At 39.8% G+C, this 232,644-nt stretch overlaps 2 protein-coding genes across 7 annotated transcripts; one reads left to right on the forward strand and one right to left on the reverse strand.

Annotated features, from left to right (window-relative positions):
• Nucleotides 1–20,387: 20,387 nt before the first annotated feature.
• Nucleotides 20,388–52,061, reverse strand: LOC309443951 (C2 calcium-dependent domain-containing protein 4C-like). Of its 2 annotated transcripts, XM_082061360.1 has the most exons (3): nucleotides 51,922–52,061; nucleotides 44,494–44,632; nucleotides 20,388–21,812 (listed from the first exon to the last, which is right to left on the reverse strand). In XM_082061360.1, the coding sequence occupies exon 3, from the start codon at nucleotides 21,755–21,757 to the stop codon at nucleotides 20,462–20,464; it is 1,296 nt and encodes a 431-aa protein (XP_081917486.1). In that variant the 5' UTR covers nucleotides 21,758–21,812; nucleotides 44,494–44,632; nucleotides 51,922–52,061; the 3' UTR covers nucleotides 20,388–20,461. The 2 variants fall into 2 exon arrangements, with proteins under 2 accessions (XP_081917486.1, XP_081917487.1); XM_082061361.1 differs by lacking the exons at nucleotides 44,494–44,632; nucleotides 51,922–52,061 and adding an exon at nucleotides 22,095–22,275.
• A 227-nt stretch (nucleotides 52,062–52,288) lies between these two features.
• On the forward strand, nucleotides 52,289–213,829 carry TLN2 (talin 2). 5 transcript variants are annotated; one of them, XM_082061353.1, is made up of 59 exons: nucleotides 52,289–52,405; nucleotides 102,125–102,207; nucleotides 120,013–120,183; nucleotides 122,930–123,027; nucleotides 123,498–123,627; nucleotides 125,114–125,266; nucleotides 126,189–126,331; nucleotides 127,798–127,925; nucleotides 131,200–131,263; nucleotides 134,778–134,882; nucleotides 136,714–136,869; nucleotides 137,719–137,820; nucleotides 139,907–139,983; nucleotides 141,670–141,850; nucleotides 142,252–142,365; nucleotides 142,990–143,098; nucleotides 143,781–143,989; nucleotides 144,813–144,911; nucleotides 145,808–145,975; nucleotides 147,445–147,739; nucleotides 148,519–148,685; nucleotides 149,701–149,829; nucleotides 151,299–151,412; nucleotides 153,078–153,191; nucleotides 154,450–154,584; nucleotides 154,694–154,822; nucleotides 155,447–155,549; nucleotides 156,783–156,991; nucleotides 157,784–157,903; nucleotides 159,090–159,287; nucleotides 161,353–161,492; nucleotides 162,820–162,913; nucleotides 165,306–165,395; nucleotides 166,504–166,626; nucleotides 167,507–167,650; nucleotides 167,840–168,001; nucleotides 169,076–169,216; nucleotides 170,378–170,559; nucleotides 171,504–171,636; nucleotides 173,095–173,196; nucleotides 175,674–175,844; nucleotides 176,781–176,927; nucleotides 177,793–177,894; nucleotides 179,263–179,382; nucleotides 181,921–182,067; nucleotides 182,986–183,152; nucleotides 184,582–184,765; nucleotides 186,764–186,889; nucleotides 188,417–188,533; nucleotides 190,180–190,365; nucleotides 194,342–194,449; nucleotides 195,984–196,089; nucleotides 199,292–199,416; nucleotides 204,469–204,594; nucleotides 207,788–207,850; nucleotides 207,945–208,127; nucleotides 209,561–209,686; nucleotides 210,412–210,535; nucleotides 213,323–213,829. In XM_082061353.1, the coding sequence occupies exons 3-59, from the start codon at nucleotides 120,048–120,050 to the stop codon at nucleotides 213,478–213,480; spliced, it is 7,782 nt and encodes a 2,593-aa protein (XP_081917479.1). In that variant the 5' UTR covers nucleotides 52,289–52,405; nucleotides 102,125–102,207; nucleotides 120,013–120,047; the 3' UTR covers nucleotides 213,481–213,829. The 5 variants fall into 5 exon arrangements, with proteins under 5 accessions (XP_081917479.1, XP_081917478.1, XP_081917481.1 ...); XM_082061352.1 differs by lacking the exon at nucleotides 52,289–52,405 and adding an exon at nucleotides 52,640–52,755; XM_082061355.1 differs by lacking the exons at nucleotides 52,289–52,405; nucleotides 179,263–179,382 and adding an exon at nucleotides 52,640–52,755.
• The last annotated feature ends 18,815 nt before the right edge of the window (nucleotides 213,830–232,644 follow it).

Consider the following 232,644-nt stretch of genomic DNA (forward strand, 5'->3'; position numbering starts at 1 on the left):
TTTCCAGGCCTTCGGAGACAAGAATTAAAAACCAAGATCTCATTCCTGAACTTCATCCTTAAAGAAGGATGTGCCTTTTGATCAATGTTTCTCACTAAAATACAGCCTGAAGTTAATATTCAGGGTAGTAAACATGAGGTCAAATGCTTGTAAATTGACAAAGTTACAAATGACTGAAATCCAGCTCCAATGACAAGAAGTGTCAGGCAACCTGAATAACTGGTATTATGGGCTTCATTTATAATTAGCTGCCTGACTTTTCTGGTATCTATGCATTACCTGTACTGCTTTCGAGCCATTTTTCAACAAAAGTTATAAAAAGAATCTGATTTTGTAGGTTATTTTTATACAGCTGCTTAGACCATTAAACGTTCACTTGGTGAAAGGACATTAAATCAGCTTCACAAATATTTAATCAAGCTGCAGCACGACTTAAAGTTTACTCCCCCTCTTTCTGTAGAGAGCTAATAGCCATGCCTGCTGGTTGCTCTAGTTACCCCTTACTGGAAAACATCCAGGCTGTTCGTCCCTGTGGGTCTAAGACTTCCTTCCTGGAGCTCCCTGTCAACTCAAAAGCTAACTGTAGCTTTCTAGAGAGTAAATCTACTACAGCCAGGCTATTTCACTGGCTTTCTGAAAGGATGGGGTTGGTTTTGAGGGGGCGGAAAGGGGGGGTGTTGTGTTCGAGTTAGGATTTTGCTTCTTGGTTGGTTGGTTGGGGTTTTTTGTGGGTTTGGTTTTGGTTTGCTTTTTACAGAACACTATTCTCAAGTGCTGGAATAATAACTCTGTAAAGCTCACAGTTATTATAGCATATTCACTGAAATTAAAGCTTACAGACTTCATGTAATGGGAGATAGAGTTGTCCCTTTTATTCTTGTGTAAATTCTGTTAAAGCTAGTCAAAAACAAATTGGAAGAAATTTAAGCCCTGCGTATTGTTCCGGAAAGAGCTTTCCTAAGACTTTCCCAGAAGTGTTGTGGGTTTCTTTTTAATTCCAGCAATGACCATTCAAAGAAGGATGATTGGTTGTTTTTTAGGTTGTAGATATCAAGTTTCCCATCCAGGCTTAATTAGATTGTTGGATATGGCTGTCTGGGTATTTGCATTAGCGTGGCTGAAAACAAGCTCTCTCCTCCCCTAGACAGTGGTATTTGAGCACAGCGGCAGCATTTCACTGCCCTGCAGCACTGAACGTGCGCCAGACTTGGGAATAAAGGGAGCTTGTTCTGCTTCAATCTCAGCCTTGTCCAGCATCGTGCAGTGACACTGGGAGATCTTCCAGGAATGTGTGTCACAGGCCCTGCTGGACCAGATACCAAAGCAGCGTAACTACTCCACAGCTTGGTGCAGTGGCAAAGCTACTCCCATGGACGCCCATTTACAAAGTTGCTACTGAATAATGAAAGGACATTTGAAAACAACTCTGCCCAAAGCCACGTGAAATGCATGTTGTGGCGGTTCTTCCTACTACTAAATTTGAGTTAAGAATATAATAAAAGAAGTAGCAGAAGATGAAATGTACTTTAGGAGAGTACCAAGAAAGGAGGAAAAGGTAAGCACTATTTAATAGACATGGCATGCTTGTTAAACTGTTTTAAACAGCTACTCCACTAAGCCTAACCAAACCTGTTCTTCTGTGTCACTCCAGAAGCTACAAACAACATCCACAAAACAGGTCGCAGGGGGCTGGAGACCCTCTTTGCCCAAATGCAGCTATGAGACTCCAGCTTCAGGGCCAACTGCTGCAGAAGTTGTTCTGGAAATTACTATGATAGGTAAGCAAAATACTGATGAGGTAAGAGAGGAAAAAGGGATAAAGAAAGATAGAAAAACTCCTTCCATATCAGAAATAGCACAGAACTCCTCAGGCTGTAAAACACGTCAGATGATAGAATAGACTTACAAAATCACGGGTGACACAAAGACTGAATAGGGAACAACCATTCAGTGTTTCTTCCAATGCAAGACCTGCAGATCATTGAACTAACTTAGTAGCAAGAAGGCGAGGCAGTTTTTCACATAATACACAGCTAAGGTATAAAACACTTTGCAACAGGAATGTACATTTACATCATTTGCAAAAGCTCTGCAACAAAATCTTAGAGGAGAAACTTGTCAGGCACTATTAAACACAACAAAATGAGCTGCAGGTCAGGAAGCCCCAAGGCAGCCTCAGCTCTGTAGTGTGGGCTCTGTCACCCGAGCTGCTCTCACACTCCTTTGCCAGTCACCGTTGTGATGTCCTGCACTAACACAACGCTGCACTCAAGGAGTTTTGGCTTTCACCAGCTATGTGGCCATTCCTATTTTCCGGCACAGCTGCCTTGCCTGCAGGACCATAACCTGAGAGCGGCATTTGTGGGCCATGCAGCTGCTTGAGCGGGCAGCACGGTGAGCAGAGCACAGCACCACCATGCATTTGGGTTCCCTGAACGGTGGAAGTTAGCTTGCCCCTGCTGTGAGCCCACCACATCTATAGAGGCAGAGAGCCAAGTTTCACCCTACTGCTATGTTTATTTACAGTAATTTGCTCAAATGTGGACTTTCACCATTAAAATTCAACAGCATGAATATGCAAAGAGTAAATCCCAGTCAGAAAGTAAATTAGCAAGATGCCCAGTACCTTATCTCTCCTATTTGGTTCCATCGTGACTTATCACAGTTGACATTTCAGTAAGGCTGTAGTAGCAGATCTGAATTTGAACATTCATAAGGAGAAGATGCAATACACCAGCTTTGATGTCAATAGAATGTCAGTCTCTGTCTAGTTCGTTCAGACTGAACTTAATTGCAGGAACTGCATTAATAGTCAACATAAGCCATCTGTTTAAACATGTGTGTTTTGAAAAGAACTGCCACGTACAATAAACACACTCAGCTGTAATGACTCACATATCTGTTTACGTGAAATGAGGATTCGGCAATTTCCCCCACAAAAACACTAAATTACAGGTTAAAAGCAGTTGTATATCAACTTTATTCATTTATGTGGCAGGTCCAATGGTCCGACAGTTTTGCTGCAGTCTGGGAAGTCAACTGCAGAGCTGCTGAACCAAAGTGTTTTGCCAGCCTTCCCTCAAGAGCCTATTTGCTAAGTCAAAGCTGCACCAAGAAACATCAACAGTTCGTGGAGTTAAGTGGCTGACAGGCACATAGATACGGTTGCCAAGTGTTCTTGGACACCTTTGATCAGGGTGCATAGGGGACAGAATACTGCATCCCAGGTGTGATGCAATGGTTAAAATATCCCACGTAAGCCCGGTGGTGCTGGCAGTCTGGTCGGTGAGGTCTGTGCCACTGTGGGCTCACGAATGAGGTAAGCCTTCATCCTGATTACACATTAAACTGATCTTCAATCTCTGATCTTGCACAGGGCTGCGGGGAAGCTGTCACCCTCTCCTTTGCAGGCCAAAGCTTTTTCAAGCAGTTGACACAACACCTGAGCAATTATGTACCAATGTGGGAAAAGTCAGAAATATGCAACCTCCCATTTTATCTGTCAGACTGACTTGGAAAAACAGGCTTTTGCTCCTTTGTTCTTCCTTAAAAGTAACATCTATTATGCGCTTACAAGAGTGAAACAACATGCTATTAGCTATTACTTGTGGTGTCATTTCTAAGTACGCTTTGTTAAATTAATCATGACAATGCACTAGTTCCTGGACTTATTCAGCAGCAGCATCAATTATGAATCTGCTTCCATAGACACTGAGCAGGGATGCAGAGGCTGTGTGCTTCCCACTCACAGGTACAGAGGAGAATTCTGTTGGATTTATCAGTAATTAATATGCAAAACATTTATGGGTGCCAGTATAGAGAGGCTTGGAAAGTGGAGACGGGGGCAGGAGAGTGGGTAGAGGAGGGAAGAGAAAGGAAAAAACAGCACAAAACAACACCACCACATGCCACAAACAACCAACACCACAACACGTGATGAAGGCACATCGTTAGTCAGCCCCTCCAGCACCTTTCTTCTTTAAATTCAGGGGAGATGTAAGGAGACCTTATTTCATTTCCTCAACTTTTCTGGTGCACAGACCACTGGTTCCAATAAGGTACGATGTTTCATTAAATTAGGAGGTCAATAACTGTGGTTTAAGTTGTACTTTATTATCACCAGTTTTCCTCATTAGATGTTTTCTTCTTCATATACCTGAGCAAGTTCTGCTCAGTCAGTGGATTTTGTTACTGTTTTTATTTCTGTGACTTTGAAGTAGACATGGTGTAGAAGAAACCTGTAGGACTAGAGCTTTGTGGGATGTGCTGGATTTCTCTCTCCTTTTAATTTACATCTTATTATCTCTCCTCCTTTTGCATCTAACAGAAATTCTCATAGCACATGCCTGTGTTAGTTTAACCACATTTATGTATCCAACAAGTCTCCCAGCACCTACCACTACTCAATGCATAAGAGCATCACTAACAAGCCGAGCTGCAGTGTGTTGCCAGCTCTTTCCAAAGCAGAAAATTGTTGCTCACAGTTTCAACACCAGTCATCAGGGCAATGTGAGGCACTTAGGTGACAATTCTGTAGCTTTGTGTAGCCCAAATTGTTCATGTCATTAAACATGAATTCAAACTGGGGTTGATCCCCAGCTTTCCTTATGATGTATCCACTAGAAAACAATCTTTTTCTCATTAGCTGTTTTAAAAAATTGTTCCCAAGTATTTTACTTGGAGATATTTCATGTTTTGTTTCAATGCGCAAGCCTCCCTTCAATAGACCTAGATTTCTGTTGTTGTTGCTATTATACCTATATTTTCTTGGGACACCTATGGCATATACACATCACTTTCCCTTGTTCTTATATCTGACAATCGTACAACACGATAGATAAAAATAGCATAATTTTCAGGTTATTCAGCCGGATTTATCCACTTAAGTCCACAAACAGAGATGTCGGCTTCAGATTACTGTTTTTCTGCCTATAGCAAACATCTGAAGGGTCCCTCGAATAACTGTCACATAGTGAAATGGGGATGAAGAGGAGGGCACACAGCAGCAGGTGGAGAAGGCTGAACCGTATCAGAGGAAAGCAGAGAGAAGGGGATAAACTTCCTCTCCTGTTACACACAGGAGTATAGTTCTTAAAGCCGCTACCACTAATGCAGTTCTTTTCAAAAAAAGAAAAGTTACTTCCATGGTAGCTATAGGCCTCGTATATTTGAGAGCTTAATAAGAAGAATTTTCTCTTCTGATATCCAAAACCAGGACACCAGGGCAAAAGCTTCTCTTCAGACTTTGCTGTATCACATGTACAATATCATAATGTATGTTTATCTAGTAAATTGCTTTGAAATGAGGGTTCAGAGTCACTCTTCAGAAAACATTAAACAACTCCTGTCTTCACTTTTCAACTGCTGTCACTCTGGATTATACATTTCAAATTATCTTGAAGAAAGAAAATGAATTTAGGAAAGCGCTGGAGAAAATAAACCCAAGAGCTAAGTAACAGCAATGACTTTTCTGTGCTTGTATCTGACAGACAAGAACCTCATTACAGAACCCTCAAGCAAATCACAAAACATACTGACCTATTTAACAGGTTCTAGCTACCAAAGAGCTCAAAATCAAGAGACTACTTTTTTCTAAGTTGCTTCTCAAAGCCTTATTACAAATTAAATTAAATAACCAGGATCATAAACAGCACCACAATTACAAGAAAAACTGTTTCTTCTCTGCTATAACAAAACAAAGCAAATAAGAAAGAGAGACTTTTTTTAAAAGGGCGTTTATCCCCCTCAACCTTTCAAAGGACAGTTGGTTTTGGTGACTAGGGGAAAAACAAAAAAAGTGTATATATAAAGAATGGGATGAAAAACTGGAAGTATATGCCAGCATTTTTGTATCCTTTCTTGCTTTGAAACTAATTCTATTCTATTTAGACAGCAATAGTTTCCAAGTGCAGATGAAACATGAGTTTATTTTTTTATATAACCCACTTTAATTGACGTATGTTTTTATCGCATACTGCAAGTCTTTTCGTCCTTCAAGCCCTTAGTCCTGCAGCCTGTGCAATCAAAAATCTTGTTAATTTCAGTATAAGGAGCAGAGAAACAGACCATGGCTGAACCCCATGCTGTGCACGGTACGTTATCAGCGAGGCAAACCTTCCTGCAGCCTTGTCCACTTTCTTTTTTCATCAACGTACTTTAAAGAAGGGAGATGCCAGCCTTGGAGATGCTAAGGGTCAAAGGGTCCATCGGGAATGAGTCCATCTCTTATCTTTACAACTAAAACACAAAATAAGCTGTAACAAACATAATGCAGGAAATATTTGAATGGAGTCCATGCTGGCTGAAGGCAGAGGCGAAGCAGACAGGTGTCCGTGACAGCAGCCGCCGCCTGCTCGGGCAAAGAGTGGCCCAGGAGGGGAAAAAACAAAACCCAAGGCAGCTGTTGTGTGTTGTGTTGTTCCCAGGGAGGCTGGAGAGCCCAGGGGTAACAGCAGCACCCGAGGCAATTGCCTCTTCTCCATCAGCCAGCCCTTTCACTTTGCTCAGGGTCTGTGCAACAGTTTACGTGTCCAGAGATAATAATATATCAATATTTTAATATATATCTCAATATGTGTTATATTAATATATTAATATCTATACTAATTATATGTCATATTAGTATATTAATATACGTACTATATAATATACTAATAATAGCGTGAAACATTCGACATTAAGTATTACTTTTTCAGTTTGTGTGCACGTCAGTGCAACCATTAGTAAAAGGAATAACGTTTTGACTTTTGAGTCTGTCTTCAATGTAAAAAGCATGATGTTGCCAATAAAAGCACTAAAGTAACTAGGCTATGTTACGGTGTAGCAATATTACCCTTGACCTGTAGTTTTAGGTTTAAATAAAGCAACAAAGATCTGCAGTGAAGCTCACACTTTGGGTTTTACTGCAGGTGCTCAGATATTGCTCGTTGATTCTTTGGATTGAATCACCCACTGGAAACAGGAGATAAGTGATGTCAGTGCTAAGCTGTACCCCTTACAAGGCACAACATCAGCTCCATATCAGAATTGGAAATGACCCAGTTTTAGTAGTCCAAGTGGAAAAACACATTATCTAGAACTTTGTAGTTCTGGAGCAAAGACTGCTTGCCCAAGGTAAATAAAGCCCTTGCAAAGAGGCAGGAAACTTAGGAGAGGGCAGGGAGGTGGAGATGTGCAGAACAGTGAGGTAAAACAGGTGATCAGCTCTGTCCTTACCAGAAAAAGATTTTTGACAGAGGACACCCTAGGGAGAAAAGAAGGGTGTACTGTGTGCAAAGGAGGGAGATGGACAAAGACAATCATTTCCAGGAGAGAATAGCCAGAAAAAAAAACAAAACAGGAAAGTGATGTGCTAAAATTCTGAGACAAAGATTTAAGGGGACTTACCTTTGAAACACTGACAGCTAATAAAGAGCAATGTATCAGCTAATAATACATTAGGGAAGACTCTGCACTGCAACTCAGCTATATCATCACAGAATTTACCCTTGAAATAACTACCAGCTTCTCAACAGCACTTTCTGTTTATGATAAATAATTTAATTTAGTAGCCATTGCTTGTAAGCCTGCCTGCTAATCCTTCAAGAGCAGCTCCCATTACATCCTGAAGGACAACAACGGCCACACTTGGGAGCCACTCAGTGTCCCCTGGAGAGCACTGGGCTGGCCACCCACAGAGGGCTTGTCCCAGCTGCAGCACAGCCTGACCCCAGCCCAGCAGCACGGGCTGTTTGCCAAAAGGGGATTTTGCTCCCTAGAACTATCAAATGGATAAAATCGGTAACAAATTGAGCGGAGTTGATGGCACAAAATCGCCAAGATGCAAAATTAAAACAGTCAAGTCAACTTTAAAATGTAGATATATTAAACTATGCAGATAACGTTTTCCAAAAGGAGCAAGTTTCTCTCAGTAGCACAAATCAAAAGAACCTAAGCAGCAAGGAGCAAAGCAGAGAAACATTCACATATTTTAATAGCCTGCAGAAGATGTCACTTGATAACAGCCTGATGTACCAATACACCAGCTGGTTTTAGTAAATGGTCAAATGAAGCAATGTTATTCTGATCCGAAGTTTACTGGGTGATTTCAAGAGGTTAGGGTCACAATTCAGTGGGTTCCACAAAGGCAACACCTTGAGACTTAACTACTTAATTAATTTCCTCCTAAGTTTTTTGCATTAAAGCAGGAGCCTTTGCTAAGAATGGCCGTGCATTTTGCGCAGTTCCTAGGTGGCAGCACCTCTGGCAACACCCTCAGGTGAAGTTCTGCACTTTTCTCTGAAGTGAGTGCAAAGAAGAAATATGATTCTAGACTCTCACCTTGAATAAACTTTGCATGTGAAAGTTGAGTTTTAAGCAAGGTTCGGGGTTTCTTTTGATGTACAAACCATCAATTCTGAAATCTGCAATTGGTTTTCAAGTTTTTCAAGCAGATGATGCAACTTAAAGCCCCTTGCAGCAATCCCAATGCAGCTGTACTTCTCAGGTGAATATTCTTATTTTCCTAAATCAGGATTTTAAAAAAGAGGTTTATGGCCAGAACAGTAGTTAATTGTAGTTGTGTTACAAATTATTGTATTTCTCTCAGGAGCATTATTTGCAGCACAACTTTTGTCCCAAGGTACTCTCAAAAGAAACATCTTGCCTAGAACACCCAAAGATGACATGAAAGGGACAGGTAGGACTGAACACAGAGCTGTACCCTCACTCTCAAGCTTTCTGCTGTGATCACCCCCTACACTGATTTAATGACAGCATTTATCTACCTAATACAGAGATGGTCTGAATCAGATTAGATTTACTTGTTTCTGTCTCTCTTGGCAGTAATTGAGTGATAAGTGTCTGCAGGCTGCAGAACCAGAGCCAAAAACGGCACATGTAAGTGTCTTGCAGAGACACTTTATTGGGTTATTATAAGCAATGCAGTTGTTCTTTCCTCAAGTGACTCCCTCTTTGCCATGTAACCCTCACAGGCACACCAAGGAGCAGCCTGTGCAGTCTGGGCTTCCTTTCCTCTCCCCAGCCTCAGGGTGAGCTGTTGCTGCATGGCTCCTTTGCCATCTACAGAAACTCGTCTCTGGAGCAGTTCCCTCCTGAAACTGCCATTTGGGCCCCCCTAGCTGGGCTCTAAGATTAGATACAGACAGGACAATCCACCCCCCCCAGTAAGATTCTTGTGGGAAGCCTTACAAACGAGAGCAAAGTGTGGCTGCTTAGACTATTTCTGTCTTTAGCTTCCTGTGCTGTTTCCCCTCAAAGCCTCATTTGCAATTCAAAAAGAGAAGAGGCTGCAGATACCAGTATCTCATTTAGCAAATTAAGCAATATGTGGGCAAGACTCCCCTCAAGCAATGTATCGGTCCATTTATTTTCACTGTTAGGAAAGCAAGCAAGTAATTTGACTGGTACAGGTGAGAAATACCGGTCATACAGGAAGCTGGTTTTGTGTATTATTACCCTGAACTGAATGTTGCACATGTGTCTGAGGCAGGGAACATCCCCTCCTCCAGCTTGTCTAAAGGGTTATACTTCTGTTACAATCATACCAGTGCTGCGCCTGACCCAGTGACATTGTCTGCCCAAAGGGGAACACAGCCTGCAGTTACACTGCGCAAAGTGATTAAAAACCAACTTGCCAACAATGTGCACATTTGCTGTGGTGGCATGTGCAGGTACAGCTGCCCAACTCTCCCCACGTGAGCAGGTCACTTCTTGGTTACAAGTCAAATGAGGCAGTTGTGGAAAGGGGAGCTCTCGCTGGCCACTGCAGAAACCACTGAAATCCAACACAAATGTATTACCTGTTCAGCTTTAGCGGTTTGTATTATGAAACTTACTCAATTTAAGTGCCAGATGAATTGCTACTTATCTCCATCAGTTTCGTTTAAGGGCTTGTCAAAACTGGGCAAATCACCCTGAGAAGGCAGCTGCTGACCACCTGCAGATACCACGCACACAGTTATCACCAACAGTCAGCTTTCAGACACTATTTTAAGCTTAGTCAACAACGCTCCTTCTAGGCACATATTTTAGTGATCAGGGCTTTAGTTTCCTCATAGATAACATGAAGTATTTGAGAATCTAGCAACAAATATACTGCACTGGCCATTTTTGGAGGGTGGGTACTGGTTTAAGATCTTTCTTTTTAAAGTATTTTGTCCCTACTGGCTGCAAGCATATTATTTCCTAACAAAGCTTGATTCAAATTCTACAACCCACCCTTATTCTCTAGTCATATAGGACTTTTATTTCCATAGGAAACTGATAGTAAGTCTTCCAGTGCTGGGCATCACACATACTAAAAATTTATGCCTATCAGAAGTTCACAACTTGGAGAAATTTACATTTTTTTTTTTATTACATTTTATTCTTATTATACATTGCAGCTAATCACTGGAACCACCTGCCCTCGTAGCTCTGAATATTTTAACTCTCAGCAATCCACAGCCCAAATAGCTCAAGATCTTTCCTGACTTATCCATAGAATGCAAACAGACACCAGCAGTGATTTTTATAAGTGTATAGTGTGCCAGCCTGATTCATCTCTCTGATGTATTCCATCTGTGTACTTTTTTATTCTATAGACTTTCTAGTTCCCCATTGTTGGACGATGCCTCTTTTCAATAAGAAATGAGACCATTGGTTGCCTTGCACTCCTCTGGTGGGCCACACTTTACTAATTTTGGGTTTCAGTTGTAAACATTAAGTTCTGCATTACAGGCAAATAATGGAAGAGGAAGCTCTCATCAGCAAATTTGCTGATGACACCAAGTTGGGAAGGAGTATGGACCTGCTGGAAGGCAGGAGGGCTCTGCAGAGGGATCTGGATAGACTGGAAAAATGGGCTGATTCCAATGGGATGAAGTTCAATAAGGCCAAGTGCCAGGTGCTGCACTTTGGTCACAACAACCCCCTGCAGCGCTACAGGCTGGGCACAGAGTGGCTGGAGAGCAGTCAGACAGAAAGGGACCTGGGGGTACTAATTGACAGGAAGCTCAACATGAGCCATCAGTGTGCCCAGGTGGCCAAGAAGGCCAATGGTATCCTGTCCTGTATCAAAAATAGCGTGGTCAGCAGGACAAGGGAAGTGATCCTTCCCCTGTGCTCTGCATTGGTGAGGCCACACCTGGAGTATTGTGTTCAGTTCTGGGCCCCTCAGTTCAGGAAAGACATTGAAGTGCTGGAGCGAGTCCAGAGAAGAGCAACACGACTGGTGAAGGGACTTGAGCATAAGACCTATGGGGAGAGGCTGAGGGAGATGGGGTTGTTTAGTCTGGAGAAGAGGAGGCTTAGAGGTGACCTCATCACTCTCTAGAACTACCTGAAGGGAAGTTCTAGCCAGGTGGGGATTGGTCTCTTCTCCCAGGCATCAGCAATAGGACAAGGGGGCATGGGCTTCAACTCTGCTGGATATTAGAAAGAAATTCTTTACAGAGAGAGTGGTCAGGCATTGGAATAGCTGCCCAGGGAGGTGCTGGACTCGCTGTCCCTGGAGGTTTTTAAACTGAGATTGGACATGGCACTTAGTGCCATGATCTAATAAACGGACTAGAGTTGGACCAAGGGTTGGACTCGATGATCTCTGAGGTCTTTTCCAACCCAGTTGATTCTGTGATTCTGTGATTTCTTACAAGTCAATGTGTAAGGCTTTCAGCTTTTCAGGCTTTAAGCCTTGTCTTAGTTTTCCAACACTTGCATTTTATACTGACGACATTACATCTTGCATGGGTTTAAACGTTTTTAACTCGGCACTTAAGACACTCTTCTGAGATTCCCTTTGCATGTAGTGTAAGCAGGATCAAACCACAGATATTTACAGTAATTTAAGAACAACAAGGTGGGCAAGACATCTTATATTACATTTCTAGTATTAGCAAAACATATAAGCAAAATGCATCCAGGAATGTTGTCTCCTGCATCTGGAAGGTGAAACCAAACAAAAGGAACAAGGGAAGTGTGATTTGAGGAAGCAAAGACAACGGAGCCAGACTCTTGTCAGTGCTATCAGAACAGACAAGAGGAAATGGGCACAGACTGAAACACAGGAAATTCCATTTGAACATAAGACAGTACAAGAGGAGGAAGAGGAGAAAAACCTCACAACTTCTTACTCTGGGGGTGGTCAAGCACTAGGACATACAGAGCCTCCATCCTTTGGAGATACTCAAAATCCAAGTGGACGTGGTCCTGAGCAACCTGCTGTGGCTGATCCTGCTTTGAGCAGGATCTGATCTCTGGGTTCAACTACTCTGTGACTCTCATGTTGACAAAAATTCAGGGGTCAATGCCATAAAAAGGACTGTTTTCTTTAGAAAAAAAAGAAAGAGTTCTTATCCAGAAAAAAAGTGAACTGTGCGGTAAACAAATACTATTTGAAGCCTGGGTACAACACAAGCACCGAGTGGAAATACAAACAAATGGAGCAGATTAGCTCCATAGTGATACTCCTATAGCCACATTTTTGTTTTCTACTTTATCGGTTATTCTTGCAGTAACTTCCCTAAGAGTATGCAGCATTTTGACCTTTAAAAAGGTTCCCAGAGATTAAATAACCCCTTGTTTCCCTTTGTATTCATGCAATTCTCAAGTGTTCTGCTCCTGTGGGCCATTCAACATTAAAGCCTCTGTCAGGGCACAGGGATAATCACCCTGAGGAGAAATTTCTGGAGCCAGCTGCACCTGCTTGGATATTGTCCTTTACAGCTGCCCACCTGACAGCACCTCTGCTCCCAACCCAGCCATCCCTGGGCACTGATGGAGCACACATGGCAGACAAACACCACTTACCTCTGGATGTGCCAAGTACTTTGTTGTCTTAGCTGACAAGGTCAGCTACTGCTCCACAGCTCTTTCATAGGTACAAGCAAACAGGTTACCTCTGGGCAAGGGGAGAGGAAAGAGCTGTTTACCTGGAAACTTGGTAATTCGGAAGCACAATATAAGTTCTAGTGTATATACACTCCTTTATCAGTAATCCTACCCTTGCTTTATCAGCAATCTAAACCCTTGACATGCATGCACCTCCTCATAAATTTATGCTGTTTCCTAACATTGTTTCTAACCTTAGCCAGATTTTGACCTGCACTGTTAAGGTAAATTCATTTCAAAAAGTCAGCTAGACAATTCACACTAGTTCAGGAAATTACATCACTTGACCGATACAAGCAGGACAAACACAGCCACTGGGCAAACTCGCAGGATGTCAGAAACCTGTAAAGGCACCTTGCAGCTGGGTTATATTTCACTCTAACTCGGTTTTGAAAAAAATTATGGTTGGGTCTCATGTTTGGGAAAACTCAGGACACAAATCTCACAGGTGGCACCTTCTGAGCCCCTCAGAAAGGGTCACTCCCTGGTGGAGGTGACATTCATTTCCACCAGCCCTGTACCTTGAGAGCAGACAAGGGGCAGGTGTTCCAAGGACATCTCACTTGTGGCATCAAGCGCAACGGTCTTGCCCTGCTGAGCTACTCCTGCAGAAGCAGCTCTCCTTACACACAGCAATAAGTCAAGAGACCAACACTGAGCAGGTGTTATCACTGAATTTGAGGCTGCAGCCCACCGAGGGGCAGGGCACATCATACACACCCCGCTGGTTTGTGCCTCCTGCCTGCTCAGCTAGAGACATCCCTGCCCTGCTCTCCACAAGGGATGAGCTCAAAGCCTGTTGAGCTCTTTCAGGATCTGAGGCAGTGAATATCAAGTAGAGAGCTGGGCTAACCAAGCTTAGGTCCCATCTCTGAAAAGCCACAGCTATGATTGGAGATAACTTTAAAATAATCCATGGAAGCTTGACTCTCCTCCACCCCCCCATAGAACAGCCAATCCAAAACTGCACAGCTCAATTACTAGCTGGAATTGGCTTTGACAGCAAGCTAATTAGAGGTGTGAAAGCCAGCATTTACCATAGCCACTTGTTCATCATTGGTGACACTGCTTTTGCCAACACTCAGCATGAGCTATTTCCCTGTTTTATCAGGCGATTTCCACCCCCTCCCCCCAGCTTCAACTCCAGGGTTTAGTCTCAGCTTCAGCACAGCAGACCTTACAGGCCAGGCAGCAGGTCGTACTGAGCTGATCTTTAACACCAAACCTTTGTCACGCTGCTTAATACATGCAGGAGCAGTGCTGGGGCCTCCAGCTCAGCTGCAGCTCTGGCATCCAGCACTGCAAAAGCCAACTGTGCCCAGCGCCCAGCTCCTTCTGCAACCTTTAATGGTTGGGACCTCAGCAGAAAGCAATTCTGACAGGTACAGCTCTGCTACAGGCACTGGGCTGCCAGAAGGGGTCAAGTAATATATGCTTACAAACTATCTTCTAGAATCACAGTTACATAAACTAAATAATCTAGTCAAATCTGAGAAACCTCAGACAAGCTTATCTCTGGCTTTACAAGATAGCATTTGTTACTGCTGTCTATGGTAAGTTCAGGTTTATTGCTCACTGAAAATAGCTAATGGTTAGCACAGGAACATTTGACCAAAAACAAACAAACAAACAAACCACACACAAACCAACAAACAAAAAAACCCCAAACAAATGAACAAAAAAACACACCACCACACAAAAACAAACCAAAACCAACCAAACACACACACATCAAAACCAGAGCAAAGTCTGAAGTTAAATGGTTTCAGCTTCTGGAACTGCACACTTTATTAAAGGGAGGATAGAAATAACCATGAGAATTCATGCAGTGCCATTCTAAGCTACCTCTTCTCATCCTTTGCCTCTGGACATGAGAAAATGAGCACCTTTAATATCAGCCTCTTACCTGAGTGCTTTTCCCAATGTCTTTCTCACCTATTATGTCAAGACAGTGAAGAGCTCTTCCTTACAAGCAACTGAGGAATGGGCTGTAACTTGCTTCCCTGTATATAACACTTCAACAGAGCAATGTAATGAAGACCCACAACTTTGGTTGGCCCTCGCACTAACAAGAAGCAACTCGAAGGTTTTATCAGCCAGCTTTCTCCCTCACCTTGTGCTCCTTCAAATGCTTCCCAGTTTTGCACTGAACAGGCTTAGAAATGCAAGTAGATAAATCATTAAGATTTAACAGAAAGGAAGCAACCTGGAAAATCTTGTTCAGTGCTTTCCTGTCTAGTACGTGCAATGCTTGACAAGGTCAGGCTCTCACTGTACCACTGAGGATAGCTAATTTTGCAGCATTAGAACATTTACAGGCACAAATAGAAAAGTAATAGCAGAAGGAACAATTAAATCAGAATACAGAGCTGTCTGGTCACCTGTGGTGGTATCTAGGCAGAACAGGCTGATAATTCTTTCCACTCTTGTTTGTTGGACCCTTCCTCTCATCTCTGGGACTGTGCTCAGTTCCCAATACCTCACCCCAGTCACCATACACCACCAGCAACCTGGGCTGTAGCCATTTCTGTTCCTGACAGTCACAAAAAGCTACTGGAAGCTCTTTTCCTCTCATAAGAATGCCCTAAATGCAAACAACCAGCAGTACAAAACACACAACTTGCTCAGCAATCCTGATGGAGGCACGACAGGCCCATATACAGGAATGTCACCCTTTTCCCCACTCTGCAGGCAGCATGACACTGAGCACAGGCCAGGCTGAGTATAGAGTTCATAGACACTCTGCAACACTAAACTTCATTTTACTGTGAGGACAGGTTGTTCAGTATAATTTTAGTATTTTCTTCTATGACACTATTAATAATTATATTAGAATACATTGCAGTGACAGTGATCAGCACTAAGTCTGTACTGACACGCCACCTCATTTAAATAGACACATTAATCTTACATGCATTTTTTTGTTCAGAGCACACAGTGATGGAAAACAGATAGCATCTAATTATGCCATTCATTTTGTGAGCGTAAGTCTACTGTTTGTTTTAATCAAACATCCTGCTGCAAAAAGCTATCAATGGATGTGACTCATTACCTTTCCTACCTTGGCCAAATATCATGCCCAACATCTCAGCCACCTATGCAAGCCAGAAGGTCTCAAACCCAGATGCAGGGTAAGTGCCCATCTGTGAAGCGGGCAGCAGTTGCTGGAGATGGCCCAGGAGGCGCACGGCCGGCGGCGCGTCCTCGCCAGCGTCCTGCAGGGAGCTCCTTGTGCTGAGCAATCCAATTTACACGGATTTCTCCAGCCTGCGGGAGGTAGCTTAGCAACCCAAAGATAGGCTTTTAGCACATTTATATTTTCATCTAGCTGTTCTTTCTGCAGCTCCCCACAGCAATTAATAGTTACACTAAAAACTAGAAGAATGTTTCCCCCATTAGGCCCCATCATATGGTCGGTCTTTAACCACAGTCGCTGTGGCTGGCTGAAAAGCCAAGCTGCAGGAACAGAAGTACCAGTGCCTCCCCAGAGCCAGCCTGAGAAACTGGGAACAGCTTAGAACAAGTGGTGCAATAAATGGAATTTGATACAGCAAACACTGTGCTGCCTAATCCCCAGTCTACACGTCTGTGCTGTTAGGCTTTTTAGGTCATAGATATTTGCTTCCCTTGGTATTATTCCTGAACTTTACCTGAGAAGGAGCACAGTTATAGGAATTGCATTTTACCCCACAAACTGTATTTGAGTATAACCTGCATGGATTTCTGGAAAGGAAAAGGTAAGACTTGCTTTACAGTAATGTTTGTCCAGAATTAAAGGGGCATGGTTAAAGTAACTGGGTTTGAAAAGTCCAGCACAAGCAGTTACTTCCAGTGCAGCTGAAACAAATAATATTTGCTTAGCAAAACATGAGTCCAGGATCTTGGCAGGAAGACCTTCTTTCCCTCTGACAATTGTCAGGTTTTTTAAAAATGAAATTAAGATGTGATCTTCCAACCAGTGAGCACCACTGACCACCCTAAAACAGGAGTTTTGCTTGAGTCATTTACCACATCTTCATGGCATTTTAGAAGGTCAGAAAGCTTCTGAAGAGAGTATCTCTTGACTGTGACTAGCTGTTTGCTAATGCCAGGAGGTGGATTTTCTTGCTGTTGACTCTAATATGAGCATTGAGACATCATGAGTTTTTCCAGGCTGAAGTATCCAGTTGCCTTCTTGTTTGTTTATGCAGGTGTTTTACGTAATAGCCCCAATAAGGCTGACGCTTTCAGAAAGCAGCTGCTGCACAGGCAGCATTGTATGAGTTCACCACTTACAGCTTAGTTGACCTCTAAAAGCACAAGAAAACAAGTCCTACGCCCTCTAATACTCAAGTAAATTCAAGTGTTCAAATTATATTATGGCTTTGCATTCCTAATAAGAACAACACCCTGATAAGGGGCACCCCAAAGCTCAAAAGGCACCAAAACATAAAAACACATACTAAAATGGGGGGAGACACCAAAATTGTTTTCTCTCTAGTGCTACAGTCATAGTTAGTCCTGAGTGTGACTAATGTAGCTGAACAGGCACTTAATTCAAAGTTCTTATCGTAAAGAGCTAGATTACAAGAAAAACCTGAAGTTAGATTATTTACCAGAGAAACACAGGCAAAGTCCAGTTGTCTTTTCCAGGCTTAAACTCTGCCTTTGAATTAGATCTACAAGTTTTCTGCTGCCTTCAGCTGAATGACCAAATCACTTTTTAGCACACATCTGTCATCAAACTTCTGTAAGGAGGCTTCCACAGACAAAAATAAAAACAAAACATTGTTTAAACAGCCTTAAAAACAGCTTAGTTTTCTTCCAACCAACAATGAAGCCTTCAGTTCCTTAAATACCTGACTAGGTGAGCCCAGCTGTAACTTATTTTCCTATGACAAGAAGGGAGGTCTTTCTCCAATGACTGAACTCCTTCCCTGCCTGACGGAGGATGAGACTTTATGAGCACTTCTCTTTCATGCTAGTTACTACACTGTGCCCATTAGCCTGCAGAAAAGAAGGCTCAGGGAAGATCTCATTCATGTGTATGAATATCTGATGGGAGAGAGTGAAGAGAACAGAGCCAGGCTCTTCTCAGGGGTATCCAGTGACGGGACAAGGGGCAATGAGTGCAAACCTAAAATACAGGAAATTCTGCATATGTAGAAAGAAAACTTCTTTACCGTTAAGGTGGTAAAACACTGGAGCATGATTCCCAAGCAGATTGTGGGGTCTCCATCCTTAGAGGCACTCAAATACAACTGGACATGGTCCTGGGCAACCTGCTGGAGCGGGCCCTGCTTTCAGGGTGGCCGACACAGTCTCAACGGTTCCATCGTTCTGTCCTGCGGCACAGCACTGGCACAGCACGTGTCACAGGGCAGAGGGATACCTGCTGTAGTGTGACTGTACATGATTCTCTGACACATGTAACTTCTCTTCTGTATTATCTCAGCCTCTTTCTCCATGTGTATACCCGAGAAGAGACTGTAAGTCCTAAGAACTAAAAATGTGATGGTGGACAAGTGATGAGCCTGAAGAGGGAGCCCCTGCCTTCTTTTGGGAGACCCCATGCAATAAACAGTTAAATAGGCTTATTTTTTTCAGAATTACTGATTATTCCTCGAAGTCACCTTTCTCACTTCTTCACACTTCCTTTAGGTTTTCCCCTATAGTCAGTTTCCCCACATTCAAGGATACCAGTGCAGCGTATCACCTCCAGCTGTGCAGTGTGTCAGCACATTTCATTCTTTCTTTTAGCACAAAGGGATTACTATTCCATTCAATTTTAACCAGTTTCTGGGAATATACACAGCCATTCTCCTGTGCAAGTTGTCCTTTGTGTAAGGATTCTGTTTTTAGAAGCATCTCATGTGCACTGGATCAAGGATAAGCAGCAGGCATTTCTGAGCACTCGTGGTCACAGTTATCATCCTTTGGGCTTTTTCTGCTATTAGAAAGGGGGAAAAAAAAAAATCTTTCCTAGGGTTCTTAAATCTGAAACAGAATCAAGTGATTCAATGGCCAAGCAATGCCAGGACTTCACATGAACAGTCCCATGATTTGCAGGCAGTTACACTCTTGCCAGAATAGGGCAGGGGGAGGATCTGCTAGAAATCTTTTTGAAAGAGCGTTTAAGCTGTAGATTTGGCACAAGCAAGGCCCTGTTCCTACAGCCTTACAGGGAACAGAAGAAAACCTTCCTTTTCTGTGCCCCAGGCCTGTGTGGATTGCTCCTCCATTAAGGCTTATCTGCCTTCACATAATAAAGACTGCAACTCAATCAAGGGAGGCAGCAACAGGCCTGGACTTCCAAGACAGTTTCTGTCTCCTTCGACTTGCACAGCTGCAGTTTCTATGAGTTTGTGTTTTACTCAGCTCCCAGTCCACCTCAGCAGAAAAAAAAAAAAAAAAAAAAAAAGGAAAAGGAAAAGGAAAAGGAAAAGGAAAAGGAAAAGGAAAAGGAAAAGGAAAAGGAAAAGGAAAAGGAAAAGGAAAAGGAAAAGGAAAAGGAAGGTTGCCTCCAGCATGCAGGAGCTCTGCACCTTTGTGTTTCTCAAGGTGTCAAAACAAGTGCCTCAGCCACTCACTGTTTGCTGGTAGAGAACCAAGAAAGTTTATCCTAATTTTATCACAATGACTTGAACAAGGTATGCAGTAAGACATTAGCTGAAGCAAGAATTCAACCCAGAGATCCCAAACTATCCTTTGCTTTTGCCATATTGGTGTCATATCCTATCTGCCTGAGTTTTGGGAAGGATGTGATAGCTGAACTGCTGAGAGTTATAGCTCCAGGGTTCATTCCTGACTAAAAGACAATTACTTGCAACTTCCTTCTGACAGCTGTGAAATCAACCATGGCAAGGGAAGGTAAATGAAGATGCTAACTGTGCTACAGCATCACCCACTCCAGAGTGACTCCAGGCAGGAGCCACCTCTCTGTTGAGTGGTGTATAGTGTAGGTCTGTGGAGAGAGAGCCCGGCCTGCAGTGATTTCTAGCTGCTGCTTGGCAGCTGGTCACATTACCCTCAACACAAGCTTAAACCTGCTTTGGGAGTCCAAATCCTCCACCTCTTTTGTAGGAAAAGGGCTCATTCCCAACCTTTCTCTCTCTCCTCCTCCCTGAACACAGGAGGCACTAAACCATCCATTTCTGTATATACAACTGCTGTCAAAATGGTCTGTTTAACTGATGTAGTACCTGGGAGCTGCAAGAGTTCAGTGCCTATGGTGTGCATTGTGCTCTGTGTACCTGCTTGGGGACCAGAATGAGTGAAAAACAAGGCTTCCACACCCTGAAAGCCATAGACAACACCAGCTTTGACTTAGTAACTGCCTAATCCTTCATCCTAAAGGCAAACCTGTCCTTCTGCCCTCCTCTCCTAGACAGGCAGAAGGTTTGCTCAGCAGCCACCTGTTAAATTTAACAGCAAATATTCACAGAGTTTGAAGTGTTAAGCAGCAAAATAAGGCACAACAGCATGGGGGTAATACCAAACATCACAGTGCTTTAAAGTATTCTTAAAAAAAAAACAAAAAACAAAAAAAAACCCCAAACTTTATTTAGTAGAAAACTTTCAAAGACAAAATTAGTCTGTTTGAACATCTGAAGTGTTATATTGAAAACATACTTATTAGAGACAACTCCTGTTCTCCTAAGGTGTAATCCCGTTTCATACTGCACCCTTTATTCAATGCTTTCATCCTTATAGAGAGACTGTAAAGCTCTTCTTCTGCAATACCATCAAAAAAGAAGTCCTCGTTGAAGATGGGATTTCTGCTTCTCTTTATAACAGTGCTTCTCTGCTTCTGTGTTTTCCCTGGCACCAGGGCAAAGGTGATGCAGCAGTTTATGTTTTTGGGCTCTACAGAGTCATCGTATAAACCCTCTGCACTGATCAGGCGGATCCGCAGCCTTTCATTTTCTGAGCAGTACTCAGCTGACAGCCTCAGCGTGCCTCCCTTGCCCATCACCACAGCCCTCTCTCCCACTAGTCTCTCCCGGCTGCGAGTCAGGTCCAGGGGAAGGATGGGAGAACAGGACACGCTAAAGCTCCGCATGGCAAGCAGCCCCTCTGAGGCCCGCCTGGTGGCACAGGGACTGTTATCAGTGGAGCTGCTCTCCTCTGTAGAGAGAGAATTGTTCCTGGCCACACTGGATTTGTTCTTGGCTTTCAGCGCTCGGCAGAGCAATCCCTCCTGACTTTGTGTTTTGATCAGGGAGCAGGATCTGGGAGGTGACCTGCTGAGAAGCGGAGAGCTGAAAGGAGAGGAGTCGCTGGAGGAGGCAGTATCACTGTCACAGGCGCCTTGCCTGTGCAGAGAGAGATGCTTGGGAGGCAGCCTCACAGAAGCAAAGCTAATAGCAATGGGATTAGACTTAGTCCCTCTGCCACTGAATGTGTTTGCTCTGGATCGAGACAGCATCAAGCTGGGCAGAGCACCATGTGAATTACCATGGAAGATGGACTCTTTCCTCCTGGTGTGGGGACTCTCCAGCAAAGTGCAGAAGCCATAGGAAGTGGGGGCTCTGGGAAAGTGAGGCAGGGAGAGCGCTGCTTGGGACTGTGGGTCCGAGTTGGTGCTTTCTTCCTCCAGGGCTGGAATCTCCTCAGCACTTTCCACCTGAATGAGATGTGGCAAAATGCTGGGGCTGTAATCAGAAGAATTAAGATCTGCATCCTCTGAGCTGTCATCCTGGGAGCCAGTGCCCTTAACAGAGCCAGAGCTGGTCAGTCTGGGGGGAATGCAAAATTCAGGGATTCTGTCAGGGGTAAGCACATTAGGAAAAGCAGCAGCCCTCAGTCGAGCTTTTTCAGGCAGATTTTGGCCAGGTGGCAGTCCCAGAAAGGCAGAACTAGGAAGGTTTCCATTTTCATTTGATGCTCTGATCTTTTCCAAGAACCACATCACTGTAGCTTGGCAGGAGGTCCTCAAAGGGCAAAAGCTTGAAGTACAAATCCACCTGCAGACAGAGATGCAGAAGTAAATGATCACCCTTCTTGGACACACTAGAGCCGAGCAAGGCATGGAGGATGCTGTTCAAGGCAGGACTAGCACAAGCCCAGTCAGTCCTCAGGTTCAAAACAGCCTCTGCCCTCCACACTGTCTTTAGCAAAGTAGAATAGATTTTGCCACAAGAACAGAACTAAATCACTAAAGAGATAAAACAGCATCCAGTCCCTGCCGGGGAAAACGTCCCTCTCTGATAAACCCCACTGTCCTTCTCCCTTAGCAGAACACGTACCTTGTCAAGTGCAACGCACTCGTTCTTTCCAGCAGCCCCGCTCGCTCAGCCCAGCTTCGAGCACGCTCGGCGGCTGCAGGCGGGAGCCCGCACCCCGCCGGCCCTTTTCTAGCGGCGCCGGGCGCCTCCCACCCGCCACAACGGCGGAGGGAGGGAGGGAGGGGAAAAAGGAGGGAGCGGGCTGCCGGGGCGGTGGAAGGAGGGAGGAGGGAGTGGAGGGAGGAGGGAATGGAGGGGGCTGCCGGGCCGCGGCCGCGCCTCCCGCACTCTGCCCCGCAGCGCTCCCGCCGCCGGAGAGGGGAGGAGGAGGGACGTCGTCGCTACAGCTGTCCCTCACCAGAGGCCGCGCTGAGCACGGGGGACGTGTCTAGAGCAAAGGAGAGGGACCTTGCAAAATGAGCTTTCCACGGGAAAGCGCTTGTCGCTGATGGGCCCACGACCCCGCGGAGCCGCAGCTGCGCTCGGCAGCCGCCTCCGAGCCCGGCGGGACGGGGCTGCCCCCGCAGGGTGGCCAAAGCCACCCGTACAGCAAGCAGCCCCTCCTCCTCTGCTTCCAGTTTCTTTTTGATTAATTTCCATTTGCAGAGACGTCCCGAGGTGATTCGAGATTAACTAACAAACCCGGGACAAAGGCAGAATTGTCTCGGTGCTGCTTTTCTTCTCGAGATCCTGGCAGGTTTCCAGCATTAGAGCAGTAGAAAGTGGGGATTGCGGTTTTTCAAGCTCATTTGAAACGAGCTTTGCTGTTTTTCTGCATCTGGATGTGCGCCCACAGAGAACATGAGACAACCAAGCCTTGACCCAGTGTCCTACCACTGATACTGAACAACAGCAGAAACAGGAACGCAGATGCACTGAGAAGACAGACAAGGCAGAAAATGCTTTGAAATGGAGTATTTCAAAAGCACAGCCATGTGCAACACCTAACAGACAGCACGCAGAGCCAGGTGGGCTCTGTGAACTTTCTCACCACAGTTCTGCAACGCAGCAGAACTCGAATGGACCTCTGCAAACTCACTGGTTATTCTGCAAGCTACAAGTAGGAACCTTAACTGCAAAGTCACCAAGGCCTGCCAAGTAGGTTAGGTAAACACTCAGTTGAAGCTGTATGCCTGCAACACAGCAGTAGACTACATCATTTTCTGCCTTTCCTTTTCCTGCTGAAGAGCTAAAGCTCCTGTCTATTGAGTACCTGAGGTAGACAGGATGTGCTCAGAGCAAACAAACAAAATGGGTTACAGGGGCATGGAACATTTTGAACCTGCAGAAAGATTTAGCTGAGAACACACATGTTCTGGGGCTGAGCCTTGCCTCTCTCCTGCATGTTTTATACCAGTTAGTCTTCACTGTCATCATAATTCTCTAGTGATTCAAATGAGAGAAAATTCTTTCTGCCATGCTTTGTAAAAAGGTTCAGGACACCCCAAATGTGACAGTAACATTTCAGTTGTCAGTGCTTTTCCAGTGTACTTAAGTGGACTTGCTGTGGGTGCGATTCAAATAATCTCTGATCTAATTTAGAAGCTTCCAGAGAGGGTTTGCGCTCTCTCCAGCTAATGAGACACTTGAGCAGCACAGTGAGAGGCACTACTGGAGGCACTGGGATGCTCTCCTTTGGGAAGCAGAATGCGCACCACATAGCTCTTATCTGTTCAGACCAGGCAATACAGTACTATACATTATGCATTACATATCATGTAACTTCCAAAGAGTAAGTGAGCTTCATTCCAATATATACCCCTGTGCTTTTAATACCAAAGATTTGACTAAAAAAAATGAATAAAAATGCAGGAAATTGAGCTTTTTAATGGGAATCTTTTTATCTCCAGTAACAGTTCACAGAAGCAGTTCAGATATGGCAATCAGCCTCAGGTCTATTAAGTCCACAGCTAGCATCAGGCAGTGGTGAAATAGTTATCCTGTTTTAGGTACTTAATTTCCATTTAGTTTCTTTGGGCTTCCTCTGCAGTTAGTGAAAATAGCTAGGGGGTTTCCAAAGGGTTTCCAGAGTCTCCTGGTTGCGGTCGCCTCTCTCCTGCTGGTGACTGTGAAGAGAGAGCAGGTGCCTGACATTGGGTGGTATGTATCCTCCCTTTCCTAATAAAGCCTGCACTTTATAGCCATTTAACAGATTGCTGATGTGCTGAGAGTTCAGCAACACTTAAGTACTTGTACATCCTCCCCTGGAAATAGGCACTCGAATGTATGATTAGCTGTTTTGCTTCCTGTGTTCAAAATCGTTCCTCTTCCCTTGATTAGTTTCAGAGCATAATTAAAATACGCTGCCAACAAGACTTCCTGTTGCTATTAAAAAAAATAAAAGTGTCTGCAATAAACCACTTTTAAACCGGAAGGGATATAATATGTGGTAAGGCTTTATTACAACTCCAGTACCAAAGAACGGGTGAAACCCTGGGACCTGGCCAGGGGCTGGACAAGCTGTGACGAAAGGAAACCTCCTACCTGAGCAACACGAGGCGAAGCCTGGATTTTTCCTTCACGTGTTGCACTGACTGTATTTCTCCACGGTCGCTTTGCCGTCACTCGGCACCGTGACCCGGCTCGGGGGGGCGGAGCGGGGGCCGGGCACCCCCTGCCGGCCGCACGGAAGGGGCTTGTTTGGGTTCACACGTTTGAACCTGAGCCTGCCAGATCCCTCGAAAGCTTTCCGTTCTTGTTTGACTGAGCTGATTTTAAGTCTTTAATTCACTGTTTGGTTTATAAATTATTTCTTTCTCCTGCAAAGAACAGCAATGTCCTGGTAGTTCTACAAGCTCCTGAGCATGGAGGTGTTGCACATAAACACACTGCCATAGCAAATTTCTGTAAAGGGAGGAGAACATCATTAACCTGTACAACTGCAAAGCCTGTCCAGTGCAGCTATTATAGTAAAATATATCTCTACCTGGAATAATTCCACAAACTCAGAACCATTCTCCAGTTCTTCATTAATGGCACTGACTGGTTCGATGGCCTGGAATGGAAGTACGGGGGGAAACCTTTCATTCGTCAGCAGTTTGCGCTGGGCAGAGGCAGCTGAGAGCCTTTGGATGCTGTACACTGGAACTGGAGCCCTCTCCTCATCCAGCTGAGATGACTGGGAAGATAAAGAAAAACTTCTGGCCCTGCTGTGAAAGGGGGAGGTATGGAAGAGACAGCACAGAACAGCTCGGCGTTCTTAAAGCAACACAAAAGGCTGAGTGCATTATACTACCTAAAATATGCAGAATTTTCCACAGGCTGCTGTGGAAATATTCTGTGAAAATAAATAATCCTGTTTCATTTTATTTTTCCAAAGAAAGCAGTAGAAATTCAGCTGCAGTTTCTTGGAGAAAACAAACAAACAAACAAAACCCCCCAAAAAACAAAAACACAACACACAACAAAACCCCCAAAAACCAAACAACTGAGAAGCACTTCAGTGCCTTTTTTTTCATTAGAGATTGATATGATGAGCAAACTTATAGCACATTGTCAAAATGACAGGAATGAATCAAAGATCAAAGATATCTATTGGCAGTCTGCTCACCACTTCTGGCCTAAATAAAGTCATTCTGCATTGCTTGTATAGCAATACAAAGTAGTCACAGAGGTTCAGCAGATCTAATCTGAAAACTTAATCTTGGGTTGTTTTGTATCATATTCGATCTTATACCCCATCAGCAAAGGCACGTTTCTACATAGCTTTATGAGAAGTGTCCATGCTCCTTTAAAGGAACAAAGGAAAGAAGAGACACCCAAGTGCTTCTTGGCAGCAAGAGCACAGAGGTGGCTGGGCCCTTCGTGCAAAATATCTCAAGTACCTTGTGTCACAGCAGTACGAACTGTAAACATCTAAAGATATGAACTAGAGTATTTATTCTTTCTAGCATATTGCATGGCCATGTGATGAGAAGCTGACATTTGCCATGTAAAATCCAAGAAGATTAAGCTGTCCCTAATTCCACTGCCACTGAAGTCAGCAAAAAGAAATAAATAAATCTTCATCTGAGGTATAGGACTATACAGGGATCTTGACCACATTTAGCTTTGAATGCCTTTCCATGTTTACAATGGAAATACAACCAATTGCAGCATGTCTATTGCAAATCTGAAAAGGTTTTTTCATTGTTTTGCCTGCATGTTGCTGAATTTATTTTCCCTACTTGCTTTCTGCATTACTTTCCCTGCATGGTTTCCAGGATTTAAGACCCCATAATGCAAAACCCAACTTCCAGCATTAAATGTACTTCAGATAAAGCATGGTGTCCAGGGCCAATAAGATTCAGATGCTATTCATGGAAATGCCAATCTAGCATTTTAATTAAAGAAATATTTTCCCCTGAAAAAATGTGGTGCCCAGAGCAGATGAGCTCTGTCCCACATTGTGACGTGAAGGTAGAGTCTGACTTTCACTAACAGCAATTCCCATGCTCAGCTGTGTGAAGGAACCCTCTAAACAGACATGAATATGTATAAGCTGGAAGAAGAGAGATAATAGCTGCAATGAAAAGGGGAATTAAGTCTTTCTTGCATCTTCTGTGTTCAAGCAACCTAGTAATGACTAACATCCTTTCTGAAACTGCTCCTCTCCTTTAAAGTTTAAAGGACATCATATGGAGAACATTTACTCCATTCTCTCACACACAAGTAAGAGCTTGTCTATAAACATTCACAGGTAGATAACAGAAATTTCTGATTAGCCTCAATTCCTTATTTTCTGCCTAATCAGCTTGTTCGGTTACTTTGCTGCTAGTGTATGAGATTGTTTAGTACTGATTTCACCTCTAATGATTAAAAACTGGCAACACCTCCCCCAAAATATACCTGCCTCACTTTGCAATGATTATTAATTCTAAACATCCATCAGAAATGTTTTGCCTAGACTTTATTCTACTTGTGAAGCACAAAAAACCAATATACAATTTTATCGTGGAAGTTTAGTTTCTAGAACCATCAGTAACAAGAGAGCACACTCTTGGCACAAAGCAAGTTCTACTGGGAAAATAGAGCTCGTCACGAAGAAAAGCAGATCACTGGCTTTGATTGGATTAACTGAACAATTTCACTGGCTGATAAAATTAGTTCTTGCTTATCATTGCCCTTCCCCTTGGAAAAGATTTGGAAGTTTTGACTTAAATGTACATCATTGATTTAAGTGCCTACAGCCAAAGCCTGGGGAACACGGTGACTTTTGAGGGTGAATAGCTTTTTCAGTATTCCCTATGTATCTACAAAGTCAGAACAAATTCAAGCCAACAGGATAAGCAGATTCTGGATATGCATACTCTGCTGTGGGTCAGATGAGTTATGACACCCAAATCCAGGTAAAACACACAGAAATTGAAGGGTTGGGCATTATAGAGAACACACACACCATAGAAAGCATTGTACATATATAGCAGCTTCATGGATTTTACTCAGGAACAAATCAAAATGTAATGCCAAATATTCAATGAGCTGGAATGATATGCTTATTCAATATAGCAGGTTATAAGGCTTGTCTTTGTCCAGTGAAGGTAAAAAAAAAAGATGTGTCATAGGAAAATCTTTATGAAATATTCCTAGTGAGAGGCAGAAACACAGAATAGTCTTGTAAAGTGCCAATAAGAAACTGAAACTCATCAGCTTAGGGTGTACCAGTATTGATGGGAAAAAGCCTCAACATTTTTTTCTGGGAGATAATGCTGCAAATGTCTTCAGATCTACAGAATTACCTAGATTCAAATGGGTGTTTGTTGTTCAAGTCTCTTATTTGTAATGTTACAATTTTCCGTTGTTTTAATGACAACATTTCTAACTGGATTGATAGAATATTTTTCTGCCCACTCTTCAGCTGTAGTTACAATGCTGTGGCCAACATTATACTGATAAGCAGTACAACAAACTAGAGAGCTGTTACACACAAAGATTCCTTCAGACATTCATGGAAAAAGAGATGCATTTTCCGTGACAGTTGCATATCAAGAACTCAAGACTGCCAATAACACTACAGGAATGGATGAAGCCAGAAAAATACTTTAAAGGCTATCAGAATCTTGAAATATGTCACACAACAAGTAATTTATTTTCTACATTTCCCATGGTTGGAGTGAAATGAGCTCCACTGCTTAGTATAGCTAATTACGTGCAAAAGTAAGCTTCCGCACCCAGACAACCAGGACAAGATTCAACAGAAGAGTGGGTTTCCTAGCACCACAGGGTTTAACAGACACTCTATTAGCCTGGGCAGTTTTATACATTGTTTTATTCCCCTAAAAAAAGATTCTGTGAGTCAGCAAATGGATAATTAACCACTTCTACCACCTTAACCAGGCATTACAATATTACTAGTTATTCTTTGGAAGAATAACTCCTAGGGTTTACCTGCTTGTTATTTTCATTGAGGACACAAATCTAAAACTGTCAAGTTAAACACCATATGCTGCAGCCCCTGACTTGCACGGATAGCAACACTGAGAAGTTCCTCTACAACTGTGCCATATGATACTCCAATAATCATGCAGAAACCTGCAACAAGGTGATTATTTCCAAAAGTATGGCCAGGTTAACCTGTGCACTGCAAAACACTTAGTAGCAAGTTTCATTAAACAAGTAGTTCTTAATAAACTTAAGTTCTTAATAACCTTCCCCTGACACACACTGAAGAGAGCCCTCCCCAAAGAGCCCAGACACAGCCTTAAACTGAAATGAGAGGAAGGATGAGCTCTCTGGTGCACCTGAAATACTTGTTCTTGGGGCTTCCTCACTGGCTGCAGCATGTCCTGCAGGTACAGTATTATGAAGCTTAAATGCACCAGATGACATTGCTGTGTTGAAGCAGCAACCTGCTAGAACAAACAAGGCTCACAGGAATGAATGAGGCAGCAAGCCAAGGACATTTCAAAATGGATAGTTTACCTTGTCAAAACATGCTAGATCTTGATTCAGGGTGTTTAACACCTTATAAGCAGGTGTGTTAGCAGACACCACTTTCCTGTGTTTCCAATGCCATGGGCTACAAAGACTGAGGTGTCACTGAAGGAGAGTTTGTGTGTTCAGCCTTGATGACAATGGCAGTTACCTGCAGGCCATGCTGTTGGACCGTGATGAGCCCATGAGGTAACAGCTCCTGGGAGCTGTGTGGAGGCCCTCGGCTGTTCTCCCTTGGCCCCAGCCCAACTCCATTCCCAGGGGGAGCTGCTCCCCAGTTCTAGGTGGAGAATTCTGCTGCAGGAGCTGCCAGGCAGACAGATCCCATGCTGCTCCTGCAGGGCTGTGTGAAGACATTAGAACAGTGGCCTCCAGCCAACATCCTCTCCAGGATCATATACAATGAATCTCTAGTTGTTCTATCAGCTTTCATCTAGGCTTTGACTTAAGTTTTGACTAGGAAATATTCCTGCTTTGCAACAAGTTAAGACAGTCAGGAGTTCCGGCAGCTTCACCTAGTCCTTGCAGATAAAATATTGAAAAGACAGCTCATTAATAACAAGATACTATCCTCTGAGTAGAACGATTTAGCTGAACATTTCTCCTACCTGAAGGTGGCACACTGACAGGGTTGGCCTCAATGTTTTGATGGGTGGGACATGTAATCACAAGTTACATCTTTAAGCAGAACATATTTCAGAGTGGTTATCAGAATTGAGCAGCACCTCATTAGGAAAGATGTTGCTTTTGATACACTGAAGTACCACATCTGAAGCAAAGCTAGGCTCTTCATACTTTAACTCTGCCCTCAGCATTTCTGTGTACTGAGGGACAGGTCTTTCTAAAATTTCATTTTAGAAGAACCCAGCATTTCAGCCACTGGGCTGTAGTTTTCCGTCCACTACATTTTGTTTCTGCAGAAGTATTTTCTGAAATGCTGAAGTGTTGCATATTTTTACTTTCTATTTAAGAAGCAGGGCCTGGTATGGCCCTGACACCACAAAGCTTCATACAGATGATCTGTGATTACATCCCTTGTCTCAGAGCTCCTTATGCCCAAAGAATATTTGGAGAACAAAAGTTATTTGGAATATCAGAGGTGTGGGAAAAAGAAATCAATTAAAATAATACCAGTAAGAAGAACCTGATTCCAGGAGCCAGGGTAAAGAGCCCTGTAGACTTCAGGCAACTTTGGAAAAAGGCTCAGGATTTTGTGGAGGTGCTGGGTTTGGTCTTGGGGAGCAAAGAAAAAGGATGAAAACAGACAGTGAAAGTTTTGTTATGAGGAGGAAACTGATTGTCTGAAATTTCATTTAACAGAAAATTTGAAGTCACAGGATGCTGTAGTTATACCCTGGGATAAAGCAGCAGCTTTGGACAATTTTGTGGATCACTCCCCCAGCATTAAATGTCTGCTTTTAACCATTTACAACCAGAGAAGTGTAGCAAACTAGTTTAAAAATGCTTGGAGAACAACACTGGTTCACAGCAGCATGCAGGAGTGTGAGAACGGCAAGGATTTTGACAGAATTCCTTCCAAGTCAGATAATTCATAGGCATGAGAAAACAAACAATTTAACTATTGCTCCCAAGCACAAAGAGTTTAAACATATGGCCAGATATTACTACATAAAGAAAAACAATTGGAAGTTATTGCTGTCACATAGATAATCCCACTGGGAGAAGTAGAAATAGGCTCACATGATCATAACAGATTCTTTGGCAGTTTGTAAAAATTGTTACATGGTTAGGAGGCTTTGCTTAAGTGGGGAGGATTAAATTAAACTCTTTATTGTTAAGCTGTCTCATCCTCTTCCATTCCCTTTGGAGAGCTTTAAGCTTGAATCCAGCCTCAGCCTCCCTCACACCCCAGGGCCAGCAGCGTTCCCCTGGAGCAGGCAATGTGGAACACATGGCACTTGGGTGCTGTGAAACCCTCCTGCCCAAAAACATAACAGAAACCAGGCTGCAATTTCCTTGCAGCACATTTCACTTGGGGCTTTGCACTACCCCAATGCATGGCAGAACCCAATACTTCAGCTGTTGGGACACTTTTTTTTGCTCCCCATGCATGTAAAGTAAAAGATGCTTTCCTCTGCTTCCTAGCACTTAGTATCTTTTGCCACTTAATTAGTCTCATAATAACAAATACAATGAAAGCCCTGGAAAATGCTTCCTTTAGCACTAGTCATATAAGCAGCTGCATGGACAGGTCATTGAAAAGCACTAAGGGATATCAGGGAATAGACATTCCAGGCCACAGCTGTGGGACACACAGCTCTTCCTTCATGATCAGCAGCACCATCTTCAGACCCAAGTGTGAAACCAGCCAGGTGATCCAGCAGGTTCTGTATTCTCCTCCCACCTGAATAAGTAATGAAAGAAACTTCCTGGGCAGCCATCTTGTTCTATCCCTCCCCATTTATGTGCAGATGATCAGTCAGGTGGATCCAGAGAGGGCAGGGGCCAACCCTCCCAAGTGCCTCTGGGGCTAAAAACTCCTGAAAGCTGCTGTTCCACTTTGACAGAGAAAATCCCACCTCTGGCCTCCAGGATGGAAATTGCTTCTCACTTCTGTGCCAGAGCAGCAGCTGCCTCATCAGCACTCCTCAGACAGTAGGGGCAGGATCAGAAAGACATCAACTTGTTCCTGCTGCTTTTAATTAAGCAGAACCCATCAGCAAATGGCACAGGCACTAATAAGCACAGCACTCTTGCTTCCAATGTTCCTGGTGTAGAGCTACATAACAGCAGCACCCTCACTCTGTGGACTGATCGCTCTTTTTTTGCTGTTTACTGTGATCGCCTGAAGTTGGGAAGAACAACAGATCTCCAGTAATTAAAATATTATGCTCAGCAATTTGCTGCTCAGCAGCTTTCCTGAAGCAATAGCATTCGACAGCAGCTGAAGTAGCAGTCAGGCCCAAGGAGCATCAGCCCCCAAATACTTGACCCACATTGTCCATTCAAAGATTAACTGTTTCAGGCAGGGTCAAAGTCATTAACAACTGCCCCGTTTCAACCCTGTCAACAATTTGCCCTCTTCTAAGAATATAATTCAAATCTTGTCTCCCTTCTGTTAGATCCCAACCAAAGCCTCTTGGAAGTCGGATAGAGAAACCCAGCAGCCCTGGGTTTAGCTCATTCTTCTAAAGGAAATGTGCAAAAATTAATTACAAGTTTGCAGATTTTTTTTCCTCTTTTTAAAGTATTGCACTTGTGTCAGGGAGCTGTTATGACAGTTACAGTGATACAAGCCCTTCAAGGATGGATTCAGTGGTTCATGATCTTACTGGGACTATACAGGAGTACATTTCACGCACTGGGAAGAGTGGCAAACAAGGGAAAAGAGCACTCAGGCTTGTGCTATTACATTGCATGCTTTGATGTAAAATATTTTTGAAAAGTGTCTTCAGTGTGCTGCTGAGCGAAACCCTGGAAAGGCATTTCATAAATCAGTTTAACTTAGCATTTCATGTCCTCAAGGCAAAGAAATCCTTTATAGTTTATCTATATGGTAAGAGAGTATTTAAAGAAATAATTAACTGAGGATTGCTGTCAGTGAATGACTGACAATAAGATAGAAGATGGATTTGATCACAGGAAATGCAAACAAATTATATATTTATGGGGGTCAGTGAAGAGCTCAGCATAAAAATAAATCACCATCAGACTCTGGAGACAGAGCAGCTGAGAATGGGCTGGTGCTCCCTCCTCTCAGTCAAGCTGGCTTTACCTCCGTGTAATCCTGCTGACTTCAGACTTTCGCTGCACAGGAAGATAATCACATGCCAAATATCTGCCACACTAACTGGGACCCACCTTAGTAATTGTGACTCGAGAGTTTCCAATGTTAACATTCCTGTCCATCCTGAGCATCTTCTTCACTGTGACACTTGAGTGCCACACAAAACCAAAAATACAGTGCTTTAAGCAAGCTCTTTTATAAGGGAACTACTGGCATATTCTTGTTCATTTCTTTTTTATTTCTTTTGAATCAACATCTCACTTAAAATCTGTAATGTCAGGAACAGTAGCAATTTCATTCTTCAGAGCTCCCAACACAGATTTCATGTGTTCATTTTTACTAGATTCTTTTTTCAATACTGATCCTATTATAGAGCACAATTCCCATGCTACCCTTTTATTTCTCCATCTATACTGTTGCTAGTCAGAATATAAATCCATACATCATCATTCTTCTCACTCCCATTTCAATGCAACTGAAACACCATAAAAATAGTGGTCAAAGAAAGCTAATCTAGCAGACTTGGAACATTGCATCTCATAAAACATTATTACACCATTTAGTAGATAGCATTGCCTCATTCAGGCTTGTTTGATCTTTTATCTTTTCTCCTGCTGCAGATTACATTTTACTCCCAAACTCCCTTTTCCTCCTCTCTTAGAAGTCAAGTACCCATCAGGTTTCTGCTGCCCCCAAATCCACCTTGTCTTAAATTATCAAATCCATTTTCTAAACCCATTGTTGCAGATGTTTGAAGCAGAAGCAAAGTCAAGATAAGGCTTTGACTGGGCATGACTGATATAGAGATCCCTCTCCTGTTACCAGCAACTACTGTTGGTACTGGAGTTTCTCTCTGAAGCCTGGACTATTTAAACAAGGCAAGTCTGCACATTATGCCATTTTTGGACAAGGAATGCAGGGCTGGAAGAAGCCTCCTCAGTCTGTGAGGATGATCGCTCTCTATTGCAAACATTGCATTATCCAGTTCCCCATCATCTCATCCTGCTGCAGCATGAAATGAAGTCAGGTTTCAGCTGTATTTCTCCCAGAGGAAACCTGTTCTAGATCCCAGTCACTGCTGTGATCCTTCCAGGCTAAATCTATCCACAGCCAGACCAAACTCATCTGTCCCCATGCTGACCTTTGCCTGAACCTCTCCTAATTCTTTCCCTCCTTCTTCCTACCAGTGTTGACTGTCTGATGCTCTACAGAGGACAGTTATTTCAGCCTTTCTGCAGATACATAACAAGGTCTTTTAGTTTCCTCTTGTAGAGGACAATAGCCCCATCCTTCCCTGTGACAGGAAAACTCACTAGTGCTTTGTTTGGAATGTTCCCTGTATCACAGGGAAACAGATCTCCCAACACATCTTCCAGGACCGCTCAGGGTGATCTCTTTATTGACTGTTACACCAAAGGCACTCCCCCAAAACAGATTACTTTTTGGTGCAAAAAGTTTCGTTCTTGCTCCTAACCACAGGACCAAGCATTTTGCGGCTCTGAATTTCTTCTGGTTTCTATTACTTCAGACCTCAAGGAGTACAGTTATTTTTCCCTTGGCTTAAAGCAATAATATTTCTCCTCCCTCATCCAAATCATTACACACAGTGTGCTTAGAGCAAAAGTTTTCTTCATGTTAGAGGGGAGAGACAAAATATTTTGATTTTGATCACCAACAGAAACCCAAGTAAATTACATTTTCTAGACAGAGGCTGAAGAAAACTGTGTGGGAACACAGTCTGATCATACAATTGAAATATATTGCCATCAAGACTTTGCAAATGAAAAGGTATGTTCACATTACTGATGCTTCAAAGGATAAGTGTGAGCAGAGGTGTGGAGATGCCCTGTGGATGAAAGGAGCCCCAGAAACACACACACCACTGCTTTGTATGAGTCTCTAAACCATGAGCTGCACATCACCTGACAAAGTCCAACAGGTTTACTTATACTGAGCCATGTACTGGTCATGCCACCATTTCACCAGTATTCTTGACATCTGTAGTCAGTTTGAGAGAGTGATTAATCAAAAGGAAAACATTTCAAAAAATAAAGAATATCACGACTCACTGCTCCTGACTACACTCATTACTCTCTTCTATAAAGATGCTCATTTTTCCGAGCCAAAACTATTCTCTCACATTCCTATTCCCTCCACTCCCTTTGTCCAAATCATGACCAAATTCCTCACTATCTGGTAAGTGGCTAGCAGACTGTTAGATTGCTATTAGACATACTGGCATGGTACCACCTGCTACATGCTTTTTATTTCTTTTTGGCATTAGAACAGCTGTTGGTTTCAATTTTTGCAAATTTAGAATGAAGGAGAGGAAGAATGAAATGGTTTTTTTCAGATGCTTTAATTCCTCTGCAGGATATCAGCTGTAACAAACTCAAAAGGCAATTTAAGATCATAGATAATCATAATGTTATACTTAAGTTTTGTCAGTGAAACAGTAGACAATGAATTTACTTAAGGAGTCCCCAAAATTATATAGGGTCACAATCACATCTATTTTATCCCTAGGTTTTCTTTTTTAACCTTCTGATTTTAATGGTATGCACAGACACTGGCCCAGGCTGCCCAGGGAGGCTGTGGAGTCTCCTACTCTGGAGACATTCAAACCCGCCTGGACGCCTTCCTGTGTAACCTCATCTGGGTGTTCCTGCTCCGGCAGGGGGATTGGACTGGATGATCTTTTGAGGTCCCTTCCAATCCCTAACATTCCGTGATTCTGTGAAAGTAAGCCAAACTGTAAGTTTCATAAACTGATAGATAGGATATGAAATTATAAAGCAACCAACGCATCAAAAACCTGCCAAGAGGTAAGATGGAAAAATGTCATTGGTTTATTTTGAATACCTCATTTAAAAGTGAAAGAGACAAAGATAAGAAGTGCATAATTTCCCTGTTTTTCAATTCACTGGCCTATAAGTCAGTCCTTGAATTTATTAATAATAGGGCATAATTTTTTCAAAAGCATTGATACATGCCAACTTAATTTTAACATTTTGTCAAGTCAGCTGTAAAAATGCAGATAACATTAATAGCTTCCTACTACTTGATGTCTTAAACAGTACTGAGTTATCTGGGGGCAAATTAATGACACTATTGTGAAAGTGCAGAGCTGACCAGGCACACCAGGAATGGCTCTTTCCTCTTGGGAAACACTACAACATGCCGGCTTGTCTGAGGTGTATGAGCTGGGCTATGGGTGGCACAATCTACTCTGCACCACAGTATTAAAATCCCCACAAAAACCTGAGAGCTGTTCACTGGTGACATGGTTCCAATTAATAAGTGTAAACAATAAGCATCTCCATGGGATTTGTATGGTTTTATTTTGGGATTGTTTTCCCCTCAAGCATTCTACATTAAAACCATAGAACTGGTGATAAGCATAGCTCCCCTGCTGTGAGGGCTGTACTTCAGCCTAGAGGAGAATACTTACTATTCCCTCATTGAATTGCTGGCCAGAAGCAGTGTCTAAGCACACAAGCAACAGCTGTGAAACCTGTCCAAGAGCCAGAAAGGGATTTAGAGCTGTGAGACTGGTAGGTACTCTTGCCCTGTGGCCAAGTTCTCTGAAGCAGCATAAATTTCCTTGCAAAAGTATGAAGTTGTAACTGACTCCCTCCACAGTCACTAATGCACAGAAAATCTAATGCCATGCTCTACTTGCCTTTTTCCCCCCTTGTCTAATACCTTTGCTATTTCAAACTGTAACCAGTTCATAGCTATTCTCCCAGCACTCTCTGCTGTTGCACATCTCTGGTCACATACAACTGCAGAGCACCTCGTGGTGGGCTGGGCTGTACCTGTGCTACAGCATTGGACCTCTTCCCTGGTGTGGGACAAGCTGGCCAGCAACAGGGACAAGGTTTTGACACCTGAGTGTACTCTAAGCTGATTGAGATTTCTGCTTTGCCTCAGTAAGTCTTAAGCCATATAGCTCAATGAAAAGTGCTTATGGTTGTTTTCAAGGAAGCGAAGTACAAAGGTACTAAGTGTGTAGTGACAGAGTTGCAGGTGTATTTAGATGATCAGTGATATGAACAGACACTTGAGGGAGGCTCTGGAAATGAGGTTTTTAAACAACACTTAAATTACATGGTTGACACATACAGCTCAGGTGCTTTTACAGTCTGCACTACCCAAGTCTATCTACATAAACAAGTACAGAATTCAGCCCCTTAACAGCAGTTCAGCCGTCACCAAAATCTATAGCAAAACATACACTGCTTTCAGTCACACACTGTGCCCCCAGCTACATCTAGTCAAATAGCCAGCTACCTCCAACCTCTGACTTCTAGACAGAGATGCACCTCACCTGACCTCCTCTATCTCACATTGTAATGTGAACTTTAGTACTTACTAAAAAGACACCAAAATGTTCCACATCAGCTAGTGCCAATTCCAATATTGACTGGGAAGTATGGAAAGCCACAAGATCCTCAGCACTTCAGCCTTGGCCCCTTGCTATGAACAGCATCACCTTTGAGACCTCATGGTTTGGCTCTGTGTTCACATGCATGGGCTCTGGTGACTTAAGAGAATAAAAGGGGCAATCCCTGCCAAAGCTTTTTGTTTTACCACTGAAGTGACAAAGTGTTACAAGGTTGGATATTTTTTCCCTTAAATTCCAGTGGGAAAACCAGTACCTGACATGGAACATCACAGAGCTGAGCTAAAATTAAACATAAGGTGAAATTACAAAGTATTCTATTGATCAAGGCTAAACAATTTGTTTGTCATTTCAGTTCTCATTAATTCTAACATAGTACAACAGGATGGCATCTTGGAGTCCAACTTCCCTACTACCACTAGTCCTTTGCATCTTCAGAGGTATCTTGATTTTATTCAGGCACTTTAAGTCACTGCTGCATTTGCAGTTGGCCTTAATTTCCCATTTTCTTTTTTTTCCCCCACTGGAAGAAGCATGTTATCCCCCATCATCTGGGCTGAGCTTGAAATCTGACTTATTGACACTGTATTTTCACTTTATTTGATAACTGAAAATCAAGTCACATTGGAGGCCTGATGGGACTCCTGGGTCTGCAGGCTGGGGAATGAAGCAGTCTGCCATTTAGGATGGCTGTACTGGGGCATGCTACCTACCTTACGAACAGGAAGGCAATAGTGGTCCCTGCTAGTCTCATGAGGCAGGCTGCATCCTGGGATAACCCCTTGCTGCATGTCATTCTGAATTTTCTGACACTCCTTAAAACATTCAGTTGAGACCTGTGCATATGCCTCTCCTGTCTAAGGGCAGCATTATTTTGACACTTGAGAGTTATTCTCCCTATACCAAGCAGCACTTCAACACAAGGGCACTATGATCATACAAAACCCTCATTGCTCTTATTAGCTCACAACAGATTGCAGTCTCAGCTTTGGAAAGCTTTCAGCTCAGCAAATGGAAATCTGCCTCACCAAAGCACAGTGCATCAAAATAGGGGAAACAGGGTGAATATCAAGTGCAAGATGATTTCATATTGTAACTCTTAACACAAGGCTGCTCCTGCTTACAGCTGATGGGCTCAAGGACAAGGGACCAGGTTCTAGGAGGAGACATGGCCATATCAGCTTATGCCTGCAGTTACTCATATTAAATGGTAGAGCAAATATCAACTTCTATTCTTCTGGTTTTGGCAAATCCTCCGAGGCCAGTATGTTCCTCACCAAAGGAAATATAACTATTGCAAACACATGCTGCAGAAGCTGCTTAACCATGTCCAATTCATGGGGTGTCAGTGATGTCCCTTTTAACATCTCCTAGGCAAAGGAGCAGATGTCCCTTGTGCTGTGTGGCTGGGGCACAAAGGTCTGAGGTTACCACTATAGCACAGATGACCCCACATTGTAGCTTCAAAGCTGCATTGTACAGCCTTGCCCTTCTCCCTCCCTTGTTCAACCCCCTGTATCATATCAGTTTGTGCAACAGAAGCGTACAAGACTACATTATGTTAACAGGCCTGTGGAAAGTAACTACAGCGTCAAAATATTTACGAAATGGATTCCAGGTTCCTAAACCTGTCAATGAAGTGCAGTTACAATTACTTTCCTTGCATCTGTTATTCTCGGGCTGCAGCAGATAATGAAAAAGTTCAGTTCAAGCAGGTAACAAGTAGAGAAATCTCTCACATATTTAGTAAATCACCACCTTCCATAGGAGACTCAAGAATAATATCAGGTTTTTTTTTTTCCTTTCTACTTGCTCCCTACCCCAAAACATGCACAATACACAAGAAACTAAGTCTTGTTTCCTAGGGAAAGATTGAGATACCTGCAAAGCTTGCATGCCAGCCTCTGTGGGCAAAGGCTGGCACTGACAGTGGGCAGCACGCTGCAGAGCCCATTCTGTTGCTGCTTCCTCCTTAGGTGGTTAAGAAATATTTAACCATTTCAATTTTATGGGTATAAAGTAACACTAAGAAAAAGTTGAGTAGAATTACTAGGGTAAATTCATATTAGGATAGAATTGAATTAAATACTTAAGGGACAGAAAACATTCCTGTGCAAGCTGTGTTTCTAATTTGTACCATATCTCTGGTTTGGCTTTGTTAGATATTACTTAAGGAATGCTGAAATCATCTCCGCAGCAGAATGGTTACATTTAATAGTACTGTCTAATACCAGTTGCTGTAATATTGCAACTGCCTGACTCTATAGTGATCCCAGCAGCCTCAGCAGCAGTGAATGGAATAGCCCAGTACATTGTGTCACACAGGTTGCAGTTCTCTCTCCAAAAAATACCTGATAAAACAAACAATCCTGTGACATAGCTGTTGCTTCAGCACCATGCCAGCCATTTTTAAGATTCCCTAAACACTTGCACAGAGAAAGTTGATGTCTGGCAGGACAGAGGCCATATAATATCTTACAGCCTTAATTCAGCAGCACCTGCAAGTACCTGCTGAGCTGCAAAACAGGGCTCTGCTTCATTTCACTGTGTGCTTTCTCCTTGACAGGAAAGCAACAATGCTCATAAGCAAGCTCTGTTAGAGCCTAATCCTGCCCCATGGATTTGAACAGGACTCATGCCATCAGCTTCATACATGCAAGATCAATCAGTAAAAGACAGATTTTTTTTTTTTTTTCTTAGATAAGAGTGCAGATTAGCAGAACTAGTGCTGATTTTCAATGTTGCAACAAGGGTCTATCAGCCTTTTCAGGTGATAGGTACCTTTAGAAAACTTCATACACACTATGAAGCCAGATACAGACAGTGCCCCTTGAACTGGTTTTTTCCCTCAAAAAAAAAAAAGCGCCATTATATATCTATATCTAACTGATTTTACCTTTTCATTATTGCCATATTCGCAGCTTTCAATCCTGATGCTAGCTGCTGAATCTGAACATAAAAAAATAATCAATGACAGTGCTTTGTTGGAGTGGTAGAAAGAAGCAATGCAAAAAAAACATAAGAAGCAGGAAGGAGATCTAAGGGTACCAGAAGTTACTGAAACTCTGGGAGAAATACATTTAACAAAGCAGATTTTTTTTTTAAAGTATTGTAACACATAGATCAATTGACTACACATTTAATTGCATGGATGAGTTACCCTCAGTTACTGAGTGCTGTACATTGTGGCACTTCAGCGTCATTCCTCAAAGTGCAACAGCAAAGTACAACTCAACTTTGCCCCAACATGGCAACATTCCTGCCAAATCCATTAATATTTATCTCATGTAGTGGTGGCTGCACCTAAAGTTGTGCAAATAAATCTGTTGTATTTATTTAGATATTTGGAAGGATCTGCAGCCTGGACTCCTACACAGAAACTCAGATCTCTGGCCAGTTTAATGGCCACAGAGGAGATCACACTTCCAGGCAAGGGGAGAGTGTTCCATCTGATAGAGCTCAGAAGATAGAAATGGTTGGATGTGTGCCACTAGACAAACTTGGTCATCGCACTCAGCAACAATTGGAGGCATTATTACAGTTCTTTCTGGGTAGAATTGTGGAAAACTACAAGCACCACTTATTAATAAGTTGTTCATAGACTGCCTTTATCCCTTGCTTCCTCCACCCCTTCACAATCAGCTGCTTCTAGGTCTCTTCACAAAAGCTCACAGTAACACATGAGAACCTTCTCTCAACTTCAGTGTCTGGAACAACCCTCCTGTATTCTTCTATCTGGCCACTTCTGTCTTCAGACCTCCTAAGAGTCTACAGCTTGTTGCTCTGCTGGGAACAGCTGAGTTTTTCCTCAGTCCTGCTAATCTGCCGGATTTCATTTCATGTGGGCCTGAGTATTTCATCTGTCTGAAAATACTCATGGATGTCTGCCACCGGTCATGGAACAGTTTGAATCTGAAGGTTGCTAGTGTGTTTTTGTTTTGTGTGGGTTTTTTTTTTATGGTATCCATTTAATTTACGTAAAGTGGCTAATGAATAATTGTACACATTCTATTTGGAAGGCACAGTGGGTACAAGCCAGCCACCAGAGCTGGCTCAAGGCTTCTTAGCATAAACAAACTCGTATGTGCTACCCTGAGGATGAAGTGCCTTGGTTACACCCAGAACTGTCAGCTTCTGCCACAGAAAAGTGAAGAAGATGCAGAAAAGGCTCACATGCCCGTTTTCCCAAAGTAGCAGCTGTTTCATAAATTCTCATCCCCCGTCCTGGGTAGGGCTATGCCAGGGTCTGCTCTGCCATCCCTGTTGTTGCCTCCTTTGTGTGTCCCCAGATCTTGCCCTGCCCAGCACCAAGAGATTAGTCTCAGCCAAAAGTAAAGAAAAATCCCAACCTCAACTCTGCCTATGCTTTCTACCCACATATATACCTCCATCTCACTAGAAATTATTTATATATACATAGAGTTGACTGCAAGGTTGAAATAGAAAGTTACATGTATTTTTATGTATAGTATATGCCAGTTTCCACCTTGTCTGTGTTTTCACTTTTCAAGAAATCTCCACCATTAAGTTAAAACTCACCTCTGCCCAAATTGCCAAGGTTGCTACTACTAATTGCATCTTTCTCGTGAATAAATTAGGTAGGCATGCACACACACACTGTGTTTGCACAGATGCCTACTCCATTCAGAAAGGAATGCACTCATTTTGTGCTTTATTTGAATGACCAAATTGTTGCAAGAGAACTTGAAAAAATACACACTATGAAGCCAGATACAGACAATACAGGGTGTAGAATGTTATGTTTGGGCCTAAGTTTGTGCCAAGTTCCCATTAGGATACATGCCACAGTGAAGTCTGAGCTCATGCTTCACAATTAAGAAAGGTTTGCTGCACTTCAGAAATCCCACACCTCCTACTCCCTGAGCACAAGGCTGGACTGATATGAGAGACCTTGTACAGCTCCCCTGCTGTGAGATCTCTTTTCCTCAGCAACAGACCATGAAATGCATCATAGTTCACATTCATATGCAACATATTCCAGCAAGGAAACCATCAGAGATTTATCCACACAAGACTTGTGGAGCTGATGCTTTCACTGTGCTCTCATTCCCCCTTCCTGCAAGATAAGGAGGGAGAGCACATAATACAGTGAAGACTAACCCATTCAAAAAGGAATGCAAGTCTGCACTCAAACAGTGAATTTTGCCCTTGAGGTGATTAGCACATTAAGAACAAACCATTTTCCAGAATTCATTACATCTGTGGAAATTAATCCATGGGTCTGTTTTCCAGAGCTGGGACAAGCTGTGTCAGGTCCAGCCTTGCAAAGTGCTGGGTCAGCTCTGGAAAGGAAGGGGTGGCTTGGCAAAAATAGGAAGTACAGGAAAACTGCCAAATCCACAAGTCCTGATTACAATTAGCAGATTTAATAGACTCTTCTGTTGTGAGATCTTTAAAATGGAAAAAGATTAAAGAATGCATAGCCCTGTTCTAATGCATGTAGTTACACCCTCATACATGAACTGCCCCAGGGCACCCCACTTAATTTGCATTACACAGGCAGCAGAAAAGGGGGAAAATGGTCACTCTCAGGGACTAATGGCCAGAGAAAGCGTTTGATGTGCAGCACAGGGTGGGCAGCCTGGCTTCCTATGGAAATACAAGGGACTGGACATGTGCTGGAAACAAAAAGGACGGGAGATAGAGCAATGCCAACCATCCTTGGTTTCCTATCATCCAGCAGGAGGCAGGGCAGCTGAACATCAGTGAGGCCAACCCTGAACACTAAAATGTCCCCTAAAAACCAGTAAGTACAAGGGTCTCACCACTGAACATAAATTTGAGAGTCAGTGTGGTTACATTTATATTCCCTTCAGACCTCAGCCATGTCAAAAGTAGTTCAGTTCTCATTAATAACTGCTGTTATTTTAAAAAAGGCTGTTAAATCATTATTGACTTAATACATCAACAAGCGGCTACAACAGTCGAGAGATTTATCAATGAAGTCACAAAAGAGAGGTTACTTTTGAAGCAGCCTAAGACAAGGATACATGGGAAACAAAACAAAGGATGCACTGATCTATTTTTTTTTCCTGTGTAATTAATATTTTATAGTAATTATGTGCTGTCACTTATTGCATATGAAGAGTGTGGATGTTTCATTTTACTGAGGGAAAAATCTAATTTGCTATTCCCATGGGCGAAAAGCTGATTATGTATTAATTTGATAATCAGAAATGATTAATCAGTTGAGAATGTTAGCCTTATAAACCTGGTTGGGTACGCACAAACAATAAGAAATGCTCCGACTGGAGCAGGAAGCAGAAATAACTGCATGAGCACAAACATTTTTTGCAGAGGCATTCTATAGATATCACAAGATCTAGACATGCTTTAGAAAGTTAAATACAGGTCATCCTGTTATGAAGAACATGCACACAGGTAGAGGTTGCTTACTCAGCACTGATAGAAAAGGACTCCACTTGCATATTTACCCTTAATATAAATTATGCAGAAGTTATGAGGTATGTGTAATTATACTCTCCCACTTCATGTCAGGAGTGGCTCCTCCCACACAGTCCTTGCACAAACTGGTCTACTTCATCAGGTTGTTAAAATATCATATTCTTCACCTATTTGGCTAGAGTTGGATAAACTGACTTAAGACATTTTTGTAGAAGAAAGACTACGAAGAATCTACTGCTCTCTTTATAGTAACTCCTTTTTTCCCATCCCAATCACTGATTTAGTTCTATGCAGCCACTTTGTCCATGAAGCAAAATTCCAACCACATATTGGGATCTGTTTCAGAGCTCCTCAGCCTGTTTCAAAGCATTGGCACCAGCAATGAGGAATAACTTTATTACCTTCCACCCCACTTTTTTTCTTTTCCCTCAGACATTGAGTATCTGTCAGCAGCACAGTAAGATACTGTTGAGCAAATACACTAGCATATTTCTACCACACACACGCAAAAAAAAACCCAACAAAACACCCCAACACAAAAACAACAAGGACACAACAGGAATTCAAATATCTAGGAAGAAATCCAACTGGATTCTCACAGAGTACAGGAAGAGCTGTTTTTCAAGGCCAGCAACCTGGTACAGCACAAGTAAACACTCAGGAGGGCTTCCCTCCTGCAGTGGCAAAAGGCAGACTCTCAGGCCTTTGCAGCACATGCAAGTCCACCTGCCCATGCTCAGAGCTCCCCTCTGAAGCTCCAGCTGCTTGCAGCACCCACTCCCATTGCTGTGCATCATGTGAGCTACAAGGACGAGGAAAAGAAGCAGAAACCGGGAAGGGAGAAGTGGGCTGCAGAATGAAGGTGGGCATCTTCCCATCAGTCCAGATGACAGATGCCCTCCTGTGCTCCACCCCACCATGTGCCTTACCTGAGAGGTAGCCTTCCCAAGACACTGCTCCATTTTCCTGCTATTTCATTCCTTGGCTCTCCAGTGGAGATCGATAATTGCAGCAGTGCTGGCTGCCTGCAGAAGCCTGGGGCCGTGCCATGGAAATCCCTGTGTGGCCCTAAAGAGAACACAGCAATTGAACGGGAGGCACAGGAAGGAACAAAGCTTATCTAATACTTCAGCTCCACAAACCCAAAGTAGTGTTAAAACAGCACATAACCCCAAAGCTTATACTCCGGAATGTTTTTTCTCGAAAAGTTTGCAAATAAATATTGATTTTGAAGAGTTACACTGTTTGTGCACATGAAGTTTACCCAGTGGGCCCAGATGTTAGTGCTTTATTAAACACACACATTAGAGGAGACTCGCAATAAAGAGCAGTGTGACTGCTGCCAGTTTTTCTTTGGCAAACCTCCAGCAGGAAATAATCCTGTGTCAGCTATAGCTCTCTCCTTTGGTACCGCACAGACTCAGACAATGCATCTGTTGGATTCATTTAAATATGTCCAAGTCTGTGTTTCATTGTTTTAGAGTATTGAAGACTTTTGCTGTTATAAATCATAACAAATAATCAGAAATTCTGAACAATAAAACCACATGGTAAAAATGAGGCACAGCTGTTGTCATTCATTGAAGGAGATTGTAAAAAATAAAGAAAACAGAATTACATACAGTATAGTGCATGTTATCTAAATGACTTGTTTGAAGACAAGGTGCTAACAACATCTCATGAATATTTTTCTATAGCACTGAATCACCACAGTTAAAGAAACATAGTAAAAATTACTCTTTATTCCAGCAACAAATTTTATGTATTGTAATGCCTGGGGAGCCAGGGAAATAGCCACATATTTCTTCAAATACCTGGCATTGCTCCAGTGCTTTAGCAGCATCCTTAAAACACAGGCAATTGAAAAAACACCATCATTGCTTATGATATGAATTTCAGACAAAGCAAAAAGTTCAGCATGTAAGTCACATCTGATTTGGGTCACTCTGTTTCATACCCAAGCAGTTTAGAAGGCTAAATCATGTTTTCAAAACTATAATACAATATTTCCATGTGTAGCTTGTGCAGCAAACTTTTTTCTGTCTTTGGATACAGACAGGAAAAAAAATAGAGTCAAACTTAAAAAAAAATAAATGCTAATTTTGCAGAAGCTTTTAAAAACAACCAGGAAAAGTGTGTATATTTATAGTCAGGAGTATCTGGAATGCAAAGACTCTGTATTACACACTATTCATTCAGAGAATTGTCACTTCGCTAGACACATGTGCATTTGTGGACAACAGCCCTTGTGTTTACTTTCTGATTCTTCCCACAGCAGTTATGAAAACCCAGAAGTGTTCATCAGACCTGAAAGTAGTTCAGCTGCAAACACTGATGTTAAAACATATTTGTCAGAAAACACAGTGGGGGTTGTAATCAAAAGGCAACTTGGGTTACCATCTGAGGGACAGCATTACAGAAAACACTGCTGTTTGGGAGTTTGAATTTTTCTGGTGATACAAATACCATGCTTGAGGGCAGCAATGCTGATTGACTAGGGGATCAATTCATGACCCTTCCACTCTGGGTACTATATGGGATACAACTGAGAAGGATGTTTCTCTTGTTCCTCATCGCCTGACCTCCCACATTGCCAGATCTGTGTCCCATTAACTTTGCTGGAACTGATATTTTCTGTGTGAATCAGGTCTGAATTACAATCCTATCCTGCCTTCCCTAAGCTTTTGGAACTGCTGTTCCCTTTAAGATTAGGTACCAAAACATCTCCTTTGTTTCCTGTAGTCTTGGTCTTGAGTATTCCTTACCAAAAATGTTAAATCTGAACTCATTCTCTCTTTTAAAAGCTGCTGATTTTCGCAGAGATGACTACCACACAAGGAAATACAATCTCAAATTGCATTTTAAACTGTAATGCAACTACAGAGCTCAAAAGAATTTGACAAATGCTGATCCTGCATTGACAGATGTCGGCCAGTGCCTGGTCTTTTCGTCATGACTAAAGTTAGCAGAGCTGGGAAAAATTGGTATGATTACGACAAGATCGCTCCAACTCTGTGTATGACTTTCAATACTGTAAGCCTGCTGGTGTAACATGAGAGGGAGATGATTGCCTCAGTTACTTCATCTCTTTAAGCGTAGCAGTCCAAAGAGTTTTTTTTCCTAATAAATTTATTTCTAGAAGTTACTGTGGAAATCCAAAGAGAAAGATTCAGCAATGCTATAGTGCCTCTTTAGAACAGCTTATTTCCTTACTAAATTGGATCTCTTTATATGTTAAGTGAGACTAGTGAAAAGTTTACTGGACAGTCCTATTATTATGATGATAAAAAAGCCAATGCAAAATAAGAACACATGTTACAACGCCATAATGCTGGGCTTTTTGTATAGTGCAGTGGCACAGAATAGATAAGAAAGATGGATGCAGTCTAAATGAAAAACACAGGAGCAGTGTTTACACAAGGCAAGCAGTAATACTGTTACCCAAAATTTCACTTTCCCCTCACATACCTAAGATCTTCACTGAACATGTTTAACACACAACACAGCATATGCTGTCTTACACCCACTGGTGGATGCCTCTCATCTACAAGTTGGGTGAATAAAATGTGGAAGAAAATCAGAACCACCATGCTTCCCCTATGTCTTTTCCATCTCCAGCCTGTCAACTCAGGCATGTCTCAGGTTGTTACCCAAGGCAGGGAGAAAGTGGTGACTCTGATAACATCAAATGGCAACAACATGACCCAGGTAGTTGACACATTTCAGTGGCCTCTGTAAAGCCCATGAACTGCCCACACCACCATGCACTACGGTATCAAAAAGACACCCTTTGTCCATTCTCCAACCAGCAGAAGTAACCTCCACAGTTTAAAATACCCATGAGTACTCCTGGAGGACAGCCTTAAGAAGCCAGAATGATTGGAACAAACTGCCCAATGTCAAGAAACTCAGTAGAGAGAGGTTAAAATTTAAAAAAAAAAGCCCATGTTCAAGCACTAATCAGAAAATAATGAGCTTGGTATCAGAATAGCATAAATTATCTAGAGAACTAATTTGATTCACAAATGAAAGCTAAAAAGCCAATACAGAGGAGTGCCCAGATTTTGAAAGGCATACATAAAGTCATAACAATTCAAATGAGAGTGCAGGAATCCCAAAGAAGTTAGTCAACTTCTCAGGAACATGTTAGCGTTAGTCAAGCAGAAGACAGACCAAAAAAGTTCATTCTTCCAATTATAAAGCTATAATTTCAACAAATAAAGTCAGATATTTTTTTTTTTAAACCACAACTGAACAGAATAGTACAGTAAAAAAATCATCTGAGTTAGCATCACAAACCTGGACCAGGTCTTAAAAGGAACTCCCTAATAAAGCTAGTGGAAGTCTAGAACCAGTCTACATAGAGATGCTGCAGCAACTCCTAGCCTGTTGATTTTAACAAAGAAGTTAAACAAACAGCAGTCCTGGAATACCTACACAGCTCATTATTGTGTAGAAAGCTGTTTCTTAGATTTCTCTCAACCCTATATTTTTAGGACTACAAAAATAATTATTACCCTGTGCATTATGAAGAACACCTCATATCTCTGAAAGCATTTGCTTAGTATTCTTAATATTTCTTTTAAATTTTCCTTTACTAAAACACTTCAAATTAACAGTTAGCTCAAGCTGCTGATGCATGGAAACAGGATTACATGATGCTAGTTACTAACATGTTACTCATAGTCTCCATCTAGCTCATTCAGTCTGCTGTTCCCAACAGCATAGCTGGGTAGTAAACTCTTCACTGTGAGAAGTGAGATTTTATTCCACATTCATCTAACACCCTGCAAAACTAGATCTTCTTCTACATTGATAACACAAACAGTAATAGATTATTAGAACAATAGCAATTTGAGAAATCAATTTGTACCTTAACCTGTATCTGCCAAGGAACAGCAAAGACTGCCTTCCTACAACATGGGAAATTAGGAGGCACACACAATACAGCAAGCAGAGAAAAAGCCATCCTATAGTACCCAAGCAAAGTAACAAAGCAGGTATTGGGACAGCACACAGCTTCAACCAAGAGCCCAAATTATTAGAGAGACTTGCATCAATAAAGCAGATCCAAGGTGCAGTCAAGAAATTAATCCAGAGCTCAGGATGATACTGAATGAAGGTAAGGAGGACCAGAAACAGTCTAGTAGTCTCCACAGCAGGTCCATATACAGGGTAGAATCAAAGTCAGACCAATAACTCAGTAAGCAAATCAGAATCAAAACTGGCAGAACCCCAAAAAAAAGACAGACAGCCTCACAAGTCAGCCTACACAAAAACTCACAGCCCAGGAGCTGAACTTATATAGAGCTCCTGGACCTATGGGCAAAGGGTGTGGATAAAGGCCTCAGGTGAGGTTTGTGAGGTTCATCAGGGCAATTAAGGGCTATTAGTGCATTGAGAACCATTATAATATTATTGTCTGCTGATGTTAAAGTGATAATGACAGTGCAGACTTTGGCCTAACATTACTCATCAAGGATAAGTTTGATCCATTATAAATGTCAATTTTATAACTGTGTGTCTTACATTTATCTTTTAAAACCTTCTAATATAGTTATGAAAGCAGTCTGGTCACACACAAACACACAATCTAGTTCACATGCTTGTGTATAATTTATGCTGCATTTTAATGGACCTGTTCTGAGACAGTACATACATTTAAAATGTATTTGAAATGACAGATGAGAGAACTGTTTATAGCACACCTCATCTAAGGCACCTGCACACACACCTGACTAAGTTCCAGCTCACCTGAAACATCAGTAAATATGCCAGCATTGCTGTCATCCATGGGCTATTTTAAGTACCAGAGTCCTAAAATAATTTCAGTACAAGGATTAACAGAGGACTATGAACAAGCAGGACAGCACTTGTGAATAGTGCAGATGTTTCATGCTTCTGTTTTGGGGGATTGCTTAATATCTGCCTCCCGAGCTGAAGGAAAAAAAAAGGGTCCTCAACCTTCCTGTCCCACCTGGCAAACCACTAGAGAACATCCCTGTTGTTCACCTTCCAGTTCCATTTTACTGTGTAGAAGCACATAAGTTTGTTGAGCTTTTAAAAAGCATGCTTGCCCTGAAAGCTCTCAGGTTTAATAATTAGGAGATGGAAAGATCAAGTGTTAGAACAGCTGAGATGATGGAAGGAAAACATAACCTCAGAAGTGAAGTCAGATGCCCGATAGAATGTCTTAATTTTAAAATGCCATCGGAATACAAATAAAGCCTAGAAATGCTATATTTTTTAATGTTATTAGTATTTTTAATGTTATTTTTCTACTAAATCACAACAAATCATAAACATTACCTGTCACTGCTGGTAAATACAACTGAAGTTTTATCTAATCTCAAGAGGTTATTACACCATGAAGGTAATAATATCTCAAACTTCACAGCTGTGACTGGTAAAAAACATTTAACCATACTCCAGGAAAACAGTGGCAGACTGAGTAGAAAACAAACAAAAGGCTGAAACTTCTGTAGAAATGCTGAAGAAGTTTTGGATTATGCAAGCACATTGGCGTAAGTGATTTCAGTGTCATCGACTATATACTGTGACTATTTTTTTTCAAGAAAAATGCAGCAATCTGCAAATTTTGATAAGTTGAAAGGAACCAGGAAATTATATTTCTGTTCTCTGTCTCCACTGTACTGTGGCAAAAATATGTCTATTTCTCATTACTGAAATAACAAAAGCTGGATCCTCAAATGACAGATTGACAAGATACCTCATTTAATATTGTACCAGTATTATCATGGATTGTTCTGTAGGACCTAGGTGTGTGCCCAGACCCCCTTGCAAACAGAAAACAAAAAAAAGCTGGTTTGTGCCCCAAAGCAAGTCACTAGCTGGATAGAAAGGGACACAGTAAATGTGTCCACAAATGAACGCACTGGGAGTAGCAAGACACAGAAATGATACAGGGGAGCCTGGTCTCACCATTGCACTCCACATTGTATTAAAGTTTGGTTCTTTGGGGTCAGGGGATATTTTTGCTGACATCATGACAAAGAGATTTCAAAGGAGCTGTTCAGAGGGCAACGCAGTGCAGAGGTTTAAACAGCCTTCCTGTGAGCTGCAAGGAAACAACACAGGAACAAGAACAACAGACTGAAATTGAGGCCTTTCCTGTTAGTGAGAGAACACACAGGCTAGGAAAAGGTTAAAAAGTGAAGCTTATAAAACAGAAAAAGCCAGTGCAATGAAGTATAGCAATGGAGTGAAATAAGTGTCTTTTGAAGCAGTATTGCAGCCAGAAAATACGCTAATACTGCACAAAGAGAAGAATGAAGTGATCAGTATGTGTTTTGTAGGAAAGGAGTTTTAAGTTGTACGTTGAGTAGGGAAAGCCACGTTGTTAGAAGTTAATCATTATGGTGGGTAAAAAGCTAGGAAAAAAAAATCTGCTTTTTATGCAAAATGTTATAGCTGTTCACACGTAACTTGCACCTCCGAAACTACCTCCAAACCACAATAAATACTTTAGTTATCGCTTCCTTTAATAACGGGCATGATAGTATCTCTTTAGTGACAAATATGATAACAATAACTCATTTGTGAAACAGGTATTTTGTCAAGTACTTGCAAGTTGTAAAGCAAATCCTGTGCAGTCCTTATTCTAATGAACAGTCTGGACACTTCTTGTTCCTCTGCCGAAGCTGACACAAGCTGAGTGATTATTATGTGTGTTAACATTGTAATACTTTCATTCTGTAGTGTGGCTGTTAACCTGCTTGGTTATTGTAACTACAGCCTGTGTTAAACAAGCCCACCAAGACGTGTGTTGATACAAGTATAACTATGTTGGACTGTGGCACAGGGCAATGGAGTTCAGTGTCTCAATTTGTTGGAGCAGAATTACTCGAGGGCAACAGCAGCTGCAGAGGGATGCAGCTTCTTAATCTGGTTACAAATATTTACCAGTGGCTGTACTTCATCTCAATCAGACTCAGTTACTTTAATTCTATGGCATTTAACTGTCACAGTTTTATTGACAGAGGCCCCAGCATATATGAAACTAATTGATATAAAGGACTTAAGTTTCTGTAACTATTTATTTTGTCATATTGATGCAAATATGATGGAATGGAAACCATTTACACAGACGCAGTGGTTTTGGAACAGTTAAAACGACACAAGCTGTGTAAGGAAAGCCCTAAGGGTCCTTTTCCACTACACGAGCCGATTTCTTGCTGAGGTTACTTGTGAACATTTAACGCAACAACACCCCGGGGCAGTTTGGATGGCTCTAGCAGCCCCCTGCCTGTATCGAGGTGCTTTTGTTACTTTGAAACCATCTCTGCCCACAGAGTTTTGTTCGCGGCCTCTGGTGAGCAAGCAGGAGGAGCGAGTACCTGTGCAGGTGACAGGGCCCGGGCGGGCCCGGCGGGTGGCAGGTGCGGGGGGCGCAGGTGGTTCCGCCCACCGGGTCCGCTGCACGCGCCTTTATGAACCCGCTTCGCGCCGCCGCGCGCCCCTAGGCAGAGCGCGGCCCGTTGCGGCGCGAGGCTCCGCCGCGCGCTGCAGCCCCGCGCGCCTCCGCACGGCACCGGCACGAGCGGCGGTGGCGGGAGGCGCGAGGCCGCGCGCGTGCTGCCTCAGGGGCCGGGCGGGCGCCTCGCCGCCTCCACAGCGGCCCCTGCGCGGACAGTGGCGGCGGCCGCGGTCCCGACGGCTTCATCGTCCTGCTCGCGGCGAGAAATGCCGGGCTTCTCCGGCCTCCTGCCTCCTCTCCGTGAGAAGCCGCGGGGACGGCGGCTCTGAACGGGCAGAGAGGGAGCGACGCTACCTCATCGGCGAGGGCCGCAGCCGGCGGAGCTGCCGCTCCCTCGCGCTCAGGTAAGGCGGCCCCTTAAGCGCTCGGTCCGGCGAGCCGGCGGAGCCGGGGTTGCTCTGCCGCCGGTCCCCGGGCGCAGTGGAGGGCAGGGCGGGCGGGCGCCCCGTGCTGCCCGCGCCGTGGGCCGGGCGGTGGCGGAGCGGGCCGGGCAGGGGAGCGGTCCCGGAGTGATGACGCGTTTCCTGCCCTCCCCGGCGGGGCTGCGCCTGGAGTCCGCAGCGGCAGGAGCTGCGGGCGGCGGCGGAGCAGGCGGGAGCGGGCGGCAGGAGAGCGGGGGGGAAGGAAAGAAAGAAGGAAGCGAGAGAGCGGCGGGGCTTAGGCGCTTTGCAATGCTACAGTAACGCCTTTCCCGGTAGGAGCCCGCGAGGACCCTCTTGTCCTCCCCTGCCATTGCACGTTGCATGGAGTGTCTGGTCCGTGCGGAGCCGCCGAGAGGGGGAAGACTCCGCGCAGGGCTGAGCGGCAGGAGCGCGGAGCCGCTCCGTGCCTGCGGCCACTCGGTGCCGCTGGGTTTCGCACGTAGACGCCGCGTTGCCCCCAGCCAGGCAGGCGGGAGCTGCCGGTCGCCGGTCCCGCGGCGGGAAGCGGGAGCTGCGCCCCGTCCGGCACAGCCCGGCCCGCGCGGAGCGCTGCCCGCACAACAAGTTGCTGGTTCCAGGGAGGACAGCGATATCCCAGACCAGTGCCGTGCGGCGGCCGGGTTAGGGGCTGAGCCCTGGCAAGGGGAGAGCGTCCCCGGCTCACCTTCACTTCGTCAGGAGCCGGAGTGGGAAGGGAGCCGCGGTCCTTTGGAGTTCCTCCTTGGACCATATTGGGTTGGTACCCGACAGGCGCGGGGCTGGCCGGCTCCTCCCGGCCCCTCGCAGCCTGGCCGGGGGAGCTTCGCGTGGCCGGGTCGAGGGCTGGGTTTGCCCCAGGGACGAAGCTGTTCGCCGTTGGGCGCTACTGCCGACCGCGATGGAGAGGAAAAAACCTTTTCGCAACACGTTGCGAAGCGACGACCTCCCAAGGACGACCGTGCCGCGTGTGTATACGCGTGTATCTATATCCATCGCTCTGTATATGTCCGTCTCTCCCTACCAGACCCGTGGGACGGCCCGGCTTGGAAGCGGCTCGCAGGCCGGTCCCGCAGGGACACGCCGGTGGGAAGGGAGGGACGGACACACGCGTCCGCCCTTGCGCAGCGCACATAAGGGTGGGTGGGCGGGCGGGTGAGCCGCGCTGCTCCGCGGCCTCCCCCATTTCCCTGGGAGCGTGCGAGCGGCCAGAGGCTCTGGGCTGCCTGCCCCGGTGCATCAGGGCTTCGTGCCAAAGCCCAAAACCTCCCTGGGTGCGAGGCGGCGGTGTGTGCCTGCAGAGGGCCTGTCCCTGCTATGGGCGGGGATCCCCCTTCGTGTCTTGGTACTTTTTTTTTTTTCCTTCTATGCTACCTTAGCGGATAGCTGTGAAGTGCAGGGTACAGTTTTGCCTTCGGGTGACTAGAAGACCCCGACACAGTGCGTGGGAACACCTGTCTGGGAACTGGGGCCTCTGCTGTCTTTGTGCTCACCTTCTGTAGAGCTTTTGTTCTGCTGACCAGCCACTTAATTACTTTAGGCTCTACTTTTTGTGTGTTAAAATGCTGCTGGTAGTGTCTAGTTAGAAAGATTGTGGGAATGTTAATTGACTAAAATACCTGTCAGATTAAGAAACTTCCCTCCAGATTTTTTAGATGATTATTTTGCAGACCTATATTTTAGCGCCAAGTTTAAGCCATATTTACTTTCAAACCAGAAAGCCAGTTTTGAGTTAGAAAGTAGGTTATTTAAAGGTGTCAGTTCTGCATCGTCAGGATGGCCCAGTAACTATGGAAAAACGTCCATATGATGAAAAAACAGACAAGCAACATGTTTCTGAGACTGTTCTTGCTTATGTAAAATATCGCTTACTCATGTGCATGGCAATGTGTTGCAAGTATGGGTGCAAGCTGCCAGTGTTAGTTATAAATACCTTACAAATTGTAGTACATGAAAAGATTTTGTATCTGTTTGAGATAATGGTCAGCTATTCTTCCAACAGTACAGCTCTTTGCTAATTTAACTATAAATTAAGCTGGCTGAACTACCTTTTTTCTGCTTTAATTTTCAAAACATGATATTTTCAAGGCAATGCCTTGAGATTGAAGGTTACCACACTGCTGGGGGGTGGGAGGGAAATCTCTTACCCCTGGGAAGTGTGTTTCATTTGAGTTTCCTAATGTATCATTTAACTCACTGGTTACTGCAGAACTAAAGGGTAAAGTGGACATTTCATTTAGCTTATTTGTTGGTGGCAAAAATATTTAGCTTAAGTAAGATAAGAATACTTGTTTCTGGTTGCCAATCAAAGTCTCTGGATTAACTGTGACAAACTCGGGCAATATTTAAGTTCTGAATCTCAGTATAAAACTTGATAAAGACTACAGCAATTTCATATAGGGTACTCATTCATTTCACCATTCAGATTATAGCAGTTTACCCTGAATAATTGTCTTGTGTGTTCTTAGAGTAACATCTGTTGCATGATATCATGTAATGGAATGTAGTACAGCCTAATTTAAGTTGATTTGAAATGTTGCCATTGCACTGTAGTAGTGTCTGAGAGGGTAAGAGGTTTTTTGGGAGGCCTGTGTGTGATGGGTAGGTTGGTTAGGAGTAGATGATGAGAAATATGAACTTGCATTTGATCTGCAAAGGATTAAGTAATTTTGCTCTGAGCTTGGTTTGTTGTCCAGTTTTACTTAGACTTCTTTGATCGTTTGCCAGCTAATCTAATCACTGAATTCTACTTACATTCGGGAATGCATCTATAGTTATAAATATAACTGATTAGTATGAAACACCACTGCAGTAGATTCAGGTCTTTTATTTTGTAGGGGAAGGAGTGGCCTTGAAAGAATGTTCTGGCTGTGGCATAGCTTGAACTGCATAATCGTCATGAAGACTCACATTTTTTTTTCTGTGAAAACCTCTTATTTGGTATTGTTTCTACAAAGATTAAATTCTGCACAGCAAGGATGTTCTGAAATGTTAATATTTGGATTGTGTCACTTTATATGCTTAGCTATATAATATATATCTATTAAATCTGTGCAAATGCAAGGTCTAGGCAGCTTCCAAAAACACTAGTACTTAATTAGTCACCACAGCTAGACAGTAGTACAAACATCCACCTCCATTCCTTCTTGTGGCATTGTAGTGTCAGATAACTGTTGGGATATCAGTGTGGTCTGTTAATGAAATGTGAGCAATACCATTTGCTGAAGCATCATTCCAATCCATTATTTCAGCATTAAAGTATCAAAAACACCATTTGAAGTAATTCTCAGCTCCTAGTCCTATCTGAACCTCAGAGATTTCAATAAACTACCAAATGTGTAGGCATCCTGATTTTTTTTTTTTTTTTTTAGTGCGAAGACTTTCTTGCTAAGAAGTTCTTATCCAGATGCTGCCTTTGCAACAGGTCATAATTAGGAAAGAAGTGTGAATGTGTTTACAGACCACTGTATCCAGCTTTCAAAAATCCTTTTCCCCCCCCCTGCTCTCGATTCCTTAAAAGGTTTGGCAAATCTGCTTATGCATGTTTCTGCAGACAATAGAATGCTGATGCAAATTGAGAACAGCAAACAAAATGGTTGGGTGTTGTTGCAAATAGGGGGAGGCTGTCTTAATAGGCAGTGTTTTGCGTAGTAGGTTTCATTTGTTTACTTTTGGATTTTGGTGTGTCAGTTGGATGAATGTTACCAGTATATAGATGGAAATGGTAGTTTTGGATAGTCCTGCCTGTTGGTACCTGAAGGGGAATGCAGGCTTTGGTTTCTGGAGTTCTGCTTTTGACCACACAAGGTTACAGGAATATATATTAAATTGACCTGAAGAATTTTTGGGGGCAGGGGAGATGCAAATGATAAAGCAAAAGTTAGGTGGTTGGTTTTGTTTGTTTTTCAGAGCAGCCTGGCTCCTAAGTACCAGAGGCTATGTGAAGCAGAATAATCAGGGGTTTGCAACTTGGTGGAAGAGATTGTGCTGATTATGGACATTGTGTCTTAACCTCTTTTGTGTCTTATTTTTATTGTTGTGATTAAACAATCTATTCATTTTCAAAAAGAATGGTTACCTTGAAGGTAGCCTGAGCTATATAGATGTATAAATGTTCATCTGATCCACAGGAAGCTGAAATCGTGGGTCTGATTAATCTTTAGAGAATTGTGGCCATCTATCTATGGGTGCAGTAAAGGCATGACTTTTGAGTGAGACTGATACACTTGACGATGAGAAGGTAGTGAGGAGCCTGTGGTTAGTTTTGATACCAGACTTGTAATTGTGAACTCTAAGTTGTCTAGGTTTCTGTCCCTGCAACACTGCTGAAAACCCATTTCACGGTAGTGTCAGAGAGCCATTTCCCTGGGTGTGTTGCATGCACACGTGCTTATCTTGGGAAGGAGTTTGAATTAGCCTGTGTACTTGAAGCAATTGTGATAACATGTTTATATTTTCCACTTCCAGTTGCAAGCTGGGATTCCATCCCCAGAGATCCATCCTCTCAATTCTCAAGGCTCCAGTGCCTTTTTACCCAACAATCTTCATAAAGCTAGAAAACACAGACTGACTTCACAAGGTGAGGGTAACCATACAACAATAAGCCTGGTCTTAAAATATCTTTACAGTAGTACAGTGCTGACTTACTTGTAGTACCTTTACTTGGCAGGAACCAGTTGAATTTCTGCCAGGATGGGTCAGGCTGGCACTTGAAACTGCCTTCCTTGCATTCTCAGTAGGTAGCTCATCTTTCTGTGTTTGGGCAGCAGGAAGAAAGTTTGAACTGAATTGTAAATGAACCTTGTGTCTTTCTATCTGGCAACTTTTGTAAGGTTGAGATTTTTTATTTCCATGAAAAAGTGACATTTAACCTAGTAATAAGCTGGAGTCTCTCACTGTTTTAAATTGCAGCAAATAACACTTGAGGTGATAAAGAATCAATGGTACTACATGAGTTGCTTAGTTTTTGAAGTTGAATAACAATTTACATTTATCAGCTGTGGTAGAAAAATTTGTTACTATAGTTTATCAAAGTGTTTAGTGTTTTGCTGAAGTGTTTGGCATAGTGATATGAGAACCTCTTAAACAAGAGGATTGTCTTCAGCTTAGAAAGGCCTTCACAGTTGTGTATTGTTCTTATTACACATTCTTGTTTCTTATATAATGATCTCTTACCTTTCTTGGGTGTTGATATCTGTAACATGGTAAATAACCCATTCAGCTACCTTAAGTCTAGCTTATACTGTGGTGTATACTAGTTGGAAAATGGTGACTTTTCTGGAATTTGAAATTTAAAGTTCAGATATAGATGACATAAATATGTGAGCACAAAACAGTTTCAAAAACGTGCTGATAGTAAAAATCTGGCTTGAATTTGTACAGGTGGAAACATTAATTAGCTTTAAAGGCATTTATGGCAAGTACATTTTACCTTTGTTCAATTTAAATGTGTCAAATGCTGTGTAGGAGGAAACAGCAAGGTGGCACTTGGTGGAGAGAATGGAAACAGCAAAAGCAGGTTATGAATATTTGACATAAATTATAATCCTTGTTGAAGAAAAGACCTATGGTAATCTAACAGGAGGGCTTATGGCAGGAATGTGGTGGTGGTGTAGGACTGAAGCACATAATGCTTAGACACAATAAAAATGTTGAAGTACCAGAACAGAGTAAAAATTTAGCAATGGGGCTACAAAGGAATGTATGAATAAATGAGATCATGAAGCTCAACTTGGATGCTATGGTTCTTTGTAGCCTGCAAGTTCTGTATTTTTTTTTCTTGCGATTTTCCCTTTTTTGACTAAAAGTTTTTCCTAGATTAACTCTTGTTGCAGTCCAATTTCAGTTTAAAAAAGCAAAGGCTGTGGGAAATGAGATCACTCTGTTGTGACGTTTAAAGTACTCTTCAGAAATGTTACATGCAACAGCTGAGGATGTACAGACTGCAAATACAACATCTTGTAGTGTGTACCAAGCCTGATTTTTTTTTTTAATTTTAAACAAATTCAGTGTCTGTGTTTGCAGTTGTGATGAGGGTCCATATCAGTCTGATCATAGCTGGATTACCTGTTCAGCTGCACTGGGATTCTAACCAGAATTAAAAGCGGCTGAGGAGAAGAGAAGCATAACTGAATGTACGGAGGACTGCAACCTGTGAAGAAAGAGTAGTTAACTAAACTTTGCCTTGTGAGACTGGATAGATTGGACTATGGATTAAGTGCAGAACAAACCCAGACAGAGAGAAGCGAGGTTGCAGGGATCTAACAGGCCTTGTCCGAGGCCTTTGTATGTAGAGGATGTAGATGTGTAAGGTGGTAGTTCAAATGGGTTCTCAGGTGCTGTATGGGTGGTGACATTTTTGTCCTCTCTCTATCCTTACAGAGCCAATAAGGCAAAGGCCAGGCTAAATAAAATGAACTTTTCCAGGAAGCAGAAGGATAGTCTGTTAGTGATGCTACAGCACGAGTTGTGGGTGGTTGGAGGACCTAAGGCATTTGGTCTTTCTCTTCTTTTGTATGCTTCCCATTGTTTGTTTCAAAATGGCCAGCTCATTCAAGAGCATGTAGATACCTCTTACATGGAGATGCTTAGCCACTGCTGTGTGGCTGTTCCTGAAAGAAAATGGTCCAGCCTTGAAAAATCCACTTGTAGCAGTCACAGCAAACCATTCAACATCAACATGAAGCCTTCTAGTACCAGGGAAAATAGTTGTTTGATGCTTGACGATCTTGAGGAAAAGAACAGTTGTGTTCAGTAGATGATCACCTAGTGACATAGTACAGTTAGAAAGCCCCAAGTATGCAAATTTCTTGGTAGTATTTTGGAGGGGGAAGCAGTAAGTGTTACTTTTACTATCCTAACAACTTTTTTTGTTGCTGTTTGGTTTGCAGCACAGGGCCATCCATCCCAACAGCTGATGGTTGCCTGAGCTGTAATGCAAATATTTAATGAGTGAAATTGCTCCGTGAGAAGATTTAGGGAAGTGCTGATGGTTCTCAGGTGACTTCTCCTTGAAAAGTACAGTTAACATTATAGTTCCTCTTGTGTACTTATTGAAAACAAAAGCTTTCAGCAGCCTTTTTGTGTTAATTAGCATGGTGGTCAAGGTGCTAGGCAAATTCTAATCCATTCTGCCCAACAAAAAGCAAGAGATATGAACTGAGAAACCGTGGGGTGGAAGTCTCACAATTACTTTGCTTTCCTGTAAGGAATCCCACAAGATGAAGCATTAAAATATTTTGAAGGCCTGGGTAGAAAAGATTCTTAATGATTTTGTGTCAGAACTGTGGGCTGCCTTTGTAAGAATGCTCCAACAGAATGGCAGGGCTTTAGTGGCAAAGAGGTGAGACAGAAAAATACCTTGATTGTGGTGTAAGTGTGTGGTTAAGGTGAACTACTTATGCAGCAGTTGTTGGAGAATATTTAACAGATAAACGGAGCCTACAACCAGTTAGAAGGGTAGATGTGCCCTGAGGAACCAAGCAGACCACTACTGAAACAACTCTAGGGCAGGCTATGAAAGTGACTCAGTAATGATTGTGAATATATCTGCAGGAAAAATGTGTTCCTACACAATGTTATTATCATTCCTTTTCAAAGATAAATTGCAGTTTGAAGGGTTAAGAATGCCCTCTGCATACGAGGGCAAAAGCCCGGTTACTTTAGACCAAACCCTAAAAATTTAAAACACTGTGTTCCATGTAGATCTCATTACAGTCAGCAATGGCCTTAATGTTTTTGAAATAGTATTATCAGCTGACTAGGTCATTTAAGGCAGTTGTTTCCAAAGATTTTTTGGTATCACACCCTTATCAGTAAAACATTTGTGAACATGCACCCTGAAAATGTGTATTTACTTATAAATTATACATATACTACTCCACTAATATGATGAAAATTTTGAAACATACACTAAAACAGAAATTAAGAGAGTATGAAAAACTATTTAAAAATATATTTTTTAACAAAAGCCCTTCTTGCTTTCATTAAAAAAATATTTTAGGGAGAGCTGTGTGTTTGAATTTGCATCACTGTTTTAAAAAGAATCTTGGTTTAACGCTTTGATACATCTATTTGAAGATCTGGTTCTAAGTTTAGCTGATTTCAATATTTGGTTTTAATGGCTGTCATAGCTGAAAAAGACACTTCACAAAGATACATAGATCCAAATGGAAGAAGTGCATTGTTGGTTGTGCTTACTAAATCGTGATACTAATTTTCCATTCCAATACACTAATTATGTGAAAGTTTTTCTTGGAATTCATCTATTAAATTTTCATCTTCTCTGATGTCAATCAGTTGTTCTTGCAAACTAATGAGAAGTCGTTGCATTCTTCTATTTTTAGCAAATGTATTCAGAAACCCCTGAAACTATTATTTTGGAAGACCTTTAAACAGGTTAGCAAAGTCTGTTTCCAAGTCTTTTAAGTATACAGATTTGAGAGGTTTTTATAGGCGATGCATCACTTTCAGCAACAGAGTTACTTAATGGTGGAAACATTTCCAAACATCATTTTCAAAACAACCTTTGTAGAGTGAGGTTTTTTTTGAAAGATGTTTACTTTCTTACTCACTGTTAAAATGTCAGTTTTACCTTGAAGGGACACCTTAAGTGTATAATTTTTTTGAGAATATCTGCTAGGTAGCATACTACTGCCAGCTGCTTGTCATCACAGAAAAGGTCAGCAAATTTTGAAGTTGTCTTTCTCGAAAACAAAAATGCATAGTGCATCTTTAAGTTTGAGAGATTTTTTTAAGCACTTTGCCACAAGATAACTAGCAAACCTCAGTATGGGAATATTACTTTCTTGGCCACTCCTCATCTCATTACAAGGTATTGTGGAGATTCTACTATTTAAAGGTCTTATTTTTATAAAAATGAACCATATCAATGACATCCTGTAGCACTTTGTGCCCTTCTGGCTCCAACTTTGCTGCAATAGCTTGCTTGTTACACTGGTATCCTTTATTTTTAAAATTATTATTCCAGGTAAAGCAGCCATTCCATCAGGGATTACACTTGGAGACTTTTCCCGTAGAACATTGTTTCTATTGAAGAAATAATTTACTGCTGAGAGTATGTCGAGACTTCTGCAGTACAGCTTTCCCATAGTGACTTGCAAAAAAGTAGTTCCCAGTATATTTCATCACTGAAACAATCTAGCACATACTGTAAGATGAGACATGTTAGAAACACCGGTACTTTCAGCCAACAGTGTGGCAAACCTCCCACACCGCATAATTTGTTCTAATACTTGTTTCTTCAAATTTTCAGCTGTTTTCTATGTGTCTTCCAGCAGTATTTGCTGACAAAGGAATGCCATATTTTTTTTTCCATGTATTATTTCAACCATTTTTCACAGCAGCAGGAAAAACAAGTGCTTTCCCAATGCTATGTGGCTTTGTCTCTTTTGATATTAAATAAGAAACCTTAAAAGAGGCTTCTGAAGATCTATTGTTAAGTTCAGTGATATTTTTTTTTTTTTCTTTTTTAAGTATATTGAGTATTCATTACTTGAAACCAGTGCTGAAGAAATTGTAGAGATTTGTACTCGTATTCTGGGTGCTTAGTTTTTAAATGTCTTGCTAATCTTGATGGCCACCTACTATCATTAGCTAATTTCTCAAAGTACGGTGTACACTTAGGGAGAGGTTCATCATTAATTATAACAGACATAAATCCATATTTCAAATAGTAATCTTAATAATTTCAAATCTTTTGGGCCAACTTTGTGTCAGATCTGATTAGATTGTTGATTTTACCTCATAATGTGTCTGACAAGGAGCTTGTACTGGGGGTAGGAGATCAGATGATGCACAGGGATTTTGAAGCAAAAGTAAAATTTGTCATGCCATCTCTGTGTATCTGACATAACATAACACTTTAGAGTCTTCAGGGTCAGAGGTGATTTGAGCAAGATTGCAACTGTTGAGAGCTTTAAACGATTTGTGCATTTCCCTGGATAGAATCCCTTGTATTCACTTGCTTCTTGTTCTTGTACTTTAAAATACGGTATTTAGTAATTTGACCCATGTGTGCTGTGACAGCCTGCAAATTTTTATGGGCATGACTTCGTGAATTGTGGCCTTAAGTCATGCTAGTTAAACTTATAGAAATAACCATTCCGAAATGATTGAAGTTTTGGTTACGTGTTGTGTTTTGTGTTGTGTGTGGCTTGCTGTTTGTTTGTTTGTTTGTTTTTAAAATCATTTGGGATTTGTTAGAAGGGACAGCAATTCTTCCTCAGTTTGTTTAGCAGTCAACTCCATGTAGTTCTCACCTTGCCTGAGGCTGCAGCGTTTTCTCTTAAAGATAAATTTCAAGTACCTGCTAAACTTCTGTTATCAGACACCAGTACTGTCCTGGTACCCTCCCAATAAGTGTATCTCTTCATGTACGGCTAGGCTTTCTGTAGTTGTCATGTGAGCTATAAGGAATGAAGTACAACTTTAGCCCCTGAAGAAGGTGCAAAAGCAAGGTGGGATTGCAGATAACAGTCCTTTGGGTAAGAAAATGAAAGATAAAACAGACAGTTACTTTTTGAAAGTTGTTTACAAGGCACTTCTTAAAACCAAAGCAAAATGTAGAATGAAGACAGAAAATAAAAGAATAAGAAGAAAAATAAGAAAATAATATTTTTTAAAACAACCCTGTAGTTACAGCTTTGTAGAGAATGAAGATTTGCAGTAGTGAGGTATTGACAAATTGTTGGGTTTTTTTCTGGACTATATATTCTAAATTTGATGCTTAAGGTGTACCTTTCCTTATTTAAACAAAAATTGCATTGTGAAATAGTCTTTGTACTACCGTGTTCAGATACAGAAAGCAGCCATCACTTCATAGAAATAGACTTGCTAGAGCAGTTGTTTTTTGTACCAACACTTATTTCTGATGTGTTTAATAGAGATGCGTGTTGTGGTATCTTGTTTTTGTGTGTTTTTCTGTTTTCATTTTTTTCAAGTTAAGTTCTTCTGTAAGAAGAGTCTTCAATTTAGCTGTCTTTTATTTGGCACATTTTTGTTGCATTTATTTCGTGGGACCTGTCTCCCATGACACATGACAAGTGAATCAAGATGCTGGAGACTTCTGCAAGTGAAATTTATCTCCCTTTTTGATGTCTAGTGTTAAATAGAAGTCAGTTGGTTTGTTTGTTTGTTTTTGTTTTTTTTTTTTTTTTTCCTGGTAAATCTGTAGATGTTTGAAATACTTGTGCTTGTCGAGAATTTGCAATTTTAAATTTGAGCAATTCACACTTAAGATACCTCCAAGTAGCTTAGAATTAGAAAAGCTTGCTTCTGACAACATTCAGGGCATATTCAACTAAGCAATAGCAAAGTGTTTCTTTGTAAGTAATAAGCTAATGAAAACCTAGTATTTGTATAGTTGAGCTTGCCTAAGGAGTATGACTGTTTTGTTAGTAGCTGGTGAAATACTGTATTTTCACAGTGTTGGTTGACAATCTTACTTTTTAATCAGTGTGGGTGTTTCAGTAACCATTAGTTAGAGAAACAAGCACACATTTGATAGAGGAACTGCAGGAAGTATAACAAAGACAGCCTTTGCTTCTCTTTAATGTTTCTTGTTGTTTAGAATTATGGAATGCTTGCCCAAAACCAGCTTGTTCTCCAGAATGCAGCTGATGCCAAATGGGGCCAAACTGAAGTATTTGCAGAAAAAATTCAAAATGATAAGGCTTGATGAAGAATGTAAACAGGTGGATCTGGGTTATTGTTAGGCATACTCTGGTTTGGTAATGGTTGTCTCGAGAACAATGAAATGAAACTCACGTTGTATGCGGCATCTTGATGTAAGTCCTGTAGTCCAGAAATTCAAGGGGTTGTAAAAAGGAATCTGTGTTCAGCAAGAAAGCTTTAGTGTCATACAGAAGTCCTGACTAATACTTATCTAAAGAGCGAATTTAGAGTGTAACATTAAAGACTGAATATGTGCATTCCCAGCATCCCTTTGTTTCCATTGAAGGCTTGTTTGCTTATTGAAGAAACAAAAAAGTAGGGATCAAAGACACCATCAGCAAACATTGATCTCAGTGGTAATTCTGGTTTCAGGGGACATGGATGGCTCCAGATTGCAGCTTATGTGGCTAGATATGTAGAGGTTACTGCACTTGTTGCTACATATTGAGATATATCCACTTCGAAAGGCTTTTTTGGCACACAGAAGGGAAAAGCTTCCCATCTCTTTTTCAGTGGAATACATGAATCAGTATGGCCCTTTAAGCTACCTATCAAGATCTTTGAGTAAAGAGGATGCCCTTAGGAGGGTTTTGACAATAGCTGTTTTGTCAAAGATGACTTCTCTGTTATGCAAAGCTTTAAATTATCTGTCCAATACACTGTGGACAGTGGCTGCTATCTGCATTTGAGGGGGATAAAGACTGTGCTTAAGGTTCTCTAACCCAAATACTATACTGCAAAGGAATGATACAGTTCTGTATCTTCCTAGTGGAATGAATGAACAACTACATCACTTGAAATAATTATTTACTTTAGAAGAGTCTGGGTTTTTTTTTTTTTTGAGCTTGAAGAAATAAGCTGGTAAGTGAAACTTTTCTGATGTTCTGTGGAAAAGTCTGAAGGGTGCTACAACTTAGGATACAATAAACATTAATTTTGCTTTGTTTATACTGGTAGCTAGTGGTTTTTAAATGTTGGTTCTTGGCTTGTTTGGGGGCAAGTCTTGCAATAGTTGTATCCTGCAACTGAACAAAGGAGCAGTGTTTCTTGAGTCTTTGAGAGGAACAATAATATATAGTCAAAAGGTAATGCTTCTCTGGTTGTGGAGATAAGGAACTTCCCAGTAACTCAGCTTTGAAATCCTTGAATCAGAAAAAAAATTCTCGTTTTCCCACGTGCTCTTCTTTTTCAGTGTATCCTCAATTGTCCTGCTCCAATGTCTACACATAGAAACTTACATATAGTCCTACATAAACCAAAGTGTACACAGGAAGAGGTTTACACACTTCTAGATCTATATGAAATGTGTGTGAATGTTGATATCTTCTCACATTGAACTGGGTGGTTGCATCTTTTGAGCTGCTGTTTCAAGGTCTTGTTGCACTGAGATACCTATGTAACTGCTTTGACTGCATTTAGTGTTTGGTTTGGTGTGGTTGTGTTGGGTTTGTTTTGTTTTAAGGTGTTGTTAATCATATAAGCTGGAAATGCAAAATACAGATAGTTATTGTTTAGGTCTCTGTGGTGACCATGTGACCATGGAAACTAAAGAAAAGACATGTTATTTCCTAGGGCCCTAGATTACACCTATGCCCTATGGGTTTAGGCTTACAACTTAGCAAAGTGCTTCTTCAGGCATCACAGAAAACTGTACATAGAATATAAGCCATATACCACAGTTTTGTAATTATAAGAGGGACTGTGGTAGTGGTCAAGTAAATAAATGTTTGTAGGGTTTTTTGAGGAGGTTTATGGAGATGAATTACACTTTATAAGTGCCTCCAAATGCATCTTATAGTAGTTTGGGCTGCCTCCATAAAGTGTCAAAAGAATAACCTTGAAGACAATGTAATTTATCAATTAGATGGTGAAGTTGTGCTTTCTGTTGCATATAGTAGCTATCTTGTAATCTACCGAACACAAATTTTCAGTTATACACAGAGGCATGGGTTAAAGCCTTTGAAACACTATGGGAATCTGTGTACAGGAGACTCAGAGCTCTAGGAAATGTGTGTATAAAATAAGCTCATATGTGATGTGTTGAAAATGGGCACCAACACGGCCTATGGCCTTGGCTGTTGACAATTTACAATCCTAATAAATCCACCTAATTACGGTTGATGATCAGAAATAACTATATATTCATTGATTTTTGAAGAACATAAATGATCTAACTTTAAGATTATTTATTTGATTTCTTAAGGAAAAACAGACTCAGGAGTACATGGTATTGATTTTTGAATGCTTTAACAAGGTTATTCGAAGTCAGAGACAAGGACCATCCTTTGTGCTTAAGCTGCTGAAGTGCTGAGACATGAATTGAAATCTGGAACTATTTTTGCAGCATTCGCATACATAGAATGATGATGTATCGTACCCTGTATCAATTAATTACTGTCATCCATTTTTGGTTTCTTCATTCTCTCTTAGAGAAAAGTGGGTTTGGTAGCTTAAGGCCAAGTGCTTCTGTCATCTGGTATTTCTTTCTCTTCACACAGTGTGTAGCCGATCTGTGGACTCTGTCACTTTCAGGGATCACAGCCTAGAAGCCGTATGGGCAGGACTGATGTGGTTATGCATGCTACAACAGAAGTCCTCAATTTCAATCACAAACAGCACAATTTAAGTTGAGAGCCCAGGGGGAACATTTTTTTCCTTGCATTGCATATGCAGGGTTGGCTGAGTGGTCAGGATTTTACTGTTCTCAAAAGTATTAGAGGTGTGTAATTGCTGTCAAAGGTGAAGGCAGAGACCTTGGTGGGCAAGGTGGAAGTAAGTAAATATGTGTGTCATAGCAAACTGAGTTCCTGAGCCAAAATGTCAGGTTTGGATTTGAAAATTTAATTTGAAATATTGACTTTGCAGGCATTTTGTTAACCTACAGCTTGCATTTGAAGCTTTATTAAACTTGCATTCCTCTATCCCTTCTTCCACTTTGCATTCTCCAGTAATCTTTCATATATTCACTGAGCATGATGGAAATAACAAATCTGAATTGCTGTATTCTAATAGCACTTGAGAAACTCCGAGAGTAGATTTTGTGCATCAGTGTTAATAGTGTTAAAAGTCTCTTCTTAATTTGCAGAAGTATGCACTTGCCTAATATAGTCAAACTGTTGCATTATTTAAAAAAAAAAAAAAAAAAAAAAAAAAGGCAGCCTCCAGAGGTGGCCCGTTAGAGGTCTGGCTGATTGATAGATGCTACTTTAAGTGTAGTCAACAAATGGCATGCCTAACCTTATTGCTGTAGGGGGTTTGGTTCCTTTACAGCTGATACTTGGAATCCAGTGGTGTTTATAGTATCACTCAACAGGAATTACCCAAGCCCATGATTGAAAAGTAGTAACTTTTAAAAAAATATAGTTAGCAGAATAAAAATAAACAAAAGCTATGGATGAAGGAATCTATTTTATTAAACACTTTATTTTAGAATAAGAAAATGTGAAGCATGTAATTCAATTATAGGCTTGGATATCCGAGGTACTGGCATAATAATCTGAAAACTGCTTCTGAAAACAATTGTTTCAGTATTTTTTAACAATGCTGCACAGAGACAAGTTCAGTTATTTTTGATAATGAAAGTACAACTTTCGTCCCTGATGAGCGAGTTGCCATCTCTTAGAGTTAATATTAAAAATAAAACCTAGTATTTTTGAGCTAGGTTACATACCTAATGATATTTTGTCTTGAAATAGTCAACACTTTAGGAAAGGTTAAAAGTGTTTGATCCATTTTGCATGGGGATATATTTCTCTTTTTGTACTCAAAGTGGTGAAACTAACCCCATCTTTCAGTGACATGTAACTTATAGTTTTACCCAGCTTCCTGAGCATTAATGCCACTTTGGCTGAAGAACTCATAAGGTTTTTTGCTTCTAACTTGCTCTCTACTTGTGCCTTGTTTAGGATTTAATATGTTGCAAGTTTGATTAAAATTAAGATGAACTGTTAAGTGTATGCTTTTAAGTTTCTCACTTGTTTCTAATGGCAAAATAGAGGAAATAGTAACATCTTGCTAACCTTGACTTGCACCTGGAATGTGAGCAGCGCGTTTTTGGTGTGCTGTAAACATTCTGTATACTTAAGGTAAAAATGCATTCATTCTGAATTGCTCTCTGTTAGTGTTTATTCCAACACACACGCCTGTGCACACACATTTTTTGGCATTTTTTTTCCCCAAACTGCTGCCATGATGAGCACTACTGAAATACTTAGTAGCTGCATATTGGAGTGCAGCCTATGTCAAAGTGGTCGTTCCTTGGAAGATTTATCTGCCTGCATAGCAAGCACTCATTGTTCTATGAATTGCTACAATTAGTATTTTATGTTTCTGTTTTGGAAAGAACCAATCCTGTTTTATTAAACATTGGAAACTTTGGAAAAATATGTCTCTTTAATTATATTTGGGTTTCATTACTTTAGATGAATGCCATACAAATTATCTCCTGTGTCCAATTTCTGAGAATAGACCACTTGGGCTCCCCAAAAAGCAATTCTGTCTTTGAACTGATTTACAGTTTCTTATGTGCAGAAACATCTACCAATGAGCTTCCTGATGTGATTAGCTACACTGCTGAGCACAGCTCAGTTTTTCCAGAAATTAGTAGCATAAATAGACTGTATTGCAGTATCTAGCTTCTTGATCTACATGGGGCAAAAAACTATTTGGGTAGTGTATTGACAGAAGACTTAGTTGACTTCCAGTGCGCCTGGCAAATTGATTCCCCTCCTCAGCTTTCAAAAATCAAAAGTGTTCTTATGTTCATAATTTTACATTTAAATTAGTGTGACAGTGTTAGGACAGATTCTGACTGACAGTAGCACAGAAGTCTTGATCAGCTGTGGGCTTTGACACTGTTGTGGGGAAACAAAGAAGAATCTATTTCATCTTACACACTGTTTCTGGGTTGAGTTAGAAACTCAGGATTCCATTTGAAAGTTATTTCCAAAGATTGAAGTCCGCTTTATAAAGCAGACTTGCAGCAAAGCCAAGTTTTCAAATTAGTCCAACCAATGCAAAGATCTGTTCTTTTCTACAGCTTCTCAGCTGTAGGAAAGCTGGTATTACTGTTCCTTATTTACTCATTTCAATGCCAGATACTTCCAAGTTCACTTTATTTGGCACTAAAGTAAAAACCATCCACAGGACACTAAATGCTGACTTTGACTTGTATGTGTTGTAGAAATGGTCAAAGTGTGTCTTGCTGGCTTGCAAAGTTTTCCAATCACTTCCTTAGAATGCTGTTTGAAATGTTTGTACCTTTAATTTCTTTTTTATTCCTCTGCAGAAGAAGTTGCTTTGAGAATTGCCTGTTAAATTGGAAATTACTTTACTTGCCTTAAGTTATAAATAGCAGCAAGAAGGAAGGGGATTCCCCTGCTGCCAACCCCCATTCATGGCTTGCTATTTTGATTCAAAACATGTCTTACAGTGCACTTTGACTTCCAGCCTTCAACATGCTGCAACATGTTGTATTGCAAAAACTATGTACTTGAGGTCATGAGCAGGTAAAGTCGCTGCGATGCAAGTGCGTTTTTTTTTTGTTGTTATTTTTTGTTTGTTTTTTTTTTTTTGTGTGTGTGTTTTTTTTTTTTTTTTTGATTGGGAGTTAGTAGAATTGGAGATACCACAACATTTATTGAAACAATGCCCATTTGATATTCAGTGCCATATACTATTTTGTTTGCTTTGTGCGTTGATCTAGGCTATGGTGAATCATTCGTTAAGAAGCTGTAATATTGAAACACTACTGTGCCTGAAATTTGAAGAAAATAAATCTTGTGTATATGATAGCCTGAAAGGACAACACTTTGTCTGGCTTTCTCTTATGGGACTGTGGTTCTTGTACTGTAGCTGTTATGGAAGCTAAGCACTTGAAATAAATGATAAAATAACTTTGTAATGTTTTGGTGTGTGTTCTTTCTTTAAGACAACATATTTAAACCTCTTTTAAAAAAATGTCATGAAGCCTTAGTAAAAATATGCCCCTATTATATAATGTAACTAAATATTAATAGTGCTAATTGTTCTCAACCATTTCATTACATATATTGTGTGGCTGACTAGCTGATCAATTACCTTACTAAAATACATCTTTGGCCAAATGTTAGGTTGGTACTGGCATTCAGTTTACACCTCACCTTCAAGTCTGCTTCTGTCTCAAACTTTGCAATGCAGTAAGTGTTGGTGTGTTGGGAGGGAGCAGCTGATTCATTAAAATGTGATAACCTGGTTGATACTTGATCTTGACAGTAATGCCACTGGGACACTCTCTTCTGAATTCACAGATATCTAGTGGATTATATAAAACCCACCCAACTCCTGTAACACAGTGTAAAATGCTCTGTATCTGTTAAGTATGTGATAGACCAGAATTAGTGGTATTATTTTGTACATCACCGTGATTTAGTTTTGAAGGGAAAATGAAGTTAAGCATGACTTGTGACTTAATTGAAGGGCTAGTTAAATTGATTTGACATTGGTGTTAGTTTTATGCTACTCCCCAAATCAAGACAGCAAAACTGTGGGGAAAGGTAGAATTACTATGAAAAAGCTGCAGATAGACTCATATCAATCCTCTTCCATCCTTTTCCTCCTGTTGGACGAACTGAAACCAGATTTGTCTGGTTCAGCCTCTCCATGACTGACACAAGTGAGTTATGAGTGGTGATTGTTTCTTCACAGCATGTCTCTAGCTTATGTTCCCCTCTACCCATTTGTTCATTGTATTGTAATTCTCTTTTAGAGACTCAGCATTTTATAATTTAACAGCTTTGGATTTTTGTGATGTTTGTAATTTAATTCCAAATACTGGAGCCAAGACTGCAGAAAGAGTTAATGATGAACCAGTCTTTCAGATGTGGCTTTTTGGTTAGAAACCAGAAACCACACACCACTTAATAGCTTTAGCTTTCAATATCTACGTGGGCATGATTTTGTAACTTGCTAGGCAACATGCTGTTGAAATCCTGCTAATGCTTTAGTGAACTTGATATCAGCTCAATTGGAAGTGACTGAAACTCGAAAGAATGGTTTTGTTGTTGGCTGTTCTGTTCCAGAATAACTTGTGCCAGTTCTGGTGCTGGTGTCCACAGTTGTGTAATGCATCTGCAATATGGTCATTGCAGTTTGAAGAACTTAAGCTTCTTTGTGTATCAGCCATTGGCTTGAAGACTGAATAATTTATCTGGATGGGAAACCCTTGTTTCATAATTGGCAGTATAATAGGAAAACCTTAAGTAGTTCAAGTGGCTTGAGAAGTCCATGTCTCTGTTTTCCCTACCTTAAGGTCAGAGGAGATACGTTTAGAATTTCCCCTTGTGTGTGTGCACATATATCTGGTCTCTAATAACCAGCTGCTGGATCCTCTAACTGCTGTTACACTGAAGTTGTAGGCTGCAACTGTAGAATTCCCTGTGTGAAAGGGCCAGGTTAGTTTGACAGGCTGGATCTGCTTGCTCCTCCTGATTCTTCTCTGGACATTACCAGGCTCCCCAGATGACATCAGGATGGTCAGTGTAGTACTGTAACTCAAGTTCGGCACTTATTTGTTAGCTATGGAATTGTCTTAGTTCACAAAAGTGAACTAAACACAGAAAACCTGTTTCTTGAGTGTGTGAATGAAGGTGGAAACACTGTACAATTCTCAGCTATGTAACAGGAGAAGTTTGTGTCTTGGTTTTTGGTTTCTGTGTTGTAAAGGCAAAATTGTAAATAAATTAAAAGCCAGTGGTGTTGTGTAATGAGAAGGAAGAAGTTGCTCTTCCATAAGTTACCTCATAAGTGGAGGTTTATGTTTTCCTCCTTGCATGTGCTTGTATTCCTACCTACCATGGGTGAGGTATGAACCACAGTGCAGAAGGCTTCTGTGGTAGGAATGCAATGAGAAAAGAGGTTGCTCAGACTTCCCTGTCTGAGAGGAGAGGAAACAATGTGAGAAAGGGACCTGCAGAGTGGGAGGTGAATGGAGCTGTTAAATGAGAAGTTAAAGCACTGACAAGAGAGTTCTGAGGCGAGGTGATGTTATCTAAATGATGAGCAAGTATTATGGTGGCATATGTCAGACCAGCTTTTATATTCCCTGGTAAAGCTACGTAATCAGCAGAGTAATCTCTTTGGAAATGTTTGATATTTTTGGTTAGAGCTGTTGATGGGCTGGATCCCAGTATCAAGCAGTGCCAGATAGCAGTGTTAGTAATTAGTCCAGGATTTTGATGCACAGGTCACTGGTGGAAGATGACGTCCAATGTCTTTTTCACCTGAGTTGTCACCTCCAGTTTAAATGCTTGGAATATGGGCAAAAGCAGACAAATGGGATGAATTTGATATAAATTTTTTTGTACTTATGCACTTTTTTGATTAAACTTAAATGCCTGAAATATTAAATGTGGGGTGGTTTTGGTTGAATAGCAGTCTTTGTTTTCAAAAAGTATTACAGAAATTTGAATCACCCATATGGATTTCAACAGAAAGTTTGCCAGACACTCAAAATTATCTTTCAATGTTAAATTCTCCTCACTTTTTTCTCTTGCCACAGACAGAGTGAATTTACATAGACGGTTCCTATTAAGCCAGGACTGTTATTTTAACTTGCTACTTCCCAACTCTGTTATTTGCTGAATGAAATTAATCTGTTGTCTCTTCACTGTTCTCCTATGCCAATTGTTGCTCTCTTCCATGAGATCTTATCTTTTCATCTTTCCAAGAAAAGGTTATGGATTTTAAAGATATGTAAATGAAGGGGAGAATGTTTACCCTGTGTTGGCTTTGCACAAGAATCTAGGCATGTTTCTTGGTTGAAGAACAAGTATCTTTAAAGATAATGAGTGTGGAGCATGGACATTTTACAGCTGTCTGTTTTGAGTCACAGAATTACAGCTTAGATTAACTTCTGCAAGCTGGACAGCAAAGCAGCTGTTCCTGCTTCATACAGCTACAATTCCATTTGCTACATGTTCCTGCCTTCTTGTAAGTGGTTTTTGAAATCATAGAGCTGAGTTTAAGATAAGGCGTAATTCAAAACAGCAGAATTGGAGAAGTGGTGGTGCTGCAGGTGGTATTAGCTCAGCATGATGGCATGGCTTTTGCAGTTCTGAGTGCAATTATTAATTAAAGAAATGAACTGCTGGGTTGGTCACCTTGTTGCTATTCTCTCATCTCTGGTAATCTCTGCCCTACTTTCAGTTTATTTCTACTGACATATTCATTTGAAGAAAGGGTAATAACAAATTTGAATGTAAAATAGCTTGATGAATAAACCCTGAACCCATATATCTTGTGTGAGAAAAGTTAGAAAAGGTCAGAAGTCATTATCTCCTCTTCTGTGAAATATGTTTGCATGTGACACTTCTGTTAAAATTGAGGCTGCTGATTCTTCAGACTGTGTGTTTAGAAATGTCACTTGCAAGTGTTTAGGACATAGAGCTGGTATTAATGGAACAGATCACTTCTTGTCACTTGGAATACTGTATCGACACGCCTTTCATACTTCAGGATAGTGTGCTTGATTCAGATTTGAAGTATAATCTTTTTCAATTATACTTTTATTATACTTTTACAATTATACAATTATACTTTTTTGCAGAACAATAAATTCTTTAAGGAATTTTGAAGTGGTCAGAGAAAACAAGACTAAAACTTTTTATATCTTGCAGTATAATTGAAATAACATCAAAACAAAACAAACCAGAAGACAATGCAACATTTTAGGTATTCATGCTTTTCTGATTCTTTGCACTACAGCGGAAATTGCTGGTCTCAATATGATTATTAATAACAAATGTAGAGTCATGGAATAGTTTTGGTTGGAATGGACCTTTAAAGATCAGCTAGTCCAGCCCCACTGCTGTGGGCAGAGACATCTTTCACTAGATCAGGTTGCTCAAAGCCCTGCCCAGCTTTCAGAGGTGGGACATCCACAACTGCTCTGGGCGAGCTGTTTCAATGTCTCACCAACCTCATCGTAAAGAAAAAAAAAATTCCTTATGTCCAATCTAAACTTAGACCCTTTAAGTCTAAAGGAGTCACGCCTTGTCCTGTCATTACAGGCCTTCATAAAAAGTCTGTCTTTTCTTGTAAGTTCCCTTTAAGTATTGGAGGGCCACACTAACAGATTCCCAGAGCCTTCTCTTCTCCAGGCTGAACAACCCTCTCAGCCTTTCTTCATAAGAGACATGGTTCCAGCTCTCCAACCATTTTCATGGCCCTCCTCTGGACTCACTCTAACAGGTCTATGTCTGTCTTGTACTGTAGACCCCAGCAAGACCCCTCATGAGAGCAGAGGGTGAGGATGAACTCTCTCAGCCTGCACAATTGGCCTTCTGGGCTGCAAGACAACCTGATCTGATAGTCAAGATGACTGGAAGTATCTGTTATATGCTGTTATTAATAGTGCATGCATTTGTGGTATATCCAGTTCTTTCTTAAGGTGGAGAACTGGTAATGTATTAACTCCAGCTTAGACAGCTCCTTGACAAACTCATATCTTGGAAATGTAAAGTCACTAGCAGTTGAAGACCTTATTCTGCTGCATTCCAGCTTGCTTGCTTGTCAAGTGTGTGGGTAGGCTTTCTTTCTGTATTTATAACTTGTAAACAAAGCCTCTATTTATTCCAAATGAATGGCAGCTAAACAAGGGCTGCAATATCTCTGGCCTTTATTAAGAGTAAAGTCTTAAATGAGAACTGGGAGGAGAGCAAAGCTAGCTATCATTCCAGAGCAATGTAACTTGCAAAAATTACTGGTTATGTTGTAAGCCAAGTTGTTTGTTTCCTTGTATTTGTGAAGGCCTGTGCTGTTTAACTGTACCATGCAGTACAAACATATTCACAAGGAGATTTGACATCTGTAGCATCTGTGGAACAAATGTAGAAAGTAGAGGTGACCCTCCTATCCAACCTGATGTTAATAAAACCCACTATTCCATTCCATGTGTCTTGTAGTCTCCTAAAAGCATTGCAATGAAGTATCTGAAATCTTTATATTAATTAATAAATGTTATCCCTCTCATCCCATTAGCTACATAAGGTAAGTGGTTTGTGGTGAAATGAGTGGATTTTGGGAGTAAGTAAGCATGATAATTTGCTTTAAAAAAGTGTTAATCTTTTGTTATCTTCCTTTGACAAAAGTTACTATAAATGCTATTCTTTGAATATAAACTGAACACAGATTGTATTGTTGTAGAGGTTGTGAAAATGAAACCTGTTTATCAGGCAGATTTGTATAAGTCATGTTATACATAATTAACTGGAATACTAACTGGCCATTTAATGTCTAACCTTGCGCAAATGCAGCATTGCTTGACTAGAGCTGGCATCATCCATCTCATTTTCCATGTGGGTTATTAGTCTCATCTTATTGCAGTAGGCCTGTGGGAAGGAAGCAGTTATTTGGGCAGAGTTTGGTTTATGCAGTTCAGTTTCTTGTGTGATTGTTTTAAGTTGTAGCATGCAATTAAATACTGTAATGGACAATTTAAATCTAATGTGTTTCCTGATACTCATTTACAACTCTCCTAAAAATTGAGCAAGTAAGAGTTGAAGGACAGAGTGGATAGATTTGAAGAGGGGGGGGAAAAAAAAAAACCTCATGTGGGAGCAAATTTTTTTGGTGGGAGATGAATTTCCTTTACTATCCTTGTATCTTGTGTAAATTTGTGGGCCTTTTGAAGCAATAACATGACTTTCTGAATCAATGTTTTGCTTGATTTCTTTATTATTACCTTTATTTTTTTTTTCTTCTCCTGACTCTTTCCAGTAAAGATGGGGAAAGGACAGGATCCTTTGCCTACACAAAGGTAGAGCTATTTTCAGAGTAAGAAAAGGTAGCTCTTTCAAATATTTGAAGGTTGTATCATACACGTTTTGTTATTTTGGTCAATTTGAATGAGAGAATAAAAATCAGCTCTCAAATGTCACATTTTATGGTAAGCTTGCTTTCTCTAGCTTGCTGACCTGTGCTGAGTTGTATGTGCATTGTAAGAATGATGATTATTCTTGTCACAAGGTACTAAACATACTAAACTGTCTGAGAAGTGAACAAAATTCTTTTTCTGTAACCCTCTGTGAAACCATCCAGATGGCAGTCTGCTGCTGCTCTGAGTGTAACTCTGAGAATCTCTCTGCTTTTCACTTTCATCACACTTAGAGACAGAGGCAGCAGAGGGGAGGAGAAGGTGGGAAGAGTAGACTTCAGGCACCTGTTTGGAGTGCTAAGGCAAATGAAAGGACATTGTTACCCCACAGTTTCTACATAAATGATTTTGATGGAAGTAATTTTCAAATACCAGGCATTGATTGAGCTGTTTATCTTTGCCAAGTTCACATGATAAGCATAAGGGAAAGTGGATATGAAGCAAGCAAACAACCCTGTGTTTATTTTAATGGCTTTCTTCAAGTCATAGCCAAATCAATGTGAAAAGCATGGTGCCATTTTGTACAAGTTATATTATGTGCTGTACCGCTAAATTATTTGTTGAGTAAAATGAGTAGGGTAATGGCAGTTGGATGTCTAGAACTAAAGAAGGATATGAAGTGAAGCTGCAAGAACTGAATTAGAACCGCAAGAGTGTTTGTTTGAAACCTACTGATCTCTGTTGTTAAGAGAACACATAGAAGCAATAACTAGTCTTGCATTTTATTCTGCAGACACGGCCCATGGGAGTGTAAAGGATTTGTGTCACATTAACATAGCTTTATTGCTATGTTTGGAGTTTGAGTTCTCACAGTTATGCTGCAGAGGAAGATTATTATTCAAGTATCTGCCTCAGGGTATTCTGCGTTTGAAGAGTTTGTTCTCTGAATCTTTGAGACCTTATTGACACTTTCCAGTACTTAGAAGGGGCCTGTAAGAAAGATGGGGACAGACTTTTCAGCAGGGTCTGTTGTGATAGGACACAAGGGGTGATGGTTTTAAACTAAAAGAGAGGAGATTCAGGCTAGACATGAGGAAGAATTTTTTTACAATGAGGGTGCTAAAACACTGGAACAGGTTGCCCAGAGAGGTGATAGATGCCCCATCCCTGGAGACATTCAAGACCAGGCTGGATGGGACTCTGAGCAACCTGACCTCATTGAAGATATCCCTGCTCATTGCAGGGGCGGTGGACTAGGTGAGCTTTAAAGGTCTCTTCCAACCCAAACTATTTTAGGATTTTTGTGAGTTTCACTTGATGTCTGCTTCTGAAGAGCTGATGCTTCTGAAGAGTATTTCTTTGCCTGGATTCATACAGGACTCTGCCAGGGAAGTTGGCTCACTATTTTAAGATTTATCTTGGTGGACTACCGTATATGCTGATGGTATCATTATGGTATCAATTACAACTTGGCTTTCTGATTTGGGCAAGGTTAGAAATGAAATGACCTATTAGTTAATTGTGTATGGCATACTTGGTACAATCAAGTGATACTGCTGCAGGGTTTTGCAACTGCTGTTGCACACCAGAATTCAGCTCTAAATTTGTTGATGCAGTTAAAGTTCCAAGCACTTGGATTTTACCTCAGTTGATACACATTTATGGGTGGAATTTTCTACCTAATTTAGCTTTCATGTAGCATTTTTTTGAAGTGTCTGATAAGTGTTGAATAACTTGGATAACTATAATTACTGTGCAACGTACTTCATACATCAGGCCATACACATACAGATTGACTTCTGTTGAAATTATTTGGAAACATTGAGTGTACTAATTAAATTTTGTCAATGAGAAGTTAATTATGCACTATTTTCTGTACTTGAGGGACAGTTTTGTGTAAAAGGTAATAGAATTACTTTTTTAAATTTCTATTTCATACACATACACTTTTAGTACAAGCCTTGGGTCAATAAAAGAAATAAGTCAACCAGTACTGATCAGTGCTGTGACACATTACCTTAACGCACCTAATCCGCTACAGGCTAAGAAGATAATGTGCAAGTGCTGTACAGGCAGTGTCATTATTGCCAGTACCCATTGTGCTTAGAAGTGCATTGTAATAAGCCTGAATTCCCTGGATAACAGCATGTCAAGTGCACTTGAAATGTGTTTGTGCATGTATCTAGGGATGTAAAGTCTTCTGTAGTTTACTTGGTATGTGCTCAGCAGCTCTATTGTTATTCTTGAATGCCACAGAAGAAGGCTTGAAATGACGGCAGAAAACCTAACTAAAGCATCTCTTACATCTTGCCATCGTCTTTAAAGTCCCCATACAGCCCAGAACCTTTTCCAGTCCACTTTATTGTATTGTGTTCTGGCAATGCTGACCATGCTGGTTGGCCATGAGATTGCATTTGATTGTCCTAGAAACTCTTAGACCCACATGAAAGTCAAATAAATTACACTGATAGAAAGTGGTTGTCTGACGTGAAGGGGAGAGGAATATTTCTGCTTTGGGTTGTTGAGATTAATAAAGTACTACAGTTGCAGGGTTTTTTCAGTGTTCAGCAGTAGAAGGAAGCAACTCAACTTCATCTCTTTCTTTTTTGCATAGCTATTCTGTTGCAACCAAGGCCACTGCTTCAGGTACCATGCATAAATTGTGGTTTTTGTGGATTAGTGCATCCTATATGAAACTGCAGGGGATTGTAGAGTGCTAGGCCCACTAGTAAAGTATAACTATATTGACAGAGCATCAGCTATCATTTGAGACAAGGGTCATTTAGGGTCATCAGGTTTAGAACCAGTAACAACCATCAGCTGTTTCTTTTTTTTGTTGTTGTTATTGAGGAAAACAGGAACAGATCAGAATGTTTCTATAAATTATCAGTCTGTGAAGATCTGTGGTACATAATTAAGTAGCTGAATTGCATGTAAACGGGATGAGTTTTGTGTTATCCATCTGTACTTTGTTGAGATGAATCTAATTATTTTTGAGTGACTAGCCTATCGATATTCAGTACCTTGGTAGTATTTTCTTGCTGTGACTATGTAACCATTTGAAAGTTGGGTCTGAGCAGTAGTTTTTACTATACGTTGTGAGAACTTTGACATGCACAAACTGGGCCATCTTTAAATTCAACTCAGCTGTTGTAGAAAATAATCTGAATATTCTTTCAATGCTACCTACAGCCTGCTGCTAATATCTAAGTGCAGAAAGACTACAAGTCCTTACTGTTCCCTGATCTGTGGTGTGCACTACATATGCAGGAAAAGGCATCTTTGGATGTTCATTGTGGAATTTTGTAGCATAATACTGCCTTCTGTATCTTAAAAATACAGATATCATAACTTCTCATTTCAATAACAACCAGTCTTGTAAGAATTCTGCAAGAGTGCAGTGAGTTCATCCAATGCTACAACGGTGATGGCAGTCTGTGTTCTCCAACGTTCTCATTACGTGGATTGCTGGAGTCGCACAGTTGCAGTGCTGACACCTCAAAATTCAACATGGCATTTGATCTCCGATACTATTTCACTAGTATCTCTGACAGGTCAGCAGTATTTAACTAGACTGTAGATAAAGATAGTGACAAACTCAAATAGCATGTTTTCAAATTCTGTTCTTAATGTTTTAAATTCAAACTGACCAAATTTGTGAGCTCAATGTAACAGAAAAGTTCCTCAGAGGTGTTACTGTATCTTCTGTTGATAGTGGAAATGACAGCTGCTCTTTCTGTAAGCATTTGCGGGGCAGGGCAAAGCTAGACTAACTGCAGGGTTGGACTGGAAAGTCTTTGGAGCATTGAACACTTACAGCAGGTTTTTCAAGTGAGTATGCCTACTGCTGTCAGTTTGAGCAAATCACCTGCAAGGCAGATGTTTAAGATTGACTATTGGCAGTCTAGAAGATTCTGCTGGTGTAGAGAAGCCAGTAATTTGTGCTGCTAGCTGTCAAATATATTAGGGGCGGGAAACCTAATTAGTTCATCACTTGACATTTTCTCTTAAAGTAAATGTGAAGCCATGAATTTCAGTCCTGAAAGTTGACAGTAATGTATTTCTTGTGCTTGGAATAATTTTCTTCTTTGTGACATGGAAGTGTAAAGTTTATTTTGCATTGCTAAAAGGGATATCTCAGTGTGGCATACTCTGTTAAAGTTCTTTAAAAAGTTGCACTGAAATTTTTTTTACTTGTTATTAGCAGACCAGTCTGAAAGGCAACTTAAAAATCAAGCAGGAGCAGAAATGTGTTTTAGTTGGAACCAATGATGTATATGAATGAATGTGTGGGCTGATGGGGGCAAGGGTTTGGGGAAAACTATGCTGCAACCCAGTTTGAGTGGTTATCTTTTATTCTGTGTGGCTGTGCGAAGGAGATGCAACCCTGACTGCTGCTGGTACGTTTCATGGTGACCTTTGTCTGCACCATTAAAATGCTGTGAATGAAAGCATGGTGAGAATGGAGATATTCCTTACAATTCTTCTGGCTGTTTGGGAGGAGTTTGTCAGTTGAAGGATGTAAAAAGTTAAGCTTCCTTTTGAGCCACTTCTGTATGTGGTGATCTAGGCATTCTGGTCTGTCTTAGACTGTGCTCCATGCCACAGCTCCTCTCCTCCTCTGTTATATTAACAGAACGGATACACTGTTTGTCTTTGGAGTACTAGGACGGTACAGATTTGTAGTGTCAAAGATATCTTCAGGACATGTAATTTGTTATTCTTCCAGAACAGAAACTAGGTAACTGACAATGCTTGAGGAGAGAGCTACTTCTGCTGATCTATACAGTCAGCCCAGTTGCAAAGAAGGATTTAGAGCACTGGCTCAGTATTTGCATGAGCGGATTATAGAGGTGGGAGATGATCCAGTCTGTCTTATACATTTAAATCAATAAAAGATACAAAATGTGTTCATTGATGCATGAGGAGATAATGCTAAATGTCAAATCAATCAGCTGTAAGTTGATCTCTAGTGTTACTCTAGTAGACAAGTTGCAAGCAGGTATTTATTGGCATATGAGAGTCAATTTTTTAGGATTAGTTTAGTCTTTCTCTGTGACATCTTGTATTTGTGTTTCTAATCCATGCAACAGATAAATTTGTAGAAGATGAAATAAAGTGAAGTTGCTGTCTGGTGTCACCAGGCATATGATGGTTCCAGTAAAGGCTAAAAGTAAGATAGTTACTTAAGAATAGATTACCATGCATGTTTGTTTTGAATCCCTGGTTATTTCTGGCATGCCTTCAGTTTTCTTAGATAAAACTATCATTGCCCTTATTTGTAAAATCTTAACACGAAATGGCTTTAAATTCATCTGTCCATGTCTATGAAGTACCTACTTCTTCTGAGCCTCAAAACTGAAGAAAAGCTATTAATACACTTCAGGGAAAAAGCTAATATTTTACATTATTTTCATAGGTTTTGTAGATTGCCCTGAGTAGTTGTAGACTAGTGGACCTGATACCCTTTTGTGTTGGAGGGAAAGCAGGCAAGTACTTGTGCTGTGAATAACTGATGTCTTTTGAAAGTCCAGTTTTAATGCATAGATGAGCAACAGTGTAAAGTGACTGGTAATGGCTGCTGTAGTTTCAAGACCAACAAATGACTTAGTTTTCTACATTTTTATTTTTTTAATACCATGACTGAGTTTTAGAAATTCATATAAATTCATATTGGAGGAAAAGGAAAGATTGTAAGAAATTTTATAGACTGTTTTAAAGATAAATGGGTGTTCCTTGGTGTTTTCTGGCAGTGGGGAAAAACTCCTCAGAATAAGCCTTGCAATACCTGTCCTGAAGTTAAAGCTAAGACATTGTTTTGATTCTATTAAACAAACAAACAAAACCAGGGCACAGTTAAATCAGGTATTAAAAGGCATGTATTTTAACTAAACTGTGTACACACTGGTTCCCTTTCTCCGAACATCTTAGTTCTTTTATGTAAGAGGGCCTGACACTTCCTTTCTATCTGTCCAAATTTTAAGAGTTCCTATTCCTGTTATTGGCTTATTCCAGAGTTTCCTACCTCTGTGTGGTTTTTTTTGCCTTAGGTTTCTCTGTGCAATGTTCTCAAAGATAAACCATTTTATATGGCCTTGAAATTGATCTAGGACTTTTGTAAGACTTGTCAATCAGAACATAGGGTTTATCAGTCATCTTAATTGTTATTATGGCAATATCTGGATAATTTTCTGATGCTTTCTTAGTTATGTTAGGTATTTTCAGCTGCTTTATCTTTCGTTTTGTTTGAGTTTCACTTTTTCCTTTTGTCTTGACAAGTGTTGTCTATTGAGTATTGTACGAATTATAACAAATGTTCTTTTCCCTCTTGTGTGTTACCTGAAATGATTTGTGGCTGGCTAGTCATGCTATGGGGAGCTTCAGCTTATGCAAAGCACTTGCAAAGTCTTCTATTGGAGGAGGAGGATGTCACAGGAGTTTAGGGTCTGAAGGAATGAAAATTACTAGGACAGTATGACAACCTGGTTTGGAAGGGCTTCTCTCCACTAATAAGGAGAGCAGTTAATCTCTTCCCATTGTCAATTTGAGGAATCAGTACAGATACATTTGAGAGCTCAAAAATGTGGCAAACAAGATGTCTAAGTCCTCCCAGGTAATGTTTAAGTTTTATATCTCTAGTTGGCTTAATCTTGTCCACATGAACTTTCCATTAGGACTTGCATGTTTACTCTTAACAGTTCTCATGAACGAACACATGCATTGCTTTTTAGACTTAAATAGTAGTGTAATCTGAGATGAGAGCTCTAGTGCAAGAGCTAAATATATCCTTACAGCATAGCGCAGAAGTCCAGCATTCAGAAATTATTTTTTGCAAATAAGGAGGACTTTGATACTTTTATAGCACTTGTTATAAATAACAAACAGTTATTTTTCACATGGTAGTGTAATTTAATTTGAATTTATATGGTTCTGGGGATGCTGTTAAGCACAAAGTATAATGAAGTTAATGTGAAACAAATCAATTTAGGATAAATGGTAATGCTCAGTTTATGGGGGCTATGCAAATGCTTAAGTAGTACAGTGTCAGAGTTGGAGCAGTTGTAGGTGGCTGATACATGTGTCATGTAATGCCACAAAATGCACAAAATGAAAAAAGAACTTCGTTCCACTTGATGGCAGAAATGGTTGAAATTGTATTGAAGCTTCCATAGTGGAACGTGTTAATTGAATGTTAATGGGGAAATGTGTGGTCAGTGTGGATTTCTGTATAATTTTTGCATAAAGTGTTACATGCTAATTAAGTAGTTCAGTTTCATCTAGTTGTAAGAAATGTGGAACAGGGGAAAAAACAATCTCTTAAGAAACCCTGAGTGGTTGTAATTGAATTTAATGCATTTTATAGTACTTAGCACTGAAATGGAAGGAACACAGCTGTTTGACCTCTGCTTTTTGAAGTTTCAACTATTATCTTTCTACAGTTGAACTGTTGTTGTATTCCAGAAGTAAGAAAATTGCCTTAGGCAACTGGATTACGACTGGATTTTAAACTGTGTCAATTTCAAAGTAGGATTCTCCTGACTCTGAGCATGCTACTTGTTGTACTGAAGAGAGATGCACAGCTAGAAAACAAGAGACAGTTTTGTAAACTGCTTTTTACAGATGAAGCAGTAGATAACTCTATTGTGCCATCTGTCCAGAATTATGTTCTTCCATTTCTACTTTTTTGTAGGAAGTCCTCAGGAGTCTGAGGCCTGAGATGACTTGTGTAACACAGCAGTTTCTGCAATGCACAATTGAATATTAAAAGGTGTAAAAACATGGGTGCCTTTTGATCCTAAACTTTAAGTACAAAAGCTTTCTTGAGTGTGGAGGAGTTATTTTTCAAGATTGTGTGGAGGGTTTATGTAGAAACTGGTTTTCAGGTGCTTTTGAAAAAGCTAGCTGAAATAGTGGCCCAGTGTAGTGGTAAGAGATGAACACAAACGTGAGCCTTATGGACTCCACTGAGGGTTACTTAGGAGGGACTGACTTTCCTGACCTCAAACACATGGTGCTCAGCCTGTAGCTGGGCAAATCAAACCATGCTGGAGTCAGAAGTGATTGACCTGTGGCTTTAAACAATCTAGCTGTCAAGTTACCTGCTTACTGAATCTGAAAATATGCTAATGAAACATTGCATAGTATAATAAAAGGTACAAAAAGTATTAGTCTTTGATAGAACATGCCAGTTTGTGGGTTCTCCCCCCCACCCCCCCGCATGAAAACATTGATTGACCCAAATAATTTCCACTTTAAGTAGCAAATGCAGCTAACAGTGCAGAGCTGTTGTCTGATAGGGTGAGAGCAGAGTTCTGATGTCCCTTTGCACACTGGGGGCCAAACTAAATCAGATGATTTACCAGTTAACTATCTGAGCATGCACACAAACTGCCACACCTCATGTGGTACATCCAGGCTTAACCAGTTAAGTGAAGAGCACTGTATCTTCTGATTCAAAATACCCTATTTTCTCAGGGGTAGTTTTGTAAGGAGGAAAAAAGTTTCTCCACAGTTTTGTTTAAGAAACAAAAAAACAACCCCAGAAACAGGAAAAAAGCTGCTTGCAAACAATTTTTCGATGGAAGACTTCTTAGGTTAGCCTTTAATCTAACTTCATAGGTTCCTAAGAGAGAACTTTGAGAGAAATATGGTTGTTTAGGAAAAGAAATTAAGTTTATGGTTATCTTTAGCAGATATCAAATAGCACAGTAAGTTATTATCTTGCAATTGCTACTTTTGCTGTTAAAACTTAGTTTTGTTTCTAATGACTACTTGTTGAAGAAGATTCTGACTTGAGTATTGCCTACAAATCTTAGTTCTAGTTGCAGAAATTCTAGAATAACCATATTGAATATCATTCAAACTTGCGGCTTGTGTGGGAGGAGGAATTGCTTGGGACACTGGGTCATGTAGTCCACCGAACTGTTCTGCTGTCTCACTATTGAAGGCTCTGTGTTGCTGCAATATATAATTTGGAGCCAATGACCTCTGAAAATTTTGATTTTACAGGCAGGAGCCACAGAAATGTGGATTTTATTCTCTGGGCTGAATTCAAGTTTAGCGTTAGTTTTTATCACCCTGCTGCAGTGTACTGGATTAAGGTCACAGCTGAAATTTGAGCATGTGGCTGAAATAGTTGTTGAAAATATCTTCCCTCCTCATTCTCAAGTTTGTGTTGCTGTGCACATCACCTTCTGTGAAATAAAGCTCTGGAATTATAGTGCAAGCTTGTTCTGGAGAACTGGATTAAAGCAGGTCTTTTATAACCACAAAGACAGGGAGGTAGAATGTAACTTCAATACATTTTTGGTGATGTCACTTGTTAGTGCTCAGCATTGTTGTCCAATAGGTAGTATTGCTTGGTTGCAGATATGCTGTCTTCTTCCAAGGGTAATTTAGGGCCAAGGCATCTCTGCTGTAGTTGTTTGCACTTTTAGAGGCTGACAGCTTTTAGTGATTGTAGTCCTCAGAGGGGTGACTGCATGCAGGAAGTAGTAAAAACAGACCACAGGACAGAAACAGCTGCTTTGTTCTTGGACTGGTGGCAAAGCTGGGAATGCTTGCAAATCCCTGTGGAGAGTCAGAGGCCTTGGAAAATGTCCTGAGACTTGGTTGCTTAGAACGGCCTGGTGGGTGGAATTAGAAAGTTATTGTAGAGCAGGTACTGCTGGAAATGGAAGTTAAAGGGGAGGAATAAAAACAAACAAAACAACCCAAACCACACACACAAAACCCCCCAAAACACTGCTTTGCAACTTGAAGAAGGAAAACTTCAAAGAAAGTGTGCTTTCAGGAGAGAGACCGCACAGAAGGCTCTAGGAGAATGATAAGCTACCTCATGACCTTGAAAAAAATCATCTGTATTTTCATGAGGGTACATTTGGCTCCCTTCTGGTAAAAACCTGAAGGTGCTGAGGTCCTGTTTTTACACTAACCCTTTTTGCAGCTCAGTGTGTTGCTTGCATTGTTAACCCTCATCTCTGAAATTCTGAAGATCTCCTTTATTGTCCTAGAATGATGACAGATGGGCAGGTGAGCATGGCTAGTTGTCCGATTGTTCCCTAAAGCCTGACCTGTGTGGAGGATTCGAGTAGCAAGTGACCTATCAGTTCAACTGAACAACAGTTGTCAAGGCACAAAGTTCTGCAGATGCATTTCCCTGCAGATATAACTATTAATGTAATGTATTTATATTTTCTTGATTTTGTTGCAGATGGCATCCTATTTGTTTTAAAATCTACTTGGTAATAGTTGTACAGCAGCCTTACAAACACTTTAAATTCTTATTTTTAGGATGTCAGTATTACTTGTCAAATGAGTTTTGGGTCTTTTGTTTTGTTTTTCATTTCTTGAGCATCTTCTCTGCTGCCTGTCACAAAGAGGTTAGGACTGTAAAGATTATACACATATTTAGATGGCTAGTGAAAATCATTGAAGAAAAAAGTGAAACCTTCACTTTTGTTGTTTTTCTTCCATATTTTTTTACCACTTTCCCTGTGACTAGAATTTCGATATTATGGTTTAGTTAAAGTTACTCAGTCACTTCAGGCATATGTGTGCTTTGGATAGAAGACACAAAAGCTCAGAGACATAGACCGTCCATCATAGATCTTTTAACTTGCTTCTCCAACTGACTGGTTGCTGTGAAAAAATCTTTTTGGCTACTCAGATTAGTTAAACCTTCATTTCTAACTCCATGTCCCTGGGGACTTCTGCAAACAGAGGAAACTACTCTACATCTTCCCACATTTTTGTGCAGCTGCAAAGACATGAGGAAGTAGAACACAGTGCAAGAATAGATCAACTTTTTCTCAATATCACTGCAGAAGTTCTAGGCAATTTTAGAGTTTTCTAGAGAGTTAAGATACTGTATCTTTGGTCTTTTTCCCAAGATTGACACACACCCCTCTAAGAAAATGTTTCAGAATAACTAAATGTCCTTATCTTCCATTGATAAAACTTTGTTCTTCTGCCTACTGTGTGTATTTCTCTAGGCTACGCTAAGGTCATATTGCATTTAGTCTTCTGCTTAATCATCTTCCATGCCATCAGACTGATATGTCCCTTGTCATTTTGTCACTAAGGAAAAAATTGCACTTCCTAAATGCTTGTCAGGTACAAGTTCAGGTCAACATGCCAAGTGGTAAAAATATCAACCAGAAGTGTGTTTCTCCACCCATGCCCCTCCCCAGCCATGGCATTCCAGAAGGAGGGTTTGGCTTGGATGTTCTTGGCTAGAATTGCTTCCAAAAGCTTGTTGTCCATCTGTTAGTACAGCTAAGCACTGTCCAAGGAGCCAATAACACATAATTGTAGGAAACTTGAGTGTTAATCATTCATGAGAGCAGCTGGAGTGAAAGTCAATCCAGTAAACGGTTCTGAATTATCTCAAACTAAAATTTGATGTTAAAGAATATTTTGCTGTTGTCTTCCTCTTGGACTAAATTGATTAAAAAGTAGTTGATTTCTAGAAACACTTAGGTATCTTAGAAATGCCTGCTTTGAAATTAGTAGCTCAAAAAGCTTGCATACTATTTAAATGTGGCCTTGTAGTGTACATTGCAAATAATTATCTAATACTGGCCTCAGTAACAGCTCAGAATTATTGTTAACTTCTCAAGTTGTATGTACTGTATCCCTGAGTTGGGCTACTCTAAATTTTCAACCAAGTTGGGAGCTTTGCTTCTTAAGTATACTATGAGAGAGGTGTATTTTATCACTTAAAAGCATACTGCAGAGCACTTAAAGGTTTTAGTGAAAAAAATCCATATAATAACTGAAGCACAGATTTAGAAACATAGCAATAAAGATGGAAGTTGAATTCTAACAGTGTCACTTGGATTATTGACCTGCTCGATTTTTATCTACCAAAATACAGTTGCTTTATGTCACCAGTTTTCATGGACATGCTCACTTTCTTTGTTGATCCATGTGGCTTATGCATAGCTTTGTGGTAATCATTTACTTAATGTTGGTTTTTACATTCCTGTGGTCTGTGGCCAAAATTAATGTTCCTAAGCAGATATTTTAGTTAGTGCATTCAACACACAGTTGTGTTCTTGGTAGGCTCTTGTATTTTAATTTTTAGGTTTCTGACTTCTGAGACCAAAAGCTGTCTGGATAAAAGTTTCAGACTTTTTGCAGCTATGACTTGTGTCTGTTCTGATTAGCAGGGGCAAGCTGTTAGCTGGGCTGTTACATTGCTAGACCTTCAGATCTGAATGTAATATATCAACTTCATTTATCATTAACTTGAGTAGACCTGTGCTAGCTGTTGCTCTTCTTGTCTGACATAATTCACATATCTGAGACGGTGAGGTCAGTTGTCACCTATGTGCTAGCTTGATCCAACAAAACCATTACATGCAGAATTGGACGTAAGTAGTGATGATCAAATTTTGCTTTTAGTGCAGATTCTGAATGTAGTGCTTTGGATTTTTGGCAGAGAATGGCATAAAGGTTAGGGAGTATTATATGCTGCAACTCAGGTTCCCAAATACTTTGCATGTGTTTCAAGCAGCTTGTAACACAAATTTTGTGTCCATCTTTGCTGTTAAATGGAATGGTCTGTCTAGTACTTGAATATGAGCTTTATATACTTGGAAAATTAATACACAGGAAATGCGTTTGTTCTGAAGTGAGACGCTGGGATGAAAACCAGGGAGGTTTTAGCAGAGCTGTTAAGACAACCCAGCTGAGTTATAACTGTAATTCCTTCTTTTAAAATCTGGCAGCAATAAACACTTCAGATGTGCTTTCTGAATGCAGTGGAGTCGATCCCCTGGGCAGACAGTGTATGAAAAAAACCTTTGGAGTCAACTTTTGGGTATCAACTCTATGATTTTCTGAACATACTGAAATGCTGTATACATACTGTAGCTAAGAATGCAGTGTTCTACCTCTTGGTTTCGAAAGCCTTAGTTCTGTGCAGACTGGTGTCACAGTGACCTGTTTCAAAAAGACCAGATTGGAAAATTGCTTGATTTACTTGGGTTTCTTGGCTTCACCTCTAGGACAATGAATGAAAAATCAGGGAAAATGTTTTTCTGGGGTGTCTGTTACTGAAAGTGTTGGGAGTCAGTCCAGTCTTCCATACAAACAGCTTGTGTTGTTGCTGAAACATGCGAAATAAGAGTTTTTGTGTGTTGTGGGTTGTTTGTGTGTGTGTATTGGAGGGTGGTTTGTTTTTATTGTTATGTTTGTTGTTGAATTTTTTTGTGTGTGTTAGGTCGTTTTTGGTTTGGTGTTGGTTTTTTACTTTTTGGTTTAGCCATGCTACCCTGCAGCTAACTGCACTTCTCAGTGGCAGGTAAAGGGCATCATCTGTATTTGCAGCAGCAGTGATACAGGTCTACAATCATGTTAAAACAGCTGAAACCAGGTCTGAGTGACTAAGATTATTGAGCACTTCAAGTTATTGCAGTGTTGAAGTAGTTTATTTGAGAGCAAAGGCAAACATTACATTATTTCCAGTAAAATACCTCAAAGTGACCTGATTGAAGTTTCTTGACAGAAATATTATGGAAGTCTGGGCTGGTATATGGAGGAGACTTATAGGAGCTAACTTCAAAGGTGAACCATAATGAGACGGGGAGATCTGAAACTGAAGAAGCTCCAGTATGAGGAGTGACTGAAAAGGCTATTATCTGGTGTTGGACAACCTGCTGTTAGGGAAGCTTACTTTCCTAACACCTCTGGACACAGTTGGAGGGCTGATTTGGTTCAAGACTGTTTCAGTGCAGAAGCGTGATAGTTTTACTTGCTCCTTATCTTATTGGATACGTATAAATTATGTATATTAAGAAGCCTTGATCTAAGACCAATGTAGCAAGAAGTAGTGAAAGCATCTTGGAAAGGGTTATTTCATGTTCTCTGACATAGCTTGGACACAGCCTCAGTCCAGAAACATGTGCTTGGAAAGCTTAGCACTGTGAAGAGATGGTGTCTCTCTTCCTTTTACAGGGAGGGGGAAGTGAGGAGGATGTTGAGCTTCTCATATATTTGAGTATAAACAGGCAGTATTTCTTTATGTGTTTTTCAGCATGATATCTCCTATTTGCCCCATTTAGATAGCCATTCCAGACAGTGTTCTCCCCTGGGACACAATGAGTGCTGTTCAACCTTTCAGTGAACACTGCAAAGCATCATTTTTTGGTTTTGCGGGACGGGAAGTGAAGCAATTAAAATGACAGGAAGTGCTTGGGACTGAAAGATTTATGTCTGTGGGAAGACCTTATGAAATTCAAAGTATATTTTAATCAGAAAGAATTGACTTGGCAGCTGCATGGCTAAAGATGTGCTGATTTTTTTGAAACATTAACTTGATGTCCTCCAAGACAAATCAGTTATAAAGAGAACTGCTTTATGCATATCTGGTGTAGTGTACAACAGTTACGTGTACATTTTACAGAACTACTAAGTTCTCAGTCACTGAGGAGCTTTAATAAACAGTAGTGATTAAAGCTGCCTTTTAAATTCTTCCCAGTCATATCAAAAGACTTATACCTCCTATAAGAAAACAAATTCTTAATGTAGGAGAGAGCCGCTCAGGTTCTTTATCTGTTTGATGTGACTTCACTCAATTAGAGAAATGGCTGTTATTTGGAGAGGGAAGTGCATTGAAAGCAACTTAAAAATCATAGATTACTAAGGTTGAAATACAGTGTAGAAAGCTTGATACTAAGCTGGGAAGATGAGCTTTCAAGCATACAAGAAAATGTATAAGTACTGTCATAGAACTGATCACAAAACTTACTGGTAATCTGCTCTGAGGAGTGCATTTCTTCTTCTGGAGAGATCTAGAAGAGATGCTGATGACAGTGGGCTCACTTTCAGCTAGGAGAGTAGTGTCTGAGTCAGGAAATTCTTCAGTTCAGCTCTAGTCAACCACATTCATTCTGGATAATTTTTCATGCCAGTTGTTTTTTCTCAGCTTCTACAATCTGAGGAGCTTGACTGGAGTGACAGCCTACATTGATGGACTGGAAGATGTCCATGGGCCTCAGGTGACTGCTTATGGTTGCATTTTGGACTCCTGCCAGCTCTCTAAAGCACACACACTAATTGAGTTAGTGTCTCTCATGTATAGAAAACAGTTTTGGGTTTACTTTTTTCATTACTGATTACTGAGGTGGTAGCAGATGAAAATAAATTCATTTTCAAGTAAATAATTTTTTTTTTTTTTGTCTTACAAGGATAAACCTAATTTTGAGCTTCATTTCTGTATGTGGTTACAGAAATGTATACAGGGAAAAGATATATAATACTGAGATAGGTAACACCTGCATGGTTTGCATAGCAGAAATAAATGTGGAGACTTCCTGAAATTTTAGCCCCTCCAATTCTGTGTTTGACTCCACATTCTCCCCTCCTTCAGCACTCTGAATTTGGCAGCATAGGTCTGTGTACTGCCAGCTCTTTCGAAATACATGCAGTTTTAACATGTGAATGATAGCTAGAATTATGTTCATGGAATTTTAACTGTTGAATTTCCTAGGCACAAAATATTTACATGTATACAGTATCCTAGTAAGAAGAAACTGAAGTTGTGAGTGACTTGTTCTGGAAATATCTAAATCATGTGAATTGAGGTAAGAATATTCTTATAGAGCATATAATGCAAAATACAGTGAGTTTTACCTTGCTGCTTTGTAGTATGAGCTTTTTAAGGTAAGAATTACAGCTGTTGGCAAAACTAACTTAAGGCTTTTTCTTTTGAAATAGGAGAAACAGTAGGTACACCTTCTGGTGAGCACTGTAAAGTCCTAACTCCCCCAGTAATGGTTTGTTGGATGTTCTCCATGTTCTTTTTTGGGCCTTCAGGAAGGTATTCCAGAGTTGTCTTTTCCTAACTGCTGATTGGGTTTTCAAGCTGAGGTTTACCTTGGATGCAACAGATTTCCTCCTGTTTGAAATTTCTAGCCTTGACTGTGTTGAAAATGCTGAGTGTCCTGTTGCTATGTGATGGAGTGGAGTCTGAAGACCTCCTAATTGAAGACATTCTAAGCTTTGTAAGAAGGCTGTGTGTGTTTGTATGTCTAAAGTAATAATAACATATATGAACATAAATGTATGTGTGTTTGTATACAGAGTTGGCCCAGAACCATTTATCTCCACATCACTGTGTAGCTGCATTTTCTTTGATAACCAGCTTTCATTCTGAGGAGGCTTAGGACCTGTTCTGTTTGTTTGGAGATTCTGTGTAATGCACACAAGATGGTACATCAGAGGTTTGTGGCATAATAACAAAAAGATGGGGTGGAATTCAAGTTTGCTTTTTTTTGTTGAGTTTTGATTGTTCTGGTTTGAGTTCAAAATAATTTTTCAAATATTATAAATTAATATGCTGACATTAACTTAGGATATTTAGTATGTTTGTGTTTCAGTATGTTTCTTACTCTCAGGGTGGTTAACATGTTGCCTAAGTATTTAATAACTTGGTCTGAAGATAAGGAAATTTTGCAAACCAACACTCTTTAGAAATAATCTCTTCAGTCTAGTAAACCAGTGATAATATAAACATGAAAAATCCAAGTTTTATTTATATTGAAGCTGGATTTCCAGTGCTTTTTATCTGGAGTCTCTGAACTATTAATATGCTGTTTGTGTGCAAATATAGAGCAGCCTAGCTTTCGAGGAATATGTCTGGAAAGTTGGCAAACTTCCTGTTAGTCATGCCAAAGAGGTAAATTGTATGCTCTTTTTGCTACAGTGTAAGTGGACTGTAGTTCTTTTGTGAATAGGTTTAGCTGGAAAATTTAGCATAAGCTAAATATAGACAGTTTTAGAATTACACCATTAGAATGGCAGGTGTCCTGTCTTGGTAACATACTGGAAGAAATTGTACCAACAACAAAAATCTTTGGTTGTGTGCATTTATGTATGTGGGGGTGTTGTGTGTGTGTGTGTTGCGTGGTAGTTGTTGTTGTGTTGTTTGTTTTGTTTTTACCTATCCATTGAAAGTTTACTTTTTAATTTTATTGCTTATTCAGCTCATGCACAGACCCAGAACATGAAATTTTATCTCTTGAAACTAATACTGACACTGCTAATGACTTCACTTGCAGGTTATTTAGCCAAAATTGTGTAAGAATTTCATGTCGTCATTAAAGATGGAAGTATTCACATTAGGCGACTTCATAATTTGATTATAACCTTGTAGTATCTCTCAAGAGTGACATATTTATATAAATATTGGCAGTGCAATTGATTTGTTGTTGTTGTTTCAGGTAGCTTAACTGTCAGTACTTGGAACCAGCTATTTCTGTTACTCTTTCTGCAGGGATTTTAATGCAAGATGGGTATCTGGTGACAGTTTTATTTAATATGGGGTTGAAATCTATGATGCAGGTAGTCAAGCCATTGAAAATGTTCTTGTTAATATCTTTTCTTCAACTTTTTGAGAAGGAACATGAAAATGGAGGTCATTGGAATAGGCAGTCATTTTGATTGTCTAGGACTTTGGATTTTTTTATGAATTGCCTTATGCTGTAAATTCCTCTTTGATCCAACTGTTAACCTAGGCTAATGGTGGTGTGTGCGTTTCATTTGTGTTTTTGTTTTTTCTCTTTTGAACATGGAGGCTAAATATGTTTTTCTGAAGAGGAAGGCTTGACTGGAGATTTGGAACAGGACCAATGTCATATTGTGGATTTGATATTCCTTTCTTGGATGAGTAGCTGGAAGGGAAATGCGAACCTACTCTAGAAGATGCTTATGTAGAAGTCTTTGAGGCTTGAGTAATTCATGATTTAACAGTAAAGAATATCTAGGTATTTTTTTTAATGGTAGTTACTTACGACAGCTGAATTCACCCTTTTTCGTAAAGGTGATGCAAATACTGTGTAGTTATATTGCCATGGAACTGCTGAGGTTCAATAGCTATCACTGAACCAGTGAATCTTTGCAATGGATTGCTGAATAATTGTTGCTGTAATGTATGCCAGCATAAATGGAGGACAAATTTGATTTTGACCTTAGTGCAAGGATATATTTGGATATTCTGTATGGCATTGCAGCATGGCAAGAAAATAGACCCTATGCTGAGGAATTTCTTTCTGATACTATGGATCTGAGTTCACTACTCAGGTGTTTAGTATCCATGCAGCTCTTCTAAGGCAAACTACACCTTCTATTCTCATGAAAAATAGGCTTAGCTTCTTGTTTACAGTTGTTAAACTGCTTACAGGATAACATTAACGTAGATTTGAAATCATGAAAGGTCAGAAATTAGTTATTGTGAATGGTACCCTGATGAAGAAAGTGCCATGTACTCATTTTTGAAGACTTGTTATTTCACATGATTACTTGTCATTTTCAATTACTATGTCTTGCATCACATGATTAAAAAGAATGTATTTAGCTCTGGTTTTAAAAGACTGTGTTCTATGCTCAAATGTAGCGCCAGATATTTACAATAAATGAAGAAATATCGCTGATGGCTGTAGTTAACTCTTTGCAGACGTTCCAAGTCTGGCATAATTAATATTGGTCGATACTTGTCAGTCTCTGGGTACTTCCTGTAGTAGTGTTCAGAGGGTGAGTGTCATTCACATTATGACAGAGGAATAGGTGGGTTTGACAGGTGGCACCTTTCTAGTGTGTGGTTTCTTAGGAGAGCAGTAAAGCATGACTGCCTTGTACTTCAGATCAGTCAAGTCAGACTTAGGTTCTGTCATCAAAAGCATTGCAATTTGATCCCAGGATGGCATACTGTTCCAGGCAAACATTTTTTGAAGAACTTACCAAGCGTGACTGAATGTGAATATTTGCTGTAGCTTTTCCTCTATTAGTAGTAATAACAGTAATAATAAAAATTAAAGTTACCATTTAACTTTTGGTAAGCCTTCTTTGCCTACCTTAAAAGGAAAAACAATTCACATTGACCAAGATTTTGTCTTTCTACTGGACAACAAGATTGGAACCTTTTTTCCTAATTTACCTAGGGAGGAAGCTAGAATTCAGAATAAAGTTTGAGTAATAACTGATCCTTTATGGAAAAAGTACCCCAAACTATTGACTACTCTTGAAGAGCCCTGAACAGCAGGAAAGTAGTATTTGCCTGACAAAAACTTCACATACATGAAAACACAGGAAGACGTTTATCTCTAATATTAATCAGTTGGCTCATCCTCCTAATGTAAGATAGCTGAGACTTACATAATTTTGAAAATGTGGCAGAATATAGTTGACTTTAAATGACCACAACAGGCACTTTTGTCTGCCCTATACAAACATGCAGCCTTGAGCAGAAATTAGTGCCCTGCTTTCCTCTTGTGTTGCAGAATTTTACCTGTTGTGCCTTTTCAGACCTCCTCAAAACTATTATCCTTTATGTGCAGGATGCTGCAAAGATTGACAAATAAAAGCTGCAAAACTGTAGTTAAGATCAGAGATAGTGAAGCACTAATAGATCCTTAGAGGCTGAAAGCTGAGTTTTGGCAGATGGGTGCAGGACTGAGCTACCATCATTTGTGAGGTACGAAGGAAGAAAGTTTACCTGGAATGCTTCAGCCCACACTGAAGCACCATTTTCATAAACTTCGCAATTTTTAAGAAATAATGTGTAGTTCCAAGTGTAAGGGAAAAATTGCTTTTGTGACTGCAGTTTCACCTGAGGAATAGGTAAATTTGCCTAGATGCTGAATATCTTGTTCCAGTAGGTGAATTCTGGTAATTTATGAACTGATGCAGCAGTGTGGTATGTTTTGTTGACTGTAATCCATAAATAACAAGTTTTTGTTATTTTAAACAGTTAATCTGATTGAAGTCACAGATATCAGGCGAAAAGACTCAGAAGTGTTGGATGGTTTGGATGTTAGATGGTTGAAGTGGAGACAACCTGAGTGACCTGTTATCTAGGGAGAGTGAGGCAATCTGTATTATGATCTGATAAGCAGTAGTTTCTGAAACATAAAGTGGAAATTATAGATCATATATGTCTGGGGAGGAAGGGCAAAAAATGATGTTGCATATTGGTTTGTTCTACTTTGCAAAATGGATTTCCTCATATAATGAATGTCTCCTGTAATACTTTGCTGGGGGAAAAAATAATTAAAATTGAATTTCATTTTCAAAGGTAGATGTTATGTTTCAATTCCTACTATTAAAAACTGAATTACCTGCAGCAGAAGGGTGTAGGGTGCTTATTGGTCATTTTTTCCCTTTTCTAACCTGTTCTTTATCCTTTACGAATAGTAACCATACTAGCAAAACACGTGGTGTTCTGTGTTGTGGAGCAAGTTCTATTTGATGAAACTAAGTGCAGAATTTCTGGGTTTATGTGCAGGGTTCTTTTTACCTTCTGCACCTAGAAAAGCTTGCTGGTTTCAAGGTAGTACAATATCTAAGACTTGAAAAATCATTAGCTGAAATCTGACTGCAGGAAAAACAACCTTTAGTCTCATAATCTGATAATTTTTCATCATTAATGTAGAGGAATATAGTAATAGTTGTGGTATGATCGCTCAGTGTTTCATGATTCGTGTAGTTAAAGTATCTTAAAGGAACATTTATATGAAGTCTTTAAAGCTTCATCCTAATGGCTTTTGGTAATGAACTGTTACCTAGATTAAAACCTAATAGTAATCACTTTTGATTTTTTAAAATGAGAGCTCATTCAAGTCATGTCAGGTTAAGATTACTAGTAGCTCTTTGTTAGACTCTGTGAATAATAGTTTGTGGCATATAGAGGGGCATGACTGTTTTTTCTCTAGTTGTGTTTCTGTGATGGGCTTTTCATGCACTTGTCCTGGCATGGAGTGCATATACCCACGTGCTTGTTCTCAGAACACCCCACTGCGTACTCCTGATTACTGGCAAGTGAAGCTGCGTTACTTACCCTGGTTGAGCCAGTCTGCCCTCAGGAAAGGAAAAGCCCAGGCAGAACTGCAGTTAGGCTGCAGGTTTACCCAAGATGCAGAAACTCAGTGTGCTCTTAATCCATCTGCTTTTGTGTGTGCTATGCTATGCTTTAGGAGAAGGTAGCATATCTGTTCTCAGAAATCACCTGCAAAATTCTGTTTGTTGATTACAAGAATATTTAATGTGGTAAATGCCAGAGACTGTTCTGATTGTGAAAAATTCTATGTTGGTCTACTAAACAAAAACATTACTGTTGGGTTTTAATGTCAGTTTGGTACCTAAAATCATATGTCAGTTCAGTTTTACTCAGGCTTATGGCTGTTTCCAGCAAATGTTCAGACAACCTTAAAATTCCTGTAGTTTTCAAGTACATTTTTGGTGGTGTCTTATCTCACCATTTCATCATTTGTTTAAGATGCTTCCAGTGCTATGGAGCTGAATAGAGCTTTAGTCTTGAAACAGAACTTGAAATGCATGTTACTTGGTGTTTCAAAACAGTCAGTTAAAATCTTAACCAATTTGAGTTTTTAACTTTTATTCTTAACGTTTTATTATCTTGTTATCCATAGGCCTGATGTTGTTACATGAATGCTACTTCTGGCAACAGAAGGTAACTCAACATTTTTACCCAAATAAGAATGGCAATTTTTAGCATATGGAGCTGAAATCCAGATTCAGGATGCAAAAGAATCAAAGTTAGTTACTGAGAACAGTTTTGAAGGAAGGTGGGAATCTGCTTTTGGATATAGTTTGGAGACTATATCAGGTCCTGCTGAAAATATTATTTGAAGTGTACTGCAAGTGGCTGCACAGACTGTATTTCTCCATCCTCTCCTTGAATCTGTTTGGAATTCAGCCCTATTTTGTAGGCAGGGGACTGTTAGCAGGGATTCAGCCTCTGAAGATGGTCTCAAAATGTCTGTGCCTCGTAATATTGTGTATTTCATATCCTTGTAATTTACTCTCTGCAGTCTTTAAGAAAAAAAATAAAAGATGATGGATAAGGGGAGGAACTAAGAATTTGAAGAAGTCACATGACAAAACATCAAAGTTATTACCAGCTTAAAATGCCATTCAATGCCTTTATAATATGCAGGGAACATAAAGTTTTGAAGTATGGAACATGTATCATAGAACTAAACTTCCTGATGTCTTGGGAGGATGGGGAAAATGGAACTGTTCCCCTGTTTATAGCTCAAAATACTAAACTGTTAGCAGATTCATTTAACAAGGGGTGATACAGAGCTGTGGTGATGAATGCCAACAGTATTAAAACATAGTAATCTATGCTTTGTGTAGTAGACCATGTATTTTGACTTGATTTTTGTTTTTACCTCAATTACAACAACAACAAAAATGGCACAAAACACAGTATAGGAAAACACACTTAAACCCAAAGGAACAAAATGGACAAAATGGACAAAAATATTTTCCACTTTCAAAAAAATGTAGTGTAAGTGGGTGCCGATACCTATTCTTGTAGTCTCAGTGAGCCTGTAATCCTAATGCTACTGAATTAAATTACATTATCATCAAGAATTTTGAGAATGCAGAATACCTAGAAAATATCAGGAGCAAAAGAATAGTTTGCCTCTGGTTCACAGTGTAGGATTCTGCAATGGAATTGAGAAAGAACATTCTACAGAACCACTTTATTTTAATCTTCTTCTATAAATAACATCACTAGCACTTGAACCAGTAGCTGCACTAAGAAAAAGGTGTGTGGGGGAAGATGGGGAGGCAAGGGGGCTTATGCTGAAAAATACTTGAAATATTCAAAAAGCCTCATTGAATTTTGTATAGAACTTCCAGAATGAGATGTGTTATGCATTTGTTGCTCCCATCCTACATTAGGTTAAGAATGTTAGTCACTGGGTTCATGCTGTGAACAGATTCAGGGCAGCTGATTTGCTGACTGGGCTTTTGGGCAGTCGAGTTTCATCGCTGACTGCATTCCAGGAAGTAAGGACAATAGAATAAACAAACAGTGATTAATAGTTTTTAGGCTCTCTTTAGCTCCAATTGGTAAGTTAAAAAAAATATATGGCTACTTCAGCAGTAATTAACTCACTTGAAAAATGAACGTTCTTTCTGCAGTCACATTTGTTCAAGCCAGTCTTAAAATGTAACATAGTATCAGCATTTTTTTTCCAGACTCTACAAAATGCATTAATTTTTCTACTGTTAAATATTCAGATAACTGAAAATGTATTATTTTAAATGAAGTTATATTTTTGAAACATGGCAATTTACTCATTAGGTTGCTCTGGTAGTATGTGCAAATGCATGGTTTTGTTCCTTCCCTTGGACTAAAATGTTAAGAGAGCAGTTCTTTCACCTCTTTCATTCCCAGTCACATTTCTGATTAACATGAGACCCTCCTGATAACTACAGAAAAATGCATTTCTATTTTGCCATATTTGGTTTATAGCTTGAAGAAAAGAGTTATTTGTGGGGTCTTTTTGGTGATTGCTTGTTTGTCTGTTTGGGGGGGGGGGGTGTTTGTTTGTTTGTTTGTTTTTTGGGGGGGTGGTGTGGGGTGGTGGTGTTTGTTTTTAAGCAACAATTGTGTTATAGAACTGCATCTGAAAAGAGCAGATTTCAAAGCAGTTTCCCAACCATGTAGATCACAATGATGGCAAAAGAATGGTGTGTACTGAATCTGAAAATGTATCTGGGGACCTTTGTCAGGTGTAACTAGAAAGAAGCAATACTGTGATTGTAACTTCATTCTCTGCTAGGTAAGGTTTTGTTGTTTCTTGGGTGTGGTACGTCCTTCAGACATTAATTTGTTGATGCAAGTCTGGTAAGTGTCGGTGTTAGGTGATACTATTTCTGAGTAGAGGGTGTAGATGCCTCCAGCTAGTACTTGGTGCTTTCTGAACTTGGGGCTTAGAATGGGCTTCTGATGTCTTTGTCAACAAAGGACTGATAATGAAGAAAGGTATCAATGCTGCAAGTGACTGAAATACTTGACAATCACATTTGAAGCAAATTTAGAAATTTAAAACATGTGCAAGTATGGTGAAGTAAACAGTTCCTTGTGGGAAGTAGGGTCACTGGTGAGTTAAGGGCTGTACTGAACAGGACTTTGACTTGTTGCTGTAATACAAATACTGGAATTACAGATAAATCTCTTGTACGCTGATACAGCCGTCTAAGGGAAGGTATTAAATGTGCAGACATTTTGTGCACTGAACTTGCTTTTATCCTGACCTTAAACTTTAGCGGAAAATCCATGAGGTGCAAGGCTGGTGGGTGGCACATATTATTTTAATTAAACTTAATTGTACATTCTTTGTGTGTTACTGGAGACTTGGTAGGTGTTGAAAAGTTAAGTGTGGAATATGCGTTTAACTTTCTAAGTAGAAAGCTACTACAGTGTCAATTCTAATGCGGGTACTGGTGAGCCACTGGATGCTGAAATAGTTGTCCTAATGTACACCGCATTTACTCTGACCTGCAATAAGCTGCCCTTTATTATTGTGTCTGGAGAAGTGATTGGTCTTGTAAACTTTGAGGTACTTGAAAAGAAGGTGGTGTTTATTTCATAGAATTGTGGGAGTTGAGAGGACAGGAACTGATAAACTAAAATTTGAGTTTAATCTGATTTGCCCATCCTCAGGAGATGATTATTAAATGTGTATGCTATATTAGCTTTTGTTTAGAGTATAAACTAGCAAATGATCCTAAGAATCTCAGAAAAAAAAGCCTAAAAAAACCAAAGCCTAAAAACACCTAAACAAGAAATCCCACCTCCTCAAACAACCAAAGCCAAACCACAGCTTCTGTTGTCTTTTATAACCAAAACAAACTATTAATTCTGTTTTATTTTTCTGTTTTCATACTCTCAGAGGGGGTTCACTGTGAAGGGAAATTGCCCAAAGAGGCTTGTACTGTGCTGTTTTCTGCTAAATCACTCCACACAGAAACCATAAACCATAGAATAGCACAGTTATTGCAAAACAGACATCTTTGAGAGGTCAGTGTGATTGTTTAATTTGTTAACACCCAGATTTGTGCTGCAAAACTAGAGAATTTCAAGGTATTTCAATACTGGGGCCAGTATTATTCAATATGTTAATCAATTATTTGGACGAGGGACTAGAGTGTACTATCAGCAAGTTTGCTGATGACACCAAGTTGGGAGGAGTGGCCGACAAGCCAGAAGGCTGTGCTGCCATCCAGTGGGACCTGGACAGGCTGGAGAGTTGGGCAGGGAAAAACTTAATGAAATATAACAAGGGAAAGTGTAGTCTTGCATCTGGGTAGGAACAACCCCAGGTTCCAGTATAAGTTGGGGAATGACCTATTAGGGAGCAGCGTAGGGGAAAGGGACCTGAGGGTCCTGGTGGACAGCAGGATGACCATGAGCCAGCACTGTGCCCTTCTGTCCATGAAGGCCAATGGCATCCTGGGGTGTATGAGAAGGGGGGTGGTTAGTAGGTCGAGAGAGGTTCTTCTTCCCCTCTACTCTGCCCTGGTGAGACCACATCTGCGATATTGTGTCCAGTTCTGGGCCCCTCAGTTCAAGAAGGACAGGGAACTGCTGGAGGGAGTCCAGCGCAGGGCAATGAAGATGCTGAAGGGAGTGGAGCATCTCCCTTATGAGGAAAGGCTGAGGGAGCTGGGTCTCTTTAGCTTGGAGGAGACTGAGGGGTGACCTCATTAATGTTTACAAATATATAAAGGGTGAGTGTCATGAGGATGGAGCCAGGCTCTTCTCGGTGGCAAACAATGATAGGACAATGGGTAATGGGTTCAAACTGGAACACAAGAGGTTCCACTTAAATTTGAGAAGAAACTTCTTCTCAGTGAGGGTGACAGAGCACTGGACCAGGCTGCCTGGGGTGGGTTGTGGAGTCTCGTTCTCTGAAGACATTCAAAACCTGCCTGGACACATTCCTGTGTAGCCTCATTTAAGTGTTCCTGCTCTGGCAGGGGGATTGGACTAAATGGTCTTTCGAGGTCCCTTCCAATCCCTGACATTCTGTGATTCTGTATGAACTTAGAGTTCATTTATTATGAGCTTTTAAATGTGAGTAATTTGGAAGCCTGGATTGATTTTTTTTTTTTTTTTTTTTTCTTGAACTTAAAGCTGTTCTTTTTGGCAGTGCAAATTCTGACTCCCAAAGAGAAAAGGAAAGTCATAACTTCCTGAGTTCCTTCCTTTCTAGTGTGTTGGCAGAAGGTACTTTAAAACTAGAAACTAATGGACTGGGGATAATAAAGTAACTTGTTTGTATCTTGTGTTACAGACCTGGTTACTGGGAACATTCCACATGGTCAAGCAGTGCTCTCAGATGAGATTATTTTCTTTTAAATGAAGTTTAATTTTGAGGTAAGACTTTGTTTAATTTTATTTGTTATGCATATAATTACACAGAAGCTCCTACAGTAATTAAAAACTTTTATCTGCTCCTTGTATTAGTGTAATATTTTCTTTAGAGAATGCATGAAATGTGTACAGCCGTGGCTGTGTTTGCAAAGAGAGAAATCAAGCTGAAAAATGAATGCATGAAGCTCCAAGAAAACATTGCAATTAACAACCAGGAGAGTAACCTGACCATTGCAGTTCTTGACTATTTTTAAACGGTTTCCAGGGAGATTGGAGAATATGTTCATATAATAAGTGAGTTCCTTAAGCCTTAGGAAAAAGGGCCATGCCTTTCATCGGTATGAGAACCAATAGCTGGGAAGATGACCTTGTTTTGTCTTGATACATGTAAGAGGAGTGACCAAAAAAACAAAGGACAATCATGACTAGAAATAACTTCATAGATACATTACTATTTCTATACTGTAGCACTTTGAGAAAAGAATGTCACAAAGTGGCAAGACTGGCTTTGGGAAAATCTTGATAAATCTTGCTCCAGATTCTTAATCTGTTGGAGTTATTTAGATCTTGTATACATAACTGTTCTAAATATTTCTCTGGCTTTGACTGCTCATCTGGAAATGGTGCTTGTAATACTAAAAGGTCTCCAATCAAATTTTGTCCTGCTGTTCTCCATCTCTGAAAAATATCCTTAGTGAAGTATTAAAGCAGTGTGTCAGTTTGTATCAGATGACTAAGGACAAGGTGAAATGAAGTCACTAAAGAGTAAATATTATTTAGGATACATATTTCATCATAGGTGCAAATCTTTAGAGAAGGTTAGATGGTTAAAAACACTGTTTTGTTCTTGTTATTATACAGTTAAAGTTAAATATTTCTAGAGCATTCCTATAATCAAGCTTGTCAGCAAAAACCTTCTATTTGTAAGAATTAACACTGCGTTACCCTCTTTTGCAACGTCTGTTTTCCTTGTTTCACTGCTGCTGTCAGATCAGTTACCAGCTGTGGTATCAAATAACATGGCTAAAGATCTTCATTAGCTTTTGATTTTAGAATTTTTTTTTAAGTGTTATTTCAGTGTAGTTAGATTAATTATATCTGGCTGTACAACGGATTGAACTCGATTGGTAACTACTTACTAATTGGACAAAGCAGGTGCTTTTGGGAATATTATTTGTTTCTTAGCTGTGAAAGATTGCCCTCAGGAAACTTGTTCAATTAATTCATGCTGGCTTGATTCAGAAATGGATCTTGTAAAGTCCACAGTGATTCCCTCCTTTCTGTTGGCAATATTTTAGTGCTGCTGGCTGTTGTATATGTACGTGAATGGTAGGAGAATAAACTTGTACTCAAGAAATTCAGTGACCTATTCACATGGGATTATTGGCGTAAGCTCTTGCCCATAAACGCTGTTCTTGTTTGTTTGCTACAGAAATAGCGTGCTTGAAAACACCCAGTAATTGCACTGTGTGCAGCAGGTAACCTTGATGAGATCAGATAAGAACGGATATGGATTTCCATTTAGAAAAATACAGCCCTCCTTGTGTTTTTATTGTATGAATTTAGGGGGATGATGTTAAAACATATTCTAGGTTTAAATACAGGTTTGGAACTCTGAATTTCCACAACATTAATAGAAGCTTAGGTTTAGGGATTTTGTTGGACTTGGTGTTCCTTTAAGCCAGGATTTGTTTTCAAAACTTGTTTAAACTCTTAAGAGAAAATAAACACAAAGTTTGATACATGGCTTCAGGACCTTGTGAACAGCCTTCTGTTTCTCAGAGGAGAGGTGCTGGTTCCTGAAAAGGCCCATTTTCTGGGTGGCAAGTTGAGCCTGCATGTCCTGACAAACATAATTCTATGATTCTGTAGCTACTTGGAGCTGTAGAGGTTTTACACAGTGATAGAAAGAATGAATCTCCCTGCACAGCTGTCCCCTGTGTTGTTATTTATCCAAGTGTCACCATATTTTCTGCCCTATCTTCCATGGATTTAGTTTTGGAAGTGCCTGAAACTCCCTGGGGAAGTCAGCAGTAAAAATGAGAGTTTTGGCACAGGAGTAGGAGCTGGAAACACCCTAGAAATAATATAAAAACTAAATCAAAGTGACTGTGTGATATTGTCTGCAGAAATTATCACTGAACTCTCCACTAAAACTGGGAAATGAGAAATATTAATCATATGAGTGAAAAAAAGCCTTTTTTTTAGGTCTTTAAAATAAGTTGCTGTAAAGTCATTTTGTTGTAATTTTTTCCCTTAAGGATGTGGTATGAGAAAGGAGGTAATTTTAGACTGTATATTTAGAATCATTGGTGAATCTGTGAAATTTCCAACTAGGAAATCTAGTTGCCTCTCTTATTGTAGCCCTCCTTAGGATAAGATGTTTTTTTCATGGGTTATCTGTTTGCAGATAGAAACCATACAGGGAGAATAAGTCAGTGTCTGTCCCTGATTTGCAGCTCAGTTGCTTGAATTGCAGGACCCCTTCAAACACTTCTGGCTATCCGTGCTTAATACATTACTCTGATTCCCACCGAAATAGCCATTAAGTAAAAATATCTCTTGTTTTGTAGAGGACTACTGGATGAGTATGTTCTTGATAGCCAAAATGCTCACTTTGAAAGGCTGATCACAGCTGAAACAGGTGGAAGGCCTATCTGGGATCTCATGTCTTTTGGTAGGAAATGGCATCTGTAGTTGTAAACTGGGTCTCAGTTGATTTCCCATTTGCTGCTGGCTATAATCCAGAGCAGTAGTGGCAATGACAGATCATTTTTCCCACCTGCACTTGGAAAACAAGCTCATCTCCTTTTTATGAAGTAACTTTTTTAAAAAATTGCCTCCTGGTCTTTTTGTGTACATTGCAGAGGGTAGTGGCTTGAATCTTTTAGGAGGCTCTACGTAATGCAGAATATTGGGAGGAAATAGGAGTTATGCGTTGATCCCTTTGTGGTCCTATTTGATCTATGAATTTCCCCTGGTAAACTGCATTCTACATTGATGCTGTTGACCATCAGCTGAGGTGGAGAAGATGCTGGTAAAAAATTTTATTCTGACTTTAGAAACTGAGTTTTCTGGAGGAATGGTTTCTGTGGAGAATGCACTCAGTAATCTTCTTCTGGCTAGTGCATTTTAAATGACAGTGCTAGCTGGAGTTCAGTACATTTTGTCATTGTTATGAATTCATACTTAGGCTACTATTTGTGACATGTATAACATCCTGTCTTTTAAGTTATCTGTGCACAAGTGTGTGTGTGTGTGTGTTCACATATATCTGTTCATATATGTGTCTGTGTATGTAGGTATAAAATGTGTTCTTCCATATATAGTACATATCTAGTATACTACTGCTTTGCATAATGCATTTTAAGACATGAGAGCTAGTAGTTATGAGACACAAGAATCATCCAGTGGTTTAAGTACCTCTTGAAATAGGCTTTGTTAAGAAAAATAATGGAATATCTGAGGCTCAACCAATTTAAGCCTGCCAAGTTGACTTTAAGCTTTTCAGTAAGATCACTGCCAGAGTCTAAGCACCTTTGATATAGGAGAAGGTTTGTCCTTAGATTAGCACACAGTTGGCAGAGTGCTAGGCTAAGTATAATCTAATTGACATGTAATGTTTGTGCACCATGTTACACCTTGATACTAGTTCAGCAGTTTTTTATGGTCTCTTCATTCTGTCTCTGTTGTAGGAGTAGCAGCTGCTTTGTGGTTAGATCCTGGTCTCTTTAGAGACTTAAGTTTTACTTAAGCTTAAACATGTTCAGAAATTTTCATGAGAATTACACCTATTTCTAATTTCCTCCCTTCCTTTTCAGTAGCTGTGAGCTTTTTACCTTGGGGGTATCGAATACTATTGAAGCTGGAGTGAACTCTGCAATGCTTTCTTGAAGTGTTCACTCTAATGTGCATTAGCTTTCTTGTGTTTCTGTCTCTGTGTTCTTCTGTTTTGTGGCTGTGTCAGTGATGTTGATTTGACAGGTGCAAGCATGCTGTCCTTGCTCAGCTTTTCTTTTTTCATTAGTGTGGGTGATTCTGGTAGTAACTGAGCCTTCTACAATCAATTGCTATAGGTATTGTTCTTTTCCTCAGTTACTCTTTTTTTTTTCCTCTTTACCCCCTCTATGTTCTACTCCAAGTTATTTTGACTAGCTGTTTTCTTTTTTCTGTTGACAAAGCACAGAGAAGCTCCATGTCTGTACCAGAAACCTGATGTTTAAAAAAACTCATTATAACTAGCATTCACCCTTTGAGATGGCATGAAATGGTTAAGTATTAGCTCTGATTTTCATTCCATTCTGCCACCTCTGTTCAGTTGCTAACATGGGTAAATGAAAGGAGTATACGCTAAGCCAGTTCAAGCTTGTTACAATACCATCTGCAAATCCATTGGTATTCTAGATATTGTAAACTGTGATTGGTAACTGCATTCATAGTAAATATCAAGTAGGTGATGGAGGTTGGAAGAGCTTTTTTAGTAGCTATTTAAATGACTTGGAAGGAGATCGCATGATCTGCTGTTTTTTGATTTGACATGTTTTATGAACGCATCATTTGAGTTGTGGACTGTGCATAAACTGTTGCAAATACTTGCCCAGCATCTGCCAGGATGTGATGAAATTATCACAGTTCTATGTCACCACCTTTCTAGTGAGGGGTGCATGTTGGATTAGTATTGCTGTGTTTGCTGACATGCACATATTTGGTTGGTTTTTACTATTTTTCTGTAAGTTTTATCTCTATCACATGAAAATTGATAAAACAAATGCAGAAATTATGTTAATCACATACTGATTCCAAATTGTGATTGTTTGTGAGCGAGAGGTAGAAACATAACTGAATTAATGTTTATTTAGGTTCAGGTAGTGATTTGCTTTGTTTTTAATTCTCCAATTAAAAAATACTAGATGGAAAGGAAAGTGTGCTGAAGTATTAATTGTAGTGAATGACAAGATGCTAATCAGAAAAAAACCCCAAACTGTTAAGCTCTTTGATTTGATATGGGTCGTTCTTGTTTCTTTTGTGTACTTTTGAAACTTGATTTAGTCTGATTGCTGTGGGTAAGAGTTCATGTTTTGAAAATCACTTCACATTCACAGTTGTTATAATTGATCTTAAGTGTCCAGTGTCTTGGCTTTTAACATCGCACACTTTGTTTCAACCTGAGGGGTAGCTGCAATAGGTACAGCTATCTGATGTAAATGTTGAAAAAATGTCACTAGTGAATTTTTCTGGTGGACTTGCTTGGCCATTTGATCCTGGACAACCTGCCTCTTCATGGAACTTCCAACAAGTGGTATTAAAAGATGCAGAGAGGAATGGCATATAATGGTTTACATTGTTCACTTGATGTCTTTTCAAGGCTAGTTTTGCAAGTGTCGCTTTCACCAGTCCTTTCCAGTGAGTTGTCGTGTACATTTTTTTCTAAAAACTCAATGGTATGACTCCTGTCTGAGGCCTCTTCAATTACATTTTGTGCAGAAAAAAGTTGCATTGGGTTGAGTCAGTAGGATCACTGTTCTTGTCCAACTGTTTTTGCAGGGAGAAATTATTGTTAAAAATTGCAACACTGGTAACGCTCTGTGTAAGTGTTCCCTCTGCTTCAAGGAAAGATGTCCATGATGATGGCAGAGTTCTGGTCACACAACAATGTCTGATAGTTGTTGGAAAAGCAACAATAATAATCAATGTTAGTCACAGTAAGAGGTACCTAAATAGTAAAGCAAAAATAGACTGTAAAATGTTATATATATAGGTCAGAAGTCTTAGTCTGAAGTATGAGAAACATTAGTAATTAAGTCCTTTTATGACTGACCATACCATATAGGTTGTTATATGCTTACTAATACTATCTGATTCTTAATTATGATTTTATTTAATCCACTATTAGCATGTAGTAGCTTCTTGAATGACCATGTATTTACCGCAGAGTAAACCCTAAGATCTTGTCTTTACTGCACACACTTACCTATTCTTTAGATTCTATTAACTGGCTTTTCACAGTGTGCTGCTAGGAGAATAGGCTTTTCTTTACTTTTGGACTGATTTTTGTTTTAATTTTAACTGTAATAAGTATCTGACCTGTACAAAAGGCACTTAATGGCAGGGCTTAACAAGAAGACAGGAAGCATCAGTATCTGATCCTGTTTTATATTTACACAGACACAGTGTATTATGGAAGTCAGTGTTATATTCTGAGTTCTGAAGTTACATCCTCATGGGAAAGTCAGACAACATTCAGTGTCCCCTTAGCAAAAGACACTATGGAAATGGATGTCTCCTGTGACTGTGATTTTGCTAGCATTTGTATTTCTGACAAGGCCGGTAGATTTGGAATGTTTAAATAAAAATGGTAGCTCAAGCAATTGGATTTATATTGAACCACACAGTTTTCAAGTGCACCTTTTCTGTATATGGCTGTTTAACATAAAATGCATGTTAGCGTACTCAATGTACTTGAACAGAGGAAATCTGAGTTAGTTTGCCTGGTGAGTAGCTGTAATGTTCTGACCTAGGACCTGCTTTGCTGTGCTTTGCTTAATATGGATGACAGTCAGTCTCTAAACTGTCAGCTTAAATTTGCACTAAATTGCTGAGCTGTTTACCAAGCATCCTGCTTTCCAAATGGGCCTGCAAGAAGACAGTTCTCCAAGTCAGGAATCCCTTAGTCTTCATCATCAATTTGTAAAGATTCTGGACGAGCAGATGAAGCTCATTGTGAAGAAGTGGTTTCGTTGCCAGCATGACTACCAGTTCTGTGTAATCCTTCTTCAAGTTCTGAGCTTACTTGTATAGGTGGAATATTAACTTGCTAGGCTGCAGTTGCATTCATTCAAATAACATTTTACAAAAGTTTTTTTTTCCTGCCTCACTTCCTATTTTTGTGAACTGTTTTAAATGATTGTATTAACTGATTGTGGGGATAAATGGATCAAAGCCTACTGAAAGCCATTTCAGTGCTTGTTAAGTTCACCTTTTCAGATCAAATCAATGAGAGTGGAGAACTATTTTACATAAACCATGTCACAGAAATGGCAAAAAATAATTTTACTTGAACCTTGTTAATTCTTCTGTGTAGTCAAGCTGTTTCTGAAGACTTGTCTACCCCATCTAATTCTGGATGATGATTCTTATCAAAATGATCAATATGGATTAATTTCAGTAGCTAAGTGGATTTTATTTTGTTCAGTAGTTCAGCTTTCATAATGAATAAAGAAGATTGTTAATAAAGCTTTTAAGAAACTTGAGCAGACCATTTGTTGCCTTCATGTTCCCTAAGGCAGGTAATCAAGTGAAGTGTGTATGGAGTAGCTGTTGACGATCACTGTCTTTAAAGAAAATGATCAAAACATTGCAGGATGGCACCAGGTGATGTTCAGGAAGGTGGGAGGAAAGCAACAGAATAATCCTTACATGATTTACCATGACAGATTTATCTGGAAATTTACAATACTGTTTCTGTACCTGAAGAAGCAGATTCCTTGATTTTATTTTGAATGGGCAGAGCAAATTACTGTACAAAGCTCATAATGTATTCTAAACTCTGCCTATACTTGTCACTTAACAAAAAAAAAAGTATGAGGAAATGCAGAGTAATATTTAGACTCAAGAGGCTCAAGAGGCTGTATCCTAGCTGTGTCATTTAATGACTAAATTAACAACTCTGAGTGGTTTATTACATCCTGCTTTGGGGTGGTTGCCAAGGATAGCAGGCATAGTTCAGAACTTCGTTGGTGGTTTTGAATTAATTCAGTGAAAAAAAAAAAGCATTGAAGTGAGTGTGCTCAAAGGTTGTAAACCTAGACATAAAGGCTTAGAAATTGTCCTTCAAAACATATTATTTCAGCAATTGAAAATAATGTGAATATGCAGAGCTGTGCAAGCCTGGAATTAACATCCCACTCGATAGTTCAAGCTATTACTATTGTTAGTGTGATTTACAGTCTGTGGGTGAAATGCTTCAAATATTCAAATCTGCTTTGGAAAATCAGTTTTGTATGAGCTTAACTCTTTCATAGAAAAGTATTTTTAATCTTAATTTATTCTTTTTACCCTTAAATATGTTAGAAGCTGTCCATATATCCCACTGTAAGCAAGTCGCAGCTCTTGTGATGTACCTAGATTAACCTTACAAGCAGTTCTGTTTGGTTTAAAAAAAATTAAAGCAAAACCCACCTCCAATAACAAACTCTTCAAAATTAAAAAAAAATGAAACACACACCCACACAAAAAAACCCACCACCACCAAAAAACATCAAACCCCAAGCAGACAAATAAAAATTCCTGACCAAATAAACATGTTCTGTATCTTAGATACTTTTAAAATTATACTCCTAGCATCTGTGAACATCTTTACCATTTTGCCTAGGACTGTCTTAGAAGAGCTCATCTCTACAACAGAAACACTTCATTTGGAGAGGAACACAGCAAAAGGATGTTGATTCACTTCTGATTAGTACAGAAACTAGTGTTGTTTGTTTTCAGCTTTCTCCAGCAGCGTTCTTGGAACGTAAGAACAAAAGCCTGGAAGTCATGTTCAAAGAGTTCAGTTGTTGCCATCATGGAGGCTCCTACTCCTGAGGCTGATGACTTCTATGCTTCTGTGTTACCACCAGATCCAGTCAAGTTCTTTGCTTCTGTTATCTAAAAGCTGTTCTAGCTATTTGGAGCAATGATGTTCCTCCTGTAGTCACTTGTAATTCGTACTCCCTTTCGAAGATACATTCAAGCAAGCTAGTTTTCAAATATGCCTTTTGACTTAAAAAGCAAAGTGTAATTGAATTGCTAATAAGCTGACTGTCCTTTAAACAACTCTTAATTAGACTCAATTAATTTATCCTCTTATATAATTCTGCTTGAGGGTACTTCCTTGTTGGGTTCTTAGCAAAATAGATGCTGTTCCTGTACAACTGTAATGTGTAAACTGAGAATGTCATGATTAATGCCCACTAATGATTGAAAAGCAACTGTGAAATTAGGCTTTTAAAGATTGCTCTGGTTCACCTCCATGTTACTGTTTTTCAAGTGGTTTGTTTATAAGATTCAGTATTGCATGCTACAGATAAATGCTTTGAATTTTTCCTGAGATTTTTGAAGGTTTTAACTGTAAACTTGCTTATCAGGATGTGTGGTGTCTGTATACAGGTATTGTGGTTGGGTAGGGCTTTTCTTAGAGCAGCAGTGCATACAAGAGGTCTTGCATTTTAATTGTCTGTGCACATTTACAAGAAGTATTTGGTATGTTGCGATAGAATTAGACGTTCAGCTGTCAAGAACAACAGAAAATGTGTCCTGTTCTGCTGGTGCCCTGTGTCAGCAAGTGGGTTGTGGGAGTTCTGAAAAGAATAGAGAACGTTTGTCCCACTGGGTTTTCTTGCAGAGTTAATCTGGTATAACAGTATATAGCTTTGCCTTTACTAGCATGTACACATGCAGACTTTTAGATTGTGACAGTCTCATGACCTAGATTTGTGTTTGCTCAAGCTTGAATGAACTAGTTAAGAAGTATCTCTGGGGACACAGACCTCTACTAAATCATAGTAGAGCTTTTATTTTAACCACAGCACTGGCAGTGGTGACTTTCCTTTATCTGAGTGACATAGTCCATATTTGATAATATCAGTGTGAAATGGAAGGCAAAGAACTGTTCATATCCACATAGTATTAAGCAGTGACAATATTAAGCTGACATTCTGCATTCTATTTGCTTAGCAGTGTAGTTCAAAATATCAAGATATCATAGCTCCATCAGCTGTCAGACACCACAGACATCAGGGTATGAATGGTACAAATTAAGCCAGCGTTCACTGGTCTGTCCTCTAAATCTCATTTCTCCCATGCATCTGATAAGTTGTTCTTCTGCTGTTTTGATTTATCTTTTAGCTTGATGGTAGTTGATTCCTGTTGGAATTACATGATGCAAACTGTCACGGTTTAGAACAGGGCAGCAATAAACCAGGACACAAACTTCTGTCCTTGTCAATATTCAGACACACAACCTTTTACCCTGTATTACATGTCTCTTAAGAGTCTTTGTAAAATGCTTCTTGAGAGAATTCTGCTCCCCCTTGCCTTAGTCTATCTCTTTGTGCATTAGCTGATGAGGTAGTTGTAACACCAGTGCCACTTTCCCAGTCTAGCAGAGCTGGGCTCACAGCAACTATTTAGTTTCTTGGGCAATCTTTTGTGGAATTTCTGTAATTGTCATTATGCTGATTAATCTGAGCAAGATATTGTGGGACAGAGTTTGGTACGTTACCTGAGACTCACATCCACAGTATTGATTTGACCTGTAAACTTTTAAAGTAGCAGAGAGTTGGATCCCCCATTGATTCAGCACTCACTTAATGAGCCTGACAAAGATCCTGTAAGCTGTCTAACTAGGGCAAGTCTGAACTTGATCATTGTGGGTGTCACCCATCTTCATGCTTTTAACACAGATTCACAAACAGCAGACAACTCATTGTGTACTGCTGTAGAAGGTTTTTTAAGGAGCCAGTTGGGAAAGCCATTTGCTGGAGCAGCGGGGAAGTTTACCAGCAACCAAAGGATCTTCAGATTCCCTGTGGTGCTGTTTGGTTTCCTGTAGATTCTCCTCATGGTCTGAAAGACTGAGAAGTTTCCCACTTAGAGCAGAAGCTTACAGCTTGGGTCACTAGTACCTTTCCTTGCAATTGACTGATGAGGTACTCCTCTTGACTTCTGGTGTCACTGGAATAAAACTTTGTCCAAGCAATTTTTGATATGTTAAAACTTCCTTTGCTCTAGACATATTTTTCCCAAGATCATGTAGAGTTTTCCTTAAATTTGCTTGAAAATGGCTAGAAAGGCTGCTGCTTAGGACTCTGAATGTTTCCATGAACTCCTTTTGTGCACAGCGAATAAAGTGTGCACACTGTAAAAAGAAGGAAGAAATTATGGAAACTATAGATACCTGTTTCAGTTTTTATTGTTGTTAACAGAAAATACTTTGGCCATGGAGTAGCACAAACAAATTAGTGAATACACATCAGCAGTGCACATCTATTGCTGTGATGAAAGCAGTTCAGGAAACTTTTGGTGTGTCATCATGAGTTAAAAAAAAATTCATCAACTTTGTTACTGCTAAAAGCCAACTATTTAGCATATTTTAGTGCTGCTTCATACTGCAAGTATCCATAGTTGATGTTTCTAGGAAATCTTGGGGTTTTTTCATTGTATTTTGGTGCTGTGTTGCTTAACTAATTGTTAGGCAGACTGAGCCAGCACCTACAGTAAGTGTTCTAAAACATCAGATCTGGTTGTCCAGATTCATTAGCAATGTATGGATGTAATAAGGTGACTGGAATTAGACGGTGCATTTTCTGTAAGCTACTTTTTAGTAGTTTTCATACAAACTGTTCCAGGAAGTACAAAGGATCTGAGCATTTGCCAGTATGGCAATCCTTTGTGTTGCTTTTTCTGCATTCAGGAACAATTACAGGAGGATGGAGGTACTGTTGAGGTTATTAATCTATTAGGAGGGGAAATACAGAGGACTGGGGAGGGAACTGGAAGAAATAAATTTCTTGTCCCACTGTTTTGGTTTCCTGTAGTTTATTGTCGTGGTACCAAGATTGCACCAGGGGCCTAAGTGAAGAGCACCTGTAACCGTGCAGCATTTATACATGCTTAGAACTTAATATACATGCTTATCCCTTAATCCTGCTACATGACTGGTTTGACAGTACTGAACTGGAGGGGTTATTTTTCACCAGTTTAGTTCCAGATGCCAATTTCTGGTTCTATTATTTACTGATTTTTACACTACAGCATAGCTGTTCCAGCAGCTGTGGCATGTTGGTATCGCCTCAGTTCCAGTGCTAGGTTGGCTGTGCTGTGCAGTACAGAATGCTGTGCTTCTGCTGAACAGAGCACAGGGCCATGAATCAGTCTTGAATGTGTGTCTGAAAAGCAGATTTCCTGCTGTGACTGTACAGTTATATTTATCTCCCACAACAGGACACAGCTGAGCTATATGGAAGAAGGAAGTTGGGAGAGTAAATCCATGCAAAAGCTATTTGCTTCTTACTGTGGTAGCACAGACAGTAGCAGAAATCATTGTGAGGACTGATGAAGGAAGAGGAGCTGTAGGATGTGTGGAAATGAGCAAATTACTCAGCTCTGGGAGTCCTGCTAGATGTTGGATAGTTCTGTTCTGCTGCTCACAAATGACACTAGGAGCACAGGCCATTTCAAATGTCTTTCCAGTGGAAATTAAGTGTAGGTGTGCTTTGACATAAACTTTCTTCCTGTTATTTTGGGGACATTTCTCAAACAAATATATTTGTTTTTCTTCGATTTATTGTTTTGTGACTTGCTGTCCATAGCTACCTTTGTTTTCTGGCTTATTTTGTATAAAAAATAAATTAATAGAAAAGTGTTTTACAAATTCATTTCATTTCAGGGAAAATAGAATGTTCAGATCTATAAATATTTATAACTATTTAGCAAATAATGGTATTGCATCTTTTTGGTGTTTTGTGTGGTTGCTTGTTTTTTCTTTTATGTATTTAATGTCCAGACTGTTTCACTGACAATACCAACCTTACATGAGATGAAGAGATGTTGAATTATGTAAATATGGGTCCATAGAATTTCAGAAAATTTCTTTTAATGAAGAGAGATTGTTAGAAAAAAAAAATAGTTTAACTGTTCATTTAGTATGTATCTGCTTCTAAGTCCACACTTAGAGTAATTTAACAGTAACAGTATCCTAGCTCTCGCTGTTGTGAGAAGGACTGCAGGGAACTTTTGGGAAGGATACAGTAACTTGAGCTGAGAATCGAAGTTCAGGCTGTGCCAATGGAAATGTAGGTGCCTGCTGCAAGCTTGATCCTCCCGAGGTACAGTGACCAGAGGCCACGGTGGCCCAGCTGGGACAGACACCATTTCTTACTACGTGTTAGTCCTGCTCCTCTGCTGGAGAGTCCTGCTGCCTTGGATGTTTTGGCAAATCATGTGTATTATTTCTTCATAACCTAGTTCTGTCAAAAAGAAAGGGAAAGATTCTTCTAAAACACAGTGGCCAAAACGCACACACAAGTGTCAGAATTGGTTGAGAAAGTGATGATGCAAACAGAAACATTGGCAGCTGTGAGAGGGACAGCGAAGTGGGAGCTAATTGCTGCTGTGGTTATGGAGGTGCTGAACTGCAGACAGAATGGCAGGCGTTCCTCCAGCTTGAAGTTACTTTAAACAATCTTAATATTGCCTCACTCTTATGTCTTTTCAACATGTGATAATATTTTTGGGGTTTATATGTTTGAACTATTTTTGCATGTTTGCTTTGTGTGGAAGGTACCTCTGTGGGCACACAGAGGCCCGCTCATTTTTATTCAGCTACTGGTTAGAATCTTGTTTTGTTGGGATTTTCTGGAACAGGGGCACTGTGATGGTTTTACTTGAGGCCTTGACAAACACACTCTGTGTATTTGTAGGCACTGGGTTCTCTCATTTTTCTGTGCGTTTATTAGGAGCTCAGAGCTGCTGCTACCTTTCCCAAACCTGTCAGATCCGTAATCTACTACTTTAGTCTCCAGCCTTGCAAACACAATTAGTCACAGTCTGATTTAGAAATTACCTACTTGATTATTCGCAGAGTGTTAGACTTAGTACTAGTTAAACCATTGCTTCCAAAATCCTCTTAATTTCCAGGAAACCTTTGACTTCTGGTCAGCCATTCCAGAGACTGAGTGATATTGGGGAGCAGAAAGAGTCCATTATCTGCACAGAGAAATATTTAAATATGGTGTAAAATAAATGTATAGAAGATAAAGGGAACATAGAAGATATTTTTCATTTGGTTTTTTTTCTGTGATCTCAGCCCTTCTTCTTGACCAAGTTCTTAGTTCTTTTGATTAAAAACCAGCTGTCCTATTTTGGCTGTTACCTAGGAGATGGAAACTGCCTGTCCCAGTTATTGCTGAAAGCCAAGTGGGGAGGTTTTGGAGCCTGAGGGTAATTTGGAGGAGGCATATGAAAACCTTTCTCTGAAGTTTGAGAACACTGTTGGAGGAAGCTGATAACTCGTGAGCTCTTTTCATAAGATCTTTTTTGAATAAAGCATGCTTTGATGTCTCTAAAACCAAGAGCACTGAGTTGGAGGAGACCACACCACTGATTTGTTTAGGTCCTTCCTTCCTTAAGGGCTTGAATTTGACCCTGGAGAAAAGGAAGGGGGTGTTGGGAGGGCACAGGAACAGGTACCTCACTTGTAAAATTGCCTTGTCTATTAATGTAGGGCAGGCGAAAAAAGTTATTTTGCAGAGTGGAAGACCTAGGTTGAAAACTTGAGTGAGTGAGGGGAGCCACCCAAAATGTACAAGTAGTGAAAAGAAAAAAATGAAGCAGCTTCCCTATGGATGCTGTGACTCCATTTCAATGGAGCTTCATCAGAACAGATTAGATGAGCCTCTGGCAGAGACAGCAAAGGGATGCATCATTTTGCAGTGCGAGGCTCTAGGCTAGGCTGCCTCTTGAGGTTCCTTCCAGCACACATTTTTATGGCTTTTGCAGTGCATGATGTCAAAGTGAAAATATTAACAAGCTGAGAAACTATTTAATGTATTTTAAAATAACTCTCTTTTTAATCTGAATTTCAAGAAATGGGGCCTCTGTTTTTAAATTTATCAAGTGTGTGATGCAATGCTGTACTGGCTTAAGCTGCTTTCAAGTTCTGACTTTCTCTGTTCCGGATCTCACAGTTTTATCTGAATGCTCTGGTTTGCAAAATTTATGCTAACCTAGTAAAAGCAGCAGTACAAAGTGCAAAATCACAATAATTTTACCAGAATGTTTTAATTTATTTTTTATTTTCCCAGTTAAGCTTTCGTGGTCAGTTTTCCACATTTGGCATTTCTTTGCTCCTTTTTCTCCATTCATAGAGGGAGATTAGATACTGGACTGAATTTGGATGTTCCTTGATGTATGTTAGTGCCCGTTTTAAAAATCCGTTTTTGAGTGTTACATATAAAAGGGTAGAATAAAAGATTAAGTAGATTTTTCTGTTTGCAAGTAACTGTATCTATTTTCATGCCATAATCTTGGGACACATCACCTTAAAATAAAACAATATTTTCTGAAATACTAGAAGATTCAGCTATACGTAGGAAGCGTAATATTACATCACCATAACTTGCATGAGTCTCAGTACTGTCATTGCTGGCAATACAGGATTTGTATGGCATGAAACTTCAGGTGCTAATTTATGACTATTCAGTCACATGTCTAGTATTTTGTACCAGAAAGCCATCAATAATTTCATTACCCAGCAAGATTTTTCAGGTGGATCCTATTTTCTTCCTTAAAAGGAGAAGTTTAGTTTGATCTTCTAGAAGGTGCTACAATGCCTATGCAACTGTATTGTATTCACTTTGCTTCAGTGTCCGAGAATACAGATTTAGTCATCTGTATTACTCCTTTATATGTTAGCAGAAGAGAGGAGACCTCTTTTAATGCATCTACTCAAGTTTTTGTGTGGGGGTTTGTTTTTTTTTTTTCTCTCCCTGCCCACTCCCCCCACCCCCCCCCCCCCCTAGAATTATTGAGTGTGCTTGCTTTATTTCTGAGTGACTGTTTCCCTTTAACCAAAGTCATTCATACCAAATGTTAAGACTGCAGCTTGCTCATGGGGAAGTTGCTAGGAGGAGGTCAGTATTCATTTTGCTTTCTAATAGACAAGATAATCAGATGAAGTCTGAAGATGAGATGTGTGTGGCTTGCAAGTCTTAACTTCAGGTGCAATAGAAAGCAAAGAAGAGAGAGAGGAAAGCTTTTTCTAGAACTTACCTGCTCACTGGTGTCACTTTGTCATTTCCTCCTTTTAAGAGGAATAGAATATAGGTGAGAGAGATTGTTCAGAGGGTTGTGTTATAATGATCCCACTCTAATGGAGCTGGAACTGTGGCTCATGCCCTTGCCTCACTGGGAGCTGACAGCCCAGGCTTCAGAGGGCATCTGTGCATCAGAACTGCCTTCCGAGCAGCTGGCTCCGACAGTTTTTCCAGCTGTTCAGTGTGCCACTCTTTTTAACAGTGCACATAAGCACACATGAACATGATCTTTCTTCCTGGAACCATTCTGGATGGTGAAAACCTGTTCCAATCTGTGGTTTCATGGGATATTTTTGATTTTGTAATGCTCTGAGGTTTGCTTATGTATAAATGAAGTTTGTGCTAAACAGAAACCAGTTATGGTGAATCTCTATGCAAATACTACAGAGATTCATTTTTTGGCTTGCAATTATTTTGTGCTGCTGCTGTACTGAACAATTACTTCTGAAATGTAAATACCTGTTGGATGGGGTTTAGGAACTATTATTAATAGTATTTGGTAGTACGGAGAGATCTTCATCAATTTATTAATAACAGACCTCTGCCTAGAATTATTAGTTCAAAATACAGCTTGTGTTGTTATCAGACACCGATAGAGTAGGAACGCATTGAGGCATGTACATGAATATTTCTGGTATGTTTTTTCACTCACTCACCCCTTTTAATTTGTCAGATAGTCTTATCGTGTCTAGAATTTCATACTAGTAGTGAGTGGTCTTGGAAGTACTAAAAAATCTGAAGCAGGATGATGTTTACTTTGGAGAGGCAGATGGATGGGCTGCCAGAAAAATATGGGGGAGGATGACATGTTAGAGTCAAAGCTGCTCCTAAATGTTAGTGGTAGAGAAATGATTTGTCTGCTATCTGTGCCTTGGAGGAGGAATGCAATCTCTGAGCTCAGTGCATTGGTGAATTGATGAAATGTAAATGGTAGTTCCTTCCCGTTCCTTAAAGTGATTTTGCCAAACAGTACTGAGTATCTGGGCTGTAAAAAAGTTGCACAACTGGAGTTTGTTTTTGTTTAACTACTGGAAATTGTCCTGCTCAAATTATCATCAGTGGCAGTAGTCCACAGGATCTCACATCCCCCTATTTAAAATACACATGTGAATTTATGCAGAAATGATTAGGGGATTCTAGTGGATTCTAGTAGATTCTGTATTTATGCAGAAAGGACTTGAGTTCTGAAGAGTTCTTGGAGATCACTGTGGAAAGTCTAATTACGGAAGAGTGGTTTGAAATGTTATGACAGCAAGAGAAGACACTTGAGACAAAACCCAGACTATCTACAAAATGAAACAAAACAAAAAAAGCATCTGTACCTTCCTGTTTCTGTAGACAAATGCTGTCAAATTCAGTGATGATTCTGAAATAGAACTGATATGAAAAATAGCTCATTCTTGAAGCTTTGGGTAACTGCAGAACAGGATAAAAACATCTAGCAGATCTATGTGGATACTTGGAAAAAAAAAAAAGAAACGCCACAAGACACAGACACAACACAATATTGCATACTCTGGAATCTTCAGAAAGGAGAGGTTATGTACTAAGAAAATCCTGTTTTCATTTAAGTAGTTGTTGTAAACTGTGAGTTACCAGCTAATTGAAATGTAATAAAAAGGTGTCTTGAGAGAAAATCATTTTCTGTCAGTAGTAAATAGGCTGACAATAAACCCAATAAGTGTATTGTTTACATATGCACCATTTTGACATACCTCAGACAAAATATCAACCTTTAATTGTACACAGATTTTTGAAAAATGATTTCCAATATGCTGAGAGAAATACATGTTTTGGATTATTACTAGCTTAATGATGCTAATGAGACTATATATTAATAGAACTTCATTTGAATATATGTAATTCTACTGAACTATTTTTTAATCAGAAAGTTGAGCGTATTAAAACATTAAATGGAAAATTCTAAGCAATAATGCCATTACTGCTTTTCCAGATACTTCAGTAGGAGCTTGCAAGTGACTTGCCACCATGGTAGCTCTTTCCTTGAAGATCTGTGTCCGCCAGTGCAACGTAGTGAAGACGATGCAGTTTGAACCCTCCACTGCAGTGTATGATGCCTGTAGAGTTATTCGTGAACGAGTGCCTGAGGCTCAGACAGGGCAAGGTGAGTTCCCCTATTTGTCCTTAGTAAATTCATTGGTTGAACTGAAAATAGACGTAGACCATGGTGGTTTTTTTCTTTCTTTGTTTTACACACTGTTCACTTCCTCTGTTTATCTCTCTAGTTGGAGGGGGTTTTTAAAAAATTATTATTTAAATCATAAGGCTCTGGAGTGACAGACACAAAGTGAAGACAGATGATTAAGTGACAGAAGGTAGCTGCGTTCTTTTTGTTCCTTACATTGTGACAGAGGTTTTTCTACAAAGGATACTTTTTTGTGGAACTTCGACTTCTTAAATAAATTGCTTGTTTGCTTGAAAAAAGTTTTTCCCTACTTAGAAAGCAATTTTTATGGTATAATTTTTTTTAAAAGCAATATTTGTGATAATGCTTTCTAGAAAAACCTGTGCAGACTTATTTTGTGCCTCACCATAGGAAGGGACAACAGAAATTGCAAAAGAATGGCTGGACATCTCCAAAATGTGCAAAGGGAAATGTTTGAAACCAGTTATTTTCATAAGTAAAAGCATCACCATGCTGGGCGTATCATAGTCAGAATGCTGCTCCATGTTAGTAAAATTTAACTGTCTGTACCTATTGAGCAACTTAGGTCAATGCAGGCTATGAAATGTGTCTTAATTTGGATGAAAGCTCTGATTTAAATGTAATCAAAGTTGTTAAAAAAAATTCAGATTCCTCAGAATCTTTTGGTGCTATACTGCATATAATACCACTGGAATGTAATTCTTAAAGCAGATTGTTTGAGTTTTATGCACAGCTCTCAACCTTTAGAGCTGTTTTGAAAAGCTTGTCTGAATTGTTAGAAAAACTTAACAGTAATGGACAGTATTACCGTTACTTAGAAATGCTGCTCCTTCGCAGGAGTCCTTAGAAAGCCTCATTATACAGCTTCAGTTTGCTGTGCATTTCTACCATACTGATCTCTCACAGCAGCTCTCTTGAATAGCTGTTGCATTCAGAGAAGCTGAGTAATAAATATTCCTGAACACTGCAAACCTCATAGAAAAGCCTAGGAACTCTTTGATTATACAGAGGGGTTTTTCCTTCATATATGATTGCAGTGCAGCTCTAAACTTCAAACAACTTTATGAAGTTGAGTGATGAATAGAAAGAAGGTTACCATAACAAATCCTTTTCCCTTCTTTGTGGCTGTGAAAATGTGTTTGCTTGTTCAGAGGGCTCGCAGAGGTGCAGTATAGACTGATCAAACTCATTCCTGTGCCACAGAAAATGTAATTGTCCTGTGTTTTGACTGTCAGCCATGCACATTTCACTTCTCCAACAGGCTTGCGTGGTGCCACAAAAGTGGTCGTGGTGTTAAGAGTGAGCTGCACAGCTACTCTGACTTCATTACTAGGGTGCGTCCCTCCGAAAGGAATATCAGAGCAGTCTGTTCTTCCTTGGTAATTCTGTGCTCTCTGCAAGGCGCTTTCTGTGCTTCTAAAGGTCACAACCTATTTATAGGCACAAATCCTAAAAATTTACATAACTGACTCTGTACTGAATTTGTCATAAACATCTCTGTATGTATGGATCACTGGGTGTTTCAGTGGAATTTTTAATTAGGGTTGGCAAGCTAAATTTTTCTTCTTGTTCAGTTGGTTTTGGAAGGATTCTTCCTTTTAAATTGTGTATCTGTAAGTTGGTTGCACTTCTCTTAATTAAGACTAAGCTCTTTTATATGCTTGCATGAGTAACAATGTGTTCAATGTAAATGCTGTTAAATGTAAATTGTTGCTATGCATGATATATAAAGATGAAACATTGTCCAAAAATTGTGGCTAGTTTTACCTGACTTTCTGATCAGAGGATCTGAACACATGGCTGGAAAACAAAGGAGGTACCACCCTGCCCTGAGCTGTTTAACAGGCTGAGTGCACGCAGCTGGCCAGCTTGGGTGAAAAGCATCTGTTAAACTGTAGAACTGCACTTAGAGCAGGCTCAGCTGATGAACAGTAGTTTACACTGTTTGTGATAGTGAAGTGCACTCTATCAATTCTTCATGCAAATATTTATCAAGAAGAGATGCTTTGGTTAACAGTCATGGTCCTTCATTTTGTATATCTGGAGTTTAGTCTTTGAAGCCTAAGCCTGGGTTTGTTCTTATGTGACAATGAGAGTTGTAGTTTACTTGTGATCCTGAAAGAATCAATTGGCATGTGTTCAGGCTGCAACAGATGTAAGTTTTTCCTGAAGTTGTTATTATGGATATAATTCCAGAAGCCTTGCATTTTTTCAAATGCCTAAACCTGAGGTGTCTACCAGAAAGATTCCTAAGTATAGCGTAAGCTCAGTATGTGAGCAATTGAAAACAAAGAATATTTTTATTTTAAATAGAACTACTGCTTCAAATAGTATGCTATAGTTAAGTCCAAACTGCTTCTGCGTGTGGCTAGTCAATTCCAAAGCAGGACCTATAAGCATTTTTTAAAAGTCAGCTTGAAGAGAAATAATTACAAATGTACTATAAATTACACAGTAGATGTGACATGTTCTTGCTTAGTGAAGCTTTTGTTCAAGTCTTCTATAAAGCCTGATACACCCTGCTATTTGCTGCCAAGCTAAATATTTTCTGAAACACAGAAAAGATTTCTATCCAAGTTCATTAAAAATGGAAGACAAGTTTAATGGAAGCTCAACCTCAAAGCTGAATAACTTTGAATAAAACCATGTTGGCCTTATTAGGTTTGATATTTTTCAATGAGTCTCCATCTCTTCTGTTCCACAGCCTCTGATTATGGGTTGTTCTTGTCAGATGAAGATCCTCGAAAAGGTATATGGCTGGAGGCTGGAAGAACACTGGATTATTATATGCTGAGAAATGGGGTATGGTGCAAGCCTGTTGCTTCTTTCATCAATGTGTGTTTAGAAAACTTGTTTCCCAAATAGCAAGAGGAATGTTGAGCATTTGGAGGGATAGGAAGGTCCTGAGTCTACTCCTGAAACTGGCCTACTTCTCTTCCTTGCTGTGCCTCAGTGGTTCATTAGTCTGGTTGTTGCTGTGAGCCATCCTTCTTAGATGCTAAGCTGGTTGGTGCAGCATAAAGATGCTTTGGTCTATCCTGCCCTGTCCAGGTTTTGGTCTTGTCGGCTAGGGCAAGTTATTGAAAAATTACATTGGTAAACTAGAAGTAGTCACTTCTCAAGTTTATGTGAATAAGTTTGCTTTACACTATAACAAAGGTAAAATCCAGCTTTGGCGGTGGGGATGGAATCACGGTTTAAGCACGTAAGTTAGTGTGTTGGTTTGTGGTGGCTTCCAAAAACATTTAGCAACAGTAATTTTTACTTCCTAGGATATACTGGAGTACAAAAAGAAACAGAGACCTCAGAAAATACGTATGTTGGATGGTTCAGTGAAAACAGTCATGGTGGATGATTCTAAAACAGTTGGTGAATTGCTGGTTACCATTTGCAGCAGGATAGGTAAGATTTTGGAACCCACTTCCTTAAAAAATACATTTTCTGCCATATTTACATATTGGTTTTTTGGATGTTATGTCTATTAGTGGCTAGAAATTGGCATATATGTAAAACAAACAAACAAAAACAAAAACCCAAAACAAAAATACCACCCCAAACAAAAACCAACCCGCCCCAAACCCCACAACTTTGATATCAGTTAACATTTACCAAATACTTTTTTGACATCTGTGTCTAGGTTTTATGAAAGATGGTAGGAGTTAGTTATAGCCTTAAACTTCAGTATTACAAAGTAATCTGACAGTACAGTTAGATATTATTATTATTATTATTATTATTATTATTATTATTATTATTATTATCCTTTTACATGTGCTTTCTTGCTATGTGGTAGAGAATGGGATAAAATATAAACAGGTGTGATAAAAGAAATATTGTTAACCTAAACTTAGGGCTCTATGTTATCATGATTAAGAGTTGATCACAGCACCATTTCATTTGTGAAACAACATATAGAAGCCATCGAGAGCAGCTGACCAAAATGGTGTTGTATTGGTCTGTCTTTATATTAATCTAAGTAGGGACATATTTGAAAACTAATTCATATTTACCTATAAACACGCATCCAACTTGGATTAGTTTAAATAATCTTAAACACTTGCTTAATTCTCGTTTAGAATAATAGTAGCCTTAATTTAGATTAATTTACTGGGAAAATGAAATAGGCTAAATTTAAATTCATCCATGTGGATTTTGTTTTAGTGTTTCTATGCTGGATTCTAATGTGCTCTAACTAATTTACTTGACAAATTAGTTCGACTTACTTTCATGAATTTGATCATGTAGGTAAGCGTTTAATTTGCTTTCCTGTATAGCATAAGCATGCTTTACCAAACAGATAAAGAAAACCAAGCAGAATAAAGCAATGAGAGCAACTTAACACATATGCTAAATGTTGTGAACTGATTTTTAATCCAGTTTAATGTAAAATTCATAGGAGTCTAAAAAAAAATCTTTCTTACATGGTTTCTATTCCTCAGTCTGCTCTGCCACATTTCTTCTACACAAGCTGAAATTACTCAGTTCTCAGGAAGCAATTGTAGGCATCCATGGAAGGAAATTTACAATGGCATGTCACCATTCTGGAATTCATTGCTATTTAAAATTCCATCATGTTTTTAAACTGGTACCTTCTGTTGGTAGATAACAAAAAAGCTTAATACCTTTCTGAAAATGGCAAATGCAGCATATGATGAAGGGATGATGTATTTTAAGGATATTGCCAGATACTGGAGAGATGTCTTGAGTGTGAAAATTGTAGATTATTCTTGAGATCTCCTTCCCCATACAGTTTTAGGATTTCATCTGGAATATCTTTACTATACTTGAAATTAAGATTTGGTGGTTTAATATATGGAAAAGAATATTTCACCTGTCATAAAATGTATTAAATTTTTGTTACATACACCAGATTTCTTTATAATTCCAGGAATAACAAATTATGAGGAATATTCCTTAATCCAGGAAAGCATTGAAGAGAAGAAAGAGGAGAGTACAGGAACGCTTAAGAAAGATAGGACATTGTTGCGTGATGAAAGAAAAATGGAAAAACTGAAGGCAAAGCTTCATACAGATGATGATTGTGAGTAGTATAATTCAGGATCATTCTTCGATAAATATCTTTTCACAGTATAGTACAAGAAAACCATACAGGAATGCTTTTTTAGATTCTTCAGTGTGTCTCAGATGATCCTTTTCATCTGTATATATATGATGTTGTCTACTACCGAGTTATTTTAAAATTGGGTAAATGGACAAGTTATTGCCTCTAGCTATGAGAGTTAGCAGATCTTTTGAAGCGTGGTGTGGTTTTTGATGTGGTGTGTGTTTGTTTGTTGTTGGTGTTGGTTTTTTTACTTTTTTGGTAGGGGAGCTATAACTTAAGTGTGAAGGGTCACTTCTTTATTTACCATTCTCACCTCTTCATTAAGGTTAGATATTTAAATATTGATGCTTACTGAAAGCCATTAAAAGGTAGTTTGTCTTTGAAGGTATAAATTTTAAGTGTAGATGGGGTTTGCCAAAGAACTAAGACAGTATTTGTTTTGTTTTATGTGTAAAGTCATGAGAAGCATTTTTTCGATTTTACATTAGGGCACTGAGATGAACTGAGAGTGGTAGAATGATGTTTTAAAATTGTATTCAGGGATAAGAGAAGTAAACAAAACAATTGGCTTTGGGGGAGAAACTTGGTAAACTTTTAAGTAGTTTTGCAATGAAGCTTTGAAGATCTAAATTTATTATTAAAACATTGCTGTAAGTTGTTTCTTCAAAAATATAAATGATGTCTTATGCTGTAGTAAATTCTTATTTCTCAGCAGTGCTGCTCTTAAATTCTCATTTGTAGCAACCTTCAATCCTAACTAGAAACAGAAATGAAAGCAACATTTTCTGCAGTTTCCTGATCCAGTGGAAATGCCAATTATCCCATGATTTTCACAACAGCTATTAACAGTTGCAACACTGTGTATTTAACAATGTGCATGTCTGTGGTTCTGTTACAGTAAATTGGCTAGATCACAGCCGAACATTTAGAGAACAAGGAGTCGATGAAAATGAGACATTACTGTTGAGACGAAAGTTCTTCTATTCAGACCAGAATGTAGATTCAAGAGATCCTGTGCAACTTAATTTGCTTTATGTTCAGGTACAGTATGTGGACTAGAAGTACAGGTTCTACCTTGTCTGAGGAAACTTTTGTAGGTTAATTAGAAAGTATCTGTTGCTGAAGTACCCAGTCTTCTAGAATTCCAGTTCTGGATGTGCTTTTATTTTACTTTCTGGTCTGTCCCTCCAAGAACATGTGACAGTACTGAGGCTTTGCTGATTCTTTTTAATGAAATACTTTCAACCCAATAATGGACATTGAACGAAAAATCCACTGACTTTCATGTCCTTGTCCTGGTTTCCTTAAAATTCATGAATGTATTTAGTGTGTTTTTTAGTTCTTCTCCCCATTTTAGTTCTTCTCTAGGTGATGCTTTCTTTGTAATATGGAATGTCAGGTCAGTCTTGGAACCAACTTTCTGTTGCTTGTCTCCTTTCTCTTCCACCTGATCAGTGGGAGTGCTGTTTCTGTGCTCCCTCCCCAGTCTTCAGCCCAGCGGGCACACCAGGCTGGCAGGCATCCTGTTCAAATGGGCCAGATCATGTTCCATGGTGGGAGCCCACCTAGGCAGGTTCTACAGTCTGTCAGAGGTACTATACGTACCTTAGCAAAGCTTAGAGTTTTATGCAGAAAATGCTATTTAACTGAAGGCTCCAGTGCAGTTGCCTGTAATGCAGTCTCATATATAGGCTTTTAAACCCTTCATGGTTTTTTAGTTTTTAAAATAATAATTAAAAAAAAGCTTAACAAATGTTCATTTTTTATACTTGCAGCTGATTTAAATGGGATTGATCTAAATTACATTTTTAACCTCTGAAGCAGAAGATAAAGATGGCATTGCCTGTAAGACTGCATTACATTTTTCATGTATTTTAGAAGACTGTATCAAACTTAGCTGTACTCCTGCCACTTAGATATTTCTTGCAGGCTACTGTTATGGCAGTATGTGTTAATACTGACATGACATTGTTTGGTATATGGATAGATGAGCCTTCCGTTGCCAGACCTATAACATCCATCATCTTCTGTGACTGCTGGAAGGAAGGAAAATGCTGCTTGCCTTCTCCTGATGCCTTTTCTATAATAGTAATCTGTTTTTACTAAGTATGCAGGTCATTTTTCCCTGCTGTTGTAAGGTGATAAGAGCTTTTATGTGTTTGTATGTACACATACATATATATCTGTATATATATGTGTGTATGTGCACTTAAGTGTATATACATATGTAGTACTTTATATATATGTGCAGCAGGAGGTAGGTGTCAGGTCATCCTTTTGATGGAAGTTACAATGGTGGTTTCAATAAGTCTCTTTAGATATTCACTAGAAAATAATCCAGCCTGTTGTTTATTTTATTAGTCATAAACACATCCAGAATGGAATAATAAAGACATTCAGACAGAAAAGTGTGTTGCTGAATTCTTTGTGTTGAAGCTTCCAAGGAATTTCAGAGATGTAATAGTTATTTTGGATGTTGCTGACCTGTGTTTGCTTACTTTCTGTAGGCTCGTGATGACATTCTGAATGGTTCCCATCCTGTCTCCTTTGAGAAGGCCTGTGAGTTTGGAGGCTTTCAAGCACAGATCCAGTTCGGACCTCATGTAGAACACAAACACAAACCTGGATTTTTAGAGTAAACACTTCTAACTTCTAAATTTGGGTGACCTCAAGTGTAACTAATGTTGAGTTGCCACAGACTAAATGCATTTTAGTACTCCATGCAGAGGTAATCAGATTGCGTGTTTTCTGTAGCGATCTCCCTGTGAAAGGAACCTTATTACACAAATCTGCAACCCCAACTGATGAGGGGAATTTTGGCAGTGGATTGTTAGGCAGCACAGGGCACCAGCTCCCCCCAGGGTGCCATTTAAGTATGCAGCTGGATTCCCTAACCACCTGGTAATGTGAGAGATCTGGATTTTGTTCTTAGAAGTCTACTACTGCAAGCATTTAGTAATGCCATGTGTGAATTATGCGTACATCAGTATGTATCACAGATGTTTGATTTTCTAGGAAAGTACATGAATGGAAAGATGCTTTGTCATTTGAATAAAGTTAATATTGCTGTGTGTAGAGGTTAAGTTTTCCAAAGCTGTTAGTGGCATTAATCAGTTGTTCAGATTCAGCCTCTCATGGCATTGTACAAAAGGAGATCTAGAATTGTGCTCTTTGTTTCAGAGGTGGACTGAAGTCCTGCTTACAAGTGACCCATCCTTAAACCTTTATTGTGATGCCTACTTTATTGCTATCAGCAGGACAAGTTTAGTTTGACTGAAATTTTGAGATGTCTTGTTTTTCTACCGATTTTAATTTTTCTGTTTGGTTTGCCTGCACCGGAATTAACTTGAGGGCTGGAGTCTCAGGAAAGGAATGCAGGAAGGTTAAAGAAAGCCATTTACTGCACAGCCCATTAAACCTTCCCTATATATGATGGTCATAGATACCTTAATGGGATGCACAAAACAATGGGCACATTTTTAGTTTCTGTCGCGTTTCCACTGGCTGAGTGCTCAGTGCTGACTCTTAGACTTTCTTTGTGAGCCTGAGCCTGGGGTTTACTCTATCACAGGGAATCGCTTTAAAATATCAGCTTGCTTTGGAACATGCAGTGCTGCAACATGGGTTGTTTGAAACACTTCACTCCTGAAAGGTTTTCCTGAAGTAGCAGTTCAGTTATGCAAACAAACCATGTGAATAAGCATCCTTCAATTCCAATTAATAATCAGCTTTTCTTTGTACTGTATGTTTGTTTGCTGCTGATGGGCTCACGAACCTTTCCTGATAGAGCTACTGATGTCTCCAAGAATTATGGAGACCCTATGTAATAGCTTCAGTGTGCTCTTAGTTCTTATTCCCTAGAATTGTGACCAGTTACGCAACAATCTTCCTCTGGGACTAGTCCATTGTCTACTTATTCTTCCCTTCTCCCTCCACTCACTCAAGAGTATTCCTGCAGCAAACCATTAGGGTATTGCTTCATGACAAGTGTGTCATGGTAATGATTTCAAGAGTTAGGTGTTCCCAGCAAACTTAACCAGCAAACTGCTGTACAGAGTTTAGTTGCTTTTCAAATAAGAAAGTAATTATGTTTCATGTTAACTGTATACTCTAGCTCAATACGTGAAATACATTTGGGAGGTGTCCATTCACTCACCATTGAAACCTGAACGTGCTACAGATTCCCCTAAGGAGAGTCTGTCAGCTCATACAGAAAACAGCATGTAACAGAGTAGTATTATTTCATAGCATTGTTCTGAAACAGCTTAGTTTATTTTGCCATGTCTGTAATATGTTTATACAGAGAGATCTTTTGTATCCTTTTTTTGTCATTGATAAATGATTCCTGGCACAGATGAAGATTATTGCCTGTGTCTTGTCAGCCCTTTCGTATTTGTGGTTGGAATTTCCTTGAAGCTTATGCCAAAATAAGTTGTGAAAGCTCTTAAACTATCAAATGGCAAATAGTCTTCCCTTCATGCCCTTCCTCATACAGCTGGAGTTTTGTATTGTACCTACACTGTGTTTAAATTTGCTGCAAGAATATCTAATAAAGAGCTCATACTGTTCATATGCAGATAGGAAAGGATCAGCTAAAACTGCCCACCCCTGCTCTTTATTTCCAAGCATGCTTGGTGACCAATAAGCTCAGTTCTTTGATCTAGCCTATTTTACTGTTTTAAACTGTCTTTTTCAAGAACATTGGATATACCTTTATGCTAATGAAAAACAGTCAATATGTTGGCATTGGTGTATATATTTTTTTTAAGAACCACAGGAACAAATAGTAAATTCAGTTAAATAAACACTGCTCACTGTTAGATTTTTTTTAACTGAGTTCACTATCGCATTGTCATAATGTGTAATTTAAGAGATTAAGGAGAGCTAAATGACAATATGTCCCAGGTGGTTTTGCTAACTCCAGTAAACAAGCTGCTACAGAAAGTGAAACTATTGTTGCATCATAAAGGATATATCATGATTACAGGTAGCATTAAAATAATTTCAGTCTGTTTACAGCTAACATTTCACCTTTTCAGTTGGGGTGATTACTTGTCTATTGATTGAAAAAATAATAGAAAGCGATACAAGGAAAAAAAGTCTGATCTAACTGCCAGTTACATGTGCAAGAATATATCAGTTGGTGCTTAGATCATAATTGATACTGATACGTCTTCAAGTTGGGGGATGTTTGGCTGAGATAAAGGGTGTATTTTATTCTACTGCATGGAGGTACAGGTGAGGTGTTTAAAGATTCTTTCGGACTGAATTCTGCCATGGAGTCTGAACTTGTTTGGTTTACTTTGTGTTCAGAGCCCCTCAGAATCTGAGTGCTACAGAAATTAGGACTGGTAATTTATGACTGGTTTTGAGATAGTGACCGTTATTAAGTATCCACTTAAAATGGCTTTGCACTTTTTCAGTAAATTATTAGTGTTCTAACATTTCTTGGAAGACATAAAGGAAGAACTTGGTCCTGCACATCAGTAAATCAAAGTGCTACTTTAAAGTAATAGCAGTGTCTTAACTCAGACACAGAGCTGACTCAAGCTTCAATGTCCCCTTCTTCCCCCAGATTACAATATTTAGATGTGAACCCCTCTGAACTGCTGAGAGATATTGTATAGTTTAAGAATGAAATGTGTCACAGCTATTATTTACTTTTGATGACTTTTGCAGACATTAAGAGGTATTACATGGGGATGTAACTAAAGTGTTTTTCTTAATTATGTAAGCTATTATCTCGCGTTCAAACTACTTAGCCAGAGTTTTGTTTCATTGTATAGGTATTTTATGCCCATTTTAGGAAGCTTGGGGGACTTATTGCCAATAAAGGAACATGGAAAGCATCTCTCCTCAAGAAGGCACCATTAACTATGGAAATGTTGGTTTGTTTTTTTTTTTCCTAGCCTAAAAGAATTCCTGCCTAAAGAATATACCAAACAAAGAGGGGCTGAAAAGAGAATATTTCAGGTAATTGTGAGGCTGAAAAACCTATTATAGTTTCACTTCCTTTATAAGAATAACAAGCTTTCACAGGTGTATACTCTGTATATACTTGAATTGTATAACTATCAGAAAATTAAGTGTAAAGAATCTGACAGCTTTTTTTTTTTCTTTCTTCAGCAGATTTATTGTCCTGATCCTTTTTTCTTCACTGATGATTATTCAGTGTACTTTGTTGAAGGGGAGAGAGTGAATATTGAATATTCTTAAGACCTTTTTCTCAGTTGCATTAAAATGTAAGGATATGTATTTGTACTAAAATAGAAGCCCATTTAGGAAAACCAGTTTTAATTTCATGCCTTCATTATTCAAGCATGAACTTCAAGTAATACGGAGTTCTGCTAGCTAATGCTTGAGGCCAGTGATGTTACTGGGAACCAGTTGGAAAAGACAAGCAGTTGAGTATAAAATGTGCTGACGCTGTTGGGAGTCATCTCAGAGTTTTCATGCTGTAGGTGCACTAAATATTTGTGCTTACTGGAAGAAAAGTTTGGCAGTACAATATAAGTTGAAAAATTCTGAGGTCAACAGCTGAAATCAAATCATATGGTTTCTGGAAGGACATTCCAGTGATTTGTGATCTCAACTTGTGAGACAAGTTGAAGAGCAAGAACAGGTCACATACTTCCCTGTGTCTGTTACACTCCTCATCTAGGAATTCTGTAACTCAGGCATTCTTTTCTACCTAGAGCTTGTAGTATTTCCATGTGGATGAGGATGTCTAACACTGTTCTGAATACCTTTAGCTGGTGCCAGTGATGTTGTAGTTTAAGCAAAAAAAAGATTCACTTCGGAGTATTGCTGTCATGCTATTTATAGGATGTGATTTTTGCCAGTGTCCAAATATAATCTATGAATATTATCAGACATTTTGTACTTTGGTGCATGGCCATTAAATTCATCAGTGAGGGCACCGATGCTGGGCAAGGATACAACAGCAAAGTAGAATCAGGAAGCTGTCTTTTGGAAAAAATCAGCTGTTCCCCTGAGTTATAAAATTCTAGAGTTTGGCAAGTGTTTTTTGCCAAATATTCCATCTGCAATGGTGACATTTGGGCTTCTTGCTCTTTCAAGATCCTGGTTGTGTTCTTTGAGATGAACTTGACAGATATGATCAGTCTATGCCTTTGGGATGCAAAAGAGGTTTTGGAGTTGCAGTTGCTCCTCCCAGTACTCCTCCGTGGAACATTGTCGAGGTGGTAACAAAACTGGAGTCGGGAAGTGTTTCCCATGTCCTTGGTGCTCCCCCTGCTGCCATCAGTCAGCATGGAAGAGATGGCAACCAGCAGTTCAGAGGAATGTGAGAGGCAGCTGGGGTGTGGTAGGGAATCCCACAAACCATATGTAAATTCAAGACGTTGGGATAGGATTTTCAGCAGAACAGTCTGGGGTAGGAGAGCAGATGCTGAGATGAAGTTTGAATAGGCAATATTGGTAGTTGTTGTTTCTTACAGGTAATGAAGTTTACTAATGAATAAAATGTTTAATAAATAGAAATTGAGTTTCAAGACACACCTGGATGAGTATTTCAGGATGAATGGCTTCTTCCTCACCTGTAGGATTTTTTTTCATGAGTGAAAAAATTGTGGATAATGGTGGAACTGGCAAAAAAAAGCCAGTCTGTTCCCTGGGCGGGGGGGGGCAGGGGGGGTGGCGAAGGTGGTCGGACTTTTAAATGGTTTTACAAAGCCAAGTAAACAGGCGTCACTTGTATAAAACCAAATGGTGTCAAATAGCAGGAATACCTAGAAAACGGAACTGTTTCAGGAGGGATTTAAATGTACTTTCTCTGTGGTACAGATAGAATAGATGATGGTGAAAGAGGAGTGTTCCACTTGCACAGGTGGTTTATGTTCTCTGATGTGAGGAACTATGGGGTTTGCCAAGTCTTGGGAAATGGGAGAGGTGCCTGAGGACTGGAGAAAAGCAAATGTCACTCCAGTCTTCAAAAAGGGCAGGAAGGAGGACCCGGGTAACTTTAGACCGGTCAGCCTCACCTCCATCCCTGGGAAAGTGATGGAACGACTTCTCCTTGGTGCCATCTCAAGGTATATCAGGGGTAAGAGGGTCATTAGGGGCAGTCAACATGGCTTCACCAAGGGGAAGTCGTGCTTGACCAACCTCATTGACTTTTATGAGGACATAATAAGATGGATGGATGATGCCAGAGCAGTGGATGTGATCTACCTTGACTTGAGTAAGGCATTTGTTACAGTCTCCCACAGCATCCTTACAGCTAAACTGAGGGAGTGCGGTCTGGATGATCGGGTAGTGAGGTGGACTGGGAACTGGCTGAAGGGACGAAGCCAGAGAATCGTGGTCAATGGGGCAGAGTCCAGTTGAGGCCTGTATCTAGTGCAGTGCCTCAGGGGTCAGTCCTGGGGCCTGTATTATTCAACATATTCATCAATGATTTGGACGAGGGAAAAGAGTGTACTATCAGCAAGTTTGCTGATGACACCAAGCTGGGAGGAGTGGCTGACATGCCAGAAGGCTGTGCTGCCATCCAGAGACCTGGACAGGCTGGAGAGTTGGGCAGGGAAAAACTTAATGAAATATAACAAGGGAAAGTGTAGTCTTGCATCTGGGTAGGAACAACCCCAGGTTCCAGTATAAGTTGGGGAATGACCTATTAGGGAGCAGCGTAGGGGAAAGGGACCTGGGGGTCCTGGTGGACAGCAGGATGACCATGAGCCAGCACTGTGCCCTTCTGTCCATGAAGGCCAATGGCATCCTGGGGTGTATTAGAAGTGGGGTGGTTAGTAGGTTGAGAGAGGTTCTCCTGCCCCTCTGCTCTGCCCTGGTGAGACCACATCGGGAATATTGTGTCCAGTTCTGGGCCCCTCAGTTCCAGAAGGACAGGGAACTGCTGGAGAGAGTCTGGTGCAGGGCAACGAAGATGATGAAGGCAGTGGGGCATCTCCCTTATGAGGAAAGGCTGAGGGAGCTGGGTCTCTTTAGCTTGGAGGAGACTGAGGGGTGACCTCATTAATGTTTACAGATATATAAAGGGTGAGGGTCACGAGGATGGAGCCAGGCTCTTCTCAGTGACAACCAATGATACACCAGGGTGTAATGGGTTCAAACTGGAACACAAAAGGTTCCACTTAAATTTGAGAAGAAACTTCTTCTCAGTGAGGGTGACAGAACACTGGAACAGGCTGCCCAGGGAGGTTGTGGAGTCTCCTACTCTGGAAACATTCAAACCAGCCTGGATGCCTTCCTGTGTAACCACATCTGGGTGTTCCTGCTCCAGTGGGAGGATTGGACTGGATGAGCTTTTGAGGTCCCTTCCAATCCCTAACATTCTGTGATTCTGTGTGATACCATCTTGCTAACATTTCTAGCCAGTGTTTTTTTGAATATTCCAACTGTATTGATTATTAACTAAGCATCCTTAAACAAATAAAAGCTGTAACCTTTTTCGTTTGTTTCCAGAAAGCATTGTTTCTGCCTAAATGATACTGAACTCTTGTTACAGGAGCACAAAAACTGTGGTGAGATGACTGAAATAGAAGCCAAAGTGAAGTATGTGAAGCTAGCCCGTTCCCTGCGGACCTATGGAGTGTCATTTTTTCTTGTTAAGGTAATGTAGATTTTGCTGACAATATTCAATGGTTGGTTATGTATTACCTCAAATTCTGTACTAAGCAAAGGTCAAAGATGTTCTTTCATCCTTCTTTCTGAAAGCAGCATTTGAAAAAAAGTGTACATTGCTATGTGGGACAGAAAGTAAATTACTACTGCTGCCAGGAAGAAAGTTGAGTGTCCTGATTTAATTTCTTTAAACTGACATCTCTTCTTTTTTCTTTTGATTACCAAGTGCTGTCTTCAGAAAAACATTCACCAAAAAATCATAAATCATTCCTGTTTATAAGTTTAACGATAACATGAATTGCATGCTGAATACCTGTATCTGAAGAACAACCTAACAGCTGCATGATCTATTTCTCTTAATTCTTAATGAAAAACAGGTCATGGTCTTAAGGCTATTGAAGCAATTTGGTACCAAGATACTGACAGTCTGTTGTGAAAATGGAACTGAAACATTAGTGCCCAAGTATTCAGTAACCACTAACATAGAATGGAAAGGAGGCTAAACTTAGGCAGATGTTTTCATTCTTAGTTACAGTAGAGAGTCTTTGCAGATAGCTGAATATTGATAGGTTGTCTTTTCCTAAAGTACTTAATTATCCACAAATTCTAGTGAAGCTGATAGAAATTACAATGAAAGCGTATGTGTGGAGGATAATACTATTAATATGTTGTGCTTTGGAAGAGTTACCTTGTCTTGCTTCCTTTATGGGAAAATATCTTGTTAGCGGCATTAGTGGTGAAAGGAGTCTGAACTTTCTAACAGAGCTTGTTCACCTAAGTTGCATGTTAGAAGCTATACTCAATTTATGTTGTGCAGTTTTCAGTAACTAAAATAATAAAACTAATAAGCATGCATATTTAGAAAAAGCTGCAAATTCAGTGGGGATTTAACATAATGTAGCTGACCTTTATAGTAAAGGTAAAAGTATCTTTGTGTTTTTCATGGCGATCTTGCGTTGTTTTGTCATAGCTTAAAGCAAACAGTAACTGTATCAAGTAACCATGTCATGAAACTTCTGTTGAAAGGAATAATTGGTCTTTTAAAAAGCCTATCAAATGGCCTACTATGTAAATAGGAATTGATATTTTGCAGCCTAGTTAAATTCAAGGGAATGGAACATATAGATTCCTTTCTATTATAAGATGGATTTTATGTAGCAAATTGTTAGCTTGGGCCTGCGCTCTTCAGCCTTGGAAAACAAAAAGGGCAGAATGTCCAGCAAATAAGGAAACATCATCTGGCAGCCCCCTGTGATACCTGCATGGGTTAGGATGTCCTCATGGATTGAAACCAACCAAGATTTCAAATCCGAAATATAGAACAAATTATCTTGCCTAAATTGTCAGCCACAGTGGGCCTTCCTTTTCTTTATCTCTTCAAAAATTATATAGAGAAATGGTGAGGGAAACCTACCTTCTTAGCCCTCCTGATGCCAGTTTCCCATTCTGCTTCTCTAATGTGGTTTTACAGAGGAGGTCTTGGGCCTAGAATAACTGCTGTCATGCTTGGTTCTTTTTTAAAGTCATTTACAAAGATTTGTTATCACAATCCCTAAAATGCTTCTGTTTCCTGGAGGAGGGAAAAGAGGGGAGTGTCTTTTGAAGTGCGTGGTAAAGATCCAGTAAAGAGCAGAGCATCTTAACGCTAATGCATTGCTTGCAAATCACTGTCTGTGATCAGACAAACTGAGCCTGGAGTTTTAAATGCTCTCATCTGCATGCCAGTTGCTTCCTTTTGCCAGTATATTCCGTCATACTTTTCTTTTTTCCTATGGCAAGCTTTATTTGAATGAAAAACTGTATTTTACACCTTGTTATAGGAAAAAATGAAAGGCAAAAACAAGCTGGTTCCTCGTTTACTGGGTGTCACCAAAGACTCAGTGATGCGTGTAGATGAGAAGACCAAGGAAGTGTTGCAGGAATGGCCACTGACAACTGTGAAACGCTGGGCTGCCTCACCTAAAAGCTTCACGCTGGTAATCTTTTGTATATATTCAAAAGAAGAGGGATCTATGTGACAAGGGAAACAAAGATGGACTTATACTCAGAACAATTTATTCAATGTAACTCATTCTACCTGTAATTTTCTAGCATTATATAAAGTCACTGAGTCCTAAGCTATTAAACTGGCCCATATTGGTGTCTAGGGTCAATCTGTATTTTGATGTTTCTAGACAGGCCAGTTCCCCAAAAGTACTGTTTAAATCTTTTCCAAACCCACTGTTTAAATCTGCTCTGTGCAGATTTAATGCACTTTGTGACTTGCAAGATATGAACATAAACAAAGCTAGATGGTTCATTAATACTTTTGATAGTTATGGATTTCAATAGTTTTCATGTACGTGTTTTTTTTTTTTTTAGTTATTAGGCCCATAAGAGACAACTGCAACAGGAGTATTTTGTATATGAAAAGGTAGTTTAAAGTGGTAGAACAAGAAGTAGTGGCTAGAAAATTATATTCACTTTAATCATGTGCATCTAATTTCCAATTGCATGGGTGATTATGCTTTAGAATAAGATTCTAAAGACTTTTCTCCATCCTTCAGTGACTGAGTCTGATAAAGTCAGAGTAAGGATCTCTTGATCCTCTCCCATTTCAACTTATGAAACAGCTGTGATTAAGCTGCAAAAAAAAAAAAAGTGTTCTTCCCCTTTCCTTCCTTACCCCTCATATAGACTTGTCTTGGAGCAGTTTCGTTGTCTATGCGAATGTCTACACAAACAATCTTTAAAATTTGAATTCTCTTACTCATATAGGGTACTGCTTCTTCATTGATTACTTTTGATTTTCAAAGAAGTTTTTTATTTTAACTCTTCTCCTTCAGGATTTTGGTGAATATCAGGAAAGCTATTACTCAGTACAGACCACTGAAGGGGAACAGATCTCTCAATTAATTGCAGGTTACATTGATATCATCCTAAAGAAGGTATAGTATTAAGATGACATGTAGTAAAAATGCAATAAAAATCACTGTACAGCAGTGCAAGAGCTCAAATGTGTGCAAGCTGCAGTTTTCTTTCTCTCATGAATTCAGTGTTGTACCTTATGTTTTGATGGTATTTACCTTTACCTTTAAGTAACATAAGCTTTTTCTGTTAAGTGAGTGCTTCTGGAAAATATCAAGGCTGTTAACTACCGGGGTAGTACGGGTCAGGCTCAGTACAGCGCACCTGGCCTTCGGTTTTTTTCTCTCTGGAAGGTGAACTTTGCCAACAAATGTGAAGCTGAATGGTCATTCTCTAAGCATGTTGTATAGTGTTTTAAATAGCACTGGTTGCTCCTTGACAGATTCTTAGTCTATTAAGGTTCAACCAAACTGCATAATTATTTGCTGTAATATATTTTAATAGTAAAATAAAAGACAAAGATAAGCAGCTTGGGATAATTTATTGCCTTTGTTCATGCAAACAGTGTAGGATATAACATCAAATGTTATGTAATCAGATGTTGAGGAGGATTACCAGAATTCATCACAGTATGTGCCTTTTTCTCTGCTGTCAGTCTAAGATTTAAAAAAAATCTTAAACTGCAGGTTTCTATAGATGATTCAAAACGTCATTCTAGCTCTTAAGCTTTGAAAGTAGCTTTGCTCTCTAATGCCAAATGATAGCAGCCTTCCTGTCTTGATAGAACACAGATGTGTGTATTTTCATTCCCTTCCAGTCCTTTGATTTCTTCTTCACAAGCTGCTGACACAGCCAGTTCTAAAATGAATGAATTAGGAACATGTTCAGTGACCAACACTCATGGTGTTTCACGAGAGGCATGCAGTTTCCAATTGTCAGTCCCAAGTTACCTCTGCAATGTGTGCTTTGAACTATGGTTTATTGCTCTCAGTTGTACAATGTTAATTCTTGGTGTATTTTGGACTGTTCCAAAATATTTGCTCTGATGTGGATTGGTGGTGCAAGTTTTTTCTGCTAGAGTATTATTGGTGCAATACTCCTCACCTGAAACTCTTCTTGTCCTGCAGTTTTAGTGATAGGTCATTAATCAGTTGACAGGGAACCCTGAACTTGAGTAACTTTTACTGTGTTTTAATATAGATAATTTTTTTTTTACTTCACATTTTTTTTACTTCACTTCTTGACTAGAAATAGCCAGTTTAAGTTCATGGATAAACTTAAATAGGAAGAACTTTGGGGAAAGTTGGGGGGGTTATGTGTGTATAGATGTGCATGAAGAGTTCCTGTTAAATGTACCAAAGGTCACAGTGGATGTTTATTTATACATGTATGTATTCAGACTACAAATCACATAACAAGATGGCAAGCAGACAGTATGTTTGCACTAGGTCACCGGTAGAAATGGACTGTTTTTAAAAGGTGCTATTTTTGTGACTTAAAGTAGTTTCCTGTTTTCTGGTTGTTTGGGCTTACTCCCCTTGTGTATAGTTACCTCCCTTATGCCACTATAAAAAAGCACCTCGAAAAGTCACATGTGCAGACTGTCCAGAAGTTTGAACTATGGTAAAATAATTTGGATACAGTATTAAATTTACCATCTTTGTTATGGTTCTGTATCTCCTTGTGGTAGGTAGCACCATATAGTAACATTTCAAGATGCTAAATATGACTTGTAGCTGAATTCTAGTTAGCCGAGTCAGCCTGCAGTTCCTGAGTTAGGAGAGAATTGGAAAGGGGATGGTTCATATTCTATCTGTGCTGGGATTTGCTGTAGTTACTTATCACTTGGTCCTCAGAACAATTTTTTTTTCTTTCTGTGAGAAAAGACAGCACTTCCTTTCTACCACTTGGTTCAAAAAGGCACCAGTAGGCTTTTTTCCTTTATGCACTCTATCTGCCAGAGCTTAGAAGTTGGTCTGTTAGATGCTGAAAGGCACCTCTTTGGAGGTGGAGGTTATATGGTCGTACACTGCCAAACAGTGTGGTGTTCAGCACTGGGCAAGACTCTGCGGACAATTTGGCTAGGCTTGTGATCAAAAACAAGGAAATGGTGGAGTGAAAGAAAAAAGCAACACGTTTAACTTTTTTTTTTTAATTCCCCTCCAGAAACAAAGTAAAGATAGATTTGGGCTTGAAGGTGATGAAGAATCAACCATGTTGGAAGAATCTGTTTCACCTAAGAAGTGAGTGTATGCAACAGGAGGAAACAGTCTTCATTTCAGAGTGATAAGCTTTTAGCTGTGGTAGTTCTTTTCAAATGAAATACTACAGTTACTACTGTTAAAGAAAAAAAATTATAGGGTATTTCAGTAGAAGGAAGTACTATCCCCAGGCAATTCAGCAGGCTCCTAGCGTTATTTGAGGATTAAAGAATAGGTATTTGTCTTCAAATTGTTGGTTAAGGTGACCAGCAGTGGTACCAGTTTGTGGTAACTTGACCCTTAAACAAAGGAACTCAGGCTGTAATTTACTAAATTGCTGGGGGTGGGGGGGAGTAATGATGCAGAGCTGAAAATTTTGTATTTTAGTTTTCATCTTCGTGCAAAGACCTACGATTTACAAGGTTGCTTGTGTCTGCTGCATCCATGGTTTCCAGTACATTTGACTCCTGTCAGTTTAATTGTACACTCTATCATGAACAGACTTGGCTCCTGTCATCAAATCACTTTAAACGAACCAGTGAGATGAATGGTGTGGGTAAGATTTTAGTACTAGGAGGTCAGACTATGGTTCTGATGGGAGAATACAGAAAAAAGAGCTGGCCATACTCTTGAAAAAGAATGTTAAATCTTTTCTTGCAGTGAAGGAATAGAAAGAGGTTTGTGACATTATAAGCTGTAATGAGCCACTCAGCTCTCTTGTTGAGACTCTAAGGATGGCAGTGTCAGCAGCATGTATGTGAAAAGTCTATTTGATTTATTGTTAAACATATGGTTTATGGGAGATAGACTTGTTAGATATTTGGTGTGGACTTATGTGAAATTTCAACTTTTGATGGATCACTCATGTCCAGAAATGCTTTCTTTTGACATGGCCCTTTTCAAATAAGTTCCAGAATATACTGTTAGCTAAGTGCTGTGCAGAGAAGCCCAAAACTTGTAATAGACAAAACCAAGATTTTTCACAATTGGAGTTGATTTTGTCCCCAGTAGGTGGTGGTTGTTCAAGCCAGAATTCCTGTCAATGCTTCTAGCTGTTAGAGCTTGAATCATATTTAAATATGAGTAGTATATCTGGCAAAATGGTTCATGATCATGGATGACAGTAATTTTATTATTCTTGAAAGTATCCTGCCTCTCAGCCCATTATTATTATCTGATAGGCTGCCAGGTTATTAGCAAGTACTGCATGTGCATGTGTGTATAGAGGGAAGAATGAATGCTAGTTTCTATCCCAGATGTAGCAATTGCTTGCCAAATGCATCTCCACAGAGTTCATGCCTCTATTTTCTGTTGATTGACCTATGATACAATGGAAACAAAGCAGTCGTTATGCCATAAACCTTGTTCTGGTTCTGTCTCTCATTCATCTTAGAGGGTTGAAGCCATTGTCCCACATATACCAAAACTGTCCATTGCCTGCTTTCCTTAGAGCCTGCTCATCAGTGCTATTGATATGTGATCTGTCAAAAGCCCTAGATAATTTTTTTAATATGCTAGAAAATGGTTAGGAAAAACAACAACAACAACAACTGTTTTCCAGCTTCACCAAATGTTGTGAAATGCAATTTAAAGTCCTAAAGGAAGAACATCTGCCAGAACTTGATTTGCAGGAGCTAACTAATTTCCTCTGTGTTGAATTTTTTGTGTGTGTGTTTTTGTTTGGTTTTGGGTGTGTGTGTGTGTGTGTGTGTGTGTTTGGTTTTTCAGATCTACCATCTTGCAGCAGCAGTTCAACCGAACGGGGAAGGTGGAGCATGGCTCTGTGGCGCTACCAGCTGTTATGCGTTCAGGGTCCAGTGGCCCAGAGACTTTCAACATTGGCATCATGCCTTCTCCCCAGCAACAAGTCACAATTGGTCAGATGCACAGAGGACATATGCCCCCGCTTGTGAGGAACCTCCTCGTTTTGCATTTAAAGCTTGTCTGTGCTACAAGTAGTCAGAAATAGCATGTTATACATATTAATAAGAGCAGGAGGAGGCTATTGAGTATGGCTTCCTGGCTGTCCTACTAAACACAAGTTTGGGACATACCTGAAATATTTAGGGTATCACATTTTGATCTCCTCATTTTCCTTAAAGCTATCTATCTCTTCCAGACTTCTCTTCCAAACACTCTGAGGAGTGTTAGCAGGCTCTGATTTCTATTGTACAAGGGAAAAGCTATCTGAAATGGCCTGGGGTGGTGGTTGGATTGTTGTTACTCACTGTCTCTTCATGCATATGTAATATCTGCTTGAAGTGCCACTTGGAACATAGCACACAGTCATTGCCCTGTTATGCCTTTCAGACCTCAGCTCAGCAGGCCTTGATGGGGACCATTAATACCAGTATGCATGCTGTCCAGCAGGCACAGGCTGACCTCAGTGAAGTCGATAACCTACCACCTCTAGGACAGGACATGGTGAGTTTCTCTAATCCCTTACAGAAATGGATCCTAATGCTTTCGAGTGTTCACAGATCAGTTTAGTCCAGTTCCTGGATCTAAAGTGCTATGACTAAAGCTTTTAAAATGAGATTTAAAATGTTGTGCTCTCTAAGAAACTCATGTTCAGTGTTCTACCTAACTCTAATCAGTCTTCTGAGATTAGTTGTAGCAGGCTTCCTTGCATAACCATCTCTGGAATCTTATTTGTTTCATATGTATATGTAAAACTGAACACTTGCTACGGGCAATATTTACGTTGGGAATGACACAATATGATTCTGTTGTTCCTGATCCAGGTTAGGACAGGAGGACAGATCAAGAGAGTCTTGCTTGTGGGGGACTGTCAGTCAAGTGTTCAGCTTCATGGATGCACAGTTAATGACATTTACTTTAAAAGGGCAGCTGTTGAAATGTGGTAGCAATTTCGTAGTGAATGATTTGGCAAAAGAAAATGCTTGCTTTCCTGTTGTACTTTACAGGCTTGGTTGTTGTCCCATTTCACTTTTAAAGATTCATGAAGGGATGGCAGATTTGCATAGTATCCTCTCTTACAGAACCTCACAGCAATCCTTAATTCTTGTTTTTGTTTTTGCTCTTCAGGCATCAAGAGTATGGGTTCAGAACAAGGTTGATGAATCAAAACATGAAATACACTCTCAGGTTGATGCTATCACTGCTGGAACTGCATCTGTTGTTAACCTTACAGCAGGTAAATTTCCAAGGGAAGGATTTCCTTGCAGTTTCCTACTTATTCATCTGTGTAGTTCAAGTAATATAGGGACTGAGTATGGGGCAACTGGAGAAAAAATTTCTACAAAATACCCTAGTGGATAAATGTATTGGCATGTGGAACAAACTCTCTGCCCCTCAAAACATAAGTTTTGTATCCTCATTTTGTCTCTCATGCTAAAGATACAACCATTGATAAAGACAAAATGCAGCTTGCTTCTTCAACAGTAGGTAGGTGGTGGTGGTGGTAGGTAGATGGTTACTACAAAACAGCATTATCATCTGACAGGTGTTAGAGACAGGCTATGTGTTCATTGACAGTGATTTTTTCTTCAGCAAATTACAAGTTGAATATTGGTTCACTTTGGGTTCTTTCAATGTTGAAAGGCAGGTGAAACTGTGGACTTGTCAGCAAATTGCATTGAATGAAGAGAAATTCTATGAGAAGATAAATTTTCACAGAAAAAGAAATGTAGAAATTGGAAACATTATAGCATATTTTTTTTTTTGGAAGTGACAATGAAATTACTTAGTAGGCCTTGCTCTGCTATCTTGAAATTTTTCTTTTGTCTCCCATGAGAGTTTAGCTTGTGGTAGTTGCCTTTTTTACCCTTTTAGCCACTGGAGCATTCTGATAATGAAAAAAAACATTTGCTTTACAGGGGACCCAGTTGACACTGATTACACTGCTGTGGGATGTGCAATTACAACCATCTCTTCCAATCTCACTGAGATGTCTAAGGGTGTGAAACTGCTTGCTGCTCTCATGGATGATGAAGTTGGAAGTGGAGAAGACCTCCTGAAAGCTGCTCGAACACTGGCTAGTGCTGTATCAGACTTACTGAAGGCTGTGCAACCTACTTCAGGAGAGGTGAATACATGGAAGCTTCTCAGGTCCCCTCTTTCAAGTGTATGAATTTGGGTTTTTTTGAGACATGTTGGCTTTTAAGCCTCACTTGTTCAGTGCCATATAATGTCTCCTGTGCAAGCAGTTCTTTTAACTGTTTCTTATTCCTTCATCTCTGTCTTTATGCCTTTAAGTCTTGCACCTTGATATTAGAATGTTCAATGTTATATGCAGAGGTTAATTGATTTGTGTAACAGTTAATTTATCTGGCCACTGTATTATATTTTAGAAACAAATTTCAAACAGTACTATGACTCAATTTAATAGGAAGTGGAGATGTACTAATTAATGATTTTTTTTTCCCTCGACTATCTTTGTCTACTTTAACATATAAAATTACAAGTTTATCTCTCAGTATTTTCCAAAGATGAGAGTAATACTGACCAGGATAGACTATCTTTTTATGAGTTGGGGTCTACAGACAGTTTGCCTTAGATCTCTTCTCTTCAGGTATTTTTTCTGAAGAATGTGAAATCTCCTGATGTTTCAGACCAGTTGGCATATTGACTATCTATCCTTAATTATCCTTGGAGTTATTATAACAGTGTGTATTCAAGTTCTTCAAAACAATTTGCACATTCTATGGGAGTACTTAAAATGAAAGCTCCGAAATATGGATGTGCAGTTGTGCACAGGTAAAAGTAAATATTTTTGCAAAGTATTTCTGTTGTGTCTATCTTTTAGCCATAATGATTGCATACTAATGCAGAAGTTCCTTGAGGAAATCTGAAATTCAAGTAAGCTCATTTTCTTTGAATTAATGTATTTCACCATTATATTTTTCCAGCCTCGACAGACGGTTTTGACTGCGGCTGGAAGCATTGGACAAGCAAGTGGGGAGCTACTCAGACAAATTGGAGAGAATGAAACAGATGAAAGGTTCCAGGTAATGAGGGGGTTGCTTGTCACTGTCGGAGCTGTGCAGCTTTCTAGTGAGGAGGCCGCTGCATAAAACCAGACTTCCCGAAGTATGGTTAGGAAATGTTAACTGTAGTTAGCATCAGTTTCAAGTTTCTCATTGTTTACACATTGACTCCATCCCACTAAAAAACTGAAGTGTGTAGAATGTGTAGCATTTTAAGTGGGGAAATGGGAAGATATTTTTGAACCTTTTTTATTGCAGGAATTAACATGAGTGTGGTTTTATTTTGCAGCTTTAGAGTTAACTAAGTTATTTTTAAATGAGAGAAAAATGTTCTGGGGTTTAAGACCTGTTTTGAGTTATATTTTGGAGCGGTAATTTATAGGGCTATATTTATGTAATGGACAAGGAAATATCGTGGTTGGAAATGGCATTTTCAAAAATGGAGTGGTCATTTTCACTGCTATATAGCACAATTAAGTTCTTGAATGTAGTATTAACTCAAGTACTGTCTGTCTTCAGCAGTTTGCTCCTTGAGGTTGTCATCCTTATTGCAGATATTTGTCACATGTTTAGCGGTGAACTCCAGATGGTTTTGTATGAATAGGGTATTCTCAGGAAGTGAAGATAAGCACATTGCAATTTGGGACATAGATTTGTTCTCATGGACTCCGAGCCAATTAAAAATTTGACATTCCATACTTGTTCAGTCCAGTAACTTGATCATGTAAAGGCAGAAATGGTCGCACTGAGAAAACTGTTTAGTTTTTGAGTTATAGCCAAGTTTGCTGCTTTACACAAACCAGAATGTTTAAGTTCTAATACAAGAGAACTTCTTACCTTTGGGAGATTGGTTCTTAATATAAACTAAATATATACTGTTTTGTTCATAAGATAAAGTTTTCCCTTTATTTTACCAGGATGTTCTGATGAGTCTGGCCAAAGCTGTTGCAAATGCTGCTGCCATGTTAGTGCTGAAGGCCAAGAATGTAGCGCAGGTCGCTGAGGATACAGTCCTGCAGAACAGGGTCATTGCTGCTGCTACACAGTGTGCACTCTCTACTTCCCAGCTCGTGGCCTGTGCGAAGGTGAGGCTAGCAGTGGTGGTGAGGGGGCAAGGCGTTATTTTCAGTGTATGCTTCTGTGTATTCCCAGCAGTCTCGTGCAATATACTGTGTTACTGTTCTAGCTCTAGGTTCATGAAGTATCAATGTTGTTGATGAATAAACTGTCACCTATAACAATGGCAATCAGGAGCCCAGAGGATGTGAGGTGTTGCTATAATATCCAGAGAAGGTTCCATAGGTAACAGGGACCATCTGATGAATTATTAATTTTGATAAAATAAAAAAGTAAAAATATGTTAGTTTGAGAAGCACATCTTGCCTGGGGCATTGTGCAAATTTTCTAATAAAACCTAGAGTAAGGATAGGCTCACCTTATCTAAAGCTAAATATTTAAAAGTTGGTATTCTTGCTGAAAGCAAAGCAGAGTTGTTGATCATTGATTTTCAATATTTTTACACTAATTTACAGGAGCCCAGTTGTTTTAATAGATCCATTGCTTTTAACCAAGGACTGATTTTTCAGTCAAAGGAGTTGAGATCAGACCTCAAATTCTGAGGTCTGCAGTTGGAGCATTACATCTCCTGCAGCCCTTTCTTTGCCTTAAAAATAGATAAATAAAATACCAATTTATTTTTAAAAATTAAAGAGTTTGCATTTGCTGCTTGGATGCTCCTTTTGAAGTCTTCAGTGCCATCTTTTACAGGGAAATGGGTATCCAACTGTTGTGAAACGTTCAGAAGGTTTATGTTAAAATTAATTGCTAATATTAGATATTACATTTTCAATATTTTGGGCTTTTTGTAATGCATATGTATGCATTTTCATTTCTTTGGACTTGTTCTTGCTTTCTGTGGAGTTCTTCAGTATGGCATAAGACACCCAGTGGCATCTTATTTTTCTCATAAGATATGCATAGTTTTCCTACTGCCAAAAGCTGTCTGGGTATGCCTGAACACAATGCGGGGGAGTTGTTTCTAATCTGTAGATTACCAGGTTTACTACTTGTCTTGTGACTTCAGAAGTAGAACGTTGAATGGCTTGTGCCAACCACTACTTTTATTTAAATAAGAAAGAGCTGATAAGAAGGCATTCCAAACCCAGTTCCAATCAAGATTTTCTTTTATTTGGAATTCCAGGGTATGGAAGTGTGCAAGTGGATGTAGTTACTCTGGAGGAGTTTGGCCCATGCCTGCTCTCCAGAACCACTGTCTAGTGTTTGCTCAGTTCAGCAGCTGCTGATGAAGCATGAAACAAGGTGGGGGTTTCCGTTCTCAGGATCTCAGTTGAGATTAAATTAACGATATGCAGAGCCCAGATTCCTAATCTAGATGTCTGAAGCTACATATTTAAATACTCCCAGGGGTTTCTGTCTAGGCAAAACACATAAGTTACAGAATAAAAACTGAACATAGAAGGTGTTTCACTTGTTAGTAGCTAGAAAACTTGCAAATAAGCCTTTTCTGAATGCTTTGTGTCCTTTCTGTACGCAGGTTGTGACCCCCACCATCAGCTCGCCAGTGTGTCAGGAGCAGCTGATTGAGGCAGGGAAACTGGTAGACCGTTCAGTGGAGAACTGCGTGAGGGCCTGCCAGGCTGCCACTGATGACATGGAGTTACTGAAGCAGGTCAGTGCAGCTGCCAGCATCGTCAGCCAAGCCCTGAACGACCTCTTGCAGCATGTCCGCCAGTTTGCGAGCAGGGGAGAGCCCATCGGACGCTATGACCAGGCTACAGATACCATCATGTGTGTCACAGAGAGTATTTTCAGTTCGATGGGAGATGCTGGTAAGTTTCTCTAATGGACAGTAACTTTCTGTGGTTAAGAGTATTTGAAAAGAATGAGGCCTTGGACCCAAACATGTCCTAAGTTGATTTGATAGCCTAAAGAAAGGCAAAGGGTTTGTTGGTTCAGATCTATTATGAAGGAGTTCAAGTGTATGTTTTAGTGACCAAATCAACTTGCTCTGCAAAGGGTACGTGTCCATTTCAGAAGCATTGCTGTTTTATTTCTATGCTTCTCCATGACCAGAACCTGACTCCAGCTTCTTAAATGTACACCTTATTTTTGGCCAAAATCACCTAATTGTTGCAGAAGCTCCTCTGACAGAGTTCTTAATTTAGTTTATATTAGTCAGAAGATAATTCCTCAAAAATAACTTTCCCAAAAGAAGAACAGGTGAAAGATGGGTGATTTTTATTAAAGGAGTGAAATCTTCATTGTAATTTGAAAGCAAAATTATTAGTCTTCCTAGGCCAGGAGTTTCCCTGAACTGTATATTCAAAATTACTCTACGGTATTAGTTTTCGGTTTTTGTCTTGATATCTAGAATGCAAATGTTATGTTTTTTCTTTATCTCCACTGTAGTAGTTTCCTTAATTTATGTTGCGATCTAATATTTTGTTTATGAAGATTCTAAGTTATGAACTATTTGTGTATAATTTTCAAGTCGAAAGAATACTTCAGCAAATGTAACTTTATTTTCATCTTGTTGAGAGGACTTTTAAAACCAAAAATAAAGTGTAGAGAGAAGGAAACTAAAAATGTACTTGTTTGTATACCACAGGTGAAATGGTACGGCAGGCCAGGGTGCTGGCTCAAGCCACTTCTGATCTCGTCAATGCCATGAGGTCAGATGCCGAAGCAGAAATTGATATGGAGAACTCTAAGAAGCTTCTGGCTGCTGCAAAACTCCTGGCAGATTCTACAGCCCGCATGGTTGAAGCTGCAAAGGTATAAGGAAAATGAACTGAAGCTTAAAATTATATGGCTATACACGAAGATATGGTTATTTGGATAGATAGTTACTTCTGTTCTTTTGGTGTTAAAAACCCTTCTTGCACTGCATTGTTCACCTTTGTGCAGGGTGGTTGGAACTCAAGTCAACCAGGGCATTTACCACCAGCCATAACAGCTGTGATGCAAAGTCTTGTAGCAGTCTACCAATACAAATGGAGCAACAAGCACATAGTAATCTCTTAGAAACATATCTTAGAAAGCTGCTAACAGAGCAACTCTGCCTCTGTTCATCTTAAGAGCAGTTTCTTCCACCTGGGGAATCTTGCCTGTGTTGTTCCCCATTCCACTCCCCCCCATTCTCACAAAAGAGGCAAATATCTAATCTTTCCTTTCTGTGCTAGAAACCTATTTAAATACACTAGGGAGGAATGTGTTCTTGGAATTGTTTCCCAAATCCTGCAGTTAAATGATTTTTACAGATCAGGGCCAGCCATTCTGCTAGGGCTCTGGAAGGTCCATAAGTCTGGCCACAGAGCAAATCCTTGACCTTCCAGTACTTTCTCAGACTTCAAATGGAGAAAACCTATTGTGTTAAACCTCAAGGTCTGAACTGCTGTTACTGAAAGCTGTATTAAATTGGGAATTCTTAAAACTGTTTTTTTTCAAAACCTGCATTCATATAATCAAAGTACATTATTACAGACAGTAGTGGAAGCAGTTTGCAAAGGCTTTTTCCCCAAGTACCTAAAGTAGTATATGAAGCAAATGTTCAACTCCCTTACTCAAAGTACCTGTTAATAGCATATACCGTAACAACCTTGCACTAGCAATAAATTTTCCACTTCAAAGTCTTGTAACATTTTAATGTTCTTCTAACATTAAGATAATGTAAGGGAAATAAAGGCTGATGTAGCAGACACTGTCTGGACCTAAAGCCTTGATATTCATCTACATTCTTTCCAGGAACTTTTACTGAGGCTCATGGTTTTTGCTGTGAAATTTTGTGCAGGGAGCTGCAGCCAATCCTGAAAATGAGGATCAACAGCAGCGTCTGAGAGAAGCAGCAGAGGGACTACGAGTTGCTACAAATGCTGCTGCACAGAATGCCATCAAGAAGAAAATTGTCAACAGATTAGAGGTTGGAAACTAGATGAATTTCCAGTTCTGTTAATTTTGATAATCAGTATCTGTAGATAATTTCAAGCAAGTAGAAATGTATATTTCACTTTAAGCTCAATTCTAGAGTACAAGGCTTGGAATTTGAGATGCCAGCATATGATACTGTAATCATCAGAAAACTGAGCAATATCAGTGATATAGTAAGCTGGGGTAAAAATTTTGCTCAGAAGGCATTTGCTGGTGGCTTAGTCATAAAATTAAAACAGCCTAGGTTTCAAACACCTGGGCTGAAACTATTTTAATTGATCTATGTGACTTGTCATTTACACACATTATCTTTTGGTAGTTTTACTAGTATATCTGCTAGAGTTTCATGTAGACTTCCATACAAAAATGTGTTGAATTGCACCACATCCAATTAAACTGGTAAATTATTCAGAAAATCAAAGCAGCAGAAACAAAAGTTAAAAGCTATATCATAGCTGGTAGCACAGTCAAGGGGAAGAAAGTTTACTGTGCACTAAGGATAAAATATCTCTGAAGCTGGTCTTGTAGACAAGGTTTGATCTTCCCATTCTCAGCTAAAATGTAGAAAATACAGATTTTAAAAACAAGCCTTTTGTAATTCCTAGTTTCCAACTGTGGTTTTACAGTAATCTCATTCAAGTGCAATGAGACTAGACAAACAAAGGATCTAAGTAGGTAACCACATTTCAGAAGTGCATTTAAATTACTGCATCTGCCTAGAAACAAAAATCAGGAACTGCATGTACGTAGACTTTATAGAAAGGACTTATTTGTTTTGCTGTTATAACATATACTGCCTTACAAAGGAGTGAAATGTGTAATGAAGAAAATGAACTTCACACTTGGTTGTATTCAGTGGGCCAATTAAAGTATTGTACAACATGTTGTAATACCTTGAATAAATTTTTGAATTTTTCATTTTGTTATAAAGAGAGGTTGACAATAAGACTCCTAGTTATTTGAAGAAGGTGTTATCAGTGCTTTTAGATTCAGTAATATCAGTATTTTGTACCTGTGCATCATTTTAGTATCTTTGCTTTTGCCATGGAGCAATCTTAGTAGAAGTTGGCTCCCTTGAGGCTTTCCTTGGTCAGAGGTGTTGATGTAGCAGTGTGAAGCACTCTATGTACTTGGCTTCTTTTCTCCGGCCTTTTTTGTGAGGAGCTAAATTATTAGGCCATTTCTGCTGTCTTTAACTGACTTCTTTTGGTCTTATTGCAACTGATGCTATGAAGGAGTAAGAGCTTAGAATTCTTCTAGTTCCACCTTTTTCTTTATTGGCAAGTTAGAGATGGATAGGCATGTTCAGCTCATTTTCATCTTGAGAGAAGAGCAATTCTGAGTTTCCTTAAGGTAAACAAATCTGTCAAAGCTGTTACTGTCAAAGTTGCCTATAATATGTATTTAATCCTCTGAGTTGCTCATACTTCTACCGCTGATTTACCTCTGTTTTCTCCAAAGATTGCTGCTAAACAAGCTGCAGCTGCTGCTACTCAGACTATTGCAGCTTCTCAGAATGCAGCTGTTTCAAATAAGAACACAGCAGCCCACCAGCAACTTGTGCAGAGCTGTAAGGTAAACATGCCACAACCCTCTGGACAAATGACTCTTGAACTCTGCTTTATGGGGAACTGAATATCACCTTCTATAATAATGCTGTTGCAACCTCAAAACAAGATTAAACAAACCAACAAACAAAACACCTAACCACCACACACATTCGTATGTATGGATTCTGGAGAACTCTCATTTCACTTTGTGGAGGAGGCTGCTTGCTTGGATGTTTGTACAGTGGCAAGAAGTGCTGGCCACATGTTCAGCACACGAGTGTGCTCTTCTGCAGCTGAGTAGCTCTATGATCAAAATAGGCAGTGGAATGATACATACAGTGAAATGGGGCTGGGGTCTGCTGTGGAATAAAGGTAACCTTTGAATTTTCCACAGCAAAGGGTGGAATAGCAATAGTGGTTTATAGTATACTGGAGTGCAATTCTTCTTGAATGAATTGGTTATATAACTATCAATACTGATCCTGCTGTTCTGATGTACAGCCTGCAAAGATCTGGGGCCTTTAATGTCACCATAAAAGATAAGTTACACCCCTTATTACGGGGTTAACGTGATTCCTAGCTTGAAGTTAAAGCTGCCAAGATGAGTTTTCAAGGTATGCTTGAAGTAAAGAACGTTTTTATAGTTCCAAGCTAGAATTCTGAGTCTGGTGAAAAGCTGTTCTCTTTTGTGTTTAAGCAACATTTGGCAGCTTAAATTCTAGCTCTGACTAACGTTGCTTGAGGCTTCTTAAAGAAACTGCGTTTGAACAAAAAACTGAAAACGACAATAGAAGGAAAAAGGGTTTTCTTCTGGATGGAAGAGCAGTTATGTAGGGAAAGAGAACAAAACCATTAAACAAGGCATCGTTGAAAGCCACATTCAGATTCAGCAAATCCTTTGTGTCATGGTGGTATTCCTAAGAAATGTTGGAATTAAGGATGGTAGCTCCAGTACATCTCAAGATTGTGTTGTAGGCAGCTGTTTATTTCAGTATGATTTAAAAAAAAAAAAAAAGGCAAGCCGATTCACTGTATTGTTTACCGTTCATTCTAATTTGATCTTGATGATGATTTATTACATAGCAGAGAAGATCTGATACCTACTTTTAAACTTTTTTTTGGGGGGGAAAAAACGTAGTATTGAGTTGCTGAAGTGTTTTTGTGAAATGGATGGACAAGGAGCCATGAATCTGGATAGTCCAGGAATAAAGTTTTAGCAGTAGACACTTCAGAATGCTCCAGCCATACTATAAAGTTTGTATTGTTAGAAGTCAAGGAAAAGTAGGCTGACATGCTTGTATGTAAAAGGCATTGTTTTTCTGAAACAAGACATTCTCTGGAAAAATCTGTTACCTCCACTACTGACATTTTAACATGCAAAGGAAGTAATTCAAAATACTTTGTATGTATCTTGGGTTTCACAAAAATCTTGTATTGTCTTGTAGTATCGTTAGGCTAATGAGTAGCTTGAATAAAGATTTCTTTAAAAGTAGAATCCTTCTGAAAAATCGTAATGTATTAATTTAGTTCCATGGAATCCTAAACAAATTCTGTGAAGGCACAAGAGTCTTGTACCTATGAATACTACAGGTTGTGTTTAAGGGTGGTGTGGGGAGAGGGCTTGGTTTAGTGTCAGAGGATTTGGATGTTTTATTTATCTACTAAAAACTTCTCCATTTGTTTATTACAGAATGTTGCAGACCACATTCCTCAGTTGGTGCAGGGTGTCAGAGGAAGTCAAGCTCAGGCAGAAGACCTCAGTGCCCAGCTTGCTCTAATAAACTCCAGCCAGAACTTCCTTCAGGTGAAGTGGATCAACCACTGTAGTAGATTCCATCAGAGCAAAAAGCATGTTTTAGTGCTGTATGTTTTCATTTGTGAGAAATAAGCAGTAAACTGTTAAGAACCATGTAAAGATGGTCATGACTGACTCTGAGTTGTAGCTAAGGAGAATTTAGCTCCTCAGGTCAGATGGCTGAAGTACTGTTGAATCTGTGGAGACTGAAACCTGCCAAAATTGAGGCTAAAAGTGACAAGAAAACTAAAGTGTATGGAGAAGAAACATTCATTGCTGTAGTACTTGCCTTCTGGGAAAGTGTTTAAAGAACAAGATGGCGAGAACTCAGCATCTTTCTAAGCAGCAGTCTCAATATGTGTTGTAACCTTTCTTAGTGAAGACAAAGTTAGTGTTGCAGCAAGAAGCTCCAAAATTCTTAATAAATAAAAGGGAATATTACCATATTTCCTTTAGATACTAGCCTGCATATGTAATGGAGTTGGATTTAAGTTTTGAATAAGACACAAAATTTGACTCTGTGCTTCTTCCAAAACATCTTAAAAACTAGATAAAATATTGAGCATTGATAACAAAACTATTGGATTTATTGCTAACATTACAAGAAACAAAGAGAATAAACCAATTCTTCATGTAATGAGATGATTGTTACTTGGCACCAGTTAGTCTTGCCTTAAATGGAAACGAAAGCCTTTCATTGATTGCTGTTAGCAGGTTCTTTATCATCTCATCAGGCAGAGGTATTGCAAAACATGCTCTTGCTCTGTTTGAGTATTTTGCTGTATGATTCCATCTGGAGTCATTAAAACGATCCATCTCCCCTCTGGCTGTGTGTGTGTATGGGGGTGATGATGAGAATCAGTGAAGTGGTTTAATTGTATTAGCACCAAACCCTGTGAAGAGTCATTGCTTGAATTACAGTTTTCAATTTACAGAATTTTGGCAGAGTTTAATATTTTTAAGTACTCTACTTGAATACTCAAAGGCCTTAGGCAGATGTTGGTACCAATGAAGAAGTCGTACTGGTAAAGCACAAATGGGTCCTGCTGCAGGGGACCTTGCCATATGAAGTTATGACAGGGTGCAGCATATGAATAGAAGGTGCACGGTTAAGGAGCAGGGAAGTGCATTAAGTGGTTGCCACAGAAAATCTAGAAACTTCAGGAGTGTGTGAATGGAGGAAGCAGTTTGTTTACTGAATCCTAAGCTTTCCTTAAAGAAACCGAGCTAGTAAAACCAATTGTGTTCTTTGCTTTTTGTTGAACAGCCTGGAAGTAAAATGGTGGCATCAGCTAAAGCTGCAGTCCCCACTGTGACTGATCAAGCAGCAGCAATGCAGTTAAGTCAGTGTGCAAAGAACCTTGCCACCAGCTTAGCTGAGCTTCGAACTGCCTCCCAGAAGGTAGGTCAATACTGTTCTCATCAGCTAAAGCTAGATGGCTTGAAGCATTTAATATTTCTAACAATGGCTTACAGCTCTTAACAGTGATATTGGTCTGATTTCTGAATAGGCTCATGAAGCATGTGGCCCAATGGAAATCGATTCTGCTTTGAATACAGTCCAGACACTCAAAAATGAACTACAAGATGCGAAGATGGCAGCTGTGGATGGACAGTTAAAACCTCTCCCAGGAGAAACTGTAATTGAGGAAGGATGTTCTTCATTTAAAAACAAAGAAACAAAGTTAGCTGTTAAAAATTTTAAGTACTAGAGGCAAAAGAAGTCATGAGGCTTTGAATAATGATGATGCTGATAGGATTTTACACTAATTCTCTTAAAAAGAGTACACATTCCTACTACATTCAGAAGCATGTTCTGTAGCAGAATTACTCATAGAACTGTAAAGCATCCTTCTCTGTTGTACAAATTACAATTTAGCATCAGCAATGTTTTGGTCTTTTCTTGTCAAAAAGAATTTACTTTCAATAGTGGTAAAGATGAGAACTCAATAGTTCTAAGCCTACTAGTCCCGATAGGCTTAGAAAGTGAAATATTTTATTTGGCGAAAGAAACCTCCTTCTCCTCAGATGAAGGTATTGATTTCCACTGCGAGTTATAAAATAGCTTTGTTGTTCATGTTACCTAATTAATTTATTTTGCCCTGAATGGGAAAAACATGCTAGTCAGGTTTCAGAGAAACTACACGTGTGTTTGGTAGCTGAGGTAAAAGCTTGGTGAAATAAGAAATCTTTTAGTAATATTCTAAAAACGAGTATGTTTTAGTTGGGCTTACACAAATTTTGTCCTCTTCAATTTTTCACAGCTTGAGAAGTGTGCTCAGGACCTGGGAAGTACATCCAAAGCAGTTGGTTCATCAATGGCTCAGTTGTTAACTTGTGCTGCTCAAGGCAACGAGCACTACACAGGTACTCTTTCACTGATAACGTCTCTGCTTTCCATAAAAGACTTGATAGAAGGTTTTCTTATCACAGACTAGTTAAATCAAGGAATTACTCCCTTTTTTTTTTTTTACTGCTGATAGTGAATTGTGGCAAGTTACTAGGAATTGCTAGTGTGAATGATATGCTTCATAAAAAATAGCGTTGCAATCTCCCGTGTGTCTGTATATAACCAGAACAGACTGAGATTTCTGTTCAGTTGATCAGAAGAGGAAATGTTAAAAGGCACTGGTGTTAAAATGCTAACATGGCTACTTTCTGGGTTGTGTTTAGTTGTGATGTCCCAGCTTTCTAAACATTTCCAATAGGGATATTTGAACATTCTAATTATTTTTAATGCCTAAATAAAGGTAACCAAGAGGTCTTGTACACCAAATGTGAACCTTTTCTATAGCTTTCTTTTGGTAGCAATAACATTATTTTAACATTATCACTCAAAATATACCACCTACAATAATTGCATATGTTGTTGACTAGACTATGTGCTGATCAGGTCTTTTAGAAAACCATTGAATCTTGTTTTTCATTAAGGGCTGAATTAAATTTCCCAAATAGAAGATTGGGACCATTATTCACACAGTCACACACCTTAGCGCTAGAGCTGATGAATGTCCAATAATGTTGGCCAGACAGGCCACAGAAACTGATTTCATTACATCCTCTCTGTGACTTCATTCAGTTATTTCAATGTGCTTGTGCTCGCAGTGATGTTAGGTTATATCAAGTTGTATCATTCCTAATGTCTTTTATTTTTTTTTTTAATTGCTTGAACTTAAGGTGTTGCTGTTTATTCTTTTAAAAATCCAAAATTGTGTTTTCAGCAGTGGCAGAGATGCTGTGGCTCTGAAGTAATGTACACCATTCTTGCAGACAATCACTTTTCCTCATAGTCTGGAGCACGAGTTTTTTCACATTTCCAGGTTTTAGATTTTATTCTTTTTCAGTATGTAACTACTGGAGATCTGTTCCTGGAATATGGTCTTTGGAGTAGAATATTTACTTTATGACTGCACTTCAAGTGTTTTTATAGGTAAATGATGCTGTGTATTTCAAATCTGGTCATATTTGAAGATTTTTATTTTAAACTGCATTTGCCATGTTATTTTGCAATGGCTTCGTTACCTGCAAATTAATCTGTCTTAAAATATGAAGATCATCTTCAAGGGTATTAATAGAATCCTTGATCACATCTGAACATAGGAGTTGCTGCCAGAGAAACTGCTCAGGCTTTGAAGACTTTGGCTCAGGCAGCACGAGGAGTTGCAGCATCTACTACTGACCCTGTGGCAGCACATGCCATGTTGGATTCAGCCAGGGATGTCATGGAGGGCTCTGCGATGCTTATTCAGGAGGCGAAGCAGGCCCTGGCTGCACCGGGGGATGCCGACAGTCAGCAGAGATTAGCCCAGGTAAGTTGCAACTTTAGCAGCTGTGCGAGTTATCAAACACCCAGTGAAATTACTTAGAATGCAGTATTAAATAATGAGAGAGAACTACAGAAAATAAGGCTGTAAGGGCTGTCGGCTTTCTGTTCCTTCCAGCAGCTCTGAGATAGTAACATCACGCTTAAGTTAAACAATACAGATGGTGCAGAGTCTGAGATTTTTGTCATCTTTTAGAAAAGTAAACTTTTTCAAAGATGTAGTTAAGTTCTCTTACCCACAATGTATTTGAATAGACTGCTTGGCTGCCAAAATGAAACAATTGTTGAACTGATCATTATTAAATAAAGGGTCTGTATTCATGTTGTACTGAAAAAGTAAATGCATGCTTTCTGCACATGTGGCACCACTGCTTTTGAAGACTTTCAGGAGTAACAGGTTCTTTTTCACTGGTTTTAAATGTTCCATAATTGGCCTCTATTTTAAATAATTTCTTATCAGGAGACTAATCAGGACTTTGAAAAAAGGTATATGCGAAGTATTTCTGTGATTAGCATATTGTTAACTTCAGGGGCGTTCCAATATCTGCAGTGCTGCAGCCTTTATGCTGGGTGCCAGGAGCAGTTGTGGAGCTGCCCTGCCAACACTACCCATCAATGAGTGAGTGTAAATAATGACTACAGGTGAGCAAATCAGGAAAGTTGCAAGCCTCAAAAATGGTCAGAATGTAGGAATTGCTGGCTGTAGAACGTGCCTGCTATTGGATAAATGACCACTTAAGCCATTCTCAGTGTGGATGTGTTTACTTATGTGTTGTAGGTGGCAAAAGCAGTGTCTCACTCTTTGAATAACTGCGTGAATTGTCTACCTGGACAAAAGGATGTGGATGTGGCCTTGAAGAGTATTGGAGAGTCTAGTAAGAAGCTGCTTGTTGATTCGGTGAGATGTCTTTTAACATAGAAATTCCAGAGAAAAGAGCAGCAAGTCTGGGTTCCCCATGTATCAGTTATTATTCAGTTAAAGTGCTCTAAGTATACTTCATGAAAATTTTGTTTACATTTATGTAGCTTTAAATTGCTGCTACTATGGCTGAAATGCTGTTCTTCTAGCTTACGAGCAAGGTGAAATATTTCTATGGTTTGTGAAGGCAATGTTAAAGTTGTTGTCATAGATCACAATTAGCTGGTTTTTTGGAAGTTCCAACTGTGACTTAATGTTTTGAAGAATATGAAAATTAGAAAATTATAATCTATGTCTCACCTAGAAGTGATCAGTTTAAGGAGCATTGTGGTCAGTCAAAAAATGTTTGATGCATCTATGGGCATTTTGCGCAAGGAGAAGAATTGTTATATTTCTGTTTAACTGCAACAATGTTAAAAAAAAAAAAACAACCAAAAAAACAAAACAAACAAAAAAAACAAACAAAAAACACCAACAACAACAACAAAAACAAAACAAAACAAAACAAAAAGCCAACACTTTTTGTGCCCTGGTCACTTGCCAGAAGGTTATACGATTTGAACAACTTTTTTCTGTATCTGCCAGTGATCTTGCTACCCTGTGGATGAAAAAGGAGTTGTACAGGGTATTTCAAAAAGATGGACCCAACTTCAAAGATATAGTGATTTCAGATTTGGTCCATCTTTTTGAAATACCCTGTATTTTCATGTTTCTGCAATGCCTTTTGGTAAAACCAGGTCAGGGGTTAAGACTTGTGGAGAGCTGCAAATACTTGTGTGGTGTTCTGGAAAGCTTGTTTGTGGAAGGAAATGATGACCTGAAGACCAAAATTCTCCAACTTTTGCCACTGACTTTATCACTTTGAAATTCAAAGTTTAACCATAAAATAGTTGTTGTCATCTCTAGCCTTTGAAAGGCTTGCATATTGGTCTGTCCCTTGAACTAAACAGCGGGACTAAGATTGCTGCATAGATTTCTGGTTGACAGCTGTCCCATAGCTGGACTATTTTGCATTCAGAACTGAATCACTGGCAGCCCAGTTGCAGTACTCTGTTCTAGCTTGTGTGTGTTGCATTTAGTGTTCTGGAATTGTGATGAACTTTCCAGTCATGAAGGCCTGGTGTGACACGACAGACAATAAAATACAGCACTTGGTCTCTTACAGCTACCTCCCAGTTCTAAGTCATTTCAAGAAGCTCAGAGTGAACTGAACCAGGCAGCAGCAGACCTGAATCAGTCAGCAGGAGAAGTCGTCCATGCTACACGGGGCCAAAGTGGGGAACTGGCTGCAGCCTCTGGAAAATTCAGTGATGATTTTGATGAATTTCTTGATGCTGGTATTGAAATGGCTGGCCAAGCACAAGTGAGTGTTTTATCTTGCTGATTGGGACCAAGGATTGTCTTGGCCATAGTATTTTGCAATGCAGTATCTTGGTTATCTCGTAGCACAATACAATATGCTAGTGTGAGCCTCTCCAAATAGACAGGTGATGTTTGATATGAAGCAGTCATCCGTAACTGGTTATCTGGAGTGAAGTCAACTCAGCATTTGCATTTTACTCAGGATACTGGTATTTGTGCCTATGCCCAGTCAGAAATAAGACTTCATACTCGACCTCTCAAAGTTTATGGAAAGGATTGCTTCTGTTTTGGTAGAACTACCACGAAGCAAAATTTATGTGAACACTGTTCAAAATTTAGCCCCTTTCTTCGCTAACTTTCAAATGCCTTCAGTAGAGGAAGGAAAAAAGGTGCATTTAAAATCCAGACTTGATATTGCTCTATGGTGTGTGCTGGTGTGGACTTGCTACAGAGTGGAATGAGTGCTTGAAGAGGGCTGGCTAAAATGCCATGAATCTGACAGAAAGCACTTGGACTTCTGTTTAGTGATTTAAATCTGGCAGAGTTCTATTGTGATGAACTCTGTGTCAGGAATGTTGTCCCCTATTACCTAACTTATTCCTAGCAGGCTAGGTACTCATTTGAAGTTGGAGATATCTCCTTCATTTTATCTTACTGGGTTTAGGTGTACTGAATTGCATTAATAGATCATTTGGAGGTGATTTAACGTAACAAGTGTCAGCATATAAAAGAAGGTCATGTACCAGGAGAGCTAGGAGGACTGACAGAAAAAAAGGATCTGCAGACTGTTGCCCTAGTTAGTAGGAGGAACAGGTAAATCTAAGAAATGATTGCTGAAAGAAAACTAACCAGAAAGTCTTGAGTGTCCCAGTTCTTTGGAGTAATTTACGAAGTGTCTGTATAGAGCAGATGCTTTGTAGGTATAGCTGAGTAGAGAGATTGGACAATGCCATTTATTCTCTATCAAAACTTAATCATTCAGGTTCCAGATCCATGAAGTGAGTTAGGCACTAAGTATCAGCTGATTCTCTGAAACTGAGAAGTTAGTACCTGACTAGCTTTTTAGCCATGAGCCTCATTGACTTGTAGAATATTTTGTTTGAGGCAATCCAATTAAGGCAAAGGTAGAAATGATACTGCAGAAAGCTACTTAAAGGAGAATTCCAGCTGCTGCTGGTTTGCTTATCCTGCTGACATTGGGGATGATAACTATCTTACAAGTGGCTGATCATTCAAAAGAGAATGTTTTCTGTCTGTCTGTGTATAAATAGTTGCCTCAAACAGAAGCAATACTGGGTATTTCGGGTGCCCACTAAAATGGGGAGGGAGGGAGACAGCAGAATGTAAATACAGAGTAAAAGCTATTCGCATCAGCTGAGGTAATATGCAACCTTTTAACATACAACCCTGAACAGACTGTTAGAAGGAATTCACTTCTGCTGATCATTGACAGAAGCAGCTAGTCCCAGCTCTTTGCTGGGATAATGCAGTACTTCCCTGGAATCGTGTGCATATGCATGTTTTCCTTTTCAAGCAATGGCTTCAAATAAGTAACAGAACATCCAAGTCAGAATGTTTACTGAAGCAGGCTTACAGAAACATATGTTCTTGGGATAGAGGACTTTCTGGAGGGTTCTTTCTGTGTGAGTAATCCCAGTTAGATGCTAGAGAGCCTGTGGGCTACACAGAGGATGCCAGAATACAGACAGTGTACACTGACTGAATAATGTGGATCAGCTGTGCCAGGCAGAGACGCATGAGAGTCTTGACAACAAAAGCATTGTTCAACAAGTAGTAAAGTTTATCCGTTCCTCATTTGTGAATACTGCCTTTGTTAGAATCCAAGCTATTTGGGTTCTATATGGGTTTCTTTTTTCTGTGATGTAAGTGAAGCTAGAGGCACCTGTCTGGGTGAACAGAGGCTTTGGTCCATGTCCTTTCCCAGAGTATGCTCCCCTGCATGATGGTTTCAGGTGGATAACCAAACCGGGTTTACAAATGTGGCTTTAGCACAATCTCTTTATTGCAAATGCTGCACTTAATGCTATGCTGCTGTGGCTTTGCAGACTAAAGAGGACCAGATTCAAGTAATAGGGAACCTCAAGAGCATCTCTATGGCTTCTAGCAAGCTGTTACTAGCTGCCAAGTCTCTGTCTGTTGATCCTGGAGCTCCTAATGCCAAGAACCTCCTAGCAGCAGCAGCAAGGTAAGGATGTGTTGCTTACTGTATGTTTTCATGAGATATTTGCTTTTCTCTGTGATATTATAATGTGTTTGTATATTCTTCTGCTATTGACACTTAACTGAGGGTTTGGAACTTGCAGTTCTCTTTACATGACTGTAGGCTGGAGGAAAAATGCTTATTTTTGGAGTTCCTTACCTGGCTTGGTGGAAATAAGAACCGAACCAGCAGTGGGAGAGTTGGCCTGGTTTTTGAAGGAGACTTGTGTGTTTTATCTACTCTTTTTTTACCATCACTGTTCTGAGAAGGCAGTAGCTAACAAACAGTAAGCCTCTCCTCTCAATCCCTAACAAAGAAACTGAGTAATGTTGTTCTATAGAATGTGCTTTTATCGTGTTGTGACTACTTACCACTGACAGTGTGTATGATCCAGAACACTTGAAAGGGTTAGATACTGCGTTTATTTAGTGGAAGATACCCTTACTTTAAGGGTTCTGCCCACCATGCCCTGAATTTCATCTTGTGGACCCTGTTTCTCAGCCAAGTTGCTCAGTGTTTTTGTGAAAAAGAACACTGCATTTCAGTGTTTGACTGGATAATCGCCTCTCCTTTCCTTTTCAAAACCTTTAAACATTTTTTTTTTCTGAATTAACTTTTTATTCAATTAGCAAAGTTTTTAAATGGAATGTTCAAATATTAAACTGAAAGGGGACTTCTGAAGGACAGACAGACATCACACCTAGAAATGTCAATGTTAAATCAGGTGAATGCCTGAGATCATGTGGATGTGACTTATAATGCTGTCTTCCAAAATGTTTACACCCACAAAGATTAGCCTAGAGAGGAAATAAGTTAGGACTGTTACTTCCATGGGGATAATGTATTTGACATTTGTCCTGGACCTTGGAATCATCCCTTTCTAATTGCAATAACTTATTTATAAAATATATATACACTCCTTTAATAAAGCATGCACTTATTTATATGCTCTATCTGATGAGAACAAATGTGGCTTTTAGAGTGCTAGCAGTCCTCTTCCACTCGGGCTGGGATATGAGAGGCCACCTTCCTGCTTCTACTGCTTCCAAATAGTTTTAAATGTAATGCTTGTATGTTGGGTGTATTACTAGGCACTGCTTTAGTGAGAATGTTTTTGCTCCTATGAACCTTGTTAAATAAGAGGTCTCTAGGTGAACTGTTCAACATGTAGTTAATCCTCAAACACTGAGAAAATGTGGTAGAACACTAGTGTTTAAAATCTTCATGCAGCGTACAGTTAATGAAACAGAAGTTCTAACAAGAGGAATAGTTTAACTTTAAAATATACCTTTTTTCCTTCTACTTTCCCTAGAGCTGTGACTGAGAGTATAAACCAGCTCATCACACTGTGCACCCAGCAAGCTCCTGGGCAGAAGGAATGTGATAATGCGCTCCGAGAACTGGAGGTACTACTACCTTTCAAAAGTTCTTAAGAATGAAAATGGGGCTCAGATGTTTGTTTCCTTTGGCTTCTTTGTCTGATTAGCTGCTAACACTGTCTTCTCACCTGGTATCTATGTCAGGGGTTTTAATTGCAAATTAGGTAAGCACAGAACCCCTGTGAACATCTTGTAGTTTTGGCCAGAATGAATTTCACTGCTCTGTTCCCATCTCCTGTTCCCTGCCCCTCTAGAGGTAGTTCAGTCCTTATTACTCATATTTACTATGAATTAAAGAAGAATCATGATGAGATGGACATTTCCACTACAAACAGTGCATTAGAGAGAGCCGCAGTACTTGATTTTTCTGCTTATAGGCTGTCGTTACTGACATCCCACTTCAGGATTCCATTTACAGTGTTTACCCTGTTACTCCCTGTCATTTCTTAGCGTAGATTTTGATGCCTTTTATCTGCTTTGTCACAGCCAAGCTGATGTGGCTCCTGTGTCAATACAGGTTTTTTGGTTCATTAGTGAAATGTTTGGCTAAATAGGGAGTAGCAGGTCAGTTGAAAGACCTAGTTCAAAGAGTCTGCACTGATCACAGGGACAGCTGCTTGCAGTAGTAGGAAATAGCATCTTTGTAATTAAACTAAATATTTCCTTGCTGACAAGGTCAAAACATTGAGGGATGACTGGCTTTGTGTGGAGAACATAAAATGCCTTCAAGCTTTTTCTTTCTGCCCTTTGGCATCAAAAGGATACCACGATCATTGGAGTGTATTCCAGAATATTGTGTGATTTTGTAAAATGCAAGTCCACAGCCATCATCCCAAAATATTGATATGAGTTTGCCTAGGAACTGATTTGTACTTCTGAATTCTCCCCTTGGGCAAAGAGAGTGGCAGCAAGTCTAAATAAGAGGAAAACTGGAAATTGGGCCATAGTGTAATGGCTGCCTGAAAGCACTGCAGAATGTAGGGTGGAGCAAGCAGGAGGAAGGAAGCACCATTGCTCAGAACTTCCTGAAAGAGTACCGGGAGACCTGTAAAATAGCAGGGATGTGAAAGGTCAGAATTCGCAGCTAATGAGCCACAGAAAACTGAGAGCTTAGGGGAGAAATGTAGGGTAGAATAGCTTTAAGAAGCCATTGCAGAGGGTTCTGTACCAATAGCATGGCTTGTGAGCAGAGCCTGGGAAGAAAAGGAAGATCTGTAGCATCTTGAACTTCAGGAAATGCTTATCTGAGAGGGACAGTTAACAAGGAACTGGGTGAATGAAATTAGATTAATTTCTGAGAAAAGTAGAACTGGGGCAAGGCCACACAGTCCTAAAACCAGACTGAAGACTGATATCAAAGTGACCTGAGGAACCTGTCATATTTTGGGGAAAGCATTCTTAGCAGTCTTTCAATTTCTCTTTACAATGATTCTCAGGATATGACTTTTTCACATCTCCTTGTGCTCATGGTTTAATTGCTTGTAAGGCTTTAAGTTAAGCTATAGCTTTTAAAAAGCAATAGATGAGCTCTTAAAACTGTAGGTATATCTTAATGTTAGGAGTGTGGTTATGAGAAAAGTCTAAGGGTTTAAAATCATGCCTAGATTTCTCTCAGATGGAAGGCAAGCGTCAGATGTGTATGTTATCTTTCTATTCTTACTGATTTCACTTTCATCAGAAGGATTAAGTCTTTTCCACCTGATATTTGGCAGAAAAGTGTGTTCCTCCAAACTTAGAAAAAGGCATATTGCAGATTTTTTACATATAAGAGGATGCTTCTGCTACTTCTTACAGTTTTTTACAAGTTTTTTCATCTAAATGCATTGATTCCTCTCAGTGAATACGTGACTTTCACGTTGTTATACCCAGGAATCAGAATCACCTCAGAAAAAAAGTTAAACCCAACTAGAATACGTAGTTTTCTGGCAGAGGGAGCTGTGCTGGTGGAAGCCATTGATACAGTAGTAAGAGGCAGGCAGTTGGTTGACTTGCACTTTGGTAGCACCTTGTGTCTCTAGACAGTACTCAACAAATGGTAGCTGGTTTTCTTATCACTCTTGTAATTCCACTTCTGAAATTCAAAATAGTATTGAAAACATGTATTGGACTATGGACAAATGACAGAAAACCAGATTACCTCATGTCAGCTGAGCATCGCTAGCTAACCATAAATCACTCATCACAAACACAAGGTAAACCACATTAGCCCATACTTGCAGTAGATTTTTAGTGCACAAATGTGTAGTTACCACAGTTGAGTTAATGTAGGGCAGCATTTGATGTGTAGGCTTGCTTGCTTGCTGGAGGCCAAGTTGTAAGATTACACTGGTATGAGCAGGATGGTTGTGGTGGTCTGCGTTCTTCTCAGCTCAGTATTTCAGGCTCTGTCAATAATCAGAGTTATCTTTCATTATTACAGACAGTTAAGGGAATGCTGGATAACCCCAATGAACCTGTGAGCGATCTCTCATATTTTGACTGTATTGAGGGCGTAATGGAAAACTCAAAGGTAAGTTCCTTTTCCCACCTCTGTGCCAACTGTAAAGTGCATTTTGATTCTCAGAAGTTTCCATGTGCATATGCAATGTTAAAAACACAGCACAGTGTTTACAGCTAAAACGTGTGCTGCATTCCTTGATAAAACTCAGCCTGAAATAGGTCTCTTACAGGTAACTTCAGTTTTTGGTTGCTTAGAAGGCGTATTGCCTCGTTGAGAAATGAGTTGACTGATACGCAATGCTGTTCAAGTTCACCCCTCTCTCCCTTCCTCTCCTGTGTATTAGAGAGTGTGTCATACTTTGATGTATTTTGACTGCAGCTATGTTAGAATGGCCCAAAGCATAAAAGAGAGGCTTGGCAATGAAATATCATTGTATCATTCTGTGCAAAACATCTTAGAGAAGTGTCTGAACAGTCCAGATATTCTGGCACATCAGAAAACCTGCGTGATATCTCTCAGATTATTTTTAAATGTACTATGCTATACATCTTGGAAGCTTTGCTTTTGGTGTCTTTGTTATTTGGTGTGTTGGAATTGTTTCAGATAATTCCTTCTCTAAAAGAAAGTGCTTAATGGACGTGCATGTCATCTGTCCTACTGCAGTCAGATCTTATTTTGAATTTTAAAAGAAAACAAACAGAATTCAGTGGGAGACACTGTGGGAATTAATGTGTATTCTGACATTCAGATAGTTCCAGCAGACCAGATGCAATTTCATTTCCACTGAGTGTCAGTGAGTTGGGGGGCAAATAAGATCCCAGATGTGTTGACAGCAGCTGTGGGACTGGCTGTTGTGTTCTGCAATTGACTTGTACCTAGCACCAGGCTAGCTGTGATAGCTAGAGGATGACAGCAGAAACAGGGAGGGTTAATTCTGCATCCTCATAGTCACTTGCGCTGCAGTCATGTTTATGTCAATCCAGTGTTGATCCACATGCCTTATTCCTTATGCCACACAGAGGTATGTGCCCAATTCAGTGAAGTTGTTAACTAGCTAAAACTTTGGGAAGCCAAGTCATAGAGGTTTGTAGGCCAGATCTAGCTCTGGCCAGGAATCCCTTGTCTTTGAGGGATAGAGAAGCATGTTGGTAATGTAACTTTGCTTTTTATTTCTGAGGTTCTTGGAGAATCCATGGCTGGAATTTCCCAGAATGCAAAAACTGGAGATCTTTTAGTCTTTGGAGAATGCGTTGGAGTTGCATCCAAGGCTCTTTGTGGCCTTACAGAGGCAGCAGCTCAGGTAAGCTACTCCAGTCTGTAAAGCAAGTATATGCTTTTATTTTTTTAGCAAGTTCATGTTGTGGGTGTGTAAATCTGAGATTTACTTCCTTGTGGCCAAACAAATGATGACCTTGTACTATATGGCGTCCTCTCTGTAGATCCACAGAAACTGTGCATACAGTGCTATATGCTGTAGAAGCAACAGAATGCAATCACATGCATATTTTATAAGGAAGGGAAATGCCCTCAAAAAGGAAACTGTTCTGAGGATAAAGCGAAAGTCAAAGCTGCAGCATATGGAATTCACGAGTGCAGCTCAAGCTCTAAACTACTACATCATAGAGAAGCACACAAAAACCAGCCACAGTAAAAGTTACTGAATCAAGATTTAGTTTGTAAAAGTTTGTAAGGAGCACTAGTAATTTCAGACATTTTAAATAATAAGCAACATGTTTCAGCTGCTCATATACTTTCTGGAATAACCAAAATTTTTAAGCTACTACAAGTTAGAGTCTGGAAGTGGTGACTGTGGTTTCTCTGACCTGATAACGGGGTGCCTTGAACTCTTGAGAGCTGATAAAGCCCCTTCAGTGAAATATTTGACTGCAGAGGATCATGCTCTGCATCTGCAAACCACGTTTCCAGGCCTATCAGCTGCTTAAACAGCAGACAGTTTTGTTTTGACTAAATATATTTCAGAAGTGTAAGGATAAGTTTTCTTGGTTTCAGAGGATTCTGGAAATTTGTTAGTAAAAAAAGAAGGTAATATTAGTTCACAGTATGATTTGTGAATTAACTCTGTGCACTGGATGCTATGATATGTGGCAATTTTATCGAAGAACCAAGATGGATTTTTGCATTGTTTCTTAGAATTTTTTTCTTCTTTTCTCCATTTCTAGGCTGCCTACCTGGTTGGCATCTCAGATCCAAACAGTCAGGCTGGTCAGCAGGGTTTGGTTGACCCAATTCAGTTTGCCAGAGCCAATCAAGCAATCCAGATGGCTTGCCAGAATTTGGTAGATCCAGCAAGCAGCCCATCACAGGTGATTCCAGAAGACTGCAGTGAGACCGCCATAGTTAGGACACATGACTGCACTTTCTTTGCAACCGAGCAAAGGGGTTTTGGTTTGAAACTGTTGTATGTCTTAGAACTGCGACTCTGCAGAGTTGGGGTGTAGTAACTGTCATGCTCCTTTGATAATCTGCTTGTTTTGTGGTGTCTATTTTTTCAGGTATTATCAGCTGCCACAATTGTGGCCAAACATACTTCTGCTTTGTGCAATGCTTGTCGCATTGCTTCATCAAAGACAGCAAATCCCGTTGCCAAGAGACACTTTGTGCAGTCTGCCAAGGAAGTTGCAAACAGCACTGCTAACCTGGTTAAAACTATCAAGGTACAAAGGCTGCTTAATTGTGCTTTTTTCTTCCGTTGTGGTGTGTTTGTTGTTTGTTGGTTTTTTTTTTTTTTCCTCTCTTGTTGAGACAGAATCAGAACAGTTGTAATTTCTTTTTTTTTGCTTTTGTGATATGTATAGTTTGAGAAATTGTTAATTACATTTTTGAGGACCTGAACTGGAAAACACTTTCAGTGGTATAAGAGTGCTGTAGTGAAGATGGAAAGAACTGGGCAATATCAGCATTAGGAGAGGCAGCTGGCCCATCCAGTAGGAGACACCTCTGTGTTGATGTATTCAATGAACTTGCACCAGGAGAATAATTTGCGAGCAACTGAATGTGAAGATTTTTAATGGTGTTACATTGCTAAATATCTGGGGGTTTGTGGAGACTGAGAACCAAACAGAAGCCATTTATGTTGCTGCCATTTACTAGTCTCCTGATAATATTAATCTTTTATTTTCCAAATGCCTGCCTGAAGTTTTGCAGGAGGTAGCTTTTCCTCCTGCAAGCAGAAATAATACTTGTGAAGCTATAGAGGACATATGATTCTAAACCTTTCTGGAAGCCATTAGCTGATCTGCTACTGAAAGTCTTCCAATAATTATGGTCTTAGGACTGGAAGCTTCTATTACATAGAAGGTCCTTCATATTGAACTATTTCCTATGAGATTATGGAAGAGATCAGTTGACTCATGTGAAAATGAGAGCAAAAAATTTGTTTGTTTAAAAAAAGCTGTAAATCAGTCTGTAGGAAAGAACCACCTTGCTAGCCACTTCCACCCTTTAGATTGCAAGGTGCGAAGACACGATTTATGAGAGTCACCAGTGTGATGATGGAAAACCTTTATTCACTCTTGTGAAACAGCAGTTTTAATTTTAGGGTCAATAACCAGCTAAGGAAAGAAATACACCCTTAAAGCAACACATTCTGTGCATCAGCCTTGTTTGTGGAGGAACTTTCAAATGTCTTAAACACACGACAATTTAAAACTATGAAGAATTAAATTATTTTCCTTCAATTTTGCGAAGAAACCTATTCAGACAGAACTCCATCATTATTTGATTTGCAGGCCCTGGATGGTGATTTCTCTGAAGAGAACCGCAACAAGTGCAGAATTGCTACAGCACCTTTGATAGAGGCTGTGGAAAATCTGACGGCATTCGCTTCAAATCCAGAATTTGTCAGCATACCAGCGCAGATCAGCACTGAGGTAAGGCAGGATGTGCCACTCCCACCCTCAAAGTTGAAAATGTTGAATTAATCATGTGTTGTGAGAGGAAGTGAGTGTGAGGACCTGACCCCACAGTGTCTGTCTGGGTTCCTGGGTGTTCATAGGGCGTTCTGGTGCCTTTCACTTAATCTCTGACCTTGAATTTTGCACCAGCAGGGTAAAACTAGTTAGGCTACAGTCAGCGCTGCCAGTCTCCTGTTAGTAAAGTGACTCGGGTGACTTGCATGTCTTGTTAGCTGGATTCTTCCATGTGATAAAGTAATAAATATCCCTTTTTCCCTTGAGCAGTTTTAACAAATGGCACCTAAGTAGTTCTGGAAGGGATTGAGGGGACATTGCTGGGGTTTTTCCCTTCCAAAAATGATGCATTCGTGATAAGGAGAAGCAGGTTTTTTGGGAAGAATAACTTCTCTACCCTTGACCCCTGTAACTACAACAGGATAGTATTTAAAGTAACTAATAAAGGTTTTTTGGGGAGGATGAAGGAGCACACAAACAAAAGAACACAAAACCAAACAAGTGAAAAACCCCCACAATTAAATAAATCCTTCAAGCTTCGTAAAAGCTTTGAAATAGAGGTTGTGTACTGACTCTCCAACTGCTCTTCCCTGGTTTGGGCAGCCGCGGTTCCAGCTGGCAATATCAGGTGATGCAGTAGCTGTTGCAATCTTTACATTGTAGGACTGTAACTGAAATCTAAGCCTACCCTCTAGTACCTGGGTTTACCAGATTACTGGCAATAGAATAGGGAGGTGGTGACTCAGTTAGACCATCCTAGTCCAACTAATTCCTGCAAAAAGAGCACGCTTGGTTGGGTCTTGCCAGTTCTGTGACAAAGTTGGTTTTCAGTTTTATCTCCATAGGCTCCAACTGGACAAGTGTCATTGTTTTTTTCTGTTTCTCACCTGGATGGTGCCTTTCTAAACTTGGAAAGTGTTTCTTCAATATGTTAGAAAGAAAATGTTTGGACTGCAATGATTTTAGTACTATTTCTGTGCTGACTATTTGTGAAAATAATAATAATAATAAATAATAATGCTGTTTTAATGCTGTTAAAGAGATTTTTAGGAGCAGAAAGTGTGGACAAACTCAAATATTTATTGAAACCTTCTTTTTGTCCCTGAACCTTTCCAACCACAGGGGTCGCGAGCACAGGAACCAATTCTAGTTTCTGCTAAAACAATGTTGGAGAGCTCGTCTTTATTGATCAAAACTGCTCGTTCTCTGGCTATTAATCCAAAAGACCCTCCTACGTGGTCTGTGCTAGCCGGGCATTCCCACACTGTCTCAGATTCTATCAAGAGTCTTATCACCTCTATCAGGTATGTCTTTTGTAGTAACAAAACTGTAGTAATCATTGAGCAGCTGTTCACAAAGAATAATACTGTATGGCTCTTAGCGCTGTGATATTTTTCACTAATGGAAATTATTTATTCTGGGATGCACAGTATCTCCCCAGTTACACTGGGCATTTAATCGCAATCAATGGCTGCAGCACAAGGTTGTTCTGTGTTTGTATTCTGTTCTCCTTCCCTGGTTCCACCCCCGATTCAGTTTAAGGTAAATGTAACAGTAGAGTTAAAAACAAAGTTGCAAGAACGCTGTGATAAGAAGTGTGAATATTCTTTATTGTATTCTTTTTTTTTTGTACTAAACCCATCTGTGCCTTTCTTAATGAGAATTTTGAAGTGTTGTTCTATACTTAACATCTTGATATTGATTAAATCAAAGTGGTATCAAACCACTGAACTAAGGAGCATTCATAGTTTTGTCGATCTTCAACAATGATTGCACTGAAATAGCAAACAGCATGTCGGGACAAAGTACTCAGAACCTGACCTTCGTTAAAAGGCACCTGCAACTGAATGTAACACCTTATTCCTAATGACTTGTTTTTGAGGTGGTTGATTGCACTGCACAGAAACATGATTTTTTTTTTTTTCCTGGTGTCTGTTGTGTTTTCGTGTTGACCTTCATTATTGGGCCAGTCTGACCATCCTGAGGAGGTTGAATTTGCACTTTCTTGCGAGGCAATGATTTTTTTTTTTTTTCTTCATTGGTAGGAGCAATACGTGTATGTGTATAAAAGTGTGCAGAGTACTCTGTACATACAACAAAATCCCATAGGTAGAACTAAGCTAGTTTTTTTCCTTGGTCCTCTCCTCCCACATTTTACGTGTTGCCAGGTAATGAAGTACACTTATGTGCATCCATGGAAGCGTCTGTCTCCTCCTGCTATGCTCAGCTGATGGTCTGTGTTTTTCAGGGACAAGGCCCCAGGCCAGCGAGAATGTGATTTCTCCATCGATGGGATCAACAGATGCATCAGAGACATTGAGCAGGCCTCACTTGCAGCTGTCAGTCAGAGTCTGGCCACCAGGGATGACATCTCAGTTGAGGTGAGGGACATGGCACAGGAGCCGGACAGAGGAATGCCGCTTTTCCATTTGAATGTTTGGAGCTGAGTGCTCAGTGCAATTTACTACCAGTGAGAAGTATTCTTACTGGAACCTTTCTAGGCAAAATCCTATACCAGCCAAAGTGTGTCACTTCTGGAAAGACACCAGAATCACCAGGCGAAAGCAGGTTTTTTTAGCCAGCACCCACATTTTACTCTGACTGCCTGTGCTGACTTGACTGATGGATATGTACTGTTTCTCTGGTGCCTTGCCACATGGAAGGTGGGATGTTTCTGAAACTATTATTGGAAGTCTGTTGATGCAACTGTTGATGTCATTTCTCTTAATGCCTGCTTCGTCATTAAATAACTGAAATCGAGGGTTGATGTTGATATGTTCCCATTAAAATAGCTTCCTTTCTACGCCCCGTGACCCTGGTGGCACTGTAGACCCAGTCCTGTGCTATTTCAGCCCCTATCTCATTAAGGAAGGGCCGTCATGCCAGGCTGCCTACCAAAAGTCAGCAACTCATGATCAGATTCTCAGTTTGGTATTTGGTGTCTTTTTGTACTATCGCTTCCTGAAATTACATGTCTGTGTATTCCAGTGGTTTCTTTGGGCCATAATGTTGCAGACTATAGCAGCATCTCAGGCTACATGAAGCTGTACAATATGTCATAGATATAATTCTTTTCTATTCAAATGATGAAGTCATTGTGGGTACCATGCTGAACTGAAATGTTACCAAAAATGGCAGTTATTTATAAAGCAGTACAGGCATGTAACAAAGGGCCAGAATAGTATTTATTTTTTCATGCCTTTCATGAAAGCAAGCGAAATTGCAGTGGCTGCCAAGACATTAAGTGCCTCTGAATTAAAAGCCAGTATTTATGTCTCAACAAGCCCAGTGATATGTTTTTCTTATGCTCGTGTCTCACAGACACTATTCAGTCCTCATCTCTGTCCCTCAGAGATGTCATTTTTCCTCTGTCTTTACTTATCCGTGAATATTTCCTTCTAGCTCCAATGTCTACAGCAGAGCTTTTTGCTCTGTTTCTTTGCATTTAAACTGGAGCTACTGCTGGTTTCTTTGATCTTTGGCAGGGCAAGAATGGTTTGGGGTGGGGGGTGTCATGTTGCAAGGAGAAAGGACACCTACTCCTGAGTTTGCTGCTGTCAGCTGGAGCAGGAGGAGCCACCTTCCCCTCTCTCCCAGACTTGACATATAAATCTAAAGCAGAGCAGGCCTCTCTGAGGGTTCTTGTGTTGAAACAGGGGAAAGGAGAAGAAATGAGCAAGTATATAAAGAAAGCTGACAGTGTGGATTTCTGCATCCTACTGTAGCAGGTCACTTGAACAGCATTCTGAGTGTGTTGGTCTGAGAGGGATTGTTATGGCATGGTACAACTTGATAAAAGAACAACTGTGAGACTAACTGACAATTTCTCTTCATATTAGGCTCTACAGGAGCAGCTGACATCAGTTGTCCAGGAAATTGGCCACCTCATTGATCCCATAGCTACTGCAGCTCGGGGAGAGGCAGCTCAGCTTGGGCACAAGGTACTGTCCTACTATTAGAAAAGTATTTGAAATCTCAGACAGCTGGACTTCAGGAGAGACCATGATTTAGTAGCTTTTTCACTTCCTACAAAGAGCAGAACAAAAGCATGTAGGAGGAGGAAAGATCTGGGATTCCCAAATGCTTGGAGCTGAGACCAAATTAACTTGTTTATGTTTTTGTTGTGCTGAAGGTAACCACAGAACTGGGAGCCCATCGTGTTCCTGCCTCATTTGGCAGGTCACAGAGTTTTAGTTTGACTATGTATATGTAGCAGAGTTTGGGCAGTTGAAGTGTGGCAAAGTTGTGAGATCCTGGCATAAAGCACGCTACTTCATTTCTTGGCTAACTCATGACGAAGCACAGGGGGAAGCGTGGAATGTGCACAGAGGTTCCCTCTGGCCCGTGGAGGCCCATCTGCTGAGGTGCCTTCTGCAGCTTTACACTGTGGTTTCAAAGGAGGAGTGTGATGTGCCTGCTTGCCACCTTCTGAGTGAGATGCTCTGTCTCCATCGATTGTGGTGTTATCTTTATTAGGAAAAACTGAGTAATTTTGAACTACCCTGTCAGTTGTAAAATTTTAAGAGCTGAATGGAAGAAAGGCTCATAACAATCTTGCAATCTATTTTAAGTGTTGCAAAAACATGAACTTCTGTCCAAAAATGAAACATGAGTACCAGAAGTGTTCGATATTTACTGTGGTTATTACAGGATTTTAGTAGTTTCTCAGACAGTAATTCCTCATCCTACAATATATTCTTGAGAGAAAAATAAATACAAGTTATTTGTGTCAGTGCGTTTAATACTGGAAAGGAATCTTTTTGTTTAGTGAGAGCTCTTCCAGAGTTGTACCCAAGTAACTCCACTTAGCTTTGGATAGCCATCAAATATTTCATAATGCCTTAACTACTTGCAGTTTTGATTCTCAGCTTACCTAGCCCTTTGAGGACACAACAAATCAGGATTGCTAACAACAGGTAGTTAGGGAGGCACATTCCTCCTTCCATTTGTTAAGTAAATGTGGAACAAAGTTGACAGTACTTCTCTTGAGCTGCCTTTTCCTGCAGCAGAGCCATTCCTGCTGTTTGCTTTGTCACTGTTTAAAAGACCTTATGGTTGTGAAATCATTCCTATTACTGAGTTTGTTGGTTGGTTGGGGATTTTTTGGCTTTAATCCTCTGAGAAACAAAATAGGAAAACAAATCTGACTAAGTCTTAACATTTTATTGGCTCCTAGCTATCCCCATTTCAATGTAGATGGAGGAAACCTTTCAATATCTTTCCCTGCTCATCAAGTACTGCTATTTTTCTCTCCTGTGCCAGCCTTTGAGAGCTCCATGTAGCCCCTGGAAACATACTCACACTTGAGCTCCTGAGGCTTCAGGTGTAGCAGATGGTGCTGTAGGGGGCTAATTGTGCATGGTCTGTGGAGTGATCAGCACAAAGCAGTGCAGTGTTTACGCACCCAGTAAAAACTGGAAGAGCAGAGTCTCATGGATTTCTGACAGGATCCAAGCAGTGTTGTGTTTTTGTAAAAGATGCATCTGATGACAGGCAGACTGGAAAAATATTCCTTCATATAAAAATATTCTCTTATTTTCTTAGAACATGTTTATAGCCAAAAGCAGATGTTTTCTCAGAACAAGTGTAAATTGGATCAGAAAGTGAGGAAAACAGAGACTGACTACCCATATGAAGATGAAAATACAGCAACAGAAGCTGCCAGCAAAACTCTGTAGATATGCCAAATACTGTGATGAGCCCAAGTAATTAACTGAGGGAAAAATGGTGCACACTTGGCCTGCGGTCTTTGCACCTTGCCTACTCCTCTTGTCCTGTGCCAGCCCCTGGGCTGCAGACCAGCACTTAGCCATGACTCTCCTTGTTAGCAGCAAGAAGCACTGCAGGGCTGGGCCATGTGTCTGTGTCTGGGAAGGGTTTGTGCATCAGCAGTGATGAACCATGTCTGGAGGTGATGCTGGTACTTCTGTCCACTCTGGTGTCTTAGACAACACAGAACCATCCAGGTTTGTGCTGGAATCTGATGGGGAGGGTTAGAGAGTCAAGGCTGTGAGTACAGACAATCCCCAAAATGAACAGAGGGGTGCAAATCCAGTGCATTTGTTACCTGTTGTCCACAATGAAGGTTGAGAAATTCCTTCCTTGAATGGAGGAGGCACTTGTCATGGATTTCTCTAAGTAGTGTGTGGCTCCTGTCGCAGTTTTGAAAATTATTTCATCTGACCTCGAGGAACAACATGCACCTGAGGGAAGAGGTTTTGCTGAGGAATTGGAAGGTGAGGGGAGACAGAATTGCACAGGCGCATAATATACATTAAATGACATATAGCACAGCAACACTAGGACAAGTGTTACTTGGGCTAACCCATGGCCCAGAGGCAAGCAGGGAACGTGGCTTCTCTCAGTTACATCTGAGAAATGCGGTTAATGCTTTCTGTGCTTGTTCTGGCTTTCTTAGGTGACGCAGCTAGCAAGTTACTTTGAACCCTTGGTTTTAGCGGCAGTTGGTGTGGCATCCAAAACACTAGATCATCAGCAACAGATGACCGTGTTGGACCAGAGCAAGACGCTAGCAGAATCTGCCTTGCAGATGCTGTACGCTGCCAAAGAAGGGGGAGGTAACCCCAAGGTAGGGTCTGCTGTCGGTAAGGAAGGGGGATTATTGGAGATGAGTGAGTGAGGACAAAGAGTACATGGGGTAGAAGAAAGAGCATCTGTGTACTGCCCAGCTCAGGGACAGGGCTGCAGTGGAGATGCCCTGGATACCTCTCCTGACATGGCTCAGGAGGGCCTAGAAACACCACAGAGAAACAAGATCCCAGCCCAGCTCAGAGCATCCTCACAAGACACAAGTTTGTTGTTTGTGGTTTTTTGGTGGTTTTTTTTTAATGTTTTGTTTGTTTTAGTTTTGTGTGTACATTTTCTGTGTTGTTTTTGAATAGTTACTTGTATTCGTTGTAGGTTGTTTTGTTTTGGTTATGGGTTTTTTATGAGCATTTCCTGAGTATTCAAGCAGTTGTTTTAAGTAGGTTTTTTTTTGAATATAGAGATTTTTGGTGGGTTTGGTTTTATTTTTACTTCTTTAGAAATACAGTTGTTGAGAAATAATTCTTCAGGAGTATTTATTGTTACAGTCTTTTTCTGTGACTGTGTATATGTTTGTGGCATTTTTTAATCTTTTGTATGGCACACATTTTAATTTGTTCATCTGTATGTATGTTTCTTGATTTTGATTTTTTTTGCTATACAAGTTTATATTTATGTTGTCTGTTGTTGTTTTTGCATTTGTCTTTGTTGTTTCTGTTTCAAATGAATAATTTTCATCATTATTTCTGTAAAAGGTCCTGTGTCTTTTCCAAGTGATTGCTATTCTTGTGTTTTCTTGTGTGAGCAAGATTGATTCTGTTGACATTGCTGTTAGATTTAGTTTTTCATCTTTAACCTGAAATAGAACTTTCAAAGCTGCTACTGTGTTGTCTTCACTAATGACACTTTTGATTTGCTCAGTGACTTGTGCACTTGATGCTCTCTGATGATCTCTGTTTTCTCATCTCCTCTCTTCCAGGCATCCCATACTCACGATGCCATCACTGAGGCTGCTCAGCTGATGAAAGAGGCTGTGGACGATATCATGGTTACCCTAAACGAAGCTGCAAGCGAAGTAGGCATGGTTGGAGGCATGGTAGACTCCATAGCAGAGGCAATGAGCAAGGTGAGCACAGACATCAGAGCCTCTTTCAGTTTTCACTTGAAAGCCGATCCACGGTGCAGGGGGTTGGAAGAGCTGCTGCTGGTTCACTTCAGTGATGGCTGGTAACCAATGTGCTGTGACAGGAAACCCAAAGATTCTTTGATTTTGCACATTGTGGAATCAATCTGACATGGGTGATGGTGCTCATGTTAACAATCTATGCAGTACCTGTCAGCAGAATTACGGCAAAATATTTTTATTTGGTAACATGCTGGCATTAAAGTGAGGTCTTGGGTCTACCAGCCTTCTAGTTTTGCTTTCTTTCTCTACTCGTCTTTCACATTGGTCTCCTTAATCCTCAACAGGCCAACCTTGAGGCAAACTACTTTTAGATGAGAAAATGCAAAGCCTGAAGCACTTTGCTAGGCTTTGTAAAGTATTCTACTGAAAATTTATAGTTGCAAAGTCTAAATGAGTTCAATCAAAACAATTGGCTTTTCCTATCTCAAGTTAAAAGTGTGCAGGACTGAAGCCTTTATCACATAAAGGAGTCTTACATTATCTTCTTGCAGGAATATTTTGTTTCGTAACTGTTGTACATTCCTTTCCACATAGGCTGAGAACTGTGTGGTTTCACCTTACATGAAAAGGTGACCTTGCACTCAAAAACGTTGCAGTGGAAATTCTTTGCATCTTTTGTGCTTGTAACATCGGATAAAGTCTTTTCTGAGCTTCCCCGTACACCCTGGTGCACTGTCTTCACTTGCATATTTTGAGAGAGGAGATTATAAAAATGAATATATACCACAATGTTAATATTATTTGTAAAGTATGCCGTTTATTATGACCTTATTATTTTTGCTGTAATGTTCCGTCTTTCTTGCAGCTGGATGAAGGTACACCTCCAGATCCAAAGGGAACATTTGTTGATTACCAGACCACTGTGGTGAAATATTCTAAATCCATTGCTGTAACAGCACAGGAAATGGTAAGATATTTGGTTAGAATCAAGCACAAACTCTTCAGTGTACCTAAGGAATGTAGGATTATTTGCACAGTGTCGTGAAACTCTTTATAATGCTATTTTTCGATAACCTTATCTCCTTAGGGGTAACGGAGCAAAGGAAGTGATGATTTTGTCAGTATAACTCTTGGACCTTGGTGGCATGATGGCACGAGTGGCCCTCCTCAGGAGGGGTGCTGCAGGGTGTTGTGACTCCTCTGCACAAAAACTTATCTGCCTCCTTTTCAGTGAGAAATAAGAAGGCAACATTTCACCAACACACTTTTTCATCAGTCTGCTTAATAGTCACTGAAACATCACCTTATGTTTATTGATGGCTCCAGGTTACCCTTTCACACTTTTTGTTTTATTTAGCCCATGAAATACCAACAGTTTTTTCAGACTACTGTAATTCTTATGAACAAATGCAGATCAGCTTCTCAAATTGTTATTTTTTTGCATTTCTGTGATTCACCTGAGTTTAACAAAACAAAACAGTACACTTGTTGAATTGAGATTTTCTAAGCTCATGTTTCGCAGTAATGCTTACCATAACACGTTTGCCTTTTGAGGAGTACTTCCATTTTTTCTTTATTTTTAAGAGAGGCAGCTGGACTAATTATATATCCTTCTGTTAAGATTTGTTACTAAAGTTATTGCTGTTGCAATCAAGACAGGTTGATGATTCTGCTATCTACAACATTGCAGCTTTTTGGTAAACAGTACAAATTTGTCTAAAACTGGTTTTGCCCCAAGGATGGAGTTTCCTGGCTTTTACTAACATAAAATGGAGACAGAAGAAATGTCTTTGTTCTTTTTTCTAAAGAGGAAGAGTTGGTTATTTACACCGATATTCTACCGAGGCATTCTGCATAGTCCTACCTATTCTTGGTCCTTTTCCTGTGCCTTAGGCATGTTCTGCATTGGCCCTCAGATTTTTCCCGTTTTCATGCTCCCGTGCCCTGCCAGCTGAGCCTGAGGTAGCCGAGCTCACCCGTGACAAAATAAGGTGGCTGTGACACACAAAACCCGCTTCCCCACCCAGTCCGAGTAACTATGTACCTGGCCCATTGTCCTGCTGTGTCAAGGAGTGAATTACCAGCTCTGGCTGCAGCTCTTTGATTACTCCGTATGTACTGTGAGTGCCTGGTCACTGTGACTCTAATAAAGCATGTTTGCCTGAGTTTCCTCATGGAATTCTTCCTGGAGGACAAGTCCCCTACCCAACAAGTGGTATTCCCCATTTCATCAGTGTGGCCAAACAAATGAGTGTGCTTCTAAGCTGGAGTGTATTAACAAATTATTCTTATGCCTGTCATTTTTCTTTTTCTCTTGCCTGTGTTCTTTTTTCAGATGACTAAGTCGGTTACTAACCCAGAAGAGCTGGGAGGACTTGCATCACAAATGACCAATGACTATGGGCATTTGGCTCTCCAGGGCCGAATGGCCGCAGCTACAGCAGAACCAGAGGAGGTCTGCAGTTTTTAGACCTCTTTATTCTCTGTACACGGTCGCGTCAACATGGGTATTCTTTTACTGTAGAGAATGCAACAAATTCAGAGCAAAGGGACAAGGGGCATTCACCTCACTCGGTTGCAGCACCATGCTTGCAGCCATCACCAAAGGTGATACTTTCCTTGTATGATCAGACAGTCAACAGATTTCAAACCACTGGGTAATGTGTTTCCTTTCAAATATTTTTGCCATGATTCTAAAACAAATGCAGTGAATGTGTTTCCACTGCCTTTGCTTCCTTAGCCACTTTTGTATGTGAGCACTGTCTGTACCACGTGTCTCTGACAGGCCAACAGATGCGCTGCCTCTGGCCCAACGACACTCGGAACATGGGACAGGACAGTGCATCTGTTCCCAGAAGAGTTTCATTTGGCCTCCTATTGCTTGATGGAAAGTGTGACATGAGCTGAGTCAACATTGCAAGCATATTTTGGCTGTATAGATCCATCTCTTTTATAATCTGCTTCTATTTTTGCTAAAAACACGCTTTAAGACACAAACCATCTATCACTAGACAAAAACTCAGCCAAGTTGGTTTTCATTGGATGGAAAGGTACTGATGAGCATAGTGAAATTGTGTCTTTTCAAAATGCTATGTCACAGCATACAGTTATTCACAAGGATGTGTTGTAAGCACTGCTTCCTTCTTACAGTTTGTGAAGAGATATTTGTTTTGGCCTTCGATATTGACCTTTCCCTCCTTTGAAATATCGTCTGTATTCAGTGTGCCTTCACAGCCTGGGGGAGATCTGCACATAGTACTATGGATACACATTTACTCATAATGCACCTCAGTTTTGCCACTGCTCATGTGCGCAGGTATATAATGATAAGAATTGACATTTACTACAAAATGTTTTCAGTGAGCATTGAGAACTTCAGGCTGGCTTTTCTCTTCAGCCTTCCCATTGCTCCTGATAAAGGTGAATTATCTATGGAATGAGTTTTCTTCTAGGAGTGCTCTGAATCAGCAGATTTTTAACAAACTTAGGGACTATGCAAAAGACATAACATTTTTACTTTATAAGCGTGGCTTTTTATATGCTACAAGCCTTGTTATAGGAATTACCCACAGAAGGAAACCTTTTGTCAACACCTCAGTCCAGCTTCAGAAAGAAACAGCTTGCGATAATTGTGGACAATTCTACAGACCAGGACAGAACCTCCTAAATTACTTGGGGCTTTCGCTTACAGAAAACTTACAAAGAAAACTCTTAATAATTTACTATATGCTTTCGTTCAGTCTTGTATGTTTTGATGTATTACAAGTCTATACATATGTGCTTTTATCTTGCCTATAAGCGATTTCAAGTGCAACTTACTGACCTGAAAGTGAGGTGCAGGCAACCAGCAGGAGCACAAGTATCTTTTGCTGACAGGACACCTTCTGTACCTCAGAGTCAGAATATAATGTGGGAGAAGCAGGTTCCCTGTGCAGTCTTACACACTTCACACTAGCGGAGGAATACAGACTATATGCTCCAGTTGCATTTAACCTGCTACAATTACAGAAATCCTTTCATCTCTGTTCTTCTCATTGTGCACTTCTGGTTATGGAGCCTAGACAAACTTTGTTGAGATGGAGCAAGAGGGTACCTCATCATCACGAGATTTATCACATTATCTAGATAAAAGACCTTTGAAGAGTTTCTGAGTCTGTAATTACATTCCACCACTGACAAACTACTTGAGTGTTTTGTGCTCAGTAGCTAGGTGAAAAGCAGCAGCTTGCATTTGGCTTGAAATTGTTAAATTGAATTACTATTTCTGCATGTTACTTTCTGCCTGATGTTGAAATAATTCCGTTTGTTATACTAATGGCTGTGATTCCTCCTTATTTATTAACCCAAATAGCCAACTATATGTCTAAGTACATGCAGGTACTGAAACCACCACGAGTTCCTAAGCAGGGACTGTGCAATTTATGCTGTAGGACTATTAATAAATCAGAAGCAGTGAGGGTAGGATTTTCTACATCTCAGTGCTCAGCATGTATGTGGTCAGTTCTGGAGGGCTGAGACTATGCGAGATTTAAAAACAAATAAACGAAGTCATATGCTTTGTGACCCAGTTTCAGCAGCATAGGGTACGTGGGAACATTTTGCACATCATACATACCCCGAATACAACTTACAGTGACGGTACAGTTCTGGGAGGTGAGGTAGCATTATTGAAATGTGGTGAAGTTGTGTGAATTACGTGTGTTTGACTTAGGTATGTGTCTTATGCCTTCTCTTTCCTGGGGTCCGGTTCACTAGTGCTCCCGTTTCAGCAGTAAGCCTTTTAGAGGGTTGTGCTATAATACATAGGCAGATGGTATTACATCTGTCCTTTTTTTCTAATCTCTGCCGAGTATAGAGATGAGTAGAATGTTGCTAATAAGGGTTCACCGGAGTGACCATGTTTCCATTTGTGTTGATGCAAGGTACCAGCATGACATTTATTTATTCACTTTGCTCTTGCTTCCTTTTTTCATGTGATTCCTTTACCATTTAGATAGGGTTTCAGATCAGGACTCGAGTGCAAGAACTTGGCCACGGCTGTATCTTTCTTGTGCAAAAAGCTGGAGCTCTCCAGATTTGCCCTACAGACAGCTACACTAAAAGAGAGTTGATAGAATGTGCTCGTGCTGTTACGGAAAAGGTAAGACATCTCTCTGTGTTGCCCCACTGTGTTTGTCTACTGAGTTTCCACAGGGAGTAAACCAGCCAAATTGTTTGGGTTCAGTGTGCTAGACTAGCCCATGATTAGCCCTTGTTCATGTCTCGTAATAAACTTCAGCCTCATACCAGAGTGAGTCTGGTCCAAATCAAATACCTAAGAGCCGAGATGGCTCTCATGCCACTCCCTTGGAAACAGTAAGTCCACATCTGTGGCCACAGTTACTGAGATGAGGTTGGTTGATGATGTGATTTCGTGTAGCCTGGTCTTCTCCTTCTAAGGCTGGGCCAAGCTAGCACACTTAGAACTGCATCTTCAAATTGTCTAGAGGTTCTTGGTCTTTGGAAACATTCAACAGATGGCCTGAGTAGCTTGGCTTTGAACCTTTTTGATTGCCTCTCTCCCCTTTTGTTGGGCATGAACACTGAGAGTGTCTATACTTTGTATTTCTTTGTTAAACTTCATATTGATGTACTGTACAGGACTCCTGGGGTGCTTGATGCTGGTGTTTCTTTGTACATGTTAGGGAAAAAACAATAGCTCTTGGCTCTGGCATTTATCCTGGCAGAAGTTCACTACGTTACCCTGACCGTATTTCAAGAAAGTTTTAGCTGACATGCTTCATCCTATGATGGACAGATCACTTCATTCTCTCTGAAAAGTGGACTTCCTAGCTGAAATCCCCTTCACTTCAAGACAATCTTTAGTTGTCGCAATGACTGTTGCAGAATGAGAGCAAAGTAAGGGAAAGGGGAAGGAGAGGTTTATTAGCGTTTGCAAAATGACACTGCAGAATGAATTTCAATTTTTTTTATTCCAGTCATGTTAAAGAGCTCATTTAACATCCCATAATGAGGCTTTCTTTCGATGACTGCCTTGTTGCTTTATGTTTTTTTCCAGGTCTCCTTAGTTTTATCTGCTCTTCAAGCAGGAAATAAAGGCACGCAAGCCTGTATTACTGCAGCTAGTGCTGTGTCAGGGATAATTGCAGATCTAGACACCACTATCATGTTTGCTACTGCTGGAACTCTTAATGCCGAGAACAATGAATCATTTGCGGACCACAGGTCAGTGTAACTGAAAAAGCTGGAAGAGCATGTGCACAGGGAAACAGCGGAAATGGCAGAAGCAACTGGCATGTGGGAATAAATTTTTACCTTTCTAAATTCCCCTGAACAAAATTTAATGAGGCAGTGGAGTAAGAAGAGAAATAGGAAAAATCGGATATTGATGGAGGACAGCAAACTTCAATTTGGTTATTTCTATGAGGAAAGAATTTTGAAAAGCTGGGGAATATCTGCCAAGAGCATTTCCAACAAAGAGCCACAACTGTAGTGCTCTTTTGGTTTGTTTTTTTTTGCTTTTATTCAAACCATTTCATTGCATAGACTACCACATTCAAGTAGCAAAAATCAACTGCCCATAACATTGAAGAAGAATCTTCTATATACTTCTTTCCAACAGCTGTTTGTGACTGTCTGGCTGTTTGTCTTGCTAAATCATGCTTATGGTCAATGTGTTTGCGGACAGCAGGGATGGAAATGGCACAGCTAAGCTACACGTTTTCCCCTTTGGCAAAGACAAGCCAATTTTCCCCTCAAGTAGCATCTGCAACAAACTAGTCCCACAGCATTTTTCATGATCTTAAGAGATTTGCAGCATCTGACTGTTACTTCCTTTGCCATAGAACCCAGGGCTTCACGGCCAACACACTGACTTGCTGCTTTGCAGCCTAGTGACAATTGTGTGGCCTTGCCAGTTGCTCCAGAAAGAGGAAAGATGCTGTGGTGTGTAAGGTGCTGCCCTTCTGCAGACTGAAAGTTAGGGATTTTTGTATAGGTGTCATTAATTTGCAGATGGATATTTTACATGAATGTGGTTCTCGTTCTCGGTTTACTTGACTCATTTGTGAAGTGCATACTCAAAATGGTTTCTTCCTTTACCCAGATGTTGCTTTGGATTTATTGTCCTGACATGTTAAAACTTATATGGTGTGGGGGAACCCTGACGAGGGCACATTCTCTGTTCTTTCTTGCCATTCTTCCTTCTACCTTCCTCATAAATAACTGTTTTAGTTTCCTTACAAAATGCTGATTGAGATGGAGGTTTGACAGCCATTACTTTCCTCACATCATGGCCAGATTTTCTTTCAGTGTTAAAATGGAATGCTCTCGTCTGCTACTGCCCTACCTCATTTCTTTTCAAGATGGGGTCATTTTAATAAACAGCCTTGCATCTAGCCCAAAATATAATGCTACTGTTTTAGTAGCAATCTTGTATGGGGTTTTTTTTGTGTTGGTGGGGTTTCTTTTTGTTATGTTCTGGGTTTTTTTTTTTTCCACTTGCAGCCTGGCCTGTGGTATATTTTCATGAGTGGACACTGGTATGATGATTTGCACCAGCTCTTTTATGTATCTGTTAGTCACCATAACATTGAAAATCACGTTTTTTTCCTCTTCTCCTTTTCAACTTCCCTGCTTCCTCTTTTTGCTACAGGGAAAATATCCTGAAAACAGCAAAAGCTTTAGTTGAAGATACAAAATTGTTGGTTTCTGGTGCTGCATCAAGTCAGGACAAACTGGCCCAAGCAGCTCAGTCATCAGCCAACACCATCACTCAGCTGGCTGAGGTGGTAAAGCTGGGAGCAGCCAGCTTGGGATCTGATGATCCTGAAACACAGGTGAGAAGTTTTAAATTTGTTCTCATACTCTTAAAGAGACCAGAGACAGTTTTCAATTGGTAAGATTTTGTGGGACTTCTGCTTTTAAGCAATGTAGTGGGGTTCGTCTCTTCTGGGACTTTTCTGGATTTATTCAGACCTCACTCTTTTTTAGAAAACCATCAAGTGGTTAAAGCATTGAGCGTAACACTTTTGCTTTTATGTCACATGTGTGTTCCAGCTGGGATGCTTTTGGCAAAGTATTTGTCTGATTTTTGTTAATTTGTGATTGGACCCCTGACTCATCCTTTTTTTGTTCTACAGAGCTTGCATGCCTTCAGAGCTACGTATCCAGCTTACAAATGGGCTGCACAGTATCTGTTATTTGTGTAGGCTAACAAGCTCTTGCTGTTCTCTGTATCAGAGTTGGTTTTCATTTAACTCAGTAACTTCAGTAATGTAGATTTTCTCAAATATTTCTTCAGTTGTTTGTTTGGATCTTGGTGAAATGGAGGTTGGCAAGCATATTGCAGACGTGCCTGTGCTGGGACCAAATTAGTTTGAAAAACCCTGTTTGTTTAAGGCTCTGAAAGGGGATGCGTGTTCTGTTTTGCTTGACCTGCATGATGGACTAAACTTCTGAGATGTTTCTGTCTAGGAAAAGACTCCTGGAAGCACTTTTTCTCTTTCTTCTTCTTTTTTTTTTTTTTTTTTTTTTTTTTTAACTGAGGGATTTCCATAAACTAGCAACATCTGCAAAACATTTATCACAGATTGTTTTTCTCTATATGTAAAAGCCAAGAATACAGTACTTAAAACCTATTGTGCATGAGTAATTATTTATTTGGAGCAATTTTATATTTCCAGTTAAAAATTGTAGGTGCATCATACACCCTAAATGGAGCATTTTTAATACCTTTAGCACACAACACTGTTACAACATTTTTCCACAGCAGCAACACTCACTTTACCCCGGTATGACAGTTTCAGATGTCTTACACTGCAAGCTTTGGTGCAATGTGGGCAGCTGGACAACAGAGAATCTCATCAGTCTGTCCTGTGCCTCAGGGTCTCAGGTTCTTTTCCTGTTTCCATGGTCAAACAGCTTCTGAGCTACCAAAGCCTAAATAAACTTTTCAGGAAAAGCAAAGACTTCACTTCTGTTAATATTTTATAAGTTCCAGTGAACTACAAGTACGAAGGAATGATGCTGCTGTTAAGTGATTGTTCCAATTTTTTTTTCCCTTTCTCATTTTTCATGCAACTTTCAACATTTTCCTTAAAATGAACAGTTCTGAATTCCAGCAAAATACTTAAAACATCTGATCTTCTACTGATGGAACTGGCAAAGGATTTGGAGGAGAGAATTATTGCAATAATGCCCTAAAATAATTAACAAGCCTGTTGTAGTGTCTGTATTGCACCTAGGACTCCTGTCTTTGAGCTTGGGTTTAGGAGACAATACCTCCAGATTTGACTTTTCCTGACTGTAAAGCCAACTGAGCTGTTCAGACTTGAATTCTGTGTAGCTTCTTACAGAGGTTCAACTTCCTTTTCCCTGAAAGAACATCTCCCTCTAACATCTGGCCATAGCAAGTACATTTGATCTTTCAGTAGGTGATTTCAGAATTGATACATAACTGTAGCATTAGACCTTAAGCTTATAATCAATTTCTTTTCTTGGTCTTGTCCCACTTTCACCCTAAGGGTGAAGAATGTGCATAAAAGTAAACCTCCTCTTAGAGAGCTCAGAGGAAGGAAATTGTATCTGCAAACAGCATTTCCATTTCTTCACAACAAATAGTCACTTTTATAGATTCTGACCATTTGCATGAAACACTGCAGCTATCAGCACAGCTTTTCCATTTCCTATACGTTATGTGTTTTACTGGGGAAGAGGGAGGCTGATATTATTTGCGTATCAGTAGTAGATTTTGTTTATTTCTGTTCTAAAAATCGCACCCTCATCCAGACTGCCATTTCTTGCCTGGCACTTACAGCTGTTTCTCATTCCCATAGGTTGTCCTGATCAACGCCATCAAGGATGTTGCAAAGGCCCTTTCTGATCTCATTGGTGCTACCAAAGGAGCTGCCAGCAAACCAGCAGATGATCCATCCATGTACCAGCTGAAAGGTGCTGCCAAGGTAAAACCTTATTCTTACAATTTATTTGAAAGTATCTTTGCAATCACACTTGATAGACAAGCAAGGCTTGGATTTCAGCAGTTTGCTGATTGCCTGAAATCTCATCTCTTTCTTTGTTTCATTATAATCCTGGGATACTGCAGAAAAATAAGATTACGCTATTGAGTTTCCGTGATGCTATCCATTTTTGTAGGCTGTCAGAGGACTTCTGTGTTTTTGATGTAAGAACTGTAATCTTTCTGAAAGGAAACTTCTTTCTTTTTCAAGCCCATATCTGAGGGCAGATTCTCTTTTAATAATGTTATATGCTAAAATGTATCTGGTATAAAATGATACCTAACTACTACATTCTAAACAATGACATATGCTCAGGATAAGCATGTGGCCTTGCAGCTTGGTGAAGGTTGGGAGAAGGGGACGGAGAGAAAGAGGGAGAAAACCCCCTCCAACAACTCTACAGTAGGATATTGTGCACTTCTGACCCCTCTCTCCTAGGTTTTTCCAGGAAGTACATAGTTATCAGAGCTCAAAACTCACAGAGATTACACCACACCTGTGATGTCTTTGTGCTTTATTTCTGCTGCACCTGAGCTTTGATATTTGCCTCACAAGTATCTTGTGGCTTCCTGTCTACAAAATATTTCCAGATGTGGAGATTTAGGCAGTATTGCTTCTGCTTTCATAGTATGAGAGTGTCATGGTAGCTCCTTGCTTGACCAGAAGCTCTTCTGACCCTCATGTCTGTTGCTTACCTGTAAGATCTGTGCCTTGCTTCCTTTCAGAGCACAGGAGAACAGCACACTGTTGAGGCACTACTTGAAAATGACCCTTGTAGTCCAGAAAACTGCTTTCTTGGCACTTCCTGCTGTGAAGGGTGCTCTGCATTTAAAGTTGTAAATGCCAAGAAGTTGGCCTTTCAGTCTCTTCTCATTGTAGCTGTCATTAGTATCCTAGCATACTGGAGTACAGCAAAGGCGTAGTTATTACAGTGATGTTCTGCATCAGGACTATTGGGTTTGTAACCGGAACAGTAACACTGATTCTGTATCTGCATTTGGGCTTGAGGCTGGTGTTTGGCTGCTTGATTACCTGGGACTTTATCAGATTGCAGAGAGTGCACTGTGTAAATTTCAAAAAGAAATACCATACCTTGATTCACATCTCTCTCAACTTGCAGTGTAAAATGTATGGGAAGAAAAGGCACTAACATGATCTGTAGAAGAGACCTATCCTGGAAATGTTGTGAATTTTCCAATTTTTGGTAAAAGTTTTGCTAGAACACTCACACTTCTGATGGTATCTCTATGCAGTTAGTTGTGCTACATTTCTGCAACTTGCAGGGAGCCCTCAGAAACTGACTGACAGGAGAGCTGATATTTAATCCCATAACAAGTACTGTTTCTGAAGCCTGTTAGGCCCTATCAGAAGTGATAATGCTACCCAGATTAATTTGCCTTGCTTCATACCCTGCTGCCTTTGAAAAATGGGAGGAAGGAATCACATATTTTTGTCGTCTTCTCCCTCCAGGTGATGGTAACAAATGTCACATCGCTTTTGAAGACTGTTAAAGCAGTAGAAGATGAAGCTACACGAGGGACAAGAGCTCTCGAGGCCACAATTGAGTACATCAAACAGGAACTCACGGTACAGAATGCAGTAGCCATATGTGGCAGTTTTTAAAAGTGCATGCTCTTACGCTCAGACCAGCCTGCCCAGGCTCCTTCCTCTAGCCATGCTTTACCGCCTTCCAGTGCACTGGATGCCATTTGCTTCTCTTTATCTGTTGCAAATCACCTCTGCATGTACAAATACAATGCCACTTCAGCCTTTCTACTTTCAGACGTGATCAGCCCCCCACTTTGAGATGCTGCTGTCATACAAATCTGGAAGCAACTGCTTCTTTCTTCTTTAGGCATTAAGCTTTCATGACAGATATTATTTTCTGAGTCCCATGCTGTTTGCTCTTTTTTGATCCTAGCTTCAGTAGTGTCAGCATCACAGCCATATTGTACCTGCAGATTTACTCTTGTTTCTATTTTTTCTTTATTATGAAATGATACTACCAGTGACACATAGTCTGCTCTCTGAGAATCTGTCTGAGAAGGAATTACAAATAGCATGGAATTCTCTCCCAGATTGGGTGTTGCACCATGACAATTGTTTTCCTCCTTCTTTTAGGTATAAAAGTATAGCCTCCAGCTGCAGCATTCAGGTGTTTGGTGGTTTTTTGTTTGTTTGTTTACTAGTAACTAGTCAGTGACATAAGCTAATACCTGCAGGTTTGTGAAGAAGCCTGATTTTTTTTTTTTTCTTCTTTTACTTACAGTTCGTTTTTATAAGAAAACTATAGACAGAGTCTTCAGCAGAAAATATATTTTGTTGTATAGTCTGTGGATTAGCAATTTTTACACTGCACTGGTACAATTTTGCCTTGTCAAGTGCTCTCCATAAAACATCTGTCCTTCATGGTGTGAGCAATGCTGTTATAAGAAAGCAAGAACTAATTTTGTTGTTGGTGGTTTTGCCCTTTTTTAAAAATAATACCTGTATATAGTTGGGAATTCGTACAGTGTCTGCAGCTATAAAAACTCCTGATTTGGTACCTGATCAGGAATGTTCTGTATGATATCCAGTGCATATTACTGTCTTGTATCCTCATGAAGGCCTGGCTAAGATACCTTCCTTCCCATAACTCTGATCTAAAACTTGTCCAGATCTGTCATTGAAGGACTGTACATTATCACATCTGCTTTCTCAGTCTGGTTGGTAAACGTCCCTTCTCTTCCTTTTTGTCAGCATTGCTAAGGAATGGGTCTGTGGTGGTGGTGTTGTCATCTCTTTCATAGTGAGAAAAGTGGAGTATCATGAGAGGTTGCCAAGGATGGCACGTACATGCTCCAGAAAATGCATCAGTCTTGACTTGGAACTCCAGGGACTGAATCTGAGCAACATTGGAGGATGTCCTTTACATATTTAACTAGACTTTCTGTTTTAACATGGCTTCCATTTCTGGAGAGAGAGAGTGAAAAATTGATGAACCGGGAGCATGGCATTGACTGGGGTCATTTTTGTCCAGACATTTGCATTTTGTACGCTTCCCTCAGCTTATTGATTTCTCTGCTGTCTGTAGGTGAGTGGGCTTATCAGGACCAGGCGAGAATATTAGAGTACTGCAAGTCTGTTTCTAATTTCCTGCTGTTCAAAGGCTGCTGCCAGTTGCTGTCTCTTTCTCATGGTGGTTCTGCTCTGACTTGAATGGCATCAGGCTTTCCTTCTGCTTTCACTTTCAGGTGTTTCAGTCAAGCGAGGTTCCAGAAAAGACATCATCACCTGAAGAATCGATCCGGATGACGAAAGGAATCACCATGGCAACTGCCAAAGCTGTTGCAGCTGGGAACTCATGCAGACAGGAGGATGTGATTGCTACAGCAAATCTGAGCCGCAAAGCAGTGGCTGACATGCTGACAGCTTGTAAGGTAAAGATTCACTTCCTTGCCCAAGAGTGCGCTTGTGTGTGTGTGTGTCTAAATCTCTTGAATGTTATTTGTATTAATTATTTAATTTTCAGATGAGAAACTTAATGGTTATGATAATTTTAAGGAAACGTCTCTCTGAGAAAGGCTTTTCTGTGCAATGCACAAAAAAAGCAGGGCTAATATTGACTGTTTTCTTTCTGTGAAAATGAGAAGTTTTATTTGGCCTGAAATCTCCTAGTTTTCAGTGTCTTATTAAACTGGAAGACAAGAAATCTGTGCAAGTGTTAGAATGTACAAACAATCCTATGGTCACAAATATGATTTCAGTATTTCTAGGAACAGTGAAAGGAATCACTCAGGTCTATTTTTAGCAGTCCTTTGCCCCTTAACCAAACCTCTTGGTTTGTTTAATTTCTTCTGCACTTTTCAAAAATGCATTTTGCCTTTATTGGTATCCTCTTTCTTATACTTGCTTGAGCTAGACAACTTTCAGCCACTGACCTGCAAAACTGGGGTGGAAGTGTATGTCATATAAATGGCTATTAAACCATTTGGCTTTGTTTTGATGATGAAAAAAATCTAGGCATAAATTTTTTAAAAATGGGATTATAAAAACTTAATTCCTTTTGGTCTTCAGTAGTAATTATATATGCCTAGAAATTATATTTATTTATTTTTGCCTTTACAATTGTGGAGGATGACGGTAAAATGATGGTGCTCTGTGAGGTATCCGATTTTTCACTATTTGGTCAAATCCTAAATGCTTCAGTCGGTGATTATTTTTTAGCCTAATAGTACCCAGGTGGAAGGGTTAATTTTGTTTTTAAAATGATCCTTGTACAAAAGTGCAAGTTCTAATATAACTTAGACTTCGATTTATACAAAACCATTTGCATGGAACTTTTTATTTTGACTTAGTTTTCTGACAGAGTTTTTAGACTGTGACAGTTCTTGATGACTTTACATGCTTCAAATTTTGGTTATGTTCTCAGAAGGTCAACAAAACAAAGCTGCTCTAATTTGCCTGGGAAAATTAAACAACTGTGCTACTTACATAGGAAGTACTGTAGCCTAATATGTCTTAGGCACAATCCAGTTAATTGAAACTTCTAAGGGAGGCTAAGAGCAGTTCATAGTTGTGCAACGTTCTGATAAATCCATTCAGGCATTAATTCAGATGCGGAGGTGCACTAAACATCCTTTGTCATTTGGAGGTGGCTAGCGTAGATGCATTTTTGTTTCAGTCTCTCCAAACAGGCAGCAAATTCTTAGCGACAGAATCTTGTGTTTCCAAAAATGTTAGAAACACACACAACATGCAACCAGACAGGTAATTTTTAACATTTCATTATGGATGTTCACCTTTTTATGTTTAGATTTGCTCCCAGTTATTTTAATGGTTTTGGAGTTCACGCATCGCTGGATGCTGACAGGATGAAACTTCCTGCAAAATGAATAACGGAGGTCTGGGATGCTGGATCTCCCAGGGAATTACCTTCAAAGTAATTTACAGAAGGGAAATGGCTGGGAATCATTTTGCTGATGTATAATGATACACTGACAAGGACCCATTGCAGACAATTGATTCCTCCATGAATTAGGCTCCAGTACTCTAAATTAGTAAGGAACACTCACACATAACAGCAAACTTGCTATAGTGTAGTTTAGACCTGCAAAGACTAGTTTTGTCTTGTCCAGCTTTCCTGTTCCTACAAATTTTGCTCAGAGACTTAGCAATCTTATGCCGTTGATTTCTACAAATTGATAACTGTATGTGGTATTTCTGTGATAAGCCACATCCCTTGAATTTTAGGAGTAGGAACCAGCAGTCTTAGCCTCACTATGCCACAAAAGCTGTGCAATGCAGCGCAACTTGGGTTTTGTGATATGTGACAAATCCTGGAGGGGTTTCCAGTATGATTAAGCTAGTCTGTATGATAAGCACTGACAAATAATCAGGTTTCGATGCCCTTTATGTGAAGACAAAAGTGCAATTATATGATCTACAGTAGAATTGTACAGAATGTAGTTCAGACTGTTGCGAGTCCTAACTGGTGCAGTGAGATTTCTGTTGGCATGTTTCTGGGTTAAAAAAATGTCGTCTTAAAATTACTTTGTCACCTCTTTAGTCTGCTGTGAATTATATGGTTTGTTTTAGGACTCATTGAACCTTAAAAATGCTCCCAAAATATTCAGATATCAGTTTTGGTTACATACGCAAATCATAACAGGAAGCTTCTATTTCTCTCCTACAGATGTTTGCTCTAACTGCATGTGTAACAATAATATTTAAGTGCAGAAGAGGCATATTAGGGTGCTTACAATATATGCACATGAAACACTGGGGGATCCGTCTGCCCTACATGAAAATGAAAAATAAGCCATTCTGGATTTTTTGGGCCTCCGGAACTTGTTTACTAAAGTATACTAAGTATACTAAAGATGGGGAAAATCCTACCCTGTTTCCTTCCATCCCCTTTCCCTTCAGATTATTTGTTGACAAGATGAAGAGATGAAGGTGGTTCATGAGCCATTTTTGTGCTCTGCTGATTCTGAACTTCCCCACAGAGGGAGCCCATGGACCAGCTCCAGGCCCGGCTGACACCAGCACTTGCTTGGGATGTTGAGGGTTGCAGGCAGGGCTCAAAATTCAAGTGAGCGCTGAGACAATCCCCTGTCCTAATGGAAGATATGAGGCTGCAGGGGTGGAAGGAGAGATGTTCTGTGAGAGAAGATGCTGTTTTTTGAGATTTTTAGGAAGTTTCATTTGTCAACAACTACTATTTCTGTTCAATTAAGTTTCCTAGAAGTTTATTTTAGAAAACAGAAGGCGTGAGGAGGCTGAAGTTTTCACTTACTGTTAAAAATAAAATTATTTAGCCAGGCTTATGTCAGATGTCAGACATTATACTCAGTGGAAATCCTTAAGAACTGGCTCTGCTGCTGCTTCTCTGCATTTAAACAGATGGTTCCAGCATTGCCTGTTACTGTGTTAAATTCTGATGTCAAGATAAAGCCATTCATAAGCTGTTACTTACAACATGGTACCAGATAACAAAAAGCAGCTAATTCTTTTTGTGGGTGGGTTGGTTGGTTTGTTGTGTCTCTCATGTAGGGTAACAAGGTCCTGGCACTTCTGTAGCACTTTTCATCTGCCATTTTTGCAAGGCTTTCTATGAGGAACAAACTATTATCTCGATCTTGCAGAATGGAGAAGGCAAAGTGAGAGACCCACATTTGAGGCAAGTACTGAGGTAGCTGAGCTCTGATTGGGCCCAAGTCTTCAGGGCCAGCCCAGCACTTTGATCTCTAAAGCAGATGGACACTCCTGCTTTCATTCCTTGTTGGTAGGCTGCACAAGCAAAAAAATGGTTTGGCATATTTCTAACCTGTAAGATGTAAACAACCATTTGTGGGTGGCAAAACTACACTCATAATTTTGATTTTTGTGGGTATTAGTAATAAAGAAGAGCCACAATAGCATAACCTTTGCCCTGGAGAACAGAATATACATAAACCAAGAGCCCATTCCGTCTCCAAGGTATTTTCCAAGAGACATATTTTCATCAGAAGAAATCAAAAATCCTCTTGTGTTTTCAGATGGTTCTTCAGGGTTGAAGAACCCTGGCAGAAAAAGCTATGAGTGCCAGGACATTGTTACCTTATATGAGAGATACAACAAACCTGCTGATAATACCCAAGGAAGGATGCTAAGAAAGACTGCAGATGCACACCCAGGCAGGAGGATGTGCTGATAAAAGGAAAAGTGTTCCCAGTGCCGTCCTCAGAACTGGAGCTCTACTGCTCTCTGAGTGGACTTTGCTTACACCTTTACAACAGAAATGACTGGCCCTCAAGCTCAAATGTCATTTGCACATTATGAAAAATCTCTTCCTTCTCTTTTCTCTATCTTCTCTGTGTTGACCTCTTCTTGTGGGAGCAGTTTTGGGGTACTAATGTTGTTTTGCCTCCTCAGCAAGCATCATATCACCCAGATGTGAGTGAAGAAGTTCGAGACAGAGCCCTGCGCTTTGGAACAGAATGTACCCTGGGATACCTGGAGCTCCTGGAACATGTTCTCCTGGTAAGGAGGAGTCTGCACACATATACTGGATCCCTTCAAGGAGAATAATCTCTCTGATTTCCTTCTATAATGGCTGCTAGTGACCCATTTTTATCAGTTTGTCACAAGTTTATGAACAGGTTTGTTATTCAGGAAAAGCAAGCTGAGGTAAACTCAGAACTTCAGCTCAAACTGCAAGACAGAAGGGAGACTGGAAGTGTTTAAATGGGGATGAATTCTGGATCAGATCTGGAGGCAGCATGGGTCCTGACCTAAAAATGGTCCCTGACAAAGACACTAAAATAAGACACTTCAGTCTTCTTTTAAGCCCACTATAAGTGTTAGACATATTTGGCACACTCCTGTCCCCTAGACCAAAGAGGTTATGTGATCTTTACGAAACCACTTTAACATGCCTTTTTGCAGTTCTGATTCCAGGAAAATAAGAGGCACCTACTCAATGCCATCCCAAAACCCCAAGCCAGCACAATCTCACAAAAAGCTCTCCAACTCATGCCAGACAGGACACCCCCAAAGTCCACCCATACACTGACATGGTAGTTCCAGAAAGACATAATTCCTTGTCTGACAGAGTTCTCACCAGGCCAAGTTAAAAAAAAAAAAAAAGTTTAATTTATTCTGTCAAAGTAAGGGGCTGAGCGTTTGACTGCAAAATGGCAAACACACAAAAAGATAAAATGTATTTTTAATGTGCACCTACTTTTCAGAGCTGCTTTGCAGTGGAGTTTTGGAAACAATTAAGCAAATGCACACCTGCATGTGACTTGGGAGACTCAACCCCTTGTTTTGCTGTTAAATCTCTGTCACTCTCAGAAGTAGTTTTTGAGTATAAACGAATTTCCAGAACTTAATCTTTTTTCTCCTTATGCTACGGTAATTAAAATGCAGATGTCCCTGTTCAGGGGAAGAATTCAGCTTCACTGTCTGAAAGTCTGACTGTTTTCCATTTGAAGAAGCACAGTTTAATACTTGATGCAAATTCAGTTCAGAGGTGTCTGTCTTTCCCTTGCATTGAGGGGTCTCACCCAGGGTTGGCACTTCCATTGCCGATTTTTCCCAGAACAGGCAACTAGCACTAGCTTGCAGAACTCTGTAATTCTATTTCTTAGAAATAGTGACCAACCAGTTTGTTAATAATAGAAAATCAGCCCCTCTCCAGCAGTTTAGAAATACTAAGCCTGATGCATAAGTAGAATGACTGTAGTATCTGAGAACAGAGTGCTAAAGCTGCATATTCCTCCCACATACTCACACATGTGCCTCTGTTTTGGAGAATTCTGTCCTAGTTTTAGTACTGAGAGCTTCCAGCCAATATTGGCAGTTTGTGTAGAAATGCAAAGCAGCGCTGCTCTCCTAGTGTGCATCACACATTGCTGTGTAAGCCTTTGCCCCCGACAATCGTACTTCTCTCACTGGACTGATGTTTTATCTCAGCCAACTGCTGTATAAAATACAACTTTCACTAGTGTGCCTTGAGAGTGTTCCAGCGTTCTCTGGAACCCTTACCATTATTACATTTTATCTTTTCCTTTAGATCCTTCAAAAACCAACTCCAGAACTAAAGCATCAGTTGGCCTCTTTCTCCAAGCGGGTTGCTGGTGCTGTTACAGAGCTCATCCAGTCAGCAGAAGCAATGAAAGGTGAGTTGGGCAGCCTGCTCCCAGCACAGAGATTATGATCTGTCATTTCTGTAGTTCAAAACAAAACCAAAAGCTAAAAAAAATCCCTTTTAGTATGTTTTGACAACATGTTTTGACAACAGCTACTTCTGTTCTTTTAATTTCTCTGCTGATGTTCACTTGTTTGCAGTGTTGGTAAACGTGTCTGTTTGACCCTCTCCCACTCCATCTGATTGGTCATAAGTCATCTGTGAATGGAGATGGAACCATCAAGCAGAGGCATAGCAGCAGAAAACAAAATACAGCATCGCTGCTCTTGAACTGGTGGCTGAATTGTAATTTATGGCTGATTCCTTCCTTTATGCTCATGTTTGTTCAGTCAAAATAAATTCTTTGCTTTGCAGTAATAGCTGCTTTCCAACTTCAAATAAAAGGGCATAACCATCATCTTCCTGAATTAATGCTCAGACTCTGGCAATAATGTAAGTTTTAGACCTATAGTTCTCTCTGTGCCTCTGTCTGGGTCTCGCCCTGATAAAGTATGTTAGTGGAACAATGAGACTTCAGAAAATTGTCGTCGGATCATTTCCTGAACTCTTAGAACTGAAAAAAAACTTGAGGTCAGATATAAATTCAGCACTCAAATAAGCAATGAATTCCGTTGCTTAGCAGAACTTCACTGTTCTTGTAACAGAGGAGTGATATTTTTCTCAAATACTGACTTCCTTAGTAAAATTTTTATCCAGTGATGCATGTGAACTCTTAGGATGACATTTCTAATATTATACATTTTAAATTAAACTAATACATTTTAAGCATAGTGTTATTAAATATCAGACTACATCTGCTATTAATAGAAATACTGGGAGCTTTAGTCTGAATAAATCTTCACAGCCATCAGGAGGGTACATGAGCATTTTAATCCCATAGGTAACAGAATACCAAATATTTTTAATAAAGCATTGTAATAACTTTTTTTTTTTTAATTCTACCCCTCCCTTAACAAAGGCTTCTAGTAAATTCATACTTGTTCAATCATTCTTTGCTAAGCTAGGCCAGAGAACTCTCTACCAATTTTTCTGATATTCTGTGTAATACATAGTGCAGATTTTCCTCCGTTATTTCCTGCTTTTATGAGTACACATTTCTTGGAAACAAATCCTGACTAAACAATTTTCATACATGGGAGTTCCTTATTTTCCTGGTTGTCTTTTTTTTTTGTGTGTGTGTGTATGGGGGGGTGGTGTTCTTCCTCTGTATCTTAATACAGTAACTTTGTGTCATATAACAGTGACCTGCATTATGCTTTTTCCTTGTTCAGGTAATTTATTTTGAATTCTTCAGCCTTTTATGCACTATTTCTTATGTTTTGAAATTTGCATTTTCTAACAAGCCAAGCCAATATCAGAATTTTTCTCTTCCCTAAATGCTTTAAAAAATATTTCTATTGTCCTCATCTTTGGAGACATTTATTCATTTGCATTTTTATTTATATTCATTAAAATAAAAATTCAGTTTTTTCTTTCTTTTTTCACTTACTGCCTGTAGGGGATTGTTTTTTAATTCATGTTAGAAGCTTTTTTTGTGGAAAACAAAATGTTTTTAACCATTCCTAATTTTTATTCCTAATTTTCATTCATAGATAAATGATAAAATTATATCTCCTAACCAATTTAGCATGTAAATGTTTTCACCTTTGTGAAAAGCCTTTTTTTGAAGAGGAACAGATAGATTTACAAGTTTGGATTTGACTGTCTTTACACATGCTGCCTGTATCAAAGTTGGTTTTTTTCCCTGCTTTATCTGCCTGCCAATCTTAGTGTTTAATATAGAATTCCTTCAACTTGTAAACCAGTTGAGCTGAAAAATGGTATTTGGTAATGTTTTGATATTTTATATAAAATACATATATATATACACACACGTACACACACTATATAGGGATCAGCAGCATGAGATGTAGCTCATGAGATTACAGTCCCATGTACTTCAGCTTTCTCCCACCACATCTTAAAGAGGAGCCCATCATTTTGCGTTGTCCTGTGATTTGATCACCCAGAGCAGAAACTGCCTCATTCTTCAGCTGGTGCAACGTTAATCGTCAAGCATTCAAGCCTATTTCCTTTGGTGTTTGATGAATCAGACAGGGGTTATGTTATTCCTGATGCAAAGTGCCAGTATCCTTCTTGTAAGCTGTTCTTCCCTAGTAACAATTGATGTTTCAGTCGGTATTTTAATATTAGGTTCACCTAAATTTTCTGATCAAGTTTCAATAGTTTAACAAGGTCATAAGAGATTTTTTTTCAATTCTAGTTTAGTCTTCCTTTGCTTGGTGTGCACTGCTTCCCGTACTTTTCGATTTCCATCTGTGACACCACTTTCCCCCCTTGCCCTTAGTAGTTATGAACTTAAAAGTTTTCTTTCTGGCTTCCTTTTCTCTCTCCATCTGACTTTTGTTTTGCCTGTTTCATTGCTTCCCTCTGTCCAGAACATGGATGCTTTCTGAGTCGTGTCATCCAGAGAATAATGTTATGAAACTGGAAATTATAATGCACTGAGAACTTCCAAAAATCTGAGATTGCCTCCAGCCAAGTATTAATTTTGTGGACCTATGAAATTTCTTTGAGCCAAGAGAAATGGCAAAAAGTAAAAAAGCTCACCTGTGGATATGCTATAGAAACTACTTTGAGCTTCTCTACGTTGCTGTTAGAAACACATTGCCAGAATTGTACTTTTTTTCAGTCAATACGAGCTTCATCTCTAACCACTGCCAAAAAAAGGGACTCTGAAAAGTGTGCTGTGGATGATGATCTGTTGTCTATAATGGGTCCTCTTTACCATTTATCATTCTGTCAGACTTCTCAATTTACCTTACAACTTGGTCAAGTTAGAAACCATCTTTGTAAGAGCTCTGAATGTTGAGTGACAGCTACTTTTGTTCTCAGTATGGCCAGTATCCCTTTTTGAAGCTGCTTTGCTTACACAGTTCTTAATTAAGTTACTTTCACAACAGAATAATCCTGTAAAATCCTTTTTTTCAATCTGACTCGTGTTTTGCTCTCAATGGCACAAACTACAGTGTTTTTATGCCATTATGGCACTAATCAGCTTTCTACAATGTGCATTCTGTATTTGACACTTGAAGTCTGATTGTAAATCACCCTGTTTGAATGGCAGCTCGCAGTGGCACTGAAGTTATTGTCTTTGTCTCCATTAATTTCAGGGACAGAGTGGGTGGATCCAGAAGACCCAACAGTCATTGCAGAGACAGAGCTGCTTGGGGCTGCAGCATCAATTGAGGCTGCAGCAAAGAAGTTAGAGCAGCTGAAACCAAGAGCCAAGCCAAAGGTGAGTGTCCATCCCCATTGTTTCTTTGAATTTAACAAAGCAAAGGATGCATATAGCCCATATGTGGGTGTTTATGTTGTTACTGTCCACGATAAAGGTATCAACAGTCAAACCTTGCTTCAGTCTCAGTGCCACTAGACACAACACTGGATGGGACTTACGCCTGAAAGAAGAGAGTGAAAAGATACTGTTCAGGGAGTGAGTCAAGCACCAGCCATGAGCAAGCAAAGGAAGAAAAGCCAAATGTCAGAAATCTTTTTAAGAGTTATGGTATCATTAGTGCTGATTATTTACTTTACTGTTTCCAAACACATTTTACTGATGTGAGAAGTCATTCTCACTTGCTTTCCTTTGAAGACCCTATCTGAATGTGTGTAGTATAGCACGAGAAAGCAGCAGCAACACAGAAGGGATTCAGCAGAATGCAAAAGGCATTCAGGATTTTCTAAGGTTAAAAACATAACATTTTATGCTATGCTAAAAGAGTAGCTGCTTCAGTATCAAATCAGATATGTGGTCGGACTGTTTATATTTAGTTTTCCTGAAGGAAAATAAGTTACAGTTCATTATGAAACCAACGAGTGTTGCATGATGCCAGATCATTTCAAACGTATCTCTGAATATATTATATGAAATTAAGCCAACTATTTTCATGTATGGTACAGAAAGAATAAATGAAACTCCTGTTACTTGTGGTTGTATGTATAGCTCACAAGATTGCTACCTTTTGTCCAATGTGGAATAACAGGCAGATTTTAGAAGCAATTACCACGTTGCCTAGAAGTCTATCTCTTTAAAATGAAAATTATGCTTTGGCTGTGTAATTGGCTTCAGGAAAGGACTATGTATCTATTTCCCTCTTTATGCTGCTTTGTAGGTGCATAACTGTTTTCTAAGTAAAGCTAATGAGTCTTTTTAAAAAGCAGGGCCTCAAGAACGTTCAGTGTTGGATGACTGTTTTCAGTGCAGGGTGGTATTTTGTCACTCAGGAACATCAGATGAAATAACTATTGATAGCTTCATCTTTGAGGTCTTTCCACCCACCTCTCCCTGCTTAGTGATGGCAATAAATTACCTCATGAAAAAGAAATGCTCTTTGTCCTGCATTTTTTTTACAAGTACATCCATCTTGTTTGTAAAGAAAAATTGTCCTTTATAAAGAGATCCTGCAGAGCAGAGGACATAGGCTGAGGAGAGGAAGAGTCCTCCATCACCTTTTCTATACAACCACTGCACAATGGTGTATGTGTGTTGCTTGGGAACCATGGAGCAGTTTCCTTCCAACATCTAAGCCACTCTAGGGTCATTGTAATTTTCCAGTGAATGCAGATCTCACACCTGCTTCTCGTTTAACATGTTAATTTGACTATCCAGTCTGCCTGGGATTTATTGGTCTGTTTATTTGTCATTTTCTGAAACTAAAATATGTATCCAACTGTTTGTTTAATTTGGGATTTAAACAGCCTTTGCATCCTTTTTTAGATGTTTAATCCCTTTCTCACTGTGGATTGTAGTACACATCAAAGGTACTAGGAGGATCCCAGAGGGGCTCAAATGCCACTTTTTTTCCTGAAGACTTGTAGCTTGTATCCTCCTGGCATAGGATTTCCTGCTTTGAACAGGCTCCATCTTTCTCATGTTTGTCTTTGACAACATACATGGTGTTGTAGTGCGAATGCCTAGACTAGGTGCGAAGGTGGACACAACTGATTTTTCTTATGCAGGAATAGTAGCTCTCTTCTGCAACGGAACAGAGCACTGGACCACCAGACAGCTTAGACCAAATCCTGCTTTGCTTGACAGTAATCATCATTAAGGGAACTGGCAGAGAAGTCCTTAGCTGGTAATTTTAGTATAATCTGCCTGGAGGAAATCCATCATCTTCATCATTATTAATTGGCGGCCAATTCTCTATTTTGGGATAAGAGAGTGGGAGTCATTTGATTTAGTCTTGGAACTTTCATCTTTGTATGTTCCAGCTTATCTATTATAGTTGAAGGTAGGGGTTTTGCTTATTTGTTCCACCATCTTATTTTTTTATACTTTTGGCTTTTAAAAATTCTTATTTTCCTTGTTTTCTCTTCATATTTTTGCACCTATCATAGCCCCTTGATGTCTTTCTTAGACTGAGACCAGCAGCATGAGATCTCTTAATTTTCCACTACTGGGAATCGTCTTATTCTAGAGAACAATGTCTAATAAGTCACAGACCTGCTAGCTGCTGCCCATATTTTATTGAATGATGCATATTCTCTTTGCTTTAAATCCTGGTCATTTCACTGCTGGTGAATGTGGCCTTAAAATGCTTAGTCTGCTAGTCCACTGCCCCAGTTTTAATCTTTCTTCTGAGCTTATCTTTGGCAAGCACTTTGCAGACTCTCCTAAGTAGGTGGTGTTACCCCTCTCAGTAACGTAACACTTGTTCAGCATTCTCATTGCAGTGTTCAAGGCGGGGAATGATCCGCGAAGCAATTTGTTCTTTATTGTTTATTAAGGAAGTTTTGGCTGTCACATTTCCTTTAAATACAATTCCATTTTTCCTGAGTGTGGACTCCCTTTTTTTGTTTTCCAGTTGTGGAGGGCGAAGTGTCTTGCAAGGCAGCCATATATTCCTCCTTTTCTGCAAATATGCCACTGGCTGTAAAATAACAACCCCCCAAAATTCATATTTTTTTGGAAGAAAAATGTTTTCTCTAATAAAAACTACATGCTTCACTAATACTGGCAAAAGAACACTTAAGGAAAAAGGTGTGGTAGATGAGCTATTACAGAGTATTGCTGCACCTATCCTGTTCTGTTGGAATGCTCTTCATGCTTCTATGCAGGCCCGTGCCTTCAAACACAAGTGTCTTTAGTGTTCCATAAATTCCCTGCTGTTATCTTTTGGTAGTTTGTCCTTTTTTTTCCCAAGATGAATCAAACCTGGATGCCTTTTTCTGCAGGACTCTGTGTGATATGTTTGATATATTAGGTTGTTATTTAATCCAACTATATATCAAACATATTCCTACAGTGTCCTGCCCTGTCTCCGGGGGTTTTAACATAGTAGAAGGCAATATGAAGGAGTACATTTACTCACAAGCAGGTTTAGAAGACTTCCTGCAGATTCCTAATATAATCTGACTTAAAATATATACATGAAGGGCTCCTTTATCAGCAGAGTTGCTCTCGGAGGGACTTTGAAATTGTGTAGGGCCTTTTATGACAGTGAGCAGAAGCTGTGTCAAGAACTGACTTTCACGGAAATGGTTATTGTGTTTTCCATGGCTCAGTGCAGTAACTTGCCCATATTGCTTTTATTTTTATGAAATAGAAGATGAGCGCTACTTCAAAATAAGATAGTTTATATTTGGAATTTTTTTTCTACTGTTTAGCAATGAGATTGTGGCCTCATTTGTTCTCCTATTAACCTTGACTTTATGCTGCTCCTAATAATGGAGATTCTACAGAAAACTGGTTAAAATACAGTACAAAACCATCTCAAGTTATATATTTTTAATGGCGCAATCAACTTTTTCAGGGTATTTCATGCTACAGACTTTGCAGCTAGCCTAGTAATTTTGGTTTGTCTGTTCTAGTGACTTCATTTTCCAATCCATTTATACCCATACATAGTCAGCGGCTTTTCCTAAATGATAAGAAAAATTTTAAAGTGCCAAACAACTTCATCTACACATCAGTTTTTATTTTCAGATCATTCTGGTTTTCTGGTGTCTATGGATGCTATGGCTTCATCTCCTGGATTTTCTTTTAGTTATGTGGTAGTTATGTGAAGTGCTGTAGGGCTGAGCACTGCTTGATGTGCCATTTTGTAATGCTTTGTAATTACTTGTAATTATATTTTATTATTTTATAATTGGCTGCTATTTCATCAGATTGCAGTAACAGGAGAACTAAACCTGACTCAGATTTAGAAGGATGCACTTAGCTTTGCAAATGAAATGCCCAGTTTCCAGACTCCAAGCCCACTTAGCTGGTGTTCCTATAGTTAGTTGACACAAGAATACTCTGGTTGCATAAGTTAGAAGAAACTTGTTTAAGAAGCCCCATCTCTCACAAGGTGATCTGTTCTGGTATTGTATCTGCTAGCCTTGCTGGCCACACTGCATTGGATTGTGGTAGGCCTGTGATTTGATCATAAACAAAATACATTCTGTTGGTTTATTTTGTATGAAAATCAGAATATATAGCCCTGGCCTGGTTCTGTTTGAAATAACAACCATTTATCTCTCTCTATTCTGTTAACTGTTCAGAAGCTAGTCAGCATGCTTAAGTGGATAAATGTTTTCAGTATTTGTTTAAATGATTGAAAAGTCAGGGAAGTTGCTGTTTTATGGAACAATAGATTTGCATTTTAAATAGTAAGAAACCTCATTAGGAACAGCTGATCTCTCTATAATATTTGCTCACGCTTGTTGAAAGACGCATTTGGATGACTGGAATGTTCCAGACAGACCTTTGGAACTTCACATCTGCAAGGTGACTAAACCGGACTGCCTCACAATGCTGCTCTCTGTGAAAGGACAGCTCTTACCAAAGCTCTTAGACCTATGCACTTGCTTGGTATCTACGTTACATTTCTTAGTATAAGTGAATGAAACAACATATGTTTATCACTTTTTTAAGCTTGAAGTCTTTAAATATTCAGAAAATGTTCTACCTGTTTCAGCAATCCTGAAAGCCAGTATTATAGCATTAAAAAGGTAATACTGATATGGGAAAACAAGAATTTCTTTTCAGACCTGCACTTTCCTGAATGTAATAGCCCTAGTGGAGGTAATGTGCTAAAAAGGTGAAGGCAATTCTTTAAGTATCTTGTGTGATACTCAATTCCACATGTGAGCAGCCACAAGGGCAACTTAATGTTTAAATTCACTTATGTTGACTCTCAGCTTTAGTCTATATGAAACTCCTTTGCAAAAGAAGATGTTGTAGGTCTTATTGAATTTACTGATGAGTTCCAAAATCTTGTCTCACTTTGTGTATGTCCTCAATCTTGAAACTATAACTTTCAGGTGAATAATGTGTGACATTGTTCTTTCTTGGTTATAGCAAGCAGATGAGACTCTGGACTTCGAAGAACAGATTCTGGAAGCAGCTAAATCCATTGCAGCTGCTACCAGTGCCCTTGTGAAATCAGCTTCAGCAGCCCAGAGAGAACTGGTGGCACAGGGAAAGGTGGGTAAAAGGGTCGTAGCAACAGTAGGGGGAAAGCATTGAAATTGAATCTAATCTCTTAAATGTTCTCTGTTAAAACAGTAGGAAAGAAGCTTGGGAATGACTAATGAAAAGTAAATCTTTTCATTGCTCATCATGATACATGGCCCAAGTGTGGTTCTGTTTTAAAAACAAAACAATTATGTTTATTTAAACCTCACAAGTGTAATCAAGTGTTTGGCTCTTCATATGTGTCAGCTGTGGGGAGTTTTTGTGTTTGTCGGGATTTTTTTTGTTTTTTGAAGATCTGTGATTCAGGCTGGTAACGTATCATTCCACAGAACAGCTTGTGGATCCAAAACCAAAAGCCACAGTATACAATACCACTCTGGACCAGAATAGTAAAGCGCCCTGAACGTTTTGTTGTCTGATTCAATGGGGACACAGCCTTGCATGCAAATTCAGTACATTTAAGTGGATGTGCTTGTAGTTATTGTTGGGACCAATGGAAAGTGTGAGTGCTTATAATGTGTCGTCCTTTTGGTCTGGTCAGGATTGAGGTATTTGTAATTCATTTCATATCTGTTGCTTTTTTTTTTTTACCAGTTAATATAGTTTGAAACTTAAAATCTGAACATCAAACAAATATGTTGCCTGTGAGAACGGTTTGTTGTAGTTATGGCTTCCAACTTCATCTAATTCTTTATTCTAAGCAGACTGTGCTGTGGATCCTGCTGCAAGACTGCCATGCTGTCTACTTCAGCTCAGATTCCTAGGGAGCTTGTGCTTTCAGTTGCAGCAGGAGCACAGAGCACTTGTTTCAAAAGAACAGTGACGTAGCTGTTTGAAAAGACCCACCATAATCTGTAGCTATGGAATTTATCACTAACGTATAAACCAAGCTGTTATTAATACCCATTGAAATTTGAGTGTGGAGACAGTCCAAAAAAATTAGAATTTCGACTTACCTGCTTTGCTTACATTGTTATGCAGTCTGCTTTTATGTGATAAAACCTGTTCTTATTCAGTCTCATTATGACATACCGCTTGCTTTACTTTCCTCAGCACCACTCCTGTAGAATTACACATAATAATACAGAATGTATTTCTGTCCTGGTACCAGCCTTGAATCCCCCTCAGGTAGTTTAGGCTTCTTTGCTCCCACAGATACCTTGCCACCTGTGTCTTTCAGACTGAGGCTAACAGCACTTGCATCCTGTTCCATTCAAGTTCAGATAATTGCTAAAACCACTTGAATCTGTCTGTTTGAGAAAAGCTGTAGCTTGCTGTTCTAATAGAAGCACACCTGTCAAATATAGTGCCATATCAGCAGATCTGTTTAGACTGTTCTACTGGTTTTAGCCATTTTGCATTATCTGTCACTTTTCTATGGTAACTTGCTGAAAGGTCACGCATTTTTGCAGCAAATGGCTTTTACTGATAGTTTCTTGTCCACTTGGAGGATCTGCAAATAATACTGTGGTCTTTAAGGGATCAAATTAGTCTCAAAGAAAATGAAAATTTAATAAAATATCAAAATTCAGAATTGTTTGTGGCACATCTGCTCACTATGATACTTCTCACAAATAAACAAAGCCATCTAGATACTTATGAAATAATGAAGCCCTAACCCTTTTTCCTTCTTTCTTTACAAATTACTGGGTTTCGCTCACTACTAGGGTAGCCTGTATCTCCAGGTCAGCCAGAAGTACAGGATGCTGCCTTTTAAAATGATTGACCAAATTCTTGCCCACAGTGAACGGTTCCAACCTGCCTGGTGGGAAGATTTTGTTATTGATATTGAGGGAAATGTTTTGCTTTTGTAAGAAATCTTCTGAGGCATGAAACTCCTCCCAGAAAAGCATGGCTGGCATGTAGGCGGGAAGGACAAATTTGATCTACTCCATATCCATCACTTCAGTATTGAACAGTAAATGGTACTGACTGCTGCCTTAGATTCCTCACTGACCTTTTTGTTTGGTATGGAGGCAGTGGGAAATTCTTACCCAACCACATGGATGTGTGTTGACCAGGCACATTCTTGTCCCAAATAAAATTCTGACATTGCTTGGTAAAGGCTGTAAAAGTATCTTAGAGGGAAAATTGGTGCAATGTTGGAGTTGAACTGTTTGCTAAAGTAATTTTAAGTGAAAACACTTTCCCCTGTGGGTGGGAAAGTTTGTTATAAAAGAATTAATTTGGCCTTGGGCAACCATTTCCGTTTCTGCAGCGTAGATGAAGTCTGGGAAGTTGGATCTAATCTGTCTTCTTCCAAACCACCCCCCTATTTACTCACTCACACACACACACACACACATACAATATTCAGACATCACTAGCTAGACTCCTGCATCTGTGTTCTACTTAAAAGAGGTTTTCTGTGGATGATTAGACAAGAAAACCTTGCAGCCTAAAGAATTTAGGGACCTAATCTATTCTTTAGTTGAACTGATTTCTCAGTTACACAAAATTGTCACCACAGCTAGGAGAGGACACCGCTTCTGTTTATGATGATGCTACACAAAATAATTTGATTCCTGATCCCTGAGATCGTCGTCATGCACCAATTCATCTACCCATTTCTCTTAAAATACGACAAGTTTCTTGACCATGTTTACATTTCACATCTTCCAGCTGTTCCCCCTAAACCTCCCAGACCCAGGCAGCTGGGGGCAGGGGGCTGGCAACCAACTTCAGTGGGCGAGCCATGCAGAAAAATGGGCTGCTTGCCTCAAATGCCATTATTAGGCACAAAGGCAGTTGGGGGACTTCCCTGTGGAGCTTTCTGGTTTGTACCTTCCCATAGTGCCAGAATCAGAAGAAATTCAGGAATGATGAAAATCCAAATGTGTTGTGGACACAGAAGGAAGTTATTTTAAAGGCCAGGGGATTAGGAAGTACTGCTCCAACTGTTGCTTAGGCCAAAGTCTCAGCTACAATAATCATCACTTTGAGACTTTTACACATCTCATGGACAGGGCAATTCAAGCAGCACAGCAAGCTGGATACTATCTGAGCAGGCAGATGTGTGCTGGAAGCACACTTACTCTGACAAACAACTTTCAGTTCAATTTTCTGCTCCTGTTTTCTGCTGGGCACAGTCACAAATGCAGGTGTTTCTTTTTTTCATGGATTTGTCTAAATCTGAGACACAGCAATTGTCTTTTCTGATTCATTGTAAGCCATCTCTGATTTGTTTTGTTCTTTTTTTCAGGTTGGAGCAATCCCTGCAAATGCAGCCGATGATGGACAGTGGTCTCAGGGACTTATTTCTGCTGTGAGTACCTTCTTTTCTTAAGGAAAACTAGCACCTTCTCTGAAGAAATAAAATCCTGTGAGAAAACACAGTGACACTATTTACTGTCTTCTAGGCCCGAATGGTGGCAGCTGCAACCAGCAATCTCTGTGAAGCAGCGAATGCCTCAGTACAAGGCCACGCTAGTGAGGAGAAGCTCATCTCATCTGCCAAACAAGTGGCAGCTTCCACAGCGCAGTTGCTTGTGGCTTGCAAAGTGAAGGCTGATCATGATTCTGAGGCCATGAGGAGACTACAGGTACTTGTGCTCTTAATTCCTGAAAAATCATGGTAGTACTATGTAAATGCTGTTATAGGAGTAGTTCCTTGAATTTTCAGAATTATGTTCAGTTTTTCTTCCTTGTGGGATTCTGGGGCACTTTTGTTCACCAAGTATGTATGTATAATTGAGTAGAAAACAGATAGCTAGGTTCCCCATTCAGCCCCTCAGAACAAATGACCCACGATGTCTCTCAGCATTAAGTCCACATCAACCCAGAAGTTTCTCTTCCTGCCTCTGTCCTGATATCGATGAACAGGTAAAGAGATAGAAAGGAGGAACATTCCAGTAAGAGTGAAAATGGAGGCATAGGTCAGATTTTGTTGTCTCAACCAATTTAAAATACAAATACAAGACATAAGACTTATCTGGGACTCACAAATGTAAAGGATTCTGGCAGTGGTATATAAGAGATCTCATTTACAGCTCCATGTGCAGTACCCATTAAACTATGGACTGTTCTTCTCCTGGATCCAGCTTTCCACCACTTTCTCCAGTTCTTAGTACACTGGGGTAAATTCAGCACCAGATCTTACAAAGCTGAGCTCTATACTACCATCATGTGTCTGCACAGGGTATTTCCTGGCCAATGGTCAGTGCTTCAAAAAGGTTGCTTGGCTCCATCTTTTAGCTTTAGTAGAAGAAAGGTTTGCATTTTGTTTGTGACAGGGACTCTTCTGCCACTCATCTCCATGGGTATCACAGCAGGAGACTCCAAGGCCGCTCCTCTGGTATCCTCCTCTTCATCCATTAAACCAGTGCCTGTGGACATGGTTGTCACTGAGCATGCAGTGTGAAATCTCTACTACCAATATGTATTATGGTATAGCAAAGATGGCTATGTCAATGTTAGAATGCAGGTAGATTAGTTACCTTTTTCATTTTGATGCGCAATTGCTGACACTACTCAGTTTAGATAATAAAAGATGTATTACACATTTGATGGTTTATCTTTAGAAATCCTAGAATGCTTAAGAAAATAAAAATTTAAATGTGAGATAATCACTGCTGTGTAATCGGCTAATTAGCCCTAATGAAAGTCCATTAATTTAAAAACTTCATTACCTTAAAATGTTTCTTTCTACGCTACTTTTCATTTTCTGTTCTTCTTCATATTAAAAAAAAATAATAATCTGATCAGTATTCTGCATAATGTGACTTGTGATTTCATCCACGGTTTCATTTCGAACTGTAAGGAAAAAATATTTTGTTTGTGACTTTCCCAACTTTCAGCTTCTTAAACGAAGGAATTGTGTTCCTCTCTGTAGCATTGGTTTTGAAATATTAGTTTGCTTTTCACTGGGAAAACCAAAACAAAACACACCTTTCCTGTGTAGTCAAGCAAGTTACAGTTATTAATGTTACAGTTATTAATTTCTGTTATTACTAAATTCCTTGTATGTTTTTCAAAGGCTGCAGGAAATGCTGTCAAGCGAGCATCAGACAATCTTGTGAGGGCGGCCCAAAAAGCAGCATTTGGGAAAGCAGAGGATGATGACGTTGTGGTCAAAACAAAGTTCGTGGGTGGCATTGCTCAGGTTGGTACCGTCACCCAAGAACTAAAGCAGAGAAAAACTATCACAGAAATGTAGCAGCGTTACAATGTCTCTCTGCTGCACTGCAGGCTGGGCAAATCTATGATAAATTACTTGATGCATCCTGTTAGGTAACCACTGACATAACAGCAAAGTGATTTGCTGTAAGATGTCTACACTTCTTCATTGAGCATTTACTGTAATAGAAGTTACCATTGTCCAATGTCTTTTATTTTTGTTCTGATTAAGTTAATGGTTCTTTTCAAACAAATTTAACATTTCTGCATATCTGTAGTTCTGTCATTTTTTCTTTAGCATTTCGAGATGCAGAAGAATACTGTAAACCTGCAGTAATGAGTGTTCAATTTCACTGTCATTCAAACATTATATTAAGACATGGTGTTTATCAAACATGTTGCTAAGCACTTAGCCCACTGAATGTTAGGGGAGCACAGCACTATAAAATCCAACATGGATGTACGGTAAAACTATGCTGGTATGCTCTTTTCTCAGTCCTCTTTAAGAAACAAGTGGGAATACAATACTGTTCTTGGTGGCATAGTCCTGGAACCTGGAAAAAAAATAGAGCAATTCCTGCCAAAGTCATTGAAATTTGGTGCCTCTCTGGAGAATGCTCAAGGCATAACAGTGACTGGTGTCATAGAGAAAGAAATCTTGTTTTACAGACAGTATTCCGTGCTATCATAACTCATGCTTCTGTTTTCTAGATCATTGCAGCGCAAGAAGAAATGCTGAAGAAGGAAAGAGAACTGGAAGAAGCAAGGAAAAAACTGGCTCAGATTCGCCAACAGCAATACAAATTTCTACCCTCAGAGCTGAGAGAAGATGAAGGTTAACCTGCTGAGATTTTCTTCTTCTTTTTTTTTTTCTTCTTTTTTTTTCTTTTTTTTTTTTTTTTTTCATTTTAAAGAAATAAGCTAAAGGGGGACAGTACAGTGAGAACTGCTTTGACAACATTCTGGTATGCCAAGCACTTACCTGAATAAACTGCCTGTCATAGCTTTGGATGAGCAGAGGGCAATAAACACTTGTTCTTTCTCATCTGGTCAGCTGAGGTGCATGATGATCAAGTTATGGTACAGTGTTAGGTTCATCATTCCTGTTCCTTCCTTGACTTATATCTCAGGAGAGAATGTTTCACTTTTTACTAAAGATACTAAGTCAGTATTATTGTCACTTTCCTGATTCTTGAGGTATTTATCGTTCCTTGACTTGTTACAAAACATTTGTAATATTAATAGGAAAACAGTCAAGAAATCTTTCATATGATAAATATCACATGAGCTGGTGGTTTTCCCCCAGTTACCCTTGTAAAAAGAAGACCAAGACAGAGAAAGATGTACGTCTGAGTGGAGAAACACGCATGAGTGTGGGTTTGAAGAAGGCGCCTGTCCTCTTTCAGTGTTGTATAGCTGGTTCACCCCAAAACTGGAGGAATTGTCTCTGCACCTGTTTGCACTAGTAGTATTATTCCTTACCTGATACCAACAAGCTTCTGCTTGTACAGTATTTAGGTTTACAAAATGTGGCAATAGCCACTCTTTAAAGAGCTCAGAAAACAAAGAAATGGAAACCTTGTCACTGCCTCAATAATAGCAGGTTCATGAAGGAAAATGCTGTTTCAATTATATACCTCTAATGTGTGACTACTTTTACAGTATTATACACACATACACATGCTCTAAGATTGGACTGAATAGTTTGCATTTTGTTTTTTAATTGAAGTTATCTGGTTTGTACTGTGGGATTTCTGTTAGAATATATGTTAGTTAAAAAAGGGGAATGCCCAGTACAACAAAAGACTATCACAACTCTTATTATTCTTTTATTAATTTCATTTATAATTGTTTTGTTTTGAAACCTGTGGGTATTGTAGGAGAAAAGAATAAGTGATTTACAAGTATACATTTCCTGTAATATATTTTTTAAAAAGTCTGGACTCTAGGGAGTTTGTTTCATAGTTGGCATTGATGAAAATGTACTCACCAAGGAATTGCAGAGAAGGAATAGCAGCAATCTATCCACAGTCTTTGTTTTCAGTTGCAGATAGGTATGGTATGCTCTCAATATCTGTTGTGACCTAAACAATAGTAATATGGGTAGAGTGAGCAACACATTTTACCCTGTCTAAGAAAGAATGCAAATCACAGCAACTTTAAATAGCGCAAGCTAAACTATTTGACTAACCACAGAAACACCATCTCTCCTAACAACAATTTCCAACATGCCTCCACCTCCACTCAAGCCCTCTTCAACAGTAATGTCAAGTCTATTTAGGTCAAAGGATGTTGCCACTCCAGTCCTTGTGAAGGCTGTGCTGTCATTTAGATACCTGCCAAGTACATTCAGCTGAGCCTGTTATGTTATATGCATACCCACCTCGTTGTCATTGTTACAGAAATACTTCTCTTGTAGACTCAAAAGTAACCCTCCTAGTAGTAGGTTTACCAGTTTTAGATAGTGCTAACTCATTTAAGTTACCTGCATGAGATATAATTATCAGGAATTTTGTCACACTAGTGTTAAATATATAGCAAAAAATGACTAGAGAATTAATAAATATTAAAGTGTACAAAGATTTTTATTGTTAGAGTCTCTTCTCTGGTACTGAAGTATTTCAGACTCAGTAGAGTTCCTGGAGAATCCACAATCATGAGAGGAAAAAATTGGCAAATCCCAAATGGAATCGCTGGCATCAACAGATGTGCTGTGATGCGTAGGCTTGTGTGCAAATGCAACCCCTTACTATCGGAGACGTGCAGTTCTGTAATTTTCCATGTCAGCACAATTGGTTTGATTTTTTTTTTGCTCAACCTTTACGCTGTGAATTCAGTGAGCAGTGTCACAGAATCTCGATGTGAAGAATTCCTACATCAAAAAAAAAGGTTTCCTGTAAATTTTTAGGCAGAAAGCTAAATTGGTGTTTATTGCTGTAAGACCTAAATAAAGACAGTTGTAGTGATAGGGTTTTTCTGCTGCTTTTGGTAAGTCCATCTCCTTCGCAGCTTATGGCTCTTTCTCTATTTTTTACCTGGATAGCTTCACAATCCAATCTCTTCTTTGGAAAGATCTGCAAGACAGATTTGTTACTGCTTCCCTTTTAACGTGTATTTAACGTATCATTTGGTCTCATTAAAGCGTGAAGAAAGATGATGCTGTCCTTAGCACCATGCCAGTATTTTATTATAGGTATAATACTGTTGTAATATATTTTGATCAGAATGATATTTGCCGGTTTGAAAGAAGCCAAAAGCCTGGTCAAATGCAATTATGTATGGTAATTGTATAGCTAGAAAACTTTACCAGTATATAGAAGGAAAGAGCATGCTCCAATTGCGTTCCAGATAAATTTGTTTGGGAAGCCCATTTTAGCACAGTTATCTTGAGACCTCTCTATTCCTGATGTAATGCCCCCTCTTACTTGACAGAAAGTATTGTTCTTTTTTCTTCTTAGCTATGTGCTCCACAGAGGAACCACAAGTCAGATGAGTAGCTGAGCTGAACAACTGAAGTATTTTTTTACTCTGAATTTTGGGTATTCATTTGGGAAACATTAAGAGAATATAAGCTCATCTATAGTCTTTCTACTTCAATGTTTTCTGCTGTTATAATTTGCAGTACCACTGAAGTCCACATGTGAATGTCTGCGGAGTTTGGAACTAGTCCATGCAATTATTTGGCATAGAGACTTGCAGCAGGAAGTGACAAGTTGGAGTAAGGGATGGAAACTAGTTAATAAGAAGAACAGATGTTTACTTTGTTCTGTTAACTTGTGAAATGGTAAATGAGCTCTGTTGTATCTCACCATTCTTCACGTGGAATTCACTTTAAGGAATTGTATGCAAATTAAAAGCAAAATGCCTCAAAGTTGTTTGTGTACAAATAGTCTAGTGTTGCTTCCCTAACTGTTCAGAAAATAATTTGAACATTTAATCATTTGTCTAAACTTTCCTGCATCAGAAGCCTCACAGTAAGAAAAGATTTAAAACAAAAATTCAAGACTACACTCGTGTTCATGTCTCCCTTTCCCTTTGATTTTCTACATCCTCCTTACTCAATTCCTGATGAAGGGACAAATACATAATATAGAAACCTTCTCAAATAAATATGTTTAGCTTATGAGCACATTTTTGCTTTTAAATCAGTCCAAACTGATAAGGTATTCACCCCAGGAGTATCGCACATGCCATCACTACTTTTATCTTCTCTACATTTTACTTAATCTCTGGCTTTGTGATTTGTGTTGTTTTATTTTGTTGGTTGGTTGGTTGGTTTTTGTTGGTTGGTTGGTTGGTTTTTCTTGTTACTGTTTTGGTTTTTGTCGTGGTGGTGTTTTTTTTTTCCTGCCTTACACTATAGAAGTTTTATCTTTATGTGACCGTGCCATGATTAACAAAGAGAGAGTTATCTGCCCATAACTATAATGATGCCTGAAACCTGCTTCTCCATATTCACAGTAATATACATTAAACATATTGTGGTTGTTCATGTTAAAGGAACACCGCATTTCTGTGGCACAAAGTTTACGATGCTAAATGCAGAAACTGTTTAGTCATGTGAGTTACAAGTCTGTTCCAAATGGCTGTTTGCCTGGCTGTTGTATCTGCAATGAAGTCTGATACATGAGTTTGGAGGCAGACAGATGCACGGACTGAGCTGGCTCAAGAGCTTCTTTTCCTTCAATGTGAAAACTCGGTCCCTGGGCACAGTGCATTGTTCGGTGGAGAGATTTGGGAGATCCTTGTTGAGAGATCTTCAAGTGAATGTTGGTAAGTGCGTGCAGCTCTGGGGAGAGCCACATGGGTGTACTGCAGCCCAAGAGGTGACATCTCATCACAATGGTCAGCGGGACGTGTTGTCCAACTCACACTGCTTTGGTCAGCCCTGGGCAGGAAGAGGACCTGCTGCTGAGCCACAGCACAAGCAGCATTCATTTCTTCAGTAGCTAGTAGTTTCAATAATTCTGGCAGAGTATTCCCTATGTCAACTGCCGGGTATCAGATCGGGCCCTCAATCTGATGCTTCCTAGTTGGAGTCAACAACCTCAACAGTGCTGGACTTTGTGCATTGCTCTTTTCAGCCCCTGCTGCCTGAGCTGTGGAGACATCTCAGGTAAAGGTTGTGCCCACCTGTGCGATCTGCCCAGGTGCTGCACAGAGCAGCTGCTGCATGAGAGTTCTCAGCTGCTGTGTTTCAGCATCAGAGAAATTTAACATGAGAATTGATCTAAAGTAGACATGGCCCAGTTCAAGGGGCAGGCTGAAGAAACCTTGTGCCCTGCAGTGTGGAAATGCTGTATCCTGACAGTTTGTACCTGACAACAGGATTCGTGTTGCCTAAAGAGATTTCTTCTGTCATTTACTGAGCTACAAGTAAGTGCCATTTTGTCACCTTTTTGACTTTTTAAAAATAATAAAGCAGTAGGGACTACTTTTTCTTCCAAATTAGTACACTTTGCTGCAGTGGAAGAACCCTCGGTTCAAGACAGTTTTGTAGTTATATGCTGGAGTTTCTAGGCAGCTGAAGCCTCACTTTAACGTCTTCCCTTCCTGTTAAATTTTTAATCCCAAGAAAAGCACAAAGGAGTTTGTAGTCATGCTGACACACCATTATGTATAGTGTTTATCTGGCCACAAAAATAAATATTTTATTTTTGCCTTCACCAACAACAAGCCCTTGAAGGAATTCCATTTTCTTTTTTTCTGCACGTAGGTGTTTGTGACTTGAGTTGCACTGGTTGTCATACAAAGGATCATTTTTCTCCTCAAGCAAAATAAGGCAGAAGTTTTATCTATCTGCAAAGCTGGGAAAAGGTAGAATTCCTAGGTGACAGAGGAGTGTGTTCTATTTAAAACTCTGCTGCATAGACAAAACTATGGATGTTTGTTTTGTGATATGTTTCAGTGACCACTATCTTTAAAGCACACGTTAACCACACATAAATATATACAAAAGGCAAATACCAGTTATTCAGGGCTGTCAGATACTTGGTGGTGGTTTTTTTTGGGGGGGAAGGCTAGTTTTGCTTTTATATACGTTACAAGATTTTAATTCAACATTTTTCCATGTTAAATATAGGTCTTTGTGTATGTGCAGCTGGTTACTTCAGCTCTTCGTATGAAAACTGCAAGAAATCTTGCTGCTGACCAGTTGCAATGTAACTAGTTTGTTGTGTTTTCACAGTAATGTGTAAAGACTTGAAAAGTGAACCACAGTGGCATGCTTGGGACCCTTTTGACTTTATCTTTCTTTACAAGTTCCTCTGCTCTTTTTCTTCTGTTCTGAGCATTTGAGAGCTGGACTCATTCTTCCTTGAGCAGCTTTTAACAAGATATATGCTGTTTTCCACCTCTGCAAATCAGTCTATTATGTCTAGTGTGGCAGGAGAAATACCAATATGTGGGGTTTATCCATGCCTAATTTGGATAATGTAAAGCTTATATAACAAACATGGTTTTATTTACCTACTTTTTTTTCTTTAAGTATATTTATTTATTTTAAAAACAGATGTCTTAGTGCTGGTGACTTCTTAACGTCCTAAAATGTCCACTGTGAGGGTTTATCCCATGTGAAGAGGGTTTCCTTAGACATGTTTATCCATAACTGCTATTGCTATAAAGTAAAAATATCTTTATTTAAAATATAAATTGAAGATTAAATTCAGAAGTTCAGGACTTTTGAAGATGAAAATTCACTTATGGTACAGAATCAAATGTTGATTCAGCACTCTCAGAAGCAATTTGAAGACTATGGAAAAGATACTGCATTAGGACAGTGAGAAAAGTTGTTGGCTATTTCCTCAACACAATTCTTGTTTTTAAAGTGCTGAATATAGCAATACTGGTTGGTATCTTAAATCCCACACAGATCAATAATTCAGTACTTTCTAGCCTGTTAGTAAAACCTTTTTTTTTCTAGAATAATTGCCTGTGCTATGCTCTATTTTCTCTGAATATGGATCAAAATCAGTCATTCTTGTGGCTTTTTGTATTTTGTAAGGTGCAATTGACCACGTAAAAAGGTTAATACAGAGGTTTCTTCTAGCATTATAGTTGATGATTTTTGCATTCAAATTGAATTGTATATTCTAAGTTATTAATTAAAAAATTAACTTGATCATAAATTACTGAACTGTTGAGATGATTAAGTCTTAGAAAGAGTGGTCAGATTCTGGAGCAGTTGGATAAATTATAAATGTGTTTGTACTGTCTTGTACCTTTTCTAGTTTGACGATAAATACATTGCATTTTATTAAGGGTTTGCTGCCAGATCATAGTTTTCTCAGCCTTGCTGGTGAAATAGAAAATGTATTTATGCCCTAGTTCACCAAATGCTGTAGCACATAGAGTTGTGAGTTGTTTGTTGGTTTTTTTTTTTTTTAAAGTCCTTCTTATTCTGTCTACAATATAGTTACCTCAACTTGACCTAAATAGGATTAAGCCAATACTTAAGGGTTTTCCCAAACGACAGTGCTGCAGACACCCAGAAAGACAATGCACGGCCCAGATGCTTCACTGCATGCTACTAGTTAGAAGCACCTTCTCCATCACATCCGTCCCAAGATAACTATAGTGGGTTTCAAGCATTAATAAGAATACTCTTCTCTTAGAGGCCATTTCTTATTTGCGGTTCATAAAGCACTACTAATGGGTCGCTTCTGTTCTACAGATGGCAAAATTATGTTGCAGGAAGGGAGATAGTTTGTTCAAATCCATAGAGCAGGTTGCACTGAATGTAACAGGCAGCCATGTTCACGTGATCCAAGAACTAGACAGAGCAGTAGTTGCCATATCCAGGAAAAGTTAATATTTATATCCCTATCCAGTTACTAACTGGTCTACATTATTTTTTGCATTAATGTTTCTGCACTCTGTCAGTTCCAGAGAAATCAAACGCATTCTTTTTTGGTAACTGTATAGCAGAGGGACTTGAACAGTGATTGTGATTAGTGCCAAGAACAACCAACTTTCACTGCCAATGCTTTAGGCAAACATCCTGTCTTCCAGAGTTGAATTTAATCTGCAAGGATCTTTGCTCAGTGCCTTGGCTTTGCTTTATGCTGTAACCACTTCTGTTAAGGCACCAGCCTCAATTCTCTTCCAGCACGTAAAGACTTAATGCAGCATATTTCTGATTTTTCCTAGAAGAGAAGTGACAGCTTTAATACTTTAGACAAAGTTCTTGCAACATATTTAAATCAACCTCCTGCTCTACCAAAGCTTCCTGCAAAATACGATGCAAGTCCTGAGGCACTGAAGCCTTTGGTGTGACACTTTTAGCCACAGAACCAGTTTTGAAGTTTACTCAGAGATGCCTTTAGTCATCTGCAGTTACATGAAACTTAGACATAAGAATGCCACACTAATGATTCCAGTCTGTTTGCAATTACTTACTCTTTGCCTTCAGCTATATAGGCATGAGTATTTTGTCTCTTCTAAATATTCATCTTTTGTTTGCATTTTTTTAGTGATGAACAAGTTGAAATGACACTAGATTTCTAACATGCTAGCATAGTTTCTCAAGATCCACTCTGAGGATTTAGTTCCACCTTTTCTCTGGAAATTGTTAGTTATTAAAAAAAAAAAATAGTGGCATGCATGGCAAAGTTGGTGTGAAACCTCTAGTAGATCAAGTATTTATTAAATGCTTATGCTTGGAACAGTTTTTTTCTCTTTTACTGAGGGGGAAAACACAATGCTTTACTGACATCTTAAAGGTTGTTCTTTATTGTTATTTGAAATCTAGTGAGTTGAAGCAATACAGTCACTGTGGGAATATTTGAGTTATGACCTAAGATGGAGGTGTGTTAGGAAACAAAATGGTTTTATTCTTCAAGCCTAGACTGAACTTTTGTCTCATTAAATCACTGGAGAATTAGTTGGATGTTCATTTCTCTTCTCTTTTTGGTTATTGGTTTTGCCTGCTTTCATCTGCTCATGCTTGGCTTCTTTTCTTGAAAGTCAGTATGTTTCAGTAAGTGCAGATTTAGTCACAATCATGTCTATCTATGCAGAAAAACAGGGGTCCTAACATAGAGATTTATTACAAAAATCAGGAAAAGTATCTCCTGCAAATCAAGATAAAACCCCCTGGTGGTATTAATATTTATCAACTGTCATTAGCGCAGGACACTCAGTCCCTAAATTCATGAAACTACAGGATAGGAACTGATGTTATACTCTCATATTTGTGGTCAATACACATGAATAATCATGTTCTCTGAGATTTGAAAATTCATGAGTTCAAGCAACCCAGACATTGTAGGAATATCCATCCTATGACTTCAGAGGAGTGTTAGGAAACAAATTGGATGTATTCTTCAAACCTAGACTGAACTTTTGCTTCGTGAGATCAGTATTGATTTTAGGTAAATGTTTGTGTGCCAGCATATATTTCTCTTTGCCTCAGAAAAACGAAAGTGAGAACTTTAGTATGAACACGTTCTCTTCTTGCTGATCTTTTGTATAAATTGCTGATCTCTTCTGATCTGGGACTTTGTGTTACTGAGGTTTTACATACAAAAACTGTGGGGAAAAAAATAAGAGTTCAAAAAGAAAACCTCAGAAAAACAGCTTTGTTGGTCATTCCATTGTGCTTGGCTCAGAGTCCAGTTGCCATCCTCTATCATTTGGTGGTGATAAGGCTATTTAAGGTAATTCTCAAGCCAAACCACAACTGTGACATGCCTGTGATGGCTCCAGATCCTGTAGCCCAGCAATTCAAGCCACAGAGAGAATTTTTGGGTTAGTTTCTTGACGGTTCAGGAGTCATCTCTGATCTAGTCCAAATCACGGGAATGACTCCTTATTAAATGACCACATCACTTGTGTGTGTGAACTGGAAAAACTCTAAACATGCTGAATACCTCCTAGACTAAATGCTTTGTAAAACAAAGCAGGCTACCAGTGCATGCATCTCAGAAGAGGTCAGCGCCTATTTGGATCTTCTTCCCTATCTTAAGGGTAACACCCACTTAAAAGAGAACCATCAGCATATAGTCCTTTTTCAAAAGTATTTGCCAGCAGCAGAATTCACATTGTTTGGTCCCCATGTAGATTCATAATGAGTAGATTCATAATGCCCATTGATGAACATAGCAGGTATTCCCTTTTCTTTTGTTCCACGCTCCTTCCTCCCTGCTCAACATGCTGGATGGTTCCTAATAGACTAACTGCCTTTGAGTGGAGGGAGAGCTGCTGGATACAGAATAAAGTTGCATGTTCTTTTCTTCTGGGACTGTAAGGCAGGCACAGATTAGAAAGTGGCTTTAGGATTTGCAGAGAGGTTTCTCCACGTCTGGTGGGTCATATTATTGCAGTGGAACTGAGATGCCAGCAGTTTTGGATATGTGTGGATGTGTACTGGAAATGGGGCTGGCCAAACACCACAGCACAGGCAAGTCTAAATCCTGTGCTGGAGAAAAAATCCCAAAACATTGTGAAGAGCAGGGGAACGAACCATGAAATAACAGCTTTCCCCCCTTTTCTAGACATAGTGAAAGATGCTGCTGCATCTCTACTGTGTTGCAAAAGGGAAACAGCGTAAGGATTGGAGGAGCTATACTTGGATTTTCCTGTAACAGGTAAATGCTGGGTTACCTTCAAATTCCTAGCAAAACCCTGAAAATACATAAATTGAGACAGCAAATAGACCATCTGAATCTTATTTCAGATATTTGCTTCTAAGTAGGGCTAATACTACCCGCAGTCGCTCCCTGCCAGTAAAAATGGCAGTGTTGAAAGGGTGAGTCAGACCTGCAGTGACACTGTTGATGGTGAAACAGGACTCATTTGTTGAATTACAGAATCATGTTTAAAATTAGGTAAACTCAGATGTTGCTTTGGTCCCTTTTGATCTTGCAGACAAGTAGGTGGTGGCTTTTGAGACATCCGTGCATTTTGAGTGTCCAGGCCACCTTCAGAGTTCAAACAGAAATACATGCTATAACCAGGGCATGTTGAAAGCCATGATTTCATTTCTTAGAACTTTAGCAGCTGTATAGCTCAAAGACAAATAACTCGTCCCTGTAATAACACAGACATCCAGAAAACGCCTGGCATTTTTTGGTTCACTACTTGGGATCAAATTCCTCTGATTTTGTTTCCCTCTGGACTAAGAACAGACTATTCTTAATGTTGCAGCCCTAAGGAGAAATCTTGCATCCTGCTGCAGCTTTGTTTCCACACGTGTTATATGGTCCCTGGAAAATTCTACCACATGAACAGTACTTGTCCAGTCTCATTGTCCAGCCCCATCCATCTGCAGCAAGTTCCTGTTGTTTCATTTGGATTTTCAAAGCAAAAGGCATCTGCTCAAAACCCACTTGGCAGCTCTTCAGCCTAACTGCTTCCACAGAGCCCCAGAGAGCTCTGTAGAGAAGCTGGTTCCCGCAGAGCTACTTTTAGGTGCCAGTGCTGAATGCCCTGATGACTTTTTTTCACTTCATAAACTCTTCTGTGATCAGAAATCTCAAGCTGTCAAAGCACAGCATTTCAAAGGGCAGAAATTCTGAAATCAAAAGGAAAGTCTGTCCTGAGAACCAAAGGGAAAAGTGTTTTGTTTAAGCTTAGGAGTCTGAGAGCAGATATGGCTTCTCTGCATAAAACCAGTAGTAAGGCAAGTGCAAAGTTCAGAAATAGGGAGCTATTTAAACTCACAACACTGTTGGCATAACAGGAATTTATATGTATTGGTCCTGAATTAGTTTACACAGGAGGGGAATTCTGGACTGGTCTTCAATTATGGCTAGAGGGGAGTAGAAATCAACTCGCTTTTGATATCAAGAATGAGAAACAGGCTTATACAGTCATAGTAAGGGTTTGGCCTCAGGGCCCTTCTGTTCCTGTCTCTTACAAAGTGTTACTGAAATCTGTGACGGGAACCCAGTGCTAGGGTTACAGGTTAATCAGCCTGAACCATTTAATCTAAACAATTGCCCAGATTACTGCATTCTGTGGAAACTGATCTGAGCTGTCTGGGAACTGTGTTCCAGCACAATGCTGTGTTTTCTCCAGTAGGACTGTTTGTCACAGTGACATGCTTCTCAGGCACGCATCATGTGAGACACCCTGTAATATCAGACACAACTATGGTTCTACATGCCTGGAGTCAGTGTCCGAGCCACCTCTGCTGGCTGCTGTTCCTCTCTCTAAGTACAGACTTCATGTCCCTGCTTGTGTCAAGCCAACCCATGTACAAGTGTGTCAGTGCATCCAGTTTATTTCTCTGCTATTGCAAGTACTACCAAATGAAAACATTTTTCAATGCTTTCATCCAGTCTATCAGTTTTATTATACTTTCTCATGCTTTCCTGGAGATCCCTGTAGACTACACTGGGAGCTGTTTTTTGTTGTCGAGTCAACTGTAGTTGATTAAGTCAAGAGGATGGACATGGGTGTATTTAATATCTTACAGGATTCCTCTCACAATTCTGGGTGTTCATAACCTGCCCTTGACTGCCTCAGTCAGGTTTGTGTTGAAATCTTTACCCTTCTCTCACAGCTTGACCAACTCTTCAGAGCTTTTTTTTCTCTTTCGCCTTCATTCATGTTATTCACTGTCCAAAATCAAATGTAGAGTCTTGAAGGACTGGGTAGAAAGGAAGAGATTTTGAGCAACAGAGCCTGCAGACAGTGTGGTTGCTGTGGAGAGTCGCTCTGCTGCTAAATCACTTTAATGCATCTGCAGTCCACTGTTTCTTGCAGGGGCCACTTCCCAGCAAAGCGTGAACTGCTGTTGAAAGCTGCATTTCCTGCTACACAGAGCTCTCAACCAAAGCAGAAATCAAAACAAGAGCAAACCCAGTGTGGACTCTGGCAAAGATCACCCTCTCTTCATATATAAAAGGGAAGCATTTAGCCTGACCTCATAAAAGAGAGAACTTAAAGGACTGTTCTACACTTTGAAATCTTACCCTCAATGGCATGGAAACAAAATGCTGACTTTCAGCAGCTCATTTCATGTTCTGCTCAGCCTGCTGTACTTCCTGAGCATGAATCGGCCATTGCATCATCCCAGGAGAATGAATATATATAATGAATACATATATAATCTGTTCAGTAAGGAATGTCTCAAGAGTATAGACCAGTGCCCAGAATAACATTTAATGAGGTCTGGAAAATCATGCCTGCTACAACCAGAGACTGCTTAAAAGTTTGCAGGAGGCCTACTGTTTGGATGAGTTAGCAGCACACCCCCTTTATAAATGTCACTTGAAACTGCTGCTTCCAGGAACCATGAAGAGCAATGGCTGAGGTGAGGCCGGGTGACTTCGCTAGTCACTTAGTATCCTTCCTAACACATGGGCCTGTGTTAAATGGAGAAAAATTGGTGCTGAGATTTTCTTCATCCTATTTGCCTCCAGAGTATGTCAGGCAAACTTGTCTTACACAGCCACATGCTCTACATGCAAACTGCACCCTGAAGTGCAGGAATGGCTGAAACTTCATGCAAACAGTACTGCCTCTTCCCTTGCAAGTGTTGTGTATTCTCTGTATGTGCTGTGCAGGTGTCCTCTCTTTTGAGGGACAGAATAGCATCTAATTTCTCTGGATTGTGTACCAAACCAAAAAGGACAAAAGGGACTTGAGCATAAGACCTATGGGGAGAGGCTGAGGGAGCTGGGGTTGTTTAGTCTAGAGAAGGCTTAGAGGTGACCTCATCACTCTCTATAACTACCTGAAGGGAAGTTATAGCCAGGTGGGGATTGGTCTCTTCTCCCAGGCAGTTAGCAATAGGACAAGGGGGCATGGGCTTAAACTCTGCCAGGGGAAATTTAGGCTGGATATTAGAAAGAAATTCTTTACAGAGAGAGTGGTCAGGCATTGGAATGGCTGCCCAGGGAGGTGGTGGACTCGCCGTCCCTGGAGGTTTTTAAACTGAGATTGGACATGGCACTTAGTGCCATGATCTAATAAACGGACTAGAGTTGGACCAAGGGTTGGACTCAATGATCTCTGAGGTCTTTTCCAACCCAGTCGATTCTGTGATTCTGTGAATGGCTTTGTTCTGCAATTTGATTGCACCATTTCACTAGATAATAGGTCCTGGGATTTAAAGAAACCTCCTACCCGCTGGACAAATGCTGTGACACACAAGATTCAACTTAGTGACAGCAGAAAGGTGCTGTCACTGTGAAAACCTAAATACATTGTGCTGCGCAATCTCAGGCTCTCTCTCCACTTGCTCAGGTGATGATTTGACTGTGAGTGTGGGGGCTCTCCACAGCTCCTCTGCAGAGCTCCTCTCAGCTGTGCCTGCTAGTGCTGACAGTTGCTGGATGTCTGCTTGAATGACCCACTTGTGCTGTCTTTGCACTTGATCATTGCAGGAGACTGGAAAGCATTTCCTGCTCACATTCATCTGTTCACACTCTCTTTTCCACAGGAGAGAGGTGAGTTGATGAGGAAGTGATTGTTTCAGAAGGGATTTTGGGTGAAGCTTTGCTTTTCCGTTTTGTGTTTATTCCTTGCCTGTGGACTGGACATAAGAGAAAAGCTCTATCAATGCTAACTGGTGTTTATGGCCTACTGGTGCTTGGGACCACTTAACTTGGCTTTGCTTGAAAGTAGTTGCGAGACTGAAGGAAAGGAGGAAGGAAGAATCCATCATGATATGATGGATTTCTGGAGGATTTTTCTCCAGCTGCTGCTCACAGTCCAAGTCAGCCTCACAAGCCAAATTAGCTTTCTAAATGTTGCTCCAGGCTTCTTGCCTCTTCTCAAAGCTGTTTTGATTTGCTAGCACCTCCCTGGCATGAAGGTGGTCTGAAATGTGCAGAGTTCCAAGGCAGGGTTTGACCTACAGCAGAGCACAGAGTCAGGGCCTTTGTCCTAGACAGGGAGCACACAGACGTATGCTGCTCCTGCACAGTGAACTCACGGCCACAGATGGTGATTGCACTGTCCAGCTGCAGTGATATGCAGTGGGAAGCACTAAGAGTGTTGTTCTCCATGGAGTGTTTCTGATTTCTCCCATTTGTGCCTCATGATGTCAAATGGTCCTATGCCTAGAAAAACTGCTTCTCATGCTCCCCCACCTGACCCCACACCACAACTACTGTTCACCTCTTTTTCAGCAAGCGATGCTGAACTGTGTCAGTTTTTTTTCAGGCAAAGAGTGAAACTGCAAATACACTAGTGACCACAATTCCACATAGCATCCTCGTACTATAGAGATAGATGAAATGTCTATGGACAGACAGAATGATCCAAATTGTTAAAGATTTGTGGAATCATTTCTGGTTAACAAACCCATTTTTATAATAGCTAACACATGAGAACAAAAGGCGCAGGGGAACATAGGCTTTGGAAAAATGAAGCTTAATACAAAATTATATATTGCATACTGTTTTCAAAAAAAACAATGTAAGTAGTGCTTAGCTGTGATTAGAAGAAATCTAAAACATCTGCAAGAGCTCTTAAATAAACCATGGAAAGTGGGAAGAATTTAACAAATGTTGGGAAACAAAAGAACAAAGGGCTGGGTGGAATTTATGTGTCTGCCTTAGTATGCAAGCTTCCCGCCATACTTGTCACTACTGCTAAGCAGAAATTGTACTTTCACTATTTCATTGTGCGAAACTCCCATTAATGATCTATAACCCTCAAGCCTGAGAGCTGAATTTTTTTTATCGTTGAGCTACACAGCTCTTGGCAATGTTCATTCTGTTTTCTTACTGAGTGTAGAGAATGGCATTATTTTTCACAATAGCGAGACTTAGGGTTAACTTGGGCAAAGAGTTAATTTGGCATCGCTTCTAAACTGTTCTTAAATAAAAATGACAACATAATTTGAAAAATGGGATAAACTTCAATGCTAATTTTGCCTCTTGCTGGAATATCTTTTAAATAGTTTTGCTTCCTCTTTATTTATATCCCCCAAAGACATTTGGGTGAAAAAGATCAAACAATGAACATCACCTTCTTTAAACATACCTTGGAATAGCCCACAAGTCAGATCCGGCACAACACTCACCCAAACTTATTAGCAGCACAGCTAGACACCATTCCTGACCCCTTCTTGTGGAAACAGTTCTATCCATGCCTCTAAAATCCGCAGAGGCACAAGAAGTAGAACCAATACCCATCAGGCATGGGGATATAGGAAAATAAATTATTTTACATGCCTGTAGAGAACTTTTCCCATAGCTTGGGAAAAGGTTGGTTGGTTTGTTTTAAATTAGAGAAGCAGCCTTCTTCAGGAGCCTAAGGTAACCAGGATTTGGGGAAACCACCTCTTTTGGCACAAAACATGGAACTGCATTGTAGGAATGGTGAACAAAATAATTTATCTTAATTTAATTTTCAAAGTGTTGCAGATAGCTCTGTTTAAACTGTTTTTTAAATAAAATCTATTCAAAACAGTATTACACAGAGGCATGAGACCCAGAAAGTAAAACAATAGAAAGCTTCTTACCTTTTTCCCTTCACCAAATTTAAACTTAACTGTTAACAGTTTTTCTCATTCTTGTTTTGTTTGGCTCAGAATCAACTGCTCTCATCATGAAAAGGAAACAAAATAGGGGAAATTTATCAGTTGTGGTACCCTGCAGCATAGGCTGTAACAAAGAGAAGGGAAGGTTTTCCTCAGAAGTATCTTGTTTTTCATGACTCTTTCTTGTGTCCAGTCTCTTATTTAGGACTAATTTGACTACCTCTATGCTGTATTGCTGTGAGGAACGCCAATTGGAAGCGGCCAATGCCAAGTCTATGTATTCCTTCTTGTCAGGATAATTCTTCCTTGAGGTACAAATCATTGTTGTGATAAGGCAGGCAGATATCCATTTTGTACACAAAACCAAATGTGCTAGCCCTTTCCTTCATTGTCAGTGTCATCAGGACTGCAATCTTACACAATACAGCTCCTCTGTCCTTACTTAACTTATATGCTGTGCCCACAGAGAAGCACTGACCACTCCAAATGGCCTTTTGCTGCTAACCTGGATGCCAGCAATTGTCACCTTGCAGCAGCAGGGAGCTCTGCACGAGCTGTGAAACCCTTCCAAAAGCAGGGCTGTGTAACTTACTCTTTCACATGTGCCAACAGACAGAGCCTCTGCAGGGGCTCAGCTGCGCTAGTGCTGAAGGAGCCTCCTCTGGCTATTGCACTGGGACTTTCCAAGCCACTATCCTAATAAAAAAAAAAGAAAAAGGCAGGGGGAGGATGTGACTACTAGTAGTTTTTGCAGTAAAACTATAGCATCGAACAGATTCTTTCTTATAATCTATTTCTTCTCTGTGGGGATGAAAACTTGCTGCTATTCAGGCATGTGTATCTGCAAAGGCATTTTGGGATGCTGAAGCAGCACCATATTTGGCCACCTCTCTCCATAGTCCTTGTCTGGTTGTAGAGAAGGCTTTTACACCCTGCTAGCGTTCCCCTGCATTAGGGAGCTCTGCTTTCAATCTTCAGATTTGTCAAACAGCTTTAAAGAGATGCTAACTATTTTGAAAAAGAAATGTAAAAAAAAAGACTTTCAAAACAATTTAAGTGAGTTTCTATGTACTTCTCTTCCACCCAGCTAGTAAGTATGTTCTTTCGGTTTTCAGCTTTGAACTTGTTTGTATCATATTTTCTTGCACACATAACATTTGTAGTGGCTACTCCAAATGACAGTAGTACATAGTAATCTCTGAATTATCTGAGCCCTGAGATACCTTGCAGTTTATGCAGCTAAACTGTTGTTAATTGTTGTAATTTTTTCCAACATTTATTTGAGTGTTTAGACTTCCCAGGTAAACTTGGTGTGTGAAGAAAAGAGGGAGTCATTCAACAAGAGCAACTTGTCGTAGGTGAAGGCCTGGAGCCAGCACTATGTCATGTTGAATGGTTTTGAGGAAACATTTTTAGCAACTCATTGGGATCACCAAATCCCTGAGGAAATTAGTGTGTATGCTAGGAAACAGAGCATCTTATTGTAGGCCTGAAATGCTTGATAAAGATGGCAGAAAATTCAGTATTTAACTCCAGCAGTCTGAAAGCTTTCCAGGCTAGAAAGGTAAGTGATGGAGACAGGGCAGAGAAAAGTAAGTAGCAAGTATATATAAGTCTGTTCATCTGTCCCTAAAACCTAATGGAAAACAAATCTGGAGACTAAGACAATCTCATAGATTTTTTTATGCTTAAGAGACTAAGCAATTTCCCTCAATAATTTAATGAGATGCCTCTTTAAAAGTCATATTCAGCTTTAGAAACACATGTCCTCTTGCCAATATTAATGTCAACTATATTTCTAGTAGCTGTTTGCTATTTACTGGTTGCAGTAGTTCCCAGGGGCTCTTAACTGGATAAAAGTACAGTGTTTTACTGAAAGAATATGAGAGATTTTGACCATGAATAGTTCTGTCTCAATTCTCTTGCTCCAGGGTACAGTGCTGGGAAGGGAGTCACTCTCTGGGACTCTAATCCCATCAGGATGCAAACCCTTCTCAGTCCTCTGGAACTGCACACCTCAATGCAGGATGGTGCCACAGCTCAGGAAGCAGCCAATTCCACAAAGAAATATTTTGGTGATTTTTCTATGAGCAAAACATTATAAATAAGCATGTTTGACTCTCTTCGTTCTTTTGAGATGGGTTCTGTGCTGTGATCTGTGACTCACAAGGAAGGAGAACAGGAATTTAACATTCTTCCCACCTGCACTGCTAACCTTCTGCAATAGGAGATCCCCTTGGCTGGGTCAAAATGACAAGGTCAAACTAGTAGCTTCAGTGTTACACCTGAGAAGTTTTGGCTCTCATATGAACCACACAGTTGAAAAAGTTAATTACTTTTTCTGTCTTTCCACCCCAGAGCAGTTTTGAAAGTCTCATGTTTCCAGGAGTAGATGATGTAGTCTGATGCTGGGGAGTAGCTTTCCAAGAAGATTCTACACCTTTAGAGGCCAGGTAAAAAGATGCACTGGGCCTATAAAAGCACTGTTTGAAGGGCTGGGATTTCTCATTTTGTTGGTTTAGTTTTCTTTAAACTAAACAAAAACTGCACAGAGTGGTCTCTTCAGGCATAGCGAAAGACTGTAGAAAAAAAACCCTCTTATTTGACTGCAGAAAAGGTGACGTGTTATCCTGTCATCTCTGGGTAATGTTCATTTTTGTGGCCATATATGAGTTTCAACCTGCCACTTCAATGAAACAGACATTTAGGAGTTTGCCTTGTTATTTAGATAGATACAGGGATAGATCTGAAAGTGTGTTGTGCTTATTTACATAGAAATGCCAGCAGGGTTGGGAAACTTCCAGTAGCATGATGCACTGGTGCAGAAGTCTTTGATTTCAAACACTTAGTTCTTACACTGAAGGCTGAGTTGGTGACAGAGCTGTGAGCTGTCTGGTCTGGCCCTGTACTACCCGGTCTGATGCAGACACTCCAGGATGTGCTCCACAGCTCCACGCAGCTCTGCCAGGACACTCTGACATGCCTGCAGGCTTTAAAGGGAAGACAAGCAGAGTGCCTGGCATGTAAGACTTGGATACTCTGCTGTCTTTGCAAGAAACAAAGGGGTGGTGTGCCTGACTGAGGGAGACGATGTGTCTTGGCCTGGAGGTGTTGTAGGGTAGCACTTCTGAAAGTACCACAAGAAATTTGAATGAGTCTTGATAAAGCTGTTGCATTCTTAGAAAATTCACAGTCCTTGCCTTGCAGCACGAAAAGCTTATTGTGTTACTCTTTCTTAATCTCTCTATATTTTATAACTAAAGATTTAATTACTTTTTTTTTTTTTTTCAAGAAGCTGGGTGGTGTTCTTTGTATTCTTGCACAATTCCAAGCTGAATAATCGCATTCTTAATTCTCACCATATTTCCTCCCCTCAGCAACAGTAGTGTGGCATGCTGCTCTGCATGGAGCTCTTCAAGTGTCAGCATGTCAGAAGTGTAACTTCCAGTATAGCAGTTCTAACATATGAAGTGTGTTAGAATCAAAGACTTTGAAAAAGCATCAGGTATTATTTTAATCAATAAATAACCTACAGCTTGAACCAAGATTTTTCATCCCAAGGGGTTTCAGAGCCCTCCATGGCACAGAGCAGAGCTGCGCTCATTTTAGGTTTCCCAGAGCAGAGAGACTTGCTTTTTTCTATTAACATCCTATCAAAGTACCATAAACAAACTGGTCAAAGCTGTAAACTCTCCCATACAATTCCCTTCATTCCTTCCCTTTATGTGTTCACATAGATGCATTCACTGTCAGCAGGGACTCTCCTTGTCTCCTTTCGGAGTCTGCCGCAGTGACAGAGGCAAACCTCCAGTGCCACACTTGAGATGGTGTCTCACCCAGGAGATGAGGTCAGCCAGTTCGATACCTCACCCTCCCACAGACTTCCTGTATGACCTCAGTCAAGTCTTTAAGCCTCTACACTTTCTACGCCCTCTGTAAAATGAGATAATTGCACATAAACCTCACAGAGAGAAAGATGGCAAGGCTAAATACACTAAAGGCCGGGAGGTGCTTTGATCTTATACTGATCTAGTTCCTATAGAGCTTTGCAGGGGTATGAATATGAATCTAACTCTGAATGACACCAACCAATTCTCCTGCAGAAGAGGAATTCCAGTGGACTGTGCTGGACAGTCAACCTGCCTCCTTGTTTAGTGTTTGTGCATATTCTTTAAAGGAGCTCAAGGCAGTATCTAATTTGTACTCCTGTTGTTATCTCTACAGATAATTGCAGGTAAAAGGACATCCCTGCCCAATGCCATTCTATCTAGGCAACTATACTGGAAGCATTTCTACAGCACGCCAGATGTCATGGGTCAGCGTGAGGGAACAGCCTGCTGTATTAGTGTTACTCTGGAGTGTTCCTATTTCTACTTGCCAAGATTTAAAAACTTTATCCTGGAGGCAATAGTAACAAACTGAAACTTGCTCCCTACCAGACAATGCTGTTAAGCTTGTCTTTACAGAGGGAAGATACAACACTGGTAGGATCATGATTAAAAATAATGCCAAGTTATCTAAACTAATCCCTTGTCAAATTCCCTAGATCCTTTAGGCAATGTGTGTGCAGTTAAGATGTTAATTGGTATGGGAATGTCTTGGTTAAGTTACAGCAGTTATTGCTGTTGGAGATACGCTTATGATCCACAGCTCTGTAATGCACTTTGTCTGGCACTCGCTGGTGTCAAGTGCTTCAGATGTGTGACTGGGGACAGCAGCCACCTAATCTGCTAGTTGTAAATGATACAGGCTACTGATTGTCTGCCTGTCTCTGTGGTTGAGATATATATGCCCTCTGCCAGGACTGGGGGAGCTACGTAGCCCAGTACCAACAAGCAAGAACCCATGACATTCCTAGTACCCTGCTTTTTAATTTTTAGACAATATGTTCTGGACTACAAGGCTAAGAATCCAAAGCAAGGAAAATTCCCTGCCCCCACAAGAATGGATGATTTGGAAACATAAGTAAGTTAGGAATGTCTAGTTTTGAATGCAAGTAGCCAGATGGTTTTTCTTCTTTTCCCCAACTCCTCACACTGACATCAGTCATCTGGAGGAACGGAGGAGTGCAAATGTGCCAAGAGGGACTAACGGCCATTTTGGGGTAAGATTTTTGTCAAGACATTCAACCACTGTAAACTGAAATGGCTTAATTAGAATCGCTTTAACACAGGTCATGCTAATTTATGCTGTCTGGAGATTTGACCCACTGAATCAATCCTTTAGTACCTGCTCTTGAAAGAGAAAAGGAACACATAAACCAGATTTTGGAAAATATAAAGATGAAATCTACTTAAGCCCCTTTGTGATTAGTGGGGTTCAGAGGAAAAGCACAGGGCCACTGGCCAAACTTGGTGACTCACGCTGCTTTGACAGGCAGAAGCAGTTTCAATAACAGAGAAAACGTAGCCATACAAACCTGTGGTACAACACAACATTCGAACCTCAAGCTCCTCTGCACTCACCAAATATACCGAAAACCCCTCTCTTATCACAGCTGATGCCTTCAGAAATGCATTGAAAGCTACAAAGAGTTTCCTCCTTAGCAGCTGGCTTGCTCTGACACTGTTTAATAACAATTATGCTTGTCACTATCTTCTTCCAGCTTGCCTGCTCCTTCTCATACATTGTCATTTGCCAGGTGAGACTCTTTCTTCGTGATTAGCAACTACCTGGACACTGCAAGGTTACAATCAAATGATACAGTCAAAAGCACTCCCCTTAGGGGAGTTGGTTCAGATGTGGGATATATTGCTTCAAATTCCTGGCTGATTCCAATAGTGCAGGGACTTGAAACTGAGTTTCCAATGTCAGAAGTCAGTGGCTATTCCTGGGTTAGTATGAATGTCTGAACAGGCATGTAAATATAAACCATGAGCTCAGCACCACAGTGTTAGCCTGTAAGAAATGTCAAATAATCTGCAAAAACATCTTTTTCCTTGTTCATGTCCATAGGCCAGACAGAGCTTGGGGCTACTTAATCATCCAATCTGCACCACCATCTGTTGCTATACAAGTTCCTGTAATGTTTGGCTTCTTTCCTGCATGGGAATCCAATATCCTTAAACTCCGCTGGAATTGATGTGAACAAAGGCAGGAGGCGACTTCTCGGTGGGTGAAATTCCTATAACCAGTAAATGCTAGGTTGGGTGAAATCACGTGACTGATGTGGAAAGTTAGGGGGGTGTGTGTGGGTGGGGGTGTGGGGGTGTGTTAAAAGTTCACTGTTCAACTTTACTAGCAATGCATCCTAAATTCTCATTTTAGGCAATGGGGCTTGTATATCTCAAACCCATAGTTTGGAGAACTAATTCATCCAGATTCAGGAACATCTTGGAATTCTATAAATCATATAATCTTTTTTTATAGCTCAAACAGCATACACCCAAAGGTTGTCTTTCATTAATACCTCCACAGCCAGCATTCCAGTTGTGCTCTTGCCTCAGCAGCAGAAATCCAACAGTGACAGTTATCATTATAATTTTGTGGGTACAATCACTGCACAG

This window comes from Streptopelia decaocto (genome assembly GCF_964273445.1).
Source record: "Streptopelia decaocto genome assembly, chromosome: 9".
NCBI lineage: Eukaryota > Metazoa > Chordata > Aves > Columbiformes > Columbidae > Streptopelia > Streptopelia decaocto.

What these genes read in the sequence shown, in the direction of transcription:
- TLN2 (XM_082061353.1), top strand. Translation starts at nt 120,048, where the DNA reads ATGGTAGCTCTTTCCTTGAAGATCTGTGTCCGCCAGTGCAACGTAGTG. An exon ending in ATTATATGCTGAGAAATGGG is followed by an intron (nt 123,028 to 123,497) that starts GTATGGTGCAAG and finishes TTTACTTCCTAG; the next exon opens with GATATACTGGAGTACAAAAA. An exon ending in AACTGGTGGCACAGGGAAAG is followed by an intron (nt 204,595 to 207,787) that starts GTGGGTAAAAGG and finishes TCTTTTTTTCAG; the next exon opens with GTTGGAGCAATCCCTGCAAA.
- LOC309443951 (XM_082061360.1), bottom strand. Translation starts at nt 21,757, where the DNA reads ATGTGGTTCTTGGAAAAGATCAGAGCATCAAATGAAAATGGAAACCTT.